The sequence below is a fragment of the Procambarus clarkii genome, chromosome 2 (genome assembly GCF_040958095.1).
Source record: "Procambarus clarkii isolate CNS0578487 chromosome 2, FALCON_Pclarkii_2.0, whole genome shotgun sequence".
NCBI classification, from domain to species: domain Eukaryota; kingdom Metazoa; phylum Arthropoda; class Malacostraca; order Decapoda; family Cambaridae; genus Procambarus; species Procambarus clarkii.
Genome location: NC_091151.1, coordinates 24,643,516 through 24,931,873, shown reverse-complemented (window position 1 = coordinate 24,931,873; position 288,358 = coordinate 24,643,516). Strand labels below are relative to the sequence as shown.

General features: G+C 45.8%; 1 protein-coding gene and 1 pseudogene across 1 annotated transcript; one reads left to right on the top strand and one right to left on the bottom strand.

Moving 5' to 3' along the window:
• Positions 1–43,752, top strand: part of LOC138365957 (beta-1,4-N-acetylgalactosaminyltransferase bre-4-like) — a 74,295-nt pseudogene extending 30,543 nt beyond the window's left edge.
• A 9,672-nt stretch (positions 43,753–53,424) lies between these two features.
• Positions 53,425–278,388, bottom strand: LOC123748383 (uncharacterized). The gene is made up of 13 exons (XM_069323966.1): positions 278,314–278,388; positions 201,735–201,811; positions 199,844–199,921; positions 175,376–175,508; positions 146,228–146,327; positions 130,939–131,040; positions 129,717–129,880; positions 88,852–88,942; positions 87,702–87,853; positions 84,381–84,495; positions 77,825–77,965; positions 73,489–73,632; positions 53,425–54,109 (listed from the first exon to the last, which is right to left on the bottom strand). Exons 2-13 carry the CDS (start codon positions 201,796–201,798, stop codon positions 53,972–53,974), a joined length of 1,422 nt encoding a protein of 473 aa, XP_069180067.1. The 5' UTR covers positions 201,799–201,811; positions 278,314–278,388; the 3' UTR covers positions 53,425–53,971.
• Between the last annotated feature and the right edge of the window lie 9,970 nt (positions 278,389–288,358).

Sequence of the window (288,358 nt, the reverse complement as noted above, 5' to 3'; positions counted from 1 at the left end):
TTACTGTGTGTACTGGTGTTACTGTGTACTGGTGTTACTGTGTGCACTGGTGTAAATGTGTATACTGGTGTTACTGTGTATACTGGTGTTACTGTGTGCACTGGTGTTACTGTGTGTACTAGTGTTACTGTGTGCACTGGTGTTACTGTGTACTGGTGTTACTGTGCATTGTAGTTACTGTGTGTACTGGTGTTACTGTGTACTGGTGTTTACTGTGTGCACTGGTGTTACTGTGTACTGGTGTTACTGTGTATACTGGTGTTACTGTTTGTACTGGTGTTACTGTGTGTACTGGTGTTACAGTGTGTACTAGTGTTACTGTGTGTACTGGTGTTACTGTGTATTGTAGCTACTGTGTGTACTGGTGTTACTGTGTGTACTGGTGTTACTGTGTGTACTGGTGTTACTCTGTGTACTGGTGTTACTGTGTGTACTGGTGTTACTGTATTACTGGTGTTACTGTGTGTACTGGTGTTACTGTGTGTAATGGTGTTACTGTGTGCACTGGTGTTACTGTGTGCACTGGTGTTACTGTGTATTGTAGTTACTGTGTGTACTGGTGTTACTGTGTACTGGTGTTACTGTGTGCACTGGTGTTACTGTGTACTGGTGTTACAGTGTATACTGGTGTTACTGTGTGTACTGGTGTTACTGTGTGTACTGGTGTTACTGTGTGTACTGGTGATACTGTGTACTGGTGTTACTGTGTACTGGTGTTACTGTGTACTGGTGTTACTGTGTGTACTGGTGTTACTGAGTGTACTCTTGTTACTGTGTGTACTGGTGTTACCGTGTGTACTGGTGTTACTGTGTACTGGTGTTACTGTTTACTGGTGTTACTGTGTGTACTGGTGTTACTGAGTGTACTGGTGTTACTGTGTGTACTGGTGTTACTGTGTAATGGTGTTACCGTGTGTACTGGTGTTACTGTGTACACTGGTGTTACCGTGTGTACTGGTGTTACTGTGTGCACTGGTCTTACTGTGTGCACTGGTGTTACTGTGTATTGGTGTTACTGTGTGTACTGGTGTTACTGTGTACTGGTGTTACTGTGTACTGGTGTTACTGTGTACTGGTGTTACTGTGTTACTGTGTACTGGTGTTACTGTGTACTGGTGTTACTGTGTACTCACCTAATTGTACTCACATAATTGTGCTTGCGAGGGTTGAGCTTTGGCTCTTTGGTCCCGCCTCTCAACTGTCAATCAACTGGTGTACAGATTCCTGAGCCTACTGGGCTCTATCATATCTATATTTGAAACTGTGTATGGAGTCAGCCTCCACCACATCACTTCCTAGTGCATTCCATTCCCTAGTGTACTGGTGTTACGGTGTGTACTGGTGTTACTGTGTGTACTGGTGTTACTGTGTACTGGTGTTACTGTGTGTACTGGTGTTACTGTGTACTGGTGTTACTGTGTTCTGGTGTTACTGTGTGTACTGGTGTTACTGTGTGCACTGGTGTTACTGAGTACTGGTGTTACTGTGAACTGGTGTTACTGTGTACTGGTGTTACTGTGTGTACTGGTGTTACTGTGTGTACTGGTGTTACTGTGTGTACTGGTGATACTGTGTACTGGTGTTACTGTGTACTGGTGTTACTGTGTGTACTGGTGTTACTGAGTACTGGTGTTACTGTGAACTGGTGTTACTGTGTACTGGTGTTACTGTGTGTACTGGTGTTACTGTGTACTGGTGTTACTGTGTGTACTTGTGTTACTGTGTGCACTGGTGTTACTGAGTACTGGTGTTACTGTGAACTGGTGTTACTGTGTACTGGTGTTACTGTGTGTACTGGTGTTACTGTGTGTACTGGTGTTACTGTGTGTACTGGTGATACTGTGTACTGGTGTTACTGTGTACTGGTGTTACTGTGTGTACTGGTGTTACTGTGTGTACTGGTGATACTGTGTACTGGTGTTACTGTGTACTGGTGTTACTGTGTGTACTGGTGTTACTGAGTGTACTGGTGTTACTGTGTGTACTGGTGTTACTGTGTGTACTGGTGTTACTGTGTACTGGTGGTACTGTGTGTACTGGTGTTACTGTGTACTGGTGTTACTGAGTACTGGTGTTACTGTGAACTGGTGTTACTGTGTACTGGTGTTACTGTGTGTACTGGTGTTACTGAGTGTACTGGTGTTACTGTGTGTACTGGTGTTACTGTGTACTGGTGTTACCGTGTGTACTGGTGTTACTGTGTACACTGGTGTTACCGTGTGTACTGGTGTTACTGTGTGCACTGGTGTTACTGTGTGCACTGGTGTTACTGTGTATTGGTGTTACTGTGTGTACTGGTGTTACTGTGTACTGGTGTTACTGTGTACTGGTGTTACTGTGTACTGGGGTTACTGTGTTACTGTGTACTGGTGTTACTGTGTACTGGTGTTACTGTGTACTGGGGTTACTGTGTTACTGTGTACTGGTGTTACTGTGTACTGGTGTTACTGTGTACTGGGGTTACTGTGTTACTGTGTACTGGTGTTACTGTGTACTGGTGTTACTGTGTACTCACCTAATTGTACTCACCTAATTGTGCATGCGGGGGTTGAGCTTTGGCTCTTTGGTCCCGCCTCTCAACTGTCAATCAACTGGTGTACAGATTCCTGAGCCTACTGGGCTCTATCATATCTATATTTGAAACTGTGTATGGAGTCAGCCTCCACCACATCACTTCCTAGTGCATTCCATTCCCTAGTGTACTGGTGTTACTGTGTGTACGGGTGTTACTGTGTACTGGTGTTACTGTGTGTACTGGTGTTACTGTGTACTGGTGTTACTGTGTACTGGTGTTACTGTGTGTACTGGTGTTACTGTGTGCACTGGTGTTACTGAGTACTGGTGTTACTGTGAACTGGTGTTACTGTGTACTGGTGTTACTGTGTGTACTGGTGTTACTGTGTGTACTGGTGTTACTGTGTGTACTGGTGATACTGTGTACTGGTGTTACTGTGTACTGGTGTTACTGTGTACTGGTGTTACTGTGTGTACTGGTGTTACTGAGTACTGGTGTTACTGTGAACTGGTGTTACTGTGTACTGGTGTTACTGTGTGTACTGGTGTTACTGTGTACTGGTGTTACTGTGTGTACTGGTGTTACTGTGTGCACTGGTGCTACTGAGTACTGGTGTTTCTGTGAACTGGTGTTACTGTGTACTGGTGTTACTGTGTGTACTGGTGTTACTGTGTGTACTGGTGTTACTGTGTGTACTGGTGTTACTGTGTACTGGTGTTACTGTGTACTGGTGTTACTGTGTGTACTGGTGTTACTGTGTGTACTGGTGTTACTGTGTGTACTAGTGATACTGTGTACTGGTGTTACTGTGTACTGGTGTTACTGTGTGTACTGGTGTTACTGAGTGTACTGGTGTTACTGTGTGTACTGGTGTTACTGAGTACTGGTGTTACTGTGAACTGGTGTTACTGTGTACTGGTGTTACTGTGTGTACTGGTGTTACTGTGTACTGGTGGTGCTGTGTGTACTGGTGTTACTGTGTACTGGTGTTACTGAGTATTGGTGTTACTGTGAACTGGTGTTACTGTGTACTGGTGTTACTGTGTGCACTGGTGTTACTGTGTGTACTGGTGTTACTGTGTGTACTGGTGATACTGTGTACTGGTGTTACTGTGTCCTGGTGTTACTGTGTTTACTGGTGTTACTGTGTGTACTGGTGTTACTGTGTGTACTGGTGATACTGTGTACTGGTGTTACTGTGTACTGGTGTTACTGTGTGTACTGGTGTTACTGAGTGTACTGGTGTTACTGTGTGTACTGGTGTTACTGTGTTCTGGTGTTACTGTGTGTACTAGTGTTACTGAGTGTACTGCTGTTAATGTGTGTACTGGTGTTACTGTGTACTGGTGTTACCGTGTGTACTGGTGTTACTGTGTGCACTGGTGTTACCGTGTGTACTAGTGTTACTGTGTGCACTGGTGTTAATGTGTGTACTGGTGTTACTGTGTACTGGTGTTACTGTGCACTGGTGTTACTGTGTACTGGTGTTACTGTGTACTGGTGTTACTGTGTGTACTGGTGTTACTGAGTGTACTGGTGTTACTGTGTGTACTGGTGTTACTGTGTACTGGTGTTACCGTGTGTACTGGTGTTACTGTGTACACTGGTGTTACCGTGTGTACTGGTATTACTGTGTGCACTGGTGTTACTGTGTGCACTGGTGTTACTGTGTATTGGTGTTACTGTGTGTACTGGTGTTATTGTGTACTGGTGTTACTGTGTACTGGTGTTACTGGGGTACTCACCTAATTGTGCTTGCGGGGGTTGAGCTTTGGCTCTTTGGTCCCGCCTCTAAACTGTCAATCAACTGGTGTACAGTTTTCTGAGCCTACTGGGCTCTATCATATCTATATTTGAAACTGTGTATGGAGTCAGCCTCCACCACATCACTTCCTAGTGCATTCCATTCCCTAGTGTACTGGTGTTTCGGTGTGTACTGGTGTTACTGTGTGTACTGGTGTTACTGTGTACTGGTGTTACTGTGTGTACTGGTGTTACTGTGTACTGGTGTTACTGTGTACTGGTGTTACTGAGTGTACAGGTGTTACTGTGTGTACTGGTGTTACTGTGTGTACTGGTGTTACTGTGTACTGGTGTTACTGTGTGCACTGGTGTAAATGTGTATACTGGTGTTACTGTGTATACTGGTGTTACTGTGTGCACTGGTGTTACTGTGTACTGGTGTTACTGTGTATTGTAGTTACTGTGTGTACTGGTGTTACTGTGTACTGGTGTTACTGTGTGCACTGGTGTTACTGTGTACTGGTGTTACTGTGTATACTGGTGTTACTGTGTGTACTGGTGTTACTGTGTGTACTGGTGTTACTGTGTGTACTAGTGTTACTGTGTGTACTGGTGTTACTGTGTATTGTAGTTACTGTGTGTACTGGTGTTACTGTGTACTGGTGTTACTGTGTACTGGTGTTACTGTGTGTACTGGTGTTATTGTGTACTGGTGTTACTGTGTACTGGTGTTACTGTGTACTCACCTAATTGTGCTTGCGGGGGTTGAGCTTTGGCTCTTTGGTCCCGCCTCTCAACTGTCAATCAACTGGTGTACAGTTTCCTGAGCCTACTGGGCTCTATCATATCTATATTTTAAACTGTGTATGGAGTCAGCCTCCACCACATCACTTCCTAGTGCATTCCATTCCCTAGTGTACTGGTGTTACGGTGTGTACTGGTGTTACTGTGTGTACTGGTGTTACTGTGTACTGGTGTTACTGTGTGTACTGGTGTTACTGTGTACTGGTGTTACTGTGTATTGTAGTTACTGTGTGTACTGGTGTTACTGTGTACTGGTGTTACTGTGTGCACTGGTGTTACTGTGTACTGGTGTTACTGTGTATACTGGTGTTACTGTGTGTACTGGTGTTACTGTGTGTACTGGTGTTACTGTGTGTACTAGTGTTACTGTGTGTACTGGTGTTACTGTGTATTGTAGTTACTGTGTGTACTGGTGTTACTGTGTACTGGTGTTACTGTGTGTACTGGTGTTACTGTATTACTGGTGTTACTGTGTGTACTGGTGTTACTGTGTGTAATGGTGTTACTGTGTGCACTGGTGTTACTGTGTGCACTGGTGTTACTGTGTGCACTGGTGTTACTGTGTATTGTAGTTACTGTGTGTACTGGTGTTACTGTGTACTGGTGTTACTGTGTGCACTGGTGTTACTGTGTACTGGTGTTACTGTGTATACTGGTGTTACTGTGTGTACTGGTGTTACTGTGTGTACTGGTGTTACTGTGTGTACTGGTGATACTGTGTACTGGTGTTACTGTGTACTGGTGTTACTGTGTACTGGTGTTATTGTGTGTACTGGTGTTACTGAGTGTACTCTTGTTACTGTGTGTACTGGTGTTACTGTGTGTACTGGTGTTACTGTGTACTGGTGTTACTGTTTACTGGTGTTACTGTGTGTACTGGTGTTACTGAGTGTACTGGTGTTACTGTGTGTACTGGTGTTAATGTGTACTGGTGTTACCGTGTGTACTGGTGTTACTGTGTACACTGGTGTTACCGTGTGTACTGGTGTTACTGTGTGCACTGGTGTTACTGTGTGCACTGGTGTTACTGTGTATTGGTGTTACTGTGTGTACTGGTGTTACTGTGTACTGGTGTTACTGTGTACTGGTGTTACTGTGTACTGGTGTTACTGTGTACTCACCTAATTGTACTCACCTAATTGTACTCACCTAATTGTGCTTGCGGGGGTTGAGCTTTGGCTCTTTGGTCCCGCTTCTCAACTGTCAATCAACTGGTGTACAGATTCCTGAGCCTACTGGGCTCTATCATATCTATATTAGAAACTGTGTATGGAGTCAGCCTCCACCACATCACTTCCTAGTGCATTCCATTCCCTAGTGTACTGGTGTTACGGTGTGTACTGGTGTTACTGTGTGTACTGGTGTTACTGTGTACTGGTGTTACTGTGTGTACTGGTGTTAGTGTGTACTGGTGTTAATGTGTACTGGTGTTACTGAGTGTACTGGTGTTACTGAGTGTACTGGTGTTACTGTGTGTACTGGTGTTACTGTGTACTGGTGTTACTGTGTGCACTGGTGTAAATGTGTATACTGGTGTTACTGTGTATACTGGTGTTACTGTGTGCACTGGTGTTACTGTGTGTACTAGTGTTACTGTGTGTACTAGTGTTACTGTGTACTGGTGTTACTGTGTATTGTAGTTACTGTGTGTACTGGTGTTACTGTGTACTGGTGTTACTGTGTGCACTGGTGTTACTGTGTACTGGTGTTACTGTGTAAACTGGTGTTACTGTGTGTACTGGTGTTACTGTGTGTACTAGTGTTACTGTGTGTACTGGTGTTACTGTGTATTGTAGTTACTGTGCGTACTGGTGTTACTGTGTACTGGTGTTACTGTGTATTGGTGTTACTGTGTATTGTAGTTACTGTGTGTACTGGTGTTACAGTGTTACTGTGTACTGGTGTTACTGTGTGTACTGGTGTTACTGTGTGTACTGGTGTTACTGTGTGTACTGGTGTTACTGTATTACTGGTGTTACTGTGTGTACTGGTGTTACTGTGTGTAATGGTGTTACTGTGTGCACTGGTGTTACTGTGTGCACTGGTGTTACTGTGTATTGTAGTTCATGTGTGTACTGGTGTTACTGTGTACTGGTGTTACTGTGTGCACTGGTGTTACTGTGTACTGGTGTTACTGTGTATACTGGTGTTACTGTGTGTACTGGTGTTACTGTGTGTACTGGTGTTACTGTGTGTACTGGTGTTACTGTGTGTACTGGTGATACTGTGTACTGGTGTTACTGTGTACTGGTGTTACTGTGTACTGGTGTTACTGTGTGTACTTGTGTTACTGTGTGTACTGGTGTAACTGTGTACTGGTGTTTCCGTGTGTACTGGTCTTACTGTGTACACTGGTGTTACCGTGTGTACTGGTGTTACTGTGTGCACTGGTGTTACTGTGTGCACTGGTGTTACTGTGTATTGGTGTTACTGTGTGTACTGGTGTTACTGTGTACTGGTGTTACTGTGTACTGGTGTTACTGTGTACTGGTGTTACTGTGTTACTGTGTACTGGTGTTACTGTGTACTCACCTAATTGTACTCACCTAATTGTGCTTGCGGGGGTTGAGCTTTGGCTCTTTGGTCCCGCCTCTCAACTGTCAATCAACTGGTGTACAGATTCCTGAGCCTACTGGGCTCTATCATATCTATATTTGAAACTGTGTATGGAGTCAGCCTCCACCACGTCACTTCCTAGTGCATTCCATTCCCTAGTGTACTGGTGTTACGGTGTGTACTGGTGTTACTGTGTGTACTGGTGTTACTGTGTACTGGTGTTACTGTGTGTACTTGTGTTACTGTGTACTGGTGTTACTGTGTTCTGGTGTTACTGAGTGTACTGGTGTTACTGTGTGTTCTGGTGTTACTGTGTACTGGTGTTACTGTGTGCACTGGTGTAAATGTGTATACTGGTGTTACTGTGTATACTGGTGTTACTGTGTGCACTGGTGTTACTGTGTGTACTAATGTTACTGTGTGTACTAGTGTTACTGTGCGCACTGGTGTTACTGTGTACTGGTGTTACTGTGTATTGTAGTTACTGTGTGTACTGGTGTTACTGTGTACTGGTGTTACTGTGTGCACTGGTGTTACTGTGTACTGGTGTTACTGTGTAAACTGGAGTTACTGTGTGTACTGGTGTTACTGTATTACTGGTGTTACTGTGTGTACTGGTGTTACTGTGTGTAATGGTGTTACTGTGTGCACTGGTGTTACTGTGTGCACTGGTGTTACTGTGTGCACTGGTGTTACTGTGTGCACTGGTGTTACTGTGTGCACTGGTGTTACTGTGTGTACTGGTGTTACTGTGTATTGTAGTTACTGTGTGTACTGGTGTTGCTGTGTACTGGCGTTACTGTGTATTGTAGTTACTGTGTGTACTGGTGTTACAGTGTTACTGTGTACTGGTGTTACTGTGTACTGGTGTTACTGTGTGTACTGGTGTTACTGTGTGTACTGGTGTTACTGTATTACTGGTGTTACTGTGTGTACTGGTGTTACTGTGTGTACTGGTGTTACTGTGTGCACTGGTGTTACTGTGTGCACTGGTGTTATTGTTTCCACTGGTGTTACTGTGTGCACTGGTGTTACTGTGTGCACTGGTGTTACTGTGTGTACTGGTGTTACTGTGTGTACTGGTGTTACTGTGTGTACTGGTGTTACTGTGTACTGTAGTTACTGTGTGTACTGGTGTTACTGTGTGTACTGGTGTTACTGTATTACTGGTGTTACTGTGTGTACTGGTGTTACTGTGTGTACTGGTGTTACTGTGTGTACTGGTGTTACTGTATGTACTGGTGTTACTGTGTGTGCTGGTGTTACTGTTTGTACTGGTGTTACTGTGTTTTTGTGTGTACTGGTGTTACTGTTTGTACTGGTGTTACTGTTTGTATTGGTGTTACTGTGTGTACTGGTGTTACTGTGTGTACTGGTGTTACTGTTTGTACTGGTGTTACTGTTTGTACTGGTGTTACTGTGTGTACTGGTGTTACTGTGTGTACTGGTGTTACTGTTTGTACTGGTGTTACTGTGTGTACTGGTGTTACTGTGTGTACTGGTGTTACTGTGCGTACTGGTGTTACTGTGTGTACTGTTGTATGGAGGTTGATATGGAGAATTAAGGTGTTAGCCCATGCAGCAGCTCCACCCTCTCCACGTTGCTACAATTGTCCAGTGGAAAGGCAAATGACAATATGCTTGCGTCCAGCACCGTCACAGGAGCGGCCAGAACAAGATTGAAGCCAACATCTGCCTTAGGGTCACTAGCTCCAGTTTTTTGGATGACTCCTGAATCCCGTCCCAAAACTGGGTATGGCCCCAAGGCAGCGGATGTTTGAGATCAGGGTTGTCCTTTCCTTAGATGAGCTGCCTTCCCAGGCGGTCGAGTCCCATCTATCCGGAGCCGCTGGCTGTAAGGCGCCAGAGGCACGAGGTCGTACACGAGAACGAGGACCTTAAGGGCCACCTCTGTACCACACCTGAAGCAGGCTGGTAGCCTCTCTGAGGTCCCTGCAGAACCTCTAGACCCAGCATTATTATGACCACATGCGTGGTCATAATAATGACAGCATTACACCAAAGATAGTATAATGCTCCTATTATAACACCAGAGATGGAATAATGCTCCCCATATAACACATGTGGTTATAATAATGCCTGCATAACACCAGGGATGATATAACACTCCCTGATTAACACCAGGGGTAGTATAATGCTCCCTGTATAACATGATGGATGGTAAAATGTTACCCGTATAACACAGGTGTGGTCATAATAATGCCTTCATTACACCAAGGATCCCTGTATAACACCAGGGATAGTATAATGCTTCCTGCATGACATCCAGGGATCGTATAATGCTCCCATTATCATACCAGGGATAGCATTAGGCTCCCCATATAACACATGTGTAGTCATAATAATGCCTTCATAACACCAGGGATGGTATAATGCTCCCCATATAACAAAAAAGGATGGTATAATGCTCCTCATATATCATGGTCATAATAATGTCTGTATAACACCAAAGATGGTAGAAAGCTCGCCATATAACACAAGGGATGGTATAATGCTCCCTGTATAACACCAGGGATGGTATAATGCTCCCATTATAACACCAGGGATAGCATTAGGCTCCCCATATAACACATGTGTAGTCATAATAATGCCTACATAACACCAGGAATATTATAATGCTGCATGTGTAACGCCAGGGATGATATAATGCTGCCTGTGTAACACCAGGGATGATATAATGCTCCCCGAATAACACATTAATGGTAATAATAATGCCGACATAACACCAGGAATGATATATAATTATTTATATAACAGCGGAGAGTCCACTATATCTGGACCACTAGCAATAGAACCCAAGTACCTGCATGTTGACGAGTCCGCTGTGTATTATCTGCGTCACACCAGTGAAGGCGTATAGTAACCTTGTCAACACGTGTACAGACAATGTGTATTATCTGCGTCACACCAGTGAAGGCGTATAGTAACCTTGTCAACACGTGTACAGACAATGTGTATTATCTGCGTCACACCAGTGAAGGCGTATAGTAACCTTGTCAACACGTGTACAGACAATGTCTGTTGCAGCCGCGATGACACTATATTACATGGTCGGAACACATGCGGAGCCCACTAACATCTATTTGACATGAATGAAGACTTATAACACTTATGAAAATTATAAGTTTAACAAGACTTATAACGAGAGTGTGCAACCACATGTGCACAATCCTAGTAATAATATACTGATGTTTATATAACAACCTGTGCACCTCAATTAATGGGTTTGAAAGTTTTAATCCCAATGACAACTATATAATACCAATAAGAACTTAATAATACATATTCATCAACCCTGACTGATTTTTTTTTTTACCAGATTGGGGCCTTCCTAAATCACATGCACCCGTTCCTTCAGCGCCAGCAGCTCAACTACTCCATCTACTTTGTCGAGCAGGAAGGTTAGTGATGCTAATATTTCCTTGTTGAGGGCTTCTATCCCGGAGGGAGCCGGTCGGCCGAGCGGACAGCACACTGGACTTGTGATCCTGTGGTCCCGGGTTCGATCCCGGGCGCCGGCGATAAACAATGGGCAGAGTTTCTTTCACCCTATGCCCCGTTTACATAGCAGTAAAATAGGTACCTGGGTGTTAGTCAGCTGTCACGGGCTGCTTCCCGGGGGTGGAAGCCTGGTCGAGGACCGGGCCGCGGGGACACTAAAAAGCCCCGAAATCATCTCAAGATAACCTCAAGATCAAGATAACCTCTGACTAGTGCTCTTGCCTCTTAGTTTAATTGGAAGAGGATCTCTCCAAATGTCATATGTGTTTGAGGTTAACTAAAAAAATCTAAATTATTTGAACAATGAACATTTCCATTTTTGTTTATATAGATTTACATTCACGATAACCTTGTTACTGTGATATTTGGGTCAAAGTTTTCAATGAAGGTTTGCTTTAATAACATTATCTTGGTGGCGGATGTAGATGCACAATGTTCACTAGTGTGTCACATTCTTCAACTATTTTTTTTACCATTGTAGTCGATGTGGCATCAGATGCTTCACAGTCCAGTAAGTAATGTAATAGTGGTGCCTCTGCTTCTGTTGCAAAGATAAGACACTCTCTATAAGAACAAAGATAAGAACCCAGTGGCTTGTTCATTACACATCGCAGTGGATCTTCCTTCCGCTAATTTGGCTCTGTGGCGACTTTTGATAGTTGGGAGTATTTTCTTCTTGATTTTCTCCTTAATCTGTGAGAAACTTGGAGGTATTTTTACCTGTACAACAGGTAGAGCAGTGGCAGTTTTTGCTAGTGAGTCTGCCTTTTCATTACCAACTATGCCAATGTGACTTGGTATCCAATTTAGGGTGATTGACAGCTGTTTCGGTATCGACACCGTTGTTGGAGTGGGGAGTGGTATTTTCAATGGCATTTATGGACCTGCACTCCAACTACCAGGTATTAGGTGCGATGTAGTCAACGTCATCTGTTGGTGGTGGTGTGGCGCCGGTGAAAGACTCATACCTCAGTGAAAGACTCATACCTGTTTCATACCTCAGTTAGATGGTGAGGTCGATGATGATGACCTCTGGTGGGTTGTGTACCGATATCAATGCCATCTAGGTTGTGAAAGCAATTACAATTTCAATTCCCCTGGGAGTTATTCCCCTGGGAGCTATTCAATACCTGGGAGTTAAGTCAGCTGTCACGGGCTGCTTCCTGGGGGTGGAGGCCTGGTCGAGGACCGGGCCGCGGGGACACTAAAGCCCCGAAATCATCTCAAGATAACCTCAAGATACATACCCTTTCTTTAACCACCCAATATACTGACTGTCTAATTAATGACGTTTTATGTTCACAGTGGTGACGTAAGGAGGCGATTGCGATGAGGAGGACAGTTCACCTTGGGCAGTCCTGAACTCTTGACTTGGTCCTGTGAGAGGACAAAGTGACCGCCGTCGGTAGTAGCAGTGTGTTAGTTGCTGGATTTATGTAGTGTTGTATGGACAGACGTACCTGGGAATTGGCCAAGAAGAGTTACGAGATGACGGTAGTGCATCTGTTGAGAAGTGCTGCTAGTGTATTGCTAGAGACTTCTGCCAGGGTGTTAGCTAACCCTGTACATGATTATTTAAGACCCCTGTCAGCTTGTGGCTGAAGCCCTTTGCCAGTGAATTTCTTGAGAGCAGATGTGGGGTACTAGGGCATTATGATGATACGATGCGTAGACTGGCCCCATGTCGAAGGTGTATTCGCCAGTGACTGCCATTGAGTGTAGACAATGTATATGTGAAGATAGTGGACTCACCAGGGCTTGATGAACACTACGGACCTACTGAGTGTCCTGAGTGAAAGCGACAGTGTAAATGTGTAGTTATAATTAGAGATATATATTGGTGAAGGTGATAATGTATTGGTGAAGGTGTAATTGCGTGTTGTTTATTCCCCCTTTATTCCTTGCACTGTTACTTGCTACCACCAATTCTTGAAAACTTTCTATCGACTTTGGGTAGGATCAAGGAGAAGTTATGAGAAACGTTAACAGAAAGAACCCTGTTACTGGCCCCAAGCTGGCTGTAAAAAGACAGTGTGCTTCTTTTCCTAGATGTAGGATTTATGTGATAAGTTGTATATTATCTCTGTACTGGATGAATAACAATGCCTGAAACGAAAATTTAGAGATGGTATGAATGATGGCATCTTGTAAATTATTCTTAATTTCTTAATTTATAGCCTCTGTCAGGGAATATAATTCTGTTTGCAATATTGAGTACCTACTGTTCATGCTCCAGTAAGTTTCATGGTTCTTAGTGTAACCTGCTGCCCCAGCAGAATCTTTTTTTTTATCAACTGATCCATGTGTGACGATGTGAGTGGTTGTCGGTCATGAGATGGTTTCCATTTGTTGTTCTATGACTGCTTTGAGCCTCTGCGAGTCACAAGCTGATTTTCTAACTGGTAATCCTTCAGTGGTTACCTTTAAACTCGGTTCTTCCCATGGAGGAGTTTGCCGAAAATGTTGATATAGGCGATCTTCTCCTTTTCTCTAATAGTCAGTTTCAAGTCCACTTTCTCAATCTTTCGCTTCAATCTTGACCAGATTTTCCGTCCAAGTACTTGTTCTGTATTGAAGGTTTCTATGCAGTAATTTGTTTACGCAATCTTTGACAGTCTGGCGGTGGTTCCACCACGTTTTACTGTTTTGGTGGCTATTTTTTGTTTAATTTTGTTTTCTATGGCTGGCAAGATGGTTTCCATTCTTAGATTCTCTCGCCATGAGAGAATAGGTGCTCGCAGTATTGTTTTGAAGGCATCGTTTTGAGACACTCCAGTTTCTCCCATTGGTTATCACTAAGGGATGTAAGAACAGGAGCAGCATAGTCAATGAATGACCTAACTGCTTGAACGTAGTACATTTTGAGTACTGGTAGAGATGCACCATCTCTAAAACTTGTCAGGGAATGCTAAGCTGAGTTTCTGGTTTTGTAACGTTGCAGAAGATATTAAATTCAAGGATATTTTCATTGAATTGCAGCTCTGATGCCTTGAGTTCTCATTTTAACGGCCATTGGCACTGTGGAGAAAAGCCCGACAGACCACTGGAACATTATCTAACACAGTGCACAGTTACAAACCCATTAAGATTTCAACTTAGATTCAACAGAGCAGAGGAAGTTGTTAAACGCATATGGCAAAATCTTACTGAAGCGACCATACGAATCATAACTACTCATACTCCGCCCAAGTAAAACAGAAACAAGCAACACTTAGTGGGCGAGCCAGGGGCTTAGGGCCCGCGCAGGAATATCCATGAAAAAAATGGCCATTGCTTTGCATTTATGTTGTTTATGCGTTCTGAGCATAACCTAAGGAACTGCTATGCGTTCCACTTCCCTGCTGATGATATCTAGGCATTTTTGTGCACGATTCATAGCGCCTTTGCCATTGATGATGACCACAAAGTCGTCTGCATAGTTAAGCAGTTTGGCTTTTGGTAACTTGAGCTTCATGTATTGTTCCATGAGACAGTTGAAGAGGAAGGGGCTTAGTATTCCTCCCTGCGGAGTCCCATTTTCCAGCCTCTATGAGGAGGATGTTTTTCCTTGGAATTTGACTTTAGCGTCTCTGTTGATTATACTTTGGCAAATGCAAGAGCGTGTCCCTTGATTTTCTTATCCACAAGGCAGCACAGTGTAGCTGGAGCATTGGCTAGCTCTAAGGCTTTTTCAAAGTCCAGAAAAATAAGGATTCCTGGTTTGTCAAAGATTTGATCCAGGTGGGAGGTAAGGCATTCTGTGGGTTTTCTGTCAGCAAAACCATTTTGGTGCAGTGGTTTGGCTTTCCATTCAAATCAATTAAGAGCCATTCTTTCTGCAGCTTTGGCCTGTTCATCCTAAAGGTTTCCAATGTCTTTTGTTGGCTTCGGTTCTTGGTGAATCAAGTAATTTATTATGAGCATTTAAGTCACCCGATATAATAGTTGGTTTGGTGACTGTTATTTCAGAGATTGCAGAGAGATCCATATCGTGTTCTCATTGGCTCCTGTATACATTGAAGATGTAGAGGATTGAATTCCTCATAGTGAGATTAACTCGAATAATTTCGACGTCCTCACCACAGTTTGGCAGGTCTGTGATTGCTGTGGCATTGATATGATTTCTTACTAGTATTGAAGTGCCTCTGGTGCCACCTTGTGCAATTGGAGAGTGGAAACCTTGATATCATGTGATAATGATACTTCTTTCAGTCCTTGTAAATGTTTCTTGAAGTAAAACAATATCAATGTTGTCCTTGAGAAGCACTGCTCTGAGTGTTTGTGTTTTGTTTTTGAATCCTTTGATATTCCAATGTATATTCATGAGTGTTGTTATTGGCCATTATTATGTTATAGTAGAGTCCACCAAGGACTCAAAACCATTGACTCGTTTGTAGTTTATTATGTGCTGATTTTCCCGACTGCTTGTGTCGTCTTAGTTAGAGTGGAGACTGCCACTGGGCGCTGAAACCATTCAGCTTCGTCACCTTCGACTTCATCGAGCATTACAGGTAGGGCTTGTAAACGTGTGGAAAAAACAAGTTCAATAGATTGTTTTTGATCCTCTGTTAACATTTCCTTCTTTAAGTGAGGGTTGGTCTGTTCCAGTGCTTGGAATGCTTTGTCAAGCATCTTGCTGAAGGTCTGTCAGGGAGGCAATAATCATTGGAACAGTAGACACTTCATATATCTTTGGCTCCTTTTCTTTTTTCTGGGTAGGTGAGGAGAATCTGGGTTGGGTCGTGGTGTCTTTGCTACATTCAGGTACTGGGGCATTAGAATATCAAGGGGGTCGTCATTTGTGCTTGGGATGTCTTGGAGGCAATAGCAGGTGTACTCATTTTGCTCCCCTGATCTGTTCGGTTGTTGTTGCCTTGTGGAGTATTGCTTTGGTTTCTCCAGTTATTCGAGGTCAGAGACAGGAGTTTTAGATTCAGCTACTCATAACAAAAGTTCCAAGCAGCACGGGCTATGGTGAGCTCGTAGTGGACTTAACTGGCACAGGAGTGGGGCTGTGAGAGAGAGACAGGAGTTGTTGTTTAAGATTCGCTACTCAGAACAATAAGTTTCAGTAGCACGGGCTATGGTGAGCCCGTAAGTGGAAGCTCTTTGGAGCCATTATCTGTATCAGTGGCTGATACTAGAGATCTGGCGATGGATGGGGTCTTCATGATGGTTTTCAGCCTGGAGGGCTGGCTATACCAGTTATGGAGCTGGTGGGGTTAGTGTAGACCTCTAGGTTTTCCGTTTTTTCTTTGCCTGCGACTTTGGCTGAGCAGTGCTGTCGTTAGAGTTTGGTGACGTGGCCTCCATGAGGAAGTCTTGAACCGTGTAGGTGTCGTGAGACAGGAGGGAACATGTCGAATTTATACTGCTGGGAGGTCAGATGCATACAATTAGGTGACGAGTATGGTGTAAAGGTAAGAGGCACGAGGAAATAACCTATACATAATAATATTAGTCACGTGTAGTGGGCATGGCGTTTTGAGCCGTGACGTCATCGTTGGCATCTTCACGTTCCGGTCTCGCTCTCACTCTTATGGTGGGTAGAGTTAATTGTTCCGCTATTGGAGTATTTATGGTGTGTTGTTCTACTTTTATTTGAAGGCTTCAAGAATCTGAAATCTTTCAATGGATTTTGTTTAATATGCAGATGTGTTTATTCTGAATTTCTCCTTGTTAGGGTGATGTCACGAGCCTCGTGAGCTTGGTCGACGTCGAAGTCACTCCTAATTGTTAAGTAAGTAAGTGGGCATCTGTCAGTCTCAGGAGACTATGGAGTTGCGCTCTGGTTGTCGGTCTGGAGTGGCCTCTCCAGGGCGCAAATCCAGGGTAGGTTGATATGGTGGAGAAGCTGTTACCCATGCAGCAGGTCTCTCCTCTCCACGGCGCCGAAATCCTCCAATGGAAAGACAAACGCCAATACAGTTGGTTCCTGTGCAGTCGCAGGAACTGTCAGAACGAGCTTGAATAACGAGGTTGACTGTAATGCATGTAATTTCTGTAGCTGCTAATTGTTAGAAGCTCCAGAAATCACATGTGTTAGTCAAAACCAAAGAGATCCCAGGTTAGGTTAGGTTATAATAGATTTGGCTCCTATTCATGTTCTCCCCCTTTCTACTGTGGGTGAGCAGGGAAACGGGCCTTACCCTTATATCCTGTAAAGAGGCTCCCATTTTCCAAGATATCAGAGGGGGGATCCGAAGGGAAATGTTGCCAAGCTGTGTGCTCCTTAAAGGGGGCCCTCCATCCATTGCCAAAGTTTGGTTATCTCCTCCCTGAAGATTCTTGATGCTGTAGGAATACACGTTGAAGGGAGCACCATCCTGGAGAGGGGAATCTGCTGTCGTCCGGTCCTCAGAAGGTCGCGCTTCTGTAGTGTAGAAAGTTTGTGTGCCTCTTCCGGTAGAATCCTCTCTGTTCGGGAAACACGACCAAATTATATAAAAATCCTTCTGGAGTTCGCTGTCAACACTCGTTATCCGTTTTATTCGGATAACTAACGAATAGGCGAGAGATGTTTTTAAGGATGCTGGATGACAGGAAGTATGCAAGAGATAAGAATGCAGTTAAGAATTTTTTTAAACCATTTTAGTTTAGAGTCTCTTTCTCGTACAAGTTATACACAGGTGTCGAGGAAGGGTAGCTCCTTGGGGGATAGATTCGACTGTAAAACCCCAATCTGGGCGGAAACCGTTAGCCCATGTGTGAAAAATATTGACCTCTACCTCACACACACTCCAATCGCTGTTCCTTTAATCTGTCGGTAAGCTATTGTCAGAACACAGGAGCGTGTCCTTTAGGTTACAGTCTAAGACATGGCGCAAGCACCGTCCCACTAGCACCCTCCCAGGGGAAACGTCTTACTCTGGCGTCTGGTAGGTCGTCTGCAATTTCTCCTTTTGTGTTCCTCAAAGAAAGCTGTTACTTAACGGGTTGCTGCCACTTGAGGGGTGCTTGGGTACAAGGCCGAGACATCTAGAGAGAAAAGGTTGGCTCCTTCCTGATATGGTTGGTTAAAGTCAGCAATTTTACGAAGAAAATATGTAGGGTCGTACAGTCTCTCAAGCAATAGTTTCAGTAGTGGAGAGAGGATCGCTGTGAGGGTTATATCTACCGGCCTCGTTGGAGCCCTCCAACCATTCAGATCCGGCCGTCCTACCAAGACCCAAGTCTTTATGCACTCTTGCTAAGAAATATTGAGGAGGAAACATAGTAATGTGGACCATGAAGCTATCTCTTGGTGCTGCTGAGAATATTCCTCCTCTTTTCCTGGTTTCAACTGGAATTGGACCGTCCACATAGTTGTTGTCCAGGAGGATAATAAGACTGTTGCTTCCGTTTGCCGCAGGTTGGAGCGTCACCTCTGGGTTTGCCGCAGGTTGGAGCGTCACCTCTGGGTTTGCCGCAGGTTGGAGGGTCACCTCTGGGTTTGCCGCAGGTTGGAGCGTCACCTCTGGGTTTGCCGCAGGTTGGAGGGTCGCCTCTGGGTTTGCCGCAGGTAGGAGCGTCACCTCTGGGTTTGCCGCAGGTTGGAGGGTCGCCTCTAGGTTTGCCGCAGGTTGGAGCGTCACCTCTGGGTTTGCCGCAGGTTGAAGGGTCGCCTCTGGGTTTGCCGCAGGTAGGAGCGTCACCTCTGGGTTTGCCGCAGGTTGGAGGGTCGCCTCTGGGTTTGCCGCAGGATGGAGGGTCACCTCTAGGTTTGCCGCAGGTTGGAGCGTCACCTCTGGGTTTGCCGCAGGTTGGAGGGTCGCCTCTGGGTTTGCCGCAGGTTGGAGCGTCACCTCTGGGTTTGCCGCAGGTTGGAGGGTCACCTCTAGGTTTGCCGCAGGTTGGAGCGTCACCTCTGGGTTTGCCGCAGGTTGGAGCGTCACCTCTGGGTTTGCCGCAGGTTGGAGCGTCACCTCTGGGTTTGCCGTAGGTTGGAGCGTCACCTCTGGGTTTGCCGCAGGTTGGAGCGTCACCTCTGGGTTTGCCGCAGGTTGGAGCGTCACCTCTGGGTTTGCCGCAGGTTGGAGCATCACTTCTGGGTTTGCCGCAGGTTGGAGCGTCACCTCTAGGTTTGCCGCAGGTTGGTCACCTCTAGGTTTGCCGCAGGTTGGAGGGTCGCCTCTGGGTTTGCCGCAGGTTGGTCACCTCTAGGTTTGCCGCAGGTTGGAGGGTCACCTCTGGGTTTGCCGCAGGTTGGAGCGTCACCTCTGGGTTTGCCGCAGGTTGGAGGGTCGCCTCTGGGTTTGCCGCAGGTTGGAGCGTCACCTCTGGGTTTGCCGCAGGTTGGTCACCTCTGGGTTTGCCGCAAGTTGGAGGGTCGCCTCTGGGTTTGCCGCAGGTTGGAGCGTCACCTCTGGGTTTACCGCAGGTTGGAGCGTCACCTCTGGGTTTGCCGCAGGTTGGAGGGTCACCTCTGGGTTTGCCGCAGGTTGGAGCATCACTTCTGGGTTTGCCGCAGGTTGGAGCGTCACCTCTAGGTTTGCCGCAGGTTGGTCACCTCTAGGTTTGCCGCAGGCTGGAGGGTCACTTTTGGGTTTGCCGCAGGTTGGAGGGTCACCTCTGGGTTTGCCGCAGGTTGGAGCGTCACCTCTGGGTTTGCCGCAGGTTGGAGCATCACCTCTGGGTTTGCCGGAGGTTGGTCACCTCTAGGTTTGCCGCAGGTTGGTCACCTCTGGGTTTGCCGCAGGTTGGAGCGTCACCTCTGGGTTTGTGTACAGTTGAGGTTCGGAGGTCTGTCGCCTCCATTCCTGTTACAAGATTGGTCTCTTCTTGTGCTGTTGTTTTAATTGTGGCAGAAATGTCCATTCCACCAATTTCCACGTCCTTCCAGTCGACTGTTACCCTGAGTCCTGTAGTTCCTTGTGTCTCTACTGAAATCCTGTCTGCATGTCTTTCCTTCTACAGTGTGGTAGAAGGGCGGCCTCTGGTTGACATGTTGCCTGTTGCACTGTATTTTTTCTTTGACTTCTAGGAGGAACCCATTGTTCTGTCTGCATGTTTCCTGGTTCTTATCAAGCAACGAGCCCCAGATGTGCATGAATGATATTGTATTATTCATACAATACTTTTCGTGACGTTAGTTTATTTCAGAGGTGGCCATACCGCGGCTCGGGAGTCACATGCGACCATTTGACCTTTAATATGCCGTTCGTGAGCAATTCTAGTGAATTCAAATATTCTAGAAATGTCGTCCTGAATCCAGAGCAAGAAACGTATGGCTATATAAACAGCTGGGATACTTAGGGAAGGGAGAATAGTATAAGTGCGGGCCTAGCTTGTACACTTCATATTAAATCTAGTTTTTAGTGTATTTGAAAACTTTGTGAAGGAAAATATCTTACAAATTGTAAAATACGAAAATATGAAGAGGAACTCAAATTTTCAGCCATAGTCGGAGGAAGAGTTTGTTCTGTAATGAGGTTTGTGAAGGGGAAGCATCGTGCTGTCCTTACAAACCAACACCTGACGAAGCTAATTCGCTCTGACAACATATCAGCCAGATTTGGAACGACTTATATGCAAGATGAAGACATAAAAGACCAATACTAGCAGTAAATAGCGTCTTAAATTGCTTGATATGTGTAGCATTGTATTTTTGTCAAAAAAAATATAATTTTAATAATTAAATTTCTTACTTACAAAATTAATCTTAAAATATTTCAATTTTTTGCTCTACTTTTTTGTTAAATATTTGTCTCTCTGATTGCTGAAACTAACACAAATTAAGTTTAAAAACTGCCTGCATGAATATATATTATGGCATTCAATGTGCAGATTTTTAAATTTAAATAAAATTTTTGTAAAAAAAAACTGTATATAACAATAAAAACGTAAGTGTAAATTTTGTTGATGTCTGTGCTTTCAAACATCTGAGCTTTATCATTTGTGGCTCAAAGAGTGAGCAAGTTGGACCACTCTTGGTTTATACAAGGCGTTCACTACATCACTCACACCTGACTGTCGACTCCGGCCACATGACTGGGACCACTCCATAATACCTAATTATATCTGGTACTACTTTATTACAAGTAGCTTCTTTTACCCAACTGCTTCTAGCTTCTACCACGGTAAGTATCGTGTCCAGGTTCTGAGAGGCGGGTGATAGGCCTGATGTTGCTGCCTGACAATATGTTGATCAATCCATCCACTGACTAGACTCCATGGTCCCTGGAAAACATACACTAACTCTTTTTCTTGTATTCCTAGACTAAATCCTTCCCATATTTCTACTTTTAAATCCCAGAACAATCAAATTCCTCTATGTTCCTTTTGTTTTGTTGTAGTAATGAGCAGCTGTCCTGCTTACACGTTCCCACTAATGTTCTCATAGTTTTCGTTCAAGTTCTCATCCTGTAAAACAGGGAAATGGTCTGTCATATTAACCGCTGCCTTCCTGATTATTAGCTGGCAGTCCTTTGCCATGGTTCTAGCTCCTCATTTATCGTCTACTCTCCGGGTATCCTGCTGGAGAGTAGACGTCCTATGTCTTAGCATGCTATTAGGTGTTTTATCCTGCTCTGTAAGCCTGGTAACTTCTGGCCTAAAGTTCCAGTCTTGAGTTAAGGGCATGATGTGTGCAACTGCTGTTGACTCGCCAGTTGCTATTTATCCAGGTTGTCATAAATATGTTTGAAATCATTAGAATCGACCAGAGTTCCGGAATTTAATAAACAAGTGCAGGAGTCATTAGTTTACGTGCTATTTTATATTCATATTCACATAATTTTGTTTTCATATTTTTTAATGTCTGTTAGTTTATTGATTTTATTTCCCTAACTACTACTCTCATTTTCCTGTCAATGTATTCGTTCTACACAGACAAACCAACATGTTACAAGTAATGGTAATGTTCCCGTATTACGTTGACAATACATTTATGTATCACATCTCTGCTCTAACAGGGTCGGCACCCTTCAATCGCGCCAGTTTACTGAACGTGGGCTTCAAGGAGGCCCGCAAGGAGGGTCCGTGGGTCTGCTACGCCTTTCACGACATTGATCTGCTGCCTGAAAATGACTTCCACCTCTATCACTGTTCACCTCAGCCAAGACACCTGGCTGTTGCTCTCTCAACATTCAATTATAGGTGAGAAAAGACACCAGCATTTGATGCTCGTGTCTTCTTGTGCTATTAGTCAAATGTTGACTGTTCGCATCAAATGTTAGACATGTGCTAATAGTCATATTTGTGTATTTATCTGGTAATATCAGAGGAAACATTATTAACTCAATAATGTATAACTTTTGGAAGGGAAGAATAAGACTCCACAGACGACTGTTAAATAATTTGAAGTCAAAACTGATGGGGATAATATTTAGTTCTCATTTCAAAGTTTTGTCGTTGCCACCACAACGGCAAAGTTTTGTTGTTGCCACCACAACAGCAAAGTTTTGTTGTTCCCACCACAACGGCAAAGTTTTGTTGTTGCCACCACAACGCCAAAGTTTTGTTGTTGCCTCCACAACGGCAAAGTTTTGTTGTTGCCACCACAACGGCAAAGTTTTGTTGTTGCCACCACAACGGCAAAGTTTTGTGGTTGCCACCACAACGGCAAAGTTTTCGAACGGAAACAAGTAGAGTGCTGAGTACTTTGAGTGACTGTTTCAAGGTTACCGCTAATAGAGACGGAAGTGTGAGGATTATGAGATCATATGTGTAAAGGAGAACTAAAATAGCAAGTTCCTAAGAACTGATGCCATAGAAGTATCTACAGAAGAAAGTAATGTAACTATGTAACTAAGCAGTCTCCGTGGTGTAGTGGTAAGACACTCGCCTGGCGTTCCGCGAGCCCTATGTCATGGGTTCGTATCCTGGCCGGGGAGGATTTATTGGGCGCAATTCCTTAACTGTAGCCTCTGTTTAACGCAACAGTAAAATGTGTACTTGGATGAAAAAACGATTCTTCGCGGCAGGGGATCGTATTCCAGGGACCATAGGATTAAGGACTTGCCCGAAACGCTACGCGTACTAGTGGCTGTACAAGAATGTAACAACTCTTGTAGCTCTATGTTTTGTAGGCTTAAGACTCAACCCTGGCATGTCTGTTCAAATAATTAGGACAGTTTTTGTGTAAGTTGAATAAATGAAGCGTTTTTGTGAAAAAGGAGCAGTACTAGATTTGAGACACATGCTATAAACAAAAGTTAATTAGACTTTCGTAGAGCAGTGTAATTACAAAGGAAAATGTTTATTAACATTTTACAACAGTATCCAGTGTTGAGGCAGTCTTTCATGTGTTGTAGTGTTATCTTCAAGGACATATTAAATGTAATTTTGATATTGATAAAAGATTTGTTCCAGAAAACAGGTAAAGAATATTTATATACGAATAAAATGTGAGTAAATAAGAGCATAAATAAATAGAGTAAATAAGAGTACATGCCATAAGAGTGAAGGTTTAGTGTGGGCTGCAAGGGAAGGATTACAATTGAAACGTAAGCAAGAGTGCAAATGTCATCAAGTAACATAAAAATATACAGAACTAATAATATTGAAAGATCTGTGCTAGAATAAAAGGTAGAGATCTGGCGAAAGAAGAGAAACTTGGAGACCTCATCAATTGAGGAAGAAAGTATAGGAAAATAATCAATAGCAACTCTAGATCTATCAGAGTATGATAGAAATTATTACATGGAGAAAATGTATAAAGATTTGTTATCACTAAGCACAATGGTTCAGTATAACTTTTCATAATACTTTTATTTCATAATACTTTGCTCTCTTCTTTAATTGTGCCGGATCGCTTTTCCTTTTCCTTATGTTTCGTTTTTCTCCCCCTCTTCTCCTATCTGCTTGTCGATTCCTGCCGACCTTTTGCTTGTTTTGGTTATTCCTTTGGACTTCTTCTATTTTGACGCCCGGGTGCTTGAGGAGGCATACTCTTGCACCCGTAGAACTGTACTACCCAACATCTCGACTGAGGAAAACCTTTTATTGTCAATACCCTTTTCGTCGCTGAACCCGATCTCGACAGACTGACGGTTCTTAAGGTGGCATTTGTGAAACGTATACTCGCGACGCACCCCTAGGGGGCCCCGGCATGATCGGCGATAGCTTACTGTTAGGTGTCCTGCCTCTAATTGTGGCTCCATGGTGGGTATGGGGGTACATTCGTGGATGAATTTGTCTCTCTTTATCTGTATGTCGTTGAATGTGTCTGTTGTACCCTCTCAGGCTCGTGGGGTGGGCGACCAAGCCCCCGAGTCGGCCTGTATTGGAAGACCGGGCTCTGTAGCCCCTGCTGCGTTGGGCCCCGACCTTGCTCCTTCTTTGACCCTCCTGACTTCTTTCCCCAGCTCCCCTCCCTCCTCTGTGGTTGGGTCGAGCCTCAAGCCCCCAGTGGTGACCACTTCGTCCCCTGGTGCGGCTAAGTCTCTCGTAGTGACTTCTGCGACTTTTAACCCCTCTCTCTCTGGGGGTTCTCAACGCTGTTCGCGCCACGGCCGCACTCGCTCGATTCCTTCCCGTACTGATGCGTATCAGGCCTTGTTTGGTCCCGCTTCATGGGCCAAATACTTTGATCTCCTCCCTCTTGATTCTGCGCCTCCTGACGATTTCTCCCTCCATCGCCATCTTGTTGATTCTGTGGATGCCTCTGTTACCTTCAACCCCACTCGTCTCGGTACACGTGTCGTTGCTGCTCCTTCTCAGGATGCAGCTTCCTGCTTGGCTGCCTTATCCTGCCTTGGCGAGATCCCTGTTCGGGTCTCAAAAACGCTCGGTTGAATGCCAGTGTTGGCACTATTCTCCTCCCGCCCCATGTTGCGACCGGTGTTCGGAATCTGCAGGACTGCCACAATGATATTCGGCATATCCTTGATGCCCAGGGCCATTCTGTCCTCCAGGTAGACTCGTTTACTCGTCCCCCTCGTGGTCGTCACCGTCAGCCCCTTCGGTTTGTGAAGATTGCCTTTGATGGTAGGACCCTTCCATCCTCTGTCATTCTTGCTGGTGCCAGGTGCTCTGTCCAGGTGTACATTCCTTTTCCTAGGCTTTTTAACACGTACTGGAGGTTTGGGCATGGTGCCCTCCGCTGCTCTGGGACTGTCTCTCTCTGTCTTTTGTGTGGGGGTGAAGGTCACTCGAAGTCGAAGTGCACTTCTCCCCAGGCTCGCTGCCTCAACTGCAGTGAGGCCCACCCTACCTTCTCCCGTGCCTGTGTCCATTACATGCGTGAGGCAGCCGTCCTCAACTTGAAGCACCGGGAGCGTTTATCTTTTCCTGAGGCAAGGCGCCACGTTCGCTGGCTCCCGTCTTATGCTAACGTCTCTTATGCTCGCGTGTTGCGCTCTTCCTCTCCTCGTCCTTCCCACCTTCCTCAGGCCCACAACCGTTTCTGGGCCTTGGACCCTGATACGCCCACTGCCCCCTCCTCTGTTCCTTTGAGTTCTGTCCCGAAGGGTCCCCTCCTGGTCCTCTGTCTGGGGTTCCCTTACTTTCTGTCCGGTCTGTTATGTCTCCTGTGTCATCTTCCTCGTCTCCCTCCGATCCTCCTTCCCATCCTTCTTTTCCGTCTCTTGTCTCTCCCCGCTGCCTGTCAGTGCGGGCTGATGTCCATCGCTCTCCTACCGGCCGTCGTGTGTGCTCTCGTTCAGCTTCTCCTGTTGAGACACTGGAATCCGTTGCCCAGTACGTAGTTGCTGGGACACCTGTCTCTTTAAGTCAGAAGCGTAAGCCTGGCTCCTCTCATTCCTCCTCCCCGGCGGGTAAGCAGGCTTCGCTTTCTTCCTCGGCCCCTTATTCTGACTCTATCGCCCTTTCCCCTTCCATTTCGGTGGTTGCGCCCCCTGTTCCTACTATGGAGGTTTCTTTGGCCCCCGCTTCCCTCTCGGTTGCTGCCCTTGCTGAGGTGCGCTCCCCTCTTTCTACTCCCCCTCTTCCTGCTGGTGTCCTTGACTGCTCCTCTCGGTTGCCTCCTCCTCTTCCTCCTCCTCCTCCGGACCCCGCCTGTCCACCTCTGGTCTGTTCTCCCGCTTCCTTCCCTCCGTCTTTGCTCAGTTTACCCATGCCCCCTAACCCTGACTTTGCTGAACCTGATCCCGACTTTGATCTTCTTTAACGTGCTATGTTGCTCTTTCACCTTTGTTTCTTCCTTGTTCTCTGTTGTTGTCCTTTCTCTTCTCGTCAATGTCTATTCTTCAATGGAACGTTCGGGGTTATTAAGCCAATTTCCTCGAACTCCAACTTCTGATTTCGCGGTTTTCGCTCCTTTGTGTCTGTCTCAAGGAGCCGATGCTTGGTGCTCGTCCTGGTCGCTTTCGTGGCTATTCCTTTCTCTCCCACCCCCCCCCCCCTCCAGCTGTTGCTGGGTCTCCTAACTCTTCTGCTCTCTTGATTCGCTCTGATGTTCCCTTTGTCTCCTTACTTTTTCCTTCGCCTCTCCATTGTTCTGCTGCTCGTATCTTTGTGGGGAAATGGTGCACTGTTTGTTCCATTAATCTCCCCCCGAGTGTCCCGCTTTCTCTTCCTGATCTGAAACACTTACTGGACTTCTTACCGGAGCCTGTGCTCCTGCTGGGTGATTTCAATTGTCGTCATTCCCTTTGAGGTGATGTTCTGACGAACACCCGGGGTCGCCTTCTTTAGCCGTTTATCCTCTCTTCTTCCCTGTCTCTTGTGAATTCTGGTGAGCCCACACATTTGGACTCTCGGACTCGCACCCTTTCCTATCTTGATCTTTCTCTTTGCTCGTCTTCTCTTTACTTAGATTTCACGTGGCAGGTTCTTGTCGACCTTCATAGTAGTGACCATTTCCCCATCCTTGTTTCCTTTTTCTCTTTTCGCCCTCCCCTCTCCTTCCCTAGGTGGCAGTTTGCGAAAGCGGACTGGAACCTCTTTACCCCCAGTGCAGCTCTCTCTGACCTCTCCCTCGCTCTCTCCTTTTTCATGACATTGTCTTCGACGCTGCCCTCCGCTCTATTCTTTGCTCTTCCTCTCGGGGTCCACGGAATTGCGTTCCCTGGTGGAATGCAGACTGTGCTCGGGCTGTCCGCTGTAAGAGTGCAGCCTGGAAGAGACACCGCCGTCGGCAGACGACCAATTCTTTTCTTTTCTTTCGGAAGGCGAGTGTGGTGGCCCGTAAGGCCATCCGTACAGCTAAACGTGAATGTTGGGCATCTTATGTCTCCACCATTACGTCCAAAACTCCTCTGTCACAGATCTGGAAGCGTATCCGCAAGATAGCGGGTAAGTTCGTTCCCGATGTTTCACCGGTCTTTCACCTACATGGTACTCTTGTGGCAGACCCGTTGCAGGTCGCTACCGAACTGGGTTTCCACTTTTCTTCTGTAGGGCTGGTCTTCATCTTCCCCAATCTTTCCTTCTTCGTAAACCTGTACTTGAGTCTCGTCCTTTCGATTTCTGCACTCATCTTCGACTTCCCTATAACGATCCCTTCTCTCTCTCTCTGAACTTCGTTCTGCCCTGGCCCTCTGCGGATCTACGGCGGCGGGCTCCGATGGTATTCATTATGAAATGCTTCGCCATCTCCCTCCGTGCACGTCTCAGTTTTTACCGAGTCTGTATAATCGGATCTGGGAGTCGTCGTCAGTCCCTGAGGACTGGCGCAATGCCGTTGTCCTCCCTGTTCGCAAACCAGGGTCTCTGGGAACATCCCCTAATTACTTTCGCCCTATTGCTCTTACAAGTTGTCTGCAAACTCTTTGAACGTATGGTTAACGTTCGTCTGATGTGGTTCCTGGAACACCATCACCTCCTCTCCCCTTCTCAATTTGGTTTTGCAAGTGCTGCAGCACGACAGCTGTCCTGGTGAACTTGGAGGTCTATATTCGTACTGCTTTTGCTGCGAAGACCTCCGTTGTTGCCGTCCTTTTTGTCCTGGAAAAGGCTTACACCACCACCTGGCACTTTCATATTCTATCCCAGCTTCATTCTTTTGGCCTTCGTGGTCATCTCTTTCTCCACAGCATACTCTCGTCGTTCCTTTCGGGTGCAGCTTGGTACCGCTCTCTCTGCCTCTTTTCAGCAATACGAAGGTGTGCCCCAGGGTAGTGTTCTGAGCACTACTCTTTTTCTGGTTGCCCTCAATGGTCTTCTTTCCTCTCTTCCTTCAGGCGTCTTCTCCGCTCTCTATGTCGATGATCTTACCCTTTGCTGTCAGGGTGATTAAGACACTCGTTTGTCTTGGTCTCCCCATATCTCTTACCTCCGTGTTGAATGCTCTAAGGCCCTTACCCTCCTACGGGTATTGTCCCATGCTTCTTGGGGAGTGGATAGGCGCACTTTCCTTGCTTTACATTCCTCTCTCATCCTGTCTAAGCTCGATTTTGGTTGCCCTGCTTACTCGTCTGCTTCTCCTTCTACTCTTCGCCGTCTTGATGCTTTGCACCATACTGGGTTGCGCCTCAGTTCTGGTGCCTTTCGTTCTTCGTTCGACTCTTGTCCTCGGCTTGTATGTTGACACTGGCTTCCTGTTTCTCCAGGAACGCCGTGATCGCTACTGTCTTCGCTATCTCGCGCGGTCCTTGCAACATCCCTCTTCTCGCCTCTGTCGTGCTTTAACTTTTACCCCTCCTGTGGTTCCTGTTCCTCTTCACAACCTCCCTCTTTCTGTCCGGTTATCTCGCTTACAGGATTCTCTTTCCGTTCGTATTTCTAATATTTCTCCTCGTGTTGTTCCTTCTTTGCCCTCGTGGAGGGTTCCCCTTCCGCAGTTTTGTACATCCTTGACCTGCATCACTAAAGCTTTTACCCCTCCTTTTACCCCTTTAGGGGAGCCGGTCGGCCGAGCGGACAGCACGCTGGACTTGTGATCCTGTGGTCCTGGGTTTGATGCCAGGCGCCGGCGAGAAACAATGGGCAGAGTTTCTTTCACCCCTATGCCCCTGTTACCTAGCAGTAAAATAGGTACCTGGGTGTTAGTCAGCTGTCACGGGCTGCTTCCTGGGGGTGGAGGCCTGGTCGAGGACTAGGCCGCAGGGACACTAAAAAGCCCATAAATCATCTCAAGATAACCTCAAGATAACCTCCTACGGTTTTAAAACGCCTTTTCCTTGAGCACTTTGCTTCTCACTCCCGCTCCGTTTCTGTCTTCACCGATGGGTCTAAGTCTGCGGACGGTGTTGGCTACTCTTGTTTTTCCTGATCGCACTTATATGTGTCGCTTACCTCCAGAGACTAGCATCTTCACAGTGGAGCTTTATGCTATTCTCTATGCTCTTCATCTCCTGCTTTCTCGTGATCAGCCTTCCTTTGTAGTTGTTGTTGACTCTCGTAGTGCCCTCATAACTCTCGGGTTCTTTAATCCGTTTCATCCAGTAGTTGTCAAGATCCAACATTGACTGATTCTTGTTCACAGTAAATTTAAGTCGGTTGAGTTTTGTTGGGTTCCCAGCCATATTGCTGTCTCTATAAATGAGCGTGCGGATGCTGCCGTCAAGGAAGCTGTCCGCTCTTGTCCCATCTCTCGTAAAGGCGTTCCATATTCCGAATTTTATCCGGTTATCCATTCCTCCATCCTTACCCGTTGGCAGGCTTGTTGGTCGTCTGTTACTGGTAACAAACTACGTACTCTTAAATGTTGTGTTTCCTCGTGGCCGTCCTCCTACCGCCATAACTGGCGATGGTAAACGGCTCTGGCGAGGTTGCGTATTGGCCATACTCACTTAACTCATGGTCACTTGATGGAGCGCCGCCCTGCTCCTTATTGTCCTAATTACATTGTCCCTCTTACGGTCGTGCATATCCTTCTTGAATGTCCTGACTTCCAGGACGAGCGTGTGTCTTGCTTTCCGACCGCCCCTCGCGGTCACGTGTCTCTCAATAGAATTCTTGGTGACTCGGATACTTTTGATATCGTTCGCCTTATGCGTTTTTGTTCTCGTATTGGCATCCTTGGTGATATTTAGCGCCCTCTAATTATTCCGCACATTTGATGGTGCTACATAGCCTTCCCGGTTTGGTGCCTTCTTTTGATAATTACTTACTTTATCTTTATAATTTTCAGATGTGGGGGTTGATTATACATAACTTATATTCTCTCCCACAAAACCAAATTTGCCACAGCAATAACTATTCTCCAGGTTTCCCTCCAACACATAACTGCACTAAATGAAACGACGCTCTCACTCCCCAAGTGGACACCACAGTGCCCCGACGCTCTCACTCCCCAAGTGGACACCACAGTGCCCCGACGCTCTCACTCCCCAAGTGGACACCACAGTGCCCCGACGCTCTCACTCCCCAAGTGGGCATCTCAGTACCCCGACGCTCTCACTCCCCAAGTGGGCATCTCAGTGCCCCAAAATGTCAGCTCACTCTATTTCTCCCACAGGAATCCCTACCATAGCTATTTCGGAGGTGGTTGTCTCATGATGGAGAGCCACATATTAAAGGTGAATGGCTGGAGCAACATGTACTGGGGATGGGGAGGCGAGGACGATGATATGTGGAATAGGGTTACGTCTTCAGATATGACGGTGTGGAGATACCCGAACCCTTACGTCAGATACAAGATGATTCAACACAGACCTGCAGCTCCCAATCCAGAGAGGTAAGAGAGAGGCCGTTGTTCAGGTGGCTCCAAATATCAGTGAGTGCCATTTTCTGTCCTAATGTGGTCGATTGTAGTTATTTATATGTAGTTAGGGTTTAGGGTGAGAGCTTTTCTCGTTAGTGTTTGCTGGTAGTTTGATTGTATTCACGTATTGTTAAGGGGAGGTGGTTTGGTGGTATATTTTCTTGTTAGAGACGGGGCGGTAATTTGGTTATTATTGGTAAGGGCTGTTCGGATTGAGAATTGTAGTGAGAATGGCGGTAGTTTGAGTGTGGCCATGTTTTGTGAGAGAGGGATAGTCTATTGGTTCCATTCGTGACTTCTTAATGAGGAAATATAAATTGGGTGTTGTCTTATTTTATCCAAAAGGGGGAGGTAGTTTGGTTAGTTTTTGTCTTTGTAGTAAGGTGTTAGGGTTAGGATGAGCTGGTCTTGTTAGTGATGAGTGGTAGTTCGGTTGCAGTTTAGTCTTGCGAGTAAGGGGGTGATGGTTTATTTAATGGTTCACTCTTGTTAACGACAGGTGGTGGTGTGTGTGTGTGTAGGGTCTTGTTATCCTAGTGAGGGGTGGTGATGGTCTGGGTGTGGTCTTGTTATCTTAGTGAGGGGTGGTGGTGGTCTGGGTGTGGTCTTGTTATCCTAGTGAGGGGTGGTGATGGTCTGGGTGTGGTCTTGTTATCTTAGTGAGGGGTGGTGGTCTGGGTGTGGTCTTGTTATCTTAGTGAGGGGTGGTGGTCTGGGTGTGGTCTTGTTATCTTAGTGAGGGGTGGTGGTCTGGGTGTGGTCTTGTTATCTTAGTGAGGGGTGGTGATGGTCTGGGGGTGGTCTTGTTATCCTAGTGAGTGGTGGTGATGGTCTGGGTGTGGCCTTGTTATCCTAGTGAGGGGTGGTGATGGTCTGGGTGTGGTCTTGTTATCTTAATGAAGGGTGGTGGTGGTCTGTGTGTGGTCTTGTTATCTTAGTGAGGGGAGGTTGTGGTCTGGGGGTGGTCTTGTTATCCTAGTGAGGAGTGGTGATGGTCTGGGTGTGGTCTTGTTATCTTAGTGAGGTGTGGTGATGGTCTGGGTGTGGTCTTGTTATCTTAGTGAAGGGTGGTGGTGGTCTGGATGTGGTCTTGTTATTTTAGTGAGGGGTGGTGGTCTGGGTGTGGTCTTGTTATCTTAGTGTTACGGCCCTCTTGGGTCGCAACTGGGTTCTTTCTCTGCTGTTTATAGAGTTTGGGTATCCGGCCCCAAGCTAGTAGTGGCTTTCAAGAGGTGTGTTCCGTAACGCAAGTAAATTAAAGGGGAAGGGATAAAACTGCACAAAATTAAATATATATTCCATCACCATAAATAAATATATAACCAGTCACAAACGGGGTTGCTATTACTACACTTATTTACAATAACTTCTTCGAAGACACGGGATGCTCCACGGTGCTCAACGATGCTTAGCCCTTGATCCTCTTCTTGTGGCCTCTCGACGAATCCTTGGATTCTCCTAGCGAGTCTACCCCGGCCACAGGCCAGCCAAATCACAGTCCCACTGGGTGCACCGTCGTGGAGGCCGTCAATCACAAATCCAGCCTGTAGCTGGCAGGTTTCAATCAGCTATGCTGCGTAGGCCACTCCACGACCGATACTAGGGTTGCGAGCCCTAGACAGGAGCCTCGTATGATTTCACAGATCACTCTCCTCACCACAACACCCCAGTGGCTAGTCTTCTCCAACAGTCAGCCCCGGGTACGACAATCCCTGGTTATGCCACCTCACAGGCAGGCTAACACAACAGTGTTCATCCGGGGGGGGGGGGGGGGTGAATCACCGTTTCAGAAGCAAATGCGTGGAGGTTCTACGGCTGCCTTGGGTAGACTGATCCAACTTCCATTACAGCAGTCCCAGGTCGACTCTGTAATCAGACATGTCATCAGCACTAGTTACACTCTAGGGCACCTCACTTACAGGCTTAGACGCAAAGGCCCACCTATCCACTCCATAGATGGCGTTGCTGTCTAAGCGTCACCTCACCAGAGGTCAGCAGTGGCTACGTTACGAGCTAATCAAGACGGGAAACCAGCCCCTGTGGCCGGTATATCTCGTTCTCACTAGATGGCGTCGTCCATTTGGAGGGGGTTTCGGGAGCTGACCCACAGATGGCGCGGTCGTCACTGCTCCGTGCTCGGACGCTGGGCTCGGGTACGTAACACTTAGTGAGGGGTGGTGGTCTGGGTGTGGTCTTGTTATCTTAGTGAGGGGTGGTGGTCTGGGTGTGGTTTTGTTATCTTTGTGAGGGGTGGTGGTCTGGGTGTGGTCTTGTTATCTTAGTGAGGGGTGATGGTCTGGGTGTGGTCTTGTTATCTTAGTGAGGGGTGGTGGTCTGGGGGTGGTCTTCTCTTAGTGAGGGGTGGTGGTCTGGGTGTGGTCTTGTTATCTTAGTGAGGGGTGGCGCTCTGGGTGCAGTCTTGTTATCTTAGTGAGGGGTGGTGGTCTGGGTGTGGTCTTGTTATCTTAGTGAGGGGTGGTGGTGGTCTGGGTGTGGTCTTGTTATCTTAGTGAGGGGTGGTGGTGGTCTGGGTGTGGTCTTGTTATCTTAGTGAGGGGTGGTGGTCTTGGTGTGGTCTTGTTATCTTAGTGAGGGGTGGTGGTCTGGGTGTGGTCTTGTTATCTTAGTGAGGGGTGGTGGTCTGGGGGTGGTCTTCTCTTAGTGAGGGGTGGTGGTCTGGGTGTGGTCTTGTTATCTTAGTGAGGGGTGGTGGTCTGGGTGTAGTCTTGTTATCTTAGTGAGGGGTGGTGGTCTTGGTGTGGTCTTGTTATCTTAGTGAGGGGTGGTGGTGGTCTGGGTGTGGTCTTGTTACCTTAGTGAGGGGTGGTGGTGGTCTGGGTGTGGTCTTGTTATCTTAGTGAGGGGTGGTGGTGGTCTGGGTGTGGTCTTGTTATCTTAGTGAGGGGTGGTGGTCTGGGAGTGGTCTTCTCTTAGTGAGGGGTGGTGGTCTGGGTGTGGTCTTGTTATCTTAGTGAGGGGTGGTGGTCTGGGTGTGGTCTTGTTATCTTAGTGAGGGGTGGTGGTCTGGGTGTGGTCTTGTCTTAGTGAGGGGTGGTGGTCTGGGTGTGGTTTTGTTATCTTAGTGAGGGGTGGTGGTCTGGGTGTGGTCTTGTTATCTTAGTGAGGGGTGGTGGTCTGGGTGTGGTTTTGTTATCTTAGTGAGGGGTGGAGGTCTGGGTGTGGTCTTGTTTTAGTGAGGGGTGGTGGTCTGGGAGTGGTCTTGTTATCTTAGTGAGGGGTGGTGGTCTGGGTGTGGTCTTGTTATCTTAGTGAGGGGTGGTGGTCTGGGTGTGGTCTTGTTATCTTAGTGAGGGGTGGTGGTCTGGGAGTGGTCTTGTCTTAGTGAGGGATGGTGGTCTGGGGGTGGCCTTGTTATGTAGTGAGGGACGGTCTTTTGTGTGTGGTCTTATGTATCTCCTTCTGGGAGATCATTTACGTATATCAGAAACAGCATAGGTCCAAGGACTGATCCCTGTGAGACTCCACTGGTGACTCCCCGTCACTCCGAGACCTCACCCCTCACAGTGACTCGCTGTGTCCTGTTGCTTAGGTAATCTCTTATCCAGTGGAGTACCTTCCCTTTCACTCCTGCCTGCATCTCCAGTTTGTACACTAGTCTCTTATGTGGTACTGTGTGAAAAGCTTTCTGGCAGTCCAGAAATATGCAGTCTGCCCAGCCCTCTCTTTCTTGCCTGATTTTTGTTGTCTGCTCATAGAACTCAATTAATCCTGTTAGGCACGATTTGCCATCTCTGAACCCATGCTGATGTTGTGTTACAAAGTTCTTCTGCTCCAGATGTTCCACTAGCTTTTTTCGCACAATCTTTTCCATCATCTTGCATGGAATGCAAGTTAGAGACACTGGCCTGTAGTTCAGTGCCTCCTGCCTATCACCCTTCTTGTATATAGTGACTACATTAGCCGTCTTCCACATTTTTGGCAGTTCATCTGTTACCAGCGATTTGTTGTACACCATGGAAAGTGATAGGCACAGAGATTCTGCTCCTTCCTTTAGAATCCATGGTGAGATTTCATCCGGGCCTATAGCCTTTGTCATGTCCAAATCTAGCAGATGCTTCCTCACCTCCCAACTGGTAATCACAAACTCCTCTAGTGGTGTCTGGCTTGATGTTCCCTCCCTATATCTGGGACTTCTCCTTGCTCTGAGGTGAAGATTTCCTGGAATTTTGTATTGAGTTCCTTGCACACTTCCTTGTCGTTTGTAGTCAATCTTTCAGTCCCTATCCTCAGTTTCATTACCTGTTCCTTCACTGTTGTTTTCCTCCTGATGTGGCTATGCAGCAGTTTGGGTTGAGTCTTTGTCTTGCTCGCTATGTCATTTTCATATTGCCTCTCTACCTCTCTTCTCAGCCTGTCGTATTCATTCCTGGAGCTCTGGTATCTTTCTCTGCTCTCTAGTGTTCTGTTGTTTATATAGTTTCTCCACTACCTTTTACTTAGCTGCTTTGCTAGCTTGCATCTTTGATTAAACCATGGTTTTCTCATCTCCATTTCATTTTTTTCCTTTTGGACTTGGACGAACTTGACTGCTGCCTCCTTACACTTCTGTGTGATGTAGTCCATCATGTCTTGAACCTCCAGCAGTTTCGCTCTCCATGCTTCCTCACCTCCATGTGGTTCCCTGTTTCCCAGTCTATCCTTCCATAATTAAAGTCCCCCCATTATGAGAAGATGGGATTGATTTCTACAGGCAGCAGCAGCTGCTCTCTCCATGATAATGTTAACTGCCATGTTGTTTCTGTCATACTCTTGCCTGGGTCTTCTTTCATTTGGTGGTGGGTTATATATCACTGCTACTACTACTCTTGGTCCTCCCGTTGTCATGGTGCCTGTTATGAAGTCTCTGAACCCTTCGCAGCCCGGAATAACCATCTCCTCAAAACTCCATTCCTTTCTCATCAGTAGAGCCACTCCTCCGCCTCCCCTTGATTCCCTCTCTTTCCTTATTACAGTGTAGTCCTGGGGAAACACCGCATTCGTTATGATTCCTGAGAGTTTGGTTTCTGTGAGTCCAATTACATCTGGGTTTACTTCTTGTGTTGTTTCCCAAAGTTCACTAGCCTTGTTTGTAATCCCATCTATGTTTGAGTACATGACCTTAAAGCTGATTCTCTTCTGTCCATTCTCAGTTTCTGTTGATTCCACTGGAGTTGGGGGACAAGGGATATCTGGGATGGGTGAGCCTAGGAAGGAGGACCTGGGGGGTCTGGGGTGTGAGAGGGCTGTCGCTCTCCTACCGGCCGTCGTGTGTGCTCTCGTTCAGCTTCTCCTGTTGAGACACTGGAATCCGTTGCCCAGTACGTAGTTGCTGGGACACCTGTCTCTTTAAGTCAGAAGCGTAAGCCTGGCTCCTCTCCTTCCTCCTCCCCGGCGGGTAAGAAGGTTTCGCTTTCTTCCTTGGCCCCTGCTTCAACCCCTCTCGCTTCTTCCCCTCCCATTTCGGTGGCTGCGCCCCCTGTTCCTGTGATGGAGGTTTCTTTGGCCCCTGCTTCCCTCTCGGTTGCTGCCCTTGCTGAGGTGTGCTCCCCTCTTTCTACTCCTCTTCCTGCTGCTGTCCTTGACTGCTCCTCTTGGTTGTCTCCTCTTCTTCCTCCTCCGGACCCCGCCCATCCACCTCTGGTCATTTCTCCCGCTTCCTTCCCTCCGTCTTTGCTCAGTTTACCCATGCCCCCTAACCCTGACTTTGCTGACCCAGATTCCGACCCTGATATTCTTTAACGTGCTATGTTCCTCTTTCGCCTTTTTTTCTTCCTTGTTCTCTGTTGTTGTCCTTTCTCTACCCGTCGATGTCTATTGTTCAATGGAACGTTCAGGAGTATTATGCCAATTTCCTTGAACCCCAACTTCTGATTTTGCAGTTTTCGACTCTTTGTGTCTGTCTCCAGGAGCCGATGCTTGGTGCTCGCCCTGGTCGTTTTCGTGGCTATTCCTTTCTCTCTCTCCCCCCCCCCTTCTCCAGCTGTTGCTGGGGCTCCTAACTCTTCTGCTCTCTTGATTCGTTCTGATGTTCCCATTGTCCCATTGCTTTTTCCTTCGCCTCTCCCGCCATTGTTCTGCTGCTCATATCTTTGTGGGGAATTTGTACACCGTTTGCTCCATTTATCTCCCCCCCCCCCTGAGTGTCCCGCTTTCTCTTCCCGATCTGAAACACCTACTGAACTCCTTGCCGGAGCCTGTGCTCCTGCTGGAAGATTCCAATTGTCGTCATTCCCTTTGGAGTGATGTTCTGACGAACACCCGGGGTCGCCTTCTTTAGCCGTTTATCCTCTCTTCTTCCCTGTCACTTGTGAATTCGGGTGAGCCCACGTATTTGGACTCTTGAACTCGCACCCTTTCCTGTTTTGCTCTTTCTCTTTGCTCGTCTTCTCTTTATTTAGATTTCACGTGGCAGGTTGTTGATGACCTCCATGACAGTGACCATTTCCCCATCCTTGTTACCTTTTTCTCTTTTGACCCTCCCCTCTCATTCCCTAGGTGGCAGTTTGCTAAGACGGACTGGAACCTATTTATCTTCAATGCTGCTCTCTCTGACCTCTCCGTTCTGCCTCTACTTCGATCTCTCCTCCTTTTTCATGATACTGTCTTCGACGCTGCCCTCTGCTCTATGCCTCGCTCTTCCTTTCGGGGTCCACGGAAGTGCGTTTCCTGGTGGAATGCGGACTGTGCTCGGGCTGTCCGCTATAAGCGTGCAGCCTGGAAGAGAGACCGCTGTAAGCAGACAACCGATTCTTTTCCTTTCTTTCGGAAGGCGAGTGCGGTGGCCCGTAGGACCCTCCGTATGGCTAAACATGAATGTTGGGCATCTTATGTCTCCACTATTACATCTGAAACTCCTCTACCACAGATCTGGAAGCGTATCCGCAAGATAGCAAGTAAACTCGTTCCTGATGTTTCGCCGGTCCTTCACCTCCATGGTACTCTTGTGGGGGGGACGCGTTGCAGGTCGCTACCGAACTGGGTTCCCACTTTTCTTCTGTTAGCTCTGGTCTTCATCTTCCCCAATCTTTCCTTCTTCGTAAACCTGTCCTTGAATCTCGTCCTTTAGATTGCTGCACTCGTCTTCAGCTTCCCTATAATGATCCCTTCTCTCTCTCTGAACTTCGTTCTGCCGTGGCCCTCTTTGGTTCTACAGCGGCGGGCTCCAATGGTATTCATTATGAGATGCTTCGCCATCTCCCTCCGTGCAAGTCTCAGTATTTACTGAGTCTGTATAATCGGATCTGGGAGTCGTCGTCAGTCCCTGAGGACTAGCTCGATGCCGTTGTTCTCCCTGTTCACAAACCGGGGTCTCTGGGAACCTCCCCTAAGGACTTTTGCCCTATTGCCCTAACAAGTTGTGTTTGCAAACTCTTTGAACGTACGGTTAACGTTCGTCTGATGTTGTTCCTGGAACACCATCACCTCCTCTCCTTTCTCAATTTGGTTTCTGCAAGTGCCGCAGCACAACAGATGTCCTAGTGAACTTGGAGGTCTATATTTGTACTGCTTTTGCTGCGAAGACCTCCGTTGTTGCCGTCCTTTTTGACCTGAAAAAGGCTTACGACACCACTTGGCGATATCATATTCTATCCCAGCTTCATTCTTTTGGCATTCGTGGTTGTCTCCCTCTCTTTCTCCGCAGCTTCCTCTCTCGTCGTTTCTTTCGGGTGAGGCTTGGTACCACTCTCTCTACCTCTTTCCAGCAATACGAAGGTGTGCCCCAGGGTAGTGTTCTGAGCACTACTCTTTTTCTGGTTGCCCTCAATGGGCATCTTTCCTCTCTTCCTTCTGGTCTCTTCTCCGCTCTCTATGTAGATGATCTTACCCTTTGCTGTCAGGGTGATGATTCGCCTTTTCTTCAGCGCCGGCTTCAATTTGCGATTGATGCCGTGTCGTCTTGGGCCACCGATCATGGCTTCAAGTTCTCTACTATTAAGACTTGTGCCATGACTTTTACTCGGAAACGGGTCGTTCTTCGTCCCTCTTTGTCACTTTATGGTCGTCCCCTTGAGTACAAAGATTCCGCGAAGCTTTTGGGGTTATTCTTTGACACTCGTTTGTCTTGGTCTCCCTATATCTCTTACCTCCGTGTTGAGTGCTCTAAGGCCCTTACCCTCCTTCGGGTATTGTCCCATACTTCTTGGGGAGCGGGTAGGCGCATTCTCCTCGCTTTACATTCCTCTCTCGTCCTGTCTAAGCTCAATTATGGTTGCCCTGCTTACTCGCCTGCTTCTCCTTCTACTCTTCACCGTCTTGATGTTTTGCACCATACTGGGTTGTGCCTCAGTTCTGGTGCCTTTCGTTCGACTTCCGTCCTCAGCTTGCATGTTGACACTGGCTTCCTATCTCTCCAGGACCGCCGTGATCGCTACTGTCTTCGCTATCTTGTGCGGTCCTTGCAACATCCTTCGTCTCGCCTTTGTCGTGCTTAAACTTTTACCCCTCCTGCGGTTCCTGTTCCTCTTCACCACCTCCCTCTTTCTGTTCGGTTATCTCGCTTACAGGATTCTCTTTTCGTTCGTAATTCTAATATTTCTCCTCGTGTTGTTCCCTCTTTGCCCCCATGGAGAGTCCCCCCTTCCGCAGTTTTGTACATCCTTGACCCGCTTCACTAAAGCTTCTACCCCTCCTACTGTTCAAAAATGCCTTTTCCTTGAGCATTTTTCTTCTCACCCCACTCCGTTTCCGTCTTCACCGATGGGTCTAAGTCTGCGGACGGTGTTGGCTACTCTGTTGTTTTTCCTGATCGCACTTATATGTGTTGCTTACTTCCGGAGACTAGCATCTTTACAGCGGAGCTTTATGCTATTCTCTATGCTCTTCGTTTCCTGCTTTCTCGTTGTCAGTCTTCCTTTGTAGTTGTTGTTGACTCTCGTAGTGCCCTCATGGCTCTCGGGACCTTTAATCCGGTTCATCCAGTAGTTGTCGAGATCCAGCATTGGCTGTTTCTTGTTCACAGTAAATTTAAGTTGATTGAGTTTTGTTGGGTTCCCAGCCATATTGGTGTGTCTTTAAATGAGTGTGCAGATGCTGCCGCCAAGGAAGCTGTCCGCTCTTGTCCCATCTCTCGTAAAGGTATTCTATATTCTGACTTTTACCCGGTTATCCATTCCTCCATCCTTACCCATTGGCAGGCTTCTTGGTCGTCTGTTACTGGTAACAAACTACGTACTCTTAAATGTTGTTTCCTCGTGGCCGTCCTCCTACCACCGTAACCGGCGATGGGAAACAGCTCTGGCGAGGTTGCGTATTGGCCATACTCGCTTAATCCATGGTCACTTGATGGAGCGCCGCGCTGCTTCTTATTGTTCAAATTGCATTGTCCCTCTTGCAGTCGTGCATGTCCTTCTTGAATGTCCTGACTTCCAGGACGAGTGTGTCCTGCTTTCCGACCGCCCCTCACGGTCACCTGTCCCTCAATAGAATTCTTGGTGACTCGGATACTTTTGATATCGTTCGCCTTATGCGTTTTTGTTCTCGTATTGGCATCCTTGGTGATATTTAGCGCCCTCTAATTATTCCGCACATTTGATGGTGCTACATAGCCTTCCTGGTTTGGTGCCTTCTTTTGATAATTACTTACATACTTATTTTCTGGATGTGAGGTGGTTGTTCTGTTGTGTTTTTGTCTTCTTAATTGGAGTTCGTGGATTGGAGTTGTCTTGTCTTCTTAGTGAGAGGTGGTAGTTTGAAACTGGTTATGTGTTGTTAGTGAGAGGTCATAGTTTGGATGATGTTTTGTCATGTTAGTGAATTGCAGAGGTTTGGGTGAACGTTTCACTTTATAGTGCATAAGGGTGGTTTAATTAAATTTTTGTCATTTTAGTAAGTGGTGAGACTTTAGTATGTTTTATTTTGATAGCAAGGGACTCTTTTTTTTTATTACAAGTGATGAGTGATAGTTTGTGTTTGGTTTTGCCTTATTCGTAACTAGCTGTACCCGGCCACGTGTTGCTGTGGCTCAGCAGCACATGTGTATTGCTGAGCCACAGCCCTCCCCTTCTCCTCCTGTCCTCCCCAACATTCTCCCCTTCCCTCTCATACTCCCAACTATTCCCCACTCTACTGCCTCTTATCCTCCCTACCATTTCCCCCTCCCCCTCCCCTGTACCTGTACCTTCGTCCTTCCAACAGCTTCATCCCCTCGTGCTCCCCAGAATTCCCCCTCCCCCGTCCCCTAGTCCTCTCCATCATCCCTCACTCCCCCATCCCCATGTCCTCCCAACCATTCTTCATTCCCTCGTCCTTCCCACCATCCCCCATCCCCTCTTCCTCCCCACCATCCCCCACTCCCTCATCCCCTCGTCCTCCCCACCATCCCCCATCCCCTCGTCCTCCCCACCATCCCCCACTCCCCTATCCCCTTGTCCTTCCCACCATCCCCCCCTCCCTCATCCCCTCGACCTCCCCACCATCCCCCACTCCCCAGTCCCTCGTCCTCCCCACCATTTCCCCCTACCCCATCACCTCATCCTCACAACCATCCCTTCATCTTCACAACCATCCCCCACTCCCGTCCCCTTGTCCTCTCCACCCCATACCCTCGTCCCCACCATCCCCCACTCCCTCGTCCTCCTCACCATTACCCCCTCTCCCGTCCCATCATCCTCCCAACCATCTCCCACTCCTGTCCCCTCGCCCTCCCAATCATTCCCCACTCCCTCGTTCTATGCATTCTCAAATGATCTGATGTCCCCATCAGAAAAATGGGAACATCAAATGATCTGATGTTCCCTTTACTTCAAAATAAGAAGAACAGTTAAAAAAAATTATATGAAAAAATGGAAAAATACAAAATTAAACTATACTCATGAAATGAATGGTATGGTAAACAACACAGCTCAATTGCAATACAAAGTCACACAAAATAATTAAACCAAATGAAAATAAATCGAAATCTATGAAAATTATATTTATCAATGCAATTGGAAACATTAAATTGGAATCGTAACATATTTAGTATAGAGTATATTGCTTTTACATCCAATAGATGGCGCTGTTTTTTTAAGCACGTTTATACCTGTCACAGGTGTGGCATCCATATAGTAGGTATATAAAAACACGTGCATATTCGAATGGAACCCTGTGTCAAAATTTCAAAGCAATCGGTGAAGAACTTTCGGAGATAACGATTTTGAACAAATGAAGATTTACATTTTTATTTATATAGAATGGTGGTGTTTGGATGGGATCATGTCTTGTTAATAAGTAATGGATTTATTGTATTCTTGTTAGTAAAAGATGGTGGTTGTGTAAGGTTTTGTCAGTGAGGTTTTGTGATATTGGAATTGACCTTTGTTTATTGTGAGGCTTGGAGGCTTCGGTATGCTTTTGATTTGTTAATTTATGGTTTGTGATTACATATGATGCTGTTAAAAATGTTGTTTGTTTCATTTTAGGAATGGATAATCTGTGGTCAAATATTAGGCATTGTGCATTTGATCTATCTTAAATACAGCTTCAATTTTAAGTAATCAAAACAACGATAATTGGGAATCCTGACATGATTCTTTCATGCATGATGTGTCTGAACAAGTAAATCTAATTTGATAATGATCACATTCTTCCAAGGTGTACTTCACTTAAATATTTTAAATCAGTTATTCACAGTTGGCTAACACTAAATAAAAAGTACTGTTCTGCTAAGATATATCATTATTAAACATTGTCAAAAAACAATCACTGACAAACCTCTCCCCAAAAGACCTCCGCCTCAGCATCACCTTGCATTTCTGATTAGTGTATTTTATCAAAATAGAAATCTCCCACTATATTGCTACTTCTATTCCTTTATGCTTTTTTAATTCCAAACTAAATACATTTTTCTTGTTTTGTTACGATTACGTTTCTTAACATTATTGTATTAATTTTAAAACTATTGTGTAATGCAAAATTTTGTTTTTGTGAGGGGAAAAACATGTTTGTTTGAAAAACTGTGTTTTTCATGTGAGGGAAATCTTTAAAACCTCTTTACCGATTGCTTTGACATTTTGACACAACGTTCCATTCGAATATGCCTGTGTTTTTATATGCCTACTATATAGATGCCACACCTGTAACAGGTAAAAAAATGTTTTCTTTTTTAAAACAGCACCATCTGTTGCACGTCAGAGCAACACACACTAAATACATTATGATTCCATTTCAATGTTTCCAATTTCATTGATTAAATGAATTTTCATAAATTTCGATTTATTTTCATTTTAATTTAATTATTTTGTGTGACATTGCGTTGGAATTGAGCTGTGTTGTTTACTGTTCTGTTCATTTCGTGAGTATAGTTTTTTGTTTGTTTTTCATTTGTTTTAATATCTTTTTTTAACTGTTCTTCTTATTCTGTAGTGATGGGAACATCAGATCATTTGATGTTCCCTTTTTTCTGATGGGAACATCAGATAATTTGGGAACGCATAGGACGAGGGAGTGGGGAATGATAGGGAGGGAAAGGGGACAGGAGTGGGAGATGGTTGGAGGAAGAGGGGAGGGGGTAATGGTGAGGAGGATGGGGGAGTGGGTGATTGTGGGGACGAGGCGACGGGGGAGTGGAGAATGGTGGGGAGGACGAGGGGATGGGTGAGTGGGGAATGGTGGGGTGGACGAGGGGATTAGGGAGTGGGGGATTGTGGGGTGGACGAGGGGATGGAAGAGGGGGGAATAATGGGGAGGACGAGGAGACGGAGGAGGATGGAATGGTGGGGACGACGAGGGGTCGGAGGAGTGGGGATGGTGTAACAAAACAGTTACAAAACGTTGTATCAAAATAGGTGGTTGGGCTGTATATTTCATTTCATGAAGATCGGCTACACAATAACTATATTTTATAGTTATGAAACTATTTCTGAGTCTCTCCGTTAGTGGGCAGACAACCTTAGTCCTCAGATAAATGTTTATGTATATGTTCTACAGGTACAAGTTACTGGCACAGAGCGTCGAGAGGCTGCGCACCGACAGCCTTAACTCCCTCCGCTACTCCGTCATCACCACCACCCGCTACCCACTCTACACCAACATTTTAGCGCACATCAGCCCCAGCGCTCCTAATATCTTCACCACTGTCAAGTCCACCACTGTCAGCAACCCCCCATCCCCACCCCACATAAGATAACAGTCAGTAAAGATAAGAACTTGATGAATAAAATAATAAGAAAACAGAAATGTCCAATGTTGGAAAGACTGACCAACCATACCAAGTTCACTCCAATAATTACTTCCCGGTGGAAATATATAAGGTTTTCCGAGTTAGGGTTAAGGCTGAATAACAGTATTGTGACAAATAATATAAAATATTTGCTGAAAAAGAAATACAAATGTAATATTCATTGTTTTGTGAATGACATATAATCAATAAATGCAAATTGACAGTTGAACAATGTCACTCGTCATCTTCTATATCGTGATATTAACCATATGTTATATTTTACTTGTATAAATACAACAATTACACTTAAGCTTTCAATCAATTTGTTGTTTTCAAGATGCAGGTTTTTTCATCTTGCATCAGAGATAATATGAATGTTGCACAGATATTGCAGACGTAATATTTATTGCCACACTGACGAACGTTTCTTTAAATTTTTTCAAGCTAATATTCATCATGTATTTTTAGCGTGTTGTTGTGGGGTATATTGGTCCCTAATTTGGATTCTCACAAGCTTCTTGTTGAAGGATATATTGGTCCGAGTTTGGGTTCTCTCAAGCCTTTTGTTGAGGGATATATTGGTCCCGAGTTTGGGTTCTCACAAGCTAGTTGTAGTGGGACATATTGGTCCCAAGTTTGGGGGGTCTAAAAAGTATGTTATTGTGGGACACACTGGCCCCAAGTTTTGGGTCTTACAAGTGTGTTCTAGAGGGATATACTGTCCCCAAGTTTTGGGTTTTACAAGCGTGTAACGTGGTTAAGTTGTACTCAAGGTGACGTTATCTAATTTTAAAGTCCCTAAGGACCATAAATTGTTACATCTGGGGGTAGGTGAGGAGGCTACTAGGGCTTCAGGGGAAAGAAGGTCAGTCCGTCTGCCTCATGTAACTCACTAGAGTCTGTTGGTACCAAAGATGAGGACCACGTGAAGCCCAACACAGCAGGTCTATGCTCCCACCACCTGGGTGCCACTGATCGCCTTGGGAGCCCTTCCGTCAACCACGGGGAAACTGCTACAGTATTTCCTGCCTTGCCCCACAGAGGAGCGAGGGAAAACTCAGATTTACCATAAACAGCACTTTCTCTGAGTCTTCCCCGCCGTAACAAAAGAGTTCACAGGTCCCTCTTACACACCTGAATTTCTCAATTATCCAATAAGGTCGCCAACTGGGTCCCCAGTTGGGGACCCAGTTGCTGGGGTGCATCTCTGCACCCCAGCAATGCAGTTCAGTGGTTACACTCTATGTTGCCTGATAGCGAAAGTGTTGCTACTCCTACAGTATTACAACAGGACTGCCAGCCTAGGATACATTTCCATAGATGTCTGTGTTGCTCTGACTCATGAATTAATTGCTCTGAGTTTTCATGAATTAATTGTTTTTCGACAACCTAACCTACCTAACCTAACCTAACCTAACTTTTTCGGCTACCTAACCTAACCTAACCTATAGAGATAGGTTAGGTTAGGTTAGGTAGGGTTGGTTAGGTTCGGTCATATATCTACGTTAATTTTAACTCCAATAAAAAAAAATGACCTCAAACATTATGAAATGGGTAGCTTTATCATTTCATAAGAAAAAAAATTGAGAAAATATATTAATTCATGAAAACTTGGCTTATTAGGCAAATCGGGCCTTGCATAGTAGGCTGAGAAGTTCGTTCTGGCTACTAGGTACGACATATACATATATATATATATATATATATATATATATATATATATATATATATATATATATATATATATATATATATATATATATATATATATATATATATATATATATATGTCGTACCTAGTAGCCAGAACTCACTTTTCAGCCTACAATGCAAGGCCCGATTTGCCTAATAAGCCAAGTTTTCATGAATTAATATATTTTCTCTAAATTTTTTCTTATGAAATGATAAAGCAACCCATTTCATTATGTAAGAGGTCAATTTTTTTTATTGGAGTTAAAATTAACGTAGATATATGACCGAACCTAACCAACCCTACCTAACCTAACCTAACCTATCTTTATAGGTTAGGTTAGGTTAGGTAGCCGAAAAAGTTAGGTTAGGTTGGGTTAGGTAGGTTAGGTAGTCGAAAAGCAATTAATTCATGAAAACTTGGCTTATTAGGCAAATTGGGCATTGCATAGTAGGCTCAGAAGTGAGTTCTGGCTACTAGGTACGACATATATATATATATATATATATATATATATATATATATATATATATATATATATATATATATATGTATATATATATATATATATATATATATATATATATATATATATATATATATATATATATATATATATATATATATATATATATATATTAGTATATTTTGGTAGCAGTCTTTCCTGTAGACATATATTATTAAATATGACCGAAAAAGTAAGATTAATAATTCTAACACGAACTTTCTCAATCTTTCGTACATTTCTTTTCACTGTTGGAGGTAATTCAAAAATCAATTCTCCAAAATTCATTTTTATTTCTAGTCTGACGCGACACTTGAGCGCGTTTCGTAAAACTTATTACATTTTCAAAGACTTTACACATACACAACTGAATAGAACTTACATATCTCCGATTTGTTTATATCTACATTTGAGTGAGGTGGATGGGGTGAGGTGGTATTTAATAGGGTATTAATTTCATCAACACAAGAGAGAACACGAAACAATGGGTATTGAAATGGAAGTGATTGTAGAAAGTCTATTGATCCATATTTCTTGATGCTTCTATATTGGAGCGGAGTCTTGAGGTGGGTAGAATATAGTTGTGCAATAATTGGCTGTTGATTGCTGGTGTTGACTTCTTAATGTGCAATGCCTCGCAAACGTCAAGCCGTCTGCTATCGCTGTATCTATCGAATCTATCGATAGAAGTGACTCGAACCCAGACCACCAAGAGCAAAATGCAACTGGGGTACATGGTATCTTAACTGCTTGACCATCAGTGGCCGTACAAAAGACAATTGTAGCCGAGGCTAATTCTCCATCGCCCCAACACCACAACACCGAAACCAGGATCATCAAGAAAATGACAACATTATTTGGAGGACCTATGGCGATTCCATGACCCAGAGATGGCTTCTTAAACCTTGCTGGAATCAACCTCACTGAGGACCAAATCACTCTCTTAAATCTGGGTATAAACTGGGCAGAACTTATTGCAGAAGGAGGAAAGATTCGAGGTAACTTCAAAAGCTGCATACTGTGCCCCGAACTCAAAGCAGCAGCTAAGAGCCTTCGTGAGAATAAGGAGATAATCGTCAGGAGAGGTGACAAGTTGCTAATATACGTTATTCATAAGAAAGACGAATATCTGCAAAAAATGAACCTCATACTCTCTGACCAAACTAAATTCCAAAGGGTAACGAAGGACACTACAGCCGAATTTTAAACGAAAGTAAACAGATTGATCGACTCTGTGAACACCAAGAAATATGAACTCCACCTACCAAATCTTGTTGGGGAATACAAACCTGGTTATGCCTATAGAAATGGTAAGGCCCACAAGCCTGGAAACCAACTTCGACCAATCATCAGCCAGATACCCACACCCACATACACACTGGCTAAACAACTCAACAGGTTGCTTACTCCTTATGTACCATGTGCTTTCAGCCTGAAGTCTCCCAAAGACTTTGTTGACTTACTGCGGTGAGTACGGGCCACAGGGATAAGAAACTCGTTGGATGTAGAGTCACTATTTACCGACGTACCTGTGGATGAAACAATCAGGATGATAGCGGACAGAGTGTATCGTGACCCGGCATGCACTCCTTCTTGACATACCAGAAAACATACTGAGAAAACTACTCCAAGCCTGCACTAAAGAGGCACTCTTCTTGAGCCCAGATGGGCACATGTTTTACCAAGTAGATGGGGTCATCATGGGTTCTCCCCTAGGTGACCTGTTTGCGAACTTCTACATGGGTACCATAGAGCAGACGGTCTTAGTTGACATTGACTTGAAACCCGCCATATAATACAGTTATGTTGACGACATTTTTACACAGGTACCGGATGCCAGATGTCAGCAGCAGCTGAAGGAGGCATTTGAGTGGAATTCTGTGTTGAGTTTCACTTATGAGATGGAGTATAATGGGAAGCTGCCCTTTCTGGATGTAACAGTCACGGAAAGGAGCGGAGGCTTCCACACTGCAGTCAGCACTAAGGAAACAAACATAGGAATCTGCCTCAATGTTAATAGTGACTGTCCAGAAAGGTACAAGAGGAGTGTTGTCAACGCTTATGTCGACCGTGCTCTTCTAAAGTCGATGAAAAACTCTGTAGGATAAGGCAGGTCCTAGTCAACAACGGCTTCTCTAACGGTCTGGTTGAAGATATCATAAAAAGAAAGATGAAACGCCAAGCAACCCTCTGAAGAGTCAACCAACACAACAGTTGTACCCCCCAATTAGACTATTTTACAGGAACTTCTTTTCGACGGCTCATAAAACGGAGGAAACGGTCCTGAAAGATAGTGTTGATAGGAACGTTATTCCTACAGACAAAAATCAGATAATACAATTGACAATTTACTATAAAATAAAGAAACGACCAAGCTGCTCAAGAAAAATTCCTCAGACACCAAGCAGAACGCCATGAAGGAAACCAACGTCGTCTATGACTTTAAATGCCTACTTGGGTACTGTAAGCTCCAAAGAACTTAGTATATAGGCAAGACAAAGTCTCTTTCCAGGAGATTAACAATGCATAAACAACAAGGTTTCATCATGGAACATATAATCTCTTCTCACAACCAGATGATCACCAGAGAAATCTTAACAAACAACACAGAAATCATCGATAGGCACAGAGATAGCAGAGCATAGACACAGAGTTCTCCCATATTAACAGGAATTTGATGAAAGACCGTGAGTAGCCCCTCACTATGCTCTAGTTGCCCTTGGGAGGTGGTGATCCTTGGGGGATTTAAATACTCCGAAATTACTATCTCTTTTAAGGGTCTGAGCTGTGGTGCAGTGGGTTAAAGGCGTACGAATTATGCCAGTTGCTGTAAGGCTTCTGGGCTGGCTAGGGTTCGAATCTCCTGGTGGGAAAGTGTTCTAAGGTTGTGTAACGTCTCTTGCGTGTTTTGGCAAGTTGTGCATTATATATATATATATATATATATATATATATATATATATATATATATATATATATATATATATATATATATATATATTAGTATATTTTGGTAGCAGTCTTTCCTGTAGACATATTTTATTAAATATGACCGAAAAAGTAAGATTAATAATTCTAACACGAATTTTCTCAATCTTTCGTACATTATGCTTCACTGTTGGAGGTAAATCAAAAATCACTTCTCCAAAATTCATTTTTATTTCTAGTCTGACGCGACACGGGCGCGTTTCGTAAAACTTATTACATTTTCAAAGACTTCACAAATACACAACTGATTAGAACTTGCGTTTCCCTGATTTTATATCTACATTTGAGTGAGGTGGGAAGGGTGATGTGGCATTACATTTGAGTAAGGTGGGAAGGATGATGTGGCATTAGAGGATATTAATAGGGTATTAAAAGTATCAACACAAGACAGAACACGAAACAATGGATATTGAATAGAAGTGTTTGTAGAAAGCCTATTGGTCCATATTTCTTGATGCTTCTATATTGGAGCGGAGTCTTGAGGTGGGTAGAATATAGTTGTGCAATAATTGGCTGTTGATTGCTGGTGTTGACTTCTTGATGTGTAGTGCCTCGCAAACGTCTAGCCGCCTGCTATCGCTGTATCTATCGATGATTTCTGTGTTGTTTACTAGGATTTCTCTGGCGATGGTTTGGTTATGGGAAGAGATTATATGTTCCTTAATGGAGCCCTGTTGTTTATGCATCGTTAAACGCCTAGAAAGAGATGTTGTTGTCTTGCCTATATACTGGGTTTTTTGGAGCTTACAGTCCCCAAGTGGGCATTTGAAGGCATAGACGACGTTAGTCTCTTTTAAAGCGTTCTGTTTCGTGTCTGGAGAGTTTCTCATGAGTAGGCTGGCCGTTTTTCTGGTTTTATAGTAAATCGTCAGTTGTATCCTCTGATTTTTGTCTGTAGGGATAACGTTTCTATTAACAATATCTTTCAGGACCCTTTCCTCTGTTTTATGAGCTGTGGAAAAGAAGTTCCTGTAAAATAGTCTAAAATAAAATATACCCCCTATTAGACTATTTTACAGGAACTTCTTTTCCACAGCTCATAAAACAGAGGAAAGGGTCCTGAAAGATATTGTTAATAGAAACGTTATCCCTACAGACAAAAATCAGAGGATACAACTGACGATTTACTATAAAACCAGAAAAACGGCCAGCCTACTCATGAGAAACTCTCCAGACACGAAACAGAACGCTTTAAAAGAGACTAACGTCGTCTATGCCTTCAAATGCCCACTTGGGGACTGTAAGCTCCAAAAAACCCAGTATATAGGCAAGACAACAACATCTCTTTCTAGGCGTTTAACGATGCATAAACAACAGGGCTCCATTAAGGAACATATAATCTCTTCCCATAACCAAACCATCGGCAGAGAAATCCTAGTAAACAACACAGAAATCATCGATAGATACAGCGATAGCAGGCGGCTAGACGTTTGCGAGGCACTACACATCAAGAAGTCAACACCAGCAATCAACAGCCAATTATTGCACAACTATATTCTACCCACCTCAAGACTCCGCTCCAATATAGAAGCATCAAGAAATATGGACCAATAGGCTTTCTACAAACACTTCTATTCAATATCCATTGTTTCGTGTTCTGTCTTGTGTTGATACTTTTAATACCCTATTAATATCCTCTAATGCCACATCATCCTTCCCACCTTACTCAAATGTAATGCCACATCACCCTTCCCACCTCACTCAAATGTAGATATAAAATCAGGGAAACGCAAGTTCTAATCAGTTGTGTATTTGTGAAGTCTTTGAAAATGTAATAAGGTTTACGAAACACGCCCGTGTCGCGTCAGACTAGAAATAAAAATGAATTTTGGAGAAGTGATTTTTGATTTACCTCCAACAGTGAAGCATAATGTACGAAAGATTGAGAAAATTCGTGTTAGAATTATTAATCTTACTTTTTCGGTCATATTTAATAAAATATATATATATATATATATATATATATATATATATATATATATATATATACATACATATATATATATAAATATATATATATATATATATATATATATATATATATATATACATACATATATATATATATATATATATATATATATATATATATATATATACATATATATATATATATATATATATATATATATATATATATATATATATATATATATATATATATATATATATATAAAACTGAAAACTCACACCCCAGAAGTGACTCGAACCCATACTGCCAGGAGCAACGCAACTGGTATGTACAGGACGCCTTAATCCACTTGACCATCACGACCGGACATAAGGAAGTGATAGCCGAAGCTATTTGAACCACTTCCCCGCCGGCAATCGGATGGTAATCTTGGGCATAGCATTTTATCATATCACCTCATTCTTGGTGATTTGATTGGTTGAGCGGTTAAGGGATCCTGTACGCCAGCAGAGTGCTCCTGGCAGTATAGGTTCGAGTCACTTCTGGGATGTGAGTTTTCAGTTGCATATAGTTTTGGGGACCATTCAGGCCTGTTCGCATTTGTGTTCCTCACGTGTGCCTCAAAGAATGAAGTGATTTGATAAAATACCATGCCAAGATTACCAACCAAGTGCCGGCGGGTGGATAGAAATAGCCTGGGCTACCATCCTCTTTTGTCCGGTCGTGTTGGTTGAGCGGTTACGGGATCCTCTACACCAGCAGAGTACTCCTGGCAGTATGGGTTCGAGTCACTTCTGGGGTGTGAGTTTTCAGTTGCATATAGTCCTGTGGACCATTCAGGCTTGTTCGCATTTGTTTTCCTCACATGTGCCCCAAAGAATGTGATGATTTGATAAAATACCTTGCCCAAGATTACCAACCGAGTGCCGCCGACTGTGTAGTAGCTTTGGTTCGGTCTTGGCTTTATTAGCTATATTATTTTCATACATTTTCCCAGCGGCTCTTCTTATACTAACATACTCGTTCCTGGTTCTCTGGTATCTCTCTCTGCTTTCAGGTGTTCTCTTATTTCGGAAGTTCCTCCACGCCCTTTTTTCTTTCATACATTCCTGATTAAACTACGGATTCTTCTTTTGCTTCTCGGTTTTTTCCTGTCGGGCCGGGATAAACCTGTTTACTGCCTCCTGACACTTTTGGGTGACATTGTCCATCATGTCTTGTACGGACTTAGTTTTTGAGTTCTGTATCCCATGGTATATCCCTTAGGAATTTATTCATCTCCTCATAGTTTCCCTTTTGGTATGCCAGCCCTTTGTTTTCCAGTTATTTTTGGGGGGAGATAATTCCTAGCTCAACCAGGTACTCAAAGTTCAATACAATATGATCACTCATTCCCAAGGGGGCGTCCAACTTAACTTCCCTTACAACCGACTCATTTAGGGTAAATATCAGATCAAGCAAAGCTGGTTCGTCGTCTCCTCTCATTCTTGTCGGTCCCTTGACGTTTGACTTAGAAAGTTTCTTGTTGCCACATCCAGCAGCTTAGCTCTCCATGTGTCTCGTCCTCCATGTGGATCTCTGTTTTCCCAATCTATCTTCCCGTGGTTGAAGTCTCCTATGGTTAGTAGTCTAGATCCTTTCCTGCTAGCTACAGAAGATGCTCTCTCTATTATATTGATGTTGGCCATATTGTTTCTATCATATTCCTGTCTGGGTCTTCTGTTATTTGGCGGGGGTTATATGTGACTAGTACAATAATTTTCTGTCCTTCAGTTACTATGGTGCCTGATATGTAGTCACTGAAACCCTCACAGCCCTGATTAACCATCTCTTTAAAACTCCAACTGTATGGAGGCACCCGGGTATGTGCAGTGTATGGGGGCACCTGGGTATGTCCTGTGTATGGAGGCACCTGGGTATGTCCTGTGTATGGAGGCACCCGGGTATGTCCTGTGTATGGAGATACCCGGATATGTGCAGTGTATGGAGGCACCCGGGTATGTCCAGGGTATGAAGGCACCCGGGTATGTCCAGGGTATGAAGGCACCCGGGCATGACCCGAGTAATGAGGCACCCGGGTATATCCACTGTATAGAGGCACCCGGGTATGTCCCGAGTAATGAGGCACCCGGGTATATCCATTGTATAGAGGCACCCGGGTATGTCCAGTGTATGGAGGCCCCCAAGACAGGAGGAGAGGCATGAGGTGCGGAAGAGGTTTGTGTTGATTCTAGGTATAATGGACCAGTCTTGCCTTTTGTCTTTATATAGAACTCAATTCATCTCCGGCCGGAGTCCTGCTTGGCTGCTCTAACTCCTTGCCTTACCTCAGTTGGCTCTCTCAAGTATTCACTTGGTCGTCTCTTGCTCTCACCATTTCAAGGTGTTGGTGATGTTCATATATTTCCAATTCATAATGAAACGGCATGACTTGGTACAAATGTTTAATTATATATTGCTTTTGGTTTGGAATTTATGACTAAATATTCTTATCCGTATACAGCTTAGTAGATTAGTCAACGGTTAATGTTGGAAGGAAACACATTGACATTTTGTGATTTTATTAATTTTAATTACAAGCTTAACTTTAGTGCACGTGTTAGACATTGACTGCTTGCATTCTCTCTTATAGTCTAGGATTAATATTGAACCTGAATTTGAGGTCTTAATTGTTTATGTTCTGTTTATTGTGGTTGAGACATGAGACCGCTGGTAAGACCATTATTCTACCTTATAAAGACCTGTGCACTGTTTTATGTTAAATTATATTATATTATAATTCAAATAAACTTTTTTTGAATATTATGGCCCGGGTGTACCTATATATTGATTATATATTTGAGAGCCTTCTACTGCACTTATGTAAAGGTTTATTTTGATAAAAAGGCCCACAATATCATCTGTCCTCACAGCCACATTAACAAGTGCTGGACACGCAGGTTATGTTTAAGCTACTCTGAAATAAGTCATTTATCACTGGTGCATGATCGAATTAATCATCCCGAAGTCTGTAAATACAAACCGGGCTTACTTATTGAGATTCTAACTTGTATAAGACTTTATACAATAAACTTTTCTGATCGGTTAAACGTTATGGCACAGCGTTGAAGGACCCCACCAAGTTCAGGCGACGACCAGGACTATCAGAGTAAATCATGTTGCTGATAACTATGTTATACTCTGGTCTGTTCCTTAGCTGAGAATCCCCGTCAGGCAGGAGCAGCAACACCTGCAAGGTAGAGGAGATACTTAGCCAGAGATTGAGATCTTGAAGATCACTTTGCCGTATTGTCAAGAGTGGCAGCAGGAGAAAGCCAAGTGAGCTTGTGACTAACATGCACTGACAAACGTTGGCCTCGCATATATTTAAGAAAGATCACGTTAATAAAGTTCAATATAAAACAAGAACGTGTATAGTATTCTTGATACACCCTAAGTAACCAAGCACAGTACCCGACATGGTATTCTTGCCACGCCATAAGTAACCAAGCACAGTACCCGACATGGTATTCTTGCCACGCCATAAGTAACCAAGCACAGTACCCTACATGGTATTCTTGCCACGCCATAAGTAACCAAGCACAGTACCCTTCATGGTATTCTTGCCACCCCATAAGTAACCAAGCACAGTACCCTACATGGTATTCTTGCAACGCCGTAAGTAACCAAGCACAGTACCCTGGATAACAAAGGAGCTGAAGAACCTTTTAGGTAGAAAGAGAGCTTGGTACAAAATGATTAGGTATGAGGAAGTCAGTTTAGAACAAGAATTCGTAAAACTGGTTAGAAATGTTAAAAAGGAGATAAGGAGGGCAAAAAGAAACTATGAAGTTCGCAAAGCAGGGCAAGCAAAGACAAATCCTAATGGATTTTTTCAGTTGTATTGAACTAAGAGTAGAAAAAAGGATTAGACCATTAAAAATTTAGAAAGGTCAGATAACTTTGTAATGACGAAGAGATGTGTAGTATTTTTAATAAATATTTTATATCATTAATTTACTAAAGAAGAACAGAACATTATGCCTTCAGCCGAACAAGTCTATGTGGGTGGGGACGAGGACAGGTTGACTAGTTTAGCAGTTATCAGTGAGGATGTTATTAAACAAATAGTGAAACTCAAACCAAACAAATTCCCAGGCCAGACGAAGTGGTTGCCAGGATGCTTAAGGAATCCAAAGAAGAGCTTTGCGAGCCATTTTCTACCATATTTAATAAATCATTAGAGTCAGGCAGTGTCAGAGTCGTTGAAAGTTGCTAGTGTGGTACCAATTTTCAGGAAAGGAGATAGATCACTTGCGTAAAACTATCGGCCTAACGCCTAACTTGTGGGAAAGGAGCTGATAACGTTTATTGTAGGAAAGTTACTTGAATCGATAATTGCAAATACCATTCGCCTTCATCTTGAAAAGCATAAATTAATAAATGATACACAATATGGTTTTTACAAATGGCCGTTCATGTTCAACAAACTTGCTATCCTTTTATTCAAGCATAGTTGAGGCAGTTGATTGTGGTAAGGATTGTGATGTTGTGTACCTTGACTTAAGCAAAGCTTTTGATATAGTGCCACATGAATGACTGATTAAAAGGATAGAGGCTCATGGCATTGAGGGCACTACAAAGGGCATGGCTATACCAAAGGAAACAAAGAGTTAGTATAAATGTGGTTAAGTCAGAGTGAGAAAATGTTGTAAGTGGAGTGCCTCAGGGCTCTGTCCTGGGACCTCTGTCAATCATAATATATATAAATGATTTAGATTCAGATTTAAGCAGCAATATTTGTAAATTTGCCAATGATATAAAAATCGGGAGGGTAATAAACATGGAAAAAACTCACTATCACTTCAAGAAGATCTAAATAAGGTTTTGAAATGGTCAAAATTTTGGCAGATGCAATTTAATGCTGACAAATGTAAGGTTTTGAGGCTAGGGAATGATGATAGAGTTACAAGATACGAGCTAGATGGTGTTGAGATTGCGAAGTCGGATTGCAAAAGGGATCTGGGAGTTATGATCACTAAGAATTTAAAAAAAATCAATGCATAAAATTTCGTAATAATGCAAATAGTACACTAGAATTTATTAATAGAAGCATTAGTAATAAGACACCTGGTGTTGTTTTTCAGCTATATCTGCTTTGGTTAGGCCCCATTTAGATTATGTAGTTCAGTTTTGGTCGCCGTACTATAGAATGGATATAAATTTACTTGAACACGTCCAGCACAGGATGACAAAGTCAATCCAGCAAATTAGAAACCTGTCATGAAGAAAGATTGACAATGCTTAAATTACTTTCGTTGGAAAGACGAAGAGTTAGGGGTGATATGATTGAGGTTTACAAGTGAATGAATGGCAATAACAAAGGGGATATTAATAGCGTTAAAACTAGCAACACAAGACAAAACACGAAACAATGAGTATAAATTGGATAAGTTTAGATTTAGGAAAGACCTGGGTAAATACTGGTTTGGTAACTTTTTTTTTTTTTTTTGGCCGGGATATTCCTGGGCAGGCCCTAAGCCTCTGGCTGGCCCACTAAAACTGGGTTGTTGATTTGTGGAACCAATTACCGGGTAACATGGTAGAGATGGGGTCCCTCGATTATTTCAAGCGTAGATTGGACAAGTATATGAGTGGGATTGGGTGGTTACAAATAGAAGCTTCGCCGTATGGACCAATAGGCCTTCCGCAATTACCTCTTATTCTTATGTTCTTAAGTGAGGTTCACTGATTGTTTCAAGCATAGGTTGGATAAATATACTTGAATGAGATTTAGTAGATATGAATAGGAGCTGCCTCGTATGGGCCAACAGGCCTTCTGCACTTACCTTCATTCTTATGTTCTGATGTTCCATGTATGAGTCGTCTGGGACAGAACATAAGAATAAAGGTAAAAGCGGAAGGCCTATTGGCCCATACGAGTCAGCTCCTATTTATATCTACCCAATCCCACTCATATACATGTCCAACCCACGCTTGAAACAATTAACGGACACCGCCTTCACCACGTTACGTGGTAACTGTTCCACAAATCAACAACTCTGTTACCGAACCTTGATACACTCCATTTACAACATTTTCCCACTCTGACTTAACCCCATTTTAACTAACTCTCTGTTTCCTTTGGGGTAGCCATGCCCTAATCCAACTTAATATAGCACCCCCAATACCATGAGCCTCTATCTTTTTAATCAGTCTTTCATGTTGCACTGTATCAAAAGTTTTGCAAAAGTCAAGGTACACAACGTCACAATCCTTACCACAATCAAGTGCCTCAACTATGCTGGGATAAAATGATAGCAAATTTGTTAAACATGAATGGCCACTTGTAAAACCCATGTTGTGAATCATTTATTAATTTATATTTTTCAAGATAAAGACGAATGGTATATTCAGTTATCGATTCAAGTAACTTTCCCACAATAGACATTAGGCTAATTAGCCGATAGTTTGACGCAAGTGATCTATTTCCTTTCTTGAAAATTGGAACCACATTAGCAACCTTCCATGACTCTGGCACTGGGCTTGACCCTAATAATTTATTAAATATGGTAGACAAAGGCTCGCAAAGCTCCTCTTTACATTCCTTAAGCACCCTGGCAAACACTTCGTCTGGCCCTGGGGATTTGTTTGGCTTGAATTTCACTATTTGTTTAATAACATCCTCCCTGGTAACTGGTAAACTAGTCAACCTTTCCTCTTCCCCACCCACATAGACTTGTTCGGCTGAAGACATAATGTTCTCGTCTTCTTTAGTAAATACAGAGATAAAATATTTATTAAAAATATTACAAATCTCTTCGTCATTATCTGTTATCTGACCTGTCTCAGTTTTTAATGGACCTATCCTTTATCTATACTTTGTTAAATATAAATGGGGAAAACCCTTTAGGATTTTTCATTTCTTGCATTGTTCTGCGAACTTCATAGTTTCTTTTGCCCTCCTTATCTCTTTTTTTAACATTTCTAACCAGTTGAACGAAATCCTGTTCTAAACTGATTTCCTCATTCCTAATCTTTTTGTACCATGCTCTCTTTCTACCTTTAAGGTTCATCATATCCTTTTTTATCCATTTTGGGTCATTATTATTCGATCTATTCAATTTGCATGGTATACTACCTTCCATTGCTTTGCTTAGAATATTTTTAAATAAGTTCTATTTTCAATTATCATCGAAATCCCTTTTTACATCACCCATCTCTTGATTCACGTCTCACTCCAAAACAAGCCCACCCCCCATGCTCAAGACTTTCCAATATATTTCACCAAAAAAAATCTTAGACCATTAAAATCAGCTTTTCGAAAATCTGGTACTTTAACAGAATTTTCTCCTACAAATCTATTCCATTTTATGTAAAATCTTATTTCTTTGTGATCACTGTTCCCTAGCTCACTCCATATTTCGATTTCATTAATTTGTTTCCCAATTGTTAGCACGAAGTATAAAATATTATTTTCCCAAGTTGGTTCCTTAATGTGTTGCTTAATCTTCAATTAATTCTAGAAATTCTCCTACTTCATTATTCCCTTGTTCTGTTCATTCAATTTATTCCACTAAAATTAAAGTCACCCATGACACAATTACTCTTAGACCTTGATGCTCTAGATATTTCATCCTATAGGTGCTTTGTTTCCATTATGTCCAAGTTTGGTGGTTTGTATATAACTCCATTTATAAAATTTTTAGTTGTTTCGTTATATTCTACCCAGATAATTCCTGTGTGTGGCTCAGTTTTGATTCCCTCTTTGGGACTACGTTTCAAAATTTTCCTAATATATATGGCTATGCCCCTCTTCTTCTAATATATCTATCTGCGTGAAATAATTTAAATCCGTTTATTTGATATTCAACTAATATTTCTCCATTTTCTACTTTCATCCATATTTCAGTAAGTGCAATATTACTTTTTTTTCTGTGCAGACAAGAGCGTTTAAATCGTTTATTTTGTTTCTTAGACTCCTACTGTTCTTGTAATATACCTTAATTGTACTGTTATTTTGAGGCCCTTCTCTTTCCCTGTTTGTTTTGCCAATTTGTTTCCCCCACAAACACATACTTTTATTACTTCCCTTCTCCATATCAATTCCCATACCACTATCTACTATCAGTTTAAACCCAAACAAATCCCTCCAACCACAGGTTCCAACGAGTTGGCAACAGCAACAACCTCAGCCCTAGATAGATGCACCCCATCTCGAGCATACATGTCATTTCTTCCATAGAAGTGTTCTCAGTTATCTATGAATGATATTGCATTTGATTTGCAATATTTGTCCAGTCGGCAATAGACACCAAGTACTCTCGATAACCATTCATTTCCAACTCCCTTTCATGGATGAATGCCACATATGATTGTGATTCCTCCCCTTGCTCCTAATTTTATGGTGTCTTAAACCTCTGTATCAGTGCCTCACTCCTAACTCGTCCAACATCATTTCCGCTGGCACTGATACAAATAATGTGTCTGTTTCCATTTCAAGCCATAATATTCAACTATATATTCAACAATATCATCCATCTTCTTGAGGTTATCTTGAGATGATTTCGGGGTTTTTAGTGTCCCCGCGGCCCGGTCCTCGACCAGGCCTCCACCCCCAGGAAGCAGCCCGTGACAGCTGACTAACAAACAGGTACCTATTTTACTGCTAGGTAACAGGGGCATAGGGTGAAAGAAACTCTGCCCATTGTTTCTCGCCGGCGCCTGGGATCGAACCCAGGACCACAGGATCACAAGTCCAGCGTGCTGTCGCTCGGCCGACCGGCTCCATGTTGTAAACAGTATCACCAATCTCTGCTCCCGGATAGCAATCCTTAACCTGTTCCCCTAATCTCTGTCACAAAAAGTTCTGTCCAAATACTTCACCTGGGAATCTCCCACGACCAAAATTAGCGTAGGTGCTTCCTCTACTTGCTGAGCACTTTGAGGGACCTGCGCTTCCTTCTTTGCCTTTCCTTTCAAGCGAACTGCAGGCTCCCTACAGCACTCGTCTTGCAACACGGCGAATGAGTTAGAAGTCCTTAGGACATTTGTAGATGGCCTTGTCAGAGTCTTCTTAAGACCCCTGTCTACCAAATTCCAAGACGAAAACTTTCTACTGTTGCTCTTCCCCTTTTCTTCCTCTTGACCGCCCCCCCCACCTCTTGTTGGTAGGGGGGGGGGCTGGGGTAAGAGAGACGACTGCCCCCTAACCGAGCCAGTATAGGCAGGTTCTGTGATGCGGTTGTACTGATGGGTAACCGCCAGGAGGAGACCTACTACAGGATTAGTGCACCTCCTGCAGATATCGGTGTCCTGTTGTGACTATAGTATACCTGAAAGTAAACCATGGAGCAGCCTACCCGATATAACCACGCCGAGCTCGTGTTAAACTCACGACAGTAGTGGTAAATATTTCTGTTACATTATTCTGCCTCGATAACGGTCTAATGCTTCAACTGTCTTTATACCAAGTAAGAATGAAAGATGTAGGGAACATATTCGCTCATTTTGTGTGCCTGCCAACTCGTGGGAGCGGGTTGTCTTCGAAAAAAAGTTCCTGTAAAATAGTCTAATAGGAGGTACAAGTGTTGTGTTAGTTGACAATTCAGAGGTTGCATGGCGTTTCACCTTCCTTTTTATGATGTCTTCAACAAAACCATTAGAGAAGCTGTTGTTGACTAGGACCTGCCTTACCCTACCGAGTTCTTTATCGACTTGCTTCAATCCTGAGCTGTGGCTTACAGCACGGTCCATGTAAGCATTGACAACACTCCTCTTGTACCTGTCTGGGCAGTCACTATTGGCATTGAAGCACATTCCTATGTTTCCTTAGTGTAGACTGCAGTGTGGAAGCCTCTGCTCCTTTCTGTGACTGTTACGTCTAGAAAATGCAGCTCCCCATCCTTCTCTATTTCGTAAGTAAAACTCAACACAGAATTCTGCTCAAATGCCTCCTTCAGCTCCTGCAGACGTCTGGCATCAGGTACCTGCGTAAAAATGTCGTCAACATACCTGCAGTATATGGCGGGTTTCAAGTCCATGTCAACTAAGACCTTCTGCTCGATGGTCCCATGTAGAAGTTCGCAAACAGGACACCTAGGGGAGAACCCATGGCGACCCCATCTACTTGCTTATAAATGTGCCCATCCGGGCTCAAGAAGGGTGCCTCTTTAGTGCAAGCTTGGAGTAGTTTCCTAATTATGTTTTCTGGCATGTCAAGAGGAGTACAAGCCGGATCATGATACACTCTGTCCGCTATCATCCCGATTGTTTCATCCACAAGTACGTTGGTAAACAGTGATTCTATATCCAACGAGGCTGTGGCCCGTTTGCCCTGTGGCCCGTGTTCCCCACAGTAAGTCAACAAATTCCTTTGGAGACTTCAGACTGAAAACACAAGGGTACATAAGGAGTCAGCAATTCCTTGAGTCACTTAGCCAGTCTGTATGTGGGTGTGGGTATCTGGCTGATGATTGGCCAAAGTGGGTTTCCAGGCTTGTGGGTCTTGATATTTCCATATGCATACACAGGTTTATATTCCCCAATAACCTTCGGCAGGTGGCGTCCAGATTTCTTGGCGTTCACAGTTTTGATCAATCTGTTTCCCTTCGTTTTCAATTCGTCTGTAGTGTCCTTCGTTACCCATTGGAATTTAGTTTAGTCAGAGAGTATGAGGTTCATTTTCGAAAAATATTCGTCTTTTTTTAATAATAACGTATATTGGCGACTTGTCACCTCTCCAAGGTGTTCGAGTCACTTCTGGGGTGTGGAGTTTTCAGTTGTATATATGCTTGGGGACCATTCAAGCTTGTTCGCATTTGTGTTGTTCGTGTTGCCCCACATAGTGAGATGATTTGATGAAATAACTATGCCCAAGCTCACCACCAAGTGCCGTCGGGATGGTGGGGAAAATTGCATCGGCTACCATCGTCTTTTGTACAGTTATAGTTAGTCAAGTGGTTAAGGTATCAGATACGCCAGTTGCATAGTGCCCTTGGCTGTCTGGGATCGAGTCACTTCTGGGGTGTGGAGTTTTCAGTTACATATATGCTTGGGGACCATTCAAGTTTGTTTGCATTTTGTGTTGCTCACGTGGCCCCACAAAGTGAGGTGATTTGATGGCTGATACACAGTCTATGCCCAGGTTCACCACAAAGTGACGTCGGGATGGTGGGGGAAATAGCCTCGGCTACCATCGTCTTTTGTACGGTCACAGTTGGTCGAGTAGTTAAGGTACCAGGTACGCCATTGCATAGTGCTCCTGGCTGGCTGTTTGGGTTCAAGTCACTACTGGGGTCTGGAGTTTTCAGTAATATATATATATATATATATATATATATATATATATATATATATATATATATATATATATATATATATATATATATATATATATATATGACAATGTCAGACCACGGAGGAAAATGAAACAGGAAATTCCTTAAGTACTTTCGTATATTAAATACATCTTCAGAAGGAAGATGTTTGATTCCTTCTGAAGATGTATTTAATATACGAAAGTACTTAAGGAAATTCCTGTTTCATTTTCCTCCGTGGTCTGACATTGTCACATTCTTAATCACGTGTTTATTTTCGTGATATACACACACACACACACATATATATATATATATATATATATATATATGTGTGTGTGTATACATATATATATACGTGTGTGTATACATATATATATATATAACTGAAAACTCACACCCCAGAAGTGACTCGAACCCATACTCCCAGAAGCAACGCAACTGGTATGTACAAGACGCCTTAATCCACTTGACCATCACGACCGGACATAATGAGGTGATAGCCTAAGCTATTTGAGTTTTTCAGTTGCATATTGTCCTGGGGACCATTCAGGCTTGTTCGCATTTGTGTTCCTCACGTGTGCCCCAAAGAATGAGGTGATTTGGTAAAATGCTATGCCCAAGATTACTATCCGAGTGCCGGCGGTGGGGTGGTTCAAATAGCTTAGGCTATCACCTCATTATGTCCTCGTTATGTCCTATCACCTCATCACCTCATTATATATATATATATATATATATATATATATATATATATATATATATATATATATATATGTATATGACAATGTCAGACCACGGAGGAAAATGAAACAGGAAATTCCTTAAGTACTTTCGTATATTAAATACATCTTCAGAAGGAAGATGTTTGATTCCTTCTGAAGATGTATTTAATATACGAAAGTACTTAAGGAAATTCCTGTTTCATTTTCCTCCGTGGTCTGACATTGTCACATTCTTAATCACGTGTTTATTTTCGTGATATACACACACACACACACATATATATATATATATATATATGTGTGTGTGTATACATATATATATACGTGTGTGTATACATATATATATATATAACTGAAAACTCACACCCCAGAAGTGACTCGAACCCATACTCCCAGAAGCAACGCAACTGGTATGTACAAGACGCCTTAATCCACTTGACCATCACGACCGGACATAATGAGGTGATAGCCTAAGCTATTTGAGTTTTTCAGTTGCATATTGTCCTGGGGACCATTCAGGCTTGTTCGCATTTGTGTTCCTCACGTGTGCCCCAAAGAATGAGGTGATTTGGTAAAATGCTATGCCCAAGATTACTATCCGAGTGCCGGCGGTGGGGTGGTTCAAATAGCTTAGGCTATCACCTCATTATGTCCGGTCGTGATGGTCAAGTGGATTAAGGCGTCTTGTACATACCAGTTGCGTTGCTTCTGGGAGTATGGGTTCGAGTCACTTCTGGGGTGTGAGTTTTCAGTTGCATATTGTCCTGGGGACCATTCAGGCTTGTTCGCATATATATATATATATATATATATATATATATATATATATATATATATATATATATATATATATATATATATCTATATATATATATATATATATATATATATATATATATATATATATATACATATATATATATATATATATATATATATATATATATATATATATATTATATATATATTTGTTCAACATTTCTCTTGTTAGAGTAATGTCATGGGCTTGTCTCATGTGATTCCTAGGGGCACCAGATTGAAGATGGCATGTCAAACGCCTCGTCAGCTTGGTCGACGTCATACCTATGTACTTACATTGAAGGTTACATCCTTCGTGGGGGCAAGTGTACATGTATACAACGCTTGACTGCTGTAGAGGGTTCTCCGTCGGCTTCGGGCTGTTTTTGATAAGGAGTTCGGAAGTCTTCTTGGTTTTGTAGAAAATTACAATACCAATACAAAACAAATACAGCCGAGGCTACATACAGGTACATATAGCCGAGGCTATATGAACCACTTCCCCGCCGGCACACGGATGGTAATCTTGGGCATAGCATAGCAGAATGAGGTGATTTGATAAAATGCTATGCCCAAGATTACCATCCAAGTGCCGGCGGGGAAGTGGTTCATATAGCCTCGGCTATCACTTCCTTATGTCCGGTCGTGATGGTCAAGCGGATTAAGGCGTCCCTGTACATACCAGTTGTGGGAGTATGGGTTCGAGTCACTTCTGGGGTGTGAGTTTTCAGTTGTATATAGTCCTGGGGACCATTCAGGCTTGTTTGCATTTGTGTTCCTCACGTGTGCCCCAAAGAATGAGGTGATTTGATAAAATGCTATGCCCAAGATTACCATCCGAGTGCCGGCGGGGAAGTGGTTCATATAGCCTCGGCTATCACTTCCTTATGTCCGGTCGTGATGGTCAAGCGGATTAAGGCGTCCCTGTACATACCAGTTGTGGGAGTATGGGTTCGAGTCACTTCTGGGGTGTGAGTTTTCAGTTGTATATAGTCCTGGGGACCATTCAGGCTTGTTTGCATTTGTGTTCCTCACGTGTGCCCCAAAGAATGAGGTGATTTGATAAAATGCTATGCCCAAGATTACCATCCGAGTGCCGGCGGGGAAGTGGTTCATATAGCCTCGGCTATCACTTCCTTATGTCCGGTCGTGATGGTCAAGCGGATTAAGGCGTCCCTGTACATACCAGTTGTGGGAGTATGGGTTCGAGTCACTTCTGGGGTGTGAGTTTTCAGTTGTATATAGTCCTGGGGACCATTCAGGCTTGTTTGCATTTGTGTTCCTCACGTGTGCCCCAAAGAATGAGGTGATTTGATAAAATGCTATGCCCAAGATTACCATCCGAGTGCCGGCGGGGAAGTGGTTCATATAGCCTCGGCTATCACTTCCTTATGTCCGGTCGTGATGGTCAAGCGGATTAAGGCGTCCCTGTACATACCAGTTGTGGGAGTATGGGTTCGAGTCACTTCTGGGGTGTGAGTTTTCAGTTGTATATAGTCCTGGGGACCATTCAGGCTTGTTTGCATTTGTGTGCCTCACGTGTGCCCCAAAGAATGAGGTGATTTGATAAAATGCTATGCCCAAGATTACCATCCGAGTGCCGGCGGGGAAGTGGTTCATATAGCCTCGGCTATCACTTCCTTATGTCCGGTCGTGATGGTCAAGCGGATTAAGGCGTCCCTGTACATACCAGTTGTGGGAGTATGGGTTCGAGTCACTTCTGGGGTGTGAGTTTTCAGTTGTATATAGTCCTGGGGACCATTCAGGCTTGTTTGCATTTGTGTTCCTCACGTGTGCCCCAAAGAATGAGGTGATTTGATAAAATGCTATGCCCAAGATTACCATCCGAGTGCCGGCGGGGAAGTGGTTCATATAGCCTCGGCTATCACTTCCTTATGTCCGGTCGTGATGGTCAAGCGGATTAAGGCGTCCCTGTACATACCAGTTGTGGGAGTATGGGTTCGAGTCACTTCTGGGGTGTGAGTTTTCAGTTGTATATAGTCCTGGGGACCATTCAGGCTTGTTTGCATTTGTGTTCCTCACGTGTGCCCCAAAGAATGAGGTGATTTGATAAAATGCTATGCCCAAGATTACCATCCGAGTGCCGGCGGGGAAGTGGTTCATATCGCCTCGGCTATCACTTCCTTATGTCCGGTCGTGATGGTCAAGCGGATTAAGGCGTCCCTGTACATACCAGTTGTGGGAGTATGGGTTCGAGTCACTTCTGGGGTGTGAGTTTTCAGTTGTATATAGTCCTGGGGACCATTCAGGCTTGTTTGCATTTGTGTTCCTCACGTGTGCCCCAAAGAATGAGGTGATTTGATAAAATGCTATGCCCAAGATTACCATCCGAGTGCCGGCGGGGAAGTGGTTCATATAGCCTCGGCTATCACTTCCTTATGTCCGGTCGTGATGGTCAAGCGGATTAAGGCGTCCCTGTACATACCAGTTGTGGGAGTATGGGTTCGAGTCACTTCTGGGGTGTGAGTTTTCAGTTGTATATAGTCCTGGGGACCATTCAGGCTTGTTTGCATTTGTGTTCCTCACGTGTGCCCCAAAGAATGAGGTGATTTGATAAAATGCTATGCCCAAGATTACCATCCGAGTGCCGGCGGGGAAGTGGTTCATATAGCCTCGGCTATCACTTCCTTATGTCCGGTCGTGATGGTCAAGCGGATTAAGGCGTCCCTGTACATACCAGTTGTGGGAGTATGGGTTCGAGTCACTTCTGGGGTGTGAGTTTTCAGTTGTATATAGTCCTGGGGACCATTCAGGCTTGTTTGCATTTGTGTTCCTCACGTGTGCCCCAAAGAATGAGGTGATTTGATAAAATGCTATGCCCAAGATTACCATCCGAGTGCCGGCGGGGAAGTGGTTCATATAGCCTCGGCTATCACTTCCTTATGTCCGGTCGTGATGGTCAAGCGGATTAAGGCGTCCCTGTACATACCAGTTGTGGGAGTATGGGTTCGAGTCACTTCTGGGGTGTGAGTTTTCAGTTGTATATAGTCCTGGGGACCATTCAGGCTTGTTTGCATTTGTGTTCCTCACGTGTGCCCCAAAGAATGAGGTGATTTGATAAAATGCTATGCCCAAGATTACCATCCGAGTGCCGGCGGGGAAGTGGTTCATATAGCCTCGGCTATCACTTCCTTATGTCCGGTCGTGATGGTCAAGCGGATTAAGGCGTCCCTGTACATACCAGTTGTGGGAGTATGGGTTCGAGTCACTTCTGGGGTGTGAGTTTTCAGTTGTATATAGTCCTGGGGACCATTCAGGCTTGTTTGCATTTGTGTTCCTCACGTGTGCCCCAAAGAATGAGGTGATTTGATAAAATGCTATGCCCAAGATTACCATCCGAGTGCCGGCGGGGAAGTGGTTCATATAGCCTCGGCTATCACTTCCTTATGTCCGGTCGTGATGGTCAAGCGGATTAAGGCGTCCCTGTACATACCAGTTGTGGGAGTATGGGTTCGAGTCACTTCTGGGGTGTGAGTTTTCAGTTATATATATATATATATATATATATATATATATATATATGATATGATATATAATTTACTTGTATATATTTCTCTTATATTAAACAAAAAACAAACAAAATATTACACCACACTATTTTATGCACATTATTATATTATAGAATTTTATTTATATTATATATAAATATTATATGTTGATTTGTGGAATCAATTACCGCGTAACCTGGTGGAGGTGGGGTCCCTCGATTTTTTTTCAAACGTGGATTGGACATGTTTGTATGTGAGTGGGATTGGGTGGTTATAAATAGGAGCTGCCTCGTATGGGCCAATAGGCCTTCCGCAGTTACCTTTGTTCTTATGTTCTTGCTAACCCTTAGATGTGGGTTGTACAATTTTAGGCTTGAGCTGAACTGAACAATGCACAACCTAGCCTAATATATTTCTTTGTGCTGACCCAACAAGGGTAGGATTATCATTTAGCTAGAACTGTACTAAGAATTGTACAGCCTTGCAAACTTTTATTATGCAGCCCCGAAATAGGGTGGGAATAATCAACTACACGATTTTTTTCTATATATTTACCATTCTTATATTATTTCTTTTGTATTTCATCTTTGAATGATAAGAACTGTTGCTATCCAACAGACGGCGATGAAGAAGGGCTAGTTCAAGGTAAATCTTATAGCAGCAGCGATTGATTACTCCTCAAATCTTATATTTACTGTTAATATTGTTAATCAGCATCTACGTGAGGCAAACAACGTTGCCTAGTTGTAGAAAATTATAACCCTAGGCTTTTATTGTCAAACAATTGTTTAAATCTGAGCCAGTACCTCAGTTATTTCCACAACGAAATCATGGGAGCCAATGAAACCAAATTCACAGACTGTGTATCAGACGAAATGTTCAGCAACAGTATGTTGTTCTTTAGATCCTACGTGAGTCTCAAAGGTCATGTGACTCGACAACTGAACAAGTTTGATCAGTTAGTACAGTCAGGTGTCACAGTCAAAGTACTTGAAGGCTGTGAGGGATCTAGATCCCTCAGCTAGTTTTCCTAGTTTCTAGATTAGGCTAGGCACTCTAGAAACTGAAGCTTTCAAAATAACATATACTTGTTGGGTGTTGAATGAAAGCTTATGTTATGGTCTATCATTTGTGAGTAGTCAGAAGTCTGTGATGGCTCTGTAGAGAGAATTACAGAGATTTTCGTGTTTCTGTGAAACAGGATGATCGAGGTGAGAGTGAAGTGGGATGTGAGGTACTTGACTAAAACCGTTAGAGGTGGGGGGGAGAGTGGAGTGAACGTTGCCCCCCCCCCCCCACATGGGAGACATCACGCCACTGTCTTTTAGGCCTCCCCCTCCTTGTGACGTCACGGGATGCTCGAGGGTGAGTGAGCCTGTGATTGGTTTAGGCATGTGTGCTCCAAGCCGAGTTTTGGCGCGAAGAGCTGTGGTTGGAAGCGGCATCTTGGTAGTGTGCCGGCTTCGTGCTGATTGGTCAAGACAAAGTAGGGAGGAGGAATGGGTATTTGAGTTTCCCTGCCCACCAGGGAGCAGTTTGAATTGGGCGGCAAGCGGAGGAAGAAGTGTCTGGTGGAGGTGGCGGGCTGGCCACCTCCACCCCACGTTAATCGCTTCTCTCGTCCAAATTACTCATCGAATATGGCACTCCTGCCATCAGGGGTTGTGTCAAGGCCCAATTGGGTGAATTGGGGCCAAGGATTTACGGAAGGAACAGTAAAAAGCTAAAGAGACAGTTGCAGTGTTAACCCATGAGGCAGATGGCAGAGCCTCATGGTGTATCAGATTGATCCCTCATCCCTCGGGTCTGAGCATCCTGTCTAGTGGCAATGGACAATTGGTGTTGGGCAGTGTAAGTGAGTGTGATATTACAGGCCCCTGTTGGATTTTTGGATTCCGCCAGGCTGCGTCAGTGTGGGGACGCCGCCGGCCATTGTCACGCCAGTGTAGAGCAAGGCAGGCTCTGGTTTGATGGGGTTGTTAGTGATTCCCCATCCGCGTGTGTACTCCTGTGGGCGGCAGCCTGCCAGCCTGAGGCACCCATGTGCGTGGACACCCGCGGCCACCCACCTTGGCCAGCTGCTTGCTGGGGACCACCCACCCAGGCCACCCGCGCGGCCAAACCCCACCCCACCCCGCGCACCACCTCAGCCGGGTGAGGTGCTATGACGTCATGCGCTACCCGTGGCCAACCCGAGGCCACCCAGCCGCTCTGCCCGGCCCGGCTCGGCCCGCACGCCGGCTACCGCTACCCCCCCCCCCCCTCTCAGCTCGGGAGGGGCGCTGTGGGCCACGCGGTGGCCACATGCCTTGGCCACTTTCCTGGGACAGCCTAGGGCCACATCTTGTCGACGCATGAGGAGCAAGCAAGCTAAGTGTTGACAGCTAGAGTGGTAGTGACCTGGGAAATGAGTACTATTATCATTGTATACAGTGTGATGGGTACCGGTGGAAATTCACGGTAAGAGTTGTCTCAGAGCCTCGCCAGGCTAGAGAAGCAGCTGAGTGACAGCTGTCAGTAGGGTCCAGGTGATTGGGAGGGCGGTACCTGGAGATAGATGTTATACTCGGGACCACACTGTAGTATCATAATGTATATATATAGTAGACTGACTAGAGTATGTAACTGGTCAGTGTAGAGATTTACCATATAAGTGATCCAGCCTGTCGATTCTATATAATCGTTCAGACTGGATTAATGCCATAGAGTACCGTAAATTATAATCATTAGAGGTAGGCAGGCCCGGTTGCAGTGATGTCAGTGGGGGGCCCTGCGGTCTGTGTAGTTACCCGCCAAACACACACCGAAACTACGACGTTGGTACAACGTTCGAACAAGTTTTAACACCACCTAACCAGTTATAACAACCAATATATAAAGTTGTAACAACGTTCCAATACGTCATAAACACATTAAGCCAAGATGTAACAACTTTATTACAAGTTGTTACAAGCGGAAAATAGAGACAGTTTCGGTTTGTGTTTCCAGGGTAGTTACATCTACTTGATGATATAATTTTCATTGATTATGTGAATGCCATTTCTATATGTTCATTTGCATGCTTTATGTACTGTGTTGTGTGGTAAGTCAGTAGATGTGATTGCTGACTGATTGCCTAATGATGTCATTAGCATGTGGGGTATGCTGACGGCATCATTATGTTGCAGGTTTGTGCAGTATTGTTATCAGTTTATACGATATTATTGCCCCAGGAACTGTGTTGAGGGTTTAAGGGACCTCTAGGATTATTCAGGGGAATTCACAGTACTTAATGAGAGCAGGCAATTGATGGGTTAATTGCCTTGCTGAGGTAAGTGTGTGTTCACAGTAGTCCTTTGCAACGGGTGCAAGAAAAAGAGAGGGGCAGTAGTATTAGTATACTCTTGTGTGTTGCACAACCGTGTGTCATTATTGTGTGGGCACAGTAATTAGCGAGTTGCAGTAGCCGCAACCATATGTGGGCAATGCTTTTATGATGTTGCATGCCATTGTAGTGTGACCTATGTAACGCTGGGGTTACTTTGTTTCTTTAAGTTGTGTTGAGGACTTAAGGATTCAGTGAGTTAATTAAGTAAGGGGTAATTAACTGGATAAGGGGTGCACACTTAGTATTGTAGAGTGAGTGAGGGCTGTTATAAGAGAGAACAGTGTTGAGCTTGAATGAGATACGTCTCGGGAGCAATTAATTGTCCATGTGACAACTAATTGACCACTCTAGCTAATTATGTAATTAGCCTTCTCATCATGAATTCACGTAGTGGGAGAGGATCTGTCAGAGTCTGTCAATATTTGTGTTAACGTAATTTGCTCGAGACTAATTACCTTTCAGGGGTATAGCAATTAGTGGCTCAGGTTAATTAGTGGATCATTAACATTGGAGAGCTCCGATGACTCGGTAAAGCGAGGTCATGGAGCTAGCATAGAACGTTGTATTAATCATATCATGTCTGAGGACAGTGGATTAGTGGCACATCTTGTTAATTAGGGTAATTAACTCCTTTCCCGTGAATTCACAGTGTTTGATGAGACCTGCTTAGGCAGTGCGGAGTGAGACGTATTTATGGATGATTACTTATTGGTCCTGGTGACAGTTAATTAATTGCTCAGAATTAATTAGGGTAATTAACACTCACTAGTAATTTTTTGACACAGACTGTGGAGAAGCTACCAAGTTAGGGTAGGCTTAGTTAACGTAACTCAATGGGGATGTATTTAGTTGTCCGTTTGACCTTAATTGAGAATTACTCACTGAATACTTGCAAGGAGTCAAGTGTGATGTAATATATGTTTGAGTTATTGTTAACAAGAGAGACAAGTGTTAAAGATTAACGTAGAGTATCACCGTGTTGTTGTCTAGTGTGAGACAATTGTTTGTGATTACCGTAGTACTTTGTTGCTGACTGCTGCGATCAGTCAATTAACGTAATTAATCACTTAAGGCAATTTCTTTTGGTTGTCGTCTGGTGACGAGAGTAGAGTCATCTAGGGATTTGTGGAGCTGTGTCCCAGAATCCCGCCTTGCCTGTCTTTGTTACTGTTTACAACAGTGCAACTTCTTGTAGGGAGTTGCAAAGAGTGTTCACACTGGGTTGTGATAGGGGGGAGTCACTGTTGGACTACCCGCCTAGTTACGTGGGTCTCTCCTGGGGGGCGGGAGGACCCCTAAGCTTGTGATTATAGTAGCTGTCATGGAAACCGAGACACTATTGATTGCATGCTTGTGTCTTCAGTGGATATCCTTCATTTGTTCAGTTAGTTCATGTTGTCAGCCCGAAGTGTCAGCAAGATGGAGCCTGCTGTCACTTCTCGAGGGGCTGTTGAATAGCTGTGTTGCAAATGCCACTTGATGTACAATAACGTAACCACTCGCTGTGGTGTAACTTAGTCTGTGATATTTTTCTTAGTTTTGCAATATTGCGTCATCAGTGGGCACACCTGTGTTCAGGTTAGTTCAGTATGCAGCCTCACAGCAAGGGTTGCTATTTAGCTGTTTGTTATCGTGCCACTGGATGGACATTAACGTAACGTAAACTCGGTAATGTAGTAGTTAGTCTCTTGTTATTAATAAATTGTTATGTTATAGAAAACGGTCTTTGATGTCAACCCTTCAACCATATTATTCCACCATATTTCTGCATATTATTAAATGTTGATGTGATCTTGATAAGGCGGCTGTTCTTGGGAATTCGAATTCCAATTCATAGCGCCACATCTAATATAAATATTTGATTGTGAGACCCCGTCGGTTACCCTTTATTAGTTTTAACGTCCTGTTTAACTAGGAGGAGCCAGCGGCCTATTGACAGGTTTTCACCCCTGGTGGTGGAGGCCTGGCGGTTTGCTCCCGCTTTTCCTTTTTTTTCTATTGGACTCATGCTTAACTACCGTGAGCAGACTTTAAACTTGTAGTCCACCTCCTAAGGGAGGTAGGCGTAGAGAAAAATCTCACAAAGGCCACATAGAGGTGGCCAAACAAAAATTACAGAAAACAAATGAGGCTGCAGATAACTATTTTAGAATCCTCAGGCAACAAACTGCTGAGCCAGACAAACATCTTCCATGACGATACGGACAATTTGAGGAGGATGTCTTTGATCGTCTGGATAAATTAATACAGTTCTTAGAACGATTGAATATAAAATCTGTTTCTCAAAATGCTTTAACAACGAGTGATACTTATATACTTGAACCACTCAAAGAAGTTCGTCTTCCTGCCATTGATCTACCTCAATTTTATTGGCAGAGATGACGAAAACTTTGAATGTTACTTGAACACGTTAGATTCCTTAATGAACTCTAAAAGTACAATTAACAAAATAAATAAATTCCTTTATTTGCGAAGTACCCTTAAGAGAGAAGCAAAGCCAGTTACCGATCATGTGAATCTAAGCGGAGACGACTACGATTCTGCCATACAGAATCGTCATATTCTTACGTTACCTCCCACCTTGTCCACAGCTTACCTGTCAGTCCCATGCTGTCTAGTGTACCCCATGTTGTTAAGTTAGTATTGCTTAGTGAAATCTAGCTCCTGTGACTCGTGCCTTGTGTTAACTTAACTGATTTATAATTACTGTGTTGTTGTTCTGTAATTATTGTATATATAAGCTGTGTCATGAATATAATTTCGCCCAAGTAAACTAGTGGTTTTACCTAGACTTTCACTCAAACCTAGACATTTGTTTATGTTTTATCTGAGGTCAGGAGGCTCACAGATTAAGGGAAGAAAGTTCTCCACCAGGAGCCTCACTTGGGGATGATGACATAACAAGCGCCCACCTGATAGTTGCCGAGAGGAGCGTTAGTGGGTAATGTCATGGAGAACTGGAGCTTCTGTTGTTGGCCGGGCAGCCACCTCCTGAGGTCCGCCCCAGCAAGTGCAGACACGTACTCAGTCTTGGTGCTCACATGATGCAACACTAACTGCAAAACCAGCCACATTCTTAACGACGTTGGCCGCAAATATCTATTTGGTTTTCAATATCATAGGAATATTTAATTAAATGGTAAGTTAAAACTGAAATGTTAATGAACAAATTGGTTAGTGACAGATCAATTATTTATCGTATGAAGTTGTTCAGCAGGTGAGTATGAGTATGTTAAGGAACCATTAGCGAACAGTGTAGATTGTATGATCGCAATGTACATCAGGCTCCGAACTGAGAAAGTTTTCATCATAAACACGCAATAAAATTATATTGGCTTACAATTCATTAATTTACAATTGAATGTTGCAGAGTAGGAAGCCCTCAACCAGTTCCAACTTGGAACTAGTTTGTGATCTTGCCTAGGCTTACCACATGATCGAATAGAGCTCAATAACACGGCAAGGCCACAAGACAGAACAGAGTTCTGTAACACAGCAGGACCACAAGACAGAACAGGGTTCAGTAACACAGCAGGGCCACAAGACAGAACAGGGTTCTGTAACACAGCAGGGCCACAAGACAGAACAGGGTTCAGTAACACAGCACGGCCACAAGACAGAACAGGGTTCTGTAACACAGCAGGGCCACAAGACAGAACAGAGTTCAATAACACAGCAGAGCCACAAGACAGAACAGAGTTCTGTAACACAGCAGGACCACAAGACAGAACAGGGTTCTGTAACACGGGAGGGCCACAGGAAAGAACAGGTTCTGTAAAGCACCATGGGGAACAGGTAACATGGGGCAGGTGTGAAAAGTCTAAAGATTATAGTCTTATTGATAGCTTATATGGAGTTTACCAAAGGTAAACTCTTGCCCTTAGACGCCTCGTGTTGGCACCATGAAGGTGAGCAGCCAGCACCATCATGCCACACCACCAACAGTGTAGGCCAGCAGCCAGCACCATCATGCCACACACCACCAACAGTGTAGGCCAGCAGCCAGCACCATCATGCCCCACCACCAACAGTGTAGGCCAGCAGCCAGCACCATCATGCCACACCACCAACAGTGTAGGCCAGCAGCCAGCACCATCATGCCACACCACCAACAGTGTAGGCCAGCAGCCACCACCATCATGCCACACACCACCAACAGTGGAGGCGAGCAGCCACCACCATCATGCCGCACCACCAACAGTGTAGGCCAGCAGCCACCACCATCATGCCAAACCACCAACAGTGTAGGCCAGCGGCCACCACCATCATGCCACACACCACCAACAGTGGAGGCGAGCAGCCACCACCATCATGCCGCACCACCAACAGTGTAGGCCAGCAGCCACCACCATCATGCCACACCACCAACAGTGTAGGCCAGCAGCCACCACCATCATGCCACACACCACCAACAGTGGAGGCGAGCAGCCACCACCATCATGCCGCACCACCAACAGTGGAGGCGAGCAGCCACCACCATCATGCCACACCACCAACAGTGGAGGCCAGCAGCCAGCACCATCATGCCACACCACCAACAGTGTAGGCCAGCAGCCACCACCATCATGCCACACCACCAACAGTGTAGGCGAGGAGCCAGCACCATCATGCCACACCACCAACAGTGTAGGCGAGGAGCCAGCACCATCATGCCACACACCACCAACAGTGTAGGCCAGCAGCCACCACCATCATGCCACACCACCAACAGTGTAGGCCAGCAGCCACCACCATCATGCCACACCACCAACAGTGTAGGCGAGCAGCCACCACCATCATGCTACACCACCAACAGTGTAGGCGAGCAGCCACCACCATCATGCCACACACCACCAACAGTGTAGGCCAGCAGCCACCACCATCATGCCACACCACCAACAGTGTAGGCGAGCAGCCACCACCATCATGCTACACCACCAACAGTGTAGGCCAGCAGCCAGCACCATCATGCCACACCACCAACAGTGTAGGTGAGCAGCCACCACCATCATGCCACACCACCAACAGTAGCTTTCATTTGATCTAATATTTATGATTCTAATTATTGTATATAAGATATGCCCTAACTTAGTGCTAAGTTATTAACTAGAATTAATTAGTATATTGCTGATCAACTAAGCTAACTAACCGTCCTCCCTAACTAATGATAAAGACTAACTTACAGGTAACTATCCAGAGTCTCTGTACCTAACTCCCAAAAATTCCACTGATGTTAATGATATAATCCTTTCCCTTAAAACAGTCAAGTGTCCTTGCTGAGATTCCAGCTCTAATTTTCAAAAAATCCTCTAGATTTTTAGCTCCGGCCATTGCATTGCTTTACAAAAAGTCATTTGAACTGCAAACCTTTCCTGATATTAAAAAAAAACAAGACTAACCCCAGTCCATAAATGTGGTGATCTCACTGATGTCAACAATTACATACCAATACCAATCTTGCCATCCTTGTCTAAAATATTTGAGAAACTAATCTACAAGCAGCTTTACTCTTATCTAGCTAAACACAATACACTTAGGTCTTGCCAATATGGATTCAAACCCCCATAAAACACCAATGATGCAGCAATTAGTATGATTAACGTGATACATGCAACTCGTGGCAAAAATGAGTTCCTCTGTTGGGTTATGTGTTGACCAACGTAAGGCTGTTGGCACAGTTAACCACTATAACCTGCTTCTTAAATTACATCATTATGAATTCAGAGGTAACTCTCTCCAATACCTTCAGACTTACCTTAGTGACAGGCTCCAGTATGTCTTTGTGAATGATTTCAACTCTCCCACACTATCTATCAACACTGGTGTTCCACAGGGCAGCATACTTGACCCTCTCCTCTTTCTCATCTACATTAATGATCTTCCAAATGCCTCTCAACATCTCAAGCTAGTTTTATTTGCTGATGACATAACCTTCATTTTTTCCAATCTTAACACTCTTATTCTGAAGGATACGTTGAATACCGAACAAAATAAAGTCCATGTTTAGCTAACTGCTAACAAACTCACACTTTACATTTGATATAACCTATATTTTGTTTGGTAATGAGTCCTCTGATCAAATTATTCTAAGAATTAACAATAACCAAATTAGTAACAAAGTAATGGTAAATTTCTTGGTGTTCTCAATGATGACAAGCTGAATTTCCACGGCCACATTCAAAATATAGCTAAAAAAGGTTAAAAAACACATGGCATTCTAAGATTGGATATTATGTACCTCGCCCTGCCCTGGTATTACTCTCTCATCTATCCTTATATCAATTATGATATCTGTACCTGGGTTTCTACTATCCAAAATCATATACATCCTTTAATTATTTAACATAAATCAGCTATTAGAACAATAACAAACTCTGGCCCCCTGACAGCACTCGTCCTCCCCCCTTTCTTAAATCTTTGAATATGTTAGATATTAAGTCACTGCACATCCTCTCAGGTGTAGTCTTATATATAAAACTCTAAACTGTAATGCTAATCCTGACCTTATGTCAGATCACGTTAGTTAAGAAGGTTGAGGCCTTTAAGGGAAGAGAAAGGGACGGGAAGAAAGGGAAAGGGAAAGGAAAGAGCTTACTGTGAAAGGGAAAGGGAAAGGAAAGAGCTTACTGTGAAAGGGAAAGGGAAAGGAAAGAGCTTACTGTGAAAGGGAAAGGGAAAGGAAAGAGCTTACTGTGAAAGGGAAAGGGAAAGGAAAGAGCTTACTGTGAAAGGGAAAGGGAAAGGAAAGAGCTTACTGTGAAAGGGAAAGGAAAGAACTTACTGTGAAAGGGAAAAGTCAATAGCAACGAAGCCAGGACAAAGGTTCAGGTTGGATAGGTTGTGTATCAGAGCCGTTTCGACAAGACGGCGTCCGTGTAGAGTAGAGGCAGGAAAAAAATTATTTTAGAAGAAGACTAATCATAGGATGATTATAATCCCTAACATGACAAAAGAGAGCACTGTTTGTGTCTGAAGACTTAACACTTCTTATGTGTTCCTTAAGTCTGTCATTAAGCATACGGCCAGTTACCACGTTGGAGAGGTCAAGACGAACAGGAACGAAGAGTGTTAGTTTGTCGAAAGCCGAGCTTTATATCAAGAGGGTGAAACGTATTAGTGAGGGTTTTGAGCTAAGATATGAAGGGTAGGCAGAGAACATTGGTACTTGTGTTGGAAACAGGTCTGGGATGAAAGAATTGAATAGAAATAACCTGTTACTTGAATGGGGAAGTGTGACATTAAATAAACCATTAATACTGTTTTGCTTACCTGAGCTGACCGATAATTGATTGGTGCCGCCCAACCTTTGTTGGCGATCAGTATTCCGACCTTCAGCTGACATCCGACAGCTACCTCTGCAGGAAACTGCGCCTGCACGCCCACCAAATTGTATCCCATTGATGACCAAATCTGTCAATAACGAATATTAACTAAATATGTTCAGATCATAGTCCCTGCTCAAATCATATCTCTTAATACAAATCAGAAGAACAAATGATTGTCACTGGGTTACACTGTTGAGCAGCAACAGACACCTTAGTTTTATGATCATACTGATGTTGTTGTTTAAGATTCAGCTAACGGGCTATGGTGAGCCTATAGTGGACTTGCCCCCTGTAGTGGACTTGATCATACAAGTAAGTACTATCAGTCTGAAGTCAATACGATGAGGTTCTCTCAACCAGCATATCAGAATGATACATATGCGATACCAGCATGTCGTAGGCTGCGAATTAGTAGAGAGAGTGTTTTTTTTAGTTTAAAACTGTAAACATCGTTAGGTTGTACTATTTTAGGTTAGGTTGTGTCAAATTTAATTTGGTAAATATTGAAATCAGGTAATGATCTGACTTATCATGTGTACAATATTACTAGTATCTTTCCTTTTTCGTTATAGGATAAGAATGCTAAGTTTGTAACATTACTTCAAACTATCGTACCCTCCTTATAGCAAGCAAGTGAAAAGCAGCATTTGAAACATACAAATTAACCTTCAGACTTCACAGCAAAACAACGATTGACAACCACCTCATAAATGCACTTCACAATATAAACTAGGAATCTGAACTAAATAATACACATGGTATAAAATAATTAATTAACATCTTCCTCGCCAAAGCACTCTCTACAACACCACACTGTCCTCTTCTCACCAAGCAAGTAACTGTCAAAAGATAAAACAACCTTTGACTCAGAAACAGCATACGTAAGGATAATATATTCCACAAATATGTCCAACACAAGAAACAAAACAAATAAACTATATCTGAAAGGATGCATTAAGGATAATATATTCCACAAATATGTCCAACACAATAAACAAAACAAAACAAATAAGCTATATCTGTAAGGTTAGGTCAAAGATAAAAAATATGAACAAAAATATGTCAAACGTAATAAATTATATTTGAAAGGTTAGGTTAAAGGTCAAAGAATAAGAACAAATTATATCCAACACAATAAATACACCAAGATCAAAAAATGATTAGGTTAAAGGGCGGAGAATAAGAACAATTATATCAAACATAGTAAATTCAACTTATGAGAGACTTGATGAACTTTAAATAAAAAATGTATAAAATACTTAAACTCACATCTCTAACAAATATTACTTGAACTGAAAAATGCCTGTATATAACAAATACTTTGAAAATGCATGACACCTATCTTTAACAAAATCTCATGAAATGCATAAAATACCCCATCTTTAACAAATAATCCTTGATAATGCTTAAATACCCAATCATTTGGAGCGAGTATATTATTGGGATAATCTACTCATATATAGTATCTTAGTGTCTGTGTTTATTTGTCACCATACTTTACGTAACAATAGAACCGTTACATTGGTGACCCAGTGAGTGACAAAGAACACCTAGTCACAAACTAGATCTTCGCCATGGATTTATCTACCAGGTTTCCAGCATACAACGCAGATGAGCCAGAATTTTGGTTCATTCGACCAAATATATATATAGTATCTTAGTGTCTGTGTTTATTTGTCACCATACTTTACGTAACAATAGAACCGTTACATTGGTGACCCAGTGAGTGACAAAGAACACCTAGTCACAAACTAGATCTTCGCCATGGATTTATCTACCAGGTTTCCAGCATACAACGCAGATGAGCCAGAATTTTGGTTCATGCAGATGGAGGCTATTTTCGACCTTCACGAAGTTTCGACGATACCCAGCCACGATGGACTACAACATGGACTCTCACTGGACCTCTACTGTTTGCTGTGATGGAACGCTGCCAACACCCGCGCCACAGCTATGATTTTCATCGCGTCCATCTCTGCATTTTCATCTACTACGGCTTGCTGCTCCACGATCACTACTCACTCATCTGGCAGCTTCATCAGTAACTACATAATGTGGGATCTACAGCCTGCCCTGCCGACTCTCCATCGCTGCCAGGGCACTGCTTGTTCTACAGGGGCGCCCACGAAAGCTGCTCTTTCGTCAGATTCATCTACACGTTCACTGCATTTTGATACTCTGCCGACTCAAGCCCTTTGCGCAGTACAGGACTTACAGCTGGCGTTTCCGACTCTTCGTCGCCTCCAGGACAATTCAGCTCTAGCAGTGATTCCCTCGTTGTCCTAACTACGTGCCTACATTACCTCCTAATGTCCTGGTGCCCGAGCCCATCCGCCCCGGATCTAAATGCTCCACCAGCGACCCAAGGACGCAACAATTATGCACATTCTTCTCTCCTGCTACACCGAGCTTGTCCACACATCTTTTAGTACCAGACTACAATTTCCACAGTCAACAATGTAGTACTCGGCGTGTACAGTCCTAATCAACCCAAGACGCTACAGCTTCGACACAGAGCAGACAGCAGACTACGACCGCATCGAGCCGCCACGCTCTCGCTCCCCGAGTTTAGACACTCACAATTCTCAATCGAGCTGCCACGCTCTCGCTCCCCGAGTTTAGACACTCACAATTCTCAATCGAGCCGCCACGCTCTCCCACATAGAGCTCCACGACTCCGGCCTCACTCAGCTCTCTGCTCTGCTCCAGGCTTCGTCTCAACGTCTGCAACACTGCTAAATCCAGAGACACATCCGCCGACTACGCAGTTCACTTTTCGACCACAGTTACCAGCAGCACCGCCACCTACGACAACGGACGATCCTGTGCGACCTCCCACCCTACAACCCCAGTTACCAGCCGCACCACAACCTGATCCTACGACGACGGACGATCCTGTGCGACCTCCCACCCTACGACCCCAGTTAGATGACATCAGCGAAGAGGAGGAAGTTAACTTTGATGGTTATGTAACGCGAGCAGGGCGTACAATTCACCGACCAGCTAAGTTCCTTGATCAAGTATTTTTCCTTTCATCCCCTGGGAGGGGGAGTTCTGTAGCGAGTAGATTATCCCAATAATATACTCGCTCCAAATATAGTGTTAATGTTCCTGTCAACCTTTGGAGATGAATGAGGTGAGGCGTTGCCCGGGCAACACGGTGAGATGCCCGAGCAATATAAGCAGCGGTGTAGCGAACATTAACTAGTCTACTTTCAAGTGTGGTTTAGAGCAGACACTTGCGAGATACTGTACCGACGCTCAGTGCGCTCAACTCACACCAAAGTATCACCGGTGTACTTCTGTATATTCGACCAAATATATATATAGTATCTTAGTGTCTGTGTTTATTTGTCACCATACTTTACGTAACAATAGAACCGTTACACATTAATAAAGACAGCCTTGAAATCACCAAACATCCATCTTTAACAAAATCATTTGAAAGACTTAAACACCCTATCTTTAACAGACACACCTTTGAAATGTTTAATCACCCTGTCTTTAACACATATCCCTTGAAATGACAAAAGACCCCGTCTTTTACACACGCCTCTTGAGAACGAACCAACAACTATATATGTAACAAAAAATCCTATGAAATAAAGCAAATGTATTTGAAACACAGATTGATGAACATGAATGTTCTCAAGAAAAACATATATATATATATAATAAGATGTTTAATATATTAATAATATATGTAAAGACTAGATGTGGTAAAAATAGACATTCCTATAAATTATATGGAAAGTATGAGGATATATAAATAAGTAAAGGTTAGGTGGGGTGTGATAGGTTATTTTTATATGGGGTAGGTTAAGGTTATGGGTTATGTAAGGGAGGAATGCTTAAACAACACCTACTAAGAATAACAGTAATAAGAACGAGCTAAGATAAGACAAATTAGTTGGATATGGGTTTTTATATAATGTTCTGAAAATAGTATATGTGTAAGAGTGACAAACTGTTTGTGAGAGTTGTGCTAGTCTAAGAGTGCATATGGTTTGTGTCAGTATATAAATGTATTTACTTGTTTTGACTAAGTTTATGAATTTTGAGCAAGTCTGAGAATGTGAGTAAGTTAATGAACAGAGAGTATGTGTGCATGTGCCAGTCTGTGTTTGTTTGTGTAAGTGAGTGAACTGAGTATTTGTTTAAGTTTTGTATAAGTGTGCAAGTTTTTATGAGTTTGCGAGTGTAATTGTATGTTTAAATGAGTGTTTTCAGGGTAAATAAATGAAGAATTGATGTTTCAGAGAGAATAAGATGATGCTTTAAATAAGTTATGTTAGGTGAGGTATGTAAGTCAGATAATTTGGTAAGTTGTGTAAGTTAGGATATGTCAGGACAGATAAGTTATGTTAGGTGAGTTATGTTAAGCAATTTACATCAGGTAAGTTTGGCTAGGTAAGGGGGGGGGGTTAGCTATGTTGTGTAAGTTATGTTATGTTTGGTTCATGATAAGGTAAGGTACGTTAGGTAAGTTAGGTTATGTAAGTTATATTAGGTAGGAGAAGTTAGGTAAGTTATGATAGTACGTTAGATCAGGTCAGGATAGGTAAGTTACGTGAGGTAAGTTAGGTTATTTAAGTAACAATAGGATAGGCTAGTACAAATAAATCAGGATAGGTAAGTTACATTATTAAGTTAAGTAAGTTAGACCAAGTTAGGATTGGTAAGTTATGACAGGTAGGATAGGTTGTGTAATTTCTATCAGGTAGGTGAGGATATGCAACTAAATAATTTGAAAAACCTAAATAATTTGTAACTAAATAATTCGTAAGTAAATAATTTGAAAACTAAGTATATTGAAACAAAATATTTTGTATTTATCAATAATAAATATATTGCAATAAATAACTTTTAAATGACTAAATAAATTTGTAAGTAGCTGAAATAAATAATTTGTAGCAAATAACTTTTAAATGTCTAAATAAATTTGTAAATAACTAAATAAATGACTAAGTAAATGACTAAATAAATACTTTGTAGTAACATATGGTTTGAATGTGATGAACACAGTGAACATGTAAGAGAATGTGATGAACACAGTGAACATGTAAGAGAATGTGATGAACACAGTGAACATGTAAGAGAATGTGATGAAAACAGTGAACATGTAAGAGAATGTGATCCCCCACGCCCTCTGCCACACACCTTCTGCCACACACGCCCTCTGCTACCCACCCTCTGCCACACAGCCTCTGCCACACACTCTCTGCCACACACCCTCTGCCACACACCCTCTGCCTCACACACCCTCTGCCACACACCCTCTGCCACACACCCTCTGTCACACACCCTCTGCCACACCCTCTGCCACACACCCTCTGCCACACACCCTCTGCCTCACACACCCTCTGCCACACACCCTCTGCCACACACTCTCTGCCACACACCCTCTGCCACACACCCTCTGCCACACACCCTCTACCACACACTCTCTGCCACACACTCTCTGCCACACACCCTCTGCCACACACCCTCTGCCACACACTCTCTGCCACACACTCTTTGCCACACACACTCTGCCACACACCCTCTGCCACACACCCTCTGCCACACACTCTCTGCCACACTCTGCTACACACCCTCTGCCACACACCCTCTGCCACACACCCTCTGCCACACACCCTCTGCCTCACACACCCTCTGCCACACACCCTCTGCCACACACCCTCTGCCACACACCCTCTGCCACACACCCTCTGCCTCACACACCCTCTGCCACACACCCTCTGCCACACACCCTCTGCCACACACCCTCTGCCTCACACACCCTCTGCCACACACCCTCTGCCACACACTCTCTGCCACACACCCTCTGCCACACACCCTCTGCCACACACCCTCTGCCACACACTCTCTGCCACACACTCTCTGCCTCACACACCCTCTGCCACACACCCTCTGCCACACACTCTCTGCCACACACCCTCTGCCACACACCCTCTGCCACACACCCTCTGCCACACACTCTCTGCCACACACTCTCTGCCACACACCCTCTGCCACACACCCTCTGTCACACACTCTCTGCCACACACTCTCTGCCACACACCCTCTGCCACACACCCTCTGCCACACACCCTCTGCCACACACCCTCTGCCACACACTCTCTGCCACACACCCTCTGCCACACACCCTCTGCCACACACTCTCTGCCACACACTCTCTGCCACACACCCTCTGCCACACACCCTCTGCCACACACCCTCTGCCACACACTCTCTGCCACACACTCTCTGCCACACACCCTCTGCCACACACCCTCTGCCACACACCCTCTGCCACACACTCTCTGCCACACACCCTCTGCCACACACCCTCTGCCACACACCCTCTGCCACACACTCTCTGCCACACACCCTCTGCCTCACACACCCTCTGCCACACACACCCTCTGCCACACACCCTCTGCCACACACCCTCTGCCACACACCCTCTGCCACACACCTCCCCCACACACCCTCGCCTGCCAGCCGGCGGGACTGACCGTGTTAAAGCAGCCTTGGGTCCTCCAAGCGTCCAGAACCACCTGAATGTAGTCGACATTAAGGAACCTGTAGTGGAGCTCCGCCATCTCCTGCAGTGCTGTTGGACAGCTTGATCTGTGGGAGTGGGAGCCAATGTTAGTGTGTTATGTGATGAGCAGGTAGGTCAGTGTGTGTTATGTGATGAGCAGGTAGGTCAGTGTGTGTTATGTGATGAGCAGGTAAGTCAGTGTGTGTTATGTGATGAGCAGGTAGGTCAGTGTGTGTTATGAGATGAGCAGGTAAGTCAGTGTGTGTTATGTGATGACCAGGTAGGTCAGTGTGTGTTATGAGATGAGCAGGTAAGTCAGTGTGTGTTATGTGAAGAGCAGGTAGGTCAGTGTGTGTTAGGAGATGAGCAGGTAAGTCAGTGTGTGTTATGTGATAAGCAGGTAGGTCAGTGTGTGTTATGTGATGACCAGGTAGGTCAGTGTGTGTTATGTGATGACCAGGTAGGTCAGTGTGTGTTATGTGATGAGCAGGTAGGTCAGTGTGTGTTATGGGATGAGCAGGTAGGTCAGTGTTTTGTGTGATGAGCAGGTAGGTCAGTGTGTGATGTGATGAGCAGGTAGGTCAGTGTGTGTTATGTGATGACCAGATAGGTCAGTGTTTTGTGTGATGAGCAGGTAGGTCAGTGTGTGTTATGAGATGAGCAGGTAGGTCAGTGTGTGTTATGTGATGAGCAGGTAGGTCAGTGTGTGTTATGTGATGAGCAGGTAGGTCAGTGTGTGTTATGTGATGAGCAGGTAGGTCAGTGTGTTATGTGATGAGCAGGTAGGTCAGTGTGTGTTATGTGATGACCAGGTAGGTCAGTGTGTGTTATGTGGTGAGCAGGTAGGTCAGTGTGTGTTATGTGATGAGCAGGTAGGTCAGTGTGTGTTATGTGATGAGCAGGTAGGTCAGTGTGTGTTATGTGGTGAGCAGGTAGGTCAGTGTGTGTTATGTGATGAGCAGGTAGGTCAGTGTGTGTTATGTGATGACCAGGTAGGTCAGTGTGTGTTATGTGGTGAGCAGGTAGGTCAGTGTGTGTTATGTGATGAGCAGGTAAGTCAGTGTGTGTTATGTGATGAGCAGGTAGGTCAGTGTGTTATGTGATGAGCAGGTAGGTCAGTGTGTGATGTGATGAGCAGGTAGGTCGGTGTGTTATGTGATGAGCAGGTAGGTCGGTGTGTTATGTGATGACCAGGTAGGTCAGTGTGTGTTATGTGATGAGCAGGTAGGTCAGTGTGTGTTATGTGATGAGCAGGTAGGGTTAGTGTGTTATGTGATGAGCAGGTAGGGTTAGTGTGTTATGTGATGAGCAGGTAGGTCAGTGTGTGATGTGATGAGCAGGTAGGTCAGTGTGTGTTATGTGATGAGCAGGTAGGTCAGTGTGTGTTATGTGATGAGCAGGTAGGGTTAGTGTGTTATGTGATGAGCAGGTAGGGTTAGTGTGTTATGTGGTGAGCAGGTAGGTGAGTGTGTGTTATGTGATGAGCAGGTAGGTCAGTGTGTGTTATGTGATGAGCAGGTAGGGTTAGTGTGTTATGTGATGAGCAGGTAGGGTTAGTGTGTTATGTGGTGAGCAGGTAGGTGAGTGTGTGTTATGTGATGAGCAGGTAGGTCAGTGTGTGTTATGTGATGAGCAGGTAGGGCAGTGTGTTATGTGATGAGCAGGTAGGTCAGTGTGTTATGTGATGAGAAGGTAGGTCAGTGTGTGTGTTATGTGATGAACAGGTAGGTCAGTGTGTGTGTTATGTGATGAGCAGGTAGGTCAGTGTGTGTTATGTGATGAGCAGGTAGGTCAGTGTGTGTTATGTGATGACCAGGTAGGTCAGTGTGTGTGTTATGTGATGAGCAGGTAGGGTTAGTGTGTGTTATGTGATGAGCAGGTAGGGTTAGTGTGTTATGTGATGAGCAGGTAGGGTTAGTGTGTTAAGTGATGAGCAGGTAGGTCAGTGTGTGTTATGTGGTGAGCAGGTAGGTCAGTGTGTGTCATGTGATGAGCAGGTAGGGTTAGTGTGTTATGTGGTGAGCAGGTAGGTCAGTGTGTGTTATGTGGTGAGCAGGTAGGTCAGTGTGTGTTATGTGATGAGCAGGTAGGTCAGTGTGTGTTATGTGATGAGCAGGTAGGTCAGTGTGTTATGTGATGAGCAGGTAGGTCAGTGTGTGATGTGATGAGCAGGTAGGTCGGTGTGTTATGTGATGAGCAGGTAGGTCGGTGTGTTATGTGATGACCAGGTAGGTCAGTGTGTGTTATGTGATGAGCAGGTAGGTCAGTGTGTGTTATGTGATGAGCAGGTAGGGTTAGTGTGTTATGTGATGAGCAGGTAGGGTTAGTGTGTTATGTGGTGAGCAGGTAGGTGAGTGTGTGTTATGTGATGAGCAGGTAGGTCAGTGTGTGTTATGTGATGAGCAGGTAGGGCAGTGTGTTATGTGATGAGCAGGTAGGTCATTGTGTTATGTGATGAGAAGGTAGGTCAGTGTGTGTGTTATGTGATGAGCAGGTAGGTCAGTGTGTCTTATGTGATGAGCAGGAAGGTCAGTGTGTGTGTTATGTGATGAACAGGTAGGTCAGTGTGTGTGTTATGTGATGAGCAGGTAGGTCAGTGTGTGTTATGTGATGAGCAGGTAGGTCAGTGTGTGTTATGTGATGACCAGGTAGGTCAGTGTGTGTGTTGTGATGAGCAGGTAGGGTTAGTGTGTGTTATGTGATGAGCAGGTAGGGTTAGTGTGTTATGTGATGAGCAGGTAGGGTTAGTGTGTTATGTGATGAGCAGGTAGGTCAGTGTGTGTTATGTGGTGAGCAGGTAGGTCAGTGTGTGTCATGTGATGAGCAGGTAGGGTTAGTGTGTTATGTGGTGAGCAGGTAGGTCAGTGTGTGTTATGTGATGAGCAGGTAGGTCAGTGTGTGTGTTATGTGATGAGCAGGTAGGTCATCACCATGACTGACCTGGGGACACGTTAAGTGCAGCAGTAGTTACTGGTCATCACCAGGACTGACCTGGGGACATGTTTAGTGCAGCAGTAGTTACTGGTCATCACCAGGACTGACCTGGGGACATGTTTAGTGCAGCAGTAGTTACTGGTCATCACCATGACTGACCTGGGGACATGTTTAGTGCAGCAGTAGTTACTGGTCATCACCATGACTGACCTGGGGACATGTTTAGTGCAGCAGTAGTTACTGGTCATCACCAGGACTGACCTGGGGACATGTTTAGTGCAGCAGTAGTTACTGGTCATCACCATGACTGACCTGGGGACACGTTTAGTGCAGCTGTAGTTACTGGTCATCAACTAACCTGGGTGGGTTGTTCGCGCAAGTCTCACCACCCATGGAGAGGTACAGTGTTTCATTCTTCAGGTATGGGTACTCCATCGCCTTGTTAACGTACGTGCCGAAATCCGTGTCTGAGGCGAGGAAGCAGTCGTTATGTTGGCCGATCCTCGCTACCTGCCCCCCACAACGGTACAATGATCAGTTCTTCATGCACTCTTACTCATCGTATAATATATTATATATTTATATAATAACAAGTAACAATTTTGTTGTATGATAAAATTTCTGAAGTTCTGCCTGTCAATGTGTGAGATAGTTGTAGTTGTCTGACCTAGTGATTGTTGTCTGAACTAGTGATTGTTGTCTGAACTAGTGATTGTTGTCTGAACTAGTGTTTATTGTCTGAACTAGTGATTGATGTCTGCACTAGCGAATGTTGTCTGCAATCGTGATTGTTAGCTGCACTAGTGATTGTTTTCTGCACTAGAGATTGTTGTCTGCACTAGTGATGGTGTGGTTGTCTGCACTAGTGATTGTGTGGTTGTCTACACTAGTGATTGTGTGGTTTTCTACACTAGTGATGGATGCTGATGTCTGGATTCTATTGGATGACTGTTAGGTGTGTTCTACAAGCAGGACGAGTGGGTGACTATTAGGGGTGTTCTACAAGCAAGACGAGTGGGTGACTATTAGGGGTGTTCTACAGGCAGGACGAGTGGGTGACTATTAGGGGTGTTCTACACGCAGGACGAGTGGGTGACTATTAGGGGTGTTCTACAGGCAGGACGAGTGGGTGACTGTTAGGTGTGTTCTACAAGCAGGACGAGTGGGTGACTATTAGGGGTGTTCTACAAGCAGGACGAGTGGGTGACTGTTAGGTGTGTTCTACAAGCAGGACGAGTGGGTGACTATTAGGGGTGTTCTACACGCAGGACGAGTGGGTGACTATTAGGTGTGTTCTACAAGCAGGACGAGTGGGTGACTATTAGGTGTGTTCTTCAAGCAAGACGAGTGGGTGACAATTAGGTGTGTACTTCAAGCAGGACGAGTGGGTGACTATTAGGTGTGTTCTACAAGCAGGACGAGTGGGTGACTATTAGGTGTGTTCTACACGCAGGACGAGTGGGTGACTATTAGGGGTGTTCTACAAGCAGGACGAGTGGGTGACTGACTGGAGTGTTGGTGAAAGCTTCACTCGAGGTGATGGGTGAGGTTCGCCCGAGAATCTTCTGCTTGTAGTATGGAGTCCGCAGTTGGATTTGCCTGCAAGAAGATATGGAAATAATATTTGAAGGTTTTTCTATAATATTTAATGTAAAACAGTTTACGTTAATAATTTTTTTAAATAATAAAAAGCTCATAGAATGAAAAAATAATTTGAGATTTAAAAATTAAATTTTAAAAGCATTTTACTAATTAACCAAACTAGTGTGACACTCTTGTCCCCCAACAGCATCCACAACACCATAACAATGGATAAATCTTGTTCAAAGACTTGATAACTCTACAGATAAACACAGTCGGATGGTAGACTTCACTGAACCCGACGTATCCCTGGTAAGTATAAGTAATTATCAAAGACAGTCCCAAGCCGTGAGGAAGAAGATATACCACCGCTCTCTTACGTAGCAACAGACAAACGTTAAAAGAAACATATCCAGAATTCTGAGTCCAAATCTTAAGCGGGACAGAAATGTTTGTGCGCGTTTCGTATCACCTAATGCATCTGTTCACCATGAAATAAATTGGTACACAGAAGTTTTACCATACCTGCTACACAATTACCATACCTGCTACACCTCTATCTGTGTATATATCTCCATTAACATACCTGCTACACCTCTATCTGGGTATATTTCTCCATTACCATACCTGCTACACCTCTACATTTGTATATATCTCCATTACCATACCTGCTACACCTCTACCTGTATATATATCTCCATTAACATACCTGCTACACCTCTACCTGGGTATATATCTCCATTACCATACCTGCTACACCGCTATCTGTGTATATATCTCCATTACCATACCTGCTACATCTCTACCTGGGTATATATCTCCATTACCATACCTGCTACACCTCTACCTGGGTATATATCTCCATTACCATACCTGCTACACCTCTACCTGGGTATATATCTCCATTACCATACCTGCTACATCTCTACCTGGGTATATATCTCCATTACCATACTTGCTACACCTCTACCTGTATATATATCTCCATTAACATACCTGCTACATCTCTACCTGGGTATATATCTCCATTACCATACCTGCTACATCTCTACCTGTGTATATATCTCCATTACCATACCTGCTACACCTCTACCTGTATACATATCTCCATTAACGTCTCTCTCTCTCTTAGAGGTTATGGATCTCTTGAAGCTCTTCTGCTTCCGGACAGTAACCGAGGACGCAGCAGGCGTTTCCCCTCTAGATTAATTTGACAGTTGAGAGGCGAGCCGAAAGAGCAGAGCTCATCCCCCGCAAGCACAATTAGGTGAATACATAAACACACACACACACACACACACACACACACACACACACACACACACACACACACACACACACACACACACACACACACACACACACAGAGTGGTTGACAAATAGAATGCATTAGGGAGTGATGTGGTGGAGGCTGACTCCATACACAGTTTCAAGTGTAGATATGATAGAGCCCAATAGGCTCAGCAACCTGTACACCTGTTGATTGATGGTTGAGAGGCGGGACCAAAGAGCTAAAGCTGGTTCGGTATAAGTTCCCCACTTATACCTGGGACAACAGTCCCAGGTATAAGTGGGGAACCCACAACCAGCATCCCAGCAACACCAGAAGGGAGATCAACACCACCACTCCCCTCTGCATAGAAATCCTCCCTTCCCCCACCCAAATGCTCATCCAACCCTCACTCCCCCCACCCCATTCTGACCCTATAACCCCTCCCCCATTCCCAATATGTCACCCCTCCTGCCTTCCCCCCACCCCTGTTCCCCTCTCCCCCATCATCCAATACCCTCCCTATCCCTCCTCCCCTTCACCCCGTATCCTCCATGTCCCCCCCTATCTACTTAACCCACACCCTACCTGTCCCCCCTTTCCTTTCACCCCCACCCCCACCCCAAAATCCTCTGAGACCCTGCAAACCACTTCACAGATCTTCTCACCCAGGGATCAGCTTTTCCCACCGGCAGAATGCTCGCCAAGAAGGGGACTAGAAAATGAACAGAAGAAAGTGAGCTTCAAGGCAATGTACACTAACATAGATGGGATTACAAATTAAACAAGTGAACTCGGAGAATGGGCACCTAGAAGAAAACCCAGACATAATAGCACTTACAAAAACCAAGTTAACGAAAACCATAACAAACGCATATACAGATTGCTCAAAACAGGGGAGAGGGGATTACCCATCGCCATGCCAAATGTTTGTTTATAAAATGAATCATTAAAGCTGAAATAATTATCTTTAATGCACAATTTTGTAAGTTCAATAATGGTGTTAGTTGGCAAAGTTAAATTATACCTTGGGAGTATATGGCATATACTCTGTGGCATATAGACTTTCCAAATGGCTTGTCCAAGTCTTGTCTCCAGTAGTAGGTTTCATTTCCAACTCACACATAACAAACAACTTGGACTTCGTTAACAAGTTGTCTAGTTTGAAATTAAATTATGATTTTAAACTTGTGAGTTTTATTGTGACGGCTCTGTTCAATAGGGTTCCTGTTGATGATCTGTTGGCATTCTTACGGAATCTACTCCCAAGGTATAATTTAACTTTACCTACTAACACCATTATTGAACTTACAAAATTGTGCATTAAAGATAATTATTTCAGCTTTAATGATTCATTTTATAAACAAACATTTGGCAAGGCGATGGGTAATCTCCTCTCCCCTGTTTTGAGCAATCTGTACATGGAATGTTTCGAAACAAATATCCTTCCCAGGATTTTACCCTCAAATTTGCTTTGGTACAGGTATGTTGACGATATTTTATGCCTGTGGCCGGTTAACCATGACGAAACTGATTTTCTCAATCAAATTAATTCGCTGGTTCCGTCAATTAAATTTACAATTGAGAATGAAGTGAATGGTGTTCTGCCTTTTATAGACATCATGATTCATAGAATTGGTAGGAGTTTCAAATTCAGTGTATATAGGAAACCTACCAATGTGTGCTCGTATGTACATTTCTATTCAAATCATCATGTTCAGGTCAAGCGGGCAGTTTTTTCTGGTATGTTTCTCAGAGCACTGAGAGTTTGCAGTCCGGAATTTTTCGATGAAGAAATAGCAAATATATTTGAAATTGGGAAGAAGTTAAAATACCCAAAATCGATCTTGGATCTTGCGTTTGGTCAAGCAAAAAGGACTTTCTACAAACAGACTACTAAGTCTTAACCAGAACTGAAAAATTCGTTGGTATTACCATATTCTGAGGGTCTAGTAAATCTTGCCCCAGCCCTGAAGAACTTTAATATTAATCTAGTGTTCAAAAATGATAATACACTTAAGTCCATGTTAATTAAGAACTCGCCCTCGTCTGTAGCAGATTGTGTGTATTCCATCCCTTGTAATGAGTGTGCATGTGTTTACATCGGCCAGACAGGTAAATCTCTTTCCTCGCGTTTAAAACAGCATTCATATGCTATTCGTATAGCCCAGCAATCCAGTGCATTGTATTTACATTCCAGTTTATGTAATCATTCTATCGACTTCACAGGGGCAAAATGTATTGTTAAAAGTAAGGATTTTGTTGAACGAAACGTGATCGAGTCTGCTCTGATCAAACATTGTAACAACAGCCTTAATGTGAGCCCCGGTATGTACAAGTTGGATCCCTATTTAAGCCTCAATATAGCTCGTCAAAACAATATAGCAATCATTTAACAAGTATTTTGGGACATTTGGGACTTGACTCTATTTATTTAATTATTGAAGTAATGAAAATAATTACGAAGGACCACCCGCTTTTATAGTAAAGAGGGAAACTAATAAAATGTGATCATTTGAAATTCCTAGAGGAACCAGTAACTATGGATAAATACTAGAAATTATAATCACTTGAATAATTAATGGGCTGTATAAATAATTTACTTGAATCAAAGCCTCAAACACCTACATTGGGGGGTTATTGCTAGAACTTCATATATGTCTAGGAACTAATGCGGTTCGTACATTAGTTCATTGTGTAATAACCTAATCCTATGACCAATTAGAGAATCAATAAGGTACTTGTCACCAACAAGAATATAGATTATGAACATCAGAAATTAATGATTATAATAAACACGGGTTAAATCCAGTGCACAGTGATCAATAGTGATAATCCAATACAGATAATTTGAATAATTAAAATACGGAAAAAGGTCTTAGCTTGAAGACGTTTTCCGAGACATCAATAATGAATCATCCTCGGAATCTCCGGAATTCTTCATGGAACACTGGGAGATGAATAACACGGGTAAAGTAACAGCTTGGGGAATTCCTCACACGCAAGCTGTAAATTAAGATATATTACGTAGCAACATATTAGGCTACTAAATATCTATATTCAAAAAATTGGGAATGGAGAGTAATAAATATACTAACATGTGTTTTATTTATGTCGCTCCGCATGACACCAAGCTACCCTGCTGTAAACAATCTCTAATGATGCATCAAAAGGGAATATATGTACTTAGCTAATAGGGCACTGTATAAGTTGAAGCTTGCCGAAACTCGCGTCCCAGGCTCTAGCGTCGCAATGGCGAACACGTGGTGACTAGCTTGGCCTAGATGTCAACGCGCTTCTCTGGCCGGTCACGATGGATTACACGGAACAAATTGACAAGTTCCGGGCTGAATGTCAAGTTAATTCTTGTTGACGATTCACCACAATGTATCCTATGACACTGACACCAAATGAGTTGCTCAATTCCGCAACAAGTCTTCACACCGCACTTTGGCGCTTTCCTCTAACACCGATGCCTCCACACCCTCTCCGATTAATGGCGTCTCTCCCTGCCCCGCTCCGCGTCCCGCATTTGCTACACAAATTATTTACTACGAATAATATTATTTCTCGCAGTTGCGGCTAAAATGCTTGGATAATGACGGGTTTATAATTCTAGGGAGCTAAATATTATTACTTGCTCGTTTTACGATGTTAAACGAGCAATGGAGGATGATTTTAATTCTCTCCATGGCATTCACGTGTGACGTTAAATTTATTACCAGATAACAGTTGTAACTAGAAATGCTCGATTTGGCATTATTTGGGAGTCAGGTTATCGGTAAATAATTATCACACAGAACACTGTTGTTTTTAGAGAATCAAACTCAATTCTCTGAAACACTGGATATAAATGTGTTTATTTTGGTAGAATCTGACGCAATACTGGTGTTTGGTTACGTAAGAATTCTAGCATTATTGTACAGATACAATTATTAGTTCATGTAAACTCTACGGTTGGTTAATTTTAGTTACTACAGTAATTAGTAGATTTTAGTAATAATTAATAATAATACAACAGTGTTGTATTATGTTGGAAATTTCCAACATAACTCCGGGGGGAGATTTATCGGGTCGCAGTGTAATGTTGAGTACTGACATACCCATCCTGAAGTTGGTATTAATATTAGTATATTAGTATGTTAGTACACACATAACGAGTGTCCCGTATTTGTCAAGGACATACAAGAAACTTAAGTCTTGCAGATTTCATGTTAAATGGAACATGTTATTATGAATTACCTAAAGCTAATAACTAAGAAGTCTTACAATAAACTCTGTGACTGGTGTCGTTATGATATGTAATGTTTATGTTACTAAGTCTCAAAGTCTGTAAACTCTCAGATACTCTAGACAAATAATGTTATTTAAAGCCTATACAACAATTAAGGATTTAAATCACACAATTCAAATAACTGAGAATCTACTGTGATAAGAATGTCTTGGGTCATAGTGACTTGTAATGATTTGTTACTTGACATCACACCACAGTATCATCATGGTTACTTAAATTGGATGGAAAGGGATTTGCTCTTGGTCAGAGCTGTAATAGGCTTGCAGTTTCCGCTTGTATTGTTGAGCAGCAGCTCTAGTGGGGCGGTTGCTCGGTGGATCAGAATTACTGTCCTCGGAAACTACTGGTGAAGCTGGTTCTGGCAAACACTCTCGTTCTGCTAATTCGAGAGGTACCAACTTCTCTAAAGTTTTTAGGGTAGTGTTGCCTCGGCATAAAACTTTCACTACTCTCAGGATACCTTGATGATCTGGATGGATGGCAACAATTTTGCCTATGGGCCACTCCGACCTTGGTCCATCACTGTCGACTAATACTAGGTCCCCTGGTTTAAGTTGTACTTTATTATAAGGACTCGAAGCTCCGTAGTGGTACTCTCGTAGAGCTGTGAGGTACTCTCGAGTCCACACCTCATTCCACCTTTCAATGACTCTTGAGAGATGTTGGTAACTTTCTACCAAGTCACTTCTGGTTACATGTGAGGGGTCGACGGGGTCCTCTTCTGCTAAAGGTATGAGAGGACTCAGCAGACCTCCATGTATCAAGTGTGAGGGACTCAGAGGTTCTCTTTGTGAGAAATCATCGGACAGGTATGTTAATGGGCGATTGTTGACTCGCGCCTCGATTTCCACAACAATTGTTTGGGTTTCGGAGTAACTGATTTTTTGTCTATGTAAGGTTTTTCTTAAACACTTCTTGACAGTGCCTATCATTCATTCGTAGAACCCACCTTGCCAAGGGGCTCTTGGAGCTATAAATTTCCAGTGACATTGTCGTCTCTGCAGGACTGATTGTACTTCTGGATGACTCCACACTTCTCGCAGACAGGCTTCTCCTGCCACAAAATTGGAACCATTGTCCGATATCATGAGTTTGGGACAAGATCTGCGAGCTGCAAATCTGCGGAAGGCTTGGATGAAGGCTTCAGCGCTCATATCTGAAGTCACTTCTAAATGTACGCCTCTAGTAGTAGCACACGTAAAGAAGCAAATGTAAGCTTTCACTGGTATCTTATCTGGGTTGTCAGTGAGAAGCAAGGCTCCTGTGTAATCTACACCAGTGGTTTCAAAAGGACGAAGATGAACCACTCTTTCTTCTGGAAGTGGTGGAGGTCCTGGGTAAGGACATACTCTAGCATCGTATCTTTTGCAGATTACACAGAATTTAATAATTGACTTGACTGTCTGACGACCTTGAGGAAGCAAAAATTTCTGTCTAAGGTCGGTGAGAGTATCTAACACCCCACCATGTAAAGTACCGTATTGATGGTGATGTAAAACTAGAAGTTTGGTGATGATGTGGTGACGTGGTAGAAGAATTGGATTCTTTGTGTCCAGATCAATTTTTGCATGAAGCAAACGTCCTCCACACCTTAGTATATTATGAGTGTTGGCATCATACCAGATACCTAGAGACTTAGTTAATTTATCTGGAAGATTTTCATATTCGCTTCCATATGTCTCTTGTTGTGCACGTTTGATCCAGTAGAGAATAGGATTGGGAAACTTATGTCGGATTCCTATCTTAGCAAGAAAGTCAAATACATGTGCGGTCACTCTTAATAACTTACTTAAGTTAGAATAATTGTGAGGATCAATGGCTAAGATTCGTTGAGGTTCTGGTTCTTTCTTGGGAGTGGTGATATTGGTCACTATGACTTGTGGCTTTTGTTTGGGCCACTGACCACCAACAAGCCATGAAGGTCCATTGAACCACAGCGAAGACTTGATGAGTTGTTTTAGTGTTAATCCTCGAGATAAATAATCTGCAGTATTGTCCTTAGTAGGAACATGTCTGAATTTATACCCAGCAGATAATTCATTAATTTCCCTAACACGATTACTGACGTAGGGAGTTTTATTATTGTTGTTTCTTACCCATTGTAAGACTGCCTCATTGTCTGACCACACGACAGTCTCACCAAAGTGGATATTATTGAGTGTCTTAGTCAAGCAATGAGCCAATCTTACTCCCACTAGCAATGCAGTCAACTCCATTTGAGGTAAAGATCTCTTCTTAATGGGAGCAACTCTTGCTTTAGATGTAAGCAAAATTGATTGTGCACTATTAACTAAGAAGGCTACAGCGCCATACGCTTTGCCAGAGGCATCGCAGAAAACGTGCAAATTTGTGGGCAAGTTTGGTCCTGAAGCATTACGAGGAAATTTCAAAACACCTATCTGATTAAAATCCGTTGAGAGTATCTGCCATTTAGCTTGTAACTCACTTGGTAACGGATCATCCCATCCCATATGTTTCTGCCAGCACTCCTGCATTAGGAGTTTGCCCCTTATTAATATAGGACTAAGTAAGCCTAAAGGGTCAAATGGTTGACTGACAAACGAGAGCAATGTTCTCATGGTAAGGGATGAATTATCGGTTTGTACTGATTTGACATTCATCTCGTCAGTACTTGTGTTCCATTCCACACCTAGAACCTTTAATTGATTGGGTACCTGATAACCTGGAAATTCTTTCTTGATTATCTGGTTTAGTGATTCATTATTTGAGGCCCATGACTATAGTGGCATATTGGCTCCTAATAACTCACGGTTAGCCTCATGGTAGATTTCTACCAAATTGGTTTGATCATTTGTAGTTCCCTGGAAATTGTCGACATACAAGTTGTCACTAATGTCTGCCTTATAAGGACTATTTGACTTCCTCAAATGTGTGTCTAATGTTGCTTGCAATAGAAACGGGGAGGACGTCGCTCCGAATAATACTGAGGCAAAACGATATGTGATGATATCACTGTTGGGATCCAGTGGGTCCTTAATCCAGAGAAACTTAGTGTAATTACAATCCTCCTCCTGTAAACCTACTCGGAGGAAAGCTTTACTGATATCAGCAGTATAAGCGAAAATACCAATGCGGAATCTTAACAGCACATCATGTAGCCTTTGAGTTAGGCTAGGTCCTGTTTGGAGACATTCATTCAAAGACACACTGTTTGGCTTCACTTTAGCGGTACAGTTGAAGACAATACGGATAGGTGTTGTCAATGAATCTTTCACCACAGCGTGATGAGGTAAATAATGACCTATTTTCCGGTCATCGTTATCAACAACCTCGATGAATTTACTGTTGAGTTGTTGTTGGATTAGTTGATGATACATGTTCAGTTTGTCTGGCTGTTTCTGTAGTCTTGTTAATTGAGACTGCAATTGTGAGGCTGCCATAAAATAATTAACTGGCAGTTGTGGATGATTCAACTTCCATGGGAGTCTTACCCAGTATTGTTTACCTTTATAGACAACTGTATCCAGATATTGCTGGTAAGTCCACATATCATCAGGGCTTGGTTGCTCAGGGATAATACCTAAAGTGTCTAAATCCCACAGACAATGTACAGGTGGGTCAGACTCAATATCTTCAGATATTTCTCTGAAATGTAGGGGTGACTGTTCCAAGCCTAGTCACGCCACTATTATGTTGTTAGATTGTTGGTTTGTTGACGCTGGATTTTGTTGGAAAAGAACTAGTCCAGTAAGCAATTTGCCTCCAGCAGATGACAACAAATTCATTCCGTGTTGTCTGGTGCATCCCGTTATAAATTTATAATTATGATCCGCGCCTATAAGTATTCCAACATCAGTGAGGCAGTCAGAATTTATTTTGTAATCTGCTAGCCTCATGCGGTTTCGTTTAAGATATTTCGCAGTGCGAGCTAATCCTGTGACCTGCAGGTCTGTAGGAAGTTTATCTACTACAACCGCTTGTATTGGACTAGTGGAAGATCCAAGTCTCACTAATACCTTAACTACTTGGTATTCACGAGGTCCACTATTAGTCAAGAAACCAGAAATATTTAATCTCACACTTTTGGCAGGTTTTAATTTTAACTGCTCTACTAACTGTTGTGTAATGAAGGTTTTCTGTGATCCTTGATCAAAAAGACCTCTAGTGTTAACTCTAGATCTCCTGTTTATTAGTCTAAGTTGAGCTGTAGGCAGAGTGGTATTATTGCCTGACTCAGTAGCAAGTACATTTATTTCTTGATGCACTTTGCAATATTGTACTGTGGTAGAATTCGTGGAATTCTCCCCAGTTGTCATGGATTGGGTAGAAGTTTTTCTACATAAGGCGTAGTGATGTACACCTTGGTTGCATCTACTGCATGAACGTAGTTGTACTACACATTTTTTTGGATCATGAGAGCCCATGCACTTGTGTATTTCTTGTAACCGTTTAATCCTAGTATTATAATTAGGATAAACAGAGCATTGGTAGGTGGCATGTCCTTGATTACAAAACAGACACCTTCTTTCTTTGGTTGACTTGGTCTCTTTAGCAGACAAGTCATTGGTTATCTCAGAAGGAGACACCGAATAAGTACCTACATTACCACTCCTTTTTCCAGTGGATGGAGCAGTCTTGGATTTATACTTATTAGACTTATTCAAAGTCTGTTTGGGTTTGACTGGAGTGTCAGCATTAGTTGGTTTAGACTCAGGTTTAATCTTATCATGGGTCTTCAACCTGTTAACCATTATTCTCAGTCCCTCGAATATTTGGTCAAGAGTGAGAAACTCGGTTTTATAGTGTGAGCAGAGCTCTGTTAAGACATTTCGAGGTAATTTCCTCTGCAAAAGTAGCTTGATTGACCATTCTGAGGCTGGTATATCAACTTTAGTACCTAAGGCCTTTACAAGAGACTCTACTTCTAGTCTGAAATTTTGAAGTGACTCTGGTCTGCTATTTGGTGCATTCAGATCTAGCAATTGATAATAAAGGTTAGCTATACTCAACTCTTTGTTGCAATAGTTCAACTTCAACAGTTTTATAGCTTCCTCATAATTACTCTCAGTGAGAGTTAGGTTATGTATGACCTTTTTAGCCTCTCCTTTGAGAAGACTAAGCAGGTATGAGAATTTAGAAATCTTGTCAAGAGACGATTTCTTATGTATATGAACTTCAAATGAAGTCCAAAAATTGTCCCAATTTTCTGTATTCAGTCCAGTAAATGTAGGTAAGTCTAAAGTAGGTAAACGAACCTCTGGTAGTTGGTTACTGAATTGAGACATAGTATTATTTGTATTGGATTTAGATTGTTTTGCTAGATTAGATAGCATGTAAAGTTTATCTTGAGTCTCATCTTCATACTGGGCAATATCGTCTATAATTTGACCTAATTCATCAGGATCAGTTTCTATGGTATTCAGTAGAGCAATATAAGACTGACTTGTAGACCTAACTTGATCAAATTTCAGATCAGCTACTCTTACTGATGTCTCTAATTGATAAGAGTCAATGGGAGTTTCTTTAGATAAGCCCTAAGACTTGTTAATTAGTCTGGTTAAATGACCTTTAAGGCCAATATAGGTTCTCCTTAATTGTTCAGGAGTAGCCATGTTGGTCTTAGGTCCAAACTTCATGGGATTAGAATAAGTATTACTAATGAAGCTTGGGTACTTGTTCATTAGTTGGCAAGTAACATTAAATGTAGCCTAATTTAATGTGGCTAATTTATACTCTACCTCACTTGAGGTTAATTGTACCTACCTAACAAGAGATAGCTAACTATTTTCAGCAATGCTCGAACTACACCATTAACTTTCGTCCGGTTAGCTCTTCTACATCACCATTAGATGTAATGGTGACCATTCAGCAATACTCAAAATAGGCACACACAAATTAATGAGTACAAATGAAATAATATGGAGACACTCCAATCAGAGTTATCTCAAGGTTTAATCCCACCCTTGATAGGGTCAGCACAAATGGTATAATACATACACTATGCCCGAAACGCTTTGCGTAATAGTGGCTTTAGGCATTGTATGTACTAGCTCTACCTATAAGTCTACCAATCCTTGTAAAAATTTATTGTATGTATGTACCTTACCTAAATAAAATTGTATTGTATTGTATTGTACACTACTGACTAGCTTAAGTCTAGTCGTGATAATTCCTACCTAAGAAACTATAAATTTATTTAGTCTGGGCTTGTGCCAAATTCAGCACAATCCCAGCCTAAATTCTACCTAATAAGATTGGTAAAGATTATTGTGGTGCAGTAATGTGAATATAATTGTGCTGTATTTTTTTTTTTTTTTGGATTTTATAGTTTACAAGTGTGCACTTGCACACACAAGTGAAAACAATTATGTACAGTTAAGTTTGGCTTGCTAGCCACAGCCGTTTGTGATAGTTGATGGTGTTGATCAAATTGTCAACCACATGCAACCTAGACTCACCTGACAGGTGTACACCATCTCTGGCTAGGTTTTGTCTATATGGTCTGACTGTAAATTGGATATAAGTGGCATCCAATCTCACTCGTTTTTTCAGCCTGAAATTTATGTACTTAGCAGCTCTCTGGTAGTATTCTGGTGTTACTCCCCAATGATTATCTTGACTTGGTTGGCGAGGTTCCACTAACGTGAATACTACCGAATTACTGATGAGCTTGAAAGAAGAAATTATGGCTTTAAGGTGCTTGATCACCTCAGCTGGATGACGAGTAGGATGGATGTCATTACCACCTAAGTATATAATGGTTAGATGGTGAGGCCACTCTAACGCAGGTGTTAGTGTGGAATTGTTATAAAGGTTATGAGCTGTTGCTCCTGGTGACCTAAAGATTCTTACTTCAGTATGAGGTATAAGTCTAAGTGTTGTGGGTAATTGACTGTGTCCCACTAGTGCTACCTTATACATGAGGTGAAAGTAGCAATGAATTGGTGTGACTTTGACTAACCTATGTGTTACGCTGTAGGTAGACACAATTAATTAAAATGGTTAGTCTAGACTACATCACACAGGGATTAGTTATTACTAATTAGTATTTATAATTATAATTTTTGTTTATCCGGTTCGAAGGACCATAATGTGGGACATTTGGGACTTGACTCTATTTATTTAATTATTGAAGTAATGAAAATAATTATGAAGGACCACCCGCTTTTATAGTAAAGAGGGAAACTAATAAAATGTGATCATTTGAAATTCCTAGAGGAACCAGTAACTATGGATAAATACTAGAAATTATAATCACTTGAATAATTAATGGGCTGTATAAATAATTTACTTGAATCAAAGCCTCAAACACCTACATTGGGGGGTTATTGCTAGAACTTCATATATATCTAGGAACTAATGCGGTTCGTACATTAGTTCATTGTGTAATAACCTAATCCTATGACCAATTAGAGAATCAATAGGGTATTTGTCACCAACAAGAATATAGATTATGAACATCAGAAATTAATGATTATAATAAACACGTGTTAAATCCAGTGCACAGTGATCAATAGTGATAATCCAATACCGATAATTTGAATAATTAAAATACGGAAAAAGGTCTTAGCTTGAAGACGTTTTCCAAGACATCAATCATGAATCATCCTCGGAATCTCCGGAATTCTTCATGGAACGCTGGGAGATGAATAACACGGGTAAAGTAACAGCTCGGGGAATTCCTCACACGCAAGCTGTAAATTAAGATATATTACGTAGCAACATATTAGGCTACTAAATATCTATATTCAAGAAATTGGGAATGGAGAGTAATAAATGTACTAACATGTGTTTTATTTATGTCGCTCCGCATGACGACAAGCTACCCTGCTGTAAACAATCTCTAATGATGCATCAAAAGGGAATATGTGTACTTAGCTAATAGGGCACTGTATAAGTTGCAGCTTGCCGAAACTCGCGTCCCAGGCTCTAGCGACGCAATGGCGAACACGTGGTGGCTAGCTTGGCCTAGATGTCGACGCGCTTCTCTGGCCGGTCACGATGGATTACACAGAACAAATTGAAAAGTTCCGGGCTGAATGTCAAGTTAATTCTTGTTGACGATTCACCACAATGTATCCTATGACACTGACACCAAACGAGTTGCTCAATTCCGCAACAAGTCTTCACACCGCACTTTGGCGCCTTTCCTCTAACACCGACGCCTCCACACCCTCTCCGATTAATGGCGTCTCTCCCTGCCCCGCTCCGTGTCCCTCATTTGCTACACAAATTATTTACTACAAATAATATTATTTCTCGCAGTTGCGGCTAAAATGCTTGGATAATGACGGGTTTATAATTCTAGGGAGCTAAATATTATTACTTGCTCGTTTTACGATGTTAAACGAGCAATGGAGGATGATTTTAATTCTCTCCATGGCATTCACATGTGACGTTAAATTTATTACCAGATAACAGTTGTAACTAGAAACGCTCGATTTGGCATTATTTGGGAGTCAGGTTATCGGTAAATAATTATCACACAGAACACTGTTGTTTTTAGAGAATCAAACTCAATTCTCTGACACACTGGATATAAATGTGTTTATTTTGGTAGAATCTGACGCAATACTGGTGTTTGGTTACGTAAGAATTCTAGCATTATTGTACAGATACAATTATTAGTTCATGTGAACTCTACGGTTGGTTAATTTTAGTTACTACAGTAATTAGTAGATTTTAGTAATAATTAATAATAATACAACAATGTTGTATTATGTTGGAGATTTATATATATATATATATATATATATATATATATATATATATATATATATATATATATATATATATATATATATATATATATATATTCCCTCATTCCATATATATATATATATTCCCAACATTCCCTCTAATGCGTTATGCGTGGTTTCCTCCGAGGCTATGGGACCCCCTTCTTCCAGCTAGAGGTGGTACTCCCTTCCTATATATATATATATATATATATATATATATATATATATATATATATATATATATATATATATATATACATATATATATATATATATATATATATATGTCGTACCAAGTAGCCAGAACGCACTTCTCAACTTAGTATGCATGGCCCAATTTGCCTAATAAGCCAAGTTTTCATGAATTAATTGTTTTTCGTTTACCTAACCTACCTAACGTAACCTAACCTAACTTTTTCGGCTACCTAACCTAACCTATAAAGATAGGTTAGGTTAGGTTAGGTAGGGTTGGTTAGGTTCGGTCATATATCTACGTTAATTTTAACTCCAATAAAAAAAATTGACCTCATACATAATGAAATGGGTAGTTCTATCATTTCATAAGAAAAAAATTAGAGAAAATATATTAATTCAGGAAAACTTGGCTTATTGGGCATATCGGGCCTTGCATAGTAGGCTGAGAAGTGCGTTCTGGCTACTAGGTACGACACACACACACACACACATATATATATATATATATATATATATATATATATATATATATATATATATATATATATATATATATATATATATATATATATATATATATATATATATATATATGAGTGAGGTGGAAGGGGTGACGTGGCATTAACACAAAACAGAACTACTTCATGCTACAAACGAGTGGAGAAATAGCAACATCGACGATAGTATCCGTACCCGCATTGAACAACACCTCGACATCCTCACAGACCAACATCACCTCAGCACTGAAACAAGGATTATCAAGAAACTAACAACATTATATGGAGGACCTATGGCAATTCCACGACCAAGAGATGGCTTCCTGAACCTTGCAGGAATTAACCTCACTGAGGACCAAGTCACTCTCCTAAATCTGGGCATAAACTGTCATGTTATGTCCAGACCGAGTGAGATGGCCCGGAAAGTATTGAGTTGGAAATTCTGTTGGACGACATATTCGACCTCGAGACACAAAAGAAGGTCACTACCAAAGATACCTTACAAGCAGAACTTATTGCAGAAGGAGGAAAGAATCGAGGCAACTACAGAAGCACCATACTGTCCCCCGAGCTTGAAGCGGCAGCTAAAAGCCTTCGTGAGAACAAGGAGATAGTTGTCAGGAGAGGTGACAAGTCGCCAATATATGTCATTCTTAAAAAAGACGAATATCTGGCGAAAATGAACATCATACTCTCTGACCAAACTAAGTTCCAAAGGGTAACGAAGGACACTACAGCCGAATTAAAAGCAAAGGTCAACAAACTGATCGAAACTGTGAACGCCAAGAAATCCGGACTCCACCTGCCAAAGATCATTGGGGAATATAAACCTGGATATGCGTATGGAAATGTCAAGACGCACAAGCCTGGAAACCCACTTCGGCCAATCATTAGCCAGATACCCACACCCACGTACAGACTGGCGAAGCGACTCAACGGCCTGCTGACTCCTTATGTTCCTTGCGCCTTCAGCCTGAAGTCTCCAAAGGAATTTGTTGACTTACTGCGGGGCACACGGGCCACAGGGATCAGAGCCTCGTTGGACGTAGAATCGCTGTTTACCAACGTACCTGTGGACGAGACAATCGGAATGATAGCCGACAGAGTGTATCGTGATCCAGCCTGTACTCCTCTTGACATACCAGAAAATATTCTGAGGAAACTACTCCAAGCTTGTACTAAAGAGGCACCCTTCTTGAGCCCGGATGGGCACATGTATAAGCAAGTAGATGGGGTCGCCATGGGTTCTCCCCTAGGTGTCCTGTTTGCAAACTTCTACATGGGTACCATCGAGCAAAAAGTCTTAGTCGACATGAACTTGAAACCGGCCATATACTGCAGGTATGTTGATGACATTTTTACACAGGTACCTGATGTCAGACATCTGCAGGAGCTGAAGGAGGCATTTGAGCAGAGTTCCGTGCTGCGTTTCACTTACGAGATGGAAAAGGATGGGAAGCTGCCCTTTCTAGATGTAACAGTCATGGAAAAGGGCGGAGGTTTCCACACTGCAGTCTACACTAAGGAAACAAACATAGGAATGTGCCTAAATGCCAACAGCGACTGCCCAGACAGGTACAAGAGGAGTGTTGTTAACGCATATGTCGACCGTGCTCTCAGCCACAGCTCAGAATGGAAGCAAGTCGACGAAGAACTCTGTAGGGTAAGGCAGGTCCTAGTCAACAACGGCTTCTCCAATGGTTTCGTCGAAGACATCATAAGAAGGAAAGTGAAACGCCATGCAACCTCTGAAGAGACAACTAACACAACACCTATACCCCCTATTAGACTATTTTACAGGAACTTCTTTTCCACAGCTCATAAAACGGAGGAAAGGGTCCTGAAAGATATTGTTAATAGAAACGTTATCCCTACAGACAAAAATCAGAGGATACAACTGACGATTTACTATAAAACCAGAAAAACGGCCAGCCTACTCATGAGAAACTCTCCAGACACAAAACAGAACGCTTTAAAAGAGACTAACGTCGTCTATGCCTTCAAATGCCCACTTGGGGACTGTAAGCTCCAAAAAACCCAGTATATAGGCAAGACAACAACATCTCTTTCTAGGCGTTTAACGATGCATAAGCAACAGGGCTCCATTAAGGAACATATAATCTCTTCCCACAACCAAACCTTCGCCAGAGAAATCCTAGTAAACAACACAGAAATCATCGATAGATACAGCGATAGCAGGCGGCTTGACGTTTGCGAGGCACTACACATCAAGAAGTCAACACCAGCAATCAACAGCCAATTATTGCACAGCTATATTCAACCCACCTCAAGACTCCGCTCCAATATAGAAGCATCAAGAAATATGGACCAATAGGCTTTCTACAAACACTTCTATTCAATATCCATTGTTTCGTGTTCTGTCTTGTGTTGATGAAATTAATACCCTATTAATACTCTTGTTCTGTCTTGTGTTGATGAAATTAGTACCCTATTAATACCACATTTTGTTCTGTCTAATGCCACATCACCCCTTCCACCTCACTCATATGTAGATATATATATATATATATATATATATATATATATATATATATGGCACAACTCTCCTAAACACGAGAGTGAAGTATTGAACTTTAGAACACTTTCCCACCAGGAGACTTGAACCCTAGCCAGCACAGAAGCCTTCCAGCAACTGGCATAACAGGTACGCCTTAACCCGCTTCACCACCCGCTCAGACCCTTAAAGAGATGGTAATTTCGGAGAATTTAAATACACCAAAGATCACCACCTCCCAAGAGCACTAGAGCAAGTGAGGGGTCATTTAGACGTTAGTTTCATCAAGTCCCTGTTAATATGGGAAGACACAGTGTCTATGCTTAAGGCACAACTCTCCTAAACACGAGAGTGAAGTATAGAACTTTAGAACACTTTCCCACCAGGAGACTCGAACCCTAGCCAGCACAGAAGCCTTCCAGCAACTGGCATAACAGGTACGCCTTAACCCGCTCAGACCCTTAAAGAGATGGTAATTTCGGAGTATTTAAATACACCAAAGATCACCACCTCCCAAGAGCACTAGAGCAAGTGAGGGGTCATTTAGACGTTAATTTCATCAAGTCCCTGTTAATATGGGAAGACACAGTGTCTATGCTTAAGGCACAACTCTCCTAAACACGAGAGTGAAGTATAGAACTTTAGAACACTTTCCCACCAGGAGACTCGAACCCTAGCCAGCACAGAAGCCTTCCAGCAACTGGCATAACAGGTACGCCTTAACCCGCTCCACCACCCGCTCAGACCCTTAAAGAGATGGTAATTTCGGAGTATTTAAATACACCAAAGATCACCACCTCCCAAGAGCACTAGAGCAAGTGAGGGGTCATTTAGACGTTAATTTCATCAAGTCCCTGTTAATATGGGAAGACACAGTGTCTATGCTTAAGGCACAACTCTCCTAAACACGAGAGTGAAGTATAGAACTTTAGAACACTTTCCCACCAGGAGACTCGAACCCTAGCCAGCACAGAAGCCTTCCAGCAACTGGCATAACAGGTACGCCTTAACCCGCTCAGACCCATAAAGAGATGGTAATTTCGGAGTATTTAAAAACACCAAAGATCACCACCTCCCAAGAGCACTAGAGCAAGTGAGGGGTCATTTAGACGTTAATTTCATCAAGTCCCTGTTAATATGGGAAGACACAGTGTCTATGCTTAAGGCACAACTCTCCTAAACACGAGAGTGAAGTATAGAACTTTAGAACACTTTCCCACCAGGAGACTCGAACCCTAGCCAGCACAGAAGCCTTCCAGCAACTGGCATAACAGGTACGCCTTAACCCGCTCCACCACCCGCTCAGACCCTTAAAGAGATGGTAATTTTGGAGTATTTAAATACACCAAAGATCACCACCTCCCAAGAGCACTAGAGCAAGTGAGGGGTCATTTAGACGTTAATTTCATCAAGTCCCTGTTAATATGGGAAGACACAGTGTCTATGCTTAAGGCACAACTCTCCTAAACACGAGAGTGAAGTATAGAACTTTAGAACACTTTCCCACCAGGAGACTCGAACCCTAGCCAGCACAGAAGCCTTCCAGCAACTGGCATAACAGGTACGCCTTAACCCGCTCCACCACCCGCTCAGACCCTTAAAGAGATGGTAATTTTGGAGTATTTAAATACACCAAAGATCACCACCTCCCAAGAGCACTAGAGCAAGTGAGGGGTCATTTAGACGTTAATTTCATCAAGTCCCTGTTAATATGGGAAGACACAGTGTCTATGCTTAAGGCACAACTCTCCTAAACACGAGAGTGAAGTATAGAACTTTAGAACACTTTCCCACCAGGAGACTCGAACCCTAGCCAGCACAGAAGCCTTCCAGCAACTGGAATAACAGGTACGCCTTAACCCGCTCCACCACCCGCTCAGACCCTTAAAGAGATGGTAATTTTGGAGTATTTAAATACACCAAAGATCACCACCTCCCAAGAGCACTAGAGCAAGTGAGGGGTCATTTAGACGTTAATTTCATCAAGTCCCTGTTAATATGGGAAGACACAGTGTCTATGCTTAAGGCACAACTCTCCTAAACACGAGAGTGAAGTATAGAACTTTAGAACACTTTCCCACCAGGAGACTCGAACCCTAGCCAGCACAGAAGCCTTCCAGCAACTGGCATAACAGGTACGCCTTAACCCGCTCAGACCCATAAAGAGATGGTAATTTCGGAGTATTTAAAAACACGAAAGATCACCACCTCCCAAGAGCACTAGAGCAAGTGAGGGGTCATTTAGACGTTAATTTCATCAAGTCCCTGTTAATATGGGAAGACACAGTGTCTATGCTTAAGGCACAACTCTCCTAAACACGAGAGTGAAGTATAGAACTTTAGAACACTTTCCCACCAGGAGACTCGAACCCTAGCCAGCACAGAAGCCTTCCAGCAACTGGCATAACAGGTACGCCTTAACCCGCTCAGACCCTTAAAGAGATGGTAATTTCGGAGTATTTAAAAACACCAAAGATCACCACCTCCCAAGAGCACTAGAGCAAGTGATGGGTCATTTAGACGTTAATTTCATCAAGTCCCTGTTAATATGGGAAGACACAGTGTCTATGCTTAAGGCACAACTCTCCTAAACACGAGAGTGAAGTATAGAACTTTAGAACACTTTCCCACCAGGAGACTCGAACCCTAGCCAGCACAGAAGCCTTCCAGCAACTGGCATAACAGGTACGCCTTAACCCGCTCCACCACCCGCTCAGACCCTTAAAGAGATGGTAATTTTGGAGTATTTAAATACACCAAAGATCACCACCTCCCAAGAGCACTAGAGCAAGTGAGGGGTCATTTAGACGTTAATTTCATCAAGTCCCTGTTAATATGGGAAGACACAGTGTCTATGCTTAAGGCACAACTCTCCTAAACACGAGAGTGAAGTATAGAACTTTAGAACACTTTCCCACCAGGAGACTCGAACCCTAGCCAGCACAGAAGCCTTCCAGCAACTGGCATAACAGGTACGCCTTAACCCGCTCCACCACCCGCTCAGACCCTTAAAGAGATGGTAATTTCGGAGTATTTAAATACACCAAAGATCACCACCTCCCAAGAGCACTAGAGCAAGTGAGGGGTCATTTAGACGTTAATTTCATCAAGTCCCTGTTAATATGGGAAGACACAGTGTCTATGCTTAAGGCACAACTCTCCTAAACACGAGAGTGAAGTATAGAACTTTAGAACACTTTCCCACCAGGAGACTCGAACCCTAGCCAGCACAGAAGCCTTCCAGCAACTGGCATAACAGGTACGCCTTAACCCGCTAAGACCCATAAAGAGATGGTAATTTCGGAGTATTTAAAAACACCAAAGATCACCACCTCCCAAGAGCACTAGAGCAAGTGAGGGGTCATTTAGACGTTAATTTCATCAAGTCCCTGTTAATATGGGAAGACACAGTGTCTATGCTTAAGGCACAACTCTCCTAAACACGAGAGTGAAGTATAGAACATTAGAACACTTTCCCACCAGGAGACTCGAACCCTAGCCAGCACAGAAGCCTTCCAGCAACTGGCATAACAGGTACGCCTTAACCCGCTCCACCACCCGCTCAGACCCTTAAAGAGATGGTAATTTCGGAGTATTTAAATACACCAAAGATCACCACCTCCCAAGAGCACTAGAGCAAGTGAGGGGTCATTTAGACGTTAATTTCATCAAGTCCCTGTTAATATGGGAAGACACAGTGTCTATGCTTAAGGCACAACTCTCCTAAACACGAGAGTGAAGTATAGAACTTTAGAACACTTTCCCACCAGGAGACTCGAACCCTAGCCAGCACAGAAGCCTTCCAGCAACTGGCATAACAGGTACGCCTTAACCCGCTCAGACCCTTAAAGAGATGGTAATTTCGGAGTATTTAAAAACACCAAAGATCACCACCTCCCAAGAGCACTAGAGCAAGTGATGGGTCATTTAGACGTTAATTTCATCAAGTCCCTGTTAATATGGGAAGACACAGTGTCTATGCTTAAGGCACAACTCTCCTAAACACGAGAGTGAAGTATAGAACTTTAGAACACTTTCCCACCAGGAGACTCGAACCCTAGCCAGCACAGAAGCCTTCCAGCAACTGGCATAACAGGTACGCCTTAACCCGCTAAGACCCATAAAGAGATGGTAATTTCGGAGTATTTAAAAACACCAAAGATCACCACCTCCCAAGAGCACTAGAGCAAGTGAGGGGTCATTTAGACGTTAATTTCATCAAGTCCCTGTTAATATGGGAAGACACAGTGTCTATGCTTAAGGCACAACTCTCCTAAACACGAGAGTGAAGTATAGAACTTTAGAACACTTTCCCACCAGGAGACTCGAACCCTAGCCAGCACAGAAGCCTTCCAGCAACTGGCATAACAGGTACGCCTTAACCCGCTCCACCACCCGCTCAGACCCTTAAAGAGATGGTAATTTCGGAGTATTTAAATACACCAAAGATCACCACCTCCCAAGAGCACTAGAGCAAGTGAGGGGTCATTTAGACGTTAATTTCATCAAGTCCCTGTTAATATGGGAAGACACAGTGTCTATGCTTAAGGCACAACTCTCCTAAACACGAGAGTGAAGTATAGAACTTTAGAACACTTTCCCACCAGGAGACTCGAACCCTAGCCAGCACAGAAGCCTTCCAGCAACTGGCATAACAGGTACGCCTTAACCCGCTCAGACCCTTAAAGAGATGGTAATTTCGGAGTATTTAAAAACACCAAAGATCACCACCTCCCAAGAGCACTAGAGCAAGTGATGGGTCATTTAGACGTTAATTTCATCAAGTCCCTGTTAATATGGGAAGACACAGTGTCTATGCTTAAGGCACAACTCTCCTAAACACGAGAGTGAAGTATAGAACTTTAGAACACTTTCCCACCAGGAGACTCGAACCCTAGCCAGCACAGAAGCCTTCCAGCAACTGGCATAACAGGTACGCCTTAACCCGCTCAGACCCATAAAGAGATGGTAATTTCGGAGTATTTAAAAACACCAAAGATCACCACCTCCCAAGAGCACTAGAGCAAGTGAGGGGTCATTTAGACGTTAATTTCATCAAGTCCCTGTTAATATGGGAAGACACAGTGTCTATGCTTAAGGCACAACTCTCCTAAACACGAGAGTGAAGTATAGAACTTTAGAACACTTTCCCACCAGGAGACTCGAACCCTAGCCAGCACAGAAGCCTTCCAGCAACTGGCATAACAGGTACGCCTTAACCCGCTCCACCACCCGCTCAGACCCTTAAAGAGATGGTAATTTTGGAGTATTTAAATACACCAAAGATCACCACCTCCCAAGAGCACTAGAGCAAGTGAGGGGTCATTTAGACGTTAATTTCATCAAGTCCCTGTTAATATGGGAAGACACAGTGTCTATGCTTAAGGCACAACTCTCCTAAACACGAGAGTGAAGTATAGAACTTTAGAACACTTTCCCACCAGGAGACTCGAACCCTAGCCAGCACAGAAGCCTTCCAGCAACTGGCATAACAGGTACGCCTTAACCCGCTCCACCACCCGCTCAGACCCTTAAAGAGATGGTAATTTCGGAGTATTTAAATACACCAAAGATCACCACCTCCCAAGAGCACTAGAGCAAGTGAGGGGTCATTTAGACGTTAATTTCATCAAGTCCCTGTTAATATGGGAAGACACAGTGTCTATGCTTAAGGCACAACTCTCCTAAACACGAGAGTGAAGTATAGAACTTTAGAACACTTTCCCACCAGGAGACTCGAACCCTAGCCAGCACAGAAGCCTTCCAGCAACTGGAATAACAGGTACGCCTTAACCCGCTCCACCACCCGCTCAGACCCTTAAAGAGATGGTAATTTCGGAGTATTTAAATACACCAAAGATCACCACCTCCCAAGAGCACTAGAGCAAGTGAGGGGTCATTTAGACGTTAATTTCATCAAGTCCCTGTTAATATGGGAAGACACAGTGTCTATGCTTAAGGCACAACTCTCCTAAACACGAGAGTGAAGTATAGAACTTTAGAACACTTTCCCACCAGGAGACTCGAACCCTAGCCAGCACAGAAGCCTTCCAGCAACTGGCATAACAGGTACGCCTTAACCCGCTCAGACCCATAAAGAGATGGTAATTTCGGAGTATTTAAAAACACGAAAGATCACCACCTCCCAAGAGCACTAGAGCAAGTGAGGGGTCATTTAGACGTTAATTTCATCAAGTCCCTGTTAATATGGGAAGACACAGTGTCTATGCTTAAGGCACAACTCTCCTAAACACGAGAGTGAAGTATAGAACTTTAGAACACTTTCCCACCAGGAGACTCGAACCCTAGCCAGCACAGAAGCCTTCCAGCAACTGGCATAACAGGTACGCCTTAACCCGCTCCACCACCCGCTCAGACCCTTAAAGAGATGGTAATTTTGGAGTATTTAAATACACCAAAGATCACCACCTCCCAAGAGCACTAGAGCAAGTGAGGGGTCATTTAGACGTTAATTTCATCAAGTCCCTGTTAATATGGGAAGACACAGTGTCTATGCTTAAGGCACAACTCTCCTAAACACGAGAGTGAAGTATAGAACTTTAGAACACTTTCCCACCAGGAGACTCGAACCCTAGCCAGCACAGAAGCCTTCCAGCAACTGGCATAACAGGTACGCCTTAACCCGCTCCACCACCCGCTCAGACCCTTAAAGAGATGGTAATTTTGGAGTATTTAAATACACCAAAGATCACCACCTCCCAAGAGCACTAGAGCAAGTGAGGGGTCATTTAGACGTTAATTTCATCAAGTCCCTGTTAATATGGGAAGACACAGTGTCTATGCTTAAGGCACAACTCTCCTAAACACGAGAGTGAAGTATAGAACTTTAGAACACTTTCCCACCAGGAGACTCGAACCCTAGCCAGCACAGAAGCCTTCCAGCAACTGGAATAACAGGTACGCCTTAACCCGCTCCACCACCCGCTCAGACCCTTAAAGAGATGGTAATTTCGGAGTATTTAAATACACCAAAGATCACCACCTCCCAAGAGCACTAGAGCAAGTGAGGGGTCATTTAGACGTTAATTTCATCAAGTCCCTGTTAATATGGGAAGACACAGTGTCTATGCTTAAGGCACAACTCTCCTAAACACGAGAGTGAAGTATAGAACTTTAGAACACTTTCCCACCAGGAGACTCGAACCCTAGCCAGCACAGAAGCCTTCCAGCAACTGGCATAACAGGTACGCCTTAACCCGCTCAGACCCATAAAGAGATGGTAATTTCGGAGTATTTAAAAACACGAAAGATCACCACCTCCCAAGAGCACTAGAGCAAGTGAGGGGTCATTTAGACGTTAATTTCATCAAGTCCCTGTTAATATGGGAAGACACAGTGTCTATGCTTAAGGCACAACTCTCCTAAACACGAGAGTGAAGTATAGAACTTTAGAACACTTTCCCACCAGGAGACTCGAACCCTAGCCAGCACAGAAGCCTTCCAGCAACTGGCATAACAGGTACGCCTTAACCCGCTCAGACCCTTAAAGAGATGGTAATTTCGGAGTATTTAAAAACACCAAAGATCACCACCTCCCAAGAGCACTAGAGCAAGTGATGGGTCATTTAGACGTTAATTTCATCAAGTCCCTGTTAATATGGGAAGACACAGTGTCTATGCTTAAGGCACAACTCTCCTAAACACGAGAGTGAAGTATAGAACTTTAGAACACTTTCCCACCAGGAGACTCGAACCCTAGCCAGCACAGAAGCCTTCCAGCAACTGGCATAACAGGTACGCCTTAACCCGCTCCACCACCCGCTCAGACCCTTAAAGAGATGGTAATTTTGGAGTATTTAAATACACCAAAGATCACCACCTCCCAAGAGCACTAGAGCAAGTGAGGGGTCATTTAGACGTTAATTTCATCAAGTCCCTGTTAATATGGGAAGACACAGTGTCTATGCTTAAGGCACAACTCTCCTAAACACGAGAGTGAAGTATAGAACTTTAGAACACTTTCCCACCAGGAGACTCGAACCCTAGCCAGCACAGAAGCCTTCCAGCAACTGGCATAACAGGTACGCCTTAACCCGCTCCACCACCCGCTCAGACCCTTAAAGAGATGGTAATTTCGGAGTATTTAAATACACCAAAGATCACCACCTCCCAAGAGCACTAGAGCAAGTGAGGGGTCATTTAGACGTTAATTTCATCAAGTCCCTGTTAATATGGGAAGACACAGTGTCTATGCTTAAGGCACAACTCTCCTAAACACGAGAGTGAAGTATAGAACTTTAGAACACTTTCCCACCAGGAGACTCGAACCCTAGCCAGCACAGAAGCCTTCCAGCAACTGGCATAACAGGTACGCCTTAACCCGCTAAGACCCATAAAGAGATGGTAATTTCGGAGTATTTAAAAACACCAAAGATCACCACCTCCCAAGAGCACTAGAGCAAGTGAGGGGTCATTTAGACGTTAATTTCATCAAGTCCCTGTTAATATGGGAAGACACAGTGTCTATGCTTAAGGCACAACTCTCCTAAACACGAGAGTGAAGTATAGAACATTAGAACACTTTCCCACCAGGAGACTCGAACCCTAGCCAGCACAGAAGCCTTCCAGCAACTGGCATAACAGGTACGCCTTAACCCGCTCCACCACCCGCTCAGACCCTTAAAGAGATGGTAATTTCGGAGTATTTAAATACACCAAAGATCACCACCTCCCAAGAGCACTAGAGCAAGTGAGGGGTCATTTAGACGTTAATTTCATCAAGTCCCTGTTAATATGGGAAGACACAGTGTCTATGCTTAAGGCACAACTCTCCTAAACACGAGAGTGAAGTATAGAACTTTAGAACACTTTCCCACCAGGAGACTCGAACCCTAGCCAGCACAGAAGCCTTCCAGCAACTGGCATAACAGGTACGCCTTAACCCGCTCAGACCCTTAAAGAGATGGTAATTTCGGAGTATTTAAAAACACCAAAGATCACCACCTCCCAAGAGCACTAGAGCAAGTGATGGGTCATTTAGACGTTAATTTCATCAAGTCCCTGTTAATATGGGAAGACACAGTGTCTATGCTTAAGGCACAACTCTCCTAAACACGAGAGTGAAGTATAGAACTTTAGAACACTTTCCCACCAGGAGACTCGAACCCTAGCCAGCACAGAAGCCTTCCAGCAACTGGCATAACAGGTACGCCTTAACCCGCTAAGACCCATAAAGAGATGGTAATTTCGGAGTATTTAAAAACACCAAAGATCACCACCTCCCAAGAGCACTAGAGCAAGTGAGGGGTCATTTAGACGTTAATTTCATCAAGTCCCTGTTAATATGGGAAGACACAGTGTCTATGCTTAAGGCACAACTCTCCTAAACACGAGAGTGAAGTATAGAACTTTAGAACACTTTCCCACCAGGAGACTCGAACCCTAGCCAGCACAGAAGCCTTCCAGCAACTGGCATAACAGGTACGCCTTAACCCGCTCCACCACCCGCTCAGACCCTTAAAGAGATGGTAATTTCGGAGTATTTAAATACACCAAAGATCACCACCTCCCAAGAGCACTAGAGCAAGTGAGGGGTCATTTAGACGTTAATTTCATCAAGTCCCTGTTAATATGGGAAGACACAGTGTCTATGCTTAAGGCACAACTCTCCTAAACACGAGAGTGAAGTATAGAACTTTAGAACACTTTCCCACCAGGAGACTCGAACCCTAGCCAGCACAGAAGCCTTCCAGCAACTGGCATAACAGGTACGCCTTAACCCGCTCAGACCCTTAAAGAGATGGTAATTTCGGAGTATTTAAAAACACCAAAGATCACCACCTCCCAAGAGCACTAGAGCAAGTGATGGGTCATTTAGACGTTAATTTCATCAAGTCCCTGTTAATATGGGAAGACACAGTGTCTATGCTTAAGGCACAACTCTCCTAAACACGAGAGTGAAGTATAGAACTTTAGAACACTTTCCCACCAGGAGACTCGAACCCTAGCCAGCACAGAAGCCTTCCAGCAACTGGCATAACAGGTACGCCTTAACCCGCTCAGACCCATAAAGAGATGGTAATTTCGGAGTATTTAAAAACACCAAAGATCACCACCTCCCAAGAGCACTAGAGCAAGTGAGGGGTCATTTAGACGTTAATTTCATCAAGTCCCTGTTAATATGGGAAGACACAGTGTCTATGCTTAAGGCACAACTCTCCTAAACACGAGAGTGAAGTATAGAACTTTAGAACACTTTCCCACCAGGAGACTCGAACCCTAGCCAGCACAGAAGCCTTCCAGCAACTGGCATAACAGGTACGCCTTAACCCGCTCCACCACCCGCTCAGACCCTTAAAGAGATGGTAATTTTGGAGTATTTAAATACACCAAAGATCACCACCTCCCAAGAGCACTAGAGCAAGTGAGGGGTCATTTAGACGTTAATTTCATCAAGTCCCTGTTAATATGGGAAGACACAGTGTCTATGCTTAAGGCACAACTCTCCTAAACACGAGAGTGAAGTATAGAACTTTAGAACACTTTCCCACCAGGAGACTCGAACCCTAGCCAGCACAGAAGCCTTCCAGCAACTGGCATAACAGGTACGCCTTAACCCGCTCCACCACCCGCTCAGACCCTTAAAGAGATGGTAATTTCGGAGTATTTAAATACACCAAAGATCACCACCTCCCAAGAGCACTAGAGCAAGTGAGGGGTCATTTAGACGTTAATTTCATCAAGTCCCTGTTAATATGGGAAGACACAGTGTCTATGCTTAAGGCACAACTCTCCTAAACACGAGAGTGAAGTATAGAACTTTAGAACACTTTCCCACCAGGAGACTCGAACCCTAGCCAGCACAGAAGCCTTCCAGCAACTGGCATAACAGGTACGCCTTAACCCGCTAAGACCCATAAAGAGATGGTAATTTCGGAGTATTTAAAAACACCAAAGATCACCACCTCCCAAGAGCACTAGAGCAAGTGAGGGGTCATTTAGACGTTAATTTCATCAAGTCCCTGTTAATATGGGAAGACACAGTGTCTATGCTTAAGGCACAACTCTCCTAAACACGAGAGTGAAGTATAGAACTTTAGAACACTTTCCCACCAGGAGACTCGAACCCTAGCCAGCACAGAAGCCTTCCAGCAACTGGCATAACAGGTACGCCTTAACCCGCTAAGACCCATAAAGAGATGGTAATTTCGGAGTATTTAAAAACACCAAAGATCACCACCTCCCAAGAGCACTAGAGCAAGTGAGGGGTCATTTAGACGTTAATTTCATCAAGTCCCTGTTAATATGGGAAGACACAGTGTCTATGCTTAAGGCACAACTCTCCTAAACACGAGAGTGAAGTATAGAACTTTAGAACACTTTCCCACCAGGAGACTCGAACCCTAGCCAGCACAGAAGCCTTCCAGCAACTGGCATAACAGGTACGCCTTAACCCGCTCCACCACCCGCTCAGACCCTTAAAGAGATGGTAATTTTGGAGTATTTAAATACACCAAAGATCACCACCTCCCAAGAGCACTAGAGCAAGTGAGGGGTCATTTAGACGTTAATTTCATCAAGTCCCTGTTAATATGGGAAGACACAGTGTCTATGCTTAAGGCACAACTCTCCTAAACACGAGAGTGAAGTATAGAACTTTAGAACACTTTCCCACCAGGAGACTCGAACCCTAGCCAGCACAGAAGCCTTCCAGCAACTGGCATAACAGGTACGCCTTAACCCGCTCCACCACCCGCTCAGACCCTTAAAGAGATGGTAATTTCGGAGTATTTAAATACACCAAAGATCACCACCTCCCAAGAGCACTAGAGCAAGTGAGGGGTCATTTAGACGTTAATTTCATCAAGTCCCTGTTAATATGGGAAGACACAGTGTCTATGCTTAAGGCACAACTCTCCTAAACACGAGAGTGAAGTATAGAACTTTAGAACACTTTCCCACCAGGAGACTCGAACCCTAGCCAGCACAGAAGCCTTCCAGCAACTGGCATAACAGGTACGCCTTAACCCGCTAAGACCCATAAAGAGATGGTAATTTCGGAGTATTTAAAAACACCAAAGATCACCACCTCCCAAGAGCACTAGAGCAAGTGAGGGGTCATTTAGACGTTAATTTCATCAAGTCCCTGTTAATATGGGAAGACACAGTGTCTATGCTTAAGGCACAACTCTCCTAAACATGAGAGTGAAGTATAGAACTTTAGAACACTTTCCCACCAGGAGACTCGAACCCTAGCCAGCACAGAAGCCTTCCAGCAACTGGCATAACAGGTACGCCTTAACCCGCTCCACCACCCGCTCAGACCCTTAAAGAGATGGTAATTTCGGAGTATTTAAATACACCAAAGATCACCACCTCCCAAGAGCACTAGAGCAAGTGAGGGGTCATTTAGACGTTAATTTCATCAAGTCCCTGTTAATATGGGAAGACACAGTGTCTATGCTTAAGGCACAACTCTCCTAAACACGAGAGTGAAGTATAGAACTTTAGAACACTTTCCCACCAGGAGACTCGAACCCTAGCCAGCACAGAAGCCTTCCAGCAACTGGCATAACAGGTACGCCTTAACCCGCTCAGACCCTTAAAGAGATGGTAATTTCGGAGTATTTAAAAACACCAAAGATCACCACCTCCCAAGAGCACTAGAGCAAGTGATGGGTCATTTAGACGTTAATTTCATCAAGTCCCTGTTAATATGGGAAGACACAGTGTCTATGCTTAAGGCACAACTCTCCTAAACACGAGAGTGAAGTATAGAACTTTAGAACACTTTCCCACCAGGAGACTCGAACCCTAGCCAGCACAGAAGCCTTCCAGCAACTGGCATAACAGGTACGCCTTAACCCGCTCAGACCCATAAAGAGATGGTAATTTCGGAGTATTTAAAAACACCAAAGATCACCACCTCCCAAGAGCACTAGAGCAAGTGAGGGGTCATTTAGACGTTAATTTCATCAAGTCCCTGTTAATATGGGAAGACACAGTGTCTATGCTTAAGGCACAACTCTCCTAAACACGAGAGTGAAGTATAGAACTTTAGAACACTTTCCCACCAGGAGACTCGAACCCTAGCCAGCACAGAAGCCTTCCAGCAACTGGCATAACAGGTACGCCTTAACCCGCTCCACCACCCGCTCAGACCCTTAAAGAGATGGTAATTTTGGAGTATTTAAATACACCAAAGATCACCACCTCCCAAGAGCACTAGAGCAAGTGAGGGGTCATTTAGACGTTAATTTCATCAAGTCCCTGTTAATATGGGAAGACACAGTGTCTATGCTTAAGGCACAACTCTCCTAAACACGAGAGTGAAGTATAGAACTTTAGAACACTTTCCCACCAGGAGACTCGAACCCTAGCCAGCACAGAAGCCTTCCAGCAACTGGCATAACAGGTACGCCTTAACCCGCTCCACCACCCGCTCAGACCCTTAAAGAGATGGTAATTTCGGAGTATTTAAATACACCAAAGATCACCACCTCCCAAGAGCACTAGAGCAAGTGAGGGGTCATTTAGACGTTAATTTCATCAAGTCCCTGTTAATATGGGAAGACACAGTGTCTATGCTTAAGGCACAACTCTCCTAAACACGAGAGTGAAGTATAGAACTTTAGAACACTTTCCCACCAGGAAACTCGAACCCTAGCCAGCACAGAAGCCTTCCAGCAACTGGCATAACAGGTACGCCTTAACCCGCTAAGACCCATAAAGAGATGGTAATTTCGGAGTATTTAAAACACCAAAGATCACCACCTCCCAAGAGCACTAGAGCAAGTGAGGGGTCATTTAGACGTTAATTTCATCAAGTCCCTGTTAATATGGGAAGACACAGTGTCTATGCTTAAGGCACAACTCTCCTAAACACGAGAGTGAAGTATAGAACTTTAGAACACTTTCCCACCAGGAGACTCGAACCCTAGCCAGCACAGAAGCCTTCCAGCAACTGGCATAACAGGTACGCCTTAACCCGCTCCACCACCCGCTCAGACCCTTAAAGAGATGGTAATTTCGGAGTATTTAAATACACCAAAGATCACCACCTCCCAAGAGCACTAGAGCAAGTGAGGGGTCATTTAGACGTTAATTTCATCAAGTCCCTGTTAATATGGGAAGACACAGTGTCTATGCTTAAGGCACAACTCTCCTAAACACGAGAGTGAAGTATAGAACTTTAGAACACTTTCCCACCAGGAGACTCGAACCCTAGCCAGCACAGAAGCCTTCCAGCAACTGGCATAACAGGTACGCCTTAACCCGCTCAGACCCTTAAAGAGATGGTAATTTCGGAGTATTTAAAAACACCAAAGATCACCACCTCCCAAGAGCACTAGAGCAAGTGATGGGTCATTTAGACGTTAATTTCATCAAGTCCCTGTTAATATGGGAAGACACAGTGTCTATGCTTAAGGCACAACTCTCCTAAACACGAGAGTGAAGTATAGAACTTTAGAACACTTTCCCACCAGGAGACTCGAACCCTAGCCAGCACAGAAGCCTTCCAGCAACTGGCATAACAGGTACGCCTTAACCCGCTCAGACCCATAAAGAGATGGTAATTTCGGAGTATTTAAAAACACCAAAGATCACCACCTCCCAAGAGCACTAGAGCAAGTGAGGGGTCATTTAGACGTTAATTTCATCAAGTCCCTGTTAATATGGGAAGACACAGTGTCTATGCTTAAGGCACAACTCTCCTAAACACGAGAGTGAAGTATAGAACTTTAGAACACTTTCCCACCAGGAGACTCGAACCCTAGCCAGCACAGAAGCCTTCCAGCAACTGGCATAACAGGTACGCCTTAACCCGCTCCACCACCCGCTCAGACCCTTAAAGAGATGGTAATTTTGGAGTATTTAAATACACCAAAGATCACCACCTCCCAAGAGCACTAGAGCAAGTGAGGGGTCATTTAGACGTTAATTTCATCAAGTCCCTGTTAATATGGGAAGACACAGTGTCTATGCTTAAGGCACAACTCTCCTAAACACGAGAGTGAAGTATAGAACTTTAGAACACTTTCCCACCAGGAGACTCGAACCCTAGCCAGCACAGAAGCCTTCCAGCAACTGGCATAACAGGTACGCCTTAACCCGCTCCACCACCCGCTCAGACCCTTAAAGAGATGGTAATTTCGGAGTATTTAAATACACCAAAGATCACCACCTCCCAAGAGCACTAGAGCAAGTGAGGGGTCATTTAGACGTTAATTTCATCAAGTCCCTGTTAATATGGGAAGACACAGTGTCTATGCTTAAGGCACAACTCTCCTAAACACGAGAGTGAAGTATAGAACTTTAGAACACTTTCCCACCAGGAGACTCGAACCCTAGCCAGCACAGAAGCCTTCCAGCAACTGGCATAACAGGTACGCCTTAACCCGCTAAGACCCATAAAGAGATGGTAATTTCGGAGTATTTAAAAACACCAAAGATCACCACCTCCCAAGAGCACTAGAGCAAGTGAGGGGTCATTTAGACGTTAATTTCATCAAGTCCCTGTTAATATGGGAAGACACAGTGTCTATGCTTAAGGCACAACTCTCCTAAACATGAGAGTGAAGTATAGAACTTTAGAACACTTTCCCACCAGGAGACTCGAACCCTAGCCAGCACAGAAGCCTTCCAGCAACTGGCATAACAGGTACGCCTTAACCCGCTCCACCACCCGCTCAGACCCTTAAAGAGATGGTAATTTCGGAGTATTTAAATACACCAAAGATCACCACCTCCCAAGAGCACTAGAGCAAGTGAGGGGTCATTTAGACGTTAATTTCATCAAGTCCCTGTTAATATGGGAAGACACAGTGTCTATGCTTAAGGCACAACTCTCCTAAACACGAGAGTGAAGTATAGAACTTTAGAACACTTTCCCACCAGGAGACTCGAACCCTAGCCAGCACAGAAGCCTTCCAGCAACTGGCATAACAGGTACGCCTTAACCCGCTCAGACCCTTAAAGAGATGGTAATTTCGGAGTATTTAAAAACACCAAAGATCACCACCTCCCAAGAGCACTAGAGCAAGTGATGGGTCATTTAGACGTTAATTTCATCAAGTCCCTGTTAATATGGGAAGACACAGTGTCTATGCTTAAGGCACAACTCTCCTAAACACGAGAGTGAAGTATAGAACTTTAGAACACTTTCCCACCAGGAGACTCGAACCCTAGCCAGCACAGAAGCCTTCCAGCAACTGGCATAACAGGTACGCCTTAACCCGCTCAGACCCATAAAGAGATGGTAATTTCGGAGTATTTAAAAACACCAAAGATCACCACCTCCCAAGAGCACTAGAGCAAGTGAGGGGTCATTTAGACGTTAATTTCATCAAGTCCCTGTTAATATGGGAAGACACAGTGTCTATGCTTAAGGCACAACTCTCCTAAACACGAGAGTGAAGTATAGAACTTTAGAACACTTTCCCACCAGGAGACTCGAACCCTAGCCAGCACAGAAGCCTTCCAGCAACTGGCATAACAGGTACGCCTTAACCCGCTCCACCACCCGCTCAGACCCTTAAAGAGATGGTAATTTTGGAGTATTTAAATACACCAAAGATCACCACCTCCCAAGAGCACTAGAGCAAGTGAGGGGTCATTTAGACGTTAATTTCATCAAGTCCCTGTTAATATGGGAAGACAGTGTCTATGCTTAAGGCACAACTCTCCTAAACACGAGAGTGAAGTATAGAACTTTAGAACACTTTCCCACCAGGAGACTCGAACCCTAGCCAGCACAGAAGCCTTCCAGCAACTGGCATAACAGGTACGCCTTAACCCGCTCCACCACCCGCTCAGACCCTTAAAGAGATGGTAATTTCGGAGTATTTAAATACACCAAAGATCACCACCTCCCAAGAGCACTAGAGCAAGTGAGGGGTCATTTAGACGTTAATTTCATCAAGTCCCTGTTAATATGGGAAGACACAGTGTCTATGCTTAAGGCACAACTCTCCTAAACACGAGAGTGAAGTATAGAACTTTAGAACACTTTCCCACCAGGAGACTCGAACCCTAGCCAGCACAGAAGCCTTCCAGCAACTGGCATAACAGGTACGCCTTAACCCGCTCAGACCCATAAAGAGATGGTAATTTCGGAGTATTTAAAAACACGAAAGATCACCACCTCCCAAGAGCACTAGAGCAAGTGAGGGGTCATTTAGACGTTAATTTCATCAAGTCCCTGTTAATATGGGAAGACACAGTGTCTATGCTTAAGGCACAACTCTCCTAAACACGAGAGTGAAGTATAGAACTTTAGAACACTTTCCCACCAGGAGACTCGAACCCTAGCCAGCACAGAAGCCTTCCAGCAACTGGCATAACAGGTACGCCTTAACCCGCTCAGACCCTTAAAGAGATGGTAATTTCGGAGTATTTAAAAACACCAAAGATCACCACCTCCCAAGAGCACTAGAGCAAGTGATGGGTCATTTAGACGTTAATTTCATCAAGTCCCTGTTAATATGGGAAGACACAGTGTCTATGCTTAAGGCACAACTCTCCTAAACACGAGAGTGAAGTATAGAACTTTAGAACACTTTCCCACCAGGAGACTCGAACCCTAGCCAGCACAGAAGCCTTCCAGCAACTGGCATAACAGGTACGCCTTAACCCGCTCCACCACCCGCTCAGACCCTTAAAGAGATGGTAATTTTGGAGTATTTAAATACACCAAAGATCACCACCTCCCAAGAGCACTAGAGCAAGTGAGGGGTCATTTAGACGTTAATTTCATCAAGTCCCTGTTAATATGGGAAGACACAGTGTCTATGCTTAAGGCACAACTCTCCTAAACACGAGAGTGAAGTATAGAACTTTAGAACACTTTCCCACCAGGAGACTCGAACCCTAGCCAGCACAGAAGCCTTCCAGCAACTGGCATAACAGGTACGCCTTAACCCGCTCCACCACCCGCTCAGACCCTTAAAGAGATGGTAATTTCGGAGTATTTAAATACACCAAAGATCACCACCTCCCAAGAGCACTAGAGCAAGTGAGGGGTCATTTAGACGTTAATTTCATCAAGTCCCTGTTAATATGGGAAGACACAGTGTCTATGCTTAAGGCACAACTCTCCTAAACACGAGAGTGAAGTATAGAACTTTAGAACACTTTCCCACCAGGAGACTCGAACCCTAGCCAGCACAGAAGCCTTCCAGCAACTGGCATAACAGGTACGCCTTAACCCGCTAAGACCCATAAAGAGATGGTAATTTCGGAGTATTTAAAAACACCAAAGATCACCACCTCCCAAGAGCACTAGAGCAAGTGAGGGGTCATTTAGACGTTAATTTCATCAAGTCCCTGTTAATATGGGAAGACACAGTGTCTATGCTTAAGGCACAACTCTCCTAAACACGAGAGTGAAGTATAGAACATTAGAACACTTTCCCACCAGGAGACTCGAACCCTAGCCAGCACAGAAGCCTTCCAGCAACTGGCATAACAGGTACGCCTTAACCCGCTCCACCACCCGCTCAGACCCTTAAAGAGATGGTAATTTCGGAGTATTTAAATACACCAAAGATCACCACCTCCCAAGAGCACTAGAGCAAGTGAGGGGTCATTTAGACGTTAATTTCATCAAGTCCCTGTTAATATGGGAAGACACAGTGTCTATGCTTAAGGCACAACTCTCCTAAACACGAGAGTGAAGTATAGAACTTTAGAACACTTTCCCACCAGGAGACTCGAACCCTAGCCAGCACAGAAGCCTTCCAGCAACTGGCATAACAGGTACGCCTTAACCCGCTCAGACCCTTAAAGAGATGGTAATTTCGGAGTATTTAAAAACACCAAAGATCACCACCTCCCAAGAGCACTAGAGCAAGTGATGGGTCATTTAGACGTTAATTTCATCAAGTCCCTGTTAATATGGGAAGACACAGTGTCTATGCTTAAGGCACAACTCTCCTAAACACGAGAGTGAAGTATAGAACTTTAGAACACTTTCCCACCAGGAGACTCGAACCCTAGCCAGCACAGAAGCCTTCCAGCAACTGGCATAACAGGTACGCCTTAACCCGCTAAGACCCATAAAGAGATGGTAATTTCGGAGTATTTAAAAACACCAAAGATCACCACCTCCCAAGAGCACTAGAGCAAGTGAGGGGTCATTTAGACGTTAATTTCATCTCTTTAAGGGTCTGAGCGGGTGGTGGAGCGGGTTAAGGCGTACCTGTTATGCCAGTTGCTGGAAGGCTTCTGTGCTGGCTAGGGTTTGAGTCTCCTGGTGGGAAAGTGTTCTAAAGTTCTATACTTCACTCTCGTGTTTAGGAGAGTTGTGCCTTAAGCATAGACACTGTGTCTTCCCATATTAACAGGGACTTGATGAAGTTAACGTCTAAATGACCCCTCACTTGCTCTAGTGCTCTTGGGAGGTGGTGATCTTTGGTGTATTTAAATACTCCGAAATTACCATCTCTTTAAGGGTCTGAGCGGGTGGTGGAGCGGGTTAAGGCGTACCTGTTATGCCAGTTGCTGGAAGGCTTCTGTGCTGGCTAGGGTTCGAGTCTCCTGGTGGGAAAGTGTTCTAAAGTTCTATACTTCACTCTCGTGTTTAGGAGAGTTGTGCCTTAAGCATAGACACTGTGTCTTCCCATATTAACAGGGACTTGATGAAATTAACGTCTAAATGACCCCTCACTTGCTCTAGTGCTCTTGGGAGGTGGTGATCTTTGGTGTATTTAAATACTCCGAAATTACCATCTCTTTAAGGGTCTGAGCGGGTGGTGGAGCGGGTTAAGGCGTACCTGTTATGCCAGTTGCTGGAAGGCTTCTGTGCTGGCTAGGGTTCGAGTCTCCTGGTGGGAAAGTGTTCTAAAGTTCTATATATATATATATATATATATATATATATATATATATATATATATATATATATATATATATATATATATATATATATATATATATATATATAAATATATATATATATATATATATATATATATATATATATATATATATTTATATGTATATATATAAAACCAAATAACTCTTCCTCATGAGGGATTCGAATCTTAGATAGCCTGATGCATCAAACACGCTAGCATATCTAGTACAGTAATCACTTGACGGTGACAGACTGTACAAAAATGTTGGAAGATGTGAGACTTACCGAACATCCGACAGTCTTGCCATAGCTAGATTTCACTGATCGTTTTCATCAAATCAGTCACTACTGAAGAACACGCGAGCCTCAAATGTTCAGCACACTTTCTTAAACCACAAGTTATATGTAATCAAAGAACTTTTTTTTTTTTTAGATATATACGAGTTGTTACATTCTTGTACAGCCACTAGTACGCGTAGCGTTTCGGGCAGGTCCCTGGAATACGATCCCCGCCGAGAAGAATCGTTTTTACAACCAAGTACTCATTTTACTGTTGAGTTAAACAGAGGATACAGTTAAGGATTTACGTGCAGTAAAGCCTCCCCGACCAGGATACGAACCCATGACAAAGCGCTCGCGGAACGTCTTACCACTACACCACGGAGACTGGTGTAGCCTTCTTCATGAAGGATTAAAACCTTTGATAGCCTGGTGCATCAAACACATGGTCAAAATGGTCAGTTTAAAGTGTCGTGTCCTAACCTTCCAGAGGACCGAACATAGAAAACGGGACTGTACGTCACTTTGAGAGCCGATTCCATTTTCTAGTACGATATTTTTTTGGCCCACATAAATAGCTCTGGGAAATAAATTGCCATGAAGACAAAATATCTTCAAGACTGTAGAGTGGCAGATAGAGTTTAATGCTGAAAGTGTTGGGTTTTGAGCTACGCACAAAATTCTTGAAGTTGTGAAGTCTGAACTCGAGATAAGTAGGAATCTAATTCAAAAAATGAAAGCATAAATATACTGATTAAAGGAAATGACATAATGGAATTTATTTCCTGATGCTTCAGCAATAAGACGTCTATCGGAAATTATATGAGGACCACTAACTCTCTTGTGGCCTCGACGAGGACAAGAAGCCAACGGCTTGTCGAAGATGTCCCCATTTGTCCTGAGGATTTTTATCGAGGAGGATTTTAAACTGCAGTGGTGATTTGGCATTTACCGCTTCAGCGGGTAGGCGGTTTCATGGATTAATAACCCTGTGGGTGAAATCTCCTGTTCTCAGTCCTACATTGTGGTTTATCGAGCTTGAAGCCGTTGCTCCTTGTTTGAGTTAAATCTGACTTTTTAAAGAAAGCGAGATTACTGAAATAGAGGGAATACAAAGAACATATACAGCAGGCATAGACACGATGAAGCACCGAAATTATTGGAATCGTCTCAAAGTTCTCAAAATGTATTCTCTAGAAAGGACACGAGAGAGGTATCAAATAATAGACACATGGAAAATACTGGAGGGCCAGGTCCCAAATTTACGCAGGAAAATAATAACATACTTGAGTGAGCTATATGGAAGGAAATGCAGAATAAAGCCAGCGAAGAGCAGAGGTGCCAGAGACACCATCAGGGAACACTATGAACTTCAGAGGTCCTCAGTTGTTCAACATACTTCCAGCAAGTGTAAGAAATATTGCCAGAAGAAGAGTCTTCCAGAAAAAAATGGACACTTTTTTGCAAGAAGAACTCGACCAACCAGGCTGTGGTGGATATGTGTGTCTGCGGGCCGCTCCAAGCAACAGCCTGTTGAACCAAGCTATCACAAGTTACGCCTGGCCTCAGGCCGGGCATGGAGAGTAGGACTCCCAGAATTTTATTCAGGTACAATATCTGCCAAATTGTTCAGCATTTTAAAGGTTTCGACGGGATGAGCCCTGTCATGTCAGGTTTGTAGTGTTGCTAGCGCTGTGGCCCTCAGTGTGATGGTAAAGCTTCCTCCTTACCTTGCCTGTGTTGGGCCTCACGAGGCTTCCTCCTTACCTTGCCTGTGTTGGGCCTCAGGAGGCTTCCTCCTTACCTTGCCTGTGTTGGGCCTCACGAGGCTTCCTCCTTACCTTGCCTGTGTTAGGCCTCACGAGGCTTCCTCCTTACCTTGCCTGTGTTGGGCCTCACGAGGCTTCCTCCTTACCTTGCCTGTGTTGGGCCTCACGAGGCTTCCTCCTTACCTTGCCTGTATTAGGCCTCAGGAGGATTATACAGCTGAGTAATGGTCACCCAACTACACAGTGGACATAAGTTCACATGATCATGTACACAGACGGCTGAGAAATTTAACCCAAGGAATAAGAAACTTGTCTTATGGAGATGTTGAAAACACCGAATTTTACATTCTCTTGAAAGACTAAAAGTATAAGGTGACATAATTAATGTACATTAATGAATAAAAGAGTATAAAAGGGGACATAGGCTTGATTAATACATCAACACAAAATGTGACTCTAAACATTGGATATATGTATTGAATAAGTTTCAGTTCCAGACAAATCTGGGTCAATACTGGTGTCCGGTCTTGTGGATTTATGCCACAAATTAACAGGTAATATAATAGACGTGGAATTGTTTCCAGCGTAGGTTAGACATATATGTAACTGAGTCTGTGTGTATGTAAATAAGAGTTGCCTCTCATGGACTAATATTTTGGCCGTATAGCAGTGTCCATTACTGTGTTATGTGTCCCCCTGGATGTGTTCTAATGTGTCCACCTGGATGTGTCCATTACTGTGTTCTTATGTGTCCACCTGGATGTGTCCATTACTGTGTTCTTATGTGTCTACCAGAATGTTGAGAAGGATAAGGATCACAGTGGTAGCCACCTGGATGTTGTGAAGGATAAGGATCACAGTGGTAGCCACCTGGATGTTGTGAAGGATAAGGATCACAGTGGTAGCCACCTGGATGTTGAGAAGGATAAGGATCACAGTGGTAGCCACCTGGATGTTGTGAAGGATAAGGATCACAGTGGTAGCCACCTGGATGTTGTGAAGGATAAGTATCACAGTGGTAGCCACCTGGATGTTGTGAAGGATAAGGACCACAGTGGTAGCCACCTGGATGTTGAGAAGGATAAGTATCACAGTGGTAGCCACCTGGATGTTGTGAAGGATAAGGATCACAGTGGTAGCCACCTGGATGTTGTGAAGGATAAGTATCACAGTGGTAGCCACCTGGATGTTGTGAAGGATAAGGATCACAGTGGTAGCCACCTGGATGTTGTGAAGGATAAGTATCACAGTGGTAGCCACCTGGATGTTGAGAAGGATAAGGATCACAGTGGTAGCCACCTGGATGTTGTGAAGGATAAGGATCACAGTGGTAGCCACCTGGATGTTGAGAAGGATAAGGATCACAGTGGTAGCCACCTGGATGTTGAGAAGGATAAGGATCACAGTGGTAGCCACCTGGATGTTGTGAAGGATAAGGATCACAGTGGTAGCCACCTGGATGCTGGAAGAGCCTGGAGCAGCTGGTTCACCACCTGGGTTCTCTTGTACCAGTCCTGGGAGGTGACGACACCGTTGTTCCCATAGTTAGCAGTGGAGTACCACTCTCCCCACACCCCGATGAAGCCGGCCTGCAGCACTGCTATCACTCCAGCATACGTCTGCAACAATACATGCAACACTCACTGTTATCAACCTGCAAACACAGCTGACCATTCATTCTACGACGCCTTAACGTACAAGTGTGGGCTATTGGCACTCCTGCAACAACCTTACCATGCAGGTGTGGGTTAGCGGTGATCCTGCAACAGCCTTACCGTGCAGGTGTGGGCTAGTGGCACTCCTGCAACAGCCTTACCATGCAGGTGTGGGCTAGTGCCACTCCTGCAACAGCCTTACCATGCAGGTGTGAGCTAGTGCCACTCCTGCAACAGCCTTACCGTGCAGGTGTGGGCTAGTGGCACTCCTGCAACAGCCTTATCGTGCAGGTGTGGGCTAGTGGCACTCCTGCAACAGCCTTACCATGCAGGTGTGGGCTATTGGCACTCCTGCAACAACCTTACCATGCAGGTGTGGGTTAGCGGTGATCCTGCAACAGCCTTACCGTGCAGGTGTGGGCTAGTGGCACTCCTGCAACAGCCTTACCATGCAGGTGTGGGCTAGTGCCACTCCTGCAACAGCCTTACCATGCAGGTGTGAGCTAGTGCCACTCCTGCAACAGCCTTACCGTGCAGGTGTGGGCTAGTGGCACTCCTGCAACAGCCTTATCGTGCAGGTGTGGGCTAGTGGCACTCCTGCAACAGCCTTACCATGCAGGTGTGGGCTAGTGCCACTCCTCCAACAGCCTTACCATGCAGGTGTGAGCTAGTGCCACTCCTGCAACAGCCTTACCGTGCAGGTGTGGGCTAGTGGCACTCCTGCAACAGCCTTATCGTGCAGGTGTGGGCTAGTGGCACTCCTGCAACAGCCTTACCATGCAGGTGTGGGCTAGTGCCACTCCTGCAACAGCCTTACCATGCAGGTGTGAGCTAGTGCCACTCCTGCAACAGCCTTACCGTGCAGGTGTGGGCTAGTGGCACTCCTGCAACAGCCTTATCGTGCAGGTGTGGGCTAGTGGCACTCCTGCAACAGCCTTACCATGCAGGTGTGGGCTAGTGCCACTCCTCCAACAGTCTTACCGTGCAGGTGTGGGTTAGTGGCACTCCTCCAACAACCTTACCTGTAGGAGAGGTGTTAACTGCTGTATATGGGCCGCCAGTTGAGCGGGCGGGGCGTCGTTGATGTTGGTGGCGTCGAGGGAGTAGCAGAACCTCAGCACCACCTGTAACACCAGTCTCTGTAAACATCTTTATCAAACTATCCGGTTTGCGGAGCCGGTCGGCCGAGTGGACAGCACACTGGACTTGTGATCCTGTGGTCCCGGGTTCGATCCCGGGCGCCGGCGAGAAACAATGGGCAGAGTTTCTTTCACCCTATGTCCCTGTTACCTACCAGTAAAATAGGTACCTGGGTGTTAGCCAGCTGTCACGGGCTGCTTCCTGGGGGTGGAGGCCTGGTCGAAGACCGGGCCGCGGGGACACTAAAAAGCCCCGAAATCATCTCAAGATAACCTCAAGATTACTCAACATTGTGGTGAAGGAGAGACAATATCAATTCTTCTTGCAACATCGTGGTCATAGCAGAAGGTAAGAAATGTTGCCTAGTATTTCAACACTTAAAAAATCCACAGAAATAACTACAAAGGAACATCAGACATTGGCTAAACCCTGCACATCCAACACTCAGCCAATTATCAACAGCCAGACAACACTCAGATTCAGTCAACCATCTTCAAGACCGAGACACAAAATTCACCATACTGCTCCAGCAACCATAACAACTAAGGTAGTCAGGAGGATGAAGAAATAATAGAATACTGTAGTTGCATACCAATCAAAGACTAGATAAGGCGGGGTGTTGTATGGTGAGGAATGGTGGTGTATGGTGAGGCCTGGTACTGTGTGGGTTAGGTCTGGTGCTGTACATTGGAGTATGGTGCTGTTCGTGAGGTATGGTGGTGAATAATGAGGTCTGGTGGTGTATTGTGAGGTCTGGTGCTGTATAGTGAGGTATAGGGCAGTATAGTGAAGTCTGGTGTTGTATGGTGAGCTCTTGTAGTGTATGGTGAGGTCAGGTACTGTATGGTGAGGTCTGGTGCTGTATGGTGAGGTCTGGTGCTGTATAGTGAGATCTGGTGCTTTATCGCGAGGACTGGTGCTTTATCGCGAGGACTGGTGTTGTATGGTGAAATCTGGTGTTGTATGGTGAGGTTTGGTGCTGAATGGTGAAATCTGGTGTTGTATGGTGAGGTCTGGTGCTGTATGGTGAAATACGGTGTTGTATGGTGAGGTCTGGTGCTGTATGGTGAAATACGGTGTTGTATGGTGAGGTCTGGTGCTGTATGGTGAAATCTGGTGTTTGGTGAGGTCTGGTGCTGTATGGTGAGGTCTGGGGCTGAATAATGGGGTCTGGTGGTGTATGGTGAGGTCTGATGCTGAATGGTGAGGTCTGGTGTTGTATGGTGAGGTCTGGTGCTGTATGGTGAGGTCTGGTGCTGTATGGTGAGGTCTGATGCTGAATGGTGAGGTCTGGTGCTGTATGGTGAGGTCTGATGCTGTATGGTGAGATCTGGTACTGTATGGTGAGTTCTGGGTCTGTATGGTGAGTTCTGGTGTTGTTTTCTGAGGTCTGGTGTTGTATAATGAGGTCTGGTACTGTATGGTGAGATCTGCGGCTTTATGGGGAAATATGGTATTATATGGTAAGGTCTGGTGCTGTATAGTGAGTTCTGGTGGTGTATTGTGAGATCTGGTGTTGTATGGTGAGGTCTGAGGGGGGGGTATGATAAGGTCTGGTGGTGTATGGTGACGTCTGGTGGTGTATGGTGACGTCTGGTGGTGTATGGTGAGCTCTGGTGGTATATGGTGACGTCTGGTGGTGTATGGTGAGCTCTGGTGGTGTATGATGACGTCTGGTGGTGTATGGTTAGGTCTGGTGGTGTATGGTGACGTCTGGTGGTGTATGATGACGTCTGGTGGTGTATGGTGAGGTCTGGGGCTCTATACCTACTTGACAACTGCTTGATGGGGTTCTGGGAGTTCTTCTACTCACCAAGCCCTGTCTGAGGCCAGCCTTGACTTATGAAAGTTTGGTCCACCAGGCTGTTGCTTGGAGCGGCCCGCAGGCCCACATACCCACCACAGCCCGGTTTTCCGGCACGTTTTTAAGAAAACAGTCTAGTTTTCTCTTGAATATGTCCATGGTTATTCCAGCAATATTTCTGATAGTCGCTGGGAGGACGTTGAACAACCGCGGACCTCTGATGTTTATACAGTGTTCTCTGATTGTGCCTATGACACCTTTGCTCTTCACTGGTTCTATTCTGCATTTTCTTCCATATCGTTCACTCCAGTACGTTGTTATTTTACTGTGCAGATTTGGAACCTGTCCCCTCCAGTATATTCCATGTGTATACGGAATATACACATGGAATATGAATTGACTAGATATATTTGGTATCTCTCTCGTCTCCTTTCTAGTGAGTACATTTGGAGAGCTTTGAGACGATCCCAATAATTTAGGTGCTTTATCGCGTCTATGCGTGCCATATATGTTCTCTATACTCCCTCTATTTCAGCAATCTTTCCTGCTCTGAAAGGGGAAGTGAGTACTGAGCAGTACTCATGACGGGACAACACAAGTGACTTAAAGAGTACAACCATTGTGATGGGATCCCTGGACTTGAAAGTTCTCGGAATTCGTCTTATAATTTTTCTGGCTGCTGCAATATTTGCTTGGTTATGCTTTTTAAACGTTAGGTCGTCGGACTTCATTATTCCCAAATCCTTTACATGCTGTTTTCCTACTATGGGCAGATTCGATTGTGTTTTGTACCCTGTATTATGTTTCAGATCCTCATTTTTGCCGTACCAGAGTACCTAGAATTTATCACTATTAAACATTATGTTATTTTCTGCTGCCCAATCGAAAACTTTGTTGATATCTGCTTGTAGTTTTTAAATGTCTTTGGCAAACGTAATTGCCATTCTGATTTTTGTGTCATCTGCAAAGGATGACACGAAGTTGTGACACGAAGCTGTATGGTGAGGTCTGGTGGTGTATGGTGACGTCTGGAGGTGTATGGTGAGGTCTGGTGGTGTATGGTGACGTTTGGTGGTGTATAGGGACGTCGGGTGGTGCATGGTGAGGTCTGGGGCTGTATGGTGAGGTCTGGTGCTGTATGGTGAGGTCTAGTGTTGTATCGTGAGGTCTGGTGTTATATGGTGAAGTCTGGAGCTTTATGGTGAAGTCTGGTGTTGTACGGGGAAGTCTGGTGCTGTATGGTGAGGTCTGGTGCTGTATGGTGAGGTCTGGTGCTGTATGGTGAGATCTGGCGCGTTATGGTGAGGTCTGGTGTTGAATGGTGAGATCCGGCGCTTTATGATGGAGTCTGGTGTTGTATGGTGAGGTCTGGTGCTGTATGTTGAGGTCTGGTGTTATATAAAGAGGTCTGGGACTGTATCGTGAGGTCTGATGTTGTATGGTGAGGTCTAGTGCTGTATGGTGAGGTCTGGGGCTGCATGGTGAGGTTTAGTGCTGTATGGTGAGGTCTGGGCTGCATGGTGAGGTCTGGTACTGTATGGTGAGGTCTAGTGCTGTATGGTGAGGTCTGAGGCTGCATGGTGAGGTCTGGTACTGTATGGTGAGGTCTAGTGTTGTATGGTGAGGTCTAGTGCTGTATTATAAGATCTGGTGTTGTATGGTGAGGTCTAATGCTGTATGGTGAGGTCTGGTGGTGTATGGTGAGGCCTGCTGTTGTATGGGGAGGTGTTGGGCTGTATGGTGAGGTCTGATGCTCTATGGTGAGATCTGGAGCTTTATGATGAGGTCTGCGCTGTATGGTGAGGTCTGGTGTTGACTGGTGTAGTCTTGTGCTGTATGGTGAGGTCTGGGGCTGTATGATGAGGTGTGATGGTGTATGGTGAGGTCTGGTGAAGTATGGTGAGGTCTGTTCTTGTAAGGTGAGGTCTGTTCTTGTAAGGTGAGGTCTGGTGCTTTATGGTGAGGTTTGGGGCTGTATGGTAAGGTCTGGTTCTGCATAGTGAGGTCTAGTGCTGGGTGTAGTAAGGCCTGGGTCTGTATGGTGAGGTCTGTTGTTGTATGATGAGGTCTGGTGCTGTATGGTGAGCTTTGGGGCCGCATAGTGAGGTCTAATGCTGTATGGTGAGGTCTGGGGCTGTATAGTGACGTCTGGTGTTGTATGGTGAGGTCTGATGCTGTATGGTGAGGTCTGAGGCCGCATGGTGATGGCTGGTGGTGTATTATGAGGTCTGGTGGTGTATGGTAACGTCTGGTGGTGTATGGTGAGGTCTGAGGCTGTATGGTGAGGTCTGGGGCTATATGGTGAGGTCTGAGGCTATATGGTGAGGTCTGAGGCTGCATGGTGATGCATGGTGGTGTATTATGAGGTCTGGTGGTGTATGGTGAGGTCTGAGGCTGTATGGTAAGGTCTGGTAGAGTAGGCTGAGGTCTGGTGGTGTATGGTGATGTTTGGCGTTGAATGTTGAGGTCTGAAGCTTTATGGTGAGATCTGGTTGTGGATGATGAGGTCTAGTGGTGTATGGTAACGTATGGTGGTGTATGGTGACGTCTGGGCCTGTATGGTGAGTTATTGGGCTGTATGGTGACGTCCGGTGGTGTTTGATGAGGTCTGTTTGTGTATGGTGGGGTCTGATATTGTATGGTCAGGTCTAGTGCAGTATAGTGAGGTCTGAGGCTGTATGATGAGGTTTGGTGGTGAATGAGGAGGTCTGGTTTTGTTTGGTGAGGTATGGTGAAGTCTGGTGCTGTATGGTGAGGTCTGGTGCTGTATGGTGAGGTCTGGAGCTGTATGGTGAGATCTGGTGCTGTATGGTGAGGTCTGTTGTTGTATGGTGAGATCTGGTGCTGTATGGTGAGGTCTGTTGTTGTATGGTGAGATCTGGTGCTGTATGGTGAGGTCTGGTAATGTATGGTGAGGTCTGTTGTTGTATGATGAGATCTGGTGCTGTATGGTGAGGTCTGTTGTTGTATGGTGAGATCTGGTGCTGTATGGTGAGGTCTGTTGTTGTATGGTGAGATCTGGTGCTGTATGGTGAGGTCTGGTAATGTATGGTGAGGTCTGTTGTTGTATGGTGAGATCTGGTGCTGTATGGTGAGGTCTGGTAATGTATGTTGAGGTTTGGTAGTGTATGTCCGAAAACTCAACACTATATAATAATATTACATGCAAAATGCAGATAATATTGCTGCTGTTGTATACACAAGTTAACCCATAGAAAATGTAGCTTTTAGTGGAATTTTTCTTCAATAGTTAACGGGATATCATTGCCACATAGTACTATAAATTCACCAGCTATTCTGTTGGGAATTATTCTTAAATATAGTAGTCTTTGGACTTATAACATCATAAAAACATATCATTTGAATTAACGTAATTATCAGTATCAAAATAGAGTAAATGTGACCCTTCTACCACATATTGACATCTGAACAAAGAGAGCCAGATGCGTCAGTGGTGAGGGAGGTCAGCCATTGTTAAGACCACAGTGGCAGGAGCAAATTCAGCTCCTATAATTCTCTTGGACGAAGTGTTATGGAGATCAAATTAGTGATTGTTCCATCATCAACACGCAGTCAACATCTAAAGAAGGGAAGTGTCTTGCCGAAACCCGTTTATCTAATAATTTTTGCCCAGTTAATGTTAAGTAGATATAGGGCGAACCGGTTAGGACGTGAACAAGCCACTAAATACAGGTAATTAGGCCTTGGTCCTTATCTAATCTATATAAATAAAAATGGAAATGTTCGTTTGTTCAAAATCGCTAATCTCTGAAAGTTCTTCACGGATTACTTTGAAATTTTCACACAATGTTCCATTCACATCTGAGCGGGGTTTTTTTATACTTCCTATATCGATATCATGTCTGTGATGGGAAAAAAACATGTTTTTTTTTTAAACTGTGTTTTAATGTGTTTTTCATGTGAAGGAAATCTTTGAAACCTCTTTACCGATTGCTTTGAAATTTTGCACAACATTGCATTGGAATAGGCAAGTGGTTTTATATACACACTATACTCATGTCTCACCTGTGACAGGAAAAAACATGCTTTTTTAAAAAAACAGCGCCATATGTAGGACGTAGGAGCAACACACGCTCTAATCTACGAATGTTCTTCACTGATTGCTTTGAAATTTTGACACAACATTCCATTCAAATACGTGCGTGTTTTTATATACCTACTATTTAGATGCCACACCTGTGACAGGTAAAAACATACTTTTTTTTTAAACAGCGCCATCTGTTGCACATAAGATCAACACATGCAGTACAAGATATGTTACGATTTCATTTCAATGTTTCTGATTGCATTGATAAATAGAATTTAGATTGATTCTGCAGCATTTCGACCCCAAAATGGCATATCCTTAGCTCTTGCATCGCCCGAAATTGCTGCAATATTGCTACCAGGTCGAAGAACTGCCACTTCGACTTTGAAATCGCATTTGAACATGCAATTCAGTGAAACTCCCACGTGCAACATTTCCAAAAGATCCGGCATGGGAAAAGTATTGCAGAAATGCAAACTTATTATTTGGGATGAATACACAATGCCCCACAAAAAATCGCTCGAGCCTCTTGATCAATCATTGCAAGATTTGCGTGGAAACATCACACCATTGGGAATGCATTATTATTGCTTGCAGGAGATTTAAGGCAAACATTACCTGTAATTCCTCGATCGACACCAGCGGACGAAATAAATGCTTGCCTGAAATACTCTACTTTGTGGCGCCACGTAAAGATATATAAATTAACTACAAATATACGTATAGTTATGTAGCTACTGCAAAACGATCCATCAGCTGAGATATTCTCACATCAATTTCTGGAAATTGGGAACGTAAACGTGCCGGTTGATCTGACCTCAGGACGAATTTCATTGCCTTAGCTTTCGCAATTTAGTGACATCAAAAAAGAATTGGTTGAAAAAGTATTTCCCAATATTCAAACCAATTATGAGAATCACGATTGGCTAAGTGAACGAGCTATTCTTGTGGCCAAGAACAAAACGTCTACGACCTTAACAATAATATTCAGTCTAACATTCAAAGGTAGGCAATCACATAAAAGTCCGTCGACACTGTTATTAAAGCAGATGAAGAGGTAAATTATCCAACATAATTTTTCAATTCACTCGATCTGCCAGGGATACCATTACACGTACGACAATTGAAAATCGGCGTGCCAATTATCATGTTGCGAAATATCAACCAGCCAAAACTTTGCAACGCCACGCGCCTTGCGGTAAACAAATTAACCAGCGACGTCGTAGAAGCAACAATCTTGGCAGGACCTTTCAAACAGGAAAGTGTATCATTCCTCGCATTCCTATGATTCCAACAGATATGCCATTTCAATTTAAGAGATTTTAATTTCCAATTCGATTGGCGTTTGCAATCAACATCAACAAAGCTCAGGGCCAATCTTTAGAATTGTGCAGTTTATATCTAGACACGGAATGCTTCTCACATGGACAATTATATGTTGCGTGTTCTAGAGTCGGTAAACCAGACAATCTCTATAACTCCACAGACAATGGAACAACAAAAATTATTGTATACCCACAAGCATTGTGAAATTAAATATATTAGAAACGTGCGCTTTCTCTTTTCTGTCTTTACAATTTAACCAGACTGAGCCACAGCAACGCGTGGCGGGTACTGCTAGTCTATATAAATAAAAATGGAAATGTTCGTTTGTTCAAAATCGCTAATCTCCGAAAGTTCTTCACCGATTGCTTTGAAAGCAATCACACAACATTCCATTCGCATCCGAGCAGGTTTTTATATACGTACTATATAGATGTCACGTCTGTAACGGAAAAAAACATACTTTTTAGAAAAAACTGTTTTTCATGTGTTTTTCATGTCAGGGAAATCTTTGAAACCTCTTTACCGATTGCATTGAAATTTTGACACAACGTTGCATTCGAATAGATGAGTGTTTTTATATACCTACTAGATACATGTCTCACCTGTGACAGGAAAAAACATGTTTTTTTTTAAATCAGTACCATCTGTAGGACGTATGAGAAACACATGCAGTAAACTCTGAAAGTTTTCCTCTGATTGCTTTGAAATTTTGTCACAACGTTCCATTCAATTATGTGCATGTTTTTATATACCTACTATCTAGATGTAACACTTATGACAGGTAAAAACATGTTTTTTTTGGAAAAACAGTGCCATCTGTTGCATGTAAGAGCAACACACACTATTTAAAATACGTTACGATTTCATTTCAATGTTTCTGATTGCATTGATAAATTGATTTTTCATAGATTTTTATTTATTTTTATTTTTATTTAATTATTTTGTGTGACATTGCCTTGGAACTGAGTTGCGTTGTTTACCATAGTGTTCATTTCGTGAGTATAGTTTATTTGTTTTTTTTTTCATTGTTTTTCATTTCGTTTTTTTAACAGTTCCTTTTTTTCAGTGCAATTGGTGGTGAAATTGAGCTGTGTCTATTGATCTACGTTTGATTTGAAATATTTCGTTAGTATTTTTTGTTTTTTTTTTGAAAAAAAAATGGAAAATACGTTTTTTCACAGCTGCAAATGTGCAACAAACAGCTATGACTCCACGGGCTACAACGGTTACGGCTTTCTTCATGTTATGTCAGAATGACGTGTTTGCAAAAAGCTGCTGTATTCAGAAGTGCCTACGTGTTACACATGGAATGCCAGTAGAAAATCATTTGAACGACGCAAACGAGGAGAGCGAGTCTACGGACAACCCGGCATATTCAAATAAGGGGCCATATCACCCGGATTTAAAAAATTGTTGTAGGGTATTCATAATTTATTATCCTGATACATGTGAAAGGTGCTGCGCCTAGGCCAAGTTTCAGCATCTCAGCCTAAATAGAGACGGAGAAAAAAAAAAAAAAAAAAAAAAAAAGACGAATTTTTCAACCATGTTCAAAAAATTTCACAGCCCACAATTGTGAACCAAAATCATTTATACGACACTCAGCTATGACCTTACTATATAATAAAGATTTTCATGTCACATTATTATCCCAGATGTATTTAGTGCAATAATACAGATTTTATAAAAGTTTCCCAAAAACGTATGCAACAAAATGAGGTGTATCATTATTTATAAAATCAATAAATCTACGTAGATAAGAATAATGACATGCGTTTATAGAGGCGCAAACTCTACATATAATGTGCAAGTTTCATGTAAATAGAATAATAAATAAAGGCTGTGAAATTTTATCTAGTTTTAAAAGTTGGAGTTGCGTAGCGCGCTCTCAAAGTTTCTCTACCTGCTGTCACTCGTGAGTGGTGATTTACGCATTGCGGCCAGCTCGTATGGAGAGCTCGCATGCATCTAGCTGTCAATGCTTCTCTCTTGTTCGTTTGGTAAGTCATATTGCAGTACAAATAGCTAAAAATCCAAAAATAGCATGTTCTGGGAGATATTGTGTGAGCGCGTCAGCATACATCCTCTCTCCATGAGAGACACGCAGTCACTGACTGCACCACCCTCGTGTCAGACCATATGTTGTGTTGCCATATGGTTAGTTTATATTCATTTTATGCATAACATGTTATTTTCAACGCTATTACGAAAAATAAGACATCTACAACGTAAGATACAATACCCCGCGGCGTACTCACGGCGCGAGGACCAGATTCACGAAAGTTGCAGCGGGAAATTTGACTCTAATTACGTTATTTTTCAAGATATCATTAAACGGTTTGGACCACAGTGTTGCCAGAACGTTGTAGTATTTTTCGTAATTTTTCGTAAATATTCCATTTTTCATCGGATTTTCGGGTGACATGGCCCCTAAACTACGATAGGCAGACTGTACACCGTGCATCCCAATCAAGATAAATACTTCTTTCTTCGCATGCTGTTGGTAAATGTGCCTGGATCAACGTCTTCCAGCAATTGAGATTTGTCAACGGCGTTACACATGCCACTTTCTGTAGTGCATGTCAACCTCTGAATTAATTGAAGAACGACCGACACTGGGATGTATGCATTAATGACGCGTCCAACACGTCACATCCAAATAAAAATCATGCATTGTTTGCAATCATATTGACCACTGGCTCTCCTTCACCTCCAACAGAGTTATGGAAGAAATATAAATTGCACATGGCTGAAGATATTGTACGTCGAATACACAAGGAAAATTCAAATATGAACATGGATTTCACAGCAGAAATCTATAACAAAGCGTTGATAATGCTTGAAGATTTGCGCTTAGAAATCACGAACGAAGTTCTCAATCAATTGAAAATGCCATCACCGAATCGATCTGCTGCTGCTTCGTTCGATGTAGAATTGCGTCGTGAACAAAGTTACAACACAGGTGATCTGTTGTCATGTGTGCAATCAAATATTCCTAGTCTAATGCTTAAGCGAAAAGGCATTTACAATTAAATATTTCCAACTGTCAATAACGGGCTTGAGAAATTTTCTTAGATGCGCCAGGAAGAACTGGAGCATCTAACCTTTCTAATGGTTAGCTAACCTTTCTAATTAGATTGATTCTGGCAGCATTTCGATCCCAAAATGGCATAGCCTTAGCTCTTGCATCATCCTGATTAACTGTGACATTGCTACCAGGTGGAAGAACTGCTACCTCGGCTTTGAAATTGCCACTGAACATGCAATTCATTGAAACTCCCACGTGCAACATTTCCAAAGCATCCGGCACACGAACTTAACAATATTATTCAGTCTAACATGCAAAGCGAGGCAGACACATAAAAGTCCGTGGACACTGTTGAGAAAGCAGACGAAACGGTTAGTTATCCAACAGAATTTTTGAATTCACTCGATCTGCCAGGGATACCATCACACATGTGGCAATTGAAAATCGGCGTGCCAATTATCATGTTGCGAAATATCAAAAAGCCAAAACTTTGCAACGCCATGCGCCTTGCAGTAAACAAATTAACCAGCGACGTCGTAGAAGCAACAATCTTGACAGGACCTTACAAAGGTGAAGATGTCCACATTCCCTGCATTCCTATGATTCCAACAGATATGCCATTTCAATTTAAGAGATTGTAATTTCCAATTCGATTGACGTTTGCAATCACCATCAACAAAGCTCAGGGCCAATCTTCAGACTTGTGCAGTTTATATCTAGACACGGATTGCTTCTCACATGGACAATTATATTTTGCGTGTTCTAGAGTCGGGAAACCAGATAGTCTCTATATCTCCTCAGACAATGGAACAACAAAAAATATTGTATACCCACAAGCATTGGAAAATTAAACATATTATAAACGTGTGCTTTCCCTTTTCTTTCTTTCCCCCTTTACCCAGATTGAGCCACAGCAACGCGTGGCGGGTACTACTAGTAATATATAAATGTTTCATCTGATATAGCTGTCATATATTAGGATTCCGGTTTTACAGCTAGTGCCCTTTGACAGGCACAAGAAGAGGAAGCAAGAATTAATCTTGGTACATCAGTTACTTGGGGTGTTGGAAGCTTGCCTCTCACGAGGATGATTTGGTGTCTACATCCTAGTTATACCTGGTGGACTAAGCCTACCATACAATAAGATAAGGCACCTCCTCAATTTATTTACTAATATATGTGGTTTAATACAGTAGTTTGTTTGGCTGCATATATATAAATTTAATATAAACCCCCTAATGTGTAATGATCGATTCGTGAGAAAAATTGCAGAAATACAGTCCGCTAAACATCATACAAATTGCTATCGAAATATATAAATTAATGTATATATAAATTCTATATAAATTCATATAAATTTAATAAAATAAATCTCACAGGTCGGTTCCCATATTATATGGTCCTTTGAACCAAGATAGTACAGAACCGGTTCGAATCTGCCTACATTATATGGTCATCTTCGAGCCGGATGACAGGCTATTTTGTCATCTTTGTATGGGATGAACCAGAGGTAACCAGTGGATTCATTAAATACACTGGTACTAGTGCAATGTATACAATAACAATACATCGCCAGTCAGTGACCGGCAGCATAGTCTTGAGCGAGCTCACGAGCCCCTCAGTCCAGCCTCATCAGCGGTTTCATGGTCAACCACCAATTGGTGGGGTGTTATTCCCTGAAGTGACAGCGCTTATTTTAAAACCAGCCAAATAAGTGGCTGTGCCCTCGCAAGATTATTCACGAATTTTGTGGTGTTAATTTCGCGAGGTTACTAATAATATTTAATACTTCTTGATAATACTACAAGTTTCATAGAGGCAATTAAGAGGCTATCATCAATAATTGTGTATATTATTTCTCTTAAATAGAGAATTATTTAATATATATTGCACTAGTGTTCACAATACAATATTTACTAATTGCCAACCCACAACAGGGTAGGATATTACCATTGACTTGTTGAACTATTTATTGTTCATACTAGTCCCATTATTACCATAGTCTAGTTGTACTACATTGAACAACCTAGCACCATTAATGAATAGTACAGGCCCTATTTTGGGTGTAATTTTTATCAACTCGAGTTGAGTTGTATATATAATAATTTACTTATGATCATTACACCTTTGAGTGATTAATTAGTGTCTATACCATCCTAGGGTAATAATTGAGGAGCTAACCTAAAGGTACTTCCAGTGACACTGGTTTATCACTCAAATCATTAGAGTGTATGATTATATATATATATATATAATGTGTATTAATTTTAAGTGCTAACCTCTAGTAGAGGTAGGATTATAGCCTAGTGAGTGCAGAATTTTACCCTAGGCTACCATCAGAGCTTGTTCAGCATTATGAGCAACCCAAGTACAAGCCCCACAAGGCTTCACCAACTAGCCAGTATGGATAATGCAGGGAGAATGAAAACAACCATACCCGTGGGTTGTTTGACCAAGGGTCCCAGAGAACCTATGTCACTAAAAGGTTGGCAGATGAACTACAATTAAGGCCTGTAGCCCAGACGACAATCAACATCTCAGGGTTTCTAACCGATACAGGACCTCAAGTCTATCAGGTGGTACAACCATCAGTACGTTTAGGCAGGTACGTCTGTCAAGTACAAGCCATTGTGGTGGACAAAATACCAGTAGACCTACAAGTACAAGGTCTGAGAGCAACAGCCAAATTCCTGAGAAATAGAGGAATAAAATTGGCAGATAATATTAAGTCTGATCACCTCACCGACTTCGGTATCCTTGTAGGTACAGACTACTACCATCGATTCATCGGTAGCCCTACTAAATATCAGGGCATAACCATGCTAAATTCTGCAAGAGGTAAATTACTCTCAGGCCCAGTATTAAGCCTGAGGAGACCTATGTCTGCAGATAAACAATACCAGTAGAAATCTAAATTTGTCAGCTGATTATATTTCTCCAGTAGCATTATACTAAGGAGATTACAGCTGACAATAGCAACAGAGGTTGATGTTAATATCATCATTTAAAGCTGAAGATGAGTTCATGAGGCCTCAGCGGCAAATCAGTGAACAGTAGCCTAAACAGCTACAAGTCACTGCGACCAATGTCACTGAACCCACTGCAATCACAGAACCATACTTGACTTTAATGATGGGATATTCAATCCTCTGAATCAATTAACTAAATTAAACCACAATTAATCTGACAACTGATTTTGATACATTTATTATTTAATCAAGATGAATTTCATGGGCCTCAGTGTTTATATATCAGTGACCAGTTACCTGAACAAGCTTCAAGTTATATCTAATGTCACTGATCTCACTGCAGTCCCTTGATCACTTTTAGTACTCTGGGTTGATATGTAATAGGCTAGAATTTTAGCCTCACAAGAGTTAACAGGGAAATGAAATTGCATTAGACTTCTAACCGCTGCAACTTGAGTATGGGACATCCGTCCTGTACGAACAAACGCACAAATGTGTGATTACTAACAATTAACATCAAATTAAGCCAATAATTCGAAGGAGTAACAGAGTTCGTCTGTTCTAAATAGGACTGCGACCTGTGAGCGGCACCCGGGGAATTATGTCGGAAAACCCGACACCATTACTAATATAAAATGCAAGAAGCAGATAATATTGCTGCTGTGTTGTATACACAAGTTAACCCATAGAAAATATAGCTTGTAGTGGAATTTTCCATCAATAGAAAACGGGATATCATTGCCACATAATACTATAAATTCACCAGCTATTCTGTCGGGAATTATTCTTATATATAGTAGTCTTTGGACTTATAACATCATAAAAGCATCTCATTTGAATTAACTTAATTATCAGTATCAAAATAGAGTAAATGTGGCCCGTCTACCACATATTGACATCTGAACAAAGAGAGCCAGGTGCGTCAGTGGTGAGGGAGGTCAGCCATTGTTAAGACCATAGTGGCTGGAGCAAATTCAGCTCCTATAATTCTCTTGGACGAAGTGTTATGGAGATCAAATTAGTGATTGTTCCATCATCAACACGCAGTCAACATCTAAACAAGGGAAGTGTCTTACCGAAACCCGTTGATCTAATCATTTCTGGCCAGTTAATGTTAAGTAGATATTAGGGTGAACCAGTTAGGACGCGAACGAGCCACTAAATACAGGTAATTAGGCCTTGGTCCTTATCTAATAATATATAAATGTTTTCTCTGATATAGCTGTCATATATTAGGATTCCGGCTTTACAGCTAGTGCCCTTTGACAGGAACAAGAAGAGGAAGCAAGAATTCATCTTGGTACATCAGTTACTTGGGGTGTTGGAAGTTTGCCTCTCATGAGGATAATTTGGTGTCTACATCCAAGTTATACCTGGTGGACTAAGCCTACCATACAATAAAGTAAGGCACCTCCAATTTTATTAACTAATATATGTAGTTTAATACAGTAGTTTGATTGGCTGCATATATATAAATTTAATATAAACCCCCCTCTAATGTGTAAGGATCGATTTGTGAGAATAATTGCAGAAATACAGTCCGCTAAACATCATACAAATTGCTATCGAAATATATAAATAACGTAAATATAAATTCTATATTTTATAAATTCATATAAATTAATAAATAAATATAAATCTCACAGGTCGGTTCCCACATAAACAGACCATATTGTGTTCAGTTCACCATATTGTGTTCAGCTCACCATTTTGTGTTAAGCAGACCATATTGTGTTCAGTTCACCATATTGTGTTCAGCTCACCATATTGTGTTCAGCTCACCATATTGTGTTCAGCTCACCATATTATGTTAAGCTCACCATATTGTGTACAGTTCACCATATTGTGTTCAGCTCACCATTTTGTGTTAAGCAGACCATATTGTGTTCAGCTCACCATATTGTGTTCAGCTCACCATATTGTGTTCAGCTCACCATATTATGTTAAGCTCACCATTTTGTGTTCAGTTCACCATATTGTGTTGAGCTCAACATACCTTCATGCCGGCATTCCTTAAGGTGATGAAGTCATCAGTGATCTTCTGTAGGATGGTTGAGGTGAGGTTCTTGTTCACAAATTGGTCCAGAACAATGTTCCTGCAAGGTAAAGACCACTTATGATAACCTTAAATTAAAATTCTAAATTTTACCCCGAGGGACGAGTTTATTGGGCAGCGCCACTCATCCTGTGAGAAGACATCCTGCCGTAGCAGCATGTACAACACTCCCCAAAAGGTAGAAAGTCCGCTGGGTTGTTCATCCTGTCACTTGTACCCAGACACAGCTGGGACTTGCTTAACTGTCTCAAGTGAACAGCTTCTCAAACAGGAAGATTAACATCTGTCAACCTTTAAAATCATACGTTATCTTGCGGGTGTAAAATGGGGAAATCTTTTAAGAACAGTAACAATATTTGACAAATAGTGTTTTCCTAACTCAAACAATGTGGGGTTTATTATTCTACACATATTTCTAATGTCTTTCACGTGTTCCACATTCTCTCAGGTAGTGGCGGAGTACGTCACTCTCATCACAGATTCTGCAACTCCGCTGCTCAGCTTCTAAGACAACCTTCTTTACACAGAGAATGTAACTGTGTTTACCTATGTTCGTGGTCTGTGTACTGTGAGTGAATGGTGTTCGTGCTGTGTACTGTGAGTGAAAAGTGTCCATGGTCTGTGTACTGTGAGTGAAAAATTTTCATGGTCTGTGTACTGTGAGTGAGTAGTGTTCGTGGTCTGTATACTCTGAGTAAATAGTGTTCGTGGTCTGTGTGCTGTGTGTGAATAGTGTTCGTGTTCTGTGTACCATAAGTGAATAGTATTCATGGTCTGTGGACTATGAATTAATAGTGCTCGTTAATCTATGTACTGTGAGTGGATAGTGTTCATGGTTTGTTTACTGTGAGTGAATAGTGTTCATGGTTTGTGTACTGTGAGTGAATAGTGTTCATAGTATGTGTACGTTAAGTGAATAGCATTCATGGTCTATGTACTGTGAGGGGATAGTATTCGTGCTCTGTATGCTGTGATTGAATAGTGTTCATGGTCTGTGTACTGTTTGTGAATAGTGATCGTAATCTGTTTTCAGTGAGAAAATAGTGTTCTTGCTCTGTGTACTGTGAGTGAATAGTATTCCTACTGTGTAGTGTGAGTAAATAATGTTCCTGATCGGTTACTGAGAGTGATTAGTGTTCGTGCTCTATGTATTATGAGTGAATAGTGTTCGTAATCAGTGTATTGTGAGTAAATAGTGTTCTTTTTCTATGTATTTTGAGTGAATAGTGTTCATAGTATTGTACTGTGGGTGAATAGCGTTAGTACTCTGTGTACTGTGAGTAAAAAATGTTCGTGTGGTATGTACTCTTGAGTGAATAGTGTACATTATCTGTGTATTGTGAGTGAATAGTGTTCGTGGTGTGTATTGTGAGTGAATAGTGCTCAAAGCCTGTGTACTCTGAGTGAATAGTGTTCATGATAAGTGTACTATGAATGAATAGTTTTCATTGCCTGTTTCCTCTGAATGAATAGTGTTCAATGTCTGAATACTGTGAGTGAATAGTGTTCATTGTATGTGTTCTGTGAGTAAATAGCATTCATGGTCTGTGTATTGTGAGAGAATAGCGTTCGTGGTGTGTACCGTGAGTGAATATTGTTCATACTCTGTGTACTCTGAGTGAAAAGTTTTCATAGAATGTGTACTGTGAGTGAATAGTGTTCACGGTCTTGTTACTGTTAGTGAATATTCATTGTATGTGTACTGTGAGAAAATAGTATTCATAGAATGTGTAGGGTGAGTGAATAGTGTTCATGGACGATATACTGTGAGATATAGTGCTCATGGTCTATATACTGTGAGTGAACAGTGTCCATTTTCTGTGTTCTGTGAGGGAATAGTGTTCGTGATCTGTATATTGTCAATGAATAGTGCTCGTGCTCTTAGTACTCTGAATGAATAGTGTTCATGGTCTGTGTACTGTGAGTGAAAAGTGTTCATGCTCAACATACTGTGAGTGAATAGTGTTCATGGTCTGTGTACTGTGAGTGAAAAGTGTTCATGCTCAACATACTGTGAGTGAATAGTGTTCATGGTCTGTGCATTGTGTGCATTGTGAGTGAATAGTGTTCGTAGTATGTGTACTGTGAATAGTGTTCTTGGTCTATTTACTGTGAGTGAAAAGTGTTCATTCTCTTTGTACTGTAAATAAATCGTGTTCATGGTCTGTATACTGTGAGTGAATAGTGTTCATTATCTGTATATTGTGAGTGAAAAGTGTTCATGGTCTGTGCACTGTAAGTGAACAGTGTTCATGTTTTAGATATTGTGAGGGAATGATGTTCATGGACTGCATAATGTGAATAAATAATATTCATGTCAGTTTACTGTTAGCGAATAGTGTTCATGATCTATGTATTGTGAATGAATAGTGTTCTTGGTCTGTTAACTGTGAGTGAAAAGTGTTTATGCCCTGAGTACTGTGAGTAAATAGTGTTCGTAGTCTGTGTATTGTGAGTAAACAGTGTTCTTTGCATATGTACATTGAGTGAAGTTAATAGTGTTCATGGTCTGTGTATTGTGAGTGAATAGTGTTCATGCTTTGTGATATACTGTGAATGAAAAGTGTTTGTAGTCTGTGTACTGTGAGTAAGTAGTGTTCGTGGGGTGTATACTCTGAATGAATAGTGTTCAAGGTCTGTGTACTGTGAGTGAAGCAACCCGTCCTCTTAAAAATAACGTCACTTTTCGCTTGTATGCGCGCTATGGCCAAATTTGGACGTAATTTGAAATGAAATTGACTCACAAAAGTGACGTACTGTTCCGTTTTCTGTTTGAGTCGTCGGGCTTACTCTGCAAGCTTAGAAAAGGCAACTTACCATTAACGTTTTTCATACCGTTTTGAAACTTTATGAGAATTTCCTGCCCAACTAACCTATCAGGGGACCCTTAACTTACTGTTGTTGAAAAAAAAGTCACAAATTTATTTTCATTTTTTGTTCATTTTCAAATAACGTTCATATTCGGCCATACGGGCAAACAGCCAAATATGACGTTCTTTTCAAGAGGACAGGTTGTTGAACGTGTTCATAGTCTGTGTACTGTGAGCGAATAGTTTTTATAGCTTGCGTACTGTGTATGAATAGTGTTCGGTGTCTGAATGCTGTGAGTGAATAGTGTTCATAGTATGTGTAATGTGAGTAAATAATATTCATGATCTGTGTTTTGTGAGTGAATAGTGATGGTGGTGTGTACTCTGAGTGAATAGTGTTTGTCGGAAAATCCGACACCATTTAATATCATACAGATAATAGCTGCTGTATTACCAACAAGTTACCCATAGAAAACGTAACTTGTAGTGGAATTACCGTCTAAAGAAAACGGGATATCATCACCACATACTATTATAAATCACCACCTATTATGGTGGGAATTATTCTTAAATACATTAGTCTTTGGACTTTACCATCATAAAAACATCTTATATAAATTAACTTAATTATCAATATTAAAGTAGAGTAAATGTGACCCTTCTATCACTTTCTGAAATCTGGACAAAGTAGGCCAGGCGTGAGGGAGGAAGGAGGGCAGCCATTGTTGTGTCACCTCCGAGACGTGTGGAGCAAATTCGGCTCCTATCATTCTGGACAATGTCGGCCAGTAACGTCAATAGTATGGAGTGTTAAACAGCCATTGTTTATATTGAGACCAGAGGCTCACACGGGAGCAAATTCGGCTCCTGTTAAATTTACTTGGACGTAGTGTTATGGAAACCAAAGGTGTACCATTTTTCAACACGCTGTCTACATTTCAAGTTAAGTGTCTATCCGAAACCCGTTTATCATTCATTTATGGCCATTAATGTCAGGATATAGGGTTAGCCGGTTAGAACGCGAAATCGCCTCAAACTAAAGGTAATTAAGCCAGGTCTTTAATGTTCCATGTACTGTATAGTGTTTTCTCTGATATAGCTTGTCATATATAGGATTCTGGCTTCACAGCTAGCGCACTTTGACAGGTCAAGACGAGGATGCAAGATTATGTGCACCAGTTACTGGGTGATAGAAGCTACCTCAAAGAGGATAATTTGGTGTCTACACCCTAGTTATACCTGGTGGACTAACCTGCTGTACTATAAGAGAAGGAACCTCATCAATGTATGTAGCTATTACTGTAGTTTGATTGGCTGCATACATATAAATATAAACCCCCCTAATGTGTAGAGGATCGATTTGTGAGATTGAGATTATTGCAGAAATACAGTCCACTTATCATTATACAAATTGCTATCGAAGTATATAAATTAACGTAAATATAAATTCATATAAATTAAATAAATATAAATCTCACAGGTCGGTTCCCACATTATTTGGTCATCTTCGAACCGGATGACGGATTATTTGATCCTTTGAACCCACATTTGGTCATCTTAGTACCGGATGAACCAGTTAACCAGTGGATTCATTAAATATACTAGTGCAGTGTTATTTAAACAAAGCCAGCAGTCAAGACGGCAGCGTAGCCTCGAGGGAGCTCAGGAGCCTCCCTCAGCCCAGTTCAGCTTCGTCAGCGGTTTCATGCACACCCACAGATATTTGGTGGCGTGTTATTTCGTGAAATGACAGCGCTAATATAGAAACCAGCCAAATTAGTGACTGTGTCTTCGCGATATTGTTCACGGATTTCGTGGTGTTACATTTCGCGAGAGATTATCTACGAATTTTGTGGACTTTATTTCGCGAGGTCACTAATAATATTTAATACTTCTTGATAATATTAGAAGTTTCATAGAGGCTAATTAAGAGGCTATTATCAATAATTGTGTATATTATTTCTCCAAATAGAGAATTATTTAATATATATTGCACTAGTGATCACAGTATATTTACTAATTGCCAACCCACAACAGGGTAGGATTTGACTAGTTGAACTATTATTGTTCATCCTAGTCCCATTATTACCATAGTCAGTTGTACTATATTGAATAACCTAACACCATTAATGAAAGGTGCAAACCCTATTTTGGGTGTAATTTTTATCAACTCGAGTTGAGTTGTATATATAATAAATTACTTATGATCATTACACCTTTGAGTGATTAATTAGTGTCTCTACCATCCTAGGGTGATATAGAAGAGCTAACCTAAAGGTACTTCTAGTGACACTGGTTTATCACTCAAATCATTAGTGTGTATGATTGTATATATATAATGTGTATTAATTTTAAGTGTTAACCTCTAGTAGAGGTAGGATTATTGCCTAGTGAGTGCAGAATTTAACCCTAGGCTACCATCAGTGCTTGTTCAGTATTATGAGCAGCCCAAATACAAGCCCCACAAGGCTTCACCAACTAGCCAGGATGGATAATGCAGGGAGAATGAAAAGAACCCTTGCAGGTCTTAAAGGCCACTTAACAAGACAGATCAAGAAATGTGAAGATTTGTCACAACAATCTCAAGTTGATTATGCTGACCTGGAAAGCTATTATCAAGCAGCTGCAGGTAAATTTGAGCAAATTAAATGTCAAATAGCAACATATGTGGCTGAACTTGCCAACACTAATTTATCAGAAACAGAAATAGACGACATTATGGTTGATCTTGCGAATTATGAAGATCACACTCAGGCCACGTTACAGCCTTATGTCAAATTAATTGCCCAGAACAAGGCAACAGCAACAACAACAACAGTTGCATCTAATACGAGTCAAGCAGAAGCTCGACTCCCTCCAATTAATTTACCCACTTTCTCAGGAAAAGATGAGGAAGATTGGGATGAATTTTGGAACAAATTCGTTGACCTTGTAGACTCAAAACAATCTTTACCAAAGAGTAGTAAATTCTCTTATTTGCAAGGCCAATTATCAGGTGAGGCTAAAACAGTAGTATCCCATCTGAGATTAACTAATGACGGCTATGATCTGGCAGTAAAACTCCTCAAGGATAATTATGCTGATCCAGAAGTAAGAACATCACATTTAGTTCATGAGCTGTTGCATTTACCCCCACCGGAGGCTTCAGCTGATTCACTCCAAGTCTTCAAGCTGGAGGTAGAATCATTGATCAATGCCCTCAGCCTGACAGCAGATACAAACGGGGCTGAGTGGGTCTTGAAAATAATTGTCCAGGAGAAAATACCTAGGGACATATTGAGACAAATGAGTGCTCATTACAATAAAAGTATCTTATCCATGAATGAAATATCTGAAGGTTTAAAGTCAGTAGTTCATCAATTACGAACACATGACAAATTAAAACCACCAAGTAAACCCTCAGAAACCAATAATAGTAAACCACAGAGTACCAAAGGTACTCCAAATCAATCTAGACAATATAATTCAACACCAAAGTGGAACAGTAGCAGTGTGGGCGTATATGCAGTGGGACCCTCCAAGCCTATAGTTACTGTGTCACCCAAGAACGTGACACCAAAGGGTACTGGAAGCTATGGAACATGTTTGTTCTGCAATGAGAAACATTCAATGTACCACTGCTGTAATTTTCCTGATAGTGACGCCCGTGTTGAGCGACTCAAGGATTTGCAACATTGCACGAGGTGCCTCAGGAAACATAACATCAAGGACTGTGATACCCAATTACACACCTGTAATAGGTGTAACAAAGGTCAGCACCATGCAGCATTGTGCAGAGACACCAAAACAACGTCTCCAAACCCCAAGGTGGAAGATAGCATTCCCACCACAGTACAGTACTGCAAGGTGCAACCAACAAAGAGTGTCCAATCGGCAAAGTCTAAAGGTAATACGACTTTGCCTACTGCCCAAATTACCATCCTGAATAAGAGGGCCAAGGTCCATACCCGTGGGTTGTTTGACCAAGGATCCCAGAGAACATATATCACTAAAAAGTTGGCAGATGAATTACAATTAAGGCCTGTAGCCCAGATGTCATTCAACATCTCAGGGTTTGTAACAGATGCAGGACCTCAAGTCTACCAGGTGGTACAACCATCAGTACGTTTAGGCAGGTACGTCTGTCGAGTACAAGCCATTGTGGTGGACAAAATACCAGTAGACCTACAAGTACAAGGTCTGAGAGCAACAGCCAAATTCCTGAGAAATAGAGGAATAAAATTGGCAGATAATATTAAGTCTGATCACCTCACTGACTTCGGTCTCCTTGTTGGGACAGACTATTGCCATCGATTCATCGGTAGCCCTACTAAATATCAGGGTATAACCATGTTAAACTCTGCAGGAGGTAAATTACTCTCAGGCCCAGTATCAAGCCTGAGGAGACCTATGCCTGCAGATAAACAATACCAATAGAATCTGAATTTGTCAGCTGATTATATTTCTCCAGTAGCATTATACTAAGGAGATTACAGCTGACTATAGTAACAGAGGTTGATGTTAGTATCATCATTTAAAGCTGAAGATGAGTTCATGAGGCCTCAGTGGCAAATCAGTGAACAGTAGCCTAAAACAGCTACAAGTCACTGCGACCAATGTCACTGAACCCACTGCAGTCTCAGAACCATACTTTACTTTAATGATGAGCTATTCAATCTTCTGAATCAATTAACTAAATTAAACCCTAATAAATCTGATGACTGATTTGATACATTTATTATTTAATCAAGATGTATTCCATGGGCCTCAGTGTTTATATATCAGTGACCAGTTACCTGAAGAAACTTCAAGTTATATCTAATGTCACTGATCTCACTGCAGTCCCTGAATCATACTTGACTGTAGTACTTGATCACATCCAGTCTTCTGGGTTAAATAATATGTAATAAGGCTTGAATATTAGCCTTTCAAGAGTTGACAGGAAAATGAAATCGCATTAGACTTCTAACCCTTGCAACTCTAGTACGGGACATCCGTCCTGTACGAACAGACGCACAAATGTGTGATTACTAACTACTAACATCAAATTAATCTAATAATTCGAAGGAGGAGTATCGGTGTTCGTCTGTTCTAAATAGGACTTCGACCCGTGAGCAGCCCCTGGGAAATTATGTCGGAAAATCCGACACCATTTAATATCATACAGATAATAGCTGCTGTATTACCAACAAGTTACCCATAGAAAACGTAACTTGTAGTGGAATTACCGTCTAAAGAAAACGGGATATCATCACCACATACTATTATAAATCACCACCTATTATGGTGGGAATTATTCTTAAATACATTAGTCTTTGGACTTTACCATCATAAAAACATCTTATATAAATTAACTTAATTATCAATATTAAAGTAGAGTAAATGTGACCCTTCTATCACTTTCTGAAATCTGGACAAAGTAGGCCAGGCGTGAGGGAGGAAGGAGGGCAGCCATTGTTGTGTCACCTCCGAGACGTGTGGAGCAAATTCGGCTCCTATCATTCTGGACAATGTCGGCCAGTAACGTCAATAGTATGGAGTGTTAAACAGCCATTGTTTATATTGAGACCAGAGGCTCACACGGGAGCAAATTCGGCTCCTGTTAAATTTACTTGGACGTAGTGTTATGGAAACCAAAGGTGTACCATTTTTCAACACGCTGTCTACATTTCAAGTTAAGTGTCTATCCGAAACCCGTTTATCATTCATTTATGGCCATTAATGTCAGGATATAGGGTTAGCCGGTTAGAACGCGAAATCGCCTCAAACTAAAGGTAATTAAGCCAGGTCTTTAATGTTCCATGTACTGTATAGTGTTTTCTCTGATATAGCTTGTCATATATAGGATTCTGGCTTCACAGCTAGCGCACTTTGACAGGTCAAGACGAGGATGCAAGATTATGTGCACCAGTTACTGGGTGATAGAAGCTACCTCAAAGAGGATAATTTGGTGTCTACACCCTAGTTATACCTGGTGGACTAACCTGCTGTACTATAAAAGAAGGAACCTCATCAATGTATGTAGCTATTACTGTAGTTTGATTGGCTGCATACATATAAATATAAATCCCCCTAATGTGTAGAGGATCGATTTGTGAGATTGAGATTATTGCAGAAATACAGTCCACTTATCATTATACAAATTGCTATCGAAGTATATAAATTAACGTAAATATAAATTCATATAAATTAAATAAATATAAATCTCACAGGTCGGTTCCCACAGTGTTCGTAGTCTGTGCACTCTGAGTGAATAGTGTTCAGGGTATATGTTATGTGAGTGAATAGTGTTCAGTTGCTGAATACTGTGAGTGAATAGTGTTCATGGTATGGGTACCGTAAGTGAATAATGTTCATGGCCTCTGTACTGTTAGTGAATAGTGTTAATGGTCTGTGTACTGTGAGTAAATAGTGTTCGTGCTCTGTATACTGTAAGTGAATAGTGTTCGTGCTCTGTGTACTGTGAGTGAAGAGTGTTCAAGGTCTATGTACTGTGAGTGAACTGTTCGTTGTCTGTGTACTGTGAATGAATCGTGTTCATGGTCTATGTACTGTGAGTGAATAATGTTTACAATATGTGTACTGTGAGTAAATAGTGTTCTTGATCTGCTTGCTGTGAGTGAAATTTGTTCGTTCTCTTTGTACTGTGAGTAAATTGCGTTCTAGGACTGTGTGTTGTGAGCGAATATTGTTCATCGTTTGTGTACTGGGAGTATATTCTGTGTCCTGTGTTCTATTTTGAGTGAATAGTGTTCATGGCCTCTGTACTGTGAGTGAATAGTTTTCGTTGTCTTTGTACTGTGAATGAATCGTGTTCATGGTCTGTGTACTGTGAGTGAAAAGTGTTCATTATCTATCCATTGTGAGTGAATAGTGTTCATGATCTGTGTACTATGAGTGAACAGTGTTCGTGTTTTATGTATTGTGAGTGAATAAAGTTTATGGCATATAATGTTCATGTCTGTGTACTGTGAGTGAATAGTGTTCATAGTCTGGGTACTCTGAATGAATAGTGGTCATGGTATGTGTACGGTGAGAATATAGTTTTCATAGCCTGTGTACTGTGAATGAATAGTGTTCAGTGGCTGAATACTGTGAGTGAATAGTGTTCGTGTTTTATGTATTGTGAATGAATAATGTTCATGGTCTGGGACTTGAGAGTAAATAATTTTCATGTCAGTGTACTGTTAGTGAATAGTGTTTTTATCTATGTACTGTGAATAAATAGTGTTCTTGGTCTGTTAAATGTGAGTGTTCATGCCCTGTGTACTGTGAGTAAATAGTATTCGTAGTCTGTGTATTGTGAGTAAATAGTGTTCTTTGTATATGTACTTTAAGTGAATATAGTGTTCGTTGTCTTTGTGCTGTAGGTGAATAGCGTACGCAGTCTGTGCTCTGTGAGTAAATAGTGTTCATGGGGGGGTGTACTCTGAGTGAATTGTGTTAATGGTCTGTGTACTGTGTGTGAATAGTGTTCGTGCTCTGTGATGTACTGTGAATAAATAGTGTTCGTAGTCTGTGTCTTGTGAGTAAATAGTGTTCGTGGGGTGTGTACTCTGAATGAATAGTGTTCATGGTCTGTGTACTGTGAGTGAATAGTTTTCATGGTCTGTTTTCTGTGTGTGAATAGCGTTCGTGCTCCATGCACTGTGAGTGAATAGTGTTCATGGTGTGAGTACTGTGAGTAAATAATGATCATGGTCTATGTGCGATGAGTGAATAGTGTTCGTATTCTGTTTACTGTGAGCAAATATTGTTCATAGTTTGTGTATTGTGAGAGAATAGTATTCATGATCTGAATACTGTGAGGGAATAGTTTTCGTGCTCTGCGTAGTGTGAGGGAATTGTGTTCGTAGTCTGTGTACTATGAATGAATAGTGTTCGTAGTCTATGTACTGTAAGTAAGTAGTGTTTGTGCTTTGCATATAGTTAGTGAATAGTGTCCAAGGTCTATGTACTGTGCGTGAATAATGTACATGGTGTGTACTGTGAGTGAATAGTGTTTATGGTTTGAGTACTGTAAGTGAGTAGTGTTCATATTATGTTTACTATGAGTGAAGAGTGTTCGAGTTCTGTGGACAGTGAGTGAATAGTATTCATGATGTGTTCCATGAGTGAATAGTGTTCATGGTCTTTGTAGTGTGAGGGAATAGTGTTCGTGCTTTGTAAACTGTGAGTGAATAGTGTTCATGGTCTGTGTACTGTGAGTGAACAGTGTTCATGGTCAGTGTACTGTGATTGAATAGTGTACGTGGTCTGTGTACTGTGTGTGAATAGTGTCCATGGTCTTTGTTCTGTAAGTGAAGAGTGTTCGTGGTCTGTGTACTATGAGTGAATAGTGTTGCTGCTCTGTGAACTGTGAGTAAATAGTGTTCGTGATCTGTATTCTGTGAGGGAATAGTGTGTATGGTCTGTGAACTGTGAGTGAATAGTGTTCGTGCTGTGTGTTCTGTGAGTCAATAATGTTCGTAGTCTGTGTACTGTGAGTGAATAGTGTTTGTGCTCTGTGTATTGTGAATGAATAGTGGTCGTATTCTGTGTACTATTAGTAAATAGTGTTAATGGTCTGAGTACTAAAAGTGAATAATGTTTGTGCTCTGCGTATTGTTTGTGAATAGTGTCCATGGTCTGTGTACCGTGAGTGAATAGTGTTCGTTCTCTGTGTATAGTGAGTGAATAGTGTTTGTTGTCTGTTTATTGTGAATAAATAGTGTCCATGGTCTTTGCACTGTGAGGGAATAGTGTTTATGGTCAGTTTAATGAGAGTTAATAGTATTCGTGCTCTGTGTACTGAGAGTGAATAGTGTCCATGATCTGTGTACTGATAATGAATAGTGTTCATTGTCTGTGTACTGTGAGAGAATAGTATTCATAATCTGTATACTGTGAGTGAATAGTGTTCATGATCGATATACTGTGAGTTAATCGTGTTCATGATCTATGTTCTGTGAGAGAATAGTGTCCATTATCTGTGTTTTGTGAGTAATTAGTGTTCATGATCTGTGTACTTTGAGTGGATAGTGTTTGTGCTCTGTCAGTGAATAGTGTTCATGGTCAGTGTACTGTGATTGAATAGTGTCTGTGGTCTGTGTATTGTGAGTGAAGAGTGTTCGTGCTCAATGTACTGTGAGTGAATAGTGATCATAATATGTGTACTGTGAGTGAATAGTGATCATAATATGTGTACTGTGAGTGAATAGTGATCATAATATGTGTACTGTGAGTGAATAGTGATCATAATATGTGTACTGTGCGTGAATAGTATTCTTGGTCTGTGTACTGTGAGTGTATAGTATTCTTGGTCTGTATACTGTGAGTGAATAGTATTCTTGGTCTGTGTACTGTGAGTGAATAGTATTCTTGGTCTGTGTACTGTGAGTGAATAGTGTTTATGGTCTGTGTACAGTGAGTGAATAGTTTCCAAGGTATGTGTTCTGTGATTGAATAGTATTCATGCTCTGTGTACTGTGAGTGAATAGTGTTCGTGGTCTGTGTATTGTGAGTGTAAAGTGTACATAGTCTGTGTATTATGAGTAAATAGTGTACTGTAGACGTCGTCGTCCCTTCAATTTCTAGTGTGTGGTCTGGTCAACATACTTCAGCCACGTTATTGTGACTCATCGCCTGCATATGAGTAAATAGCTTTTGTGGTCTCTGTACTGTGAGTGAATAGTGTTCTTCCTCTGTGTATTGTGAGTGAATAGTATTCGTAGTCTGTTTATTGTGAGTAAATAGTGTTCATGGTCTGTGTACTGTGATTTAATAGTGTTCATGGTCTGTGTACTGTGAGAGAATAGTGTTCATGGTTGGTTTACTGTGAGTTAATAGTGTTCGTGCTCTGTTTACTATGAGTGAAGAGTGTTCGTAGTCTGTGTACTGTGAGTGAATAGTGTTCGTGGTGTATGTACTGTTTGTGAATAGTATATATATTCTATGTACTGTGAGTGAATAGTGTTCATGGTATGATGTCACGAATCTTACTAAGATTCTGCCATTACTCTTGATTCTCATATTACTTTATTGTCTTGTTCTCTAATTAATATTGCATCCAGTTGTATGATATAAGATTTAGTATGTTATATATATAACATAGCATGCTGTGTAGTGTGTGTGAGGCTTTTGGTTTTAGATTTCGCATGTAGTTTCTCCGTGTGGGCGGTTGACCATATTTGGATATGGCCAGTGTGGGAACATTGTTGTCAATCGAGTGTCTATAGTTTTACGTTTATTTATTCCCATATTTGGTTGCCGTATTATTGTATGGAATGTTGTACCAGTGTTTACTACTCTTTAGTTTGACAATGTTTTGAATACTAGTGATGCATTTTGTTATTAGAATTTCCACAATGTTTACGTGGACGGTTAGTTGATTTTTTGGTAGACGTTTAGTCGACGTTTGGCCTGCGGACCAAAGCCTGGGCAGTAGCGTGGCGGCTGTTGTCCAGAGGAGTTGTGTTTTAAGCTAAGTCATTGGTCACTGTTATTTTAGCCCCTTATAAATGTTAATTATCTGGTTAGATGATTTGAGTATTACTATTGATTAATCCATGTTCTGGTGATATTGCTCATGTCTCAATAATTAATTTCATTATATGATATTGCATGCTGAAGAATATTTCTGGCTATTATTTATACATTGTTATGTTTGTCCCCCTTAGCATAAATATATTGTTTTCCATTTTATGCAGTGATGTAATTACACCCCTAGACATCTGTTGGCATGGCCGATTTATTATCATTGCTTTACACTGTGGGGGGAAGAACCTTATTTAGTCTCAAGGGTGGTAACATATGAGTACTTTGATTAAATAGTGTTCATGGTCGTAGTAATGAAAGTGAGTAGTGTTCAGTCTGCGTACTGTAAGTGAACAGTGCTCATAGTCAGTGAACTGTGATTAAATAGTGTTCGTGCTCGGTGTACTGTGAGTGAATAGTGTCCATGGTCTGTGTTCTGTGAGTGAATTGTTTTCATGATATGTGTGCTGTGAGTGAATAGTGTTCGTCCTCTGTGTATTGTGAGTGAATAGTGTTCGTGGTCTGTTTATTGTGAGTAAATAGTATTCATTGTCTGTTTACTGTGAATAGTGTTCATGGTCTGTGTACTGAAAGGGAATAGTATTCATAGTCGGTTTACTGTTAGTTAATAGTGTTCGTGCTCTGTGTACTGTGAGTGAATAGTGTTCGTGGTCTGTGTACTGTGTGTGAATAGTATTCATATTCTATGTACTGTGAGTGAATAGTGTTCATGTTATGTGTACTGTGAGTGAATAGTGTTCATGGTCTGAGTACTGTAAGTGAGTAGTGTTCAGTCTGTGTACTGTGAGTGAATAATGTTCTAAGTCAGTGTACCGTGATGGAATAGTGTTCGTTGTCTGTGAACTGTGAGTGAATAGTGTTCATAGTGTGCTTACTGTGAGTGAGTAAAGTTCGTGCTCTTTGTACTGTGAGTAAATAGTGATTTCGCCAGTGATTTCTAATAGACCCAGTCCCTGGGTCTACTGAAAACGCAGTTCGATCCCAATATCATCTCACCCAAACTACACTTGTTCCCCATAGTGGGAGGAGCCTACCTTCAGATTAGCAATAGAAAATCTTCAGATGAAAAAGGCTGCCTATGATGATCCAACAATCCTAAGTCACATCATAGAAAAGCAAATGAGCAGCATTGCAGTAGCAGGAGCCCCGCGCATCATGTTGTCCATATAATTAGTGGGTTAGCTCGCATCCAGAGTTCTGCAGTTGCTATCGTTTGCAGTTTATCTATTTGCTTTGTGTCCTCATGTTCCTGTCTGCATCATCTGTTTGATGGGGGAGGTTGGGGGGGGGGACTTGTAGTTTACCAATAGCATTGCCTTTTCTTATTTGATAGGGACGGAGGGGGGGGGGGGGGGAAGATTGTAGCTTTCCTATACCACTATCGTGTTTGATGGAGGGGATGTAGTTTACCAATATCACTATCTTCTCTTGTTTGATAGGGGGGGGGGGGAGTGGGGTGTAGTTTACTAATATTACGATCTTCTCTTGTTTGATGGGGGTATAGTTTACCAATACCACTATCTTTCCACCTGTTGCAAGAGATCCAGTGATGTATTGTCACTTTGTGTGTGTGTGTGTGTGTGTACTCGCCTATTTGTGCTTGCAGGATCGAGCATTGACTCTTGGATCCCGCCTTTCCAGCTATCGGTTGTTTACAGCAACGACTCCTGTCCCATTTCCCTATCATATCTAGTTTTAAAAGTATGAATAGTATTTGCTTCCACAACCTGTTCCCCAAGTGCATTCCATTTTTCCACTACTCTGACGCTAAAAGAAAACTTCCTAACATCTCTGTGACTCATCTGAGTTTCCAGTTTCCACCCATGTCCCCTCGTTCTGTTATTATTACGTGTGAACATTTCATCTATTTCCACTTTGTCAATTCCCCTGAGTATTTTATATGTCCCTATCATATCTCCTCTCTCCCTTCTTTTTTCTAGTGTCGTAAGGTTCAGTTCCTTCAGACGCTCTTCATATCCCATCCCTCGTAATTCTGGGACAAGCCTCGTCGCAAACCTCTGAACCTTCTCCAGTTTCTTTGTGTTTCTTCAGGTGGGGGCTCCTTGATGGCGCGGCATACTCTAAGATGGGTCTCACGTAGGCAGTGTAAAGCGCCCTAAAAGCCTCCTCATTTAGGTTTCTGAATGAAGTTCTAATTTTCGCCAGTGTAGAGTACGCTGCTGTCGTTATCCTATATATATGTGCCTCAGGAGTTAGATTAGGTGTCACATCCACTCCCAGGTCTTTTTCTCGAATCGTTACAGGTAGGCTGTTCCCCTTCATGGTGTACTGTCCCTTTGGTCTCCTGTCACCTGATCCCATTTCCATAACTTTACATTTACTGGTGTTAAACTCCAGTACTCCTGTGTGTGTGTGTGTGAGTATTCACCTTTTTGTTCCTGCAGGATCGAGCGTTGACTCCTGGATCCCGCCTATTTATCCGTCGGTTGTTTACAGCAATGACTCCGGTCCTATTTCCTTATCATATCTAGTTTTAAAATTATGAATAGAGTTTGCTTCCACAACCTGTTCCTTAGGTGCATTCCATTTTCCCACTACTCTCACGCTTAAAGAAAACTTCCTAACATCTCTGACTCATCTGAGTTTCCAGCTTTCACCCATGTCCCCTCATTCTGTTAGTATTCCATGTGAACATTTCGTCTATCCACTCAGTCAATTCCCTAAAGTATTTTCTATGTTCCTATCATATCCCCCCCTCTCCCTTCTTTTTTCTAGTGTCGTAAGATTCAGTTCCTTCATGCGCTCTTCATATTCCATCCCTCGTAACTCTGGGACAAGCCTCGTTGCAAACCTTTGAACCTTTCCAGTTTCCTTGTGTGTTTCTTCGAGTGGGGACTCCATGATGGTGCGGCATACTCTAAGACAGGTTTCACGTAGGCAGTGTAAAACACCCTAAATTCCCCCTTACTTAGGTCTCTGAATGATGATCTAACTTTTGCCATTGTATAGCACTTCTGTCGATATCCTATTTATATGTGCCTCGGGAATTATATTAGGTGTTACGTCTACTCCCAGGTCTTTTTCTCGAATCTGCACAGGTAGGCAGTTCCCCTTCATTGTGTGTTGTCCCTTTGGTCTCCTATCACCTAATCCCATTTCCGTAACTTTACATTTGCTCATGTTGAACTCCAGTAGCCCTTTCTCTGATCATCTCTGCCATGTGATGTTATGGTGGCCAGAATTCGCCTGGGATATAGACGTATCTGGCAGCTTTCTCAAAACCCAAATGTCGAGTACACAATGTGTCAACTTTGTGAAAGAGAAAACATGCACTCTCTTGAACATTATATTGTAGAATGTCCCATATTGTCTGACTTTCGCTGTCCTGGGCTGAGGTATGCTGAACTGTGTAATTACTATATGAGTACTGGAACACTTGATATATTGGACTTGTATCCAAGATTGACCATGTAATGTATCATTTATACAATGTATGTATGTGATGTAACTATATAACCTGAGCTTGTAAAAGCACCTTAATCACCTTCAGTGATTAAGTGCTTAATTGCACACTAGTTTGTCAGCTATCTCACCCTGTCAGAGTAAAAGAAACAAATGTCTGTGAATGCATGTATGTGTATATATGCATGTATATGTACGTATATATGTGTGTGTGTATGTATATGTATGTGTATAAAGTACATATAGAAGCTGATCAGAATTGCATTTCACCTTTGTAAGTGCACATTAATGACACTTCGAACACTTTATGTAGGGCATACGTAAATCTGTGTATCTATGTATTTACGTATGTAGGTTAGCTTAGCATTTTAAAAGTACCGAATCACCTTCTGTGGTTGATTGTTCAATAAATCCCTGAACTATATGTTTAACTGATCTCTAACCCTGTCCATGGGGGACAAAAGGAAATGTATATATGTTGGCTAGCATTGTAAATGTGTGACCACGTCTGTGGTAGAAAATAATAATAAAAAAAAAAAAAAAAAAAAAATCTGCAACCCGTTCAGGTCCTCTTGGAGGATCCTACAATCCTCATCTGTCACAACTCTTCTCATTAATTTTGCATCATCCGCGAACATCGACATGTTCGCAGATTACAAGAGTAGGATTCTACTACTGTAAACATGTCATTTACGTATATTAGAAATAGAATTGGTCCCAGCACCAATCCTTGAGGTACTCCACTCGTTACTGTTCGCAAGTCCGACTTCTCGCCCTTTACCGTCACTCTCTGGCTCCTTCCTGTTAGGTAGTTCCTTACCCATGCTAGGGCCTTTCCGTTTACTCCCGACTGCCTCTCATGTTTGATTAACAGTCTCATGTGCGGTACTATACCAAAGGCTTTTTGGCAGTCCAGAAATATGCAGTCTACCCCCATCCTGCCGGCATGTGATGCTCCTTGGGACAGTCCTCTTTCCTTTTCTAGCCTTGTGCTCCTGCTGCCGTCCTCTCCAATTCTGCTGGGCACCTTTTCCTTTTCCTTCTGTTTCGTTTTTCTCCCCCCTCTTCTCCTATCTGCTTGCCGTTTCCTGCCGACCTTTTGCTTGTTCTGGTTGTTCCCTTGGACTTCTTCTATTTTGACGCCCGGGTGCTTGAGGAGGCATACTCTTGCACCCGTAGAACTGTAGTACCCAACGTCGAGAGCGAGGGGAACCTTTTATTGTCAATCCCCCTTTCGTCACTGAACCTGATCTCGACGGACTGTCGATTTCTTAAGGTGGCGTTTGTGGGGCATATACTCACGACGCACCCCTAGGAGGCCCCGGCAAGATCGGCGATAGCTTCTTGTTGGGTGTCCTGCCTCTAATTGTGGATCCATGGTGGGTGTGGGGGCACATTCGTGAATGAATTTTCTTTTTTCGTAATGATGATGACCCCTGTTTCGGCTGTTTCTGCTTTACCTTCTCAGGCTCGTGGGGTGGGCGACCAAGCCCCCGAGTCGGTCCGTGTTGGAAGACCGGGCTCTGTAGCCTCCGCTGCATTGGGCCCCGACCTTGCTCCTCCTTTGGCCTCTCTGACTCCTTCCCTTGGCCCCCCTCCCTCCTCTGTGGTTGGGTCGAGCCCCAAGCCCCCAGTGGTGACTACCTCGTCCCCTGGCGCGGCTCCTTCTCTAGTTGTAACTACTGCGCCTTTTAACCCCTCTCTCTCTGGGGGTTCTCACCGCCGTCCTCGTCACGGCCGCCCTCGCTCGATTCCTTCCAGTTCTGCTACCTATCAAGCCTTGTTTGGTCCCGCTTCGTGGGCCAAATATTTTGATCTCCTCCCTCTTGATTCTGCGCCTCCTGCCGATTTCTCCCTCCATCGACATCTCGTTGATTCCGTGGATGCCTCCATTACTTTCAACCCCACTCGTCTTGGTACACGTGTCGTTGCTGCTCCTTCTCAGGATGCTGCTTCCCGCTTGGCTGCCTTATCCTGCCTTGGCGAGACCCCTGTTCGGGTCTCGAAGAACGCTCAGTTGAATGCCAGTGTTGGCACTATTCTGCTCCCGCCCCATATTGCGACCGGTGTTCGGGACCTGCGCGACTGCCATGACGATATTCGACATATCCTTGCTGCCCAGGGCCATTCTATTCTCCAGGTGGACACGTTTACTCGTCCCCCTCGTGGTAGTCGCCGTCAACCCCTCCGGGTTGTGAAGATTACCTTTGATGGTAGGACCCTTCCACCCTCTGTCATTCTTGCTGGTGCCAGGTGCTCTGTCCAGGAGTACATTCCTTCTCCTCGGCTCTGTAACAAGTGCTGGAGGTTTGGGCATGGTGCCCTCCGCTGCTCTGGGACTGTCTCTCTCTGTCCTTTGTGTGATGGCGAAGGTCACTCTAAGTCGGAGTGCACTTCTCCCAAGGCTCGTTGCCTCAACTGCGGTGAGGCCCATCCTACCTTCTCCCGTGCGTGTGTCCATTACAAACTTGAGGCAGCCGTCCTCAACTTGAAGCACCGGGAGCGTTTATCTTTTCCTGAGGCGAGACGCCAGGTTCGCCGGCTCCCGCCTTATGCTAATATCTCTTATGCTCGCGTGTTGTGCTCTTCCTCTCCTCGTCCTTCCCACCTTCCTCAGACTCCCAACCGTTTCCGGGCCTTGGACCTTGATACGCCCACTGCCCCCTCCTCTGTTCCTTTGGGTTCTCTCCCGAAGGATCCACCTCCTGGTCCTCTGTCTGGGGTTCCCCTTCTTTCTACCCGGTCTGTCGTGTCTCCTGTGTCTTCTTCCTCGTCTCCCTCCGTTCCTCCTTCCCATCCTTCCCCTCCGTCTCTTGACTCTCCCTGCCGCCTGTCGGTGCGGGCTGATGTCCATCGCTCTCCAAACGGCCGTCATGTGTGCTCTCGTTCAGCTTCTGCTGAGACACTAGAATCCGTTGCCCAGTACGTGGTTGCTGGGACACCTGTCTCTAAGTCAGAAGCGTAAGTCTGGCTCCTCTCCTTCCTCCTTCCCGGCGGGTAAGAAGGTTTCGCTTTCTTCCTTGGCCCCTACTTCTGCTTCTCTCGCTCCTTCCCCTCCCATTTCGGTGGTTGCGCCCCTTGTTCCTGCTATGGAGGTTTCTTTAGCCCCCGCTTCCCTCTCGGTTGCTGCTCTTGCTGAGGTTCGCTCCCCTCTTTCTAACCCCCTCTTCCTGCTGCTGTCCTTGACTGCTCCTCTCCGTTGTCTCCTCCTCTTCCTCCTCCTCCGGACCCCGCCCGCCCACCTCTGATCTGTTCTCCCGTTTCCTTCCCTCCGTCTTTGCTCAGTTTACCCATGCCCCCTAACCCTGACTTTGCTGACCCTGATCTCGACCCTGATATTCTTTAACGTGCTCTGTTGCTCTTTCGCCTTTGTTTCTTCCTTGTTCTCTGTTTTTGTCCTTTCTCTTCTCGTCGTTGTCTATTCTTCAATGGAACGTTCGAGGTTATTACGCCAATTTCCTCGAACTCCAACTTCTGATTTCGCGGTTTTCGCCCCTTTGTGTCTGTCTCCAGGAGCCAATGCTTGGTGCTCGTCCTGGTCGTTTTCGTGGCTATTCCTTTCTCTCCCCCCCCCCCCCCCAGCCGTTGCTGGGGCTTCTAATTCTTCTGCTCTCTTGATTCGTGCTGATGTTCCCTTTGTTCCTTTACTTTTTCCTTCGCCTCTCCATTGTTCTGCTGCTTATATCTTTGTGGGGAAATGGTACACAGTTTGTTCCATTTATCTCCCCCCGAGTGTCCCGCTTTCTCTTCCTGATTTGAAACACCTCCTTGACTCCTTGCCGCAGCCTGTGCTCCTGTTGGGTGACTTCAATTGTCGTCATTCTCTTTGGGGTGACGTTCTGACGAATACCCGGGGTCGCCTTCTTGAGCCGTTTCTCCTCTCTTCTTCCCTGTCTCTTCTGAATTCTGGTGAGCCCACTCATTTGGACTCTCGGACTCGCACCCTTTCTTGTCTTGATCTTTCTCTCTGCTCTTCTTCTCTTTACTTAGATTTCACGTGGCAGGTTCTTGATGACCTCCATGGAAGTGATCATTTCCCCATCCTTGTTTCCTTTTTCTCTTTTCGCCCTTCCCTCTCTTTCCCTAGGTGGCAGTTTGCTAAGGCGGACTGGACCCTATTTACCCTCAGTGCTACTCTCTCTGACCTCTCCCTCTGCCTCTCTCTCGCTCTCTCCTCCTTTTTCATGACACTGTCTTCAACGCTGCCCTCCGCTCTATCTCTCGCTCTTCCTCTCGGGGTCCACGGAAGTGCGTTCCCTGGTGGAATGTGGACTGTGCTCGGCCTGTCCGCTGTAAGCGTGCAGCCTGGAAGAGGCACCGCCGTAGGCAGACGACCGATTCTTTTCTTTTCTTTCGGAAAGCGAGTGCGGTGGCCCGAAGGGCCATCCGTACGGCTAAACGTGAATGTTGGGCATCTTATGTCTCGACAATAACGTCCCAAACTCCTCTGGCCCAGATCTGGAAGCGTATCCGCAAGATAGCGGGTAAGTTCGTTCCCGATGTTTCACCGGTCCTTCCCATCCATGATACTCTTGTGGCGGACCCGTTGCAGGTCGCTTTCGTACTGGGTTCCCACTTTTCTTCTGTTAGCTCTGGTCTTCATCTTCCCCAATCTTTTTTTCTTCGTAAACCTGTCCTTGGGTCTCGTCCTTTAGATTTCTGCACTCATCTTCAGCTTCCCTTCATTATGAGATGCTTTGCCATCTCCCTCAATGCACGTCTCAGTATTTACTGAGTCTGTATAATCGGATCTGGGAGTCGTCGTCAGTACCTGAGGACTGGCTCGATGCCATTGTCCTCCCTGTTCGCAAACCGGGGTCTCTGGGTACTTCCCCTAACCATCACCTCCTCTCCCCTTCTCAATTTGGATTCCGCAAGTGCCGCAGCACGACAGATGTCCTGGTGAACTTGGAGGTCTATATTCGTACTGCTTTTGCTGTGAAGACCTCCGTTGTTGCCGTCCTTTTTGACCTGAAAAAGCCTTACGACACCACTTGGCGATATCATATTCTATCTCAGCTTCATTCTTTTGGCCTTCGTGGTCATCTCCCTCTCTTTTCCCGCAGCTTCCTCTCCCGTCGTTCCTTTCGGGTGCACCTTGGTACCGCTCTCTCTGCCTCTTTTCAGCAATACGAAGGTATGCCCCAGGGTAGTGTTCTGAGCACGACTCTTTTTCTGGTTGCTCTCAATGGTCTTTTTTCCTCTCTTCCTTCTGGTGTCTTCTCTGCTCTCTATGTCGATGATCTTACCCTTTGCTGTCAGGGTGATGATTCGCCTCTCCTTCAGCGCCGGCTTCAACTTGCAATTGATGTCGTGTCGTCTTGGGCCACCGATCATGGCTTCAAGTTCTCTACTTCTAAGACTTGTGCCGTGACTTTTACGCGGAAACGGGTTATTCTTCGTCCCTCTTTGTCACTTTATGGTCATCCCCTTGAATACAGAGATTCCGCGAAGCTTTTGGGGTTATTCCTTGACACTCGTTTGTCTTGGTCTCCCCATATCTCTTACCTCCGTGTTGAGTGCTCTAAGGCCCTTACCCTCCTTCGGGTCTTGTCCCATACTTCTTGGGGGGCAGATAGGCGCACTCTCCTTGCTTTACATTCCTCTCTCGTCCTGTCTAAGCTCGATTATGGTTGCCCTGCTTACTCGTGTGCTTCTCCTTCTACTCTTCGCCGTCTTGATGCTTTGCACTATACTGGATTGCGCCTCAGTTCTGGTGCCTTTCGTTCGACTCCCGTCCTTAGCTTGTATGTTGACACTGGCTTCCTGTCTCTCCAGGAACGCCGTGATCGCTACTGTCTTCGCTATCTTGCGCGGTCCATACAACATCCTTCCTCTCGCCTCTGTCGTGCTTTAACTTTTACCCCTCCTGTGGTTCCTGTTCCTCTTCACCACCTCCCTCTTTCTGTCCGGTTATCTCGCCTCCAGGATTCTATTTCCGTTCGTATTTCTAATGTTTCTCCTCGTGTTGTTCCTTCTTTGCCCCCATGGAGAGTCCCTCTTCCGCAGTTTTGTACTTCCTTGACCCGTATCACTAAAGCTTTTACCCCTCCTACGGTACTAAAACGCCTTTTCCTTGAGCACTTTTCTTCTCACTCCCGCTCCGTTTCTATCTTCACCGATGGGTCAAAGTCGGCGGACGGTGTTGGCTACTCTGTTGTTTTTCCTGATCGCACTTATATGTGTCACTTACCTCCGGAGACTAGCATCTTTACAGCGGAACTTTATGCTATTCTCTATGCTCTTCGTCTCCTGCTTTCTCGTTGTCAGTCTTCCTTTGTAGTTGTTGTTGACTCTTGTAGTACCCTCATGGCTCTCGAGTCCTTTAATCCGGTTCATCTGGTAGTTTTCGAGATCCAGCATTGGCTGTTTCTTGTTCACAGTTAATTTAAGTCGGTTGAGTTTTGTTGGGTTCCCAGCCATGTTGGTGTGTCTTTAAATGAGCGTGCGGATGCTGCCGCCAAGTAAGCTGTCCGCTCTTGTCCCATCTCTCGTAAAGGCATTCCATATTCCGACTTTTACCCGGTTATCCATTCCTCAGTCCTTACCCGTTGGCAGGCTTCTTGGTTGTCTGTTACTGGTAACAAGCTACGAGCTCTTAAATGTTGTGTTTCCTCGTGGCCGTCCTCCTTCCACCGTAACCGGCGGTGGGAAACAGCTCTAGCGAGGTTGCGTATTGGCCATACTCGCTTAACCCATGGTCACTTGATGGAGCGCCGCTCTGCTCCTTATTGTCCTAGTTGCATTGTCCCTCTTACGGTCGTGCATGTCCTTCTTGAATGTCCTGACTTCCAGGACGAGCGTGTGTCTTGCTTTCCGACCGCCCCTCGCGGTCACCTGTCCCTCAATAGAATTCTTGGTGACTCGGATGCTTTTGATATCGTTCGCCTTATGCGTTTTTGTTCTCGTATTGGCATCCTTGGTGATATTTAGCGCCCTCTGATTATTTTGTGCATTTGATGGTGCTACATAGCCTTCCCGGTTTGGTGCCTTCTTTTGATAATTACTTACTTACTTACTTACTTGCCCCCATCCTTCTCTGTCCTGCCTTATCCTCGTTATTTTATCATAGAATTCCGAAAGATCTGTTAGGCATGATTTCCCTTTCCAGAACCCCTGTTGATGTTTGTTTACAAACCTAATGTTCTCTAGGTGTACAACAAGTCTTAGCCAAATTATTCTTTCAAGTATTTTGCAGGGAATGCTTGTCGGTGATACATGTCTGTAGTTAAGTGCCTCTTCCCTATCCATTTTTTGGAAAATCGGTACGACATTTGCCATCTTCCAGCAATGGAGCAATTTCCCAACATAATTGACCCATTAAAGATCCTTGCCAGAGGCACGTTGAGGGTCTGCGCGGCCTCTGAGTACTCACGGTGATACTTTGTCTGGTCCAACTGCTTTAGTGGCATCCAGTGTTGTCAGCTGTTTCATTACCTCCTCTGCTGTCACCTCTATATCTTTTTCATCGAGGGTAATCGCTTCTAAGAATGGGAGCTGCTCAGGCTCGGTTGTGAACATTCCATGAAAACTGGCATTCAGTGCCTCGCAGATTTCCTTGTCACTTTCTGTATATGCCCCATCTGTTTTCCTTAGTCTTGTCACTTGGTCATTCACTGACATCTTCCTTCTTATATTGCTATGTAGTAATTTAGGTTGCCTTTTCGCTTTGATCGCAATATCTTTCTTATAATTTCTTTCCGATACTCTTCTTATGTTAATGTAATCGTTCCTAGCTCTATAGCATCTAATTCTGTTGTCCTCTGTCCTTTGTCTTCTGTACTTACTCTACTCCCTCCTGCTTCTCTTTTTGCTTCCTGACACTGTCTATTAATCCATGGGTTATTATATTCCCTCCTACTATTTTCCTTTACTGTTGGTATAAATCTCTCGTTGGTCTCCTTGCATTTCCATATGAGTAGGTCCATCATATCTTGGACTGTCTTTCTTCTATTTTCTTCCTCCCACTGCACTTCTCCCAGGTAGTCCCTTATCCTTCTATAGTCCCCTTTTCTGTAATCAAGTCTCCTTTCCCGGACCTCTTGTCCTTTGGTCACAATTTTAAGCTCCATCATGTAGTCAAAGACTAGGACACAATGGTCACTGGCTCCTAGTGGTATTTCATGTTCCAAATGCTCGATGTCTTCTACATTCTGGGTGAAAATGAGATCTAATAGGCTGGGCGTATCCCCTCCTCTTTCCCTAGTATCTTTCACATGCTGTGTTAGGAAATTCCTGTCAATAACGTCTACCAGCTTCGCTCCCCAGGTCTCCTCCCCGCCATGGGGATTCCTTGTTTCCTAGTCTATCTCTCCATGATTTAAGTCCACCATGACCAGCAGCTTCGCTCTCATTCTATGCGCTATTGTTGCTGCCTTCTGCAGTTCATCTATACATGCCTTGTTGGTGTCCTCATGCTCCTGCCTGGGCCTTCTTACTGTTTGGTGGGGGATTGTAGAGTATCAAGAATACAATCTTCTTTACATCCACTGTCAGAGTTCCATGTATGGAGCTCGTGCTTTCATTGGTACCCGGATTTTCCAGCTCATCAAACTTCCATTTCCGCTTTACTAGGAGTACTAGGAGGAGGGAGATGGGGGAAGGTGTTAGGGGGTCACAAGGTGAGGGGGTTAAATGTGGGCTGGAGGTGCATAGGAGGGGTGAGGGTTGGGTGGGGTTTCGGGGTGTGTGGAAGAGGGGTGCAGTGGAAGCTGGGATGGAGTAGATGGAATTGAAGGCAATGGGGTAGAAGGGGCAGGGGAGTAGGAAGGGGTAGTAGGGGAGGGGGGATGGGAAGGTGGGTTTGGGGAGAGCATAGCTTGACCCACTGGGGTCGTTGACAGGTGTGATGTAGCAGGGGCAGGGGAGTCGTTGGAGAGGTGCAAATGTGGAAGGGGCAGGGGGGTTTTGGGGGGGATGAGGCAGGGGGGTTTGGGAGGGCTGAGGCAGGGGGGAGGTATAGGAGGGCTGAGTTGGGGAGGATGTGACCTGAGAGGAGACCTGGGAGGTGACCTGGGATGTGGCCTGGGAGGTGACCTGAGAGGTGAGGCTACCTGAGAGGCTAGGGGTACGGTGTCGTGCTTGCCATCTATTCTTGTGGGCTATTTGCTCATCTTTCGTCATAAACCTCTCTATAAACACATTGTAATGGGTTTCACTTCCTCTGAGTAAATGCTTGTTCCTCATTATGTACTCCACAGCCTCCTCATTGGAGAATTGCACCAGAACAGGTCTATTCTTGGTACAATTGTTAGGTCCAACACGGCGGCTGATATCCACCTCGTTTCCTGCCATTCCTGCTCCAATACATCTCAATATCTCATGCAATTCATATTATTCCATCTCTATCCTTTCTTGTCTTGTTGGTGCCCCAGATTCGAATAATCCGTGTATTATAATAGTCCGTCTCCTCATTAATTCGCTGTCATATTGGTAGCCCCTCCCCTGGAGATTCCCCATCCCAACTGCACTCACTAACCCATCCCTCACTAATCCTCTTGCCTTAGCCATGCTGTTAATCCTTCCTAATTCGTTTGTGATCCGAGCACATTCCCTCTTCCAGTCCTCTCTTCCCTTCCTAACTTCTTCCTGAATATAGAGCATAAGCCCCATATTCAGGGTGTGTGTGTACTCACCTATTTGTACTCACCTATTTGTGCTTGCGGGGGTTGAGCTTTGGCTCTTTGGTCCCGCCTCTCAACTGTCAATCACCTGGTGTACAGATTCCTGAGCCTACTGGGCTCTATCATATCTACATTTAAAACTGTGTATGGAGTCAGCCTCCACCACATCACTGCTTAATGCATTCCATCCGTTAACTACTCTGACACTGAAAAAGTTCCTTCTAACGTCTCTGTGGCTCATGTGGGTACTCAGTTTCCACCTGTGTCCCCTTGTTCGCGTCCCACCAGTGTTGAATAGTTTATCCTTGTTTACCCGGTCGATTCATCTGAGGATTTTGTAGGTTGTGATCATGTCTCCCCTTACTCTTCTGTCTTCCAGTGTCGTAAGGTGCATTTCTCGCAGCCTTTCCTCGTAACTCATGCCTCTTAGTTCTGGGACTTGTCTAGTGGCATACCTTTGGACTTTTTCCAGCTTCGTCTTGTGCTTGACAAGGTACGGGCTCCATGCTGGGGCCGCATACCCCAGGATTGGTCTTACATATGTGGTGTACAAGATTCTGAATGATTCCTTACACAGGTTCCTGAACGCTTTTCTGATGTTAGCCAGCCTCGCATATGCCGCAGACGTTATTCTTTTTATGTGGGCTTCAGGAGACAGGTTTGGTGTGATATCAACTCCTAGATCTTTCTCTCTGTTCGTTTCATTAAGTACTTCATCTCCTATTCTGTATCCTGTGTTTGGCTCCTATTTCCACCACCTAGTTTCATTACTTTGCATTTACTCGGGTTGAACTTCAACAGCCATTTGTTGGACCATTCACTCAGTCTGTCTAGGTCATCTTGTAGCCTCCTACTATCGTCCTCAGTTTCAATCCTCCTCATAATTTTTGCATCATCGGCAAACATTGAGAGAAACGATTCTATACCCTCTGGAAGATCATTTACATATATCAGAAACAGTATAGATCCAAGGACTGACCCCTGCGGTACTCCACTCGTAACGTCTCGCCAATCTGAGACCTCACCCATCACACTGACTCGTTGTCTCCTGTTACTTAGGTACTCCTGTATCCCACGGAGTACCTTCCCTTTCACTCCAGCCTGCATCTCCAGTTTTTTCACTAGCCTCTAGTGTGGCACTGTGTCAAAGGCTTTCTGACAATCCAAAAATATGCAGTCTGCCCACCCTTCTCTTTCTTGCCTTATTTTTGTTGCCTGGTCGTAGAATTCAAGTAACCCTGTGAGGCAGGACCTGCCATCCCTGAATCCATGTTGATGCTGTGTTACAAAGTTCTTTCGCTCCAGGTGCTCCACTAGCTTTCTTCGCACAATCTTCTCCATCATCTTGCATGGTATGCAGGTTAGGGATACTGGTCTGTAATTCAGTGCCTCCTGTCTATCCCCTTTCTTGTATATCGGGACTACGTTAGCTGCTTTCCAAATTTCTGGCAGTTCCCCTGTTGCCAGTGATTTGTTATACACCATGGAGAGCGGGAGGCACAGTTCTTCTGCTCCTTCCTTTAGTATCCAAGGGGAGATTCCATCTGGGCCTATAGCCTTTGTCACATCCAATTCTAGTAAACACTTCCTTACTTCCCCGCTGGTAATCTCAAACTCTTCCAGTGGTTCCTGGTTAGCTATTCCCTCTCTTATCTCTCGGATTTCTCCTTGCTCTAAGGTGAAGACCTCTTGGAATTTCTTATTCAGTTCCTCACACACTTCCTTGTCGTTTGTAGAGAATCCTTATGCCCCTAACCTTAATTTCATAACCTGTTCCTTTACTGTTGTTTTTCTCCTGACGTGGCTATGCAGCAATTTAGGCTGAGTCTTTGCCTTGCTTGCGATGTCATTTTCGTATTGTCTTTCTGCCTCTCTTCTCATCCTAACATATTCCTTCCTGGCATTCTGGTATCTTTCTCTGCTCTCCAGTGTCCTGTTATTCCTATAGTTTATCCATGCCCTTTTACTTTGCTGCTTAGCTAGCCTACATCTCTGATTAAACCATGGGTTTCTCATCTTCATTTCACTGTTTTCCTTTTGGACTGGGACAAACTTGTTTGCTGCATCCTTGCATTTTTGCGTGATGTATTCCATCATATCTTGGGCCGTCTTTTCCCTGAGCTCTGTTTCCCATGCTATATCTGCTAGGCATTTTCTTATCTCCTCATAGTTTCCCTTTCGGTATGCTAACCTTTTGGTTTCGGTATCCCTCCTCGAGTTCAATAACCCTTCTTCAATCAGGTACTCAAACACCAATACACTGTGGTCGCTCATTCCTACTGGGTCCTCAAAACTGATTTCTCTTATGTCAGAGTCGTTCAGGGTGAAAACCAGGTCGAGTCTCGCTGGTTCGTCATTTCCTCTCATCCTTGTGGGTTCACTGACATGCTGGGTTAAGAAGTTTCTAGTCGCCACCTCCAGTAGTTTGGCTCTCCACGTATCCTCGCCTCCATGCGGTTCCTTGTTCTCCCAATCAATCCTGCCGTGATTGAAGTCCCCCATGATGAGCAGGTGGGATCTATTTCTACAGGCAGAAGAGGCTGCCCTCTCAATTATAGTGTTAACTGCCATGTTGTTGCTTTCGTACTCTTGACTGGGTCTTCTGTCATTTGGTGGAGGATTATATATTACTGCTACTACTATCCTTGGTCCTCCCATTGGAGGAGGTGTGTGTGTGTGTGTGTGTGAGTGTTAGGGACACAACAAGGACCACGTACCTAAAGATGAGAGAGTAGTTAGCGGAGACATACTGGCGGAGCTGAGTGCTGGTGAGAGGTGCCCAGGCGGAGGAGAGAGTCTCAGTGTGGTGGTAGAAGCCTCTCTCAGGGTTGTACACCCAGTTGGTGCTCCCTGAGAACACACAACGAACATTGTACACAATTGCTGCACTCTTTTAAAACTATTTATTGTAATTTACAACCAGTTTGATAATTTAATAATGATTAACATCTTTACAGTATAAGTTTTGATTAATTGAGTTCCTTCATTCCACGAAACTCTCCTTCTTCTGGTACCTCTAACTTGACGATCACCAGGACGAGAGTTCCCGAGGCGGACACGCGCGCACGCACGCCCACTTGATCACCAACTTAATTACCAGGACGCGAACTGTTAATACCAGGACACCAACTACTGTTACTACCAGGACACCAACTGTTACTACCAGGACACCAACTGTTACTACCAGGACACCAACAACTGTTACTACCAGGACACCAACTGTAACTACCAGGACACCAACTGTTACTACCAGGACACCAACTGTTACTACCAGGACACCAACTGTTACTACCAGGACACCAACTGTTACTACCAGGACACCAACTGTTACTACCAGGACACCAACTGTTACTACCAGGACACCAACTGTTACTACCAGGACACCAACTGTTACTACCAGGACACCAACTGTTACTACCAGGACACCAACTGTTACTACCAGGACACCAACTGTTACTACCAGGACACCAACTGTTATTACCAGGACACCAACTACTGTTACTACCAGGACACCAACTGTTACTACCAGGACACCAACTGTTACTACCAGGACACCAACTGTTACTACCAGGACACCAACTGTTACTGCCAGGACACCAACTGTTACTACCAGGACACCAACTGTTACTATAGGACACCAACTACTGTTACTACCAGGACACCAACTACTGTTACTACCAGGACACCAACAACTGTTACTACCAGGACACCAACAACTGTTACTACCAGGACACCAACTGTTACTACCAGGACACCAACTACTGTTACTACCAGGACACCAACTACTGTTACTACCAGGACACCAACTACTGTTACTACCAGGACACCAACTACTGTTACTACCAGGACACCAACTACTGTTACTACCAAGACACCAACTACTGTTACTACCAGGACACCAACTGTTACTACCAGGACACCAACTGTTACTACCAGGACACCAACTGTTACTACCAGGACACCAACTGTTACTACCAGGACACCAACTGTTACTACCAGGACACCAACTGTTACTACCAGGACGCCAACTGTTACTACCAGGACACCAACTGTTACTACCAGGACACCAACTGTTACTACCAGGACACCAACTGTTACTACCAGTGTAACAAACTAGGCTGTTGTAAGAATTATCCAGAAGGTTCCAGAAGTCGGGTAAGGACCTGACCGCTCAACGCGCATTCCTCTGGGGATTAGCAAGTCTGAGTCACAAAATGGCGGACATCTTTGTTCATAGTTTTGTATAATGAACCATTCTATAGTATTCACTTATTTAGAGAAATTAGCCTTTATTCATTTTGTATTGAAATGGTATTGTATAATATTCCTGGTTATAGTACCAAGAGTATTCTAATTATTAGGAGACTTGAGTTAAGTCACCATCAGTGACGTTACGAAGCCAGAACTAGGCAGTAGCGCGGAAGTGACCTCAGCGACTTGGCGGTCATAGGTCAACAGTTTCCACATTCAGTAATTTCTCAAAGGTTAAATAGCCATTTTTTGATCGGGATTAGGCCTTCCTTAAGAGGCTTGTGTAATTTAACTTCAATAAAATATTTCAACCAATCTGGATCAATTCAGTACAAACAGGGGTTAATTGTTAAACTTAAGCCTTGCTAGTAACTTGGTAAAACTTAGACTATGCGGAAGGATACAATGCTCTAGTCTGGGAAGACCAGACGAGGAGAGATTAGTGTGGGATCAGAGATCAACTGGGAGAGGTCAACCATCTTACCTCTCCCCCAAGACCAGCCCTAACATCTGAGCTGGTCAACATAGAGGTATAGTTGCTATTGTTATTTATAGGGATAGTCAATTCATTGCCAAATAGGGAGTGGCAGATTGATAGGGAGTGCTCATCTTTAGATTTTGTTTTAGTTTTTCTTTTAATAAATTAATTAGTTAATAATCAGCATTTTCATTATTTCCATGTGTATGTTATATTTATGTGGACTTGTCCTGGTCACGTGGTTCACACGAGGCAGAGTTGAATTGGGCGCCGATTCTAACATCGAATCGGAGTTCATCATTCCTGTTTAATTAATTCCACACTTAAGATCTTAAAGGGTATCGGTTATAGTGGGGATCAAGCCACAAGGTTGATTAATTAGCATGATCGATCCAGACCTCGATCATTGCTCAATGTTACTGGTCTGGTGGTGACGGCGGAGGCGACTCTAGGGTTTTGTTCAAAGCCTAGGTCACGTCATACAGGTTGTAGAATCCTAAGTCGGTCAATCGTCTTAGGACCACGTGGCGTGGAGTCGGCTTTAATAAAAGTTTTGGAGTCCCTTGGTAGAGAATAAAAAGTAAGAATACGGGTATAGGGGAAAAAGGCAGGTAAGATCATTCGAGAACACCTTCCCCGTGTTTCAATGGTGCACAGCGGCGGTTTCAACAATTTTGTTTGAAATTGTTGAATGGCTCACGCGTCTAGCCATTCGAACACGTGTGCGGATGCTAGGGAGACAGCCGCGGGCCAGGATTAGTCGTGCGCCTCACAACAGAGCGTTTGAGTGGGGATTGGCGAATCTTGGGTTTATGCGAGCTGATACGATTAAGGTTTAGTTAGTAAGATTAGGCTGTTAAGATTTATTGGCTAAGGGGACCGCTCCGAGTTGATTGGACTGGGTACCATACTCGACCCATTGCAATTAATTCAGAGGTGTTGGGAGCCGCCATACTCTCAACAGCAGTTCCTTGTTTGCTGTCTGGACGGATATATCTGTGGGACGCCAGGAGATAGATCCGAGGGCGTTATTAGACGACCCAAAACGCTAGGAAACACGTAAATCCGTGAAGGGCGTTGCGGCCTCCGAGGGACGGACTAGTAACCTACCTAGCAGCGATTCAACAACTAAGTGATCGCACACTTAGTGGAGGTTGAGTCGTCCCTAGTCATAATTGTTACTGAAAACTGCATGTCGCTCTGTTAGAACCTAGATGGTCGAGACCCCTAGGCTAAGTGTAGTACGGCGGGCCGGTAGGAGCAATTATAAGATTAAGTCGAGTGTATCTTTGAATTAAGTATACTAATTTTATAAAGTAATTCCGCTTATTTGCGTTGTTCTAGAGATTAATTTTTGATTCCCCTAAATTCAATCCCCGGTTAAAAAATTTTCCCAAGTGTTTAGCATTTTCTTGCATATTAGGCTAAGTGCGTACATTAAGTTTTGCTATTCCCTGTTGTATTAGTATAAGTCAGAGGCGTTGTTTCTAGACCGTAGTTAATCCGCTGGACTTAGGCTATACGATGGTCACTATAGTTAGTGAAGGAGTTGTTAAGGGATAGTATTTTCGTGTAAATGTTTAATAGAGTTCGGGAAATATTTCTCAGTATTTCGGGATAAGTTTTCGGCTAAGTCAACGTCGGAAAGTCGTTTACTGTAATTAATTTGTATTCGTGGGTCACGTATATGATCTAGGCATCATTAGGATTCCCCAGTCGATGCGAATGATATTATTCTAGTGTTTACCAGTAAGACGGTAGAATTGTGTTTTTAGACTTAGAATTCTGTTTCAGTAGAAACGTAGGTGGAAATTTTTTTCTAAGTCCAGCCTTGGGCTAGAATTGTACATTTTGGTGAAAATTCGAATTTTCATGTTTCGTGTATATTCTAGGGCCAGTATTACTCTCTAGTGCGTGCAAGGGACGTAATTCCGTTCTTAAGCATTAAACAGTGATAATTACATTTTTGCCGAATTTAATTAGTTTTTCGAGAAAATCGTGTTGTAATTTTGTCAAGAGTCCACTTGAGATGAAAATCTCGGATTTTGACGAAAATTCGAATTAGTGAGTGTTGAAACCGCCCGATGTGTCAGCATTGTTCTGTATACAGCGTCAGTATTAAATAACAGCGTATTTACATCTGTGAACGAAAAAACCATTTTTGAGAATTAAAGGAGTTTTGTGATATTTGGGGTGATAGAATTTTTTTCCCTCGGAGTCAGAAAAATTGGCAGAGTCCAGCATTGAGTAAAACCGCAGTTTTTGGTGTAAATTCAAATTTTGGCAAGCAAATAAATGTCCTGGGTGTCTATATTAATCGCTGGAGCGGTTTATTAACGTAAACCTAGTTATTTTCCTTCAGAATAAAAATTTAGATTTTTCAGCGTTTAAGCGAAAAAGCGCGGACTTACTTTTTTTTCAGCGCAGCTGGTCCCGCTCCATCAGTCATCAGTGGCCACGCTGCTCACTTCAAGTGCGTTTAGTATTCAAGTACAGTAAATATTCTTTATTAATCCATCATGAGGGCTGCGCGGTAGTTGCGTTATCATTTAAATTGTTTTATATAAATTAGATTCGTTAATTTTTTTTTAACGGAGAGGACTTTGCTTTCAATAATAGGACTGCGGGATATTTCACGGTCAGACACAAGTGCGGGGCAGACACTCATTCATTGAATTCACTGCAGCGATTCTCTCGATAAATCGGTGTATTTCCTATTTTGGGAATTTAGTAGTTTTCTCTTGGAAAAGAGTTGTGTTTTTTTATTTGTGTAAGATCACGGTTGTAGTGAGTCCGGGTCGAGGGTGTACTAAAGGGTAGTTACAAGAGACATGGCACACAGGGAATCACAGGAAATGTTTAACCCAGGCAGTGACCAGTCAGTGGGGACCAGTGGGAGTGGAAGTGTAGAGGACAGCACCTCTTCCGACACCACGGGGAACCGCTCAGGTAGCTCAGCTGACGTGACAGGTGGGGTCAGTGGGACTGAAGCGACGAGTTCACGGGTTCCGCATGGGACTGGGCAGGCGAGGGTATCTTTCCATCCTAGTAGAGATACGATTATTGACATGAGTGGGGAGTCTTGCTAGGAGTCGTCCCAAGAGTGGGGAGAGTCGTCTTGGGTTCCCCCACAAATAACATCGACGCCATGCCAACAGGGCAGACAGGGAGCTGGACAAGGGGCTTCAGTTAGTACGGAAGGACGTCCCACTTCGGTCAGTAGAGAACACCACCAGCAACCCGTTCAACGGGAACAGGAACAGCCCCACCAACAGCAGGAACTACCCCATATAACACCAATACCCCAACACCTAGGTACACCTCATCCGTCACTACAAGAACCCCAACCCCACCTCCCATACCAACCCCATCCTCAATTCCCATACCAACCCCATCCTCAATTCCCATACCAACCCCATCCTCAATTCCCATACCAACCCCATCCTCAATTCCAATACCAACCCCATCCTCAATTCCCATACCAACCCTTCCTCCAACCCCAGGCCACTCCATACCCATTTCAACCCCAGGCTACCCCATACCCATTAGAACACCAGGCCACCCCATACTCATTCCAACCCCAGGCCACCCCATACTCATTCCAACCCCAGGCCACCCCATACCCATTCCAATCCCAGGCCACCCCATACCCATTCCAACCTCAGGCCACCCCATACCCATCCCAATTCCAGGCCACCCCATACCCATTGCAACCTCAGGCCACCCACACCACACCTCAACCCAACCTCAATCCACACCCCAACCTGAGGCCACCCACACCATACCTCAGCCCCAACCCCAACCTCAATCCACACCCCAACCCGAGGCCACCCACACCATACCTCAACCCCAACCTCCATCCACACCTCAACCCCAGGCCACCCACACCATACCTCAACCCAAGGCCACCCACACCGTACCTCAACCCGAACCCCAACCTCAACCCAGTTCCCAACCCCAGGACCCACCCACTGCCAGTAGCCCCGCGTCATATAAACCGGGAATTGTGAGTCTGATTCCCGAGCTGACTCTGCCGACACTCAGAGGCACGGAGTTGCCGCTTATTAAGGTGGAACGCAACCGCCGAGTGGAAGACTGGCTTTGTGAGATTCGCTCGATGCTGGAGGCTGTCCCAGAGGATAGTTTGAAAATTACTCTCGCTATGGGGGCTTGCGTGGACGTAGCCGGTCCACTGGCGAGACTGACAGAGTTTCAGCACCTGACGACTTGACCACAGTTTGTCCAAGCGATTAGGGACAGATTCAAGGAAAAGGTGTCAGAAGATGAGGCTCATTTTTATCTTCAGTCACTTAAGAGGGATGACCGCAGCACTGTCAAGGATTTCGGGTCAATATTAAAAAGCAGGGTTGACGACCTCACTAAGGAACTGGGGTTAGATTCGAGTCAGGCAGAGCGATTCACTAAACAATTGTTCTGCAAAACGTTACCTTCTGATATGGGGCCATTGTTACTTGCGGAGGGAGCGGGTGAGAGTTATAAAGACCTAGTCCAACAGGCCGCCACAGCCCTAGACAGGCAGACGCGTGCAGGGACATCGGGCACTCAGTTGTCGCCATACGTAGAGGCGTTAAGTAAAGGCGAGGGGGCCAAGCAGAGTAACTGTGGCGCGGGTTCATCAGGCGGGAAGCAGCCCTCAGCTGCAAGTTCGAGCTACCCTGCGCGGGGTAACAGAGATCCGCGGAGGTGTTACTCCTGCGGGAAGCGCGGGCATATACATAGGGACTGTAAAGTCACTATTACGAAAGCATGAAAGCAGGCTCCTAGTGATGGTAGGCCTACTTTTGAGGTGAAAGTGGAAGGTGTAAGATTGACAGCTTTCGTTGATACAGGAAGCCAGGCAACGGTAATTAAAAAGTCAGCCTTCAGCACTTTTAAGTATGCACGTCTTAAATGTTGCGCAAAGACATTAACAGCGGTCAATGGGGAAAAGATTGAGATCGTAGGTCAAGGTACAGTTAATTTTGAGATTGATGGGGAATTGCAGCCTCACACATGTACAATCGTAGAGAACCTTGATTTTCCTGGTCACATCTTAATGGGAACTGATTTTCTGTCGCGATTTGATTATTCCTTGTCTGCTCAAAAAGGGGCTAGGAACTGCAGGTTGCAGTTGGGACAGACTTCCTACCCAGTGGAGATGATCGACCATCCCCCAGTTGTAGCTTCAATTAAGAGGAAGCAGAAATATAATGCGCACTATCCAAAATTGATTTTTAAGTCTCTTCCAGACACAGTTAAGAGGTCATGCGCATTGCATGCAGTGACCAAACAGAGTTGCCCACCACATTCTGTTAAATTTATTAAAGTAGCCGTGGGACGTCACATACAACCAGGTACCACCCTTCAGGTGGCTGGGAGATGTGATAGCTTATTAATTCCTCATCACTTAATTGTAGTGCTCGATAAAGGTGCACTCATTCCGGTTGTCAATCTTTCACATAAGACTTTTCGCTTCAAGGCAGGTGATAGGGTATCTCAGGGAACCATGGTGGAGGACACAGAAATCTTTCACCATGAGTCAGCTGAGACGCCAGCCGTCACTGCACAATGTAGTGCATTGCAAATGATAGATACTAAAACACCATCCAAAGTACAATACGAGACGAGAAATGTTGCACAGAATGTAGAAGAAGTAGAAAATTAATTTCAGCACTTGATTTGCAACATGTTACACAGGCGGATAGGAAGGCACTGAGAGGAGTTTTATGAAAATTCCCGAAATTGTTTGCGACAGAGGATGACCAGATTGGTCTCCTTGATAAGATTGAGCACACAATTCCAACTGGTGATCATTTGCCTGTGTACACGAGACAGTGGAGGTTGCCGGAACAAGCGAAGAACGTTATCAGGGAGGAGTGCCAGAAAATGTTGAGACAGGGCGTAATAGAGCCTAGTACGTCACCATGGCTCTCTCCTGTTGTGCTAGTTCGGAAACCGGACGGTAGTTATCGTTTCTGTGTTGACTACCGGAAGGTGAACGAACTAACTAAGGGTGATGTGTATCCGTTGCCCCGAATACAGGAGATAATAGATCAATTTGGTGCGGCTAAGTATTTCTCGACTCTTGGCGCAAAATCGGCGTATTGGGCGATTCCGGTGGCAGAACAGGATAGGGAAAAAACTGCATTCTCGGATGGTAGGCACACTTATCAATTCCGTAGGATGCCGTTTGGTTTGAAGACAGCGCCCTCGTCGTTTCAGAGGGCCATCAACTTTATCCTTCGTCCGGTACTGGGTAGTGTTATGATCTCAGCCTGCAGGAGAAACGAGTCTCCCTTCTTGAGAGTTATTCAGCAAGCCTGACCTAACTAGAAGGTCTAGCAAGTATTGAGGTGATAACGCATATGTAAAATAGTTGGTTGGATATGTGTAACAGTTTGAGATTATGGGCAATGCAGAAGAAAATAGATAAATGACGGGCTAGGAGATGTGGACATTTTGCTGGAGGCTTGAGGCTCGCTTCCGGAGGACCTTGACCTCACTTGAGTGCCAGACATCGCAGGGGGAAGCCGCGCTCCGTTGAGCTCCCGTCAGAAGGGAACCCCTAGTGATATATCTCTAAGAGAAGAGAAGTGTGCAGACGTGCCAGCTGTGGAATCGAGCTGGGGACGTGTGGTCTCAAGTCGTGGACGATAATTAGTGAATATTAAATCGCCCAGAAGCATTATTGTGGGCTGTGTGGAGCGCCCTGACCAGACGCCGTCAGAGGAAAAGCGCCCTCGATCAGTTAATCTGTGGTAAGCACGATATACGCCAGTTCATAGTGATCGCTTGTAGTTTGGTCGTGTGCCCAGCGACAGTAGCGATGTTTATTTATAAGTTAGACATGTTTTACTAAGGCAGAAGGCCTGAAATAAGAGAGTGGAGAGGGAGGAACACGGAGCGACGTCCGCCCCCTCTGAGCGCTGGCGGAAGACTGAGGGAGCCTGGCTCTTGACGGAGGAAGACCCTCCCAGCGAGTGAGGACCGCCGCCAGGCGAGGTGGAGTATGGACCCGCCCAAAACGGGGGAGTCCACTCTCACTGTATGTAGAGAACAGATAGAGGTTTGAGGCAAATATATTGTGTGGTTATTTTTGGTTTATGTGTTAAAGGGGAACATTTTATTGGAGTGTCGATGGGTTGCAGGTTTGTTCTTTGGGGAAGAAGTTGCTGAGAACTTCGAAGCCAGCAGAGGAAGTAGCTGATGAGACTCCAAGGTAGTGGAGCAGAGGACCTCGAGCTGTGAGGAGAAGCAGCAGTGAAGAGGAGTGTCACGTGCTTCTGCAGAGGTGGAGAAGTACCACAGTTGCTCGGGGAAACTTCATGGTGTAGCAGCCAAGAGAGCTGTGGAGGAATCTAGCAGAAGGGTGAAGCACCGTAGGTACTCAAGGAAACTTCATGATAGCAGCCTGGAGGAGCTGCAGAGGTTCCTGGTAGTGAAGCCCGGAAGAACCTAAGGATATTAGGGTTGTGAACTTCCAGAGGTGGAAGGGGAAGTTCTGGTGGATTACTTATAGGGAGTTGATAGTGTTTGGTTATCAGTAGCGTGCAAGACGCAGTGAGAGGTGAGTGACTGTTGGCATCCTTATGTCAAGGAGTTTTTTATATTGAAGTATCAATGAACATTTATACTGGTATATGTTATTGCATTCAAATGCTGGTTTTCTATATATATATGTTATCTTGCTGATGGTGCAACAGTGTGTAGGCTTGACCAACTTGAGGAGGTTAATAGTATCAGGTGGTGAACCAGGAGATAGGATACCACTTGATAAGCTGATAATAGAGTTCTGATGGTATTGGAGTGCAACCTGATTGTAATATTATAGAGTATAGGATTCATTATTATTATATGTGTGTATGTATCGTGTATGTGCTTTGTTCAGTAAATGCGTCACAATTTGCTGGTGTTTGCCCTTGTCCTAGTGAGGCTTCCCAGGAGGTAGTAAAGAAGGAGAGAGAGAGAGAAAGAACCATGAACCACTGCTGTGGACAGGGTAGGAGGTAATACTAGTAAGTCATAGGGGGATTGAGGAGATCATATCTCATAAGGAGAGAGTGGGGAGTCACAGCGGCTCGAGTGGGTGTGTGCACGTGACAACGAGGCTAAGTGTTGGAGCCGCATCCCCTGAACGTGTGACGTTGAGCCCCTCTCCAAGAGCCAGAAGCGCCAAGGGTGATCTCCTAGTATAAGCACTCTGCCGAGTTGTGGGTTGGGTTGTCCATAGAGAAGGATCAACGACGACAACACCAACCAACCCACAGTCTATAATAAATTGGGGGCCTGTGTCCGGGAGAGTGAACTGACACACCCACACCCTGTCCAAGAGTGGATTTGTACACCCTTGCTGAAATAAACTGTGTGACCGCAGGTGTATATTCTCTCTCTTGGGAAGACTCACAGGACAAAGATGGATAAGGTGCAAACGTTTGTGGAGTCAGGCAAGCCCGAGGACTTGGAAGGTTGCACGAGGGATCAATTGAAACAGATAGCAGAAAAATGTGGCATTAGGTTGAAAGCATCTAAAGTAGCTGGGATGAAGGATGAGATCCTGAGGCAGTTAAGAGCCAAAAGTGAAGCGGCAGAGCAAGGAGCCCAAAAAGGAGCTGAAAGTGGAAAGGAGGATGATGGGCAGGATGACGTGAGATCCCAGGGATCGAGTAGGAGCAGCAAGAGTAGCCGCAGTAGTAGGAGTAGCCGGAATAGGAGCTTGGAGAGATTCCAGTTAGAGCTCCAGATGCAGCGGGAGGACAAGGAGAGACAGTTCCAGCTGGAAAAGATGAAATTAGAACTCCAGATGAAAAATGAAGCCGAGAAGGAAAAAGAGAAAACCAGGCTGGAAGTAGAAAAAGAGAAAACCAGGCTGGAAGTAGAAAAAGAGAAAACCAGGCTGGAAGTAGAAAAAGAGAAAACCAGGTTGGAAGTAGAAAAAGAGAAAACCAGAGTAAGAGAACTGGAGTTGGAACAGGAGAAAGAAAAAGAGAAAGCAAGACTAGAGGTGGAGAAAGAAAAAGAGAAAACCAGAGTAAGGGAACTGGAGTTGGAACAAGAAAAAGAAAAAGCCCAGGTCGAAAAAGAAAAAGCCCAGGTCGAAAAAGAAAAAGAGAGAACAAAACAAATGCAGATAGAAGCAAATAGAACCTTGGCTGAGCAAAGGATTGAACATGGGTTGCCAGAGAGCACCACCCAGGTATCACACCCACCAGATGTTAGGGTTAGGGAGAAGGACATTCCCTTGTTTGTTCCCGAAGAGGCAGAGAGCTTTTTCGAGCACTTTGAAAAAGTAGCCAGTATCAAGGAGTGGCCACAGGAGGAATGGGCCCAGCTGGTCCAGTTAAGATTGACCGGTGCAGCCAGGGAGGCATACACCCAATTGTCACTGGAAGAGTGCCAGGATTACGCCACAGTAAAGAGCAGCATATTGCGCTCGTTTCAGTTAACCCCAGAAGCTTATAGGAAGCGCTTCAGAGAGATGATCAAAGTTGGAGCATGTACGTTTGCTGAGACAGCAAGAGATCTGGAAAGACGATTCCAGAAGTGGATTGAGGCTGCTGGAGTTGGATCCTATGCTGACCTGAAGCAACTGATGGTCATGGAGAAGTTCTTGGAGATGATGCATCCCGAAACAAAGTTCAAGATCCAAGAAGCAGGGATAAAGGAGGTGAAAGATGCCGCAGATAGGGCGGATATGATTACTGAAGCATACAAGAGCTTGAGGGAGAACAGAGTGCAGAATGAGGTGAGACGCAGCAATGGCAGATCCAGTGGAGTCTGGGGAGGAAGAAATTATGAAAGACCCAGAAGAGTCTGGGGTGAGAAAAATTTTGATAAATGGGCAGATAAAAGTAAGTACCCTAAAACTCAGAAGAGTAGGTCGCACACTTCATCTGAAAGTGAAGATGGAGGAGCCAAACGAGAAACTAATCGTGATCCAGGGAATCAAGAGTCCAGTAAAGCCCCACAGAGTGCAGGTACTGTACCTGGCTCGAGGAACTCTTATGTGAGTGGACAAAGTCAGAGCCGCTTTGGTACGTATAGGAGAGATGTCTCCCAGGTGAGGTGTTACAATTGTAACGGATTGGGTCATGTGATGCGAGATTGTAGACAGGGCAAGAGAGTTGTGACCCTGGCCATGTGTGACCCACGAGGTAAATATACTAAGGTGTTCCAAGACAAACCACAGAGATTGAACTTAGGGAACGAGAGGTATAGGCCGTTCATGAGTAAAGGTTGGATCAGTATAGGAGGCCAACCTGAGGTAGAAGTTGGTATCTTAAGAGATACCGGAGCTAATCAGAGCTTGATTACGAGAAGCCTGATTGGGAATGATCGACGGTTAGCTGGCAGGAGTAAGATGAAGGTATATGGGTTGTTGTCTGAAAGTGACATGCCCGTATGTACTGTCCAGCTAAGGTCGGAATATGTGTCGGCAGAGGTGATGTTGGGAGTGTGCCCCGACATACCTATTCCAGGAATCCAAGTGATCCTGGGGAATGACTTGTGCGGGACAAAGGTGTTGCCAAGAGTCATAGTGGAGACTGTGCCAGAGGAGTGCCCAGAAGGCCACGGCACGTGTGGGACACCTGAGAGTGTGAACCTGACTGACATCCGAGGGGATGAGTCAGGAGACCGCCAAGCCATTGAGTACCCCGTCTCGGTAGTGAGGAAGGCAGAGGTGGCCGACAAGGAAGACGCTGGAGAAGATGATACAGTGTCGATTCAACCAGTGGAAGATATCGATGTAGATATAGCATGGCTGTTTGATGAAGGTCCAGCCCAGGCAAATGGAGTCTCGGTGAGGTCGAAAGTGAGGATGACCCAGCCGAAGAAGAATCATGTGAAGAGAGTTGACCTGAGTAGAGCCCAGACTGCTGAAATTAAGAGTCGGAAGGTGAATGCAACTGTGCTGAGTAGGAATGAGGAAAGATGTGGACATACTGAGGACGGAAATAGAGCGTCAAGTGGTCCACGAGCACAGAGGCATAGGGATAGTGGAGTTAAGTTGTTTGAGATGTCAAGAGTTGACACGTTTCGCAGACAACGTGGAGGAGAGATAGTGAAGAAGAGTAATAGCCGAGAAAGTGAAAGGAGAAGAGACAGCATGTGTGGAGAGATGCTTATGAGCACTCTGGGAGAGGCAAAGCGACATGTATGGTCGAGTGCTGTTGGATGTAGTGCAGTGCTCGAAGAAACTTTTAGGGAACGAAGAAGAGTTGAAGGAGAAGAAATGGAGTGGTATAGAGGTGAGAAGTGTGGGAAGAGGATGATGATGCAAGCATGGAGGAATAGAAGAAAGCCGAGGACTCGATGGGAGTCGAACAGGATGAGGTCTCAGATAAATGAGGAGACGAAAAGGAGGATCGTCGGTGAAGACGAGGGAGTGAGGTATGATGACAGGAGACGGAAGTATAATGGCAGTAGATGGAAGTGTGAAGACGACAGAGGAGGTACAGACAGCAGATGTCTGACTCTGGACGTGAAGAGAAGAAGACGAGGAAACGGAGGGTGGAGACAGTAAGTAGAGTGGACCGATGGAGTGCAGGCGTCCAAGGAGGACAGCCTAGCTAAGAGGTGTCAGAGAGGTCAAATCGTTTATGAGAAGATCATGTTTCTGGAGAGAGGTGAGCCAGATGTTGCAAGGAGCAACGAACTAATTGTAGACTCCTAAGAGAGTATATCGGGTGAAGAACGAGACAGTGTGGTGGCGGATGTATTATCCCGAGCTTTGCCACTAGAATAACTCTCAAAAATAAGGGGAGGGGAGTGTTATGATCTCAGCCTGCAGGAGAAACGAGTCTCCCTTCTTGAGAGTTATTCAGCAAGCCTGACCTAACTAGAAGGTCTAGCAAGTATTGAGGTGATAACGCATATGTAAAATAGTTGGTTGGATATGTGTAACAGTTTGAGATTATGGGCAATGCAGAAGAAAATAGATAAATGACGGGCTAGGAGATGTGGACATTTTGCTGGAGGCTTGAGGCTCGCTTCCGGAGGACCTTGACCTCACTTGAGTGCCAGACATCGCAGGGGGAAGCCGCGCTCCGTTGAGCTCCCGTCAGAAGGGAACCCCTAGTGATATATCTCTAAGAGAAGAGAAGTGTGCAGACGTGCCAGCTGTGGAATCGAGCTGGGGACGTGTGGTCTCAAGTCGTGGACGATAATTAGTGAATATTAAATCGCCCAGAAGCATTATTGTGGGCTGTGTGGAGCGCCCTGACCAGACGCCGTCAGAGGAAAAGCGCCCTCGATCAGTTAATCTGTGGTAAGCACGATATACGCCAGTTCATAGTGATCGCTTGTAGTTTGGTCGTGTGCCCAGCGACAGTAGCGATGTTTATTTATAAGTTAGACATGTTTTAATAAGGCAGAAGGCCTGAAATAAGAGAGTGGAGAGGGAGGAACACGGAGCGACGTCCGCCCCCTCTGAGCGCTGGCGGAAGACTGAGGGAGCCTGGCTCTTGACGGAGGAAGACCCTCCCAGCGAGTGAGGACCGCCGCCAGGCGAGGTGGAGTATGGACCCGCCCAAAACGGGGGAGTCCACTCTCACTGTATGTAGAGAACAGATAGAGGTTTGAGGCAAATATATTGTGTGGTTATTTTTGGTTTATGTGTTAAAGGGGAACATTTTATTGGAGTGTCGATGGGTTGCAGGTTTGTTCTTTGGGGAAGAAGTTGCTGAGAACTTCGAAGCCAGCAGAGGAAGTAGCTGATGAGACTCCAAGGTAGTGGAGCAGAGGACCTCGAGCTGTGAGGAGAAGCAGCAGTGAAGAGGAGTGTCACGTGCTTCTGCAGAGGTGGAGAAGTACCACAGTTGCTCGGGGAAACTTCATGGTGTAGCAGCCAAGAGAGCTGTGGAGGAATCTAGCAGAAGGGTGAAGCACCGTAGGTACTCAAGGAAACTTCATGATAGCAGCCTGGAGGAGCTGCAGAGGTTCCTGGTAGTGAAGCCCGGAAGAACCTAAGGATATTAGGGTTGTGAACTTCCAGAGGTGGAAGGGGAAGTTCTGGTGGATTACTTATAGGGAGTTGATAGTGTTTGGTTATCAGTAGCGTGCAAGACGCAGTGAGAGGTGAGTGACTGTTGGCATCCTTATGTCAAGGAGTTTTTTATATTGAAGTATCAATGAACATTTATACTGGTATATGTTATTGCATTCAAATGCTGGTTTTCTATATATATATGTTATCTTGCTGATGGTGCAACAGTGTGTAGGCTTGACCAACTTGAGGAGGTTAATAGTATCAGGTGGTGAACCAGGAGATAGGATACCACTTGATAAGCTGATAATAGAGTTCTGATGGTATTGGAGTGCAACCTGATTGTAATATTATAGAGTATAGGATTCATTATTATTATATGTGTGTATGTATCGTGTATGTGCTTTGTTCAGTAAATGCGTCACAATTTGCTGGTGTTTGCCCTTGTCCTAGTGAGGCTTCCCAGGAGGTAGTAAAGAAGGAGAGAGAGAGAGAAAGAACCATGAACCACTGCTGTGGACAGGGTAGGAGGTAATACTAGTAAGTCATAGGGGGATTGAGGAGATCATATCTCATAAGGAGAGAGTGGGGAGTCACAGCGGCTCGAGTGGGTGTGTGCACGTGACAACGAGGCTAAGTGTTGGAGCCGCATCCCCTGAACGTGTGACGTTGAGCCCCTCTCCAAGAGCCAGAAGCGCCAAGGGTGATCTCCTAGTATAAGCACTCTGCCGAGTTGTGGGTTGGGTTGTCCATAGAGAAGGATCAACGACGACAACACCAACCAACCCACAGTCTATAATAGTAGGCATTCTTTAGCGTACCTGGATGATGTTGTGATATATTCCAGGACGTTTGAGGAACACCTACGGGACTTGACTGAGACTTTGAAGTTGTTAGATCAGGCAGGTTTCAGGCTGAATGTTCAGAAGTGCACCCTGGCGGCTCAGAAATTCAAATTTGTGGGGTTCCAGGTGTGCCCAGACGGTATCCGACCTGACCCAGATTCTTGCCACGCCATTGCTGACATGCCTACTCCAAGGACAGCAAAGGACGTGCGTAGGTTTTTGGCGGCAGCCGGATATTTTCGTCGTCATATTAAAGGTTTCGCTGGCATTTCAGCACCCCTGACTGATCTGACAAAGAAAAATGCGAAGTTTGTGTGGAAATCTGAACATGACGAGGCCTATCGCAAACTGAAAGACCAACTAATCACGACACCGGTATTGACTATTCCTGATTTTGAGAAAGAGTGGGAGGTGCACACTGACGCCAGCGGTATTGCTATTGGCGGGTGCTTAATTCAGCGAGATGCGGATAATTTACCCCATCCAGTAGCCTAGTTCAGTAGGAAGGTCAAAGGACCTGAAGTTCGTTATTCAGCTACGGATCGGGAGGCACTGGCAGTAGTAGAATCAGTTAGGTATTTCGAACCTTACCTATTTCAGCGGCACTTTGTAATCTACACAGACCATCGAGCGTTGACACACATATTTTAGAAGCGAACAAAATGCCCACGAATGTCACGCTGGTCTCACGAACTTTCGGCCCACTCATTCCAGATTTTGTAAAAGCCTGGTCCAGCACATGTTGTGCCAGATACGCTAAGTAGAAACATAGCGTCAGTTCAAGTTAATGTAAATATTGAAACCATTCCATCAGATAAAATGAGAGAATACCAGATGAGCGAGCCTAGATGGAGAGAAATTATTGAGTATTTAGAAGGAGGAAAATACCCAAAAACGAAAAAGAATTTACCTATTCATGATTTTGAGATGAAACAGGGCGTCCTGTATTATGTGAATAGCCAGAATGATAGGGCAGTATTTCAACTAGTTATTCCGGACGCGTTGCGGTCATCAGTGTTAAAGCTTGCGCATGCATCTAAAATTGCAGGGCATCCGGGGGTCTTTAAAACGTACTTAAAAGCAAAGTCTCTATTTTATTTCCCAGGATTACTTTCTGAAGTAATCAATTTCGTGAAGTCGTGCCCTCGTTGCCAGAGGAGGAAAGGCACCCTTAAGGTACAAGCCCCACTTCAGGAATTTCCTGAAATTCGTGAGCCGTTAGATCATGTGGGGGCCGATTTGACTGATTTACATCAGTCATTCAGGTAACAGATACGTGTTGGTGCTAGTTGACCATCTGTCTAGATACACTACACTAGTTGCATTGCCTCAGAAGGATTCTCGTACGGTTGCAGATGCGTTCTTGCGTAGGTTCGTTACTGTATTCGGACCTCCTAAAGTGTTAGTCTCTGACCGGGGTTAAGAATTCAATGGGAATATATTTAGAGAAGTTTGTAAGATTTTAGAGATAACTTCGGCTTTTACAACAGCCTACCACCCACAAGCAAACGGAATGACGGAACGGACTAATCGTTCAGTCAAGGATATGCTTGCAATCCTTACTGAACATAGCGCAAACACCTGGGATGAACACCTACCCTATGTTCAATTAGCCTTGAATACTGCCATCCACCAATCAATTAACACCCAACCACTTCATTTGTTTACTGGTAATTCATGCAATTTCCCCTCAGGTCTGCTTAACAGACATAATGTTGCATATGGGGAGGACTATCCTTCAGAGGTCCTTGGAAAAATGAGAAATGCATGGAATATTGCAGCTGAAGCGTCCAAGAAGGCACGGACTCGGTATGCTCATTTCTATGACAAGAAAGTGCGCCCTCTTGAGTTTAAGGAAGGAAGCCTCGTATTGAGAGTGAATGAGGCTGCGCCCGCCAATCAGAGCAGGAAACTAGCTCCGAGATGGCGAGGACCATATAGAGTAATTAAAAGGGCGGGGCCGGTTAATCTTGTTATAAAGGGAGTATTCGAGGACCAGGTGGAAAGGACAATTCATGTAAATAAATTTAAACTATATCATGCTAGAGAGGAACTAGAACTGCCTTCAGCGGGTCTAGTTCCTGACTCATGGCTTCACCGACGAGTCAGAAGATGAGGATGACCCTCTGTCATCGCTCATCAGTAGTCAGGTGCAGTCTCGCCACCCTATGGTGACGAGATCTCGCGCTATACAGTAAAGTAACTTCCTTGGCTAGTATAATTTAGTATTCATTAGATTTTCCTGTAAAGGCAATGAGGTGAACTATCTCTATACTTGACTCAGGTAGCAACTTTTACCGTGCTCTGGGGTTCCACCTCCACCAAACCCAGAGTATATCTATGCTTCCGCTGTGTTGTGTCTGTTTGTTCCCAGGTCTGATTGGTACACCGACCCAGTTGTTCCAGCCACACGTGAACCCTTGTCTGTAAAGACCGAAGGGGGGAGGCCCGTTACACAAAGCCCTCCCCCCACCGGACCCAGTAACCCATACATCAGTTTCTTTGAGGATGAGTGACTATCCAAGAGTCACCCGGCCGACGCCTCACGTCACTAACGAGGTTGTCAGGACCAGCGAGCTGTCCACATATAGCAGTCACCGGAGGTGCCATACAACGCCGGGGTAGCTGTCTCGAGACCACAACTACCCACCTGCTGCGTCATCCAGACTGCAGCCATTCCAGCAGTGTTGGAGGAGAGGTCAAGAAATGGAAAGCACGTAGCAGTACTCAAGAATTTCGCCGGAAGATTAATGATTACGTCATCTGAAGCAACAGGAACGCGGAACTAAGGCTGTCACAGGTGGAAGGTACGGTTTCCCTACAGAGTACCGGGACTCGCCAATAGAAGGTCGCAAAATTGTCTCCTTTGGCTTAAAGTCGGCGGTACGAGGGTATACACAGTTGGTGTTTACGGCCTAGTAACCTGGTGACATCAAGAAACGCCTGAGATGACGTGAGCAATGATGGAAGACGAGATTCACCTGTTCTGCAAACAAGCAACCCACCTCTACGATCTTCTGACACCACTCCTGTTAAGAGACACCGTTGGTACATCCAGTCCTGCTCTGCTGTGGTCATCATCGCCGTCAAGTTTAACATCAAGACTGCCGTGTGAACTGTGATTGATATGAAGGCGTGAGGACTGTCGGGAGCAAGATCAATGGCCAAAGTAACAGTATTCTACAGCTGTCACTTGGCACTCAGCTCTACTACACTCTGTCGTCATTCAAGAGTACCGGATGGGAGTACAAGAGGACCAGGTATTGATGTCTACACATGGGAAGAAGCAAGATCGACATCGTCATCGTCAGCGACTACATTCATCATTCAGCAGCATCGATTTTTTTTTCTCGATTACTCAATATGAACAATTGATACAAACAAAGTTGGCTCTGAACATCTGTGTAAAGAATATCTGGACACTTTTGTTTAAATGTTGAAAAACAGATTTAAAATAATTATTCTGGTATGATATATGAAAATTTTACTCTATATATTGGTCATTGATCAAAATCGAAGCCCCTGTGACATTGTTTAAGCCCAGAACAAACGGTTATGGAAAATTATGTTGTGCTATTTTTTTTTTTCAGAATGTTTGAACACAGGAGAGGCGGACCAATATAAACATTGACACTCTTACAGTGAGTGCGGACACTTGGCTGTACAGTCAGCTGAAACCTGTGATATAGTATAGGATTTTTATTTTTTATTTTTAGATACATGTAATGAACGTTAGGTGTGTTCCTTAGCATGTCAAGGTTGACATTGAGTGGGGAGTGGTCGGTACACGGATGTGAACTTGATAGTTCAGTAGTACGCTCCCGGATGACTGAAAGTTCAGTCTGAAGATATAACTTTGTTTATGTTTGAGCACGGTGTGGCCGGCTCTAGAGGACACATGAACTTGGCTAGTGAAGAGCCAAGAGATTTTAATAGTTAGTCTTTGATGGTAGAGTAGGGACATGTTATTTAGCTATGTCAGTAAGGATAGGATGTATGTTTCCTGATGTCGGAGGATTGCTGTCAGTTGACAGCTGAGAAATTTATGAATTTAAACATGTTGATGATGTTGGACACTCAAATAATTGTCAAATTTTATTAGTTAGGTTAGCTTTTGTTTGTGGCATGAGTTGAATTGTGGATTTGGATACTAAACCTCGTTATTTTTAACAAATTAACAAGGTTTACTAAGTGCTTGTGCGGGGGGGGGGGGGGGGGGGGAGTTGTAACAAACTAGGCTGTTGTAAGAATTATCCAGAAGGTTCCAGAAGTCGGGTAAGGACCTGACCGCTCAACGCGCATTCCTCTGGGGATTAGCAAGTCTGAGTCACAAAATGGCGGACATCTTTGTTCATAGTTTTGTATAATGATCCATTCTATAGTATTCACTTATTTAGAGAAATTAGCCTTTATTCATTTTGTATTAAAATGGTATTGTATAATATTCCTGGTTATAGAACCAAGAGTATTCTAATTATTAGGAGACTTGAGTTAAGTCACCATCAGTGACGTCACGAAGTCAGAACTAGGCAGTAGCGCGGAAGTGACCTCAGCAACTTGGCGGTCATAGGTCAACAGTTTCCACATTCAGTAATTTCTCAAAGGTTAAATAGCCATTTTTTGATCGGGATTAGGCCTTCCTTAAGAGGCTTGTGTAATTTAACTTCAATAAAATATTTCAACCAATCTGGATCAATTCAGTACAAACAGGGGTTAATTGTTAAACTTAAGCCTTGCTAGTAACTTGGTAAAACTTAGACTATGCGGAAGGATACAATGCTCTAGTCAGGGGAAGACCAGACGAGGAGAGATTAGTGTGGGATCAGAGATCAACTGGGAGAGGTCAACCATCTTACCTCTCCCCCAAGACCAGCCCTAACATCTGAGCTGGTCAACATAGAGGTATAGTTGCTATTGTTATTTATAGGGATAGTCAATTCATTGCCAAATAGGGAGTGGTAGATTGATAGGGAGTGCTCATCTTTAGATTTTGTTTTAGTTTTTCTTCTAATAAATTAATTAGTTAATAATCGGCATTTTCATTATTTCCATGTGTATGTTATATTTATGTGGACTTGTCCTGGTCACGTGGTTCACACGAGGCAGAGTTTAATTGGGCGCCGATTCTAACATCGAATCGGAATTCATCATTCCCGTTTAATTAATTCCACACTTAAGATCTTAAAGGGTATCGGTTTTAGTGGGGATCAAGCCCCAAGGTTGATTAATTAGCATGATCGATCCAGACCTCGATCATTGCTCAGTGTTACTGGTCTGGTGGTGACGGCGGAGGCGACTCTAGGGTTTTGTTCAAAGCCTAGGTCACGTCATACGGGTTGTAGAATCCTAAGTCGGTCAATCGTCTTAGGACCACGTGGCGTGGAGTCGGCTTTAGTAAAAGTTTTGGAGTCCCTTGTAGAGAATAAAAAGTAAGAATACGGGTATAGGGGAAAAAGGCAGGTAAGATCATTCGAGAACACCTTCCCAGTGTTACACCAGGACACCAACTGTTACTACCAGGACACCAACTGTTACTACCAGGACACCAACTGTTACTACCAGGACACCCACTGTTACTACCAGGACACCCACTGTTACTACCAGGACACCAACTGTTACTACCAGGACACCCACTGTTACTACCAGGACACCCACTGTTACTACCAGGACACCAACTGTTACTACCAGGACACCAACTGTTACTACCAGGACACCAACTGTTACTACCAGGACACCAACTGTTACTACCAGGACACCAACTACTGTTACTACCAGGACACCAACTACTGTTACTACCAGGACACCCACTGTTACTACCAGGACACCCACTGTTACTACCAGGACACCCACTGTTACTACCAGGACACCAACTGTTACTACCAGGACACCAACTGTTACTACCAGGACACCAACTGTTACTACCAGGACACCAACTGTTACTACCAGGACACCAACTGTTACTACCAGGACACCAACTGTTACTACCAGGACACCAACTGTTACTACCAGGACACTAACTGTTACTACCAGGACACCAACTACTGTTACTACCAGGACACTAACTGTTACTACCAGGACACCAACTGTTACTACCAGGACACCAACTGTTACTACCAGGACACCAACTGTTACTACCAGGACACCAACTGTTACTACCAGTACACCAACTGTTACTACCAGTACACCAACTGTTACTACCAGGACACCAACTGTTACTACCAGGACACCAACTGTTACAACCAGGACACCAACTGTTACAACCAGGACACCAACTGTTACTACCAGGACACCAACTACTGTTACTACCAGGACACCAACTGTTACTACCAGGACACCCACTGTTACTACCAGGACACCAACTGTTACTACCAGGACACCAACTGTTACTGCCAGGACACCAACTGTTACTACCAGGACACCCACTGTTACTACCAGGACACCCACTGTTACTACCAGGACACCCACTGTTACTACCAGGACACCCACTGTTACTACCAGGACACCCACTGTTACTACCAGGACACCCACTGTTACTACCAGGACACCCACTGTTACTACCAGGACACCCACTGTTACTACCAGGACACCAACTGTTACTACCAGGACACCAACTGTTACTACCAGGACACCAACTGTTACTACCAGGACACCAACTGTTACTACCAGGACACCAACTGTTACTACCAGGACACCAACTACTGTTACTACCAGGACACCAACTGTTACTACCAGGACACCCACTGTTACTACCAGGACACCCACTGTTACTACCAGGACACCAACTGTTACTACCAGGACACCAACTGTTACTACCAGGACACCAACTGTTACTACCAGGACACCAACTGTTACTACCAGGACACCAACTGTTACTACAAGGACACCAACTGTTACTACCAGGACACTAACTGTTACTACCAGGACACCAACTACTGTTACTACCAGGACACCAACTACTGTTACTACCAGGACACCAACTGTTACTACCAGGACACCAACTGTTACTACCAGGACACCAACTGTTACTACCAGTACACCAACTGTTACTACCAGGACACCAACTGTTACTACCAGGACACCAACTGTTACTACCAGGACACCAACTGTTACAACCAGGACACCAACTGTTACTGCCAGGACACCAACTACTGTTACTACCAGGACACCAACTGTTACTACCAGGACACCCACTGTTACTACCAGGACACCCACTGTTACTACCAGGACACCAACTGTTACTACCAGTACACCAACTGTTACTACCAGGACACCAACTGTTACTACCAGGACACCAACTGTTACTACCAGGACACCAACTGTTACTACCAGGACACCAACTGTTACTACCAGGACACCAACTGTTACTACCAGGACACCAACTGTTACTACCAGGACACCAACTACTGTTACTACCAGGACACCAACTATTACTACCAGGACACCAACTACTGTTTCTACCAGGACGCCAAATGAGGAAATGAGAGATAGTTGTCACAGCTGGCCAAGTAACTCCCTGTTTTTTTACTTCACTCACTTAAGTGCATAAATATAAGTGATTTCATTCGTGTTTTTTAAATTATGAAATTTAGGTTATTTTAATGATAATAAGTGGGTAACAAATTTTGAGGAATTGACATTTTATTTTCTGTGTTCTTTTTGTTAGTCTGAATTCTCAAAATACTTAGGGACCTTTAACTTTATAAAAGTGATGTGGTGAGGAAAGTAGAGTCTTGTAAGTGTACAAAGCAGTGGAGGTGCCGTGGACCTGGAGAGAAGAGTTACCTCACCTGCACCTGGAGAGATGAGTTACCTCACCTGGAGAGAGGAGTTACCTCACCTGCAACTGGAGAGATGAGTTACCTCACCCGGAGAGAGGAGTTACCTCACCCGGAGAGAGGAGTTACCTCACCCGGAGAGATGAGTTACCTCACCTGGAGAGAGGAGTTACCTCACCTGGAGAGAGGAGTTACCTCACCTGCAACTGGAGAGACGAGTTACCTCACCTGGAGAGAGGAGTTACCTCACCCGGAGAGAGGAGTTACCTCACCTGGAGAGAGGAGTTACCTCACCTGGAGAGAGGAGTTACCTCACCTGCAACTGGAGAGATGAGTTACCTCACCTGGAGAGAGGAGTTACCTCACCCGGAGAGAGGAGTTACCTCACCCGGAGAGAGGTGTTACCTCACCTGGAGAGAGGAGTTACCTCACCTGCAGCTGGAGAGAGGAATTACCTCACCTGGAGAGAGGAGTTACCTCACCTGCACCTGGAGAGAGGAGTTACCTCACCTGCACCTGGAGAGAGGAGTTACCTCACCTGCACCTGGAGAGAGGAGTTACCTCACCTGCACCTGGAGAGAGGAGTTACCTCACCTGCACCTGGAGAGAGGAGTTACCTCACCTGGAGAGAGGAGTTACCTCACCTGGAGAGAGGAGTTACCTCACCTGGAGAGAGGAGTTACCTCACCCGGAGAGATGAGTTACCTCACCTGGAGAGAGGAGTTACCTCACCTGGAGAGAGGAGTAACCTCACCTGCACATGGAGAGATGAGTTACCTCACCTGGAGAGAGGAGTTCCCTCACCTGCAGCTGGAGAGAGGAGTTACCTCACCTGAAGAGAGGAGTTACCTCACCTGGGAAGTTGACAAGGCAGCACCTTGCGTCATGGGGCTGCGTCAACTGGTCGCAGGCCGGAGCGAGGACGCAGGCAGCTGTCGCAACATATTGAGTGGTGCTAGAGTGTGCTTCAAGTCTTATCATTCAGCAGTTTTAATATTTATTACAGACCTACTGAATGTGGCAGCATTATGTGGCAGCATTAACCATCTTCAGTTAAATGACGATAATATTGTGGTATCTCTCAATAGCTACAGAACTGGCCACGGTTAATACTAGTAGATCTGGCTACTCTCAATACTAATAGATCTGGCTACTCTTACTAGCAACAGATCTGGCTACTCTTACTAGCAACAGATCTGGCTACTCTCAATACTAATAGATCTGGCTACTCTCACTAACAACAGATCTGGCAACTCTTACTAACAACAGATCTGGCTACTCTTACTAACAACAGATCTGGCAACTCTTACTAACAACAGATCTGGCAACTCTTATTAACAACAGATCTGGCTACTGTCACTAACAGCAGGTCTGGCAACTCTCACTAACAACAGATCTGGCTACTCTCATTAACAACAGATCTGGCAACTCTCACTAACAACAGATCTGGCTACTGTCACTACCAACAGATCTGGCAACTCTCACTAACAACAGATCTGGCTACTCTCACTAACAACAGATCTGGCAACTCTCACTAACAACAGATCTGGCTACTCTTATTAACAACAGATCTGGGAACTCTCACTAACAACAGGTCTGGCAACTCTCACTAACAACAGATCTAGCTACTGTCACTAACAACAGATCTGGCTACTCTTACTAACAACAGATCTGGCAACTCTCACTAACAACAGATCTAGCTACTGTCACTAACAACAGATCTGGCTACTCTCATTAACAACAGGTCTGGCAACTCTCACTAACAACAGCTCTGGCTACTGTCACTAACAACAGATCTGGCAACTCTCACTAACAACAGATCTGGCTACTGTCACTAACAACAGATCTGGCTACTGTCACTAACAACAGATATTGCTACTGTCACGAACAACAGATCTGGCAACTCTCACTAACAGATCTGGCTACTGTCACTAACAACAGATCTGGCAACTCTCACAAACAACAGATCTGGCTACTCTTACTAACAACAGGTCTGGCAACTCTCACTAACAACAGATCTGGCTACTCTTACTAACAACAGGTCTGGCAACTCTCACTAACAACAGGTCTGGCAACTCTCACTAACACCAGATCTGGCAACTCTTACTAACAACAGATCTGGCTGCTCTCAATACTAATAAATCTGGGTACTATCACTAACAACAGATCTGGCAACTCTCACTAACAACAGATTTGGCTACTGTCACTAACAACAGGTCTGGCTACTGTCACTAACAACAGGTCTGGCTACTGTCACTAACAACAGGTCTGGCAACTCTCACTAACAACAGATCTGGCTACTTTTACTAACAACAGGTCTGGCAACTCTCACTAACAACAGATCTGGCAACTCTTACTAACAACAGATCTGGCTACTCTCAATACTAATAAATCTGGGTACTATCACTAACAACAGATCTGGCAACTCTCAATAACAACAGGTCTGGTAGTAATTAACAACATGAGGTACACTCGGCTACTGGGTTGACCTCATCACCTCACGGGTAAACTATGCTCCACGTGAAGGTTGGTGTGAGTAGTGTAAACACAGACAAGTACCGGCCGTTTTGTTTTTTCCGACGGCCGGTACTTGTCCGGGTTTACACTACTGGTGTGTAATATATAGTGGTAACCTTGTTGACGTTGAGAGGCCTCAGTCCACCACCAAGTGTACACTTATTACTGGCACCTTAGCCTGTACTCATCCAGCGCTTGAGTGCCAGTAGCACATCAGCATGAACTCACCCAAAACATGAGTGCCAGCGGCCACCACCGTCGCCAGGAGAGTCAGCAAGTACAGTCCCGCCATGATGCTCACCTGCCTGTACAGGACACAACATCACTACAACATCACTACAACATCACAACAACATCACTACAACATCATTACAACATCACATCATCACAACAACATCACAACATCACTTAAAATCCACTACAACATCACAACAACATCACTACAACATCACAACAGCATCACAACATCACAACAACATCACTACAACATCACAAAATCACAACAACATCACATCAACATCACAACAACATCACTTAAAATCCACAACAACATCACAACATCACAACAACATCACTACAACTTCACAACAGCATCACAACATCACAACAACATCACAAAATCACAAAACATCACATCAACATCACAACAACATCACAACATCACTACAACATCACAATAACATCACAACAACATCACAAAATCACAACAACATCACATCAACATCACAACAACATCACAACATCACTACAACATCTTCTTGAGGTTATCTTGAGATGATTTCGGGGCTTTTACTGTCCCCGCGGCCCGGTCCTCGACCAGGTCTCCACCCCCAGGAAGCAGCCCGTGACAGCTGATTAACACCCAGGTACTTATTTACTGCCAGGTAATAAGGGCATAGGGTGAAAAAAACTCTGCCCATTGTTAATCACCGGCGCCTGGGATCGAACCCAGGACCACAGTATCACAAGTCCAGCGAGATGTCCGCTCGGCCGACCGGCTCCCTCAACCTCACAACATCACAACAACATCATTACAACATCACAACAACATCACAACATCACAACAACATCAAAACAAAATCACAACATCACTACAACATCATTACAACATCACATCATCACAACAACATCACAACATCACTAAAAATCCACTACAACATCACAACAACATCACTACAACATTACAACAACATCACAACATCACTACAATATCACAACAACATCACTACAACATCACAACAACATCACAACATCACAACAACATCACTACAACATCACAACATCACTACAACATCACAACAACATCACTACAACATCACAACATCACTACAACATCACAACAACATCACTACAACATCACAACATCAATACAACATCACAAGAACATCACAACATCGCAACATCACAACAACATCACTACAACTTCACAACAACATCACAACAACATCACAACATCACTACAACATCACAACATCACAACATCACTACAACATCACATCATCACAACATCACAACATCACAACAACATCACAACATCATGACAACCTCACAACAACCTCACTACAACATCACAACAGCATCACAACAACATCACTACAACATCACAACAACATCACAACAACATCACTGCAACATCACAACACAACAACATCACAATATCACAACATCACAAGAACATCACTACAGCATCACAACATCACTACAACATCACAACATCACTACAACCTCACAACAACATCACAATATTACAACAAAATCAAAACAACATCACTACAACATCACTACAACATCACAACAACATCACAACATCACAACAAAATCAAAACATCACAACAACATCACTACAACATCACAACAAAACAACATCACAACATCACAACAAAATCACTACAACATCACAACAACATCAATAGAACATCACAACATCACTACAACATACAACATCACTACAACTTCACATCACTACAACATCACAACAACATCACTACAACATCACCACATCACTACAACATCACAACAACATCACAACAACATCACTGCAACATCACATCACTACAACATCACAACAACATCACTGCAACATCACATCACTACAACATCACAACAACATCACAACAACATCACAACATCACAACAACATCACAACAACATCACTACAACATCACAACACAACATTACAACATCACACCAACATCACAACATCACTACAACATCACAACAACATCCCAACAACATCACTACAACATCACAACATCACTACAACATCACAACAACATCACAACAGCATCACTAAAACATCACAACATCACTACAACATCACAACAACATCACAACATCAAAACAACATCACAACAACATCACCACAACATCACAACACAACAACATAACAACATCACAACATCACAACAACATCACATCACAACATCATCACATCACTACAACACCACAACATCACAACAACATCACAATGCAACAACATCACAATGCAACAACATCACAATGCAACACCATCACAGCATCACCACAACCTCACAACATCACAACAACATCACAACAACATCACAACATCACAACAACATCACAACAACCTCACAACATCACAACAACATCACAACAACCTCACAACAACATCACAAGATCACACCAACATCACAACAACCTCACAACAATATCACAACATCACAACAACATCACAACAACATCACTACAACATCACAACAACATCGCAACATCAAAACAAAATCAAAACATCACAACAACATCACTACAACATCACAACAAAACAACATCACAACATCACAACAACATCACTACAACATCACAACAACATCACTGCAACATCACATCACTACAACATCACAACAACATCACAACATCACAACAACATCACAACAACATCACTACAACATCACAACACAACATTACAACATCACACCAACATCACAACATCACTACAACATCACAACAACATCCCAACAACATCACTACAACATCACAACATCACTACAACATCACAACAACATCACAACAGCATCACTAAAACATCACAACATCACTACAACATCACAACAACATCACAACATCAAAACAACATCACAACAACATCACAACATCACAACACAACAACATAACAACATCACAACATCACAACAACATCACATCACAACATCATCACATCACTACAACACCACAACATCACAACAACATCACAATGCAACAACATCACAATGCAACAACATCACAATGCAACACCATCACAGCATCACCACAACCTCACAACATCACAACAACATCACAACAACATCACAACATCACAACAACATCACAACAACCTCACAACATCACAACAACATCACAACAACATCACTACAACATCACAACAACATCGCAACATCAAAACAAAATCAAAACATCACAACAACATCACTACAACATCACAACAAAACAACATCACAACATCACAACAACATCACTACAACATCACAACAACATCACTACAACATCACTACAACATACAACATCACTACAACTTCACATCACTACAACATCACAACAACATCACTACAACATCACCACATCACTACAACATCACAACAACATCACAACAACACTGCAACATCACATCACTACAACATCACAACAACATCACAACAACATCACAAAAACATCACAACATCACAACAACACTACAACATCACAACAACATCACTACAACATCACAACATCACTACAACATCACAACACATCACAACATCACACCAACATCACAACATCACTACAACATCACTACAACATCACAACAACATCATTACAACATCACAACATCACTACAACGTCACAACAACATCACAACATCCCAACAACATCATTACAACATCACAACATCACTACAACGTCACAACATCACAACAACATCACAACAGCATCACTACAACATCACAACATCACTACAACATCACAACAACATCACAACATCAAAACAACATAACAACATCACAACAACATCACCACATCACAACACAACAACATAACATCACAACATCACAACATCACAACATCACAACATAACAACATCACGACAACATCACAACATCACAACATCATCACAACATCACAACATCACTACAACACACAACATCACAACAACATCACAATGCAACAACATCACAGCATCACCACAACCTTACAACAACATCACAACATCACAACAACATCACAACATCACAACAACATCACAACATCACAACTACATCAAAACAACCTCACAACATCACAACATCACAACAACCTCACAACAACATCACAACATCACACCAACATCACAACAACCTCACAACAATATCACAACATCACAACATCACAACAACCTCACAACAACATCACAACATCACAACATCACAACAACATCACAACATCACAACATCACAACAACCTCACAACAACATCACAACATCACAACAACCTCACAACAACATCACATCACAACAACATCACAACAACATCACAACATCACAACAACATCACAACATCACAACAACATCACAACATCACAACAACATAACAACATCACAACATCACAACAACATCACAACATCACCACAACCTCACAACAACGTCACAACATCACAACAACAAAACAACTTCACAACATCACAACAACATCACAACAATCATAACAACATCATAACAACCACACAACTTCACAACAACATCACCACAACCTCACAACAACATCACAACAACATCACAACATCACAACAACATCACAACAACATCACAACAACATCACAACATCACACCAACATCAAAACAACCTCACAACAATATCACAACATCACAACAACATCACAACATCACAACAACATCACAACAACCTCACAACATCACAACATCACAACATCACAACAACATCACAACAATCATAACAACATCATAACAACCACACAACATCACAACAACATCACAACAACCTCACAACAACATCACAACATCATAACAACATCACAACAACATCACAACATCATCACAACATCACAGCAACATAACATCACAACATCACAACAACATCACAACATCACAACATCACAACAACCTAACAACATCACCACAACCTCACAACAACATCACAACATCACAACAACATCACAACAACCTCACAACATCACAACAACATCACAACATCATCACAACATCACAGCAACATAACAACATCACAACATAACAAAAATATCACAACATCACAACAACATCACAACATCACAACATCACCACAACCTCACAACAACATCACAACAACATCACAACATCACCACAACCTCACAACAACATCACCACAACCTCACAACAACCTCACAACATCACAACAACATCACAACAACCTCACAACATCACAAATCACACCAACATCACAACAACCTCACAACAACATCACAACATCACAACAACATCACAACAACCTCACAACAACATCACAACATCACAACATCACAACAATCTTAACAACATCATAACAACCACACAACATCACTACAACATCACAACAACCTCACAACAACATCACAACATCACATCACAACAACATCACAACATCACAACAACATAACATCACAAAAACATCACAACATCACAACAACATCACAACATCACAACAACATCACAACAACATCACAACATCACTACAACCTCACAACAACGTCACAACATCACAACATTACAACAACAAAACAACATCACAACATCACAACAACATCACAACAATCATAACAACATCATAACAACCACACAACATCACAACAACATCACAACAACCTCACAACAACATCACAACATCATAACAACATCACAACAACATCACAACATCACAACATCACAACATCACAACAACATAACAACATAACAACATCACAACATCACAAAAACATCACAACAACATCACAACAACATCACAACAACATCACAACAACCTAACAACATCACAACCTCACAACAACATCACAACATCACAACAACATCACAACATCCCAACAACATCACAACAACCTCACAACATCTCAACAACATCACAACAACCTCACAACATCACAACATCACACCAACATCACAACAACCTCACAACAATATCACAACATCACAACAACCTCACAACAACATCACAACATCACAACAACATCACAACATCACAACAACATCACAACATCACAACATCACAACAACATCACAACATCACAACAACATCACAACATCACAACAACATCACAACATCACAACATCACAACATCACAACATCACAACAACCTCACAACATCACAACAACCACACAACATCACAACAACATCACAACAACCTCACATCACAACAACATCACAACATCACAACATCACAACATCGCAACAACATAACAACATAACAACATAACAACATCACAACAACATCACAACATCACAAAAACATCACAACAACATCACAACAACATCACAACATCACAACAACCTAACAACATCACCACAACCTCACAACAACATCACAACATCACAACAACATCACAACAACATCACAACAACCTCACAACATCACAACAACATCACAACAACATCACAACATCACACCAACATCACAACAACCTCACAACAATATCACAACATCACAACAACATCACAACATCACAACATCACAACATCGCAACAACATAACAACATCACAACAACCTCACAACATCACAACAACATCACAACAACCTCACAACAACATCACAAATCACACCAACATCACAACAACCTCACAACAATATCACAACATCACAACAACATCACAAACACATCACAACATCACAACAACATCACAACAACCTCACAACAACATCACAACATCACAACAATCTTAACAACATCATAACAACCACACAACATCACTACATCACAACAACCTCACAACATCACAGCAACATCACAACATCACAAAAACATCACAACAACATCGCAACAACATCACAACAACATCACAACAACATCACCACAACCTCACAACAATATCACAACATCACAACAATATCACATCACAACAACCTCACAACATCACAACAACATCACAACAACCTCACAACAACATCACAACATCACACCAACATCACAACAACCTCACAACAATATCACAACATCACAACAACATCACAACAACATCACATCACAACAACCTCACAACAACCTCACAACATCACAACAACATCACAACAACATCACAACATCACACCAACATCAAAACAACCTCACAACAATATCACAACATCACAACAACATCACAACATCACAACAACATCACAACATCACAACATCACAACAACATCACAACAATCATAACATCATAACAACCACACAACATCACAACAACATCACAACAACCTCACAACAACATCACAACATCATAACAACATCACAACAACATCACAACAACATCACAACAACATCACAACATCATAACAACATCACAACAACATCACAACAACATCACAACATCACAGCAACATAACAACATCACAACATAACAAAAATATCACAACAACATCACAACAACATCACAACATCACCACAACCTCACAACAACATCACAACAACATCACAACATCACCACAACCTCACAACAACATCACAACATCACAACAACATCACAACAACCTCACAACATCACAACAACATCACAACAACATCACAACAACCTCACAACAACATCACAAATCACACCAACATCACAACAACCTCACAACAATATCACAACATCACAACAACATCACAAACACATCACAACATCACAACAACATCACAACAACCTCACAACATCACAACATCACAACATCACAACAATCTTAACAACATCATAACAACCACACAACATCACTACAACATCACAACAACCTCACAACAACATCACAACATCACAACAACATCACAACATCACAACATCACAACATCACAACAACATAAAAACATCACAAAAACATCACAACAACATCACAACATCACAACATCACCACAACCTCACAACAACGTCACAACATCACAACATCACAACAACAAAACATCACAACATCACAACATCACAACAACATCACAACAATCATAACAACATCATAACAACCACACAACATCACAACAACATCACAACAACCTCACAACAACATCACAACATCATAACATCACAACATCACAACAACATCACAACAACATCACAACATCACAAAAACATCACAACAACATCACAACAACATCACAACATCACAACCTCACAACATCACAACAACATCACAACAACATCACAACAACCTAACAACATCACTACAACCTCACAACAACATCACAACATCACAACAACATCACAACATCCCAACAACATCACAACAACCTCACAACATCACAACAACATCACAACAACCTCACAACAATATCACAACATCACAACAACATCACAACAACCTCACAACAACATCACAACATCACAACAACATCACAACATCACAACATCACAACAACCTCACAACATCACAACAACCACACAACATCACAACAACATCACAACAACCTAACAACAACATCACATCACAACAACATCACAACAACATCACATCACAACAACATCACAACATCACAACATCACAACAACATCACAACATCGCAACAACATAACAACATCACAACAACATCACAACATCACAAAAACATCACAACAACATCACAACATCACAAAAACATCACAACAACATCACAACATCACAACAACATCACAACAACCTAACAACATCACCACAACCTCACAACAACATCACAACATCACAACAACATCACAACATCACAACAACATCACAACAACCTCACAACATCACAACATCACAACAACATCACAACAACATCACAACATCACACCAACATCACAACAACCTCACAACAATATCACAACATCACAACAACATCACAACAACATCACAACAACATCACAACAACCTCACAACAACATCACAACATCACATCACAACAACATCACAACAATCATAACAACATCATAACAACCACACAACATCACAACAACACAACAACCTCACAACAACATCACAACATCATAACAACATCACAACATCACAACATCACAACAACATCACAACAACATCACAGCAACATCACAACATCACAACATCACAAAAACATCACAACAACATCACAACAACATCACAACAACATCACAACCTCACAACAACATCACAACAACATCACAACAACCTAACAACATCACCACAACCTCACAACAACATCACAACATCACAACAATATCACAACATCACAACAACCTCACAACATCACAACAACATCACAACATCACAACATCACACCAACATCACAACAACCTCACAACAATATCACAACATCACAACAACATCACAACATCACAACAACATCACAACAATCTTAACAACATCATAACAACCACACAACATCACAACAACATCACAACAACCTCACAACATCACAACAACATCACAACATCACAACAACATCACAACATCACAACAACATCACAACATCACAACAACATCACAACAACATCACAACAACATCACAACAACATCACAACAACCTCACAACATCACAACATCACAACAACCTTACAACATCACATCACAACATCACAACAACATCACAACATCACAACAACATCTCAACATCACAACATCAGTCTCCGTGGTGTAGTGGTAAGACACTCGCCAGGCGTTCCGCGAGCGCTATGTCATGGGTATGTATCCTGGCCGGGGAGGATTTAATGGGCGCAATTCCTTAACTGTAGCCTCTGTTTAACGCAACAGTAAAATGTGTACTTGGATGAAAAAACGATTCTTCGCGGCAGGGGATCGTATTCCAGGGACCGTAGGATTAAGGACTTGCCCGAAACGCTACGCGTACTAGTGGCTGTACAAGAATGTAACAACTCTTGTATATATCTCAAAAAAAAAAAAAAAACATCACAACAACATCACAACAACATCACAACATCACCACAACCTCACAACAACGTCACAACATCACAACATCACAACAACATCACAACATCACAACATCACAACAACATCACAACAATCATAACAACATCATAACAACCACACAACATCACAACAACCTCACAACAACATCACAACATCATAACAACATCATAACAACATCACAACATCACAACAACATCACAACAACATCACAACAACATCACAACAACATCACAACATCACCACAACCTCACAACAACGTCACAACATCACAACATCACAACAACATCACAACAATCATAACAACATCATAACAACCACACAACATCACAACATCACAACAACCTCACAACATCACAACATCATAACAACATCACAACAACATCACAACATCACAACATCACAATATCACAACAACATAACATCACAACATCACAACATCACAAAAACATCACAACAACATCACAACAACATCACAACAACATCACAACTTCACCACAACCTCACAACATCACAACAACATTACAACAACCTAACAACATCACAACCTCACAACAACATCACAACATCACAACAACATCACAACATCCCAACAACATCACAACAACCTCACAACATCACAACATCAAAACAACCTCACAACAACATCACAACATCACACCAACATCACAACAACCTCACAACAATATCACAACATCACAACAACATCACAACAACATCACAACAACATCACAACAACCTCACAACAACATCACAACATCACAACAACATCACAACAATCATAACAACCACACAACATCACAACAACATCACAACAACCTCACAACAACATCACAAAATCACAACAACATCACAACATCACAACAACATCACAACATCGCAACAACATCACAACATCACAACAACATCACAACATCACAAAAACATCACAACATCACAACATCACAACAACATCACAACATCACCACAACCTCACAACAACATCACAACAACATCACAAAAACATCACAACATCACAACAACATCACAACATCACCACAACCTCACAACAACATCACAACAACATCACAACAACCTAACAACATCACAACCTCACAACAACATCACTACCGTTACAGCCAGTTTCCTAAACACTATTATATCCTATATTGGACAAAATTCTTAAATAGTTTTTACTTCCTCCAGATTTTTATATAAGAAATTAATCATGACAGTAACTATTTGTCATATAACTATACTTGCTACAGTGGTCACATTGTGACATATAGTTATATGTCATATAACTATACCTGCTACAGTGGTCACATTGTGACATATATAGTTATATGTCATATAACTATACCTGCTACAGTGGTCACATTGTGACATATATAGTTATATGTCATATATCTATACTTGCTACAGTGGATACATAATGTTCACATCTTTTGGTCTTTTCTTCAGTATTTAGGAACATGGACGAGAGATGTTTAATATATTCTAGACCTTCTCTTTAATAAAAGATATCAAATATTGAAATATTGTTTGGTTAATGTAATATAATAAGAGACCACTGTGGTGAACAATTATTGGTTACCGTGAAGAGGGGTACAACCGGTGCTCTGATCAGGCGAACCAGAGCTCTCACGAGGGAGCTAGAGCTCCTCTCAGGCGAACCAGAACTCCCCAAACAAGAACCAGAGTTTCCTCGGGAGAAACAGAGCTCTCCTTACAAGAACCAGAGTTAACCTCAGGAGAATCACAGCTCCGCTCAGGAGAACCAGAGCTCCCCTCAGAAGAACCACAGCTCCCCTCAGAAAAACCACAGCTCCCCTCAGAAGACCCACAGCTCCTTTCAGAAGAACAAAAGTTGTTCTTAGGAAACCCACAGCTCCCCTCAAAAGAACCACAGCTCCCCTCAGAAGAACAAATGCTGTTCTTAGGAGACCCATAGCTCCCCTCAAAAGAACCAGAGCTCCCTTCAGGAGAACCAGAGCTCCCCTCAGGAGAACGAATGCTGTTCTTAGGAGACCCATAGCTCCCCTCAGGGCAACCACAGCTCCCCTCAGAAGAACTACAGCTCCCCTCAGAAGAACCACAGCACTCCTCAGAAGAACCACAGCTCCCCTCAGGAGAACCACAGCTCCCCTCAGAATAACCAAAACTCCCTTCAGAAGAACCACAGCAATCCTAAAAAGAACCACAGCTCCCCTCAGAAGAACCACAGCTCTCCTCAGACAAACCACAGCTCCCCTCAGACAAACCACAGCTCCCCTCAGGGGAACCACAGCTCCCCTAAGAAGAACCACAGCTCCCCTCAGAAGAACCACAGCTCCCCCTCAGAAGAACCACAGATCCCCTCAGAAGAACAACAGCTCCCCTCAGGGGAACCACAGCTTCCCTCAGGGGAACCACAGCTGCCCACAGGGGAACCACAGCTCTCCTGAGGGGAATCACAGTTCCCCTCAGAAGAATCACAGCTCCTCTCAGAAGAACCACAGCTCCCTCAGGAGAACCACAGCTCCCTCAGAAGAACCAAAGCTCCCCTCAGAAGAACCACGTCTCCCCTCAGAAGAACTACAGATTCCCTCAGAAGAACCACAGCTCCCTTCAGAAGAACCACAGCTCCCCTCAGGGCAACCACAGCTCCTCTCAGAAGAACCCCAGCTCCCCTCAGAAGAACCAAAGCTCCCCTCAGAAGAACCAACACTCCCCTCAGAATAACCAAAGCTGCCCTCAGAAGAACCACAGCTCTCCTCAGAAGAACCACAGCTCCACTCAGAAGAACTACAGCTCCCCTCAGAAGAATCACAGCTCCCCTCGGAAGAACCACAGTTCCCCTTCAGAAGAACTACAGCTCTCCTCAGAAGAACCACAGCTCCCCTCGGAAGAACCACAGCTCCCCTCAGAAGAACCAAAGCTCCCCTCATAAGAACCACAGCTCCCCTCAGAAGAACCACAGCTCCCTTCAGGAGAACCAGAGCTCCCCTCAGAAGACCCACAGCTCCCTTCAGAAGAACCACAGCTCCCCTCAGAAGAACCAAAGCTCCCCTCAGAAGAACTACAGCTCCCCTCAGAAGAACCACAGCTCCCGTAAGAAGAACCACAGCTCCCTTCAAAAGAACCACAGCTCCCCTTAGGGGAACCACAGCTTCCCTCAGCGCAACCACAGCTTCCCTCAGGGGAACAACAGTTCCCCTTAAAAGAACCACAGCTCCCCTTAGGGGAACCACAGCTCCCCTAAGAAGAACCACATCTCCCCTTAAGGGAAGCACAGCTTCCCTCAGCGGAACCACAGCTCCCCTCAGAAGAACCACAACTCCCCTCAGAAGAACCACAGCTCCCCTAAGAAGAACCACAGCTCCCCTCAGAAGAACCACAACTCCCCACAGAAGAACCACAGCTTCCCTAAGAAGAACCACAGCTCCCCACAAGGGAACCACAGCTCCCCTCAGGGGAATTACAGCTCCCCTCAGCGGAACCACAGCTCCCCTCAGAAGAACCACTGCTCCCCACAGGGGAACAACAGCTCCCCTCAGAAGAACCACAGCTCCCCTCAGAAGAACTACAGCTCACCTCAGAAGAACCACAGCTCCACTCAGAAGAACTACAGCTCCCCTCAGAATAACAAAAGCTCCCCTCAGAAGAACCACAGCTCCACTCAGAAGAACTACAGCTCCCCTCAGAAGAACCACAGCTCTCCTCAGAAGAATCACAGCTCCCCTCAGAAGAACCACAGCTCCCCTCAGAAGAACCACAGCTCCCATCAGAAGAACCACAGCTCCCCTCAGAAGAACCAAAGCTCCCTTCAGAAGAACCACAGCTCCCTTCAAAAGAACCACAGCTCCCCTTAGGGGAACCACAGCTCCCCTAAGAAGAACCACAGCTCCCCTTAGGGGAATCACAGCTTCCCTCAGCGCAACCACAGCTCCCGCAGGGGAACCACAGCTCCCCTCAAAAGAAACTCAGCTCCCCACAGAGGAACCACAGCCCCCCCCTTGAAGAACCACAGCTCCCCTCAGAAGAACCACAGCTCCCATCAGAAAAACCACAGCTCCCCTCAGAAGACCCACAGCTCCTTTCAGAAGAACAAAAGTTGTTCTTAGGAAACCCACAGCTCCCCTCAAAAGAACCACAGCTCCCCTCAGAAGAACAAATGCTGTTCTTAGGAGACCCATAGCTCCCCTCAAAAGAACCAGAGCTCCCTTCAGGAGAACCAGAGCTCCCCTCAGGAGAACGAAAGCTGTTCTTAGGAGACCCATAGCTCCCCTCAGAAGAACCACAGCTCCACTCAGAAGAACTACAGCTCTCCTCAGAAGAACCACAGCTCCCCTCAGAAGAACCACAGCTCCCCTCAGAAGAACCACAGCTCCCCTAAGAAGAACCACAGCTTCCTTCAGAAGAATCACAGCTCCCTCAGGAGAACCAAAGCTCCCCTCAGAGGAACCAAGGCTCCTATCAGAAAAACCACAGCTCCCCTCAGAAGAACCACAGCTCCCATCAGGGCAACCACAGCTACCCTCAGAAGAACCCCAGCTCCCCTCAGAAGAACCACAGCTCCCCTCAGGGCTACCACAGCTCCCCTCAGAAGAACCACAGCTCCCCTCAGGGCTACCACAGCTCCCCTCAGAAGAACCACAGCTCCCCTCAGAAGAACTACAGTTCCCCTAAGAAAAACCACAGCTCCCTTCAGCGGAACCAAAGCTCCTCTCAGAAGAACCACAGCTCCATTCAGAAGAACTACAGCTCCCCCCAGAAGAACCACAGCTCCCCTCAGAAGAACCAACGCTCCCCTCAGAATAATCAAAGCTCCCCTCAGAAGAACCAACGCTCCCCTCAGAAGAACCACCGCTCCACTCAGAAGAACTACAGCTCCCCTCAGAAGAACCACAGCTCCCCTTCAGAAGAAGTACAGCTCCCCTCAGAAGAAAAACAGCTCCCCTCAGAAGAACCACAGCTCCCCTCAGAAGAACCACAGCTTCCCTCAGAAGAACCAAAGCTCCCATCAGAAGAACCACAGCTCCCTTCAAAAGAACCACAGCTCCCCTTAGGGGAACCACAGCTCCCCTCAGAAGAACCACAGCTCCCCTTAGGGGAACCACAGCTTCCCTCAGCGCAACCACAGCTTCCCTCAGGGGAACCACAGCTCCCCTCAGAAGAAACTCAGCTCCATACAGAGGAACCACAGCTCCCCACAGAAGAACCACAGCTCCCCTCAGAAGAACCACAGCTCCCCACAGGGGAACCACAGCTCCCCTCAGAAGAACCACAGCTCCCCTCAGAAGAACCACAGCTCCCTCAGAAGAACCACAGCTCCACTCAGGGGAAATACAGCTCCATTCAGCGGAATCACAGCTCCCCTCAGAAGAACCACAGTTCCCCTCAGAAAATTCACAGCTCCCCTCAGAAGAACCAAAGATCCCGTGAGAAGAACCACTGCTCCCCTCAGAAGAACCACAGCTCCCTCAGGAGAACCACAGCTCCCCTCATAAGAACCCCTGCTCCCCTCAGAAGAACTACAGCTTCTCTCATAAGAACCACAGCTCCCCTCAGAAGAACCACAGCTCCCCTCAGAAGAACCACAGCTCCCCCTCAGAAGAACCACTGCTCCCCTCAAAAGAACCACAGCTCCCTCAGGAGAACCCCAGCTCCCGCAGGAAGAACCAAAGCTCCCCTCAGAAGAACCACAGCTCCCCTCAGAAGAACTACAGATTCCCTCAGAAGAACCACAGCTCTCCTCAGAAGAACCACAGCTCCCCTCAGAAGAACCACAGCTCCCCTCAGAAGAACCACAGCTCCCCTCAGGGCAACCACAGCTCCCCTCAGAAGAACTACAGCTCCCCTCAGAAGAACCACAGCACTCCTCAGAAGAACCACAGCTCCCCTCAGGAGAACCACAGCTCCCCTCAGAATAACCAAAACTCCCTTCAGAAGAACCACAGCAATCCTAAAAAGAACCACAGCTCCCCTCAGAAGAACCACAGGTCTCCTCAGACAAACCACAGCTCCCCTCAGACAAACCACAGCTCCCCTCAGGGGAACCACAGCTCCCCTAAGAAGAACCACAGCTCCCCTCAGAAGAACCACAGCTCCCCCTCAGAAGAACCACAGATCCCCTCAGAAGAACAACAGCTCCCCTCAGGGGAACCACAGCTTCCCTCAGAAGAACCACAGCTGCCCACAGGGGAACCACAGCTCTCCTAAGGGGAATCACAGTTCCCCTCAGAAGACTCACAGCTCCTCTCAGAAGAACCACAGCTCCCTCAGGAGAACCACAGCTCCCTCAGAAGAACCAAAGCTCCCCTCAGAAGAACCACGTCTCCCCTCAGAAGAACTACAGATTCCCTCAGAAGAACCACAGCTCCCTTCAGAAGAACCACAGCTCCCCTCAGGGCAACCACAGCTCCTCTCAGAAGAACCCCAGCTCCCCTCAGAAGAACCAAAGCTCCCCTCAGAAGAACCAACACTCCCCTCAGAATAACCAAAGCTGCCCTCAGAAGAACCACAGCTCTCCTCAGAAGAACCACAGCTCCACTCAGAAGAACTACAGCTCCCCTCAGAAGAATCACAGCTCCCCTCGGAAGAACAACAGTTCCCCTTCAGAAGAACTACAGCTCTCCTCAGAAGAACCACAGCTCCCCTCGGAAGAACCACAGCTCCCCTCAGAAGAACCAAAGCTCCCCTCAGAAGAACCACAGCTCCCCTCAGAAGAACCACAGCTCCCTTCAGGAGAACCAGAGCTCCCCTCAGAAGACCCACAGCTCCCTTCAGAAGAACCACAGCTCCCCTCAGAAGAACCAAAGCTCCCCTCAGAAGAACTACAGCTCCCCTCAGAAAAACCACAGCTCCCGTAAGAAGAACCACAGCTCCCTTCAAAAGAACCACAGCTCCCCTTAGGGGAACCACAGCTTCCCTCAGCGCAACCACAGCTTCCCTCAGGGGAACAACAGTTCCCCTTAAAAGAACCACAGCTCCCCTTAGGGGAACCACAGCTCCCCTAAGAAGAACCACATCTCCCCTTAAGGGAAGCACAGCTTCCCTCAGCGGAACCACAGCTCCCCTCAGAAGAACCACAACTCCCCTCAGAAGAACCACAGCTCCCCTAAGAAGAACCACAGCTCCCCTCAGAAGAACCACAACTCCCCACAGAAGAACCACAGCTTCCCTAAGAAGAACCACAGCTCCCCACAAGGGAACCACAGCTCCCCTCAGGGGAATTACAGCTCCCCTCAGCGGAACCACAGCTCCCCTCAGAAGAACCACTGCTCCCCACAGGGGAACAACAGCTCCCCTCAGAAGAACCACAGCTCCCCTCAGAAGAACTACAGCTCACCTCAGAAGAACCACAGCTCCACTCAGAAGAACTACAGCTCCCCTCAGAATAACAAAAGCTCCCCTCAGAAGAACCACAGCTCCACTCAGAAGAACTACAGCTCCCCTCAGAAGAACCACAGCTCTCCTCAGAAGAATCACAGCTCCCCTCAGAAGAACCACAGCTCCCCTCAGAAGAACCACAGCTCCCATCAGAAGAACCACAGCTCCCCTCAGAAGAACCAAAGCTCCCATCAGAAGAACCACAGCTCCCTTCAAAAGAACCACAGCTCCCCTTAGGGGAACCACAGCTCCCCTAAGAAGAACCACAGCTCCCCTTAGGGGAATCACAGCTTCCCTCAGCGCAACCACAGCTCCCGCAGGGGAACCACAGCTCCCCTCAGAAGAAACTCAGCTCCCCACAGAGGAACCACAGCCCCCCCCTTGAAGAACCACAGCTCCCCTCAGAAGAACCACAGCTCCCCACAGGGGAACCACAGCTCCTCTCAGGGGAATTACAGCTCCCGTCAGTGGAACCACAGCTCCCCTCAGAAGAACCACAGCTCCCCACAGGGGAACCACAGCTCCCCTCAGAAGTACCACAGCTCCCCTCAGAAGAACCACAGCTCCCTCAGAAGAACCACAGCTCCCCTCAGGGGAAATACAGCTCCTTTCAGCGGAACCACAGCTCCCCTCAGAAGAACCACAGTACCCCTCAGAAGAACCACAGCTCCCTCAGGAGAACCACAGCTCCCCTCAGAAGAACCCCTGCTCCCCTCAGAAGAACTACAGCTTCTCTCAGAAGAACCACAGCTCCCCTCAGAAGAGCCACAGCTCCCCTCAGAAGAACCACAGCTCCCCTCAGAAGAACCACTGCTCCCCTCAGAAGAACCACAGCTCCCTCAGGAGAACCACAGCTCCCGCAGAAGAACCAAAGCTCCCCTCAGAAGAACCACAGCTCCCCTCAGAAGAACTAGAGATTCCCTCAGAAGAACCACAGCTCTCCTCAAAAGAACCGCAGCTCCCCTCAGAAGAACCACAGCTCCCCTCAGAAGAACTACAGCTCCCTTCAGAAGAACCAGAGCACTCCTCAGAAGAACCACAGCTCCGCTCAGGAGAACCACAGCTCCCTTCAGAATAACCATAACTCCCTTCAGAAGAACCACAGCACTCCTGAAAAGAACCACAGCTTCCCTCAGAAGAACCACAGCTCTCCTCAGACAAACCACAGCTCCCCTCAGGGGAACGACAACTCCCCTCAGAAGAACCACAGCTCCCCTCAGAAGAACCACAGCTCCCCCACAGAAGAACCACAGCTCCCCTCAGAAGAACAACAGCTCCCCTCAGGGGAACCACAGCTCCCTCAGGAGAACCACAATTCCCGACGAAGAACCAAAGCTCCCCTCAGAAGAACCACACCTCCCCTCAGAAGAACTACAAATTCCCTCAGAAGAACCACAGCTCCCCTCAGAAGAACCACAGCTCCCCTCAGAAGAACCACAGCTCCCCTCAGAAGAACCATAGCTCCCCTCAGAAGAACCACTGCTCCCCTCAGAAGAACCACAGCTCCCTCAGGAGAACCACAATTCCCGACGAAGAACCAAAGCTCCCCTCAGAAGAGCCACAGCTCCCCTGAGAAGAACTACAAATTCCCTCAGAAGAACCACAGCTCCCCTCAGAAGAACCACAGCTCCCTTCAGAAGAACCACAGCTCCCCTCAGAAGAACCACAGCTCCCCTCAGGGCAACCACAGCTCCCCACAGAAGAACTACAGCTCCCCTCAGAAGAACCACAGCACTCCTCAGAAGAACCACAGCTCCCCTCAGAAGAACCACAGCTCCCCACAGGGGAACCACAGCTCCCTTCAGGGGAACCACAGTTCCCCTCAGAAGAACCACGTCTCCCCTCAGAAGAACTACAGATTCCCTCAGAAGAACCACAGCTCCCCTCAGAAGAACCACAGCTCCCCTCAGGGCAACCACAGCTCCCCTCAGAAGAAACCCAGCTCCCCTCAGAAGAACTACAGCTCCCCTCAGAAGAACCACAGCTCCTCTCAGAAGAACCACAGCTCCCCTCCAAAAACCACAGCTCACATCAGAAGAACCACTGTTCCTCTCAGAAGAACCACAGCTCCCTCAGGAGAACCACAGCTTCCTCAGATTAACCAAAGCTCCTCTCAGAAGCACAAACAGCTCCCCTCAGAAGAACCACAGCTCCCTCAGAAGAACCACAGCTCCTTCATAAAAACCACAGCTCCCTCAGAATAACAAAAGCTCCCCTCAGAAGAATCACAGCTCCCCTCAGAAGAACCACAGCTCCCCTCAGAAGAACCACAGCTCTTTCAGGAAAACCACAGCTCCCTCAAAAAAACCAAAGCTCCCCTCAGAAGAACCACAGCTCCCCTCAGAAGAACCACAGCTCCTCTCATAAGAACCACAGCTCCCATCAGAAGAACTACAGCTCCCCTCAAAAGAACCACAGCTCCTCTCAGGGGAACAGCAGCTCCCCTCAGGGAACCACAGCTCCCTTCAGGGGAACCACCGCTCCCCTCAGAAGAACCATAGCTCCCTTCAGAAGAACCAAAGCTCCCCTCAGGAGAACCACAGCTCCACTCAGGAGAACCACATCTTCCCTCAGGGGAACCACATCTCCCCTCAGAAGAACCACAGCTCCCCTCAGGGGAACCACAGCTCCCTTCAGGGGAACCACAGTTCCCCTCAGAAGAATCACAGCTCCCCTGAGAAGAACCACAGCTCCCCTCAGAAAAATCACAGCTCCCTCAGAAGAACCACAGCTCCCTCAGGAGAACCACAGCTCCCTCAGAAGAACCAAAGCTCCCGTCAGAAGAACCACGTCTCCCCTCAGAAGAACTACAGATTCCCTCAGAAGAACCACAGCTCCCCTCAGAAGAACCACAGCTCCCCTCAGGGCAACCACAGCTCCCCTCAGAAGAAACCCAGCTCCCCTCAAAAGAACCCCAGCTCCCCTCAGAAGAACTACAGCTCCCCTCAGAAGAACCACAGCTCCCCTCAGAAGAACCACAGCTCCCCTCCGAAGAACCACAGCTCACATCAGAAGAACCACTGTTCCTCTCAGAAGAACCACAGCTCCCTCAGGAGAACCACAGCTTCCTCAGATTAACCAAAGCTCCCCTCACAAGCACCACAGCTCCCCTCATAAGAACCACAGCTCCCTCAGAAGAACCACAGCTCCTTCATGAAAACCACAGCTCCCTCAGAATAACCAAAGCTCCCCTCAGAAGAACTACAGCTTCTCTCAGAAGAACCACAGCTCCCCTCAGAAGAGCCACAGCTCCCCTCAGAAGAACCACAGCTCCCCTCAGAAGAAACACTGCTCCCCTCAGAAGAACCACAGCTCCCTCAGGAGAACCACAGCTCCCGCAGAAGAACCAAAGCTCCCCTCAGAAGAACCACAGCTCCCCTCAGAAGAACTAGAGATTCCCTCAGAAGAACCACAGCTCTCCTCAAAAGAACCGCAGCTCCCCTCAGAAGAACCACAGCTCCCCTCAGAAGAACTACAGCTCCCTTCAGAAGAACCACATCTCCCCTCAGAAGAACCACAGCTCCCCTCAGGGGAACCACAGCTCCCTTCAGGGGAACCACAGTTCCCCTCAGAAGAATCACAGCTCCCCTCAGAAGAACCACAGCTCCCCTCAGAAAAATCACAGCTCCCTCAGAAGAACCACAGCTCCCTCAGGAGAACCACAGCTCCCTCAGAAGAACCAAAGCTCCCGTCAGAAGAACCACGTCTCCCCTCAGAAGAACTACAGATTCCCTCAGAAGAACCACAGCTCCCCTCAGAAGAACCACAGCTCCCCTCAGGGCAACCACAGCTCCCCTCAGAAGAAACCCAGCTCCCCTCAAAAGAACCCCAGCTCCCCTCAGAAGAACTACAGCTCCCCTCAGAAGAACCACAGCTCCCCTCAGAAGAACTACAGCTCCCCTCCGAAGAACCACAGCTCACATCAGAAGAACCACTGTTCCTCTCAGAAGAACCACAGCTCCCTCAGGAGAACCACAGCTTCCTCAGATTAACCAAAGCTCCCCTCACAAGCACCACAGCTCCCCTCAGAAGAACCACAGCTCCCTCAGAAGAACCACAGCTCCTTCATGAAAACCACAGCTCCCTCAGAATAACCAAAGCTCCCCTCAGAAGAATCACAGCTCCCCTCAGAAGAACCACAGCTCCCCTCAGAAGAACCACAGCTCTTTCAGGAAAACCATAGCTCCCTCAAAAAAACCAAAGCTCCCCTCAGAAGAACCACAGCTCCCCTCAGAAGAACCTCAGCTCCTCTAATAAGAACCACAGCTCCTCTCAGGGGAACAGCAGCTCCCCTCAGGGAACCACAGCTCCCTTCAGGGGAACCACCGCTCCCCTCAGAAGAACAATAGCTCCCTTCAGAAGAACCAAAGCTCCCCTCAGGAGAACCACAGCTCCACTCAGGAGAACCACAGCTCCCCTCAGGGGAACCACAGCTCCCTTCAGAAGAACCACAGCTCCCCTCAGAAGAACTACAGCTTCTCTCAGAGGAACCACAGCTCCCCTCAGAAGAGCCACAGCTCCCCTCAGAAGAACCACAGCTCCCCTCAGAAGAACCACTGCTCCCCTCAGAAGAACCACAGCTCCCTCAGGAGAACCACAGCTCCCGCAGAAGAACCAAAGCTCCCCTCAGAAGAACCACAGCTCCCCTCAGAAGAACTAGAGATTCCCTCAGAAGAACCACAGCTCTCCTCAAAAGAACCGCAGCTCCCCTCAGAAGAACCACAGCCCCCCTTAGAAGAACTACAGCTCCCTTCAGAAGAACCAGAGCACTCCTCAGAAGAACCACAGCTCCGCTCAGGAGAACCACAGCTCCCCTCAGAATAACCATAACTCCCTTCAGAAGAACCACAGCACTCCTGAAAAGAACCACAGCTTCCCTCAGAAGAACCACAGCTCTCCTCAGACAAACCACAGCTCCCCTCAGGGGAACGACAACTCCCCTCAGAAGAACCACAGCTCCCCTCAGAAGAACCACAGCTCCCCCACAGAAGAACCACAGCTCCCCTCAGAAGAACAACAGCTCCCCTCAGGGGAACCACAGCTCCCTCAGGAGAACCACAATTCCCGACGAAGAACCAAAGCTCCCCTCAGAAGAACCACACCTCCCCTCAGAAGAACTACAAATTCCCTCAGAAGAACCACAGCTCCCCTCAGAAGAACCACAGCTCCCCTCAGAAGAACCACAGCTCCCCTCAGAAGAACCATAGCTCCCCTCAGAAGAACCACTGCTCCCCTCAGAAGAACCACAGCTCCCTCAGGAGAACCACAATTCCCGACGAAGAACCAAAGCTCCCCTCAGAAGAGCCACAGCTCCCCTGAGAAGAACTACAAATTCCCTCAGAAGAACCACAGCTCCCCTCAGAAGAACCACAGCTCCCCTCAGAAGAACCACAGCTCCCCTCAGAAGAACCACAGCTCCCCTCAGGGCAACCACAGCTCCCCACAGAAGAACTACAGCTCCCCTCAGAAGAACCACAGCACTCCTCAGAAGAACCACAGCTCCACTCAGAAGAACCACAGCTCCCTCATGAGAACCACAGCTCCCCTCAGAATAACCAAAGCTCCCTTCAGAAGAACCACAGCACTCCTCAAAAGAAGCACAGCTCCCCTCAGAAGAACCACAGCTCCCCTCAGAAGAACCACAGCTCCCCTCAGAAGAACAACATCTTCCCTCAGAGGAACCACATCTCCCCTCAGAAGAACCACAGTTCCCCACAGGGGAACCACAGCTCCCTTCAGGGGAACCACAGTTCCCCTCAGAAGAATCACAGCTCCCCTCAGAAGAACCACAGCTCCCCTCAGAAGAATCACAGCTCCCTCAGAAGAACCACAGCTCTCTCAGGAGAACCACAGCTCCCTCAGAAGAACCAAAGCTCCCGTCAGAAGAACCACGTCTCCCCTCAGAAGAACTACAGATTCCCTCAGAAGAACCACAGCTCCCCTCAGAAGAACCATAGCTCCCCTCAGGGCAACCACAGCTCCCCTCAGAAGAAACCCAGCTCCCCTCAGAAGAACTACAGCTCCCCTCAGAAGAACCACAGCTCCTCTCAGAAGAACCACAGCTCCCCTCCAAAAACCACAGCTCACATCAGAAGAACCACTGTTCCTCTCAGAAGAACCACAGCTCCCTCAGGAGAACCACAGCTTCCTCAGATTAACCAAAGCTCCCCTCAGAAGCACAAACAGCTCCCCTCAGAAGAACCACAGCTCCCTCAGAAGAACCACAGCTCCTTCATAAAAACCACAGCTCCCTCAGAATAACAAAAGCTCCCCTCAGAAGAATCACAGCTCCCCTCAGAAGAACCACAGCTCCCCTCAGAAGAACCACAGCTCTTTCAGGAAAACCACAGCTCCCTCAAAAAAACCAAAGCTCCCCTCAGAAGAACCACAGCTCCTCTCAGAAGAACCACAGCTCCTCTCATAAGAACCACAGCTCCCATCAGAAGAACTACAGCTCCCCTCAAAAGAACCACAGCTCCTCTCAGGGGAACAGCAGCTCCCCTCAGGGAACCACAGCTCCCTTCAGGGGAACCACCGCTCCCCTCCGAAGAACCATAGCTCCCTTCAGAAGAACCAAAGCTCCCCTCAGGAGAACCACAGCTCCACTCAGGAGAACCACATCTTCCCTCAGGGGAACCACATCTCCCCTCAGAAGAACCACAGCTACCCTCAGGGGAACCACAGCTCCCTTCAGGGGAACCACAGTTCCCCTCAGAAGAATCACAGCTCCCCTCAGAAGAACCACAGCTCCCCTCAGAAAAATCACAGCTCCCTCAGAAGAACCACAGCTCCCTCAGGAGAACCACAGCTCCCTCAGAAGAACCAAAGCTCCCGTCAGAAGAACCACGTCTCCCCTCAGAAGAACTACAGATTCCCTCAGAAGAACCACAGCTCCCCTCAGAAGAACCACAGCTCCCCTCAGGGCAACCACAGCTCCCCTCAGAAGAAACCCAGCTCCCCTCAAAAGAACCCCAGCTCCCCTCAGAAGAACTACAGCTCCCCTCAGAAGAACCACAGCTCCCCTCAGAAGAACTACAGCTCCCCTCCGAAGAACCACAGCTCACATCAGAAGAACCACTGTCCCTCTCAGAAGAACCACAGCTCCCTCAGGAGAACCACAGCTTCCTCAGATTAACCAAAGCTCCCCTCACAAGCACCACAGCTCCCCTCAGAAGAACCACAGCTCCCTCAGAAGAACCACAGCTCCTTCATGAAAACCACAGCTCCCTCAGAATAACCAAAGCTCCCCTCAGAAGAATCACAGCTCCCCTCAGAAGAACCTCAGCTCCTCTAATAAGAACCACAGCTCCTCTCAGGGGAACAGCAGCTCCCCTCAGGGAACCACAGCTTCCTTCAGGGGAACCACCGCTCCCCTCAGAAGAACAATAGCTCCCTTCAGAAGAACCAAAGCTCCCCTCAGGAGAACCACAGCTCCACTCAGGAGAACCACAGCTCCCCTCAGGGGAACCACAGCTCCCTTCAGAAGAACCACAGCTCCCCTCAGAAGAACCACAGCTCCCCTCAGGGGAACCACAGCTCCCCTCAGAAGAACCACAGCTCCCCTCAGGGGAACCAAAGCTCCCCTCAGGAGAACCACAGCTCCTCTCAGAAGAACCACAGCTCCCCTCAGGGGAACCACAGCTCCCTTCAGGGGAACCACCGCTCCCCTCAGAAGAACCATAGCTCCCTTCAGAAGAACCAAAGCTCCCCTCAGGAGAACCACAGCTCCACTCAGGAGAACCACATCTTCCCTCAGGGGAACCACATCTCCCCTCAGAAGAACCACAGCTACCCTCAGGGGAACCACAGCTCCCTTCAGGGGAACCACAGTTCCCCTCAGAAGAATCACAGCTCCCCTCAGAAGAACCACAGCTCCCCTCAGAAAAATCACAGCTCCCTCAGAAGAACCACAGCTCCCTCAGGAGAACCACAGCTCCCTCAGAAGAACCAAAGCTCCCGTCAGAAGAACCACGTCTCCCCTCAGAAGAACTACAGATTCCCTCAGAAGAACCACAGCTCCCCTCAGAAGAACCACAGCTCCCCTCAGGGCAACCACAGCTCCCCTCAGAAGAAACCCAGCTCCCCTCAAAAGAACCCCAGCTCCCCTCAGAAGAACTACAGCTCCCCTCCGAAGAACCACAGCTCACATCAGAAGAACTACAGCTCCCCTCCGAAGAACCACAGCTCACATCAGAAGAACCACTGTTCCTCTCAGAAGAACCACAGCTCCCTCAGGAGAACCACAGCTTCCTCAGATTAACCAAAGCTCCCCTCACAAGCACCACAGCTCCCCTCAGAAGAACCACAGCTCCCTCAGAAGAACCACAGCTCCTTCATGAAAACCACAGCTCCCTCAGAATAACCAAAGCTCCCCTCAGAAGAATCACAGCTCCCCTCAGAAGAACCTCAGCTCCTCTAATAAGAACCACAGCTCCTCTCAGGGGAACAGCAGCTCCCCTCAGGGAACCACAGCTCCCTTCAGGGGAACCACCGCTCCCCTCAGAAGAACAATAGCTCCCTTCAGAAGAACCAAAGCTCCCCTCAGGAGAACCACAGCTCCACTCAGGAGAACCACAGCTCCCCTCAGGGGAACCACAGCTCCCTTCAGAAGAACCACAGCTCCCCTCAGAAGAACCACAGCTCCCCTCAGGGGAACCACAGCTCCCCTCAGAAGAACCACAGCTCCCCTCAGGGGAACCAAAGCTCCCCTCAGGAGAACCACAGCTCCTCTCAGAAGAACCACAGCTCCCCTCAGGGGAACCACAGCTCTCCTCAGGGGAACCACAGCTCCTCTCAGAAGAACCACAGCTCCCCTCAGGAGAACCACAGCTCCCTCAGGAGAACCACAGCTCCCCTCAGGAGAACCACAGCTCCCTCTGGAGAACTACAGCTCCCCTCAGGAGTACCATGGCTCCCTCAGGAGAACCACAGCTCCCCTTAGAAGAACCACAGCTCCCCTCAGGGGAACCACAGCTCCCTCATGAGAACCACAGCTTCCTCAGAAGAACCACAGCTCCCTCAGGAAAACAACAGCTCCCCTCAGAAGAACTACAGCTTCTCTCAGAAGAGCCACAGCTCCCCTGAGAAGAACCACAGCTCCCCTCAGAAGAACCACAGCTCCCCTCAAAAGAACCACTGCTCCCCTCAGAAGAACCACAGCTCCCTCAGGAGAACCACAATTCCCGAAAAAGAACCAAAGCTCCCCTCAGAATAACCACAGCTCCCCTCAGAAGAACTACAGATTCCCTCAGAAGAACCACACCTCCACTCAGAAGAACCACAGCTCCCCTCAGAAGAACCACAGCTCCCCTCAGAAGAACCACAGCTCCCATCAGGGCCACCACAGCTCCCCACAGAAGAACTACAGCTCCCCTCAGAAGAACCACAGCACTCCTCAGAAGAACGACAGCTCCCTCATGAGAACCACAGCTCCCCTCAGAATAACCAAAGCTCCCTTCAGAAGAACCACAGCACTCCTCAAAAGAAGCACAGCTCCCCTCAGAAGAACCACAGCTCCCCTCAGAAGAACCACAGCTCCCCTCAGAAGAACCACAGCTCCCCTCACAAGAACAACAGCTTCCCTCAGGGGAACCACAGCTCCCCTCAGAAGAACCACAGCTCCCCTCAGAAGAATCACAGCTCCCTCAGAAGAGCCACAGCTCCCTCAGGAGAACCACAGCTCCCTCAGAAGAACCAAAGCTCCCCTCAGAAGAACCACGTCTCCCCTCAGAAGAACTACAGATTCCCTCAGAAGAACCACAGCTCCCCTCAGAAGAACCACAGCTCCCCTCAGGGCAACCACAGCTCCCCTCAGAAGAAACCCAGCTCCCCTCAGAAGAACCCCAGCTCCCCTCAGAAGAACTACAGCTCCCCTCAGAAGAACCACAGCTCCCCTCAGAAGAACCACAGCTCCCCTCAGAAGAACTACAGATTCCCTCAGAAGAACCACAGCTCACCTCAGAAGAACCACAGCTCCCATCAGGGCAACCACAGCTACCCTCAGAAGAACCCCAGCTCCCCTCAGAAGAACCACAGCTCCCCTCAGGGCAACCACAGCTCCCCTCAGAAGAACCACAGCTCTCCTCAGGACAACGACAGCTTCCCTCAGAAGAACCAAAGCTCCCCTGAGAAAAACCACAGCTCCCTTCAGCGGAACCAAAGCTCCTCTCAGAAGAACCACAGCTCCACTCAGAAGAACTACAGCTCCCCTCAGGGGAACGACTCCTCCCCTCAGAAGAACCACAGCTCCCCTCAGAAGAACCACAGCTCCCCCACAGAAGAACCACAGCTCCCCTCAGAAGAACAACAGCTCCCCTCAGGGGAACCACAGCTCCCTCAGGAGAACCACAATTCCCGACGAAGAACCAAAGCTCCCCTCAGAAGAACCACACCTCCCCTCAGAAGAACTACAAATTCCCTCAGAAGAACCACAGCTCCCCTCAGAAGAACCACAGCTCCCCTCAGAAGAACCACAGCTCCCCTCAGAAGAACCATAGCTCCCCTCAGAAGAACCACTGCTCCCCTCAGAAGAACCACAGCTCCCTCAGGAGAACCACAATTCCCGACGAAGAACCAAAGCTCCCCTCAGAAGAGCCACAGCTCCCCTGAGAAGAACTACAAATTCCCTCAGAAGAACCACAGCTCCCCTCAGAAGAACCACAGCTCCCCTCAGAAGAACCACAGCTCCCCTCAGAAGAACCACAGCTCCCCTCAGGGCAACCACAGCTCCCCACAAAAGAACTACAGCTCCCCTCAGAAGAACCACAGCACTCCTCAGAAGAACCACAGCTCCCCTCAGAAGAACCACAGCTCCCTCATGAGAACCACAGCTCCCCTCAGAATAACCAAAGCTCCCTTCAGAAGAACCACAGCACTCCTCAAAAGAAGCACAGCTCCCCTCAGAAGAACCACAGCTCCCCTCAGAAGAACCACAGCTCCTCTCAGAAGAACCACAGCTCCCCTCAGAAGAACAACATCTTCCCGCAGGGGAACCACATCTCCCCTCAGAAGAACCACAGCTCCCCACAGGGGAACCACAGCTCCCTTCAGGGGAACCACAGTTCCCCTCAGAAGAATCACAGATCCCCTCAGAAGAACCACCGCTCCCCTCAGAAAAATCACAGCTCTTTCAGAAGAACCACAGCTCTCTCTGGAGAACCACAGCTCCCTCAGAAGAACCAAAGCTCCCGTCAGAAGAACCACGTCTCCCCTCAGAAGAACTACAGATTCCCTCAGAAGACCCACAGCTCCCCTCAGAAGAACCACAGCTCCCCTCAGGGCAACCACAGCTCCCCTCAGAAGAACTACAGCTCCCCTCAGAAGAACCACAGCTCCTCTCAGAAGAACCACAGCTCCCCTCCGAAGAACCACAGCTCACATCAGAAGAACCACTGTTCCTCTCAGAAGAACCACAGCTCCCTCAGGAGAACCACAGCTTCCTCAGATTAACCAAAGCTCCCCTCAGAAGCACAAACAGCTCCCCTCAGAAGAACCACAGCTCCCTCAGAAGAACCACAGCTCCTTCATAAAAACCACAGCTCCCTCAGAATAACAAAAGCTCCCCTCAGAAGAATCACAGCTCCCCTCAGAAGATCCACAGCTCCCCTCAGAAGAACCACAGCTCTTTCAGGAAAACCACAGCTCCCTCAAAAAAACCAAAGCTCCCCTCAGAAGAACCACAGCTCCCCTCAGAAGAACCACAGCTCCTCTCATAAGAACCACAGCTCCCATCAGAAGAACTACAGCTCCCCTCAAAAGAACCACAGCTCCTCTCAGGGGAACAGCAGCTCCCCTCAGGGAACCACAGCTCCCTTCAGGGGAACCACCGCTCCCCTCAGAAGAACCATAGCTCCCTTCAGAAGAACCAAAGCTCCTCTCAGGAGAACCACAGCTCCACTCAGGAGAACCACATCTTCCCTCAGGGGAACCACATCTCCCCTCAGAAGAACCACAGCTCCCCACAGGGGAACCACAGCTCCCTTCAGGGGAACCACAGTTCCCCTCAGAAGAATCACAGCTCCCCTCAGAAGAACCACAGCTCCCCTCAGAAGAATCACAGCTCCCTCAGAAGAACCACAGCTCCCTCAGGAGAACCACAGCTCCCTCAGAAGAACCACAGCTCCCTCAGGAGAACCACAGCTCCCTCAGAAGAACCAAAGCTCCCGTCAGAAGAACCACGTCTCCCCTCAGAAGAACTACAGATTCCCTCAGAAGAACCACAGCTCCCCTCAGAAGAACCACAGCTCCCCTCAGGGCAACCACAGCTCCCCTCAGAAGAAACCCAGCTCCCCTCAGAAGAACCCCAGCTCCCCTCAGAAGAACTACAGCTCCCCTCAGAAGAACCACAGCTCCCCTCAGAAGAACCACTGCTCCCCTCAGAAGAACAACAGCTCCCTCAGGAGAACCACAATTCCCGAAGAAGAACCAAAGCTCCCCTCAGAAGAACCACCGCTCCCCTCAGAAGAACTGCAGATTCCCTCAGAAGAACCAAAGCTCCCGTCAGAAGAACCACGTCTCCCCTCAGAAGAACTACAGATTCCCTCAGAAGAACCACAGCTCCCTCAGGAGAACCACAGCTTCCCTCAGGAGAACCACAGCTCCCTCTGGAGAACTACAGCTCCCCTCAGGAGAACCATGGCTCCCTCAGGAGAACCACAGCTCCCCTTAGAAGAACCACAGCTCCCCTCAGGGGAACCACAGCTCCCTCATGAGAACCACAGCTCCCTCAGAAGAACCACAGCTCCTTCAGGAAAACAACAGCTCCCCTCAGAAGAACTACAGCTTCTCTCAGAAGAGCCACAGCTCCCCTGAGAAGAACCACAGCTCCCCTCAGAGGAACCACAGCTCCCCTCAGAAGAACCACTGCTCCCCTCAGAAGAACCACAGCTCCCTCAGGAGAACCACAATTCCCGAAAAAGAACCAAAGCTCCCCTCAGAATAACCACAGCTCCCCTCAGAAGAACTACAGATTCCGTCAGAAGAACCACACCTCCCCTCAGAAAAACCACAGCTCCCCTCAGAAGAACCACAGCTCCCCTCAGAAGAACCACAGCTCCCCTCAGGGCCACCACAGCTCCCCACAGAAGAACTACAGCTCCCCTCAGAAGAACCACAGCACTCCTCAGAAGAACGACAGCTCCCTCATGAGAACCACAGCTCCCCTCAGAATAACCAAAGCTCCCTTCAGAAGAACCACAGCACTCCTCAAAAGAAGCACAGCTCCCCTCAGAAGAACCACAGCTCCCCTTAGAAGAACCACAGCTCCCCTCAGAAGAACCACAGCTCCCCTCAGAAGAACCACAGCTCCCCTCACAAGAACAACAGCTTCCCTCAGGAGAACCACAGCTCCCCTCAGAAGAACCACAGCTCCCCTCAGAAGAATCACAGCTCCCTCAGAAGAGCCACAGCTCCCTCAGGAGAACCACAGCTCCCTCAGAAGAACCTAAGCTCCCCTCAGAAGAACCACGTCTCCCCTCAGAAGAACTACAGATTCCCTCAGAAGAACCACAGCTCCCCTCAGAAGAACCACAGCTCCCCTCAGGGCAACCACAGCTCCCCTCAGAAGAAACCCAGCTCCCCTCAGAAGAACCCCAGCTCCCCTCAGAAGAACTACAGCTCCCCTCAGAAGAACCACAGCTCCCCTCAGAAGAACTACAGATTCCCTCAGAAGAACCACAGCTCACTTCAGAAGAACCACAGCTCCCATCAGGGCAACCACAGCTACCCTCAGAAGAACCCCAGCTCCCCTCAGAAGAACCACAGCTCCCCTCAGGGCTACCACAGCTCCCCTCAGAAGAACCACAGCTCTCCTCAGGGCAAAGACAGCTTCCCTCAGAAGAAACAAAGCTCCCCTGAGAAAAACCACAGCTCCCTTCAGCGGAACCAAAGCTCCTCTCAGAAGAACCACAGCTCCACTCAGAAGAACTACAGCTCCCCTCAGGGGAACGACAGCTCCCCTCAGAAGAACCACAGCTCCCCTCAGAAGAACCACAGCTCCCCCACAGAAGAACCACAGCTCCCCTCAGAAGAACAACAGCTCCCCTCAGGGGAACCACAGCTCCCTCAGGAGAACCACAATTCCCGACGAAGAACCAAAGCTCCCCTCAGAAGAACCACACCTCCCCTCAGAAGAACTACAAATTCCCTCAGAAGAACCACAGCTCCCCTCAGAAGAACCACAGCTCCCCTCAGAAGAACCACAGCTCCCCTCAGAAGAACCATAGCTCCCCTCAGAAGAACCACTGCTCCCCTCAGAAGAACCACAGCTCCCTCAGGAGAACCACAATTCCCGACGAAGAACCAAAGCTCCTCTCAGAAGAGCCACAGCTCCCCTGAGAAGAACTACAAATTCCCTCAGAAGAACCACAGCTCCCCTCAGAAGAACCACAGCTCCCCTCAGAAGAACCACAGCTCCCCTCAGAAGAACCACAGCTCCCCTCAGGGCAACCACAGCTTTCCACAGAAGAACTACAGCTCCCCTCAGAAGAACCACAGCACTCCTCAGAAGAACCACAGCTCCCCTCAGAAGAACCACAGCTCCCTCATGAGAACCACTGCTCCCCTCAGAATAACCAAAGCTCCCTTCAGAAGAACCACAGCACTCCTCAAAAGAAGCACAGCTCCCCTCAGAAGAACCACAGCTCCCCTCAGAAGAACCACAGCTCCCCTCAGAAGAACCACAGCTCCCCTCAGAAGAACAACATCTTCCCTCAGGGGAACCACATCTCCCCTCAGAAGAACCACAGCTCCCCACAGGGGAACCACAGCTCCCTTCAGGGGAACCACAGTTTCCCTCAGAAGAATCACAGCTCCCCTCAGAAGAACCACAGCTCCCCTCAGAAAAATCACAGCTCCCTCAGAAGAACCACAGCTCTCTCAGGAGAACCACAGCTCCCTCAGAAGAACCAAAGCTCCCGTCAGAAGAACCACGTCTCCCTCAGAAGAACTACAGATTCCCTCAGAAGAACCACAGCTCCCCTCAGAAGAACCACAGCTCCCCTCAGGTCAACCACAGCTCCCCTCAGAAGAAACCCAGCTCCCCTCAGAAGAACTACAGCTCCCCTCAGAAGAACCACAGCTCCTCTCAGAAGAACCACAACTCCCCTCCGAAGAACCACAGCTCACATCAGAAGAACCACTGTTCCTCTCAGAAGAACCACAGCTCCCTCAGGAGAACCACAGCTTCCTCAGATTAACCAAAGCTCCCCTCAGAAGCACAAACAGCTCCCCTCAGAAGAACCACAGCTCCCTCAGAAGAACCACAGCTCCTTCATAAAAACCACAGCTCCCTCAGAATAACAAAAGCTCCCCTCAGAAGAATCACAGCTCCCCTCAAAAGAACCACAGCTCCCCTCAGAAGAACCACAGCTCTTTCAGGAAAACCACAGCTCCCTCAAAAAAACCAAAGCTCCCCTCAGAAGAACCACAGCTCCCCTCAGAAGAACCACAGCTCCTCTCATAAGAACCACAGCTCCCATCAGAAGAACTACAGCTCCCATCAAAAGAACCACAGCTCCTCTCAGGGGAACAGCAGCTCTCCTCAGGGAACCACAGCTCCCTTCAGGGGAACCACCGCTCCCCTCAGAAGAACCATAGCTCCCTTCAGAAGAACCAAAGCTCCCCTCAGGAGAACCACAGCTCCACTCAGGAGAACCACATCTTCCCTCAGGGGAACCACATCTCCCCTCAGAAGAACCACAGCTCCCCACAGGGGAACCACAGCTCCCTTCAGGGGAACCACAGTTCCCCTCAGAAGAATCACAGCTCCCCTCAGAAGAACCACAGCTCCCCTCAGAAGAATCACAGCTCCCTCAGAAGAACCACAGCTCCCTCAGGAGAACCACAGCTCCCTCAGAAGAACCAAAGCTCCCGTCAGAAGAACCACGTCTCCCATCAGAAGAACTACAGATTCCCTCAGAAGAACCACAGCTCCCCTCAGAAGAACCACAGCTCCCCTCAGGGCAACCACAGCTCCCCTCAGAAGAAACCCAGCTCCCCTCAGAAGAACCCCAGCTCCCCTCAGAAGAACTACAGCTCCCCTCAGAAGAACCACAGCTCCCCTCAGAAGAACCACAGCTCCCCTCCGAAGAACCACAGCTCACATCAGAAGAACCACTGTTCCTCTCAGAAGAACCACAGCTCCCTCAGGAGAACCACAGCTTCCTCAGATTAACCAAAGCTCCCCTCACAAGCACCACAGCTTCCCTCAGAAGAACCACAGCTCGCTCAGAAGAACCACAGCTCTTTCAGGAAAACCACAGCTCCCTCAAAAAAACCAAAGCTCCCCTCAGAAGAACCACAGCTCCCCTCAGAAGAACCTCAGCTCCTCTCATAAGAACCACAGCTCCTCTCAGGGGAACAGCAGCTCCCCTCAGGGAACCACAGCTCCCTTCAGGGGAACCACCGCTCCCCTCAGAAGAACAATAGCTCCCTTCAGAAGAACCAAAGCTCCCCTCAGGAGAACCACAGCTCCACTCAGGAGAACCACAGCTCCCCTCAGGGGAACCACAGCTCCCTTCAGAAGAACCACAGCTCCCCTCAGAAGAACCACAGCTCCCCTCAGGGGAACCACAGCTCCCCTCAGAAGAACCACAGCTCCCCTCAGGGGAACCACAGCTCCCCTCAGGAGAACCACAGCTCCTCTCAGAAGAACCACAGCTCCCCTCAGGGGAACCACAGCTCTCCTCAGGGGAACCACATCTTCCCTCAGGGGAACCACATCTCCCCTCAGAAGAACCACAGCTCCCTTCAGGGGAACCACAGTTCCCCTCAGAAGAATCACAGCTCCCCTCAGAAGAACCACAGCTCCCCTCAGAAGAATCACAGCTCCCTCAGAAGAACCACAGCTCCCTCAGGAGAACCACAGCTCCCTCAGAAGAACCAAAGCTCCCGTCAGAAGAACCACGTCTCCCCTCAGAAGAACTACAGATTCCCTCAGAAGAACCACAGCTCCCCTCAGAAGAACCACAGCTCCCCTCAGGGCAACCACAGCTCCCCTCAGAAGAAACCCAGCTCCCCTCAGAAGAACCCCAGCTCCCCTCAGAAGAACTACAGATTCCCTCAGAAGGACCACAGCTCCCCTCAGAAGAACCACAGCTCCCCTCAGGGCAACCACAGCTCCCCTCAGAAGAAACCCAGCTCCCCTCAGAAGAACCCCAGCTCCCCTCAGAAGAACTACAGCTCCCCTCAGAAGAACCACAGCTCCCCTCAGATGAACCACTGCTCCCCTCAGAAGAACCACAGCTCCCTCAGGAGAACCACAATTCCCGAAGAAGAACCAAAGCTCCCCTCAGAAGAACCACCGCTCCCCTCAGAAGAACTACAGATTCCCTCAGAAGAACCAAAGCTCCCGTCAGAAGAACCACGTCTCCCCTCAGAAGAACTACAGATTCCCTCAGAAGAACCACAGCTCCCCTCAGAAGAACCACAGCTCCCCTCAGGGCAACCACAGCTCCCCTCAGAAGAAACCCAGCTCCCCTCAAAAGAACCCCAGCTCCCCTCAGAAGAACTACAGCTCCCCTCAGAAGAACCACAGCTCCCCTCAGAAGAACCACAGCTCCCCTCCGAAGAACCACAGCTCACATCAGAAGAACCACTGTTCCTCTCAGAAGAACCACAGCTCCCTCAGGAGAACCACAGCTTCCTCAGATTAACCAAAGCTCCCCTCACAAGCACCACAGCTCCCCTCAGAAGAACCACAGCTCCCTCAGAAGAACCACAGCTCCTTCATGAAAACCACAGCTCCCTCAGAATAACCAAAGCTCCCCTCAGAAGAATCACAGCTCCCCTCAGAAGAACCACAGCTCCCCTCAGAAGAACCACAGCTCTTTCAGGAAAACCACAGCTCCCTCAAAAAAACCAAAGCTCCCCTCAGAAGAACCACAGCTCCCCTCAGAAGAACCTCAGCTCCTCTCATAAGAACCACAGCTCCTCTCAGGGGAACAGCAGCTCCCCTCAGGGAACCACAGCTCCCTTCAGGGGAACCACCGCTCCCCTCAGAAGAACAATAGCTCCCTTCAGAAGAACCAAAGCTCCCCTCAGGAGAACCACAGCTCCACTCAGGAGAACCACAGCTCCCCTCAGGGGAACCACAGCTCCCTTCAGAAGAACCACAGCTCCCCTCAGAAGAACCACAGCTCCCCTCAGGAGAACCACAGCTCCCCTCAGAAGAACCACAGCTCCCCTCAGGGGAACCACAGCTCCCCTCAGGAGAACCACAGCTCCTCTCAGAAGAACCACAGCTCCCCTCAGGGGAACCACAGCTCTCCTCAGGGGAACCACAGCTCCTCTCAGAAGAACCACAGCTCCCCTCAGGAGAACCACAGCTCCCTCAGGAGAACCACAGCTCCCCTCAGGAGAACCACAGCTCCCTCTGGAGAACTACAGCTCCCCTCAGGAGAACCATGGCTCCCTCAGGAGAACCACAGCTCCCCTTAGAAGAACCACAGCTCCCCTCAGGGGAACCACAGCTCCCTCATGAGAACCACAGCTCCCTCAGAAGAACCACAGCTCCCTCAGGAAAACAACAGCTCCCCTCAGAAGAACTACAGCTTCTCTCAGAAGAGCCACAGCTCCCCTGAGAAGAACCACAGCTCCCCTCAGAAGAACCACAGCTCCCCTCAGAAGAACCACTGCTCCCCTCAGAAGAACCACAGCTCCCTCAGGAGAACCACAATTCCCGAAAAAGAACCAAAGCTCCCCTCAGAATAACCACAGCTCCCCTCAGAAGAACTACAGATTCCCTCAGAAGAACCACACCTCCCCTCAGAAGAACCACAGCTCCCCTCAGAAGAACCACAGCTCCCCTCAGAAGAACCACAGCTCCCCTCAGGGCCACCACAGCTCCCCACAGAAGAACTACAGCTCCCCTCAGAAGAACCACAGCACTCCTCAGAAGAACGACAGCTCCCTCATGAGAACCACAGCTCCCCTCAGAATAACCAAAGCTCCCTTCAGAAGAACCACAGCACTCCTCAAAAGAAGCACAGCTCCCCTCAGAAGACCCACAGCTCCCCTCAGAAGAACCACAGCTCCCCTCAGAAGAATCACAGCTCCCTCAGAAGAGCCACAGCTCCCTCAGGAGAACCACAGCTCCCTCAGAAGAACCAAAGCTCCCCTCAGAAGAACCACGTCTCCCCTCAGAAGAACTACAGATTCCCTCTGAAGAACCACAGCTCCCCTCAGAAGAACCACAGCTCCCCTCAGGGCAACCACAGCTCCCCTCAGAAGAAACCCAGCTCCCCTCAGAAGAACCCCAGCTCCCCTCAGAAGAACTACAGCTCCCCTCAGAAGAACCACAGCTCCCCTCAGAAGAACTACAGATTCCCTCAGAAGAACCACAGCTCACCTCAGAAGAACCACAGCTCCCATCAGGGCAACCACAGCTACCCTCAGAAGAACCCCAGCTCCCCTCAGAAGAACCACAGCTCCCCTCAGGGCTACCACAGCTCCCCTCAGAAGAACCACAGCTCTCCTCAGGGCAACGACAGCTTCCCTCAGAAGAAACAAAGCTCCCCTGAGAAAAAACACAGCTCCCTTCAGCGGAACCAAAGCTCCTCTCAGAAGAACCACAGCTCCACTCAGAAGAACTACAGCTCCCCTCAGGGGAACGACAGCTCCCCTCAGAAGAACCACAGCTCCCCTCAGAAGAACCACAGCTCCCCCACAGAAGAACCACAGCTCCCCTCAGAAGAACAACAGCTCCCCTCAGGGGAACCACAGCTCCCTCAGGAGAACCACAATTCCCAACGAAGAACCAAAGCTCCCCTCAGAAGAACCACACCTCCCCTCAGAAGAACTACAAATTCCCTCAGAAGAACCACAGCTCCCCTCAGAAGAACCACAGCTCCCCTCAGAAGAACCACAGCTCCCCTCAGAAGAACCATAGCTCCCCTCAGAAGAACCACTGCTCCCCTCAGAAGAACCACAGCTCCCTCAGGAGAACCACAATTCCCGACGAAGAACCAAAGCTCCCCTCAGAAGAGCCACAGCTCCCCTGAGAAGAACTACAAATTCCCTCAGAAGAACCACAGCTCCCCTCAGAAGAACCACAGCTCCCCTCAGAAGAACCACAGCTCCCCTCATAAGAACCACAGCTCCCCTCAGGGCAACCACAGCTCCCCACAGAAGAACTACAGCTCCCCTCAGAAGAACCACAGCACTCCTCAGAAGAACCACAGCTCCCCTCAGAAGAACCACAGCTCCCTCATGAGAACCACTGCTCCCCTCAGAATAACCAAAGCTCCCTTCAGAAGAACCACAGCACTCCTCAAAAGAAGCACAACTCCCCTCAGAAGAACCACAGCTCCCCTCAGAAGAACCACAGCTCCCCTCAGAAGAACCACAGCTCCCCTCAGAAGAACAACATCTTCCCTCAGGGGAACCACATCTCCCCTCAGAAGAACCACAGCTCCCCACAGGGGAACCACAGCTCCCTTCAGGGGAACCACAGTTCCCCTCAGAAGAATCACAGCTCCCCTCAGAAGAACCACAGCTCCCCTCAGAAAAATCACAGCTCCCTCAGAAGAACCACAGCTCTCTCAGGAGAACCACAGCTCCCTCAGAAGAACCAAAGCTCCCGTCAGAAGAACCACGTCTCCCCTCAGAAGAACTACAGATTCCCTCAGAAGAACCACAGCTCCCCTCAGAAGAACCACAGCTCCCCTCAGGGCAACCACAGCTCCCCTCAGAAGAAACCCAGCTCCCCTCAGAAGAACTACAGCTCCCCTCAGAAGAACCACAGCTCCTCTCAGAAGAACCACAACTCCCCTCCGAAGAACCACAGCTCACATCAGAAGAACCACTGTTCCTCTCAGAAGAACCACAGCTCCCTCAGGAGAACCACAGCTTCCTCAGATTAACCAAAGCTCCCCTCAGAAGCACAAACAGCTCCCCTCAGAAGAACCACACCTCCCCTCAGAAGAACTACAAATTCCCTCAGAAGAACCACAGCTCCCCTCAGAAGAACCACAGCTCCCCTCAGAAGAACCACAGCTCCCCTCAGAAGAACCATAGCTCCCCTCAGAAGAACCACTGCTCCCCTCAGAAGAACCACAGCTCCCTCAGGAGAACCACAATTCCCGACGAAGAACCAAAGCTCCACTCAGAAGAGCCACAGCTCCCCTGAGAAGAACTACAAATTCCCTCAGAAGAACCACAGCTCCCCTCAGAAGAACCACAGCTCCCCTCAGAAGAACCACAGCTCCCCTCAGAAGAACCACAGCTCCCCTCAGGGCAACCACAGCTCCCCACAGAAGAACTACAGCTCCCCTCAGAAGAACCACAGCACTCCTCAGAAGAACCACAGCTCCCCTCAGAAGAACCACAGCTCCCTCATGAGAACCACTGATCCCCTCAGAATAACCAAAGCTCCCTTCAGAAGAACCACAGCACTCCTCAAAAGAAGCACAGCTCCCCTCAGAAGAACCACAGCTCCCCTCAGAAGAACCACAGCTCCCCTCAGAAGAACCACAGCTCCCCTCAGAAGAACAACATCTTCCCTCAGGGGAACCACATCTCCCCTCAGAAGAACCACAGCTCCCCTCAGGGGAACCACAGCTCCCTTCAGGGGAACCACAGTTCCCCTCAGAAGAATCACAGCTCCCCTCAGAAGAACCACAGCTCCCCTCAGAAAAATCACAGCTCCCTCAGAAGAACCACAGCTCTCTCAGGAGAACCACAGCTCCCTCAGAAGAACCAAAGCTCCCGTCAGAAGAACCACGTCTCCCCTCAGAAGAACTACAGATTCCCTCAGAAGAACCACAGCTCCCCTCAGAAGAACCACAGCTCCCCTCAGGGCAACCACAGCTCCCCTCAGAAGAAACCCAGCTCCCCTCAGAAGAACTACAGCTCCCCTCAGAAGAACCACAGCTCCTCTCAGAAGAACCACAACTCCCCTCCGAAGAACCACAGCTCACATCAGAAGAACCACTGTTCCTCTCAGAAGAACCACAGCTCCCTCAGGAGAACCACAGCTTCCTCAGATTAACCAAAGCTCCCCTCAGAAGCACAAACAGCTCCCCTCAGAAGAACCACAGCTCCCTCAGAAGAACCACAGCTCCTTCATAAAAACCACAGCTCCCTCAGAATAACAAAAGCTCCCCTCAGAAGAATCACAGCTCCCCTCAGAAGAACCACAGCTCCCCTCAGAAGAACCACAGCTCTTTCAGGAAAACCACAGCTCCCTCAAAAAAACCAAAGCTCCCCTCAGAAGAACCACAGCTCCCCTCAGAAGAACCACAGCTCCTCTCATAAGAACCACAGCTCCCATCAGAAGAACTACAGCTCCCATCAAAAGAACCACAGCTCCTCTCAGGGGAACAGCAGCTCCCCTCAGGGAACCACAGCTCCCTTCAGGGGAACCACCGCTCCCCTCAGAAGAACCATAGCTCCCTTCAGAAGAACCAAAGCTCCCCTCAGGAGAACCACAGCTCCACTCAGGAGAACCACATCTTCCCTCAGGGGAACCACATCTCCCCTCAGAAGAACCACAGCTCCCCACAGGGGAACCACAGCTCCCTTCAGGGGAACCACAGTTCCCCTCAGAAGAATCACAGCTCCCCTCAGAAGAACCACAGCTCCCCTCAGAAGAATCACAGCTCCCTCAGAAGAACCACAGCTCCCTCAGGAGAACCACAGCTCCCTCAGAAGAACCAAAGCTCCCGTCAGAAGAACCACGTCTCCCCTCAGAAGAACTACAGATTCCCTCAGAAGAACCACAGCTCCCCTCAGAAGAACCACAGCTCCCCTCAGGGCAACCACAGCTCCCCTCAGAAGAAACCCAGCTCCCCTCAGAAGAACCCCAGCTCCCCTCAGAAGAACTACAGCTCCCCTCAGAAGAACCACAGCTCCCCTCAGAAGAACCACAGCTCCCCTCCGAAGAACCACAGCTCACATCAGAAGAACCACTGTTCCTCTCAGAAGAACCACAGCTCCCTCAGGACAACCACAGCTTCCTCAGATTAACCAAAGCTCCCCTCACAAGCACCACAGCTCCCCTCAGAAGAACCACAGCTCCCTCAGAAGAACCACAGCTCCTTCATGAAAACCACAGCTCCCTCAGAATAACCAAAGCTCCCCTCAGAAGAATCACAGCTCCCCTCAGAAGAACCACAGCTCCCCTCAGAAGAACCACAGCTCTTTCAGGAAAACCACAGCTCCCTCAAAAAAACCAAAGCTCCCCTCAGAAGAACCACAGCTCCCCTCAGAAGAACCTCAGCTCCTCTCATAAGAACCACAGCTCCTCTCAGGGGAACAGCAGCTCCCCTCAGGGAACCACAGCTCCCTTCACGGGAACCACCGCTCCCCTCAGAAGAACAATAGCTCCCTTCAGAAGAACCAAAGCTCCCCTCAGGATAACCACAGCTCCACTCAGGAGAACCACAGCTCCCCTCAGGGGAACCACAGCTCCCTTCAGAAGAACCACAGCTCCCTTCAGAAGAACCACAGCTCCCCTCAGGGGAACCACAGCTCCCCTCAGAAGAACCTCAGCTCCCCTCAGGGGAACCACAGCTCCCCTCAGGAGAACCACAGCTCCTCTCAGAAGAACCACAGCTCCCCTCAGGGGAACCACAGATCTCCTCAGGGGAACCACAGCACCTCTCAGAAAAACCACAGCTCCCCTCAGGAGAACCACAGCTCCCTCAGGAGAACCACAGCTCCCCTCAGGAGAACCACAGCTCCCTCTGGAGAACTACAGCTCCCCTCAGGAAAACCATGGCTCCCTCAGGAGAACCACAGCTCCCCTTAGAAGAACCACAGCTCCCCTCAGGGGAACCACAGCTCCCTCATGAGAACCACAGCTCCCCCAAAAGAACTACAGCTCCCTCAGGAAAACAACAGCTCCCCTCAGAAGAACTACAGCTTCTCTCAGAAGAGCCACAGCTCCCCTGAGAAGAACCACAGCTCCCCTCAGAAGAACCACAGCTCCAATCAGAAGAACCACTGCTCCCCTCAGAAGAACCACAGCTCCCTCAGGAGAACCACAATTCCCGAAAAAGAACCAAAGCTCCCCTCAGAATAACCACAGCTCCCCTCAGAAGAACTACAGATTCCCTCAGAAGAACCACACCTCCCCTCAAAAGAACCACAGCTCCCCTCAGAAGAACCACAGCTCCCCTCAGAAGAACCACAGCTCCCCTCAGGGCCACCACAGCTCCCCACAGAAGAACTACAGCTCCCCTCAGAAGAACCACAGCACTCCTCAGAAGAACGACAGCTCCCTCATGAGAACCATAGCTCCCCTCAGAATAACCAAAGCTCCCTTCAGAAGAACCACAGCACTCCTCAAAAGAAGCACAGCTCCCCTCAGAAGAACCACAGCTCCCCTCAGAAGAACCACAGCTCCCCTCAGAAGAACCACAGCTCCCCTCACAAGAACAACAGCTTCCCTCAGGGGAACCACAGCTCCCCTCAGAAGAACCACAGCTCCCCTCAGAAGAATCACAGCTCCCTCAGAAGAGCCACAGCTCCCTCAGGAGAACCACAGCTCCCTCAGAAGAACCAAAGCTCCCCTCAGAAGAACCACGTCTCCCCTCAGAAGAACTACAGATTCCCTCAGAAGAACCACAGCTCCCCTCAGAAAAACCACAGCTCCCCTCAGGGCAACCACAGCTCCCCTCAGAAGAAACCCAGCTCCCCTCAGAAGAACCCCAGCTCCCCTCAGAAGAACTACAGCTCCCCTCAGAAGAACCACACCTCCCCTCAGAAGAACTACAGATTCCCTCAGAAGAACCACAGCTCACCTCAGAAGAACCACAGCTCCCATCAGGGCAACCACAGCTACCCTCAGAAGAACCCCAGCTCCCCTCAGAAGAACCACAGCTCCCCTCAGGGCTACCACAGCTCCCCTCAGAAGAACCACAGCTCTCCTCAGGGCAACGACAGCTTCCCTCAGAAGAACCAAAGCTCCCCTGAGAAAAACCACAGCTCCCTTCAGCGGAACCAATGCTCCTCTCAGAAGAACCACAGCTCCACTCAGAAGAACTACAGCTCCCCTCAGAAGAACCACAGCTCCCCTCAGAAGAACCAACGCTCCCCTCAGAATAACCAAAGCTCCCCTCAAAAGAACCAACGCTCCCCTCAGAATAACCAAAGCACCCCTCAGAAGAACCACAGCTTCTCTCAGAAGAACCACCGCTCCACTCAGAAGAACTACAGCTCCCCTTAGAAGAACCACAGCTCCCCTTCAGAAGAAGTACAGCTCCCCTCAGAAGAACCACAGCTCCCCTCAGAAGAACCACAGCTCCCCTCAGAAGAACCACAGCTCCCCTCAGAAGAACCAAAGCTCCCATCAGAAGAACCACAGCTCCCTTCAAAAGAACCACAGCTCCCCTTAAGGGAACCACAGCTCCCCTCAGAAGAACCACAGCTCCCCTTAGGGGAACCACAGCTTCCCTCAGCGCAACCACAGCTTCCCTCAGGGGAACCACAGCTCCCCTCAATAGAAACTCAGCTCCCCACAGAGGAACCACAGCTCCCCTCAGAAGAACCACAGCTCCCCTCAGAAGAACCACAGCTCCCCACAGGGGAACCACAGCTCCCCTCAGAAGAACCACAGCTCCCCTCAGAAGAACCACAGCTCCCTCAGAAGAACCACAGCTCCAGTCAGAGGAAATACAGCTCCTTTCAGCGGAATGACAGCTCCCCTCAGAAGAACCACAGTTCCCCTCAGAAGAATCACAGCTCCCCTCAGAAGAACCACAGATCCCCTCAGAAGAAACACTGCTCCCCTCAGAAGAACCACAGCTCCCTCAGGAGAACCACAGCTCCCCTCAGAAGAACCACTGCTCCCCTCAGAAGAACTACAGCTTCTCTCAGAAGAACCACAGCTCCCCTCAGAAGAACCACAGCTCCCCTCAGAAGAACCACATCTCCTCTCAGGGCAACCACAGCTCCCCTCAGAAGAACTATAGCTCCCCTCAGAAGAACCACAGCACTCCTCAGAAGAACCACAGCTCCCCTCAGGAGAACCACAGCTCCCCTCAGAATAACCAAAACTCCCATTCAGAAGAACCACAGCACTCCTAAAAAGAAACACAGCTCCCCTCAGAAGAACCACAGCTCTCCTCAGACAAACCACAGCTCCCCTCAGACAAACCACAGCTCCCCTCAGGGGAACCACAGCTCCCCTCAGAAGAACCACAGCTCCCCTCAGAAGAACCACAGCTCCCCACAGAAGAACCACAGCTCCCCTCAGAAGAACCACAGCTCCCCTCAGAAGAACCACAGCTCCCCACAGAAGAACCACAGCTCCCCTCAGAAGAACAACAGCTCCCCTCAGGGGAACCACAGCTTCCCTCAGAAGAACCACAGCTGCCCACAGGGGAACCACAGCTCCCCTGAGGGGAACCACAGTTCCCCTCAGAAGAATCACAGCTCCTCTCAAAAGAACCACAGCTCCCTCTGGAGAACCACAGCTCTCTCAGAAGAACCAAAGCTCCCCTCAGAAGAACGAAGTCTCCCCTCAGAAGAACTACAGATTCCCTCAGAAGAACCACAGCTCCCTTCAGAAGAACCACAGCTACCCTCAGGGCATCCACAGCTCCCCTCAGAAGAACCCCAGCTCCCCTCAGAATAACCAAAGCTCCCCTCTGAAGAACTAACGCTCCCCTCAGAATAACCAAAGCTCCCCTCAGAAGAACCACAGCTCCCCTCAGAAGAACCACCTCTCCACTCAGAAGAACTACAGCTCCCCTCAGAAGAATCACAGCTCCCCTCAGAAGAACCACAGCTCCCCTTCAGAAGAACTACAGCTCTCCTCAGAAGAACCAAAGCTCCCCTCAGAAGAACCACAGCTCCCCTCAGAAGAACCACAGCTCCCCTCGGAAGAACCACAGCTCCCCTCAAACGAAAAACAGCTCCCTTCAGGAAAACCAGAGCTCCCCTCAGAAGAACCACAGCTCTCCTCAGAAGAACCACAGCTCCCCTCAGAAGAACCACAGCTCCCGTAAGAAGAACCACAGCTCCCTTCAGCGGAACCAAAGCTCCTCCCAGAAGAACCACAGCTCCACTCAGAAGAACTACAGCTCCCCTCAGAAGAACCACAGCTCCCCTCAGAAGAACCAACGCTCCCCTCAGAATAACCAAAGCTCCCCTCAGAATAACCAAAGCTCCCCTCAGAAGAACCAACGCTCCCCTCAGAAGAACCACAGCTCTTTCAGGAAAACTACAGCTCCTCTCATAAGAACCACAGCTCCCATCAGAAGAACTACAGCTCCCCTCAAAACAACCATAGCTCCTCTCAGGGGAACAGCAGCTCCCCTCAGGGAACCAGAGCTCCCCTCAGGGGAACCACAGCTCCCCTCAGAAGAACCATAGGTCCCTTCAGAAGAACCAAAGCTCCCCTCAGGAGAACCACAGCTCCACTCAGGAGAACCACAGCTCCCCACAGGGGAACCACAGCTCCCCTCATGGGAACCACAGCTCCCTTCAGAAGAACCACAGCTCTCCTCAGAAGAACCACAGCTCCCCTCAGGGGAACCACAGCTCCCCTCAGAAGAACCACAGCTCCCTTCAGGGGAACCACAGCTCCCCTCAGGGGAACCACAGCTCCTCTCAGAAGAACCACAGCTCCCCTCAGGGGAACCACAGCTCTCATCAGGGGAACCACAGCTCCTCTCAGAAAAACCACAGCTCCCCTCAGGAGAACCACAGCTCCCTCAGGAGAACCACAGCTCCCCTCAGGAGAACCACAGCTCCCTCAGGAGAACTACAGCTCCCCTCAGGAGAACCACAGCTCCCTCAGGAGAACCACAGCTCCCCTTAGAAGAACCACAGCTCCCCTCAGGGGAACCACAGCTCCCTCATGAGAACCACAGCTCCCTCATGAGAACCACAGCTCCCTCAGAAGAACCACAGCGCCCTCAGGAAAACCACACCTCCCCTCAGAAGAACTACAGCTTCTCTCAGAAGAACCACAGCTCCCCTCAGAAGAACCACAGCTTCCCTCAGAAGAACCACAGCTCCCCTCAGAAGAACCACTGCTCCCCTCAGAAGAACCACAGCTCCCTCAGGAGAACCACAATTCCCGAAGAAGAACCAAAGCTCCCCTCAGAAGAACCACAGCCCCCCTCAGAAGAACTACAGATTCCCTCAGAAGAACCACAGCTCCCCTCAGAAGAACCACAGCTCCCCTCAGAAGAACCACAGTTCCCCTCAGAAGAACAACAGCTCCCCTCAGGGCAACCACAGCTCCCCACAGAAGAACTACAGCTCCCCTCAGAAGAACCACAGCACTCCTCAGAAGAACCACAGCTCCCCTCAGAAGAACCACAGCTCCCTCATGAGAACCACAGCTCCCCTCAGAATAACCAAAGCTCCCTTCAGAAGAACCACAGCACTCCTCAAAAGAAGCACAGCTCCCTTCAGATGAACCACAGCTCCCCTCAGAAGAACCACAGCTCCCCTCAGAAGAACCACAGCTCCCCTCCGAAGAACCACAGCTCCCATCAGAAGAACCACTGTTCCTCTCAGAAGAACCACAGCTCCCTCAGGAGAACCACAGCTTCCTCAGATTAACCAAAGCTCCCCTCAGAAGCACGACAGCTCCCCTCAGAAGAACCACAGCTCTCCTCAGAAGAGCTACAGCTCTCCTCAGAAGAACCACAGCTCCTTCATGAAAACCACAGCTCCCTCAGAATAACCAAAGCTTCCCTCAGAAAAATTACAGCTCCCCTCAGAAGAACCACAGCTCCCCTCAGAAGAACCACAGCTCTTTCAGGAAAACCACAGATCCCTCAAAAAAACCAAAGCTCCCCTCAAAAGAACCACAGCTCCCCTCAGAAGAACCACAGCTCCTCTCATAAGAACCACAGCTCCCTTCAGAAGAACTACAGCTCCCCCTCAAAAGAACCACAGCTCCTCTCAGGGGAACAGCAGCTCCCCTCAGGGAACCACAGCTCCCCTCAGGGGAACCACAGCTCCCCTCAGAAGAACCATAGCTCCCTTCAGAAGAACCAAAGCTCCCCACAGGAGAACCACAGCTCCACTCAGGAGAACCACAGCTCCCCACAGGGGAACCACAGCTCCCCTCATGGGAACCACAGCTCCCTTCAGGAGAACCACAGCTCCCCTCAGAAGAACCACAGCTCCCCTCAGGGGAACCACAGCTCCCTTCAGAAGAACCACAGCTCCCTTCAGAGGAACCACAGCTCCCCTCAGGGGAACCACAGCTCCTCTCAGAAGAACCACAGCTCCTCTCAGAAGAACCACAGCTCCTCTCAGGGGAACCACAGCTCTCCTCAGGGGAACCACAGCTCCTCTCAGAAAAACCACAGCTCCCCTCAGGAGAACCACAGCTCCCTCAGGAGCACCACAGCTCCCCTCAGGAGAACCACAGCTCCCTCAGGAGAACTACAGCTCCCCTCAGGAGAACCACAGCTCCCTCAGGATAATCACAGCTCCCCTTTGAAGAACCACAGCTCCCCTCAGGGGAACCACAGCTCCCTCATGAGAACCAGAGCTCCCTCATGAGAACCACAGCTCCCTCAGAAGAACCACAGGTCCCTCAGGAAAACCACACCTCCCCTCAGAAGAACTACAGCTTCTCTCAGAAGAACCACAGCTCCCCTCAGAAGAACCACAGCTCCCCTCAGAAGAACCACAGCTCCCCTCAGAAGAACCACTGCTCCCCTCAGAAGAACCACAGCTCCCTCAGGAGAACCACAATTCCCGAAGAAGAACCAAAGCTCCCCTCAGAAGAACCACAGCTCCCCTCAAAAGAACTACAGATTCCCTCAGAAGAACCACAGCTCCCTTCAGAAGAACCACAGCTCCCCTCAGAAGAACCACAGCTCCCCTCAGAAGAACCACAGCTCCCCTCAGGGCAACCACAGCTCCCCACAGAAGAACTACAGCTCCCCTCAGAAGAACCACAGCACTCCTCAGAAGAACCACAGCTCCCCTCAGAAGAACCACAGCTCCCTCAAGAGAACCACAGCTCCCCTCAGAATAACCAAAGCTCCCTTCAGAAGAACCACAGCACTCCTCAAAAGAAGCACAGCTCCCCTCACAAGAACCACAGCTCCCCTCAGAAGAACCACAGCTCCCCTCAGAAGAACCACAGCTCCCCTCACAAGAACAACAGCTTCCCTCAGGGGAACCACAGCTCCCCTCAGAAGAACCACAGCTCCCCACAGGGGAACCACAGCTCCCTTCAGGGGAACCACAGTTCCCCTCAGAAGAATCACAGCTCCCCTCAGAAGAACCACAGCTCCCCTCAGAAGAATCACAGTTCCCTCAGAAGAACCACAGCTCCCTCAGGAGAACCACAGCTCCCTCAGAAGAACCAAAGCTCCCCTCAGAAGAACCACGTCTCCCCTCAGAAGAACTACAGATTCCCTCAGAAGAACCACAGCTCCCCTGAGAAGAACCACAGCTCCCTTCAGGGCAACCACAGCTCCCCTCAGAAGAATCCCAGCTCCCCTCAGAAGAACCCCAGCTCCTCTTAAAAACTACAGCTCCCCTCAGAAGAACCACAGCTCCCCTCAGAAGAACCACAGCTCCCCTCAGGGGAACCACAGCTCCTCTCAGAAGAACCACAGCTCCTCTCAGAAGAACCACAGCTCCTCTCAGGGGAACCACAGCTCTCCTCAGGGGAACCACAGCTCCTCTCAGAAAAACCACAGCTCACCTCAGGAGAACCACAGCTCCCTCAGGAGAACTACAGCTCCCCTCAGGAGAACCACAGCTCCCTCAGGATAATCACAGCTCCCCTTTGAAGAACCACAGCTCCCCTCAGGGGAACCACAGCTCCCTCATGAGAACCAGAGCTCCCTCATGAGAACCACAGCTCCCTCAGAAGAATCACAGGTCCCTCAGGAAAACCACACCTCCCCTCAGAAGAACTACAGCTTCTCTCAGAAGAACCACAGCTCCCCTCAGAAGAACCACAGCTCCCCTCAGAAGAACCACAGCTCCCCTCAGAAGAACCACTGCTCCCCTCAGAAGAACCACAGCTCCCTCAGGAGAACCACAATTCCCGAAAAAGAACCAAAGCTCCCCTCAGAAGAACCACAGCTCCCCTCAAAAGAACTACAGATTCCCTCAGAAGAACCACAGCTCCCTTCAGAAGAACCACAGCTCCCCTCAGAAGAACCACAGCTCCCCTCAGAAGAACCACAGCTCCCCTCAGGGCAACCACAGCTCCCCACAGAAGAACTACAGCTCCCCTCAGAAGAACCACAGCACTCCTCAGAAGAACCACAGCTCCCCTCAGAAGAACCACAGCTCCCTCAAGAGAACCACAGCTCCCCTCAGAATAACCAAAGCTCCCTTCAGAAGAACCACAGCACTCCTCAAAAGAAGCACAGCTCCCCTCACAAGAACCACAGCTCCCCTCAGAAGAACCACAGCTCCCCTCAGAAGAACCACAGCTCCCCTCACCAGAACAACAGCTTCACTCAGGGGAACCACAGCTCCCCTCAGAAGAACCACAGCTCCCCACAGGGGAACCACAGCTCCCTTCAGGGGAACCACAGTTCCCCTCAGAAGAATCACAGCTCCCCTCAGAAGAACCACAGCTCCCCTCAGAAGAATCACAGTTCCCTCAGAAGAACCACAGCTCCCTCAGGAGAACCACAGCTCCCTCAGAAGAACCAAAGCTCCCCTCAGAAGAACCACGTCTCCCCTCAGAACTACAGATTCCCTCAGAAGAACCACAGCTCCCCTGAGAAGAACCACAGCTCCCTTCAGGGCAACCACAGCTCCCCTCAGAAGAATCCCAGCTCCCCTCAGAAGAACCCCAGCTCCTCTTAAAAACTACAGCTCCCCTCAGAAGAACCACAGCTCCCCTCAGAAGAACCACAGCTCCCCTCCGAAGAACCACAGCTCCCATCAGAAGAACCACTGTTCCTCTCAGAAGAACCACAGCTCCCTCAGGAGAACCTCAGTTTCCTCAGATTAACCAAAGCTCCCCTCAGAATCACCACAGCTCCCCTCAGAAGAACCACAGATCTCCTCAGAAGAGCTACAGCTCCCCTCAGAAGAACCAGAGCTCCTTCATGAAAACCACATCTCCCTCAGAATAACCAAAGCTCCCCTCAAAAGAATCACAGCTCCCCTCAGAAGAACCACAGCTCCCCTCAGAAGAACCACAGCTCTTTCATGAAAACCACAGCTCCCTCAAAAAAACCAAAGCACCCCTCAGAAGAACCACAGCTCCCCTCAGAAGAACCACAGCTCCTCTCATAAGAACCACAGCTCCCATCAGAAGAACTACAGCTCCCCTCAAAAGAACCACAGCTCCTCTCAGGGGAACAGCAGCTCCCCTAAGGGAACCACAGCTCCCCTCAGGGGAACCACAGCTCCCCTCAGAAGAACCATAGCTCCCCTCAGAAGAACCAAAGCACCCCTCAGGAGAACCACAGCTCCACTCAGGGGAACCACAACTCCCCACAGGAGAACCACAGCTCCCCTCAGTGGAACCACAGCTCCCCTCAGAAGAACCACAGCTCCCCTCAGAGGAACCACAGCTCCCCTCAGGGGAACCACAGCTCCCTTCAGAAGAACCACAGCTCCTCTCAGAAGAACCACAGCTCCCCTCAGGGGAACCACAGCTCTCCTCAGGGGAACCACAGCTCCTCTCAGAAGAACCACAGCTCCCCTCAGGGGAACTACAGCTCTCCTCAGGGGAACCACAGCTCCTCTCAGAAGAACCACAGCTCCTCTCAGAAGAACCACAGCTCCCCTCAGGAGAATCACAGCTCCCTCAGGAGAACTACAGCTCCCCTCAGGAGAACCACAGCTCCCTCAGGAGAACTACAGCTCCCCTCAGGAGAACCACAGCTCCCTCAGGAGAACCACAGCTCCCCTTAGAAGAACCCCAGCTCCCCTCAGAAGAACTACAGCTCCCCTCAGAAGAACCACAGCTCCCCTCAGAAGAACCACAGCTCCCCTCCGAAGAACCACAGCTCCCATCAGAAGAACCACTGTTCCACTCAGAAGAACCACAGCTCCCTCAGGAGAACCACAGCTTCCTCAGATTAACCAAAGCTCCCCTCAGAAGCACGACAGCTCCCCTCAGAAGAACCACAGCTCTCCTCATAAGAGCTACAGCTCCCTTCAGAAGAACCACAGCTCCTTCATGAAAACCACAGCACCCTCAGAATAACCAAAGCTCCCCTCAGAAGAATCACAGCTCCCCTCAGAAGAACCACAGCTCCCCTCAGAAGAACCACAGCTCTTTCAGGAAAACCACAGGTCCTTCAAAAAAACCAAAGCTCCCCTCAGAAGAACCACAGCTCCCCTCAGAAGAACCACAGCTCCTCTCATAAGAACCACAGCTCCCTTCAGAAGAACTACAGCTCCCCTCAAAAGAACCACAGCTCCTCTCAGGGGAACAGCAGCTCCCCTCAGGGAACCACAGCTCCCCTCAAGGGAACCACAGCTCCCCTCAGGGGAACCACAGCTCCCCTCAGAAGAACCATAGCTCCCCTCAGAAGAACCAAAGCTCCCGTCAGGAGAACCACAGCTCCACTCAGGAGAACCACAACTCCCCACAGGGGAACCACAGCTCCCGTCAGGGGAACCACAGCTCCCTTCAGAAGAACCACAGCTCCCCTCAGAAGAACCACAGCTCCCCTCAGGGGAACCACAGCTCCGCTCAGAAGAACCATAGCTCCCTTCAGAAGAACCAAAGCTCCCCTCAGGAGAACCACAGCTCCACTCAGGAGAACCACAGCTCCCCACGGGGGAACCACAGCTCCCCTCAGGGGAACCACAGCTCCCCTCAGAAGAACCACAGCTCCCCTCAGAAGAACCACAGCTCCCCTCAGGGGAACCACAGCTCCCCTCAGAAGAACCACAGCTCCCCTCAGGGGAACCACAGCTCCCCTCAGGGGAACCACAGCTCCTCTCAGAAGAACCACAGCTCCTCTCAGGGGAACCACAGCTCTCCTCAGGGGAACCACAGCTCCTCTCAGAAGAACCACAGCTCCCCTCAGGAAAATCACAGCTCCCTCAGGAGAACCACAGCTCCCCTCAGGAGAACCACCGCTCCCTCAGGAGAACTACAGCTCCCCTCAGGAGAACCACAGCTCCCTCAGGAGAACCACAGCTCCCCTTAGAAGAACCACAGCTCCCCTCAGGGGAACCACAGCTCCCTCATGAGAACCACAGCTCCCTCAGAAGAACCACAGCTCCCTCAGGAAAACCACAGCTCCCCTCAGAAGAACTACAGCTTCTCTCAGAAGAACCACAGCTCCCCTCAGAAGAACCACAGCTCCCCTCAGAAGAACCACAGCTCCCCTCAGAAGAACCACTGCTCCCCTCAGAAGAACCACAGCTCCCTCAGGAGAACCACAATTCCCGAAGAAGAACCAAAGCTCCCCTCAGAAGAACCACAGCTCCCCTCAGAAGAACTACAGATTCCCTCAGAAGAACCACAGCTCCCCTCAGAAGAACCACAGCTCCCCTCAGAAGAACCACTGCTCCCCTCAGAAGAACCACTGTTCCACTCAGAAGAACCACAGCTCCCTCAGGAGAACCACAGCTTCCTCAGATTAACCAAAGCTCCCCTCAGAAGCACGACAGCTCCCCTCAGAAGAACCACAGCTCTCCTCATAAGAGCTACAGCTCCCTTCAGAAGAACCACAGCTCCTTCATGAAAACCACAGCACCCTCAGAATAACAAAGCTCCCCTCAGAAGAATCACAGCTCCCCTCAGAAGAACCACAGCTCCCCTCAGAAGAACCACAGCTCTTTCAGGAAAACCACAGGTCCCTCAAAAAAACCAAAGCTCCCCTCAGAAGAACCACAGCTCCCCTCAGAAGAACCACAGCTCCTCTCATAAGAACCACAGCTCCCTTCAGAAGAACTACAGCTCCCCTCAAAAGAACCACAGCTCCTCTCAGGGGAACAGCAGCTCCCCTCAGGGAACCACAGCTCCCCTCAGGGGAACCACAGCTCCCCTCAGGGGAACCACAGCTCCCCTCAGAAGAACCATAGCTCCCCTTAGAAGAACCAAAGCTCCCCTCAGGAGAACCACAGCTCCCCTCAGAAGAATCACAGCTCCCTCAGAAGAACCACAGCTCCCGTCAGGGGAACCACAGCTCCCTTCAGAAGAACCACAGCTCCCCTCAGAAGAACCACAGCTCCCCTCAGGGGAACCACAGCTCCCCTCAGAAGAACCATAGCTCCCTTCAGAAGAACCAAAGCTCCCCTCAGGAGAACCACAGCTCCACTCAGGAGAACCACAGCTCCCCTCAGGGGAACCACAGCTCCCCTCAGAAGAACCACAGCTCCCCTCAGAAGAACCACAGCTCCCCTCAGGGGAACCACAGCTCCCCTCAGAAGAACCACAGCTCCCCTCAGGGGAACCACAGCTCCCCTCAGGGGAACCACAGCTCCTCTCAGAAGAACCACAGCTCCTCTCAGGGGAACCACAGCTCTCCTCAGGGGAACCACAGCTCCTCTCAGAAGAACCACAGCTCCCCTCAGGAAAATCACAGCTCCCTCAGGAGAACCACAGCTCCCCTCAGGAGAACCACCGCTCCCTCAGGAGAACTACAGCTCCCCTCAGGAGAACCACAGCTCCCTCAGGAGAACCACAGCTCCCCTTAGAAGAACCACAGCTCCCCTCAGGGGAACCACAGCTCCCTCATGAGAACCACAGCTCCCTCAGAAGAACCACAGCTCCCTCAGGAAAACCACAGCTCCCCTCAGAAGAACTACAGCTTCTCTCAGAAGAACCACAGCTCCCCTCAGAAGAACCACAGCTCCCCTCAGAAGAACCACAGCTCCCCTCAGAAGAACCACTGCTCCCCTCAGAAGAACCACAGCTCCCTCAGGAGAACCACAATTCCCGAAGAAGAACCAAAGCTCCCCTCAGAAGAACCACAGCTCTTCTCAGAAGAACTACAGATTCCCTCAGAAGAACCACAGCTCCCCTCAGAAGAACCACAGCTCCCCTCAGAAGAACCACTGCTCCCCTCAGAAGAACCACAGCTCCCCTCAGGGCAACCACAGCTCCCCACAGAAGAACTACAGCTCCCCTCAGAAGAACCACAGCACTCCTCAGAAGAACCACAGCTCCCCTCAGAAGAACCACAGCTCCCTCATGAGAACCACAGCTCCCCTCAGAATAATTAAAGCTCCCTTCAGAAGAAGCACAGCACTCCTCAAAAGAAGCACAGCTCCCCTCAGAAGAACCACAGCTCCCCTCAGAAGAACCACAGCTCCCCACAGTGGAACCACAGCTCCCTTCAGGGGAACCACAGTTCCCCTCAGAAGAATCACAGCTACCCTCAGAAGAACCACAGCTCCCCTCAGAAGAATCACAGCTCCCTCAGAAGAACCACAGCTCCCTCAGGAGAACCACAGCTCCCTCAGAAGAACCAAAGCTCCCCTCAGTAGAACCACGTCTTCCCTTTAGAAGAACTACAGATTCCCTCAGAAGAACCACAGCTCCCCTCAGAAGAACCACAGCTCCCCTCAGGGCAACCACAACTCCCCTCAGAGGAAACCCAGCTCCCCTCAGAAGAACCCCAGCTCCCCTCAGAAGAACTACAGCTCCCCTCAGAAGAACCACAGCTCCCCTCAGAAGAACCACAGCTCCCCTCCGAAGAACCACAGCTCCCATCAGAAGAACCACTGTTCCTCTCAGAAGAACCACAGCTCCCTCAGGAGAACCACATCTTCCTCAGATTAACCAAAGCTCCCCTCAGAAGCACGACAGCTCCCCTCAGAAGAACCGCAGCTCTCCTTGCAGCTCAGAAGAGCTACAGCTCCCCTCAGAAGAACCACAGCTCCTTCATGAAAACCACAGCTCCCCTCAGGGGAACCACAGCTCCCCTCAGAAGAACCACAGCTCCCCTCAGGGGAACCACAGCTCCCCTCAGGGGAACCACAGCTCCTCTCAGAAGAACAACAGCTCCCCCTCAGGGGAACCACAGCTCTCCTCAGGGGAACCACAGGTCCTCTCAGAAGAACCACAGCTCCCCTTAGGAGAACCACAGCTCCCTCAGGAGAACCACAGCTCCCCTCAGGAGAACCACAGCTCCCCCAGGAAAACTACAGCTCCCCTCAGGAGAACCACAGCTCCATCAGGAGAACCACAGCTCCCCTTAGAAGAACCACAGCTCCCCTCAGGGGAACCACAGCTCCCTCATGAGAACCACAGCTCCCTCTGAAGAACCACAGCTCCCTCAGGAAAACCACAGCTCCCCTCAGAAGAACTACAGCTTCTCTCAGAAGAACAACAGCTCCCCTCAGAAGAACCACAGCTCCCCTCAGAAGAACCACAGCTCCCCTCAGAAGAACCACTGCTCCCCTTAGAAGAACCACAGCTCCCTCAGGAGAACCACAATTCCCGAAAATAAACCAAAGCTCCCCTCAGAAGAACCACAGCTCCCCTCAGAAGAACTACAGATTCCCTCAGAAGAACCACAGCTCCCCTCAGAAGAACCAATACTCCCCTCAGAAGAACCACTGCTCCCCTCAGAAGAACCACAGCTCCCCTCAGGGCAACCACAGCTCCCCACAGAAGAACTACAGCTCCCCTCAGAAGAACCACAGCACTCCTCAGAAGAACCACACCTCCCCTCAGAAGAACCACAGCTCTTCTCAGAAGAACTACAGATTCCCTCAGAAGAACCACAGCTCCCCTCAGAAGAACCACAGCTCCCCTCAGAAGAACCACTGCTCCCCTCAGAAGAACCACAGCTCCCCTCAGGGCAACCACAGCTCCCCACAGAAGAACTACAGCTCCCCTCAGAAGAACCACAGCACTCCTCAGAAGAACCACAGCTCCCCTCAGAAGAACCACAGCTCCCTCATGAGAACCACAGCTCCCCTCAGAATAATTAAAGCTCCCTTCAGAAGAAGCACAGCACTCCTCAAAAGAAGCACAGCTCCCCTCAGAAGAACCACAGCTCCCCTCAGAAGAACCACAGCTCCCCTCAGAAGAACCACAGCTCCCCTCACAAGAACAACAGCTTCCCTCAGGGGAACCACAGCTCCCCTCAGAAGAACCACAGCTCCCCACAGTGGAACCACAGCTCCCTTCAGGGGAACCACAGTTCCCCTCAGAAGAATCACAGCAACCCTCAGAAGAACCACAGCTCCCCTCAGAAGAATCACAGCTCCCTCAGAAGAACCACAGCTCCCTCAGGAGAACCACAGCTCCCTCAGAAGAACCAAAGCTCCCCTCAGTAGAACCACGTCTCCCCTTTAGAAGAACTACAGATTCCCTCAGAAGAACCACAGCTCCCCTCAGAAGAACCACAGCTCCCCTCAGGGCAACCACAACTCCCCTCAGAAGAAACCCAGCTCCCCTCAGAAGAACCCCAGCTCCCCTCAGAAGAACTACAGCTCCCCTCATGGGAACCACAGCTCCCTTCAGAAGAACCACAGCTCTCCTCAGAAGAACCACAGCTCCCCTCAGGGGAACCACAGCTCCCCTCAGAAGAACCACAGCTCCCTTCAGGGGAACCACAGCTCCCCTCAGGGGAACCACAGCTCCTCTCAGAAGAACCACAGCTCCCCTCAGGGGAACCACAGCTCTCATCAGGGGAACCACAGCTCCTCTCAGAAAAACCACAGCTCCCCTCAGGAGAACCACAGCTCCCTCAGGAGAACCACAGCTCCCCTCAGGAGAACCACAGCTCCCTCAGGAGAACTACAGCTCCCCTCAGGAGAACCACAGCTCCCTCAGGAGAACCACAGCTCCCCTTAGAAGAACCACAGCTCCCCTCAGGGGAACCACAGCTCCCTCATGAGAACCACAGCTCCCTCATGAGAACCACAGCTCCCTCAGAAGAACCACAGCGCCCTCAGGAAAACCACACCTCCCCTCAGAAGAACTACAGCTTCTCTCAGAAGAACCACAGCTCCCCTCAGAAGAACCACAGCTTCCCTCAGAAGAACCACAGCTCCCCTCAGAAGAACCACTGCTCCCCTCAGAAGAACCACAGCTCCCTCAGGAGAACCACAATTCCCGAAGAAGAACCAAAGCTCCCCTCAGAAGAACCACAGCCCCCCTCAGAAGAACTACAGATTCCCTCAGAAGAACCACAGCTCCCCTCAGAAGAACCACAGCTCCCCTCAGAAGAACCACAGTTCCCCTCAGAAGAACCACAGCTCCCCTCAGGGCAACCACAGCTCCCCACAGAAGAACTACAGCTCCCCTCAGAAGAACCACAGCACTCCTCAGAAGAACCACAGCTCCCCTCAGATGAACCACAGCTCCCTCATGAGAACCACAGCTCCCCTCAGAATAACCAAAGCTCCCTTCAGAAGAACCACAGCACTCCTCAAAAGAAGCACAGCTCCCTTCAGATGAACCACAGCTCCCCTCAGAAGAACCACAGCTCCCCTCAGAAGAACCACAGCTCCCCTCCGAAGAACCACAGCTCCCATCAGAAGAACCACTGTTCCTCTCAGAAGAACCACAGCTCCCTCAGGAGAACCACAGCTTCCTCAGATTAACCAAAGCTCCCCTCAGAAGCACGACAGCTCCCCTCAGAAGAACCACAGCTCTCCTCAGAAGAGCTACAGCTCTCCTCAGTAGAACCACAGCTCCTTCATGAAAACCACAGCTCCCTCAGAATAACCAAAGCTCCCCTCAGAAAAATTACAGCTCCCCTCAGAAGAACCACAGCTCCCCTCAGAAGAACCACAGCTCTTTCAGGAAAACCACAGATCCCTCAAAAAAACCAAAGCTCCCCTCAAAAGAACCACAGCTCCCCTCAGAAGAACCACAGCTCCTCTCATAAGAACCACAGCTCCCTTCAGAAGAACTACAGCTCCCCCTCAAAAGAACCACAGGTCCTCTCAGGGGAACAGCAGCTCCCCTCAGGGAACCACAGCTCCCCTCAGGGGAACCACAGCTCCCCTCAGAAGAACCATAGCTCCCTTCAGAAGAACCAAAGCTCCCCACAGGAGAACCACAGCTCCACTCAGGAGAACCACAGCTCCCCACAGGGGAACCACAGCTCCCCTCATGGGAACCACAGCTCCCTTCAGGAGAACCACAGCTCCCCTCAGAAGAACCACAGCTCCCCTCAGGGGAACCACAGCTCCCTTCAGAAGAACCACAGCTCCCTTCAGAGGAACCACAGCTCCCCTCAGGGGAACCACAGCTCCTCTCAGAAGAACCACAGCTCCTCTCAGAAGAACCACAGCTCCTCTCAGGGGAACCACAGCTCTCCTCAGGGGAACCACAGCTCCTCTCAGAAAAACCACAGCTCCCCTCAGGAGAACCACAGCTCCCTCAGGAGCACCACAGCTCCCCTCAGGAGAACCACAGCTCCCTCAGGAGAACTACAGCTCCCCTCAGGAGAACCACAGCTCCCTCAGGATAATCACAGCTCCCCTTTGAAGAACCACAGCTCCCCTCAGGGGAACCACAGCTCCCTCATGAGAACCAGAGCTCCCTCATGAGAACCACAGCTCCCTCAGAAGAACCACAGGTCCCTCAGGAAAACCACACCTCCCCTCAGAAGAACTACAGCTTCTCTCAGAAGAACCACAGCTCCCCTCAGAAGAACCACAGCTCCCCTCAGAAGAACCACAGCTCCCCTCAGAAGAACCACTGCTCCCCCCAGAAGAACCACAGCTCCCTCAGGAGAACCACAATTCCCGAAGAAGAACCAAAGCTCCCCTCAGAAGAACCACAGCTCCCCTCAAAAGAACTTCAGATTCCCTCAGAAGAATCACAGCTCCCTTCAGAAGAACCACAGCTCCCCTCAGAAGAACCACAGCTCCCCTCAGAAGAACCACAGCACCCCTCAGGGCAACCACAGCTCCCCACAGAAGAACTACAGCTCCCCTCAGAAGAACCACAGCACTCCTCAGAAGAACCACAGCTCCCCTCAGAAGAACCACAGCTCCCTCAAGAGAACCACAGCTCCCCTCAGAATAACCAAAGCTCCCTTCAGAAGAACCACAGCACTCCTCAAAAGAAGCACAGCTCCCCTCACAAGAACCACAGCTCCCCTCAGAAGAACCACAGCTCCCCTCAGAAGAACCACAGCTCCCCTCACAAGAACAACAGCTTCCCTCAGGGGAACCACAGCTCCCCTCAGAAGAACCACAGCTCCCCACAGGGGAACCACAGCTCCCTTCAGGGGAACCACAGTTCCCCTCAGAAGAATCACAGCTCCCCTCAGAAGAACCACAGCTCCCCTCAGAAGAATCACAGTTCCCTCAGAAGAACCACAGCTCCCTCAGGAGAACCACAGCTCCCTCAGAAGAACCAAAGCTCCCCTCAGAAGAACCACGTCTCCCCTCAGAAGAACTACAGATTCCCTCAGAAGAACCACAGCTCCCCTGAGAAGAACCACAGCTCCCTTCAGGGCAACCACAGCTCCCCTCAGAAGAATCCCAGCTCCCCTCAGAAGAACCCCAGCTCCTCTTAAAAACTACAGCTCCCCTCAGAAGAACCACAGCTCCCCTCAGAAGAACCACAGCTCCCCTCAGGGGAACCACAGCTCCTCTCAGAAGAACCACAGCTCCTCTCAGAAGAACCACAGCTCCTCTCAGGGGAACCACAGCTCTCCTCAGGGGAACCACAGCTCCTCTCAGAAAAACCACAGCTCCCCTCAGGAGAACCACAGCTCCCTCAGGAGCACCACAGCTCCCCTCAGGAGAACCACAGCTCCCTCTGGAGAACTACAGCTCCCCTCAGGAGAACCACAGCTCCCTCAGGATAATCACAGCTCCCCTTTGAAGAACCACAGCTCCCCTCAGGGGAACCACAGCTCCCTCATGAGAACCAGAGCTCCCTCATGAGAACCACAGCTCCCTCAGAAGAACCACAGGTCCCTCAGGAAAACCACACCTCCCCTCAGAAGAACTACAGCTTCTCTCAGAAGAACCACAGCTCCCCTCAGAAGAACCACAGCTCCCCTCAGAAGAACCACAGCTCCCCTCAGAAGAACCACTGCTCCCCTCAGAAGAACCACAGCTCCCTCAGGAGAACCACAATTCCCGAAGAAGAACCAAAGCTCCCCTCAGAAGAACCACAGCTCCCCTCAAAAGAACTACAGATTCCCTCAGAAGAACCACAGCTCCCTTCAGAAGAACCACAGCTCCCCTCAGAAGAACCACAGCTCCCCTCAGAAGAACCACAGCTCCCCTCAGGGCAACCACAGCTCCCCACAGAAGAACTACAGCTCCCCTCAGAAGAACCACAGCACTCCTCAGAAGAACCACAGCTCCCCTCAGAAGAACCACAGCTCCCTCAAGAGAACCACAGCTCCCCTCAGAATAACCAAAGCTCCCTTCAGAAGAACCACAGCACTCCTCAAAAGAAGCACAGCTCCCCTCACAAGAACCACAGCTCCCCTCAGAAGAACCACAGCTCCCCTCAGAAGAACCACAGCTCCCCTCACCAGAACAACAGCTTCCCTCAGGGGAACCACAGCTCCCCTCAGAAGAACCACAGCTCCCCACAGGGGAACCACAGCTCCCTTCAGGGGAACCACAGTTCCCCTCAGAAGAATCACAGCTCCCCTCAGAAGAACCACAGCTCCCCTCAGAAGAATCACAGTTCCCTCAGAAGAACCACAGCTCCCTCAGGAGAACCACAGCTCCCTCAGAAGAACCAAAGCTCCCCTCAGAAGAACCACGTCTCCCCTCAGAAGAACTACAGATTCCCTCAGAAGAACCACAGCTCCCCTGAGAAGAACCACAGCTCCCTTCAGGGCAACCACAGCTCCCCTCAGAAGAATCCCAGCTCCCCTCAGAAGAACCCCAGCTCCTCTTAAAAACTACAGCTCCCCTCAGAAGAACCACAGCTCCCCTCAGAAGAACCACAGCTCCCCTCAGGGGAACCACAGCTCCTCTCAGAAGAACCACAGCTCCTCTCAGAAGAACCACAGCTCCCCTCACAAGAACAACAGCTTCCCTCAGGGGAACCACAGCTCCCCTCAGAAGAACCACAGCTCCCCACAGGGGAACCACAGCTCCCTTCAGGGGAACCACAGTTCCCCTCAGAAGAATCACAGCTCCCCTCAGAAGAACCACAGCTCCCCTCAGAAGAATCACAGTTCCCTCAGAAGAACCACAGCTCCCTCAGGAGAACCACAGCTCCCTCAGAAGAACCAAAGCTCCCCTCAGAAGAACCACGTCTCCCCTCAGAAGAACTACAGATTCCCTCAGAAGAACCACAGCTCCCCTGAGAAGAACCACAGCTCCCTTCAGGGCAACCACAGCTCCCCTCAGAAGAATCCCAGCTCCCCTCAGAAGAACCCCAGCTCCTCTTAAAAACTACAGCTCCCCTCAGAAGAACCACAGCTCCCCTCAGAAGAACCACAGCTCCCCTCAGGGGAACCACAGCTCCTCTCAGAAGAACCACAGCTCCTCTCAGAAGAACCACAGCTCCTCTCAGGGGAACCACAGCTCTCCTCAGGGGAACCACAGCTCCTCTCAGAAAAACCACAGCTCCCCTCAGGAGAACCACAGCTCCCTCAGGAGCACCACAGCTCCCCTCAGGAGAACCACAGCTCCCTCTGGAGAACTACAGCTCCCCTCAGGAGAACCACAGCTCCCTCAGGATAATCACAGCTCCCCTTTGAAGAACCACAGCTCCCCTCAGGGGAACCACAGCTCCCTCATGAGAACCAGAGCTCCCTCATGAGAACCACAGCTCCCTCAGAAGAACCACAGGTCCCTCAGGAAAACCACACCTCCCCTCAGAAGAACTACAGCTTCTCTCAGAAGAACCACAGCTCCCCTCAGAAGAACCACAGCTCCCCTCAGAAGAACCACAGCTCCCCTCAGAAGAACCACTGCTCCCCTCAGAAGAACCACAGCTCCCTCAGGAGAACCACAATTCCCGAAGAAGAACCAAAGCTCCCCTCAGAAGAACCACAGCTCCCCTCAAAAGAACTACAGATTCCCTCAGAAGAACCACAGCTCCCTTCAGAAGAACCACAGCTCCCCTCAGAAGAACCACAGCTCCCCTCAGAAGAACCACAGCTCCCCTCAGGGCAACCACAGCTCCCCACAGAAGAACTACAGCTCCCCTCAGAAGAACCACAGCACTCCTCAGAAGAACCACAGCTCCCCTCAGAAGAACCACAGCTCCCTCAAGAGAACCACAGCTCCCCTCAGAATAACCAAAGCTCCCTTCAGAAGAACCACAGCACTCCTCAAAAGAAGCACAGCTCCCCTCAGAAGAACCACAGCTCCCCTCAGAAGAACCACAGCTCCCCTCAGAAGAACCACAGCTCCCCTCACCAGAACAACAGCTTCCCTCAGGGGAACCACAGCTCCCCTCAGAAGAACCACAGCTCCCCACAGGGGAACCACAGCTCCCTTCAGGGGAACCACAGTTCCCCTCAGAAGAATCACAGCTCCCCTCAGAAGAACCACAGCTCCCCTCAGAAGAATCACAGTTCCCTCAGAAGAACCACAGCTCCCTCAGGAGAACCACAGCTCCCTCAGAAGAACCAAAGCTCCCCTCAGAAGAACCACGTCTCCCCTCAGAAGAACTACAGATTCCCTCAGAAGAACCACAGCTCCCCTGAGAAGAACCACAGCTCCCTTCAGGGCAACCACAGCTCCCCTCAGAAGAATCCCAGCTCCCCTCAGAAGAACCCCAGCTCCTCTTAAAAACTACAGCTCCCCTCAGAAGAACCACAGCTCCCCTCAGAAGAACCACAGCTCCCCTCAGGGGAACCACAGCTCCTCTCAGAAGAACCACAGCTCCTCTCAGAAGAACCACAGCTCCTCTCAGGGGAACCACAGCTCTCCTCAGGGGAACCACAGCTCCTCTCAGAAAAACCACAGCTCCCCTCAGGAGAACCACAGCTCCCTCAGGAGCACCACAGCTCCCCTCAGGAGAACCACAGCTCCCTCTGGAGAACTACAGCTCCCCTCAGGAGAACCACAGCTCCCTCAGGATAATCACAGCTCCCCTTTGAAGAACCACAGCTCCCCTCAGGGGAACCACAGCTCCCTCATGAGAACCAGAGCTCCCTCATGAGAACCACAGCTCCCTCAGAAGAACCACAGGTCCCTCAGGAAAACCACACCTCCCCTCAGAAGAACTACAGCTTCTCTCAGAAGAACCACAGCTCCCCTCAGAAGAACCACAGCTCCCCTCAGAAGAACCACAGCTCCCCTCAGAAGAACCACTGCTCCCCTCAGAAGAACCACAGCTCCCTCAGGAGAACCACAATTCCCGAAGAAGAACCAAAGCTCCCCTCAGAAGAACCACAGCTCCCCTCAAAAGAACTACAGATTCCCTCAGAAGAACCACAGCTCCCTTCAGAAGAACCACAGCTCCCCTCAGAAGAACCACAGCTCCCCTCAGAAGAACCACAGCTCCCCTCAGGGCAACCACAGCTCCCCACAGAAGAACTACAGCTCCCCTCAGAAGAACCACAGCACTCCTCAGAAGAACCACAGCTCCCCTCAGAAGAACCACAGCTCCCTCAAGAGAACCACAGCTCCCCTCAGAATAACCAAAGCTCCCTTCAGAAGAACCACAGCACTCCTCAAAAGAAGCACAGCTCCCCTCACAAGAACCACAGCTCCCCTCAGAAGAACCACAGCTCCCCTCAGAAGAACCACAGCTCCCCTCACCAGAACAACAGCTTCCCTCAGGGGAACCACAGCTCCCCTCAGAAGAACCACAGCTCCCCACAGGGGAACCACAGCTCCCTTCAGGGGAACCACAGTTCCCCTCAGAAGAATCACAGCTCCCCTCAGAAGAACCACACCTCCCCTCAGAAGAATCACAGTTCCCTCAGAAGAACCACAGCTCCCTCAGGAGAACCACAGCTCCCTCAGAAGAACCAAAGCTCCCCTCAGAAGAACCACGTCTCCCCTCAGAACTACAGATTCCCTCAGAAGAACCACAGCTCCCCTGAGAAGAACCACAGCTCCCTTCAGGGCAACCACAGCTCCCCTCAGAAGAATCCCAGCTCCCCTCAGAAGAACCCCAGCTCCTCTTAAAAACTACAGCTCCCCTCAGAAGAACCACAGCTCCCCTCAGAAGAACCACAGCTCCCCTCCGAAGAACCACAGCTCCCATCAGAAGAACCACTGTTCCTCTCAGAAGAACCACAGCTCCCTCAGGAGAACCTCAGTTTCCTCAGATTAACCAAAGCTCCCCTCAGAATCACCACAGCTCCCCTCAGAAGAACCACAGATCTCCTCAGAAGAGCTACAGCTCCCCTCAGAAGAACCAGAGCTCCTTCATGAAAACCACATCTCCCTCAGAATAACCAAAGCTCCCCTCAAAAGAATCACAGCTCCCCTCAGAAGAACCACAGCTCCCCTCAGAAGAACCACAGCTCTTTCATGAAAACCACAGCTCCCTCAAAAAAACCAAAGCTCCCCTCAGAAGAACCACAGCTCCCCTCAGAAGAACCACAGCTCCTCTCATAAGAACCACAGCTCCCATCAGAAGAACTACAGCTCCCCTCAAAAGAACCACAGCTCCTCTCAGGGGAACAGCAGCTCCCCTAAGGGAACCACAGCTCCCCTCAGGGGAACCACAGCTCCCCTCAGAAGAACCATAGCTCCCCTCAGAAGAACCAAAGCACCCCTCAGGAGAACCACAGCTCCACTCAGGGGAACCACAACTCCCCACAGGAGAACCACAGCTCCCCTCAGTGGAACCACAGCTCCCCTCAGAAGAACCACAGCTCCCCTCAGAGGAACCACAGCTCCCCTCAGGGGAACCACAGCTCCCTTCAGAAGAACCACAGCTCCTCTCAGAAGAACCACAGCTCCCCTCAGGGGAACCACAGCTCTCCTCAGGGGAACCACAGCTCCTCTCAGAAGAACCACAGCTCCCCTCAGGGGAACTACAGCTCTCCTCAGGGGAACCACAGCTCCTCTCAGAAGAACCACAGCTCCTCTCAGAAGAACCACAGCTCCCCTCAGGAGAATCACAGCTCCCTCAGGAGAACTACAGCTCCCCTCAGGAGAACCACAGCTCCCTCAGGAGAACTACAGCTCCCCTCAGGAGAACCACAGCTCCCTCAGGAGAACCACAGCTCCCCTTAGAAGAACCCCAGCTCCCCTCAGAAGAACTACAGCTCCCCTCAGAAGAACCACAGCTCCCCTCAGAAGAACCACAGCTCCCCTCCGAAGAACCACAGCTCCCATCAGAAGAACCACTGTTCCACTCAGAAGAACCACAGCTCCCTCAGGAGAACCACAGCTTCCTCAGATTAACCAAAGCTCCCTTCAGAAGCACGACAGCTCCCCTCAGAAGAACCACAGCTCTCCTCATAAGAGCTACAGCTCCCTTCAGAAGAACCACAGCTCCTTCATGAAAACCACAGCACCCTCAGAATAACCAAAGCTCCCCTCAGAAGAATCACAGCTCCCCTCAGAAGAACCACAGCTCCCCTCAGAAGAACCACAGCTCTTTCAGGAAAACCACAGGTCCTTCAAAAAAACCAAAGCTCCCCTCAGAAGAACCACAGCTCCCCTCAGAAGAACCACAGCTCCTCTCATAAGAACCACAGCTCCCTTCAGAAGAACTACAGCTCCCCTCAAAAGAACCACAGCTCCTCTCAGGGGAACAGCAGCTCCCCTCAGGGAACCACAGCTCCCCTCAAGGGAACCACAGCTCCCCTCAGGGGAACCACAGCTCCCCTCAGAAGAACCATAGCTCCCCTCAGAAGAACCAAAGCTCCCGTCAGGAGAACCACAGCTCCACTCAGGAGAACCACAACTCCCCACAGGGGAACCACAGCTCCCGTCAGGGGAACCACAGCTCCCTTCAGAAGAACCACAGCTCCCCTCAGAAGAACCACAGCTCCCCTCAGGGGAACCACAGCTCCGCTCAGAAGAACCATAGCTCCCTTCAGAAGAACCAAAGCTCCCCTCAGGAGAACCACAGCTCCACTCAGGAGAACCACAGCTCCCCACGGGGGAACCACAGCTCCCCTCAGGGGAACCACAGCTCCCCTCAGAAGAACCACAGCTCCCCTCAGAAGAACCACAGCTCCCCTCAGGGGAACCACAGCTCCCCTCAGAAGAACCACAGCTCCCCTCAGGGGAACCACAGCTCCCCTCAGGGGAACCACAGCTCCTCTCAGAAGAACCACAGCTCCTCTCAGGGGAACCACAGCTCTCCTCAGGGGAACCACAGCTCCTCTCAGAAGAACCACAGCTCCCCTCAGGAAAATCACAGCTCCCTCAGGAGAACCACAGCTCCCCTCAGGAGAACCACCGCTCCCTCAGGAGAACTACAGCTCCCCTCAGGAGAACCACAGCTCCCTCAGGAGAACCACAGCTCCCCTTAGAAGAACCACAGCTCCCCTCAGGGGAACCACAGCTCCCTCATGAGAACCACAGCTCCCTCAGAAGAACCACAGCTCCCTCAGTAAAACCACAGCTCCCCTCAGAAGAACTACAGCTTCTCTCAGAAGAACCACAGCTCCCCTCAGAAGAACCACAGCTCCCCTCAGAAGAACCACAGCTCCCCTCAGAAGAACCACTGCTCCCCTCAGAAGAACCACAGCTCCCTCAGGAGAACCACAATTCCCGAAGAAGAACCAAAGCTCCCCTCAGAAGAACCACAGCTCCCCTCAGAAGAACTACAGATTCCCTCAGAAGAACCACAGCTCCCCTCAGAAGAACCACAGCTCCCCTCAGAAGAACCACTGCTCCCCTCAGAAGAACCACTGTTCCACTCAGAAGAACCACAGCTCCCTCAGGAGAACCACAGCTTCCTCAGATTAACCAAAGCTCCCCTCAGAAGCACGACAGCTCCCCTCAGAAGAACCACAGCTCTCCTCATAAGAGCTACAGCTCCCTTCAGAAGAACCACAGCTCCTTCATGAAAACCACAGCACCCTCAGAATAACAAAGCTCCCCTCAGAAGAATCACAGCTCCCCTCAGAAGAACCACAGCTCCCCTCAGAAGAACCACAGCTCTTTCAGGAAAACCACAGGTCCCTCAAAAAAACCAAAGCTCCCCTCAGAAGAACCACAGCTCCCCTCAGAAGAACCACAGCTCCTCTCATAAGAACCACAGCTCCCTTCAGAAGAACTACAGCTCCCCTCAAAAGAACCACAGCTCCTCTCAGGGGAACAGCAGCTCCCCTCAGGGAACCACAGCTCCCCTCAGGGGAACCACAGCTCCCCTCAGGGGAACCACAGCTCCCCTCAGAAGAACCATAGCTCCCCTTAGAAGAACCAAAACTCCCCTCAGGAGAACCACAGCTCCCCTCAGAAGAATCACAGCTCCCTCAGAAGAACCACAGCTCCCGTCAGGGGAACCACAGCTCCCTTCAGAAGAACCACAGCTCCCCTCAGAAGAACCACAGCTCCCCTCAGGGGAACCACAGCTCCCCTCAGAAGAACCATAGCTCCCTTCAGAAGAACCAAAGCTCCCCTCAGGAGAACCACAGCTCCACTCAGGAGAACCACAGCTCCCCTCAGGGGAACCACAGCTCCCCTCAGAAGAACCACAGCTCCCCTCAGAAGAACCACAGCTCCCCTCAGGGGAACCACAGCTCCCCTCAGAAGAACCACAGCTCCCCTCAGGGGAACCACAGCTCCCCTCAGGGGAACCACAGCTCCTCTCAGAAGTACCACAGCTCCTCTCAGGGGAACCACAGCTCTCCTCAGGGGAACCACAGCTCCTCTCAGAAGAACCACAGCTCCCCTCAGGAAAATCACAGCTCCCTCAGGAGAACCACAGCTCCCCTCAGGAGAACCACCGCTCCCTCAGGAGAACTACAGCTCCCCTCAGGAGAACCACAGCTCCCTCAGGAGAACCACAGCTCCCCTTAGAAGAACCACAGCTCCCCTCAGGGGAACCACAGCTCCCTCATGAGAACCACAGCTCCCTCAGAAGAACCACAGCTCCCTCAGGAAAACCACAGCTCCCCTCAGAAGAACTACAGCTTCTCTCAGAAGAACCACAGCTCCCCTCAGAAGAACCACAGCTCCCCTCAGAAGAACCACAGCTCCCCTCAGAAGAACCACTGCTCCCCTCAGAAGAACCACAGCTCCCTCAGGAGAACCACTATTCCCGAAGAAGAACCAAAGCTCCCCTCAGAAGAACCACAGCTCTTCTCAGAAGAACTACAGATTCCCTCAGAAGAACCACAGCTCCCCTCAGAAGAACCACAGCTCCCCTCAGAAGAACCACTGCTCCCCTCAGAAGAACCACAGCTCCCCTCAGGGCAACCACAGCTCCCCACAGAAGAACTACAGCTCCCCTCAGAAGAACCACAGCACTCCTCAGAAGAACCACAGCTCCCCTCAGAAGAACCACAGCTCCCTCATGAGAACCACAGCTCCCCTCAGAATAATTAAAGCTCCCTTCAGAAGAAGCACAGCACTCCTCAAAAGAAGCACAGCTCCCCTCAGAAGAACCACAGCTCCCCTCAGAAGAACCACAGCTCCCCACAGTGGAACCACAGCTCCCTTCAGGGGAACCACAGTTCCCCTCAGAAGAATCACAGCTACCCTCAAAAGAACCACAGCTCCCCTCAGAAGAATCACAGCTCCCTCAGAAGAACCACAGCTCCCTCAGGAGAACCACAGCTCCCTCAGAAGAACCAAAGCTCCCCTCAGTAGAACCACGTCTCCCCTTTAGAAGAACTACAGATTCCCTCAGAAGAACCACAGCTCCCCTCAGAAGAACCACAGCTCCCCTCAGGGCAACAACAACTCCCCTCAGAGGAAACCCAGCTCCCCTCAGAAGAACCCCAGCTCCCCTCAGAAGAACTACAGCTCCCCTCAGAAGAACCACAGCTCCCCTCAGAAGAACCACAGCTCCCCTCCGAAGAACCACAGCTCCCATCAGAAGAACCACTGTTCCTCTCAGAAGAACCACAGCTCCCTCAGGAGAACCACATCTTCCTCAGATTAACCAAAGCTCCCCTCAGAAGCACGACAGCTCCCCTCAGAAGAACCGCAGCTCTCCTTGCAGCTCAGAAGAGCTACAGCTCCCCTCAGAAGAACCACAGCTCCTTCATGAAAACCACAGCTCCCCTCAGGGGAACCACAGCTCCCCTCAGAAGAACCACAGCTCCCCTCAGGGGAACCACAGCTCCCCTCAGGGGAACCACAGCTCCTCTCAGAAGAACAACAGCTCCCCCTCAGGGGAACCACAGCTCTCCTCAGGGGAACCACAGGTCCTCTCAGAAGAACCACAGCTCCCCTTAGGAGAACCACAGCTCCCTCAGGAGAACCACAGCTCCCCTCAGGAGAACCACAGCTCCCCCAGGAAAACTACAGCTCCCCTCAGGAGAACCACAGCTCCATCAGGAGAACCACAGCTCCCCTTAGAAGAACCACAGCTCCCCTCAGGGGAACCACAACTCCCTCATGAGAACCACAGCTCCCTCTGAAGAACCACAGCTCCCTCAGGAAAACCACAGCTCCCCTCAGAAGAACTACAGCTTCTCTCAGAAGAACAACAGCTCCCCTCAGAAGAACCACAGCTCCCCTCAGAAGAACCACAGCTCCCCTCAGAAGAACCACTGCTCCCCTTAGAAGAACCACAGCTCCCTCAGGAGAACCACAATTCCCGAAAATAAACCAAAGCTCCCCTCAGAAGAACCACAGCTCCCCTCAGAAGAACTACAGATTCCCTCAGAAGAACCACAGCTCCCCTCAGAAGAACCACAACTCCCCTCAGAAGAACCACTGCTCCCCTCAGAAGAACCACAGCTCCCCTCAGGGCAACCACAGCTCCCCACAGAAGAACTACAGCTCCCCTCAGAAGAACCACAGCACTCCTCAGAAGAACCACACCTCCCCTCAGAAGAACCACAGCTCTTCTCAGAAGAACTACAGATTCCCTCAGAAGAACCACAGCTCCCCTCAGAAGAACCACAGCTCCCCTCAGAAGAACCACTGCTCCCCTCAGAAGAACCACAGCTCCCCTCAGGGCAACCACAGCTCCCCACAGAAGAACTACAGCTCCCCTCAGAAGAACCACAGCACTCCTCAGAAGAACCACAGCTCCCCTCAGAAGAACCACAGCTCCCTCATGAGAACCACAGCTCCCCTCAGAATAATTAAAGCTCCCTTCAGAAGAAGCACAGCACTCCTCAAAAGAAGCACAGCTCCCCTCAGAAGAACCACAGCTCCCCTCAGAAGAACCACAGCTCCCCTCAGAAGAACCACAGCTCCCCTCACAAGAACAACAGCTTCCCTCAGGGGAACCACAGCTCCCCTCAGAAGAACCACAGCTCCCCACAGTGGAACCACAGCTCCCTTCAGGGGAACCACAGTTCCCCTCAGAAGAATCACAGCAACCCTCAGAAGAACCACAGCTCCCCTCAGAAGAATCACAGCTCCCTCAGAAGAACCACAGCTCCCTCAGGAGAACCACAGCTCCCTCAGAAGAACCAAAGCTCCCCTCAGTAGAACCACGTCTCCCCTTTAGAAGAACTACAGATTCCCTCAGAAGAACCACAGCTCCCCTCAGAAGAACCACAGCTCCCCTCAGGGCAACCACAACTCCCCTCAGAAGAAACCCAGCTCCCCTCAGAAGAACCCCAGCTCCCCTCAGAAGAACTACAGCTCCCCTCAGAAGAACCACAGCTCCCCTCAGAAGAACCACAGCTCCCCTCCGAAGAACCACAGCTCCCATCAGAAGAACCACTGTTCCTCTCAGAAGAACCACAGCTCCCTCAGGAGAACCACAGCTTCCTCAGATTAACCAAAGCTCCCCTCAGAAGCACGACAGCTCCCCTCAGAAGAACCACAGCTCTCCTTGCAGCTCAGAAGAGCTACAGCTCCCCTCAGAAGAACCACAGCTCCTTCATGAAAACCACAGCTCCCCTCAGGGGAACCACAGCTCCCCTCAGAAGAACCACAGCTCCCCTCAGGGGAACCACAGCTCCCCTCAGGGGAACCACAGCTCCTCTCAGAAGAACAACAGCTCCCCCTCAGGGGAACCACAGCTCTCCTCAGGGGAACCACAGGTCCTCTCAGAAGAACCACAGCTCCCCTTAGGAGAACCACAGCTCCCTCAGGAGAACCACAGCTCCCCTCAGGAGAACCACAGCTCCCCCAGGAAAACTACAGCTCCCCTCAGGAGAACCACAGCTCCATCAGGAGAACCACAGCTCCCCTTAGAAGAACCACAGCTCCCCTCAGGGGAACCACAGCTCCCTCATGAGAACCACAGCTCCCTCAGAAGAACCACAGCTCCCTCAGGAAAACCACAGCTCCCCTCAGAAGAACTACAGCTTCTCTCAGAAGAACAACAGCTCCCCTCAGAAGAACCACAGCTCCCCTCAGAAGAACCACAGCTCCCCTCAGAAGAACCACTGCTCCCCTTAGAAGAACCACAGCTCCCTCAGGAGAACCACAATTCCCGAAAATAAACCAAAGCTCCCCTCAGAAGAACCACAGCTCCCCTCAGAAGAACTCCAGATTCCCTCAGAAGAACCACAGCTCCCCTCAGAAGAACTACAACTCCCCTCAGAAGAACCACTGCTCCCCTCAGAAGAACCACAGCTCCCCTCAGGGCAACCACAGCTCCCCTCAGGGCAACCACAGCTCCCCACAGAAGAACTACAGCTCCCCTCAGAAGAACCACAGCACTCCTCAGAAGAACCACACCTCCCCTCAGAAGAACCACAGCTCCCTCATGAGAACCACAGCTCCCCTCAGAATAACCAAAGCTCCCTTCAGAAGAACCACAGCACTCCTCAAAAGAAGCACAGCTCCCCTCAGAAGAACCACAGCTCCCCTCAGAAGAACCACAGCTCCCCTCAGAAGAACCACAGCTCCCCTCACAAGAACAACAGCTTCCCTCAGGAGAACCACAGCTCCCCTCAGAAGAACCACAGCTCCCCACAGGGGAACCACAGCTCCCTTCAGGGGAACCACAGTTCCCCTCAGAAGCATCACAGCTCCCCTCAGAAGAACCACAGCTCCCCTCAGAAGAATCACAGCTCCCTCAGAAGAACCACAGCTCCCTCAGGAGAACCACAGCTCCCTCAGAAGAACCAAAGCTCCCCTCAGAAGAACCACGTCTCTCCTTTAGAAGAACTACAGATTCCCTCAGAAGAACCACAGCTCGCCTCAGAAGAACCACAGCTCCCGTCAGGGCAACCACAGCTCCCTCAGAAGAAACCCAGCTCCCCTCAGAAGAACCCCAGCTCCCCTCAGAAGAACTACAGCTCCTCTCAGAAGAACCACAGCTCCCCTCAGAAGAACCACAGCTCCCCTCCGAAGAACCACAGCTCCCATCAGAAGAACCACTGTTCCTCTCAGAAGAACCACAGCTCCCTCAGGAGAACCACAGCTTCCTCAGATTAACCAAAGCTCCCCTCAGAAGCACCACAGCTCCCCTCAGAAGAACCACAGCTCTCCTCAGAAGAGCTACAGCTCCCCTCAAAAGAACCACAGCTCCTTCATGAAAACCACAGCTCCCTCAGAATAACCAAAGCTCCCCTCACAAGAATCACAGCTCCCCTCAGAAGAACCACAGCTCCCCTCAGAAGAACCACAGCTCTTTCAGGAATACCACAGCTCCCTAAAAAAAACCAAAGCTCGCCTCAGAAGAACCACAGCTCCCCTCAGAAGAACCACAGCTCCTCTCATAAGAACCACAGCTCCCATCAGAAGAACTACAGCTCCCCTCAAAAGAACCACAGCTCCTCTTAGGGGAACAACAGCTCCCCTCAGGGAACCACAGCTCCCTTCAGGGGAACCACAGCTCTCCTCATAAGAACCATAGCTCCCTTCAGAAGAACCAAAGCTCCCCTCAGGAGAACCACAGCTCCACTCAGGAGAACCACAGCTCCCCACAGGGGAACCACAGCTCCCCTCAGGGGAACCACAGCTCCCTTCAGAAGAACCACAGCTCCCCTCAGGGGAACCACAGCTCCTCTCAGGGGAACCACAGCTCCCCTCATAAGAACCACAGCTCCCCACAGGGGAACCACAGCTCCCCTTAGGGGAACCACAGCTCTTCTCAGAAGTACCACAGCTCCCCTCAGTGGAACCACACCTCCCCTCAGGGGAACCACAGCTCTTCTCAGAAGAACCACAGCTCCCCTTAGGAGAAGCACAGCTCCCTCAGGAGAACAACAGCTCCCCTCAGGAGAACCACAGCTCCCTCAGGAGAACCACAGATCCCCTCAGGAGAACCACAGCTCCCTCAGGAGAACCACAGCTCCTCTCAGGAGAACCACAGCTCCTTCAGGAGAACCACAGCTCCCCTCAGGAGAACCACAGCTCCCTCAGGAGAACCACAGCTCCCTCAGGAGAACCACAGCTCCCCTCATGAAAACCACAGCTCCCCTCAGGAGAACCACAGCTCCCCTCAGGGGAACCACAGCTCCCTCAGGAGAACCACAGCTCCCCTCACAAGAACAACAGCTTCCCTCAGGGGAACCACAGCTCCCCTCAGAAGAACCACAGCTCCCCACAGGGGAACCACAGCTCCCTTCAGGGGAACCACAGTTCCCCTCAGAAGAATCACAGCTCCCCTCAGAAGAACCACAGCTCCCCTCAGAAGAATCACAGCTCCCTCAGAAGAACCACAGCTCCCTCAGGAGAACCACAGCTCCCTCAGAAGAACCAAAGCTCCCCTCAGAAGAACCACGTCTCTCCTTTAGAAGAACTACAGATTCCCTCAGAAGAACCACAGCTCGCCTCAGAAGAACCACAGCTCCCGTCAGGGCAACCACAGCTCCCTCAGAAGAAACCCAGCTCCCCTCAGAAGAACCCCAGCTCCCCTCAGAAGAACTACAGCTCCTCTCAGAAGAACCACAGCTCCCCTCAGAAGAACCACAGCTCCCCTCCGAAGAACCACAGCTCCCATCAGAAGAACCACTGTTCCTCTCAGAAGAACCACAGCTCCCTCAGGAGAACCACAGCTTCCTCAGATTAACCAAAGCTCCCCTCAGAAGCACCACAGCTCCCCTCAGAAGAACCACAGCTCTCCTCAGAAGAGCTACAGCTCCCCTCAAAAGAACCACAGCTCCTTCATGAAAACCACAGCTCCCTCAGAATAACCAAAGCTCCCCTCACAAGAATCACAGCTCCCCTCAGAAGAACCACAGCTCCCCTCAGAAGAACCACAGCTCTTTCAGGAAAACCACAGCTCCCTAAAAAAAACCAAAGCTCGCCTCAGAAGAACCACAGCTCCCCTCAGAAGAACCACAGCTCCTCTCATAAGAACCACAGCTCCCATCAGAAGAACTTCAGCTCCCCTCAAAAGAACCACAGCTCCTCTTAGGGGAACAACAGCTCCCTTCAGGGAACCACAGCTCCCTTCAGGGGAACCACAGCTCTCCTCAGAAGAACCATAGCTCCCTTCAGAAGAACCAAAGCTCCCCTCAGGAGAACCACAGCTCCACTCAGGAGAACCACAGCTCCCCACAGGGGAACCACAGCTCCCCTCAGGGGAACCACAGCTCCCTTCAGAAGAACCACAGCTCCCCTCAGGGGAACCACAGCTCCTCTCAGGGGAACCACAGCTCCCCTCATAAGAACCACAGCTCCCCACAGGGGAACCACAGCTCCCCTTAGGGGAACCACAGCTCTTCTCAGAAGTACCACAGCTCCCCTCAGTGGAACCACACCTCCCCTCAGGCGAACCACAGCTCTTCTCAGAAGAACCACAGCTCCCCTCAGGAGAAGCACAGCTCCCTCAGGAGAACAACAGCTCCCCTCAGGAGAACCACAGCTCCCTCAGGAGAACCACAGATCCCCTCAGGAGAACCACAGCTCCCTCAGGAGAACCACAGCTCCTCTCAGGAGAACCACAGCTCCTTCAGGAGAACCACAGCTCCCCTCAGGAGAACCACAGCTCCCTCAGGAGAACCACAACTCCCTCAGGAGAACCACAGCTCCCCTCATGAAAACCACAGCTCCCCTCAGGAGAACCACAGCTCCCCTCAGGGGAACCACAGCTCCCTCAGGAGAACCACAGCTCCCTCAGAAGAACCACAGCTCCCCTCAGGGGAACCACAGCTCCTTCAGGAGAACCACAGCTCCCTTAGGAGACCCACAGCTCCCCCTCAGGAAAACCACAGCTCCCCTCAGGAGAACCACTGCTCCCTCAGGAGAACCAACGCTCCCCTCTGGGGAACCACAGCTCCCCTCAGGGGAACAACAGCTCTTTCAGGGGAACTACAGCTCCCCTCATAAGAACCACAGCTCCCCTCAGAAGAACCACAGCTCCCCTCAGAAGAACCACAGCTCCCCTCAAGGGAACCACAGCTCCCCTCAAGGGAATCACAGTTTCCCTTAGAGGAACCACAGCTCCCCTCAGAAGAACCACAGCTCCCCTCAAGGGAACCACTGCTCCCCTCAAGGGAACCACAGCTCCCCTCAGAGGAACCACAGCTCCCCTCAGAGGAACCACAGCTCCCCTCAGAGGAACCACAGCTCCCCTCAGGGGAACCACAGCTCCCTCAAGTAAACTAAAGCTTGCTCAGGAGAATCAAAACTCCCTGCAGCAGAGCCAGGGTTCCATTTCAATGATCCCCTCAGGGATCCCCTTGAGGGCTCTCCTTCACGGCTTCCCTCACAGCTCTTTTCAGGGCTCCCCTCAGGGCTCTCTTCAGGGCTCCCGTCAGGGCTCGCCTGCAGGGCTCCCCTTCAGTGCTCCCCTCAGTACTCCCCTTTAGGACTCCCCTCAGGGCTTCCTTCAGGGCTCCCCTCAGAGCTCCCCTTCAGGGCTCCCCTCAGAGCTCCCCTTCAGGGCTCCCCTTCAGGGCTCCTTTCGGGGCTCCCCTCAGAGCTCCCTTCAGGGCTCCCCTCAGGGCTCCCCTTAGGGCTTCCTTCAGGTTTCCCCTTGGATCTCCCCATAAGGGCTCCCCCTTCAAGGCTCCCCTCAGGGCTCCCCCTTCAAGGCTCCCCTCAGGGCTCCGTTCAGGGTTCCCTTCAAGGCTTCCATTCAAGGCTCCCTTCAGGGCTCCCCCTCAGAGCTCTCCTTCAGGACCCCCCTTAAGGGTTCCTCTTCAGGGCTCCCTTCAAGGCTCCTTCAGGGCTATTCTCAAGGGTTCCCCTCAGGAGCCCCACTTTAGGGCTCCCCTCAGGGTTCTCCCCTCAGAGCTCTCTTTCAGGGCCCCCACTTCAGGGCTCCCCTCAGAACTCCCCTTCAGGGATTCCCTCAGGGCTTCCCCTCAGGGCTTTCCTCGGGGCTCCCCTCAGGGCTCCCCCACAGGGCTCCTCTCAGGGCTCCTCTCAGGGCTCCCCTCAGGGCTCCTCTCAGGGCTGCTCTCAGGGCTACTCTCAGGGCTTCCTTCAGGGCTCCCCTCAGGGCTCCTCTCAGGGCTCCTCTCAGGGGCTCCTCTCAGGGCTCCACTCAGGGCTCCTCTCAGGGCTCCCCTCAGGGCTCCCCTCAGAGCTCCTCTCAGGGCTTGTCTTCAGGGCTTCCCTCAGGACTTCCTTTAGGGCTCCCCTTCAGGGCTCTCCTTCAGGGCTTCCCTCAGAGTTCCTTTCAGGGCTCCCCTCAGAGCTCCCTTCAGGGCTCCCCTCAGAGCTCTCTTCAGGGCTCCCCTTCAGGGTTCCCCTCAGAGCTCTCTTCAGGGCTCCCCTCAGAGCTCTCTTCAGGGCTCCCCTTCAGGGCTCCCTTCAGGGCTCCCTTCAGGGCTCCCTTTCAGGGCTCCCTTCAGGGTTCCCCTTCAAGGCTCCCTTCAGGGCTCCCCTTCATGACCCCCTTCAGGGCTCCCCTCAGAACTCCACCTCAGGGCTCTCCTCAGGGCTCCCCTCAGGGCTCGCCTCAGCGCTCCCCTTCAGGGCTCCCCTCAGGGCTCCCCTCAGGGCTCCCCTCAGGGCTCTTCTCAGGGCTCCCCTTCTGGAGAACCATATACCTTCTTCAGAAGAACAAGAGCTCTCTCTGAAGAACCAGACATCCGTTAGGAGAACCAAAGCTCATTTCAAGAGAACTCCCTCAGGAGAACCAAAGCTTTTTCAGAAGAACCAGAGGTTCCTTGTGAGAACAAGAGCTCCCGCAGCATAATGTGAGCTCACTTAGGACAACTAGAGCTCCCTGATAACTGAAGCTCCCTCGGGAGCTCAGAATTCCCTCATGAGAACTACAGTTGCGTTAGGAGAATGGTACCTTCCATACACTTCACCAGCACTAATATACACACACACACACCTTCCATACACTTCACCAGCACTAATATACACACACACACACCTTCCATACACTTCACCAGCACCAATATACACACACACACACCTTCCATACACTTCGCCAGCACCAATATACACATACACACACCTTCCATACACTTCACCAGCACCAATATACACACACACACACCTTCCATACACTTCATCAGCACCAATATACACACACACACACCTTCCATACACTTCGCCAGCACCAATATACACACACACACACCTTCCATACACTTCACCAGCACTAATATATACACACACACACCTTCCATACACTTCACCAGCACCAATATACACACACACACACACCTTCCATACACTTCACCAGCACCAATATACATAAACACACACCTTCCATACACTTCACCAATATACATAAAGAGTTAACTAGTGACGACCTGCCCTTACCGTACTGAGCCAAGTGTCTAGGGAGACTGGTGTGAGCTGAGCCTCACCAGTCCCTCCCTCATCTGTGAGCTCACCTGTGCAACGCTCATCTCACACACAGCTGTGGAGAAGCGTCGTCACACAGCTGTGAGTGACGCAGTTCTGGCCAAGGACGTCCACGCCCTAACCTCCCTCACGCCGCCAAACAAGCCATATGGAGATGTGTTTACGACAGTCAGTTACCCAGGCATCTGTGATGCTACACGCTGCCTTCCTGACCTGTGTTAACAACCCTCACCAACTGCCTGTCATACCAATTATTACTTTAATTATTCAGCAATAAACTATGGTAATTATTGTTTTTGGCAAGCCGCGCCTTCCTGCAGGTGCGTGACCATGGTTAATGGACACGTACTAGTTAATGATCACGTATTAACCAGTTCACCTGAACCATTAACTGAACTGGTTAATGGTTAGGGTAAACTGGTTAATGATTAAGGTGAACTGGTTAATGGTTAGGGTGAACTGGTTAATGGTTAAGGTAAACTGGTTAATGATTAAGGTGAACTGGTTAATGGTTAGGGTGAACTGGTTAATGGTTAGGGTAAACTGGTTAATGGTTAGGGTGAACTGGTTAATGGTTGGGGTGAACTGGTTAATGGTTAGGGTGAACTGGTTAATGGTTAGGGTGAACTGGTTAATGGTTAGGGTGAACTGGTTAATGGTTAGGGTGAACTGGTTAATGGTTAGGGTGAACTGGTTAATGGTTAGGGTGAACTGGTTAATGGTTAAGGTGAACTGGTTAATGGTTAGGGTGAACTGGTTAATGGTTAAGGTGAACTGGTTAATAGTTAGGGTGAACTGGTTATGGCAGTATTAATAGTAAAGTTAGCGGTTACTCCTAATCTTAAAAGTTAAGATTATTTTATTAGGATAAAAGCTATTTTAATTGTAATATAAATGTTTACATCAATGGTTATTTTACTAGTTAAGTTAATGGTTATGTTAATGGTAATGTCAGTAGTTATATTAATGTTTATGTTAATGACAATGGTAAAGATAATAGTAGTAGGGAGTACAGTCCACAGACGATATTTTTTTTGGGCCAGAGGACCCCTGTGGACTGTACAGTCCACAGACGATATTTTTTTTTTGGCCAGAGGACCCCTGTGGACTGTACAGTCCACAGACGATATTTTTTTCTGGGAAATATCGTGTCTGTGAGCCAGGGTTTTCAGGTAAATTTTGTGTCACAGATTTTAGAAGTTTGTTAAAGGGCTTATGATGAAAATAATTTCCGAGACTTAGAAGTTTGTTAAGGTCTTATGGGAGAAATAGCAATCTGTCGCCTCACCTGTGTTTACTTTAGACGTCAGCCAGACGCGGCCTTCAGGTCACGTCGGTAATCGTATCTTATCTTCTCCATAATAATATCTGGACCGTCCCTCTCTCTCTCTCTCTCTCTCTCCTCCTATTTCCTTACAGCTATTTTCAGAGTTTCAAATAATCATAGAAGTTTATTTATATGTTTATGACCGAATTTGTAAAAGGACCATTTTCAGAGAATATTGTCTTAGATGTTTTGTTAAGAAAAACAGACAACTTATCCATAACATTTAGTTTTATATCCATTTACGGCTATTTCACCTGTAAAGACCAAAATTAGTCAGAGACAGTTTTAAGCTCAAATTTCATCAGAGTCCAATTATCAACAGAAATTCGCCGGAGTCTACTTTGAGAGCAAAATTCGTCAGAGACAGTTTTAAGCTCATATTTCATCAGAGTCCAATTATCAACAGAAATTCGCCAGAGTCTACTTTGAGAGCAAAATTAGTCAGAGACAGTTTTAAGCTCAAATTTCATCAGAGTCCAATTATCAACAGAAATTCGCCGGAGTCTACTTTGAGAGCAAAATTCGTCAGAGACAGTTTTAAGCTCATATTTCATCAGAGTCCAATTATCAACAGAAATTCGCCAGAGTCTACTTTGAGAGCAAAATTAGTCAGAGACAGTTTTAAGCTCAAATTTCATCAGAGTCCAATTATCAACAGAAATTCGCCGGAGTCTACTTTGAGAGCAAAATTCGTCAGTGACAGTTTTAAGCTCATATTTCATCAGAGTCCAATTATCAACAGAAATTCGCCAGAGTCTACTTTGAGAGCAAAATTAGTCAGAGACAGTTTTAAGCTCAAATTTCATCAGAGTCCAATTATCAACAGAAATTCGCCAGAGTATACATTGAGAGCAAATTTCATCAGTGTCCTGTAATCTGTGAAAATTTGACAGAGTCCATTTTATACCCAATTTTCGTCAGAGTCCAGTTTATGCTCAAATTCGCCAGAGTCTACTTTGTGCCAAAATTCATCAGAGTCCAGTTCTTGATCAAAATTAATCAGAGTTCCAATTGAAGACCCAAATTTGGCAGAGACCACATTTTCGCTACTAGCAGTCCAATCCCCCTGAAATTTTAAATAGTCATATTTCAGTCATAGTAAAATAAGATCAAGTCAGTTACTGAGCTCCAGCTCTCGTCCCCCCACCCTCTTCCACCCTCAAGTCTTTGTAAATAACCCATCAATTTCCCCCAAATTTTTACCCTCTGTATTTCAGACATAGTAAATATGATGTAAACAATTATAAAACTCTAGCTCTTGTCCTCTGTCCGAGTTCACTCCTGTAAATTCATTACTATCAGTCCAAATCCCCCAGAGATTTAAACACCCAACTACATTTTCAGACATAGTAAATAAAAACCAGTTCAGTTATCAAGTTTCAACTCTTGTCCCCCCCAGCTTAGTTCATTTTGTACAAGTTCTTTATTTTCCAACTAAATCACCTGAGATTTAGGATCGCCTTATTTGTAACGTAGTAAAATTAATCAGGGCATTAACCAAGCTCCATTACCTCTGTCTTAGATCATCGAACATAAATATATCCGATCAAGTCCCTCTCCAGCCTATCTCTTTATCAGAGTAATTACCTTACCCTTCCCCTCCCTTACCTACTCATCCCCAATATATCCAAACCTTCAATAATCATACTGTATTTGCATATTTTCTCTATATTCACTGTGTTCTTCGTATTCTCATCCGTGTTCACTCCATGTTCTTCAAATGTTCACAGTCCCATTCAGTTCATATTTTCACAAGTATCTCCATTTTTTCTGTAATCTTTCTCTTAGTCTCATTATGTTCTCTACAAATTCTAGTCATATGTTCTATGTTTTCATGTTCATCACATGTTCTCTTTACAACTTTTATACTCAATATTCATGCTAACTTCCATATTTTTGTGTTCTTTGTCAATATTCATGTTCCTCTACAAATTCATGTTCCTCACAAGATCACTTCGTTTTTCACCTTCACTTACATGTTTTCTACATTCTTTGTCATATTCTCCATGTTCTTCACACGTCCATTGTTCATTCTTTGTATTCCCTATTCTCCTTATCATGTTTTCATGTTCTCTGTAAGTTCATATTCCCAGCATGTTCACTGTATTCATCAACTTTTCTTACATATGTTCTTTGCCATGTTCCCCATATGTTCTCTGGGTTTTTCCCCTTACATGTTATTTAACGTTCCTTAACTAAGAAAATCTTTCGCCAATCAACTAAAACATAGTCACTTTCGTCATTTCTCAACTAAACTTATTATCCAGTCAACTAAAAATAGTCAGAAATAGCCTCGTTCAACACTGTTCTTAACTAAAACAACCTTTCTCTTAGCTAAAAATTGTCAAAGGAAACTTCTTTCAGCACTTTCTAAACAGCCGCTATGTTTCATCAAGTAAGAAAAAATTGTCAAAGGAAACTTTCCAAAACTGTTCATAACTAAACTTATTCCCTAGTCATCAGAAAATAACCGTGTTCTTCATGTTTCATTGTCATTTCATAACTAAAATTATCCATCAATCAACAGAAAAAGTCAAATTCATCATTTCGTAACAGCCATTATGTTTTCGTCAAGTAAGAAAATATAGTCAAAGATATCTATTATCGTCGTTCTTAACTGACATTTATACTTTGTGGAGCACTAAAATGGTCATTGTCTTCATATTTTTTTCTTGTCTTTCCTCAACTAAAAGAGTCAAATGTAACTTTTTCAACACTTTCGTAACTAAAATTATATGTCGCTAAGTAAGAAAATATAGTCAAATGTAACTTTTTCAGCACTTTCGTAAAATTATATGTCGTTAAGTAAGAAAAATAGTCAAAGGAGCTCTCCGTAACACCAAAGTTACTCTTCGAGAAATCAAGGACACTCTTCGAGACATCAAGGACTTACTCAAAGACACCAAAGTTACACTCTAAGACATCCTTCGAGACATCAAAGACATCCTTTAAGACTTCAAGGGCACTCTTCGAGATATCAAAAGACACTCTCAAACACTCAAAAATTTACTCGCATCCTCAAAGTTATTCTCAGAGTCATCAAAAAAGTTAATCTCAGTCATCAAAATGCTATTCTCTAAGTAACCTTTTGTTCATCAGAGAAACTTTCTAAGACATCTTCGTTCATTAAAGTTAATCACAGAGGCATAAAAGTTATTCTCGGAGCTATCAAAATTAATCTCTAAAACAACAAAAGTTAATCTCGGTCATCAAAGTTGATCTGCAAGATATCTTCGAGACATCAAAGTTACTCTTCAATACATCAAAGATGCATTCAAATACTACTCATGTTCTCAAAAAGACATTCTCAAAGTCATCAAAGTTATTCAAAGAGCTAACAAAAGTTTGTCTCAGAGACATCTAAAGTTAATCTTAGAGTCATCAAATGTAATCTCTAACTCACTTTTGTTCATCAAAGTTGATCTCAGAGTTAACAAAGGTAATCTCTAACTCACTCTCGTTCATCAAAGTTGTTTCAAAGACATCAAAGTTAATCTCAGAGTTATCCAAAGATATTCTCATGTCCACAAAAGTTATTCCAAGAGACGTCAAAGTTAATCTCAGACATCTTCGTTCATAAAAGTTATTCTCAGAGACATCTAAAGTTATTCTCTAAGACATCAAAGTTATTCTAAGAGCTACCAAAAGTTTTTCTCAGTCATGATATGTTATTCTCTAAGTAACCTTCCATTCATCAAAGACATTCTCTAAGCCCTCAAAGTTATTCTCTAAGACAACAAAGTCATTCCCAGAGTCATCAAAAAGTTATTCTCAGAGTCACCTTCGTTATTCAAAGAAGCCTTCTGAGACATCCTCGTTCAACAAAACTGTCCTCAGAGCCATCAAAAAAGTTAAATACAGTCATCAAAGTTATTCTCTAAGTATCTTTTCGTTCATCAGAGAAGCTTTCTAAGACATCTTTGTTCATCAAAGTTGTTCTCTAAGACATCAATGTTGTTTCTCTAAGGCATCAAAGATGTTCTCTAAATCATAAAAGTTAATCTCTAAGTCTCCTTCGTTCATTAGAGAAACTTTCCAATCCATCTTCGTTGATCAAAGTTATTCTCAGAGTCATCAAAGTGATCTCTAATTCATCTTCGTTCTCCAAAAAGTTGTTCTCTAAGACACCTTCGTTCATCAAAGAAACTCTCCTTCTTCCATCATGTTATTCTTTAAGACATCTTCAGTCATAAAATTTTCTCTCCAAAATGTAACTAGTTCAGCTTTTCATACCAAACCTGCATTTCTGTTAAAATATATTTTCGCAGTCACTTTACCCTAAAACTGTTCTCTGAACTATCCTAACTTAACTTACCTTACCTTACCTATCTTACCTAAGTTTACCTATCCTAACTTAACTTAACCTAACTTACCTATCTTACCTATCTTACCTAACTTTACCTATCTTACCTAACTTAACCTGCATAACCTAACTTTACCTATCCTAACTTAACTTAACCTAACTTACCTATCTTACCTAACTTTACCTATCTTACCTAACTTAACCTGCATAACCTAACTTTACCTATCCTAACATAACTTACCTTACCTTACCTATCTTACCTAACTTATCCTGCTTAACCTAACTTACCTACATTACATAACTTAACCTGCATAACCTAACCTGCTTAACTTAACTTACCTAACTTATCCTGCTTAACCTAACTTACCTACATTACCTAACTTAACCTGCTTAACCTAACCTAACCTAACCTAACCTAACTTAACCTGTTTAACCTAACTTTACCTATCCTAACTTAAGTTACCTAACTTAACTTAACCTGCTTAACCTAACTTACCTACATTACCTAACTTAACCTAACTTTACCTATCCTAACTTAACTTAACCTAACTTACCTAACTTAACCTAACTTACCTACATTACCTAACTTAGCCTGTTTAACCTAACTTTACCTATCCTAACTTATGTTACCTAATTTACCTAACTTAACCTAACTTACTTAACTTAACCTAACTTAACATACCTATATTACCTAACTTACCTTACCTTACCTAACTTAACCTGCTTAACCTAACTTACATAACTTAACCTAACTTACATAACTTAACCTGCTTAACTTAACTTACATAACTTAACCTAACTTACCTAACTTACCTTACATTACCTAACTTAACCTGCTTAACCTAACTTATATAACTTCTCTTACCTATCCTAACGTAACCTAACTTGCTTTACCTAACTTAATCTTACATTCCCAAACTGATGTATCCTAACTTATCTAGCCCAACCAGACATGATCTAACTTACATAAGTATTCCTGCTTGTCTTTTGTGTTTCGTCATTCATTGTCTCATATTCATTTACTCATTTCATTAGTTAATTTCTCAAATGGTCACTTATGCATTTCAAGTGCTATTTGTTAGAGATTGGATATTTAAGCATTTCAAAGAATTTTTGTTATATATGGGCATTTACTCATTTCAAGGGTTAATTTCTCAAATGGACGTTTTTGCATTTCAAGTGTTATTTGTTTAAGATTGGGTGTTTAACCATTTCAAAGGATTTTTGTTATATATGGGAATTTACTCGTTTCAAGGGCTAATTTCTCAAATGGTCATTTTGCAGATCAAGGGTTATTTGTTAAAGTTCATCAAGTTGCTCATAAGTTGTATTTATTATGTTTGTTATCATTTATTCTTATTCCCCAACCCCTTAACCTAACCTCTTGTAATCTTAGTGTATTTAGTAGGTTCTATCATATGTTCTTATTCCCCAACCCTTTAACCTAACCTTTCAGATGTAGTTTATTGCGTTTTTGACGTATTTGTTGAATATATTATCCTTTTCCTAACCTTTCAGATGTAGTTTTGTTTCTCCTTTTTGTATATTTTTACCCAAACCCACCATCCCACTTAACCTTCTTTCCTTCTTTACTTTGTTTCTCCTACTCCTTCTAACCCTCCTTTTCTATCTCTCTCCCTTATTCTCTCTCTTCCTCCCCCTCTCTCTCACTCATTTGCTCAAATGCTCTCTTCTCTCTCAAATTCAAGTCTTATTGCTCCCATTCTCTCACCCTCATTCACTTAGTTTTTCTTTTTCTCAAATTCAAGTCTTAGTGCTCCCATGCTCTTCCTCCCCCCTCTCTCTTACTCTTTTCTCCTCTTTTCATGCTCTCACTCACTTGCTCTCTTGTTTTTCTCAATTTCAAGTCTTAGTAGATCTGATTCTTTACTATTGTAATTTTATTATTACTAAGATAAAGAATGAACTTATGTGCGAAAACAAAGTAAAAGAAGGAAAGAAGGTTAAGTGGGATGGTGGGTTTGGGTAAAAATATACAAAAAGGACAAACAAAACTACATCTGAAAGGTTAGGAAAAGGATAATATATTCAACAAATACGTCAAAATTGCAATAAACTACATCTGAAAGGTTAGGTTAAAGGGTTGGGGAATAAGAACATATGATAGAACCTACCAAATACACTAAGATTACAAGAGGTTAGGTTAAGGGGTTGGGGAATAAGAATAAATGATAACAAACATAATAAATACAACTTATGAGCAACTTGATGAACTTTAACAAATAACCCTTGATCTGCAAAATGACCATTTGAGAAATTAGCCCTTGAAACGAGTAAATTCCCATATATAACAAAAATCCTTTGAAATGGTTAAACACCCAATCTTAAACAAATAACACTTGAAATGCAAAAACGTCCATTTGAGAAATTAACCCTTGAAATGAGTAAATGCCCATATATAACAAAAATTCTTTGAAATGCTTAAATATCCAATCTCTAACAAATAGCACTTGAAATGCATAAGTGACCATTTGAGAAATTAACTAATGAAATGAGTAAATGAATATGAGACAATGATTGACGAAACACAAAAGACAAGCAGGAATACTTATGTAAGTTAGATCATGTCTGGTTGGGCTAGATAAGTTAGGATACATCAGTTTGGGAATGTAAGATTAAGTTAGGTAAAGCAAGTTAGGTTACGTTAGGATAGGTAAGATAAGTTATATAAGTTAGGTTAAGCAGGTTAAGTTAGGTAAGGTAAGGTAAGTAAGGTTAAGTTATGTAAGTTAAGTTAAGCAGGTTAAGATATGTAAGTTAGGTTAAGTTATGTAAGTTAGGTTAAGCAGGTTAAGTTAGGTAAGGTAAGGTAAGTTAGGTAATGTAGGTATGTTAAGTTAAGTTAAGTTAAGTAAGTTAGGTTAAGTTAGGTAAATTAGGTAACATAAGTTAGGATAGGTAAAGTTAGGTTAAACAGGCTAAGTTAGGTAATGTAGGTAAGTTAGGTTAAACAGGCTAAGTTAGGTAATGTAGGTAAGTTAGGTTAAGTTAGGTAAGTTAGGTTAAGTTAAGTTAGGATAGGTAAAGTTAGGTTAAGCAGGTTAAGTTAGGTAATGTAGGTAAGTTAGGTTAAGCAGGTTAAGTTAAGTTAGGTAACTTAAGTTAGGATAGGTAAAGTTAGGTTAAACAGGTTAAGTTAGGTAAGTTAGGTTAGGTTAGGTTAGGTTAGGTTAAGCAGGTTAAGTTAGGTAATGTAGGTAAGTTAGGTTAAGCAGGATAAGTTAGGTAAGTTAAGTTAAGCAGGTTAGGTTATGCAGGTTAAGTTATGTAATGTAGGTAAGTTAGGTTAAGCAGGATAAGTTAGGTAAGATAGGTAAGGTAAGGTAAGTTATGTTAGGATAGGTAAAGTTAGGTTATGCAGGTTAAGTTAGGTAAGATAGGTAAAGTTAGGTAAGATAGGTAAGTTAGGTTAAGTTAAGTTAGGATAGGTAAAGTTAGGTTATGCAGGTTAAGTTAGGTAAGATAGGTAAAGTTAGGTAAGATAGGTAAGATAGGTAAGTTAGGTTAAGTTAAGTTAGGATAGGTAAAGTTAGGTAAGATAGGTAAGGTAAGGTAAGTTAAGTTAGGATAGTTCAGAGAACAGTTTTAGGGTAAAGTGACTGCGAAAATATATTTTAACAGAAATGCAGGTTTGGTATGAAAAGCTGAACTAGTTACATTTTGGAGAGAAAATTTTATGACTGAAGATGTCTTAAAGAATAACATGATGGAAGAAGGAGAGTTTCTTTGATGAACGAAGGTGTCTTAGAGAACAACTTTTTGGAGAACGAAGATGAATTAGAGATCACTTTGATGACTCTGAGAATAACTTTGATCAACGAAGATGGATTGGAAAGTTTCTCTAATGAACGAAGGAGACTTAGAGATTAACTTTTATGATTTAGAGAACATCTTTGATGCCTTAGAGAAACAACATTGATGTCTTAGAGAACAACTTTGATGAACAAAGATGTCTTAGAAAGCTTCTCTGATGAACGCAAAGATACCTAGAGAATAACTTTGATGACTGTATTTAACTTTTTTGATGGCTCTGAGGACAGTTTTGTTGAACGAGGATGTCTCAGAAGGCTTCTTTGAATAACGAAGGTGACTCTGAGAATAACTTTTTGATGACTCTGGGAATGACTTTGTTGTCTTAGAGAATAACTTTGAGGGCTTAGAGAATGTCTTTGATGAATGGAAGGTTACTTAGAGAATAACATATCATGACTGAGAAAAACTTTTGATAGCTCTTAGAATAACTTTGATGTCTTAGAGAATAACTTTAGATGTCTCTGAGAATAACTTTTATGAACGAAGATGTCTGAGATTAACTTTGACGTCTCTTGGAATAACTTTTGTGGACATGA

What these genes read in the sequence shown, in the direction of transcription:
- LOC123748383 (XM_069323966.1), bottom strand. Translation starts at nt 201,798, where the DNA reads ATGGCGGGACTGTACTTGCTGACTCTCCTGGCGACGGTGGTGGCCGCT. An exon ending in CCCAAGGCTGCTTTAACACG is followed by an intron (nt 77,966 to 84,380) that starts GTCAGTCCCGCC and finishes CGTTATTGACAG; the next exon opens with ATTTGGTCATCAATGGGATA. An exon ending in TCAATTATCGGTCAGCTCAG is followed by an intron (nt 73,633 to 77,824) that starts GTAAGCAAAACA and finishes CTGGTTTTGCAG; the next exon opens with TTAGTGTTGCATCATGTGAG.